At 41.1% G+C, this 288,358-nt stretch overlaps 3 protein-coding genes and 1 non-coding gene across 9 annotated transcripts; 3 read left to right on the forward strand and 1 right to left on the reverse strand.

Moving 5' to 3' along the window:
• Window positions 1-38,927: 38,927 nt before the first annotated feature.
• On the forward strand, window positions 38,928-91,386 carry PHF6 (PHD finger protein 6). 6 transcript variants are annotated; one of them, XM_032620003.1, is made up of 11 exons: window positions 38,928-39,106; window positions 43,020-43,203; window positions 43,440-43,541; window positions 56,977-57,110; window positions 57,377-57,420; window positions 75,308-75,474; window positions 75,644-75,787; window positions 77,150-77,254; window positions 79,742-79,875; window positions 87,773-87,902; window positions 88,231-91,386. In XM_032620003.1, exons 2-10 carry the CDS (start codon window positions 43,066-43,068, stop codon window positions 87,900-87,902), a joined length of 1,098 nt encoding a protein of 365 aa, XP_032475894.1. In that variant the 5' UTR covers window positions 38,928-39,106; window positions 43,020-43,065; the 3' UTR covers window positions 88,231-91,386. The 6 variants fall into 6 exon arrangements, with proteins under 6 accessions (XP_032475894.1, XP_032475895.1, XP_032475898.1 ...); XM_032620004.1 differs by having other exon boundaries at window positions 88,916-91,386; XM_032620002.1 differs by having other exon boundaries at window positions 38,955-39,106; window positions 75,305-75,474.
• LOC116748213 lies at window positions 57,552-57,658 on the forward strand. The gene has a single exon (XR_004348224.1). It is a non-coding gene; the product is annotated as a U6 spliceosomal RNA (small nuclear RNA).
• A 17,852-nt stretch (window positions 91,387-109,238) lies between the features above and the next one.
• LOC116747992 (hypoxanthine-guanine phosphoribosyltransferase) lies at window positions 109,239-141,646 on the forward strand. The gene is made up of 9 exons (XM_032620710.1): window positions 109,239-109,411; window positions 118,711-118,817; window positions 120,221-120,404; window positions 130,721-130,786; window positions 134,101-134,118; window positions 136,319-136,401; window positions 140,157-140,203; window positions 140,350-140,426; window positions 140,943-141,646. Exons 1-9 carry the CDS (start codon window positions 109,385-109,387, stop codon window positions 140,988-140,990), a joined length of 657 nt encoding a protein of 218 aa, XP_032476601.1. The 5' UTR covers window positions 109,239-109,384; the 3' UTR covers window positions 140,991-141,646.
• A 28,012-nt stretch (window positions 141,647-169,658) lies between these two features.
• Window positions 169,659-172,313, reverse strand: LOC116747195. The gene is made up of 4 exons (XM_032618984.1): window positions 171,804-172,313; window positions 171,212-171,707; window positions 171,010-171,089; window positions 169,659-170,267 (listed from the first exon to the last, which is right to left on the reverse strand). Exons 1-4 carry the CDS (start codon window positions 172,311-172,313, stop codon window positions 170,142-170,144), a joined length of 1,212 nt encoding a protein of 403 aa, XP_032474875.1. The 3' UTR covers window positions 169,659-170,141.
• Between the last annotated feature and the right edge of the window lie 116,045 nt (window positions 172,314-288,358).

Genomic DNA, 288,358 nt, shown 5'->3' on the forward strand with positions numbered 1-288,358 from the left:
CAAAGGGGAATTAAGGTAACAGATGGAATTAAGGTTGCTTATCAGTTGACCTTAAAATACGGAGATCATTCCAGGTTATCTGAAAGGTTAAATGTAATCACGATGGTCCTTAACCATGGAAGACAGAGGCAGGAGAGGAGGTCAGAGTGATGTGAAGTGAAAAGAATTCAACCCACTGCTGGCTTCAAAGATGGAAGAAATGGGCTATGAGCTAAGGAATGTAAGCAGCCTCTAGAAGCAGGAAAGGGGAAGGTAATGGATTCTATCCTAGAGCCTCCAGAAAGGAATGCAGCCCTGCTGACAAACTGTATTTTAGCCCGGTGAGATCCATTACAGATTTCTGAACTACAGAACTATAAGATAATACATTTTGTGTTGTTTTAAGCCATTAAGTCTGTGGTAACTTGTTACAGCAGCTGCAGAAAACTGATTCCAACCATTAGCTAACTGGCTGTAACACTCCACCAAACAATAGCAGGACATACATTCTTTCTAAAAGCACATGGCACAATGACCAAAATAGACCACATCCTGGGTCATAAAAGAAACCTCAAAAATATTAAATTAATTGAAAGCATACAGAAATTGTTCTCTGACCATCATGCGACCATTACCAGAACAGAGAGCTAATAGTTAAATCTCCAAACACTTGGCAATTGAACAGCATATATTGAAATAATTTATTGGCTAAAAGAGAAGGCTCAAAGCACTCAGAATTACACTGAACTGAATGAAAATGAAAACATAACATTAAAATTTGTAGGATGCAGCTCAGGCAGTGATCAGAGGGAAATTTATAGCACTAAATGGTTAGAAAAGAAGAAAGCTCTCAAAACATTAATCAAGTCCTCACCTCAAGAACCTAGAAAAAAGAAGAGCAAAATAAGCCCAAAGCAAGCAGAAGGAAGGAAATAATAAAGAGCAGAAATCAGTGAAACTGAACAAAGAAAAAGAGAGAAAATTAATGAATCAAAACGCTAGTTCTTTGAAAAGACCCATAACATCGATAAACCTCTTGACAGATTAACAGTGGAAAAAGAGAGATAGCACAAATTACAAATATTGGAAATGAAAGATAGGCTATCACTACAGACTCTGAAGACATTAACAGGATATTGAGGGATTACTATGAACAACTCTTTTTTTAAGATTTATAATTCTTAAAATTATTAATTAATTAATTTATTTTTGGCTCTGCCGCATGGCATGTGGGATCTTAGTTCCCTGATCAGAGATCAAACCAGCACCCCTTGCAGTGGAAGCATGGAGCCCTAACCACTGGACTGCCAGGGAATCCCTTTTTGATGTGATGGCAAATGCAAATCAAAACCACAATGAGATATCACCTCACATCTGTCAGAATGGCTGTCATCAAAAAGAACAAAAATAACAAATGTTGGTAAGGATGTGGGAAAAGGGAACACTTGTACACTGTTGGTGGGAAGGTAAATTGGTACAGCAACTGTGGAAAAGAGATTTCTCAAAAAACTAAAAATAGAACTACCATATGACCCAGCAATTCTACTCCTGGGTATATATCCAAAAAAACCCAAAACACTAATTTGAAAAGATACATGCACCCCAAAGTTTATAGCAACATTATTTACAATTGCCAAGATATGGTAGCAACCTAGGTGTCCATAAACAGATGAATGGATAAATTAGATGTGGTACATATATACAATAGAATACTACTCAGTCATAAAAAAGAATGAAATTTTGCCATTTGTAGCAACATGGATGGACTTTGAGGGCATTATGCTAAGTGAAATAAGTCAGACAGAGAAAGACAAATACTGTATGTTATTACTTATATGTAGAATCTAAAATATACAGCAAACTAGTGAATATGACAAGAAAGAAGCAGACTGACAGATATAGAGAACAAATTAGTGGTTACCAGTGGGGAGAGGGAAGGGGGTAGGGGCAATATAGGGGTCGGAGATTAAGAAGTACAAAATATTAGGTATAAAAAAGAAAGAAAAGAAAGCTCCAGCCCCAAACAGAGAATTCTACCAAACGTTTAAATAAGAAACAACATAAGTTTTACAGAATATCGTCCCAGAAAAATAGCGGAAAAGGGAACATTTCCTAACTCATTTTATGAGGCCAATATTACCTTCATACCAAGATTAGGCAGAGACAGTACAAAACAAGAAAACTACAGACTGGTATCTTGCATGAACTTAGACATAAAAATTCTCAACGAAATACTAGCAAAGCAAATTCAGTAACATGTAAAAAGAATTATACACCACAACCAAGTGGGGTTCATTCCAGGAATCCAAGACTGGTTCAGTAGTCAAAACATAATCTACCATGTTAACAGTGTTTTAAAAAAAGGATTACAGGAAGCTATTCAGGTGATACAAACTTTATTTGACTCTTCATGAAGTGAACAGTCTTTCTTCAGAGAACTGCAAAATGGAGTGGAAGGCAAGTTTATAGGATACAAAATAAAGAACAAGAAAGAGACAATTAGAAAATATCTGATTGGCTGGAGTCACATTGCCAGCTTTGTGTGGGTGAGAAAGCCCAGAGTTTGCTTGGCATTTGGGGATTGGCTGACTGAATGTACTGCGTTTCTGGTCAAGTGGAGCATTTACAGGGACGTGAAAGTTACCTAAGTTTCAGTTTGCTGATGTGGCACCCCAGGCAGGAGTGACTCCACTTTGGGCCTAGAAAGTTATTTCAACAACAGACAAAAAAAAATGTCATCATATTAACTGATTCAGAAAAAGCATCTGACAAAATTTTAAACTCATTCAGTGCCTTAGCTTGGGCTGCTAAGTTCTGGAGGCTTCGACGTCCAAGATCAAGGTGCCGGCTGATTAGATGTGAAACTTGTTCCTGGCTCATAGATGGCTGACTTCTCACTATATCTTCACATGGTGGAGAGATTTTGTGTCTCTTCCTCTTTTTATAAGGGCATTAGCCCCATGGGAAGAGACCCACTCTCATCACTTAATCTAGCTCCAATCACCTCCCAAAGACCCTACCTCCAAATACCATCACATTGGAAATTAGGGCCTCAACATATGAATTTGCTGGGAGCCATAAACATTCAGCCCATAACATTGATGAGAAAAACTCTCTCCCAACTAAGAACAGAGGGGAACTTTCTCAACTTGATAAAGATCATCCTACAAAAACCCCTACAGCTAACATTACACTTAATGGTGCAATACTGAATGCTTTCCCCAGAAAATAAGAACAAGGCAAGGATGCCTTCTACTCTCTCCACTCTTTATCATCATGGTACAAAAGCCCTAACAGTACAAACATGCAAGAAAAAGAAAGGCATACAGATTAGAAAGGAGGAAATAAAACTGTCCCTATTTGCAGATGTCATCCTGTCTAAGTATAAAATCCCACAGAATCTACTAGAGAACACTAAGGATAAGTGAATTCAGCAAGACCAAAGGTCACTGGGCACAGGATAACACACAAATATCAATTGTATTTTTATATACTAACATTGAACAAGTGGAAACCAGAATTAAAAACAATACTACTTTCAATCATCAAATAAAACGAAATAAGTAACATTTTAACAAAACATGTACAAGATCTGTGTGCTGAAAACTACAAATAAGCAAATAAGCACATGAATAGATGTTCAACATCATTAGCCATTAGAGAAATGTAAATTGAAACCACAATGAGATATTATTACATACCTATCAGAATAGCTAAAATTAAAAATAATAATTCAAGCAAATGCTGGTGAAGATGTGGGGAAACTGGATCTCTCATACGTTGCTGGTGGGAATCTAAAATGGTGCCGACATTCTGGAAATTGTCAGTTTCTTACAAACTTAAACATGCACTTGTCATACAACCCAGCAACTATACTCCTGGCACTTATCCCAGAGAAATGAAAATTTATGTTCACACAAAAACCTATATCCCACTGTTTGTAGAGGCTTTATTCACAATCTCTAAAATACTGGAAACTACCCAGGAGACCTTCAATGGGTGAATGGGTAAGCAAACTGATATATTCATGCCATGGACCACTACATAGCAATATAAAGGAAATAAGGTTTCATATACACAGCAACCTGGATGGGTCTGACAGACATTATGTTGAGTGAAAAAAATCCAATCTCAAAAGTTTACATACTATATGATTCAATTTATTTAACATTATAAAAATGACAAAATTATAAAGATGGAGAACAGATCAGTGTTTCGGAACCATTTTTTCATTTTTGGCCCCCCTAAGAAGAGTTTTTAGACAATTTTTTCTAATTGCTTCCCCCCAAATGAAATACCAAGGAATAAGATTTGATCAAGTAGGGCTGAGTTTCGGAAAGCTACAAATCATTGTAATGGCTAAGATTCTTTTTCAGGGAGGAGGGGGCAGAGGCAGGTTGGAAAGGATGGGGAGGGAGTCACACTTCTCTGAGGATGCATTTTGGTAGAGTTTTGACTTTTGAAATCTTGCCGTTGTCCTACATTTTCCAAGATGAAATTGAATCAACAGGATTGGGCGAGAAAACTAAAACAGAATGCAGACAGAAACAAATGAATCTAACTGTGTTTCAAATGAATAATGTAAGCACAGGGAAAATAACCAATCCAAATAACTTTTGAACAAAGTACTTGGTCTATATATCCCTGGACGAGCGATAAAAAAAGAACTGCATACAACTCTTCAACCCATTTAAGCAGGTTTTTTTATATAGTAGTACGAATGCATCAATTCTGAAACTATTTTATGTGTATTGGAGAAAATGAGTTAATATTGTTGCAAACCAGACTTCTGCTGGAGGAAGGGAGATAAAACCTTTAAAATGGATGCAAGCAGGAAATATCTTGTAGAGTTGGAATGGAATTAGAAGTATCAGTATGCACTCACAATTTCTACAAAATTAAGGAAAAATAATTGGAATGTGGACTAGAAAGTATTAAATATATCTGTATGTATGTATATATGTATATGTTTACATTAATGCATACACAGATTATATTTTATTCTACTAGAAAGTATTATTTGTATAGAGAAAATGAGAGATATCTGTATAACTACTGATTAAGAAACGATCCCAGATTGGGATTGACATATACACACTACTATACATAAAATAGATAACTAATAAGGACCTACTGTATAGCACAGGGAACTCTACTCAATACTCTGTAATGGCCTATATGGGAAAAGGATCTAAAAAAGAATGGATATATGTATATGTATAACTGATTCAGTTTGCTGTACACCTGAAACTAACACAACGTTGTAAATCAACTATACTCCAATAACAACAAAAAAAAGAAATGATCCCTAAAAAGTTGTTTTCAAAGTAACCAGGAATTTAACTAAGTGTTCCTTCTTTTAGTATCTTTTTTAAATTTTTAAATCTTTTATTTATTATTTTTCTTCTCTTTTTTAAAAAAAATATTTATTTATTTATTTTAGCTGCGCCGGGTCTTAGTTGCGGCATGTGGGATCTTCATTGCAGCACGTTTAGTTGCAGCATGCAGGCTTCTTAGTTGCGGCATGCACGTGGGATCTAGTTCCCCAACCAGGGATTGAACCCAGGCCCCTTGCATTGGGAGCACGCAGTCTTACCCACTGGACCACCAGGGAAGTCCCTAAAATAGCCTTTTATTTTTGAAACCGTACATGTTTTCATATGTTAGAAAGTAGTGTAGAAGTTATGGGGTTTTTTTAATGTTAGAAGTAGTGTAGTTTATTGGTTAATAGAATGGGTTTTGAAGTCAGAGAGTCTGTGCTTAAATCCCAGCTTTTTCAGTTATTAGCTATGTGATCTCAATCAAGTTACTTAATCTCTATGAACCTTGGATACCTGATCTATAAAATGAGAGTAATAGTTGTGTTACTCACAGGGTTGTGTACATAGAGTGCCCAGCATACTGTAGTTGCTCGATATCTATCAGGTATTATTGTTGTTGTGTGTAATTATTATTACTGAGTGACCCAAGTCATATAGTTATGGTATATTGCTTATTCCACAAGTAAGAAAAATAAATAGGGCTTTGTGCCTAATTCAGGTACCCAGAAGAAACGATCACATAACTTATCTATTCTCATGTTATGTATTCACACACATTCTGGGAAGTCTTAACTAAAGTCTCAAAATACTGATATTTTAAAATTGTCTAACACTTGCTATAACTCCATAGGAGAGGAAATCAACATAAGAAATGTTTTGTATTTTGGGCTTTTAATCGGAATGGTTTCGTTACTAATGGAGCAATAAGTTGTCACTTCTGGGCTGAAGGTATCCTTCAGGAGATAAAGGATAACCGCTCTGGGGCGGTAAAGATCCCAGAGTCAGCCATCTTGTGTTTGAGTCCTAAAACTGCCTTTTCTCATTGTAAGACCTTGGGCAAATCACTTAAATTCTTTATATATCAGTTTCCTCATCTGCAAGATCTGTATAATATTGTCTATTCATAGGATTATTATGAGGATCAAATGAGAAGGGGTGTGAACATGCTTTTGTACACAGTGAGGTGCTACACAAGTATATCAGATGGTATTATACATTTTGTGGCACAAACCTCAAAGACAACAAGGGAAAATGGTTCTAGTGTACTTTGACTTGGTTTTATAAACTATGATTTTGTTACTTACTGAATGCCAATAGTATTCTCTGTAGCTATTCAAAAATAGATTTATGAGATATCAATGTAGTCCATGAACTGTAGAGTGCTTTTGCACTTTGTCCCTTCTTTCACCTTTCCCTGAGCAGCCTGTTGAAAGTGAATTATCTTTTGGTAAGAAAATAATTACTGTGAGAAAAAAAGTCCCACAAACAAAATCTACTAAGATTTTTGTTGATCACTTGGAAAGCAATTTACCTACAAATAAAAACGAGGGTAGCCAAATCAGTATATGCTTTTTTGGGCTCCAGAATTATTGATACTATGCATTAGCATATAATCCAGAAATGGAAATAAAGTCTATATTGTTGGCTTACATTTCAAATATTTCTCTGTTTTGTTTTTTGGGTTTTTTTTGCGGTACGCGGGCCTCTCACTGTTGTGGTCTCTCCCGTTGCAGAGCACAGGCTCCGGACGCACAGGCTCAGTGGCCATGGCTCATGGGCCCAGCCGCTCCGCGGCATGTGGGATCTTCCTGGACCGGGGCACGAATCCGCGTCCCCTGCATCGGCAGGCTGACTCTCAACCGCTGCGCCACCAGGGAAGCCCCTTCTCTGTATTTCTTAAGACACTACCTCAAAGTGCCAAGAAAACTGGGTGTGAAATTTTAAAATGTACTTATGAACCTTTTTTTTTATGTATGTGAGTCTAATCTATGTCATAGATTCATTTAAATCGCCTGGTTATTTATGTATTTTGTGGATAAAGGCTAGCTGTCCCCTCTAAATGACAAGGTCTTGTTACAATTTATTCATTTATTTAGTAGATTTACCTAGTTCCTTTGATCTCTATTTCATCTTTATTCATTTAGGAAGTAATGAAAAATAAAGTATGATACATTTTTCTATGTAACTTTCTGTTTTGGTTCATCCTGTTTCACATTTTAATTTAGATGACAAATAAAAAGCATGTTTGAGCCACTTGCTAAGTCAAACTTCCCGGATTCAGGTTTTCTCATGATAGCAGTTACAGTTTATGAATTCCTAAACTCTAGTCTATAAAAATAACAAGCTTTATTTTTCATTCTCAACTCTTCAGAAAACTCTACCAAACCTCAGTTGTTCTCAGACGACATTCCTGAATCTATGGTTGAAATTTTAAATGTACATATTTTCCCCCAATGACACATATTTTAAGAAGCACTTAGGAACATTTGAAAAACTTCTTTAATGATTCATCAGACTTCCCTAAGCCTCTGTATCCCAGGAAGTCTGTGCTGTCTTTTTGCTCAGTAATTAGATATAGGGGTTGGGGTAGTGGCTGGAGACTCTGAGTGATGTGGTTACAAAAGAGTCACTTGTAAACTAAATAGCTGAAAAATAAACAACTAAGATTTCCCAGGTTGACCTGCATTTGACTTCAAGTCATTCCGTTTAGGTCCAAATGTAGTTTGACAAAGAAATTGGAAGCAGGTAGAGGGTATATAGACCTTATACAATCCCACAGGTAAGAAAGAGAAAAAGCACTTTCACATCGTCATAGACTCTTCAGGTCTGGAAGGATTAATGAGAATTAAAGGTCATCCACTCAAGTCACCCATGTGATGCTAGAATCTCCTTTACAGTACCTTGCCAAATCTTTATCAAGCTTCTGTTTGGATACTTGCAATGACAGTTAACTCACTATCTCAGAAGGCAGAGAGTTCCATTTTTCTTACATTGATGCAAAATCTGTAGTTTCCAGCCGTTTGTTTTAGTTCTGCTCCCTGAGGCCATTCAGAAAATGTCTAATGCCTCTTCCACATGACAGTCCTGCAAATATTTGAAGACAGCTCTCATACCCGCTATGCTATGTCTTCTCTAGGCTGAACATCCCTAGTTTCTTCAAATGTTCTTCCTAGGACAGTGGAGGAGCTTAATAAATATTTGTGGGATGAATAGACAAGTGGTTTCTTTCCTTTGAATATATTCTGTTTTGACTACATCACTTTAAAATTAATATTTATGGGGTACTTACTATGTGTTACTTCATTTAATTTTCACAACGACCTTATTATTATCTCTATCTTACAGTTAAGGAAACTGAGACACAGAGAGGTTAAGTAACTTACCCAAGGTCACAGAATTAAATGTAGACAAAACTGGAACATGAAGTAGGGAAGTTGTGACAGTAAAACCCACATCACACTATTCTACATTCTTGAAAGTGCTGCTCAGAAATGAACACCAATACCTTAGGTGTGGCCCAAAGTAAGTATGGCTATGATCTCCTTTTTAGTTACTATATTTCCACGAATGTAGCCTAACATCAATTGAATGTTTGGAGGGGACAATTCATATTATCGGCACACATTAAGCTTACTCTTTCAAAGCGACAGCATTCTCAACCTGTACTCATGCAGTTGGCTTTTTGAGCTCAAATATATGACCTTATATTTTGCCCTTGTAAAGTTTCATCTTTCTTGATTCATCCAGTCTCTGTAACTTGTCAATATCTCTTTGAGTTCTAATCTTGCTATCTAATATAGTTATCATTCCTCCAGGTTTGCATTTGCTGAAATACAAGGGGCCGGTCATGCTCTCTATATTTTCTTGAGAAGACCGATGAACAGAGGAAGGCTGCAGAAAGAACCCTGTGGCAAACCACTAGGAACATACTTCCTCTCCCCTCCCCAGAAATTAGGGGGGTGGGACTGAAAGTTCCAACCCTCTAATCCTGGTTGGTTCCTCTGACAACCCGCACCCACCCTTAGGTGAGTTCCAAATTCACTCATTAACATACAAAACACACCTTTATGGCTCTTATCACTTAGGAAGTTCCAAGGGTTTGGAGCTCTGTGCCAGAGATGGGGATGAAGACCGAATACATATTTTTTATTTTAAATCACAGTATATTTTACCACACTTTAAAAAAAACAGTCCGCCCATATTTATCCACTTGTTAAAGAACCTTTGTCAAATGCCTTGCTGAAGTCTAGAGAGGCCATATGTCTACACTTTATGATCAACCAATTTGGTAATCCAATTCAACCTGCCTAAATTATGCTGTCAAAGAAAGAAACGAATTTAGTTTGATATCTGTATCTATATCTATCTCCTCTCCTCTCCTGTATATAAATATAATCAGATTATATATAAACGTATCATATCAGTTGGTCCCTTCTTTATCCAAATATTCAAAAACAGGGAATTCCCTGGCAGTCAGTGGTTAGGACTTGGCGTTTTCACTGCCAAGTTTCAATCCCTGGTCGGGAAACTAAGATCCCACAAGCCAAATGGTAAAAAAAAATTCAAAAACATTTTCCTTTAATAATCCTTGCTAGAATTAACCATTGTATTAATAACAAATTATTTTTAAGGTATCTACCTTCTTCTCTTTGGGGGGAAAGCTCTATAGTATATTAAGCATCAAACAGATAACATTTATTATTCAGACTCTTACTTTGCATACTAGGTATATTCTCATTTTACATATGGAAAAAACTGAGGCTCTGAGAATTATTTATCTGACTCAACCAAGGCCACACAGTAGTAAATGTCAGAGTCAGGATTCATCACACTGTTGTCTGGTTCTAATGTCCACATTTACTCCTCCGAGCTACTTTGCCTACTTCCACCCCTGCTGAACACCTCTTTTCTCCAACAATTCCTCAATCAGAGAAGAAAGAAGCACAGTAAGAGTTGAAGAGATATTCCTCTTCTACGTCATCCATCAAATTGCAACATTAGCCCTAAGCACCAGCTGTATACCTTTCTTAATCTTCCTTCTTCGTCTTCTCTGACTATAAATTCCCTAAGAGTGTTTTTTTGTTTCTTTGTTTTTTTGTTGTTTTTCTTTGTTGTTGTTGTTTTCAACATTTATTGCAAGTCTCAGATCATTAGAGCTCCTTCTTGTCATTATTCATCATGAACTGTGACACCCTCTTGTATATTTTTCCTTGCATATGTGTCCTTGCCTTCCAGTTTTCATTCACTCACTCATTCAATCAGTAAGCCTTAACTGAGTACCATATGGGTTAAGCTTTGAGACTATGGTGGTAAACATGATGGGCAGGGTTCTTGTCCTCATGGAGTTTATAGTCAAATGAGAAAGACAGTTGAGAAGGTATTTATATTGCAATGTGAAAAGTGCTGTGATAAATGTAAACCACAGAGTTCTGTGAAACACAGAGGAGAGAAAACTAACCTTAACCCAATTAAGGATGCATAGTGGGGTGAGCAGAGGTAGGGAAGGCAGGGCCATAGAAATCTTCCAGGAATTGACATACGAATTGAATTTTAAGGGATAATAAGCTTGGAGAAAAGGGTAGGGACATGGATTCACAGCAGAGAGACTAACATGTTCAAAGCCCAGGAAAGAAAAGAAAGCTGGATTATTTCAGGAAATATGAATAATGTGGTATGGCTAGACTAGAGAGTGGAAGCAGAGGAATACCTGATTTTGAAGGTGGAAACAGTCATCTGGATCACAATCATGAAGAACCTTGTAAGCTATGCTAAGGTTATAGAAGTGTTTGATTTTAAGTAGGGGAATCATGTGATGACATACGTGTTTATTTTATAATCAATCTGGAAGCAAGGTGGCGAATAAATTGGGTGGGGGAAGAAAGAGTGAAAGTGTGAAGACCATTGAAGAGAATGCCACACAGGGTGAGAAGCTAAAAAGAGAAAAACCTCTTAAAATCAAAGCAGAGTTTTCTAGAGTCTCCTGGTTCTCAAGAGGCAAAGATCAGCATTAAGGACTATCCAGGGGGAGGGCCCTGGTTAACGTTGCAGGCCCTGGAGGGCTATGCTCTAGAAACAAGGGAGAACCAAAGCACTATCAAACTGCAAACCACCCTTAACCAGCTCAGTCTCTGCTTGGGCTAAAATGATTGATTATCCATTCTATCTGCTAGCAGAGAAAAGGATGGACACTTTCTGAAGGGAAAGAACATCAACAGGAGTCAGAGTCTCCACAGTTTTTATACACAATGTCCAGCATTTAACTAAAAATTACTGTGTGCCATGAGAAAAAACAGACTGTAGAAACAGACCCACAGAGGATCTACAAATTAGAGTTAACAGACAAGGACTGTAAAATAATGGTGATTAACGTGTGAGAGAAAATAGATGATAAGATGGAGAATTTCACCAGCGACTTGGAAGCTGTAATAAAGAATCAAGGTGGTGGAGTAGGAGTCCCCAGGATCCATCCTCCCATACAGATCAACAGTTAGACAGCTAATCACAAACAAAAACAGCTCTGGGAGAGCTCTTGGAGTCCACTTGAGAAACTTCAGCAACACAGTAGAACAAAAAAAACCCTGAGAATAATCACACAAAAAAAGGAAAAACAGCTTCATTTTGCCTGCATCATCCCATCCTCCAGGCTGACACTGCTCAGTGCCAAGAGGGAACTCCCCAGCTAGAAAGAGTTCCTTCACCAAGAAAGGGAGAGCAAGGTGAATGACCAGCTTTTCCAGCCTTTCAGGGCACTTCATGAAGGACTCACTTTGGTTTCACCCCACCCAGAGACCAGCAAAACTGAGATGGCTGGGAACAAGGAAGAAGGGCAGGGGCTAGCAGCCTCAGCCACATAGTGGGGACAACAGCAGTTCCCTGTGACCTGCTTTGCAGAAGACCCCAGTAGCTTCTGCCACTGGGCAGCATAGTTTTCACCGGCTTTCACCCCACGGGTTATCATGTTGGAAGACACCAGCCATTGGAGTCCCTCCCTGATAGCTCCCTACCTAAACCCCTGTAGCTGATCCCTGCCATTATGTACACACTCAAGGCTAACCTCTCCAGCTGTGCAACTGCACGTCCCCAGCCCAACTTCCAACACCAACCTCCATGGCCATGCACATCCCTGTGGTGGGATCCTGCAGCACTGGTGCAGCCACTATGGAAAGCAGGGTGGAGGTGCCTCAAAATATTAAAAATAGACCTACCATATGATCCAGCAATCCCACTCCTGGGTATATCCAAAGGAAAGAAATTTACTATCTTGAAGACATATCTGCTCCCCCATGTTCATTGCAGCATTATTTAGAATAGCCAAGATATGGAAACAAACTAAGTATGCATCAGCAGATGAATGGATAAAGAAAATGTGATTGATATATATAATATATATATATAATGGAATACTATTCAGCCATAAAAAGAAGGAAACCCTACTATTTGTGACATGGATGGACCTTGAGGGCATTATGCTAAGTGAAATAAGTCAGACAGAGAAAGACAAATACTGTAAATCTCGTATATGGCATCTAAAAATATCAAAGTCATAGAAACAGAGAGCAGATTGATGGTTACCAGGGCTGGGGTGGTGGAGAAATAGGAAGATGTTGGTGAAAAGATACTAACTTCCAGCTATAAGATGAATGCGTTCCAGGAATGTAATGTACAGCGCGGTGAGTGTAGTTAACAATACTGTATTGTAAACTTGAAAGTTGCTATGAGTAAATCTTGTGTTGTTGCCATAATGACAACAGTAACAACAAAATGGTAAATGTGTGAGGTGATGGATGTGTTAAACTTATCATGGTAAACATTTTGTAATATATACATGTATCAGACTTCCCTGGTGGCCCAGTGGTTAAGAATCTGCCTGCCAATGCAGGGGACACGGGTTCGATCGCTGGTCCGGGAAGTTCCCACATGCCGTGGAGCAACTAAGCCCGTGCGCCACAACTACTGACCCTGAGCTCTAGAGCCCGCGAGCCACAACTACTGAGCCCGCATGCCACAACTACTGAAGCCCAAGCTCCTAGAGCCCATGCTCTGCAACAAGAGAAGCCACCGCAATGAGAAGCCCGTGCACCGCAACAAAGAGTTGCCCCCGCTCGACACAACTAGAGAAAGCCCACGCACAGCAACAAAAACCTAATGCAGGACTTATATATATAAGATATATATTAAAAAACATATATATACATATATGTATATAAAATATGTATATATATGTATCAAATCATATACAACATATGGAAATATATATATATACACGTACCAAATCATCACATTGTACACCTTAAACCTGCACAATATTTTATGTCAATTATATTTCAGTAGAGCTGGAAGAAAAGAATCAAATGGAAATTATAGAACTGAAAGCTAATATCTGAAATTAAGAAGTAACTAGAAACATTTACAAACAAAATAGACCTGACAGAACACAGGATCAGTGAATTGATAGACAGTTAACTACATAGCACCTAAATCGTAGTACTGAGAGAAAAAAAGAATAAAAAATAGAGAAAAGAACAAACAGACATGTGGCACACATAGTCTGTTCGACAAATTCGACAAAATGTCGAATATACATGTAATTTAAGTCCCAGAAGGAGAGGAGAGAGAACAAATCGGGCAGAACTAATATTTGAAGCGATTATGGATGAGCATTTTCCAAAATTGAGTAAAGACACTAATACACAGATGCAACCACACACAGCCTAAATACAAACACACAAAAAACCACTTATAGGCATGTCAGAGTAAAATTGCAGAAGTCAGAGACTAAGTCTTAAAAGCAACCAAAGAGAAAAAGACAAATTATCTTCCGAAAAAGCAAAAGAAGTCTTAAAAATGACTTCCCCAGCCCAACCTGGAACATTTTGAAAATGACTCCCCTAAAATCAGGGTTACATTTATGAGTATGCCTTTAGTTCTTTTTCTGACAATTGCAACTTACTGTCAACCCAGTCACTTTCTCTCTGTGTTACTGACATTTCCATATTATCAGCAGATTCTCTAGAATGAGGTCCATGCTCAATGGGAGTATGGTATGGTGGAAATAGTAGGGCTCTGCCTCTAACAAGCTCTGTGACCTTGGGCAAGTACACTAACTAAGCTCTTTAAACCTTGGTGATGTTTCTCATCTGTAAAATTCAGACAGTATCCATCTTGTGGGGTTAGTGTGGCAGTTATGTGAGAAATGCTTTTAGCACAGTACCTGTTATAATATAGGAATTCTGTGAAAGGCAGCTGGTATCTTCTTTTTTTTTTTTTTAACATCTTTATTGGAGTATAATTGCTCTACAATGGTGTGTTAGTTTCTGCTTTATAACAAAGTGAATCAGCCATACATATACATATATCCCCATATCTCCTCCCTCTTGCGTCTCCCTCCCTCCCACCCTCCAGGCAGTCACAAAGCACCAAGCTGATCTCCCTGGGCTACGCAGCTGCTTCCCACTAGCTATCTATTTTACATTTGGTAGCGTAGATATGTCCATGCCACTCTCTCACTTCGTCCCAGCTTACCCTTCTGCTGCCTGTGTCCTCAAGTCCATTCTCTACGTCTGTGTCTTTATTCCTGTCCTGCCCCTGGGTTCATCAGAACCATGTTTTTTTTTTAGATTCCATATATATGTGTTAGCATACTGTATTTGTTTTTCTCTTTCTGACTTACTTCACTCTGTGTGACAGACTTTAGGTCCATCCACCTCACTACAAATAACTCAATTTCGTTTCTTTTTATGGCTGAGGAATATTCCATTGTATATATGCGCCACATCTTCTTTATCCATTCATCTGTTGATGGACACTTAGGTTGCTTCCATGTCCTGGCTATTGTAAATAGAGCTGCAATGAATATTTTGGTCCATGACTCTTTTTGAATTATGGTTTTCTCAGGGTATATGCCCAGTAGTGGGATTGCTGGGTTGTATGGTAGTTCTATTTGTAGTTTTTAAAGGAACCTCCATACTGTTCTCCATAGTGGCTGTATCACTTTACATTCCCACCAACAGTGCAAGAGGGTTCCTTTTTCTCCACACCCTCTCCAGCATTTATTGTTTGTAGATTTTTTGATGATGGCCATTCTGACTGGTGTGAGGTGATACTTCATTGTAGTTTTCTTTGTTTTGTTTTTCCTTTTTTTTATTGTAGTTTTGATTTGCATTTCTCTAATGATTAATGATGTTGAGCATTCCTTCATGTGTTTGTGGCAATCTGTATATCTTTGGAGAAATGTCTATGTAGGTCTTCTGCCCATTTTTGGATTGGGTTGTTTGTTTTTTTGATATTGAGCTGCATGAGCTGCTTGTAAATTTTGGAGATTAATCCTTTGTCAGTTGCTTCATTTGCAAATATTTCTCCCATTCCGAGGGCTGTCTTTTCCTCTTATTTATGGTTTCCTTTGCTCTGCAAAGGCTTTTAAGTTTCACTAGGTCCCATTTGTTTATTTTTGTTTTTATTTCCATTTCTCTAGGAGGTGGGTCAAAAAGGATCTTGCTGTGGTTTATGTCATAGAGTGTTCTGCCTATGTTTTCCTCTAAGAGTTTGATAGTGTCTGGCCTTACATTTAGGTCTTTAATCCATTTTGAGTTTATTTTTGTGTATGGTGTTAGGGAGTATTCTAATTTCATTCTTTTACATATAGCTGTCCAGTTTTCCCAGCACCACGTATTGAAGAGGCTGTCTTTTCTCCATTGTATCAGCCAATATCTTCTTTCAAGATGGAGCATTTTCAGCAGAGCAGGTAAAGTGTTTACGAAATGCTTCACTTTCAGCAGGAGAAGCAACTGCAACCATCCGCTGATAAAGAAGATGATGGTGGTGACGATGATGACTCTACCTGCCATTTATTGGAGCACTTACTATGTGCCAGTTTACCTTTATTTACCCCAATAGCAACCCTATAAAACCAGTACTATTATCATTCCCATTTTACAGTTGGGGAAATTGAGGCTTAAGGAGGATAAGCAACATGCTTAAAGTGGAAGTGGCAGAGCCCAGATCCAAACCAATATGTCCCCACCTTTGAAGTTGTGCTTGGGATGTTAGATGACCCCCCACCACTCATTTATGCGAGGCTGGCCATGGCTCTTGGCAAGACTATCTACATTATCCATCTGGAAGGCCTGTGTCACACCCCACAGTGATACTGCTTCCATGCCTCCTTCCACTAGCCTGGCCCAGTTTTCTCCGTAGTTCCTTCATTCTCTGCTTTTTGGACTTGTCCGCAACTGGATACCTCTGAAGTCTCAAAATATGACATTTCCTTAGGATTTTTTTTTATGTGGTGAGCATTCTACTAGGTTGAACTTCCCTTTCCCACTTTTCACTTGTCTCAATGACATCTTGGTCCAATCCTACCAGTTTCTAACCCCTTCAATGAGTAGCAGAGTTTCATTTCAGTAATTAAGATTCAGTCATGCTGATTTCTAAGCTTTAGCCTTTGATTTCATACAAAGGTCTCTGTTCTCAGGGAAGAGTTCCCAACATGGGTCTAGAGCAGAGTAGGGGGTTTCCTTCTCTCTTGTCTCTCTTCCCTCTTCTGCAACGAGAACTTTAGGGTTGAGATAGGAAGGAGGAAGAAAAATACAGACTGTCATTTGCCTGACTGTGGTGAGGTTCCTCTCTGCTATTTATGAGCCATCATTACAGGACAGTAGATTGTAATGATCCCCAATGGGGTGTATATCCCTAGGGGAGGTGCAAGATACTCCATTGGGTACTGTAAGAGAATATTAGAACTTGTAACAATAGTTTTTAATCCAAAGAAATTTTTAAAAGTCAGCTTCACTAATGTTTAATATGCAAACTGACATCAGCACCTTCCCTGGATCCATATATCAGATGGTCACAAACAAGGCCTGGAGGATTCGTGGGTAAGAGGGGAGTTCCACAAAGCAAATGACTTGCAGCAGTGCTCTCCCGCATTTCTTAGCCTTTTAGTTCTGCAGTTTACTTGTGGAGGGTTAAATATGTTTATGCATAATGTTATCTACTTTGAGCTAAACCAACTTTAATATAATGGACAAAATGTTTCAGAAGATCTTTGCAAGGAAGCCGTGGGTTGAAGTGAATGCTAATAATGCAAACACAAACAAAGAAAACGGCAGAGCAGAGGTTTCCCATCCTCCCAATATAAGCACATCTTCATCTCTGTTTCAAGGTGAAGACTGAGACACTCTAATCAGCTGCAACAGAAAGTCAGGCAAAAGTTTTTCTAATTCTCAAGAAGACAATTCGAAATACTGAGTTACATTCACATCTTACGTCGTTTGCTTTATTACATAGTCCCATTCTACACATTTCAATATAAATAGTTAAAACATAAGCATCTCTCCTGATGCATTACTGTTGCCTGCTTCCTGTATTCTTTGATATAATATAAATAGATGGAGGAAGGGAAGGATTCCAAGATGATTTCAAAGTATCAGTCCTGGGTGACTGGATGAGTTGTGATGTGGAAAGTTAACAATGAAATGGTAGATGATGCTTTTGAGCAAGTAAAATCTGAGGTCAGAAGAAGACATCTAAGAAAAAACGGAATAAAACAAACATACACAGAGACAAACACAGTGCATTTATAGATATATACTTAAAGCATTGCATTTTGAAGAACTTGAAAAATTGGATTTATAAATTCAAATCTCTATAAATGGAAGTATATTGCCCCAACACACCAAAGCAATGTACTATATGACACTTAAAAAAATACAGATATTCAATCCTGAGTGCATTTATAAACAATAACACATTTTAAGGGAAAAGTTTCAGTTCCAAATTGGTGGTGCATGAAAAAGTGTAAACACCATGCCATTTTAATTATACAATTTGCAAATAAAATATTGCATTTAAAAAAAACCCTGACTTCTCAACAGAAACCATAGAAGCCAAAACACAGCGGTGTTATTATAGTGTGAAAGAAAATGACTTGCCAAAGCAAAAATCCACAACCAGTGAAAATATTCTTGAAAAATGAAGGTGCCATACTTATGTCAGACAAACAAAATCTGAGTGAATTTATAGTCAGCAAGGCTACACTAAAGGGAATTCTTTAGACAGAAGGAAACAATCCCAGATGGATACTAAAAACACAGGAAAGAATGAAGAGCTATGGACAAGTAAGGATATGAGTAAAAACAGATCGATTTAATTGTACAAAACAGTAATAGTAAAGCTTAGTACGGTTTAAAATATATAGAAAATTAAAATGCATGACAGGGACTTCCTTGGTGGTCCAGTGGTAAAGAATCTACCTTGCAATGCAGGGAACACGGGTTTGATTCCTGGTCAGGGAACTGAGATCCTACATGCCGCAGGGCAACTAAGCCCACGTGCCACAGCTACTGAGCTCATGTGCCTCAACTAGAGCCCGCATGTGGCAAACTACAGAGTCCATGGGCTCTGGAACCCCCGCACCACAACTACAGACCCCATGTGCCCTGGAGCCTGCGCGCCACAACTAGAGAGAAGCCCTCCCACCACAATGAAAGATCCCACATGCCTCAACAAAGATTCCACATTTCACAACTAAGACCTGATGCGGCCAAAAATAGATTAAATAAATAAATAATAAATATTTAAAAAAAATAAACAAAATGCATGACAACACCATGGAGTTTGGGTGGGGTTCATTCTAATCTCTAACTTAAGGGTTAGGCATGTCATACAGATGTGGCCAATAAAATGATGATTGGTTGAGTGAGGGGTATATGATCAAAGAGGAACCCATAACAAACCAGCAAGCACCAACCCTGAAACTTTAGCTGGAAATATTATGGTATAGGCATTTTTTCCCACTGGGGTTGCTAGGCAGCAGGTTGCAAGCCTTGAGATTCCAAGGCTTAATATAACAGTGGGACGGCCTATCTGAAATGAATCCAGAACAGAAGGAAACAGAGATGATAGATGGACAGAGGTTTATTTTGGATTTAAGATCCTGGATCCACCCATACCTGAAGTTAGCCTATCTCTGAAATTTGCAATTATGTGTATTAATTAAGTTCCTTTTTAAAAGTATGAATACAATAATGCAAAATGGGAGTGTAAATGGAGTTAAAGAACCTTCAGATTATAACATTATTGGTAAAGTAGAAAAGAAATAATTTGTATTAGGCTGCAATAAGTCAAGGATGCACGTGTAACCTCTAAGGCAACCACTTTTAGTGGCTGACAAAAGAATGTACAAGTGGGGACTTCCCTGGTGCTCCAGTGGTTAAGAATCCACCTGCTAATGCAGGGGACAAGGGTTCGAGCCCTGGTCCAGTAAGATCCCACATGCTGCAGAGCAACTAAGCCCGCGAGCCACAACTACTGAGTCCGCGTGCCACAACTACTGAACTCCGTATGCCTAGAGCCCGTGTTCTGCAACGAGAAGCCACTGCAATGAGAAGCCCACGCACCGCAACGAGGAGTAGCCTCTCACTCGCCACAACTAGAGAAAGCCCGTGCACAAGCAACGAAGACCCAATGCAGCCAAAAATAAATAAATAAATGAACAAATTTATAAAAAAATAAAGTGTAGAATGTGATGATCATATATATATATATATATATATATATATATATATCATTGTAGAATGATACCAAGATCAAGATAATTAACACATCCCTTCACTTTACATAGTTATCACAGTTACCTTTTTGTGTGTGTGTGGTGAGAATGCTCTCAGCGTCTTTCAAGTGTACAATACTGTATTATTAACTATAGTAACCATGCTCTATATTAGATCCCCAGAACATATTCTTCTTATAACTAAAAATATGTACTCTTTGACTTGTATCACCTCATTTTCCCCTCCTGCAAAGCTTTGGCAACCACCATTCTGTTTTCTGTTTCTTTGAAATCAGATTTTTAAAAAATATTCTGACATATATACACTACCGAATGTAAAATAGTTGGCTGGTGGAAACCAGCAGCATAGCACAGGGAGATCGGCTCAGTGCTTTGCGCTGACCTAGAGGGGTGGGATAGGAAGGATGGGAGGGAGGCTCATGAGGGAAGGGATATGGGGACATGTGTATGCATGTGGCTGATTCACTTTGTTGTACAACAGAAACTAACATAGTATTGTGAAGCAATTATACTCCAATAAAGATCTATTTAAAAAAAAGATCCATATGCAAGTGATACCCTGTAATATTTGTCTTTCTCTGTCTGGCTTATTTCACTTAGCATAATGCCCTCCAGATTCATCCATGTTGTTGAAAATGGCAGGATTTCCTTCTTTTTATGGCTAAATGATATTCCATTTCAATGAATATCCAATGAATGGATAAGGAAAATGTGACATTTTGTTTATCCATTCACCTGATGAAGGACATTCAGGTTGTTTCCTTATCTTGGCTATTGTGAGTAATGCTTCAATGAACATGGGGTTGTAGCTATCTCTTGAAGACTGATTTCAATTCCTTTGACCCAACGCAGCCAAAAAAAAAAAAAAAAAGAATGTACAAGCAACAAGCTAATAGAAGAGAAAATCTGAATAACAACCACAAAGATTAACGTAAAAGAAAGCATTAAAGGAAAGAGAAGGGAACATAAAACAGCTGAATCAAACAGAAGAAAAACAGTGGGAGGTAAAAATCCAAACATATTTCTAATTTCATTAAAATTGAGTGGACCAGTGATGAAAATGTTCAAAAATTGACTGTGGTGATGGTTGCACAACTCTATGAATATACTAAAAGCCATTGAACTGCACAGTTTAAATGGGTGAATTGTGTAGTATGTGAATTATATCTCAATAATTTTTAAAAAGTGAATGGACCAAATATACCAATCAAAAGGTCAAAATTGTCAGACTGGATAAAAATAAAACTCAACTACATACAGCTTACAAAAGATACACCTTAAATATAAGTTGAAAGTTAAAGAATGAAAAAAGATATATCCTGCAATCACTAACCACTAGAAAGCTGATGGAGCTGTACTAATACCAGACAAAGCATGATCACAGATAGAGAAGAATATTTTGTAAAAATAAAAGAATCAAATGACTAGGAGAATATTACAAATTCTAAAGCCATATGCACCCATAATAGATAAAAAGCAAAAACTGTTCGAGCTGAAAGGTAAAATAGACAAATCCACAGCCACAGTAAGAACAATCTGATAGATGGAGAGCAAATCTTTAAAAATACAACATTCATTCATGATTAGGAAAAAACCACTCATAGAACATTAGTAATAGAAAGGAACTCTTTTAATCATATAAAGTGTATCTACAAAAAAAACCACCCCAGATCAAACATCATGCTTAATGATGAATTATTGAAAATTTCCTCCCTGAGATCAGGACTGAGACAAGGAAGTCTATTATCACAACTTCTATTCAACAAAGCTTGGAGTCCAGTGGCAATAACACAGGAAAAAGCAATAAAGAGTATATGGTAGGAAAGGAAGAAAGAAAACTGTCATTATTTACAACAACATGAGTTGCACAAAAAAAAAAAAAAAAAAAAAACTCCAAAAGAATCTGCAGAAAATCTATTAGAATTAATAAGCAAATTTAGTAAAGCTACTTGATAGTTTATATCTAAAAAATATAAAAAATCAAGAGTATTTCTATATAATAGCATCAAGTAAATATGAAATGAAATTTTTAAAGATACCGTTTACAGTAGTATCAACATCAAACAACTAGGAATAAATCTAACAAAAGATGCCCAAGAGCTTTAAACTGAAAACTAAATAATATTGAGAAAAATTTTTAAAAAGACAAAAAATAGAGTGATACACCTTGTTTATGGATTACACAACTCAATATGGTAAAGATGTCAGTTCTCCCCAAATTGATCCATAAACTCAATGTAATCAAAATCCCAACAGGTTGCTTTTATTCCACTAAGAAATTGACACGTTGATTATAATATTTATATGGAAAAGCAAAGGGTCAGGAATAGTCCAGACATATTGTGGATCTAAATGAGAATGATACATCAACAAAACTTCTACAAGACAGTAGAGAAGAATATTTTTATGACCTTGGCAAAATTAGTGATTTCTTGAAGAAGACCAAAGGCATTAACCATAAAATTAACAATGTGGAAAGGAATAGGTGTGCCTCTGTTCCCATAAAACTTTACAGACACTGAACTTTGACTTTCATGTTATTCTTTAGAAATCATTATTAATGTATAAAATTAAATTTACAAATTATTTTATAAAATAAATTTCACAAAAATGTTTACCAAGTAAAGTTTTACAAAATATTTTTTAAAAAGGAAAAAGTTCATAAACTGGACTACATTAAATTTAAGAGATTCTGTTGATTAAGAGAGTAAAAAGCAAAGCACAAAGTGGAAAATGATATTTGTGTATTATATAACTGACAAAGGGCTTGCTTTTATCCAAAATATATAAAGAATTCATACAAATAATTATGAAGGCGGCAGAAAAATGGAGAAAAGACTTGAAGAGGTGTTTCTCTTTTAGCACTGCTTTAGCTACATCCCACAGATTTTGATACATTGTATTTTTCATTGTAATTCATTTAAAATATCTTCTAATTTACCTTCAGATTTTCTCTGACTCATGGATTACAGGGAAATCTGTTGCTGAATTTCTAAGAGCTTGGAAGTTTTTCTTTTGTTGTTGTTATCTTGGTTTCTAGTTTTATTCCATTATGGTCAGAGAAATTTTCAATTCTATCAAATTTGTTTTGTTTTATCACCTAGGATATAGTCTAGCAGGCTCACCTTACAAGAAATACTAAAGGAAGTTCTTCGGACTGAAAGCAAGTGACCCCAGAAGGTAATCTGAATCTACATGAAAAAAAAAAAAAAAGAGCCCTAGTAAAGGTAATTAAGTAACTACAAAAGACAGTACAAATCCATATTTCATCTCCTTTCTTCTCTTCATTAATTTAAAGAGCAACTGTATTAAGCAATATGTGTATGATTGTATTGTTGTGCCTGTAGCATGTAAAAACGTAATACATTTGACAAAAACAGCACAAAGGAGGTGGGCGGGGGCAAGTTGTATTGGGGTTAGGAAATGATACCAGGTGGTTACTCAAATCCACAGAACAGATGAAGAGGACTAGAAACAGCAAATAAGAAGGTAAATGTAACAAACTCTATAAATATATACTTTGTCTCTTTTCTTTTTAAAATATTAATTAATTAATTAATTAGGCTGTGCCTGGTCTTAGTTGCCACATGTTGGATCTTCTTTTAGGATCTTTTTTTAGTTGCAGCATGCAGGCTCTTAGTTGCGGCATGTGGGATCTAGTTCCCTGACCAGGGATCAAACCCGGGCCCCCTGCATTGGGAGCGCAGAGTCTTAACCACTGGACCACCAGGGTAGTCCCTGTCTCTTTTCTTTTCTCAGCTTCTATACTACACATAAAATTATATAAAGTGATAATTGTAACATTGCATGTTTGGGTTTGTAACATATATAGATGTGATATGTATAACAATAATAGCACAAAATGGGGAAGAAGGAACGGAGCCATATAGGAGTATAATACTTCTATATGTTGCTGGAGTTAAGTTAGTATAAATGTAAAGTAGATTCTGGTAAGTTCAGATGTATATGAGAAGCCCTAGAGCAACCACTAAGAAAGCAACTTTAAAAGCAGAATAAAAAAGTCATTAAAAGTATGAAATTGTTACACTAGGAAATACTTAATGCAAAAGAAAGTAGTAAGGAAGAATAGAGGAGTATAAAAGGCATGAGGTTACAGTTGACCCTTGAACAACAGGGGGCGTCAACTCCCCCACCTCTGCGGTCGAAAATCCGAGTATAATTTATAGTCAACCCTCTATATGTGCAGTTCCTCTGTATCCACAGTTCTGCATCAGCGGATTCAACCAACCAGGGATTGTGTAGTACTGTAGTATATGCATTTATTGAAAAAAAATCCATGTATAAATGGACCCACACAGTTCAAACCCATGTTGTTCAAAGGTCAAACGTATATAGTAAACAAAACTGGAAATATCAATGAAAGTCCAACTATATCAATAATAAAATCAAAAGTGAATGGATTAAACAAGCCAATCAAAAGGCAGAGAATGTCAGTCTTGAGAAAAGAAAACAAGACCCTACTATATGCTGTCTACTAGAGGAGTCACAATTTGGATTTAACGATGCAAATACGATAAAAGTCAAAGGATGGAAAAAGATACATCATGCAAGTAGCAATCATAAGAAAGCTGGAGTGGCTATACTAATATCAGACAAAGTAGACACCAAGACAAAATCATCACTAGACACAAAGAAGGACATTTTGTATTGATAAAAGAGTCACTCCATCAAGATCATATATGAAGGGTTTCCCTGGTGGCACAGTGGTTAAGAATCCGCCTGCCAATGCAGGGGACACGGGTTCAAGCCCTGGTCCTGGAAGATCCCACATGCTGCGGAACAACTAAGCCTGTGCTCCACAACTACTGAGCCTGCGCTCTAGAGGCCGTGAGCCACAACTACTGAAGCCCGCATGCCTAGAGCCCGTGCTCCGCAACAGGAGAAGCCACCACAATGAGATGCCCGCGCACTGCAATTAAGAGTAGCCCCTGCTCGCCGCAACTAGAGAAAGTCCGTGTGCAGCAACAAAGACCCAACGAAGCCAAAGATAAATAAAATTAAAAAAAATAATATATGAAGTATAAACATATACACCTACTACAGAGTCCCAAAATACATGAAGCAAAAACTGCCATAAGTGAAACAAGAAATTATACAATTCAACAATAATAATTGAAGATTTCAATACTTCATTTCTGATAATGGATAGAAAAACTATGCAGAAGATGAAAAGGAAATAGTCATTTTTTTCTTCCAGTTTTATCGAGATATAATTGACATTTCTCACTGTATAAGTTTAAAGTGTACAGCATAATGATTTGACTTACATACATCATGAAGTGATGACCACAGTAAGTTTAGTGAACATCCATCATCTCATAGAGATACAAGAATTAAGGAAATAGAAAAACAATGCTTTTTCCTTGTGATCAGAACTCTTAGGATTTACTCTCTCAACAGCTTTCATATATAACATATAGCAATGTTAATTCTATTGATCATGTTGTACATTACATCACTAGTACTTGTTTATCTTATAACTGGAAGTTTGTACCTTTTGACCACCTTCATCCAATTCCTCTTCCCCCTACCCCTTGTCTCGGGTAACCACAAATCTGATCTTTTTCTATGAGTTTGTTTGTTTTTGAAGTATAATTGACCTACAACACTATGTTAGTTCCCATTATACAACACAGTGATTTGATATTTCTGTATATTTCATAATGGACACCACGATAAGTCTAGTTACCATCTGTCACCATACAAAGATATTACATATCTATTGACTATATTCCCCACATTGTACATTTCATCCCTGTGACTCATTTATTTTGCAACTGGAAGTTTGTACCTCTCAATCTCCCTCACCTATTTCTCTCCTCCCCCCACCCCCATCTCCTTGGGAAACCACCTGTTTGTCCTCCGCATCCATATCTCTATTTCTGTTTTGTTATGTTTGTTCATTGGTTTTGTTTTTTAGAGTCCACATATAAGTGAAATCATACAGTATTTGTCTTTCTCTGACTTATTTGATTTAGCATAATACCTTCTAAGTCCCTTCATGTTGTCACAAATGGCAAGATGTCATTCTTTTTTATGGCTGAGTAATATTCCATTGTATATATCTTCTTTATCCATTCATCTATTGATGGGTACTTAGGTTGCTTCTATATCTTGGCTATCATAAATAATGCTGCAGTAAACATAGGAGTGCATATAGGAAATAGAAGTGTTAAATAACACTATAAACCAACTAGAACTAATAGATATATATGTATTGCTATATACATATATATACGTATATATACGTATATATATGTATATATATGTATATATGTATATATGTATATATGTATATATATGTATATATGTATATATATGTATATATATGTATATATGTATATATATATGTATATATATGTATATATGCTATATACATATATATATACATATATATATGTATATCTATCTATCTATCAATCTATCTATCTATCTCCACAAAATAAAAGCAGAATGTACATTCTTCTCAAGTGCACATGGGACATTTTTCAGGATAGACTATATATTAGGCAATATCATAAGCCTCAATACATTTAAAAGAATTGAAACCATACAATGTTATCTGATGACAGTGGAGTAAAATTAGAAATTAATAACATAAAAATACTGGGAAATTCACAAACATGTGGAAATTAAACAACATATTCCTAAATAAACAATGAGCCAAAGAAATCACAGGAGTGATTACAGAATATTTTGAGATAAATGAGACTGTAGGCACAGCAAACAAAATTTATGAGATCCAACAAAGTAGTGTTTACAGGGAAATGTATAGCTGTAAACACCTACATTAAAAAAGAAGAAAGATTCAAATCAATAACCTATCTTTCCACCTTAAGAAACTTAAGACAAACAAACAAAAGAACTAAACCCAAACCAATTAGAAGGAAATAATAAAGATTAGAGTAGAAATTAATAAAGTAGAGAATAGGAAAATAATAGAGAAAATTAATGAAACAAAAAGTTGGTTCTTTGAAAAGTTCAAGAAAATTGAAAAACATTTAACTAGATTAACCAGGAAAAAAAAGAGAAGACTCAATTTACTAAAAACAGGAATGAAATAGAGGACATTACTACCAACCTTGCAGAAATAAAAAAGATTATAAATGTATACTATGAACAACTATATAACAAATTAGATAACAGACAAAATGAACAAACTGCTAGAAAGACACAAACTACCATACCTGACAGAAAAGGAAATAGAAAATTATGAATAGAACTATAATAAGCAGAGAGGCTGAACTAGTAATTTTAAAACTACCCACAAGGAAAAAAACAAAACAAAACAAAACTAAGGATTTAAAGACTTTACTGGTGAATTCTACCAAATATTTAAAGAAGAATTAATAGCACTTTTTCATAAACTCTTCTAAAAACTAGAAGAAGGGGGAACACTTCCTAACTCATTTTATGAGGCCAGTATTACTTTGCCACCAAAATCAGACAAAAACATAGCAAGTAAAGAAAGCTAAAGACCAATATATCTTATGAAAACAGAAACAAAAATCATCAACCAAATACTGGCAAACTGAATCCAGCAACATATAAAAATAATTATACACCATGACCAAGTGGGATTCATCCCAAGATTCCAAGGATGTTTTAACAACCAAAAATCAATTAATGTAATGCACCATATAAATAGAATAAAGGACAAAGCTCACATGATCATCTCAATAGATGCAGAAAAAGTATTTGACGAAATTCACCATCCCTTAATGATAAAAATGCTCCATAAACTAAGAATTGAAGGAAACTTTCTCAACCTGATGAAGGACGTCTTTGAAAAAACCCACAACCAACATTATATTTAATGGTGAAAGTTTTTCCCTAAGATCAGGAGTGAAACATGGATGTCTACTCTAGTCACTTGTATTCAACATTTTTTATTGAAATATTTTTGACATATAACATTGTGTGAATTTAAGGTGTACAACATTTTGTTTTGATACACTTATATATTGTAATATGATTCTCATTTTAGGGATAGTTAGCACCTCCATCACATCATATAATTATCATTTCTTTTTTTGTGGTGGGAATAATTAAGATCTAGTCTCTTTGCAAGTTTGATAATCATAATACAATATTGTTGTCTATATTCACTACACTGTGTATTAGATTTCCAGGATTTATTTACCTACTAGTTGCAAGTTTTTATCCCTAAACAACGTCTCTTCTATTCAACATTGTACTGGTGGTTCTAACTAGGGCTTTGGCAAGAAAAAAAAAAGGCATCCAGATTGGAAATGAAAAAGTAAATACTATTATCTCTATTTGCAGATAACTTGATCCTGTATGTAGCAAATCCTAAGGAATACACTAAAAACCTACTAGATATAATAAATGAGTTCAGCAAGGTCATGGACACAGGACCAAAATACAAAAATCACTTGTATTTCTATATACTAGCAATGAACATATTGAAAATGAAGTTTAGAAAATGATTCCAGCAGATGCAAACTATCATATATAGAATGGATAAACAACAAGGTCCTACTGTATAGCACAGGGAAATATATTCAATATCCTGTGATAAACCATAATAAAAAAAATATAAAGAAGAATGTATATATACGTATGACCGAATCACTTTGCTGTACAGCAGAAATTAACACAACATTGTAAAACAACTATACTTCAATTTAAAATAATGATTCCATTTACAATGGTATCAAGGAGAAATAGGAATAAATTTACTTAGGAATAAATTTAACAAAAGATGTGCAGACTTGTACACCGAAAACTACAAAATACTGATGAAAGAAATTAAAAACCTAAAATATTAAAAATCATCCCTAAAAATCTGCTTAATGAAATATTTAAATAAATTTGAACACTTTCAAAAAAATCATCCCACATTCATGATTGGAAGACTTAATATTGCAAAGATGGCAATACTTTCCAAACTGATCTACAGATTCAACTCAATCCTTTATCAAGAACCCAGCTGGTTTTGTTGCAGAATTTGATAAGCTGATCCTAAAATTCATCTGTAACTTCAAAGGACCCAGAATAGCCAAAACGACCTTGCAAAGGAAGAACAAATTTGGAGGATTCACATTTCCTAATTTCAAAACTTTCTGCAAAGCTATAATAATCAAGACAGTGTGATCAATGGAAGAGCACTGAAAGTCCAGAAATAAACTCTTACATTTATGGTCAACTGATTGTCAACGAGGGTGCCAAGACCATTCAATCAGGAAAGAATGATGTTTTCAACAAACGGTGCTGGGACAACTGGATATCCATGTGCAAAAGGATAAAGTTGAAACCCTACCTCCCACCATATGCAAAAATTAACTAAAAATTGATCAAAGACTTAAATGTAAGAGCTAAAATATCTTCTCAACAAAAGTGTTGAGCACAGAATATGTAGATTTTACTAAGTAGAAACATCAGGTTTCTAGACTTGCAGGAATTAGTTTCCAGCTCTCCAAAAATGTACATTCATTCACTTTGTTATCTTCAAGATACCTTTGTTAGACTAGCTGTTTGCAATCAGGTCCTTTGCACCTATAAATTCATTGTATAGGCTTATCCATGCTTAAAATGCCCATAATTTTTACTCATCATAAAGGATCCTGGATGTCATCAAAACTTAACCCTTTTTTTCTCAGGAGAAGTGATCTCGGGGAAAAAAAGTACAGAGGTGACTTGAAATCAAAATTGGATTCCAAATAAGTTAGAGTTTTCATAAGAAATTGAGGAAGCACTGTTTAATTTGACTGCCCTTTACTGGGTGACATTTTATTTTGAGTTCTAAAGCCATCTGATTTCCAAAATTTACATTGGCACTGTCTACTGAATATGCAGAACGATGAGCAAAGTTGATAAGATATCAACAATCTTTAGTTTTATATTTTTTGCAGCTTCACTATGATCTTAAAAGAAATCAAGAAGATGATTTGAAATTCTCCTTTTTAAATCAAAGTATCTAAAAGCTAGGAGGAACATTTTTCAGTTGCCATGATTTGACACATCATTTGATTTACTGTAGAAAGCATGACCCTTGGTAAGATCTGACAAAATCAACTCCACACTGCTAGGGGCCAACCCATCTTGTACCAAAATTTCCCCGTTTGTTCACCCACAGGACATTTTAGTTGCTATCTTGGAATGAGGAAACGTAACTTTATTCAAAGAGCAATGAAGAGAAAGATAGAATAATGCATGTTTGTTGGTATGGTGTATCTAGGGTAAATCAGTGGCCACAAATTTCAGCTGAACATTAGTGTCTTTCTGGAAGACCCAAAGCATCTAATTGATTTATAAGCACTTATCTGTCTTATACTTCACTTGTGGTATTCAATCTCCATATATGCTTACACATCCTGTTCTCTGCCACGCCCAGTCCCAAATTCTTTTCAGTTTATTGCGCAGTTATGTTCTGTTTTGGTTGTTTACCTCCCTAAGCCAGTTGTATGTGCCCTTCTATCTGTCATCAAAATAACATAGTCATTTATTTAGTTTTCTTTTTGGGTGATTTCTGGGTCAAGCTGGAGTTGGTATTGTGATTGTATTCATTTTCTTTATCTGACCACTCAGAGCACAATGTTCATAATGTTAAAAATTAAAGTACCACTATCTCCATACAAATTGCAACAGTTAACCCACAGGCAAAGTCAAAGACAGAATGTTACAAATCATGACTGAAATACATGTAAATTACAAACAAAGTTGCATTCCTCTGAGTGATACAACAATGAATGATGGGCTATTGTGAACAGCGGATCATGGTTGCCAACATCAGTGGTCAGGGTTAAAGACAGCAACAGTGACTACGGATAGATAATCGATGCCATTGGACACTGAAAATAGCATTGCTTTCAGCCCCTGCTTTTGGAGCCGCAGTATGGGTTTGGTATCTTTCCCTCAAACATGAGCAACCATTGCTGAAAATTGATTTTTTGCATACTGGGGAAGAGTTTCCTGGGATGCAGGACTTTCAGTGCTAAAACTGGGACAGTACCAAGGAAATCAGGATAATTGGTCACCCAATTATGTCTTTGGTAGCCTTCCAGAACACTGGAAGGGCTGTTTCTGTCAGTTTTGTCCAGCTTTTTTTTTTTTGCGGTACGCGGGCCTCTCACTGCTGTGGCCTCTCCCGTTGCGGAGCACAGGCTCCGGACGCGCAGGCTCAGCGGCCATGGCTCACGGGCCCAGCCGCTCAGCGGCACGTGGGATCCTCCCGGACCGGGGCACGAACCCGTGTCCCCTGCATCGGCAGGCGGACTCTCAACCACTGCGCCACCAGGGAAGCCCCTGTCCAGCTTCATAGTTGCTTTTGGGGGGAGAAGATGTGTTAACTTTCTTAATTTATCATGCTGGAAATAAATCTCTCATACTATGTATACTACATATCATTTTTAGTGTGCCTCTCTTTTACTAAACTGTAAACTCCATAACAATGGGGATTTTTGCTTGTTTTGACCACTGCTGTATCTCTGGTGCTTCGCACGTCATTCGTAGGCACTCAATAAATTTTTTTTTCTTTTTTTCAATAAATATTTTTTGATGAATAAATGAATTAATGACACCTGCAGGAGTGCTGGAGATTCAATTGGAAGAGGGAAAATTAAATCAGATAGCCAAGTCAGTAAACTGGTAGAGTGGTCCAGGTAGGAGATGGTAGAGACAGTGGAGATAATGAATAGTAGGCTGATTTTAGAGATAATTAGGAGTCAAAATTGCCACGATTACTGATAGAGTACAGATGAGTGGGGGGAGTGAAAGAGAGGGTGGTGTCAAGGATGACTCCTTGATCTATGGCCTAAAGAACTGGGTGGATAGAGGTGCCAGTCAGTGAGTTAGCAAACAGTGGACCAGGTTTATAGGGAGAAGATCACCAGTTCTGTTTCAGACATACTGAGTTTGAGATGCTCTTGAGGTGGCTAAGCAATTTCAAATAGGCGGTTGGATATATGGCCCTAGAATTCAGAGGAGAAATGTTGACTAGAGAGCTAAATGAATGTTTTGTCAGTCCCAGTGGGTGGTAAATAAAGTGGTGGGTGTGAATGATTACCAAGGAAGAGAGAGAACAGGGTCTAAGATCAAGCTGCAATTGTACTCTGCATGTGCTTAAGTTTTTCCTTGGATTAAAGAAAGGAAATCACTTGATTGTCAACTGGAGCCTAAGTTAGGATTTCAAATCATAAACGTTTTAATGATTTTGCAATGCAACAATTAGAAGAAGTTTCCAGGTTTTCTCCTACTTTTCTTTTAGGTCCCATTTTTAGAGACGAGGCATGTTTCATGGCATACTTGGTATCCATTGGTTGTGCTTTTTTTAAATTTTGGTGAAGGTTGTGACTTTAAGTATTTCTCATGTCCTCTTGCGTGCTCAGTACTGTGCTAGGTGCTATGGAGGATATAAGAGATACCTACCTTGTTGACTCTTGAGGAGTCTTCTAACTATTGGTAGGAAGAATTGCATATTAAAATTGGAAGAGATCTTAAAGATAATCTAGTCTGATTTCATCATGTTTTTTAGAACCTGAAAGTGTGTCCCAGAAAGATGAAGTGACTTTTCAAGTTCAACATGAAGTGATAGAGATCTGATTAGAAGCCAGGGCTCCTGATTTCTGTCTAATCAAGTTCACTGCTGTTTTTCACTAAATCACTCATTCATTTAACAAACACTGAGTGTCTAAGTGTTCTAGGCACTTGTGGTAAATTATGCTACTTTTTCTTTTTTCTCCCGCTGCGGAGCACAGGCTCCAGACGCGCAGGCCCAACGGCCATGGCTCACGGGCCCAGCCGCTCCGCGGCATGTGGGATCTTCCCGGACCGGGGCACGAACCCGTGTCCCATGCATCGGCAGGCGGACTCTCAACCACTGCGCCACCAGGGAAGCCCTATGCTACTTTTTCATTAGCATTCACGTCTGGTGATTAATAGTAGCATCCATGATTCCCTGGGCATTCAATAAGCAGACTTGATGGACAACTGGGTGTGGCTTACAGCTAGATCATCCACTTTCCATCTACAGCAATTTCTTCTCTTAATGCCCGAGGGAAGAGGAAGTAAGTGGTACATTAACATATGAAGCAATTAGAGAATAACATAGTGTATACAGTGTGTAATTAATTGCTAAATTGTATTAAATGATTCTAAGTGCAACAGAGAGTTGTAGGAGCCAAGGCCCAGAATACAAGACAGCAGTCTCAGACAGGAAAACGTCTTCCAACAGCAGTAACCACTGGCTCCCTGGCATGTTCCTCTGAGAAAGTTCAGCCAACATTTATGGGACAAGCACTATGCTAGGTGCGAAAGGGTAGAAAAAGGATTAGGACATGGTCTCTCCTCCTAAAGAGCTCACTGTCTAGTGGGAAAGACAGAAGTACATATAATTTCAATATAATGTGGTAAATGATGAGATCGAGGTCTGGCCAGGATGCTATGGAAGCAGAGGAGGGGAGCTTCACCCAATCAAAGGGTAATTAAAGCTTCCAGGAAGTGAAGGGCTGACACCTGAACCAGGTTTTGAAGGCTGCTAGGTCCTAGCAAGTCGAAGAAAGCTGTCAGAGGAGTTGTAGGAAGCAAGAACAGCAGAAATAAAGAAACAAAGGCCTTTTGTCTCCCTATTCCACTTATCAGAAAACCTGGAGACAGCTATAGGTACTCTTAAGTAGAACACTCCATATTGCTGCCCATAAAGCTAGCTCTTGTAGCTAATGTTTATTGAGCTCTGTGGGCCAGGAACTGTGCCAGATGCTGGATGTGGATTATCTCAAGCAATCCTCAAAAAAAAAAAATCCTTGAGACAGGTACTTCCATCCTCCTCAGTTTACAGATGAGGAAACTAAGGCTAAAGTAACTGACAAGTTAACCTGAAACTCGGATTTTTGTCCAGGCCATTTGGTTTTTGTCTCCTGGCACAGACTATATCTCATTGTGAATATTAGCTCCCCACAAATCTTACTCATATATAATTCCTCTAGTTTTTAGACTTATTATTATAATATGTGAGATTAGTGTAGACTTGTCTGATCATGTTATTTAACCAACAGCAAAAATAGGGCCAAGGAACAAAGATGCTCAAGATTACCTGGGACCCAATGGCAAAGCCAATTATAAGGACGTGACCTCACATGTCCTCACTAACATCTATGTCCAAGAATGATATTTATCAGAATGAAGTCTCTTGGACACTCAGATGAAACTGATGACATGCCCAAGTGATAAGTTTGTTTTTTCTTGTTTTCAGCTTGATGGCTATAGGTCAGTGGTTCTCAAACTTTCGTGTCTATCACAGTCTTACCTGGGGAGCTTGCTAAAAATATAGTTGCTGGGCCCCATTTCATATCTATGCCAGAATTACTGGGGTGGGGGGCTTGGGCTGCTGTATTATTAACAAACTCTTGAGATGATGTCATTCCATTCCAATTCCACTTCTCCCTGTTCTTCATTACAGTCTCTTTCCCATTGTCCATTTTCTACTCTCTTTTCCATTGTCCATTCTCCACACCCAGCTTCAAATTGCTAAACTAGGGAAAGACATCAACACAAAGTCTCCCGAGGCCCCCATCTCCTCACTTAGGTACTAGGGTAGCTCCGTAGGGTGGCCAACAACAACAAAAACTAAGTAAAGGGACTTCCCTGGTGGCGCAGTGGTTAAGAATCTGCCTGCCAATGCAGGGGACACGGGTTCAAGCCCTGGTCCGGCAAGATCCCACATGCCGCAGAACAACTAATCCCATGCGCCACAACTACTGAGCCTGTGCTCTAGACCCCGCGAGCCACAGCTACTGAGCCCCTGTGCCGCGACTATTGAAGCCCACACGCCTAGAGCCCGTGCTTTCACAACAAGAGAAGCCACCGTAATGAGAAGCCTGCGCACTGCATTGAAGAGTAGCCCCTGCTCGCTGCAACTAGAGAAAACCCGGGCGCAGCAACCAAGACCCAATGCAGCCTAAAATAAAATAAATTAATTTTTAAAAAAACTTAGAAAAAACAACCTAAGTAGAAGAGCATAGGCACCAAATGCTGGTAGCCTACATTAGCAGGTAGACCAAACAGATGATATGGCAGTTAAGGGATACAAAGAATAATAATAATTGTCCTTCGTATTTATTGGAGCAAGAACTTTAATGTACGTCATTATCTGTCCTTGTGCCCCATAACAGCTTTGCAAGTAACAGTAATCTCATTTGACTTATGTATAAACAAAGGCTCAGAGAGTCAAATGAATAACCCGAGGTAACTCTGCTAGTTAGTGACAGGCCAGCAATTCAAACCCAGGTCTTCTGACTCTTATGCAGCATCTCACACAAATATATAGCATTCTATCGTTTTTCACAGAAACATTTAATATACTTAATCCATCAACTTTAAAAATAAAGAATAAAAAATATAAAATGTATCCAACATACAAAACACAAGTAGACTTCAATTCCATGTAAGTGACATTTGCTTCCTTCTGAACCAATCGTGCAAAAGTTGTCATAATTTTACAGTGGTTTATGTGATTAATTGATTAAGGTCTTTCTCCCCCACTACACCCAAATGGACCATGTCCATATTTATCTAACACATAGTAGATAAATAGGTGATCAATAGGTACTTAATGAATGAATGCATAATCCACTGGTGTTGATTACAGCTAGAAGGGAGTGAATTTAGGCGCTACGTGAATTTAGCCTTTGGTTTAGGCAGGAGCAGAAATGCTAGCGGTATCTTACACAAAAACACTGAAGATGGGGAAAAATTACTTTTTAGTTGCTGGATAGGATGAACTTGCTTGTACTAGACATAGTGATTTAAGCTCAAGGACAGGGCTAATCTAACCAGAGCAGATGCAGTTGCTAAATGGTTGTTTACAGGGTAGTGAAAGTCAAGAGACTGTATCAATTCTACAAAAAAAGAATGAGGGAAGTTTCTTAATGTGTGGTCCTCAACAGATTGGCATCAGACTATCTGGGCAGTTTAAGAAGGCAGATTCCTGGACCCAAACCTTCAGAATCCTCCGGGGTGGTGCCAAAGAATCTGCATTTTTAACAAACTTCCAAAGTTTAAGACTGGCTGGACTGGAAGGGGGTGGGGGTCTAGGACTCTGTCTAGGGAGAAGCCTGCATTTAAAAAGAGAAGAAGGGAAACCTACAAAAGAGACTGAAATAGCAGCCAGGGAGCCAGAGTCAGAGTCCATGTTACAAGACAAGGAAGGCGAAAGTTTCAGAACAAGTAAATGGCCTAAAGTGTCAAGTGTAACAGAGACATCAAGAATGAAGACGGAGAAAAGTTGTGAAGATGGGATCCAGATTTTTCTGGATCTGGACCTGTCTTTTTAAGACCCAACTCAAAACATTTCCTCCCCAGGGATGTATTTCCTGCTCCACTGGACAGAGTCCACCAAACTTTGCCGTATGTAATTCTATTATAGCATTTCACCTATTGCACTGAAATTCTGTTTTTCTTTCTCATTAGAAATACCTGTTTTTCCTTCTCATTAGACTGAGAATTCCTTGAAGGCAGGAGCTGTGTCTTACTCCTTTTCAAATGTCCAATGTCTGGCATAATACCTGGCATACAGAAAATATCTGCAAATGTCTGCCGAATGAGTGATGGGAGAGCAACGGGAGGGAAAGAACACAGTCTGGCAGTGAAGGTAGAGTCTAGCACTGAAGGTAAATGAGAGCAGGGCAATTGATGCTGCTGGAGCAGAAAATAAGTAGGGAATCAGTTCTTCCAGAGTACAGAAAAGATGTGATTAAAGCCACAGCTTTAGATTTAAAAAGCAGAAAGGACAATTCTCTCTCTGAATCTTGAAGGAAGCCAGAGAGGATGGGTGTACAAGATAAAGTAGCTTAGCTCAGATGGCCCTACTCTAAATAAGTCAGGAAGTTAAAGACTTTGCTGAGAGTGAGGTACAAAAAAAAAGCAGGATCTAGGGCCTGAAGCAAAAAGTGAAAGGAAAAGGAAGAGTGTTGGTGGAAGTGTGCTGGTGAATCAATAAGAGATGAAGAGATCCAATGCTCTATCCTCAGGCATTGTTAAGAGCACGTTATCACAATCTGACTCCTTTCTGTAGCCCTTGAAATAACAGGCTGCATCTATCAGTCATGCTAACTGGAACTGGCTACCAGACCTGGGACCTGAAACTAACTGGAGTCACTGATCTCTTCCTCTCCTGAACTCTCCCTGCACTTCCTTTCCACCGCAAATGCACGTGCTGCAGTCCATCCTCTATAGTAGCTATTTGTCTTTTCCTTGTTAGACTGTAAATAGTTGAGGGCAAAGGCTGTGTCTTATTCACTGTTGCATTGTACCTTAGCATAGTGCTTTGTACATAATAGAGGATGTCTGTACCAGGCACACACCTAATATAGCATTTATCACATCATACTGTGTTTGTTTGCTTGTCTGTCTCCCTTTATAGACCATGAGCTCAAGGTCAGGGATTGAGTTGATCTATGTCTCTCTTGTGTTTGGAACTTAGCAGCTGTGCAGATGTTTATTCAATCAAATTTTGTTAGAAGGAATGCATGGATGAGAGAATGAATAAAAGAGAGTAAAATATGGGGATTTGTGAAGAAATCTAAAAAGATGACATACTGCACAGGCACTAAATTTTGTCAATTACACAATCTTCAGTCTCATCCTGACATCAGTAAGTGTGTAAAGTTGGTGGAAAATGATGCTGGGCCTCGGGGGAGGACCTGTTTTCAAACACACTGTGAATATTTGGAATACACATTCTGGATCTTCTTATGTAAATTTCCAGCCACTCCCTTTCAAGGGTACAGGGCCTGGGTGAAAGGGCTAAGGGTGCTGCTTTATCCACCCTTATTAGGTACCTGTTCGTATGGGATACAAGGTTACATCAAACATGGTTACTGTTCCCTTGAGGATTACAATTTAATGTTGTCATTGCAGTGAAAAATAAAAAGAATGATGAAGTAGCATAGAAACAGCAGTGGATCAAAACAATGAAAATCCACTGCTTTCCCCCGCCCCCTTTTATTTTTACAGGAAAAATAGCTACTTGAAGGGCATCTTTCAAATTTCAATGGTTTGTTAGGAACTTCTTTTCTTTTCTTTTAAACCACTGGCTAGCAGTCTGTGAGCCCAGTAGAAAATAACAAAAGCTGACCCTTACATAGGGCATACTATGTGCCCAAGCGTTATTCTATGTGATTTACATATATTAACTCATTTCTCTTAACAATCCTATGAGATGGACACCACTGTGATCTCCATTTTGGATGTGCTGAAACTGAGGGACAGAGGTAATGCAACGTGCTCAAGGTCATAGAGCTAGAAGTGGGGGAGCTGAGATTCAAACCCACACAATCTGGCTTCATACATCAGAGGAAAGCACTCAGTTTAGGTGTCAGGTTTACCTGTGTGAAATATGAAGAAAATCACTTATCTTTTCTGATTATGAAAAATCTCAGAATTTATACAGGGCCTGTTATACGCCAGGGACGCTAACACACGGTTTACTGGCATTATCTCATTTCTTCCTCAAAATAAACCCGTGAGATACTATTTTTATCCCCATTTTAAAGACACAAATTTAAGGCACGGAGATGAAAAATTATTCGCCCAAAGATTGAAATCCAGGCAGACTGACTCCACTACGAGCTTCTCAGTCTTTCCTGGCAGTAAAACGAGAGAACGGGGGACCTCAAAGGGATGCCACGAGAGTACAATGAAATAATGGATATGAAAAGGCCTCGGTGAACAAGTGCAAGGGATAAGGCCTACCCACTTGAATCACTGTTGAAAACTGGTTACCCGGGGCCTCTGGCCAACGGTTTCTAGTCCCAACCCAGCCCCTTCTCCGCCCAACCCACAGCGATATCTTTGAATCTCTTTCTCTATCTCCTCGGATCCTGCCCCCAAACACTTGGCCGAGCGGCGGACCGGAGAATAGAAGGTACGCGCGCGAGCAGGAGGCGGGGCCTGCCGCCCCGATCCGTACCGGGGGTGGCTTCTGCACATGCGTTGTGGCTCTACGGCTTCAGCTGCCTCCTCGCTGCAGCCAATCAGGGCCCGCGGCGCGCTCGAGACGTATTAACGCTATGTGAGTCGTTGCGTGCGAGGGGGGCGACGTAAGGGCGCTCCGCGAGCCCGTCTGTTCTCGAATGAAAGGAAACAACCTCCGGCGACAGAACCCCGCTCCCAGGCGCTGCCGGAGAACCAAGACCGAGTTCTTTCTCTTTCCCCTCATTGGCGCTTCTCCCCTGCCGTTCGCCTCTGGGCCCCGCCGGTGAGTCCCCACGGTACCTTAGGGCCCCCCATTCTCTGCCCGGCGGGAGAAGACAAGGAGGATGGCGGTGGCCAGGCCTCCGCCCCTGCCCGTTGTTAAGGGGGACTCTTGGTGGTCTCGCTTTATTGTCAGGGACCCCAGAAGCGCCGCTCATTGAAGGCGCTTGGCAGAGAGGCTGCTGAGAAAAGTGCTTCGGAGGAGCCAAGGGAGAGGTTAGGCTTAAGCCTAGACTTCGGGGGAGGGGTCGCAACATTTAAGGAGGACAAAATACCGGGAATTTTTAGCCTTTGCCATCGCTTAGGACATATTTGGGAAGGAGGGAGACTCCCAGTTTGGGAAGAGTGAGAGGAAGAATTGTTAGGATGGCAAGAAGGGTAACCTTACGGAATGAGGAAAAACTCCGGGGTGGGGGGAATTAGGGGTGAAACTGAGATAGGAAACGAAGACTATTAGAGGGCGAACTCCTGGCGGGAGGAGGGTTAAAGAAAGTGGTAGGGTGATATTTTCCTGGATCCAGGAGGATTGGAAAAGGACAGTTAGGGGACCCTGACTTTACGACCGAAAGGAACCTGCTAAAGTGCTTTATTGGAAGATAGTTTTGCGAGTTTATCTAGCGCTTGATTAGAGGGAGATCTTGGAGTCTAGTGTGTATTGAGGAATAAATAACGGAGAGGCTCCGGTACGTTATGTGTACCATCCTTTATTATATGGACGAGCAGCACGGCATTCTTTTGAAATTTCTTCGTTTCGATATTCTGCGTGGAAGTTGAAAAATCCTTTAATTTCGAAAAACCTTTTCTTTTTATCGGCTTACTACGTAATATCAGGTCTTATTCATACAGTTCAAATTCTCTACCCTTGGGTTTGAAACAACTGGAAAATTCCTTTAGTTTCCTTTTGAATAACCGCAAAAAGCAGTGCGAAGCATGTAATAATATCGTGCAACCAAATTCAGGTGCCCTTCCGGTTCATCTCTTATTCGTTTATTTCTCTCCAGTGTAACTTTCCTGACAGAAATACTGCTTCTTGGATCATGTTTATATATTTTGATCTGTATATTTCAACTTCCTTGCGTGTGGAATTGTTTGATCTTCCGGAACTGCAGTTTTTGTTTTGTTTTGTTTTTCCGTGAAAATGGTCTTTCAGATATCAGACACTGAATGAGCTCTCGAGTTGGTTCTTGAATGCTCTCCTTGATGTTTCAGGTTATTTCCACCTTGGTGCTTTAAAGCATCTTGGAAAATCTGAAATGCACTGATTGCTCCAGCCTAACCGGGTTTTTATATTTTTTCGGACATTTAAATTATGTTTCTCACGCTGTTATCTTTGCCTCTTTATTTCTGCTTTATAACATTATCCATAATGCTATGTTTCTTTTAAGGAAAAGGTTTCATTGTTGGGTGGAAGCATCAAAGTTTGATCTCCGCATGCCCTGAAAAACCTTTTAGACTAAAATTAAAATGCCATATACTGTATGGATCATTATGAACCCCTTAATATTGGTCCTTGGAATGCCCTTATTCTCCTCAAGTAGAGACCACAAATGTGACAGCATTAGATAAAAATCTGCATTTTTATGATAAAGACATTTTTACTAGGAGTCATTGTTTCCATGATGTTCTCCACTTCATGTTTTATAAGGAGGCTGTAAAAAAAATTAGCAAGATATGCACAGATGCATTATTTGAATTTTAGTGGAAAAATCCATTTACTCATTGCACGTTGGGGAAAGTTTTTAATTGGTTTGGTGCACTTTTATGTGCGTTTCTGTTCACTTTACAAATTATATTTAAACTGATTACAGGAAAAATACACTAGAGTATTTTTGAATGCAAAATAAAGTGTACCTTTTTTTCTCTTTTAGATTTTGGGGTCTTTGATACCTAGAAAAGTAGGTTCTCAAAATTAGGATGAGAAATTTACCTGTTTATAAATGGAAAGAGGCAGGATTCAATATGGGTAGAATTTTGGGGACACCATTTTCAGAATTAATTTTAAGAATAAAAAGTGATGTTCTAATCTAGGAATTTACTTTGTCTTAAGCTGTTTTTATAGCTTATGCTAAGGTTGTACAGAAATTACACATTAAGACGTCTGTATAGATTGGATTCATAATGTGCCATCCTTTCAGCTGGCCAAGGATGACCAGGAGAAATGCTGAATACATTACAGTGCTTTCAGAGTGCTTACTGTTCATTGCACAGTAGTAAAGAAAGCTAATTTAGAACTCAAGTAGCAAATTCTGGAGCTATTTATGAATTTTGATGTTTTGCATATTTAATTCTAAAGATGTTGGCAGCTACATTCTTGATAAAGCAACTGAACACATATTTGCCTGAGCAAATGCAAACACACTTCCCCTTTTGTTTCTTTTGTTTCTCTGTTATGTTCTTTTTTTTTTTTTCTTTAATCCTAAAAGTATTTGCTGCCTGTTTTCAATCAGTTTCACAGTTTATAGCCAGTGCTATGAATACAGTACTGTTGTAAAGTATCCGATGCCATTTGGAAGAGTGAAGTATTTAAAATTGTAAATAGCCTTAAGAGTTTGTTAAACCCATCAATGCAGAGACTGTCAGGGCCTTTGAAGTTTCATTAAAGAGGAAAACCTAGATGTAAATTGCTGAGAAGACCTGTTTCTTTGTGACTTCGTGTTCAGTTTTAAGTATTTGCATTGTTACATTGTAAAGCACTGAATGGTTTGCAGCTACCACCTTGCTGGCTTCCAACTGCTCCTGTTCTTGTTGGTGAGCAAGTGCTTCTCAGAAAGAAACAGTGTAGTGTTCGTCCATTTTTTTCAACATATTTTGAAAATGTTCAAATGTATGGAGGAATGGAAAGAATTTAGTAAATGTTAACACAAAAATTTGAGATTTTATTGACTGTAATGTGTGTTGTGGTAACCTGGGTCCTGAACTGCTTAGTTATGTTGATTTGGGAAACCTACACAATTCAAATAACTGATTTTACATTTGTTTATAGTCTTCTGAAGAATCCATGTTGAGATTGATGATCTAAATCTGAAACCTTCCATGTTAGAGCTTTTCTTCCCTTTTTTTGTTTGACTATACTACCTATAGTTATAATTTGACTAAATTTAAGGCTCATTCAGAAAAATTTCCCTTTCTTTATACAGTATTACTAATTAAAGTATGAAAGTTACTACATTTAGAACACGACTGTCAGTTTGTAACTTTAATAAGCATATTTTTGGAGTAAATCTCAGAGTCAGATAATACAGTTGTTTTTATAAATGATTGGTTCCTAAAGTCTACGTTTTTGAATAGACTGGTGTAAAGCTGAATGTTTTCCTTACTTGCAAAAGGAATACAATAGCAAAAACTAATAAAGATGTATACGTGATTTTTTTTAAACTTGAAAATAATTCAACTTTTAAAAATAAGTGTTCCAAAGTCATGGTTATGTAAATTCATTTCTCATTTGTTGGATTATCAATATGTGAGCTTTAAGGAGTTGTGCAGTTATAGAATTCTGTTCACCCTGGATATTGTGTAGTTCTCTTACTAGTTTTTGCTCTGCTCTTTGTCTCCTTGAAGGGGCACCTAGCTAGCTATACATGAAAAATGTTTTTCATTAATTATGTCAGCAGATGACTATTTTAATATCATACACTGTTCGTGTTTTATTTATCCATGCAGAAATAGTTCTAATTATTTCACATGTCCCTTAATTTGAGAGCAGTTTGATTTTTCTCAGTACTTCATTAACATCTTTGTGCATATGCTGTACATTTTTTAAAATTACAGAGGTTTGAATATTAATTTGTCTATACTAAATAGCTATTTTTAAATGCATATATTAAGACCTAGGTCAAATATTAAGCAATTTATATTATTGTGTAAACTGATTTTTAAAACAAAATTAACCATTTTGTTGCCCTTCTTATTCTCTGTAGCATTTCTTGAGACATAAAGTGGCATTCTAAAGGCAATTTAAAAATCATGTCAAGCTCAGTTGAACAGAAAAAAGGGCCTACAAGACAGCGCAAATGTGGCTTTTGTAAGTCAAATAGAGACAAGGAATGTGGACAGTTACTAATATCTGAAAACCAGAAGGTGGCAGCACACCATAAGTGCATGGTAAGTATGCCCGCAGCAACCAAGAGACGTGAAACCATGATAATCTTAATAATGAATATTCCTGATTACTAAACAAAACAAAACAGCAAAACCAGTTAAACTTCTAAGAAATGGTTTCTCCCTAATGCTATGCCATTTTTACTTGAATATTTCCTTTTAAATTTAGCATCTTATTCACTGTTTCACTGTAATTTCTTTATATATGAACCTTAATTTTTTTTAAATGTAATTTATAGCTCTTTTCATCTGCTTTGGTATCATCACACTCTGATAACGAAAGTCTTGGTGGATTTTCTATTGAAGATGTCCAAAAGGAAATTAAAAGAGGCACGAAGCTGGTAAGTTGGTATTTCTGCCTCTTGAGAATAAAACTTACTTTAAGCTCATTAAGGAGGAAATTGCTTATTTTAGAGTGTATCGTGTTATTAACTGAGTGTAATTTTTTTAATTGCAGTCTTATTTTTTTCCCCCAAATCAGCAAATTGCAAGGCTAGGTTTAACTTATTTGTTAATCAGTGAAAAAGGGGTGAATCAATATGTTTATTATCCATTTTTTTTCTTTTCAAAAAGAATTAAAATCTTCTTGGAGGCCATGTTGACTTACAAAACAAGCAGTTTGCTTAATTTGAATGTTTCATATGTTAAAGTCTTCATTCACGTATATTTTGATAATTAAAATTCTGAAATGTTTTCATTTCCCCTTAATAAAGTAATTGTGATCATTACAAATGAAGATGACAGAACCCTTTCAACAGGAAAATGTTAGTAGTTGCTGCACAACGTATTTTACCATGGTTCAGCTATACAACACAGCATTTCTGACTTTGGATAACTTTTGGTGAATCTTACAGTTTTTCTGAAGCTGTGCTAAGTGTAATGTTCCTACAGTTGTCTTCACTACCAAGTAACCAGTTTGGCAAGATACTGTATTGCTCTGTTGGAGAGGTAGTGTCGTCTCTGTTGCTATTTAATACATTATGCTTTACATTGAGACAGTGTCTTCTCATTTGGTTATTTTTCTCCTCTGAGCTCTTTATTGAAATTACATCTGTAAATGTACCTTCAGTAGCTACACTATCAAGTGTTTCATTATTTTAAAGATGGGTTTGGCAGAACATATATCTATGTTCTTAGGCACTAAGTAATCTCATATTTCGTAAAGAATCTAATGGGAAAGGGGGGGCTATCTTTTTTTTTTTTTTTTTTTGTGGTACATGGGCCTCTCACTGTTGTGGCCTCTCCCGTTGTGGAGCGCGGGCTCAGCGGCCATGGCTCACGGGCCCAGCCGCTCCGCGGCATGTGGGATCTTCTCGGACCCGGGCATGAACCCGTGTCCCCTGCATCGGCAGGCGGACTCTCAACCACTGCGCCACCAGGGAAGCCCGGGGGCTATCATTTTGATGTCAGGAATAATCTATTTTGAAAAGTAGTCAGTTTTCTAGTATTAGTTAAAAAAAGAAAAAGAAAAGCAATATGAAGAAGTTCAAAGATAACATTTGAGATTTGTTTTAAGGATATAAATAGTCTCAAACCCTAGAATCAGTATTGGCACAAATGGGAATTCAGAGGTCAGACAGTTTTTGTTGTAGTGAGACCTTAACTGTGAAAATGTTTATATTCCCCACCCTCAAAACTGTAGATAGCAATAGAGTGCTGCATTTTTTAAAAAATGCGTTTTTTTTTAATTTGGTGGTTTTAGATTTCTTCATGTTACTGTGGCTTGCTGAGTTTTGAGAACCAGAGCAGTTATGTTTTTATTTCCTAGTCCTTAAAAACAACTTTGGGTACAAAGAAAGAATACTATTTACTTGAAGCTAGTTGTACTGTAACCCTTATCACCCCATTATTTATTCCTTGGCATTATGAATATTCCTGGAAAATGCATCTACATCCTGACTTGTTAGCATTTTTGTTATTTGACATGGCTGCTCTCGTCAGAACAGGAGCAGTTTTGGTCCCTGATGTTACTGTTATTAACAAATGCAGTGCCTAGTTTTATGTGAAGCAGCAGCATACATCTGGCAGTATTGCTGAATTCAATGGAGATTTAATATATTTGTACCTGTTTGTGCAGAAAGCATCAGAACTTTGTACAGATTTCACTATTATAAATGGTTTTGATTAATTTTTAATGGTATGGTGTAGGGAGTTAATTTTTTTGCCCAAGTGTAGTGAGTTATAAATAACTAAGCTTGTTCCTTGATCTAGGGAGTAGGACAGTATTGGAGGTTAAGACCACAAGCTTTAGTAACTAACTAGCTGGGTGACCCTGGGCAAGTTGATTTACTTCTCTACACCATGTTTTCTTCGCCTGCCAAAAGGAGATAACGGTAGTACTTGCCTTCCAGGGATATTGTGAGAATCAAAAAAGAGACGATACAGGATTTAGCATGGTACCTGGTACATGGTTAAGACTTGATAAATGGTAGCCCCTGTTGTAGTTATTGTTCGTAAGTAATAATAAGATCCTGCTAATATTGTTGTAGGCTAATGAAAAGGATGCTGGGCTGGGAATTCATGAGGCCTGTTTTTAAATAACTGCCATTGACACATTATATAACTTAGGACAAGTCGCCAACAGTAAACGGATAATGCTGTATCACTGCTTACTAAGCACTAAAGAGTGCTATAAGAGATATAAAGAGTTACCTTAGGAAAGGTGGGTTTTTTCTTTTTTCTTTTCTTTTTTGGCTGTGCCGCATGACTCGTGGGATCTTAGTTCCCCGACCAGGGATTGAACCTGCGCCCTTGGCAGTGAAAGCTTGGAGTTTTAGCTAGTGGACCACCAGGGAATTCCCTTAGGAAAGGTGTTTTGTAGGCATTTTGAGGCTGTGGGCATCCAGCATTGAGGAATAGTGGCAGAAGGAGAGAACTTTTGAGCCAGGTATATAATTTTGCTCCCTTTCCTTCTCTTAAAATGTCAGAATTTAAATAATTTACATAGGGGCTAGGACTGGAGTAGCATTTGTATGTTTAATTTTGAAATAATTTTTAAGTCGCCTTTTAACCTTTAGTTTTGTCCCTTCCATTACATCATTTTTATGTGAAGTGCTATCAAGTAACCAAAATTCCAGATTTTGGTTTTCTTATTTACTTTTCCCTTTGTAGATTTGTCTAAGCAATAAAAGGGCCATAAATCAAATAGAAAGGGAGAAAAAAAGTGAAGAGTTTCATGTAAGTAGGTAAGCTACGTGTAAACTAGATAATCAGTTTCCATAATTGACTTTTTAAGGCATTTTATCCTGTGAGTCTGCCCTGGCTCCTGCTCATCTAGATTTTAGGTGAAAAGTGGGTCATGAATTCCCGTTGAAAATAATGAAAAACAGGAGTGCTGGTCCGTGGGTGCTTTTAAGGCAGGTTCCAGTCTGTATCTCGTGCTGGCTCCAGAGGTTCTCACTTGCCCCAAAGAAAAGTATAAAGAGAAGAGTCTGGGGTTTGAGGTGAAAGTGTACAGGCGGCCAGATGGGTCAGAGTCTTGAGAGGATGGGAATTCACAGTAGAGCAGGAGGTATGTATGGGTGGCAAGTGTGTTCTTGCTGCCATAGGCCATTTTCCAAGATTTTCATGTCAGCCACAAGGATCAGGGAGGAAAGCCATTCCGCACGAACATATTCATCTCTTTTACATCACCTTTAAGCACCAAGATGGACCAGGAGACATTTGCCAGCCTACTAAGGTTTTTATAATTTGAGACTCTGTTTTTGCAATTAAGACAGATTTTTTTTTTCCAGAATGGTTTCTAGTTCCTCTTGAATTCATATGTGGAGACACCACATCTGTACCATCTACGCTTATTCTCCAGCCATCTAGCCAAGAAATGCAAATTTCCAAGTAAGATTATGAGTTATCATTGCTGTTTTCATTTTGTTTAAGGAGACACTTGAGTATATTTGAAGAACATACTCTCTTGCTGGATGAAACTAGGTGGTGAGACCATTAAGAGTATCTACATCGGGGGAATTCCCTGGCAGTCCAGTGGTTAGGACTCGGCACTTTCACTGCTGGGACCAGGGTTCGATCCCTGGTCAGGGAACTAAGATCCCACCAAAAAAAAAAAAAAAAAAAAGGAAAAGAAAAGAAAAGGAGTATCCACATCAGATAGTTACTGTTAAAATTGGTACCTGTGTCACATATATCACAGACTCTAGGAACAGAAGGAGTTGAGAGGCCATTTAGTTCACTTTCCTTCCCCTTAGGCAAGATTACCTAAAAGCCATGTAACATAGATTTTTTTGTCTATTTTATTTTAAATATATCAAGAAATTGTGAGTCTACCCAAGCAACCTGAAACAGGACCAGTATTATATAACACTCTTCACAGTTGTGAAATTCATCCTCCTGTATAACTCAAGTATCTCACTTAAGTTAGAGTCATTTATTCTAGGTCTGCCTCTTTCCATTAAAGGAAATATTTGGTTTTTTCTATATTAAAAATGAAAAGTCCTTCATAAACTTGATGACTATCCTCAGGTCATTCCTTAACTTTCCCTTTTTCAAACTAAATTTTACTCACATGTCTTAAGAAATCCTTTGAACATTTTTCCTGCTTTTTTCAGTAGCAGAAATAGCTAACATTTATTGAACACTTAATATGTGCTAGGAGCTGGGCTAAGTACTTTAAATACATGAACCTTTTTAATCCTTACAGTCATATTGTGAGATAGGAAGGTATTCATTCTCACTTTACAGATTAGGAAACTGAGGCTCAGAGAAGTAACCTGACTGTGGTCATATAGCTAGTAAGTGGCAGAGCTGGAATTTGAATCCAGGGCCAGTTAACTCCAAAGCCAGAACTCTTACTCTCTAGGTTATACTAGACTGCCTTTTAAGCTACCTAACCAAAAATCACATCTTAAAAATTGTAATGATTAGAGCTTAGAAGTTTTCAAATAAAGATGGAAATAGTACTGAATTTAGGACATAATCAGACTCCTATTAATATATTCTGTTAATATCATTGTTTTGGGGACAAAAATCCTACATACATACTGTGTAAGAATATGCCAAGTCTCTATTGCCCTCAAGATACCTTTTGTAGCCTCTGAAAATAAAAAGACAAATTTTACATAGTGTTTAGTTTATTTACTCAGTACCAGTAGAGTGCTTGGCACCCCAAACAGGGTGTCTCATTTTGAGAGTTCATGATCTAGATATTGGGCATGCCATGAATCTGCATACATGACAATTTACAGATACACCTTTTTATTCTGTGCGGGAGGGGTCTTGCCAATTTAGGTGGTTAAGACTACTTCCTAGAGATGGTAAGTTTAAAAAAAAAAAAAGGATGAGTCCATGAAATAGGTTAACTATAACAGAATGGGTCATTGAGACTGGCAGTAATGGATTAGAATTGAGAAAGGTGGGATGATTACAGGGTCTTCAAACATTAGACAGGAATTTCAACTTAGATAGGAGGGGTAAAGCAGGATTTTTCAGGAGACAGGTGATACACAGTAGTCATTGTGGAGGATGAAGTATAATAATGGCAGCATATTTGTCTGCTGTACATAGATGTCCTGCAGGCATCTTAAACTCGACCAGTATTTATCATCTCCCTACCCTGAAACCAGATTCTCTTTCTGAATCATTTACCTTCAGTTCTTCCTTCTTCCACATCAGTCACATCGATTCTACTTCTGGGATGTCTCAGCCCTCTTGTCTTTCTTACTGCGACCCTGTATCCAGTCTTTCTCTTCCCATCCTTCCAACATACTGCTGGTATTTACTTGATCTCTACTTTTATAACCTAGTATCACTCACTTCCTGACTCCAAACCTTTACTGATTCCTTACTGCCTACAAAATAATATCTGCCCTTCAGAAGCCGTACCTTAACCCACTTTTTCCATTCCTAATGTCATCCCCTCTCCTCTCGGTTTCCCAAGTATCCTCTGCTTGTCCCCATATCTGTGCATGTACAGATGTTATTCATCTCCTAGCTGCCTCTCAGAACTTCTGTCTGTTTTTGAGTCTAACTCAACCTTCACCTCTGTCATAGAGTTTAACAATATGCATTGTATTTGTTACACGTGCGCAAGCCATTCTTCTCCACTGTGTTGTGAACTCTGGGAGAGCAGACTGTATTTTCTTTGCCCAGCATAGGATTAAGTGGGGGAAATGCATGGAAAACACTTAGCCTGATGCTTGGCGTATCATTTGTGCTCAGTTATACTCTAGTAAGTGGGCACTCATTAACTGTTGGCTGAATTTGAAGGAGGGAAGGGCTTCAATTGGATGATAGTGTGAAGCTTAAATAATGGGCTAGGTGTAAACTGACCACGGAAGTAATAGTATAAGCATAAAATTCCTGTGTTTTGGTTAATCAGTGTTTTAGTGTTGTTTGCAGCTCTAGCAGTTTGAAGAGGAAGGAGAGATATCTAGAGGGAAAAATCAGGTTGGTTATTTGTTCAGGATGGTGGAGAGCTGTGTATGCCTCAAACAAGGGTGTTTTCATGTTTCTTCAACCTTCACTCTACCAGTAGGGTGTTAAATTTTTGTTGTTTTCCTCAGGCATTGTATTCGTCAAGGCCTCCATCTAGATTCTAGAAATCATCTGTCTGTCCATTTATCAGACACTTAATTGGGTGCCTACTTTGTACCAAGCACAATGCTAGACACTTTGTATGCAATCATGAATAAATGTACTTTAGCCTTAGAAGTATGTAAAGAATGCCACAGGGGAGCTGGGAGAGAAGACCATAATTAATTTTACCTGAGAAGTCAAAAGACTTCATAGAAAGTGACATTTGAAGTGTGTTCCACTGGGAAAATGATGCTGTAGAACTCAAAGGGGGAAGAGTTTCAAGGAGGAGGAAGTACTTTTGACAAGTATTAAATGAATATTAAATGCCAGTGCTATTTAAAGTAGAGTGTGTGTGGCTTATTTGGCATTCAGTAAGGGTAAAATGGAGCACCCAAAGTATATAGAACGCAACCACTGCTTACTACATACAAAGAAGCAGAAGATGCCAGGTAATTAATGGTGCTACCAAATCCTTAGAGCACTGGTACTTAACCAACTATTAAACCAGAAAGGGGTGTGGGTGGGTTGCAGATAGGTATTTTCTGAAAAATATTCCCAAGTGATTTTTGATGAACATTCTCCGTTACGGACCATTGCCTTAGGACAGGGGTTGGGACACTTTGTGTAAAGGATCAGATAATAAATATTTAAGGCTTTGCTAGCCATATTGTTTCAGTTGCGGTCACAGACTATACACAAAGAAGTGAACATGTCTGTGTGTCAGTAAAACTTTATTTATGACAACAGGTGATGGGCCGAATTGGGCTTGCAGGATCCTTGCCTTACAGTATTTTGGGGGGAAAACAGGTACATTTTTTCCTGAAGATTTGTTCACTGGCTTCGTTGTCATCTGTGTAACTAAGTGTACATGCATCATGAATGTATTCGTGTAAGTGTGAATTTTTTGAAAGCTCATTATGGCATGCAGATTAATTTAAATGTGCGCAGATACTTTACCTGTCGTTTATATAAAATGAACTTTGTTTTACTTTGGAGGTGATTAAGGAGAATGAATGTGAGGCCAAAGAGAAACTTCAGATCTAATGATGGAGAAAATCAGGTCTTTGACTATTACTGAATAAATTAATTTTTTAAAAATTCACAAATTTTTTTCCTTTGCCTTCATTGAATATTGGTACTTCTTTGTAATTGAGAATACTGTAAATTTATGTCATTATATAATCACTTCTCGCTTATTTGTGCTAATGGAAGAGAACCCAAACCAGTAGTATAAAATAATCTATGTCTGGTTTTGGGGGGATGTCTTGGTACTTATTTGAGCATGGATTGTAGTTGGTGTTCTTCACAGATTAAGTATAGTAAGCAGCGTGGCACTTTAGAGTACCCTCAGCCTGAAAGACCTACATCTTAGAAGAGCTTAAACAAAAAGATCTGAGCTCAGAAAAACCCTGAATCTTTCAGATGAATAAAACAAACTTCAAAAGCTCCGATAAGATAATTTTATATTCCTCATAATGATGATTCATAAAGTTGGATGGAGTTGGAGTATGTGATATTGAGAGCTAGGTCAGGAGACTAGGTTAAGTAAGAGCTTGACAGGCTTACTTGCCCTCTGATTTCCAAAAGACTTCTGAAATTATTTATTCAGTAACTGCTTAGAATTATCTATTACTTTAGTAAAAAACAAGTGCTTTTCAGTAGCCCTGTTTTTTAGAAGCACTTGGAATTTAAGGTCCTAATCTATCAAGTCACTTTTCAGTGACTTTGACAGCTTTCAGATTTCATTTTTGCTTTCTAGCTTTCTACTTAGACCTAATTATTTTATTATATAACCCTTATTAAGAATATTTTATTAAGTTTGTATTTTTTGAGACCTTCTTCAAAATGCTGTATATATATATTTTTTAATTGTAGCTGTAGGATAAACCAGAAACAGTTATGAGTTCATGTTCCACCTTTCCGGGCAGTGGTAATTTTTTTTTTAGGGGTTTTTAACAAATCAAGTGGACAGCATCTGCTAACCAGATAATTCAGAGGTTACTCTGTTTTCTGACTGTGTTGGATATGTGAGGTATTACTCTATATAAAGTAATGAACCTGGAGTTAGGAGCATTTTTTAGGCAGCTCTGAAAACTTGCCCCAACCGCACTGTCCTCCATTCTAGTTTTAACCGGAGGTAGTGTTTTCTGTTATTAAAAATAACACAGAATAACAAACACCAGTGTAAGGTGAACTACTCTCACTTTATTTTTGTCTCGTTTCTCCTGTGAAAATATCCTAGGTACCCTATTCCCAACTCCCAAGTGCTTTTTTTAAAAAGATTTTTTGACCTGGACCATTTTTAAAGTCTATTGAATTTGCTACAATATCGCTTCTGTTTTATGTTTTTGGCCCCGAGGCATGTGGGATCTTAGCTCCCCAACCGGGGATGGAATCCGCACCCCCTGCATTGGAAGGCGAAGTCTTAACCACTGGACCACCAAGGAAGTCCCTCTGATTTTTCTTTGTTTTGCTTTTGTTTTTTTTTCCTACAGACTTTTTTTTTTTGAAACCTCTTTCATTCTCTGTGCATTTGTAGCAGTTTTCTTGCAGCAGGTATCTTGAGAGTAGTAAGTACTTGGCTGTGAGAATTTATATTTATACACTGGTGGTCAGTTACTGACATGCATAGTAGATATACAGCAGTTAAGCTGAGCAAGCTAAGACTTAGAGCTTTTCCCCAAGAGCCTTCTCTTTTCTGCCTGTCCTAGAAGTTGGCAATCTCATTTGTTTTGCCTTGTCTCTGTCTGTGGTCTTAGTTGAGTTTTCCCTGAGCTTCCCCCATAGCAACTAAGAAAGCAGTATTTTTCCTTTTATTACTTAAGACTTCTTCCTTTTGCAAAGTGAATTTCAGTCCTGGCCTATTTCAGTTGACTGAGGAGCAGGTATGTCCCAGCCTCTGTCTTCTGTGGGACTTTAGCTAAGTCATAGTCCTTTCAGTTCCGTTTGTCTCCTCTCATGCGTGACTTAGTTCCTCTTTCGTCTGTGGATCAGCTCCTTGAGACTCTGCTTGTGGGGCACAACTTAATCTTAACATAGTAAAGCTTCACAGACAGTAGAACCCTGGTTACCAGGGGCAGGAGGGGTGGGGGAAATGGGAGATGTTTGTCAAAAGGTACAAAGTTGCAGTTATGTAGGATAAATAAGTCTAGAGATCTTCTGTACAGCATGATGACCGTAGTTAATAATACCCTATGGTATCCTGGAAATTTGTTGAGAGTGGATTTCTGGTGCTTGTACCACATGCACTAAAAAAATGGCAATTATATGAAGAGATGGATATGTTAATTAGCTCAACTCTAGTAATCATTTCACTATGTATATGTATATTAAAACATGGTGTACATCCTAAATATATATAATTTTATTAACATTTTTTAAAAAGATAGTATGATATGCAAACATCTATAAGAGTCTCTTTTTCTAATCTCCCCATTTTGGAAGAAGTAATTGATTTTTGAAATTTATTAGGTCTACTAGGTAGCAAACCGAATAGAGGAATAAAAGTAAAAGAAAAATCATTAACAACAAAGAAAATTTCACCTCTATTTAAAGAACTTGAAATCAGGGTATAGGCAGGATAAGCTGAGAATTGACGTTTATACCTATATTGAAGAAAGGAAGTTGGCCTTCAACAGAATATTTGATATGTGGGACAGACCTTTTTTCAGGGAGGAGGAAGTCCGCCATTGTCCTTGAGAAATGTGTTCCTGTCAGATTAACTTTGATTTGCCCACATGGAGAGCAACCTGGCTACAGTGCAAGCATGACACTCGTTCTGCTGAGGGCCCAGTAGGGCCTGTGACAGATTGGAGGGCAAATAAATGTTTTGTGTAAAGAGGGATACAGGATAACATCACTCAGGTCCAACCAACTGGTGCCTTGCTGTGTCAGGGGGGCCCGTTTTCCTATTATTCTACTTCTTTTTCGATAGAAGTCCTCTTTGTTTTATTTTCCATAATACTTTTTTTTTAAAGAAAAGTATACTAGCCACCTATCTATTTTCTCAACTTCCTTAATTTTCTTTTTATCTCTTCTTGATTCTCTCTCCTCATTCTGTGTCCCTTCAATTGGATTGTTCGCAATTCCACCTTTCCAAATCAGACTTTTAAAATATTTTTAGATGTATTTTAAGATAATTATGTCAAGTCTGCAGGTATTAGAAACGTGAATGAGAAAAAAATATGCCATATGATATTAAAATCTTCAATAACAGAGTAACCTGAGTTTCTGTAGTTAACTGGTTATACTTTGGGCAGATTTGAATTTATAACCAGCCAAAGCACGTTTTGATATATTTTGGACATTTGGTTTCCTTCTCATTCTCTATAATTGAGTACTACATGGTAAGTCACAGTGTTTGTCTTCCAAAAAACTCGTTCTAGAAGCATTTGACGGATAAAGTCTATACATTTATAAAGATAAATTAGTCATACAAGGAAGTAAAATGGTAAGAGCCAAAATGAATACTCTATCTTAAGTCCCATAGGCGTTCAAGTAAAAAGAATTATTTCAGGTGTTGCAATATACTAGTGATGTCTTGAACACAGTAGTGTTCCCATTCTGTATTCATAGGTACACAAGCAGATATACATTTTATATTTAGTTTTATTATGGACACTTTTTTGGTATTTTCTTAGTACTTTGCCAGAATTTCATATACAAGCAGAAATACCTGCTTGTGTATGAATGCTGCATAAAATAGATCCTGTGAATTCTAATTAAGAAAAATTCCTACTCCTAGCCTGAGAAGAATCTTCCACTCTCTGAAAACATTTTTATTGGGATATCTTCCTCTTTCTTTTCTTCCTTGAGATAAACTGACAAAATAAAAGTGAGAATAAGCTTTTTCTCACTTAAAATTTTTTTATTTGTTCTGAGTTGCTGTAGTTAACTGGTTCTACTTTGGGCAGATTTGAATTTATAACCAGCCAAAACACATTTTGATATATTTTGGGCATTTGGTTTCCTTCTTATTCTCAGTAAACTGAGAGATGGGTATTGAAATCATTTGCTAGAGTATTTCCAATGGTTTTTAAATAATTTTTTGTAATTTCCCCTTTGTAGAAAAATCAGAAAATATATGAAATGATGAAGAAGAAAACCAATCACACACAGATAGTCACTCAGCATTTTGCTATGTTTACTTCCACCTATTTTCAGAGTATATGTTGTAAACATAATTAGCATACCTAACTCTGTATCCTGCTTTATTTTTTCACTTAATGTTATACATAAACCTTTTCCCATGCCATTAAAATGTTTTTGAAAAGAGTAAAGAACATTCCTACATATGGTTGTACTGTAATTTATTTAAACATTTTTCAGTGGTTGTTTTCCACAGGTGGTTTTACATTTTGGGCTATTCCAACTCTGCAGTGAACATGATTGCATATAAATCGTTTAAGTATGATTTATTTTGTAGACTAGATTAATTCAAGGAAAATTACTGGGTCAGAGAGTATAAACTTTTAATAAGTTCTAAGATAAATAAGGCAAGTTGCTGTCCAGAGAGTATGCCAATTTCCAGCAGTATCTGAGAGTGCCCATCTCACTGTGTTTGCCAGTGCCGAGCCTCTACAGGATTTTTAACAGTACCTCTCCTTTTATTTTTGCTTGCTCATTGAACTCAATAATTTTTTTCAGAATGTACCCATGCAAACACATTTTCGATGTAATTTCAAAATGAGCTACTTGCAGTACAGTTCTTAATGAAGTAATGGTAATGTTAAATTTATTAAATTAAAAACCAAGTGACAGTATGTACAAAATTACATAGAAAAATACTTTCACGTAAGCATGGCAACACTGTAATGGTGTCTACACTTGGTGAGTATGAGTGATCTTTTAATTTTCGTTGTGCTCTTCGTTTTTTCCACAATTTCTGTAAGTCTATGATTTTTTTGATGAGAAGTATAATTTACTAAAATAATAGAACCTCGTAAATAAGTTGTAGTAGAAATGCTCCACCTCCTCAAGAATTTATAAGCCACCCAAAAGCATTTAACAGCTTTCCCTGCTTGATAATTTGGCAGTGTTTCTTTTTACAGTATTGCTTTGAAGTTTCTATATTTATTTAAGGAAGTGGTGTATTTCTTTCGCATTAATAATGGGCACTGGCCATCATGTTTTCTGGGAAGTACCTGTATTGAGAATGTTTGTTTCTGACTTACATAGGAGTCTTTTTTAAATGATAGCTTGAATGAGAGGTTGAGTGTTTGACTTGCTTAGAGAAATGTAAGGTAATTTATTAGAATTTACATTAGCCTCTTGGTACACTAAAATTGCTTAGGAGCCAAGTAATGCAAAAATTAGGATGTTCTTTATGTTAAAATTAATCAAGAGGAAGGAGAACAGTTCCAAATGAGGCATCTAGCAACAAAGAAACAAATGAACAGATTTTAAGATTTACCTTACTGTGAATTTATTTTTGCATGGCATTTATAGCTTAGGAGACAGCCTGATTAAAAGTCCACTCAGTACAGTATACTATGATATGTTAATCAAAACCACTAACAGTCATTGTTATGTACTTTTCTTAAAGAATTTGTTTCTAAATTTAGACATGAGCTAGTTAAACAGTATGAATTATCCAATAAAGTCAGAAGGTAAGGTATATTAAAATATCTTGAAAGAATCTGTTTTATCTACTTCCTTGAATTCATAATGTGAGAGGTAAGTAGCAGATTAAATTAAAATAGATGAGCATGTTTTCACAATCAGTTTGACATCACAAAATATTTTTAGGGCTCGAGGTATTTGAAAATCTACCTAATGCTTTTATCTTCTCTCCTTCCCTCACTTGAAATTGATTTTACCAGGTTCCCAAATAGTATGTGAGTTTTTTTCTAAAAATTCTCATTGATAAGTGGAAATGTGAAAGAAAATTTTTTCTGGAATGAGCCATTTTCTCCAGTTACTCATTTCCAGGAAGATCTGGATTGTGAAAAGGTCTACAGCTTACATTCCTGATTTGCAACATTTCAGATTTTCTCTTAACCACAATGAACCAATAGATATTAATAATATTCCATTAATTTTGTCATAGTTTAACATGGGAAAAAATACTCCCAGTAGAATTTGATTTGAATTATTTCTAGGTGAGAAAACAAGAAAAGTAGCATTATTAGTTACAGAACTTTTCAATAACCAATTTGTTTTCCTTGACAGAGATTTGATATGCCTCTAACCTGATTTCATAGCCATAGCAAAATCACACACTAATAATATTATTTTATTGTTTTCCTGTAGATGTGTTCTTTGTGCCATTGTCCTGGAGCTACAATTGGTTGTGATGTGAAAACATGTCACAGGACATACCACTACCACTGTGCATTGCATGATAAAGCTCAGATACGAGAGAAACCTTCACAAGGAATTTACATGTAATTATTTAACTTCTCTTTCAGTTTTTTTAAAACAGTCATACTTTCTTTAGGCCTTTGTAAAAATTTGTTCCCATTTCAAAGCATTTCATCATCATCATAAAGGGTGTTTTTGGTAGGGAATTTAATGCTTAGAGAAATGGCATAGAAAGTTTAATGATAAGGTTTTTGGAATCCAGCTTGTGAATGGGGTGAAGTGTACTGCTCATTCTTAATTTGAAAAATGAATTTGGTTTGTTTACTTTTAATTTCTTCATTTTTTGTAGGGTTTATTGCCGAAAACACAAGAAAACTGCACATAACTCTGAAGGTACGTTATTCAGCCACTTTTCAATTTCAAGAGGAAATTTGAGTAAAATATGAGTGAATTATACTATATTGACTTTTACCACAAGACATATCTCAATATTGAATACATTTTGAAGAATTAAAAGCATTCGGGTGCTTTCTTCAGTAGCACATATACTAATATTGGAACGATACAGAGAAGATTAGCATGGCCCCTGTGCGAGGATGACACACAAATTCGTGAAGCGTTCCATATTTTTCACAACATTGTAAATCATCTATACTTCAATTAAAAAAAATAGAATGCTTAACCCAGTTCCTACAGAGATTCAAAGCCTTTTGAGAGCAGTTTTATTATATCTGTAAATTAATTCCCTTTTTATTCCTATTATTAAGATTTATAACTAAGATATTTAAGTATAGAGAACACGTTCTGTTCGCTTTTAAGTTTAAGCCCTATAAAAATTATTCAAGTTAGGAGTGAACCATTATGAGGGGGAAAAAAGAGAGAGAAGCATTCAGATAAACTAATGTACATAGTGAAAAAGATCTGAATTTTTAAGAAAACTTTTACCCCAAAATTCTTACGAAGAGTATGTTGAGAATGTATTTATCTTTAGGGGGAAATGATGCTAGTGGTTACAGATTTCTGTGTTCAGGTTAGGATGTTAGTAGATTGTAAAGGTAATAATTAGAAACCTTGCTACTGTCAGATAAAGAAAACGTGAACTGGGGATACTAGTGCATTTTGTGATAGACAGGCTTTCTGTTAAATTTTTATTCCCATTGTAGTACTTCTTTTTCTTAATACAGACATGTTCATAAGAGGTAATCACTTTTAAAATACAAAGTTTTAAAATTGTTTTATAGTTTATTTCCACTTAAATTTATACAAAACCAGGATAGTCATGTTCATGTATAGTTAGCCAAGCTGTAGTTGGTCTTTAAAAGGTATGGGAAAGTTCTCAAATTGAATTCTGACTTGTTTCAAACCTTTTCAAACAGACGGTTTTGATACTTTTACTAGCAATATAAAAAGGCTTAGATTTAATCTGAGATTGTTCTATCCTTCCATTTAGATTAGAGATCTTTAAAGTTTTTGTTAGCTTCTGAGAACGTGTTGCTTAGAATTAAGAATGGTTTGAGCCTGTTGTTTTAGGAAGTTGTTGCTTTTATAAAGACTTACTTAGTTATCAGTGTTAGCATATTAAAATTTGTGGCCCTTTTTTGATCTCTTAGATCTTGGTTTTATAATTCAAAATAGTATTGTTTCCCCTTCAGGACCAGATTAGTCTAAATACCTTAGAAGTGCTGGTTAAAAATTCAGTGTTTAGCAAAAACTTGTCATTAAGGTAAACATATTGGACAAATAATAAGAACAGAATGTTTTTGAGGTGATAAAGTACAACTGATAAACTTTATAGTGTTTTCCTTCAGTTTTTTCCTCACTTAATTCTGTAATTGAATTGAAAAACCTTTCATGAAAGGTTAAGAGTAAGCTTTCCCACCTTTCATTGCTTCAGGTTTTAACAGCGGATTTATTTGATTCTCTTCACAATTGTAGTGAGCATATATGAAAAGGCAAGGATTGAGACTTAATAATCTGACGAATACAAGTGTGTCAGCATACTGGGGCAGGATATTTGAGGGTGGCAACAATGATTAATATAGTCATCTCCCCTTTTATTCCCTCAGTTTCTGAGGCTGATAGTACCATCTAGTGGTAGAGATATGTCAGTGCAGACTACATAAAAATAATTTTGACCACCTTTTTGCTTTGAGAAACTTTTTAATGAGGAAGATCTAAATTCATGCTTTTCAGGAGGGCTTTCCGTTTTTTTAAAGATTTTTTCATGTGGACCATTTTTAAAGTCTTTATTGAATTTTTTACAATATTGCTTCTGTTTTCTCTTTTGGTTTTTTGGCCCTGAGGAATGTGGGATCTTAGTTCCCCGACCAGGGATCAAACCTGCATCCCCTGCATTGGAAGGTGAAATCTTAACCACTGGCCTGCCAGGGAAGTCCCAAGAGGACTTTTCTTTCAGTATAGCTGGCAGGAATACTACAATTCAAATTTGTGATACGACTGATTTGAATTTTGGGTTCAGTGTATAGTTTGGCAGCACATTTGGGTTCCTTGTATTATTGACACATGTAGTATGTTTATACTCATCTTGTAGAACTTGAAAGGATAATATTACAGTTTAAAAGTATGACAGAGTTCCTGTTTATTGAATTTTGACTTTTATCACATTCATCTAGCTTGAATTTATTAGATATTGAATGCTTTGTCAGAAACAGAGCTTCCAATTATTTCATTATTCTAATGGGAAACATATTCTACTTTATGATTGTAATTTATGTTGGGGGTTTATAGGATTGTATTTCAGGGACTGTCTTTGAGAATTGTATGGCACTAATCTATACAGCAAAGAGGAATCGATACCTTTGGCGATTTCTTGATCGTTTTTGCCATTTGTGGCTCAGTGCCTACTTTGCTAATACTTAAAATGATAAATACTATGTAATTCAGTCTGTCATGTTAGCTTGATATAACATGAACTGTGCTTTGAAATATTAAATTTGAGAATCTCTTTACCATCTCCATACTTTTGCCTTTTCCAGAATGTCATATAGTTGGAATCATACAGTATGTAGCCTTTTCAGATTGGTTTCTTTCACTTCGTTGGCCTTTTTTTTGGTGGGGGGGGGATTAGTTGTTAATGCTTACAAGAAAGGATCCAATGAACGAGAAGAGATTGAAGGTACAAGAAGGAGGATTCAGTGCACAAGTGGAACAATTGCCCTGTGATAAGGAGGTCCTTTCCACTGTAATAGGAGAGAAGGAAGAGGATAAGTGGTTCCTATCAGGTCTGTTTTCTCTGTGAGGGAGAATGTAGGGGGAGGGGTGAGGGTTGGAAGTTGAAGGAGAGAGAAGTTGTTTTGAAAGAATAGTTGTGAAGACCGGGGGAGGAAGTTTGCCTAGAGAAATGTAAAGTTTCTGGACTGAATTGGACCAGTTGAGGTTGGTAACCATGAATTTATAAAGTGATGCCATCAGTCAGGTTGTGTGACATTTCCTACAGCAGTACAGGATCCTGGGTGTAGAATAGAGAAAGTATCTAGTTGGTTCATTCAGAATCGGAATTTTTCCAAGTGGGTTCAACATAAGAGTAAAGGGATAAGGGAGTTTAGAATATTTGCGAGCGTAAAGAAACTGAAAGGAATTAATAGACTGGAGGTCCTGGTAAGATTGAAGAACAATGGGAATGAAAGTACTTGGGAAAGCAATCATCTGTGGTTCCAAAGTATGATATAGTGATTTCAGAGGTAGAATCCTTTTAGGTGATTATGAGGTATCTGGGTATGATTATAGGGATTAGGTGGTTGATGGAGGACATCAGTGAAGTCTAAGGAACTGAATGGCTGGGTGTTGCTTGGATTGTCCATGTGGATTGTGAAATCACCCAGCATGATGGGCAGGGGTCAGGATGGAGAAGAGGGCTGTGAGCTGTGTGCTAAAGAAAGTGATGTGTGAGTGGAATGATTGGGATATGGCAATTATTAGCAAGAAGGAGAGGAAGAAGGTAGCATAGTCTGTGGACCAGCAGAATGGACGTCATCTGGGAGTTGTTAGAAATGCCTGATCTGAAGCCCCACCCCGACCTACTTAATAGGAATTTAAACAAGATCCCAGGTGGTTTGTATGCATATTAATTTGGGAAGCAGTGGGTTAGTTGAATGACATGGACCTCAAAGGTGCAGGGCTTTTTACAAGGGAATGGAGAATTAATGGCTCAACAATGCTGCCTAGCAGAATTTTCTGTGACGATGGAAATGTTCTATATTTGCACTGTCCAATATGGTAGCCACTAGCCACATGTGGTGATTGAGTGCTTAAAATGGTGTAGTGCCCTCCTATATGTTAGAAATGGACAGGAATAGCCAGAATTAAATCCTACATCTTATGTTCCCCCCCCCCGTTGGCCTGTGTTTAGATAATAGGTATATCCTTAACCTTTTTTTAAATAACTTAATTTATTTTATTTATTTATTTTTGGCTGCATTGGGTCTTCATTGCTGCGCGCGGGCTTTCTCTAGTTGAGGTGAGCCAGGGCTACTCTTCATTGTGGTGTGCCGGCTTCTCATGGCTGTGGCTTCTCTTGTTGCAGAGCACGGGCTCTAGGTGCACGGGCTTCAGTAGTTGTGGCGCGCAGGCTCAGTAGTTGTGGCTCACGGGCTTAGTTGCTCTGCAGCATGTGGGATCTTCCCGGACCAGGGCTCGAACCCATGTCCCCTGCATTGGCAGGTGGATTCTTAACCACTGTGCCACTAGGGAAGCCCTTTTACCTTTTTTTAAAGCAATATTTCAAAAATGTCAAATGTTGGCAATAGCAAATAGCTTTAGCTTGTAACAGATGCCAGTCTGTATTTTGTAGAAGTACTTTAATATGATAATTTGTCATCACTAAACATATGACTACTTATAAGGAACTGTGATTACAAATGAATGGTGGTTCTTTTAAAATCATTTTCATTAAGGGTATTAAGGTTTTTGCATTAAATAATTTATATGGAGCAAAGTAATCTGTGAAGAGATAGAAAACAGTATCTAGAGTAGATGCTGGGTGTTAGATATTCACAGCAAGAATGTGTAGAATGTAAGTCATCATCACAAACATAACCTCAGCTCAGTTTAAATTCTTAATTGTAAGGAGCCAAACTTGTGGTTTATTATACTTCTTAAATTACCCAATATAGAATGTTTTGCATGGGATGGGTACTCAAGAAATGTTTGTAACTTATTCATTTTCTTTGGCTTGAAACTAAGAACGGTATTTAACGTGTCACTTGTTTTGGGGTGGCACTTCTTGTCCTGTAGCCTCTCTTGTGCCGGGTGTCAGTAGAGAAAGATGAATTAATAAAACAGGGTTTCACTCTGGGGGGAGTTACAGAATTTAGCAGCAGATATATGACTAACTGATTAAAATACAGTGGTGATACATGGAAGTACTTAGAGATAAAGGGGCATCATGTTTGCATCTTACTCTTTAACCTTTCAGAAAAAGGTATATGGATAGAGAGAATGAATGATAAAGTATATATGGTAAGATATTAACATTTGGGTGAAGGGTATATAGGAATTTTTTTTTACAGATTTTTATAAGTCTGAAATTAGTGATAAGTGCCACAATTACAGTGACCATAAAATCCCAGGTGTTCTGAGACAGTGTAAACAAATCAGGGACTTGGTGGAGCCCCTAATCGACAATTTGGGAGCTTTATTAGAGGTGTTTGTCAAATCATATAACTCAGTTTATGTTTCAGGAAATAGTTATATTGGAAGTATGTTGAAAGTGTGTTGTCATTTATGTAGATTCAAGCCTTTGCCTGGTTTAATACTCCCTTAATATTTTCTTTCCCTTGTTCTTTTTCTCTAGATTATGCTGCAGTTTCCAATCTTCATTACTTTTATTAAGTGGAAGTTTAGGGAGATTTTAATATGGTATCAAAGTGTTTAAAAACCTTTTTAATTTAGGTGCATTGAATAGATTTATTAGGTACTGGAAAGGCAGTTTTGTACACTGGTTGAATATGGGCTTTGAATTCAGATGTATATTTGAATCTTAGCTCTGCCACTTACTAGTCACGTGATCTTGGGCAAGTTATTTAGTATCTCTTAGAACCTTAATACTGCATCTGTAAAATGGGGATTAAAAAAAACCCACCTTGTAGGATTATTGTAAGAATTAAATGAAATGATGCATGTGAAGCTCTTAGCAATGTGCCTGGCACATAGTAAGTTGCTCAGTAAATACTACATTCTGTATCATTATGGTTGTAACCATTATTCCTTGAAAACTCTACCTACCTCTCTTACCACTCATCTTTTCATGTGCTCTTCCTTGGAAGATAATAGAATTTAAACTGTGTGATTTAACTCGGAAAATTTTAGTAGTGTATTCATACCGTGCTCTTTGCTAGAATTGACTCCATTTTCTTTCTTTGATTCACCAGATTTGTTGACTACCCATGTGCAAAGTGCTGTGCTAGGCATTATTTACACTCATCTTTGTTTTAGCACACTTTATAAACTTTCATTATAGGAAGTTTGAAACATACGCAAAAGTATGTTTGGAAAAAAACCCCAATTCACGGAAAGATAGACAAGATGAAAAGTCAGAGGGCTATGTACCAGATGAAGGAACAAGATAAGACCCCAGAAAAACAACTAAATGAAGTGGAGATAGGCAACCTTCTAGAAAAAGAATTCAGAATAATGATAGTGAAGATGATCCAGGACCTCGGAAAAAGAATGGAGGCAAAGATTGAGAAGATGCAAGAAATGTTTAACAAAGACCTAGAAAAATTAAAGAGCAAACAAACAGAGATGAACAATACAATAACTGAAATGAAAACTACACTAGAAGGAGTCAGTAGCAGAATAACTGAGGCAGAAGAACAGATAAGCGACCTGGAAGACAGAATGGTGGAATTCACTGCTGTGGAACAGAATAAAGAAAAAAGAATGAAAAGAAATGAAAACAGCCTAAGAGACCTCTGGGACAACATTAAATGCAACAACACTTGCATTATAGGGGTCCCAGAAGGAGAAGAGAGAGAGAAAGGACCCGAGAAAATATTTGAAGAGATTATAGTAGAAAACTTCCCTAACATGGGAAAGGAAATAGCCACCCAAGTCCAGGAAGCGCAGAGTCCCATACAGGATAAACCCAAGGAGAAACACACTGAGACACATAGTAATCAAATTGGCAAAAATTAAAGACGAAGAAAAATTATTGAAAGCAACAAGGGAAAAACGACAGATAACATACAAGGGGACTCCCATGAGGTTAACAGCTGATTTCTCAGCAGAAACTCTACAAGCCAGAAGGGAGTGGCATGATATACTTAAAGTGATGAAAGGGAAGAACCAACAACCAAGGTTACTCTACCCAGCAAGGACCTCATTCAGATTCGATGGAGAAATCAAAAGCTTTACAGACAAGCCAAAGCTAAGAGAATTCAGCACCACCAAACCAGCTCTACAACAAATGCTAAAGGAACTTCTCTAAGTGAGAAACACAAGAGAAGAAAAGGACCTACAAAAACAGACCCAAAACAATTAAGAAAATGGTCATAGGAACATACATATCAATAATTACCTCAAACGTGAATGGATTAAATGCTCCAACCAAAAGACACAGGCTCGCTGAATGGATACAAAAACAAGACCCATCTATATGCTGTCTACAAGAGACCCACTTCAGATCTAGGGACACATACAGACTGAAAGTGAGGGGATGGAAAAAGATATTCCATGCAAGTGGAAATCAAAAGAAAGCTAGAGTAGCAATACTCATATCAGATAAAATAGATTTTAAAGAATGTTACAAGAGACAAGAAAGGACACTACATAATTATCAAGGGATCAATCCAAGAAGAAGATATAACAATTATATATGCACCCAACATAGGAGCACCTCAATACATAAGGCAACTGCTAACAGCTATAAAAGAGGAAAACGACAGTAGCACAATAATGGTGGGGAACTCTAATACCTCACTTACACAAATGGACAGATCATCCAAACAGAAAATTAATAAGGAAACACAAGCTTTAAATGACACAATAGACCAGATAGATTTAATTGATATTTACAGGACATTCCATCCAAAAATAGCAGATTACACTTTTTTCTCAAGTGCGCATGGAACATTCTCCAGGATAGATCACATCTTGGGTCACAAATCAAGCCTCAGTAAATTTAAGAAAATTGAAATCATACCAAGCATCTCTTCTGACCACAGCGCTATGAGATTAGAAATGAATTACAGGGAAAAAAACGTAAAAAACACAAACACATGGAGGCTAAACAATACGTTACTAAATAACCAAGAGATCACTGAAGAAATCAAAGAGGAAATCAGAAAATACCTGGAGACAAATGACAATGAAAACACGATGATCCAAAACCTATGGGATGCAGCAAAAGCAGTTCTAAGCGGGAAGTTTATAGCTATACAAGCCTACCTCAAGAAACAAGAAAAATCTCAAACAATCTAACCATACACCTAAAGGAACTAGAGAAAGAAGAACAAACAAAACACAAAGTTAGTAGAAGAAAAGAAACCATAAAGATCAGAGCAGAGATAAATGAAATAGAAACAAAGAAAACAATAGCAAAGATTAGTAAAACTAAAAGCTGGTTCTTTGAGGGCTTCCCTGGTGGCGCAGTGGTTGAGAGTCCACCTGCCAATGCAGGGGACACGGGTTCGTGCCCCAGTCTGGGAAGATCCCACATGCTGCAGAGCGGCTAGGCCCGTGAGCCGTGGCCGCTGAGCCTGCGTGTCTGGAGCCTGTGCTCCACAGCGGGAGAGGCCACAACAGTGAGAGGCCCACGTACCATAAAAAAATAAATAAATAAAAGTAAGTTCTTTGAGAAGATAAACAATATTGATAAACCATTAGCCAGACTCATCAAGAAGAAGAGGGAGAGGACTCAAATCAATAAAATTAGAAATGAAAAAGGAGAAGTTACAACAGACACTGCAGAAATACTAAGCATCCTAAGAGACTACTACAAGCAACTCTATGCCAATAAAATGGACAAACTGGAAGAAATGGACAAATTCTTAGAAAGGTATAACCTTCCAAGACTGAACCAGGAAGAAATAGAAATACGAACAGACCAATCAAAAGTAATGAAATTGAAACTGTGATTAAAAATCTTCCAACAAAGGTCCCAGACCAGATGGCTTCACAGGTGAATTCTCTCAAACATTTAGAGAAGAGATAACACCCATCCTTCTGAAACTCTTCCAAAAAATTGCAGAAGGAACACTCCCAAACTCATTCTATGAGGCCACCATCACCCTGATACCAAAACCAGACAGATACTACAAAAGAAGAAAATTACAGACCAATATCACTGATGAATATAGATGCAAAAATCCTCAACAAAATACTAGCCAACAGAATCCAACAACACATTAAAAGGTTCATACACCGTGATCAAGTGGGATTTATCCCAGGGATGCAAGGATTCTTCAGTATATGCAAATCAATCAACGTGATACACCATATTAACAAATTGAAGCAGAAAAACCATATGATCATCTCAAAAGATGCAGAAAAAGCTTTTGACAAAATTCAACACCCATTTATGATAAAAACTCTCCAGAAAGTGGGCACAGAGGGAACCTACCTCAACATAATAAAGGCCATATACGACAAACCCACAGCAAACATCATTCTCAATGGTGAAAAACTGAAACCATTTCCTCTAAGATCAGGAACAGGACAAGGATGTGCACTCTCACCACTGTTATTCAACATGGTTTTGGAAGTCCTTGCCACGGCAATCAGAGAAGAAAAAGAAATAAAAGGAATACAAATTGGAGAAGAAGAAGTAAAACTGTCAGCGTTTGCAGATGACATGATACTATACATAGAGAATCTTAAAGATGCCACCAGAAAACTACTAGAGCTAATCAATGAATTTGGTAAAGTTGCAGGATATAAGATTAATGCACAGAAATCTCTTGCATTCCTATACACTAAGGATGAAAAATATGAAAGAGAAATTAAGGAAACACTCCCATTTACCATTGCAACAAAAAGAATAAAATATCAAGGAATAAACCTGCCTAGGGACACAAAAGACCTGTATGCAGAAAACTATAAGACACTGATGAAAGAAATTAAAGATGATACAAAGAGATGGAGAGATATACCATGTTCTTGGGTTGGAAGAATCAATATTGTGAAAATGACTATACTACCCAAAGCAATCTACAGATTCAATGCAATCCCTATCAAATTACCAATGGCATTTTTTACACAACTAGAACAAAAAAATCTTAAAATTTATATGGAGACACAAAAGACCCCGAATAGCCAAAGCAGTCTTGAGGGAAAAAAATGGAGCTGGAGGAATCAGACTCTCTGACTTCAGACTATACTACAAAGCTACAGTAATCAAGACAATATGGTACTGGCACAAAAGCAGAAACATAGATCAATAGAACAGGATAGAAAGCCCAGAGGTAAACCCACGCACCTGTGGTCAACTAATCTATGACAAAGGAGGCAAGGATATACAATGAAGAAAAGACAGCCTCTTCAATAAGTGGTGCTGGGAAAACTGGACCTCTACATGTAAAAGAATGAAATTAGAACACTCGCTAACACCATACACAAAAATCAACTCAAAATAGAGTAGAAACCTAAATGTAAGACCGGACACTATAAAACTCTTAGAGGAAAACATAGGAAGAACACTCTTTGACATAAGTCACAGCAAGGTCTTTTTTGATCCACCTCCTAGAATAATGGAAATAAAAACAAAAATAAACAAATGGGACCTAATGAAGCGTAGATTCTTTTGCAAAGCAAAGGAAACTACAAACAAGACGAGCAGACAACCCTCAGAATGGGGGAAAATATTTGCAAATGAATCAATGGACAAAGGATTAATCTCCAAAATACATAAACAGCTCATGCAGCTCAATATTAAAAAAACAACCCAATCGAAATATGGGCAGAAGACCTAAATAGACATTTCTCCAAAGAAGACATACAGATGGCCAAGAAGCGCACGAAAGGCTGTTCAACATCACTAGTTATTAGAGAAATGCCAATCAAAAGTACAATGAGGTATCACCTCACTCCAGTTAGAATGGGCTTCATCAGAAAATCTACAAACAACAAATGCTGGAGAGGGTGTGGAGAAAAGGGAACCCTCTTTCACTGTTGGTGGGAATGTAAATTGATACAGCCACTATGGAGAACTGTATGGAGGTTCGTTAGAGAACTAAAAATAGAACTACCATACGACCAAGCAATCCCACTGCTGGGCATATACCCTGAGAAAACCATAATTCAAAAAGAGTCATGTACCACAATGTTCATTGCAGCTGTATTTACAATAGCCAGGTCATGGAAACAACCTAAATGCCCATCGACAGACAAACAGATAAAGAAGATGTAGTACATATGTACAATGGAATATTACTCAGCCATAAAAAGGAGCGAAATTGGGTCATTTGTTGAGACATGGATGCATGTATAGAGTCATAAGTCAGAAAGAGAAAAGCTAATATCGTATATTAACGCATATATGTGGAACCTAGAAAAATGGTACAGATGAACCAGTTTGCAGGGCAGAAATAGACACAGATGTAGAGAACAAACGTATGGACACCAAGGGGGGAAAGCGGCAGGGGGGTGGTGGTGGTGGTGTGATGAACTGAGCGATTGGGATTGACATATATACACTGATGTGTATAAAATTGATGACTAATAAGGACCTGCTGTATAAAAAAATAAAATTAAGAAATTTAAAAAAATGTAGGGACATGAGGAGAGCATAAAAAAAAAAAAAGCCCCATCACCCAGCTTTAGTAACCGTCAGCTCCTGGCCAGTCTTGTTTCATCTATACCCTTACCCACTTCCTCCACCTGGATTATTTTAAATTCAATCCCAGCTATCATATTTCATTTTGGCACACTTAATTAAGAATAATATATTTATGTATGTTACATATTTATATATGTATATGCATATGCCTAAAAGAAATCATTTATCTGATAACTTTACTGGAAAAGCAGAGTTTTGCTTGTGACCAGGGGCATGCAGAGCAAGTGCTCACCACGTTCCCATTGGAGACGGCAGGGCAGATGACCTCCAGTCTTGCTTTTGTAGCTGCCCTAAAGATTCAAAGCAGATGTGGTAATGCTTACCCCAACTTTAATGCTTGGCCTTTTTCTTGAAAAAGAAACATTCCGACAAACGTCTATTGAGTGCCTGCTGGGTGTAGGCACATTGGGAGTTTAGAAAAGAAGCCTCTTGTGGACAAAGAGCTTACAATCTACACAAGGTATGACAAGTAATAATTAACAATTGAATAGAATTTCATAGTTTATAAAGTGCTTTTCTCAAACATTTTCTTAAAGCAGCCTTTTCAGGAAGGTGTTCTTATTAGTCCTATTTGATATACCAGGAGACTTGCGAGTGTTAAGTAACTTCACCAAGTTAAGGCCTAGAAAGTGGCAGACTTCAGACTTTCTGTCCAGGGGTCCTTTCTACTTCATACTGTTAAGTGATGTGAGAATTTAGGAGAAGGAAGGAAATGGGGCTTAAACCAGGAAGATATAAGATGAGGAAAACATTGATTAGGAGGGAGAAGAGAATTGGTAAAGGGACAGGTAGGGCTTATACAATACTAGGAGGAGGGGAGAGTTGGTTTCCTGGTAAGTTGGTCACCCCCCTGTCGCATAGGGGCAATCAGAAGGGTAACAGAGAAGGGCCTGGCCGTTCTAAGGTGACATGGACATCTGTACTCATAAAGGTGGGGAACACTTGGTGGCACAGGAAAGGAGGACAACCTTATTTTGCTACCTACCTTATCAAGTCTGGATTTTTAGAAATTGTAGTTGTGAATACAAGGGTAAGGTTTTATTTTCTCCCATATTCTTTTGTTTGAATAGGTATATGAACATTGTACAAAAATCAGCAATACAAAAGAGTGTAGACTGTAAGTAAGCTTTCCTCTCATCCTTGTCCTTGTATCTCAGTTTCCAAATTTTTTTGCTAAAAGCAACATCTGCTGTCAGTTTCTTTTGTGTCCTTCCAGAGCAATGTATACATAAGCATATGTATAGCTATCCTTTTTCTAACTTGCAGGAGCATATGAAGATGTTTATTTCCATGATAGTGGGTATTACTACTTCCAAAGCATATAGTAGTGACTCACTGACATGTGTTTGTCCCAACTCTGCTACTCCCTAGCTTTATGATCTTAGGCAAAATTATTTAACTTTTCTGAATTTACTTATCTATAAAACGGAGGATGAGAATGGTGACTGATACAACCTCATGGGGCTATTTTGAGGTTGAATAAGATAATGCATGTAAACTGCATAGCACATCCTGTATAGTCAAAACTCAAAAAGCTCTAATGTTAGCTCTTATATTTTGGGTATTTGCATTTACATATTAAATGGAAAACGGCAAGATGCAGAATAGTATGCTTAGAATGCCATTTGTTTGTATATGCTTTTAAAACGGATTTGCATATGCATAGAAAATAATAGCTGACATTTATTGAGAGTGTCTTATGTGCCAGGCCCTGTTCTAGATTAAGTACTTTACAGGAACTAACTCATTTAATTCAAGAACCCTCTGAGGTAGGTCTCAGGTCCGAGGACACACAGTCTGTGACAGATCCAGGATTCAAAACCAGGCTCTCTACCCTTGAGATTGAGAAAAGAAGCGTTAAGTTAACGGTACCTTGAGAGGAAGAGAGTGAGTATGAAGAAAGGGAAGCAAGGAAGCTAGGGTACCAGCTGGGAGTGCAGAGCACATGGAATTGGAAGGTGGAAAGGAAGATTTTCCCTACTTTTATGCAGATAGTTCTTTTATAATTATTATTAAAAATAACTTTTAAGAATATTAAAACATTTTCACAGTTTTGAATTGGAAAAATAATAAGTAACCATGAAAAATTTAAACAAAGGTGCTGTGACTAGCTTCATACTCACATTTTCATGTGCAAGTAATTTTCAAATATTTTCTAGGGTAAATTCCCAAAAATAAAATCACTGGGTCAAAGGGTTTAATCTTTTTAAGGTTCTCAATATGCATTGCCATATTACTTTCTAGAAAGATTGTGCTAGGTTATATTCCCGTCAGCAGTAGCTGACTTTACCCCCTCCTTTCACCACACTGGATGTTATAAATTCTTTTAAATACAATCGTAGTACATAGCCCATTGTTAAAAAAAATTAAAATAGTACAAAAGTACTATAAAAGTAATTCAGAAAGCCCTCTCTTCACCCCCCAAATCACACTCTCAGTAGTAGTAGAGTTCCTACTACTAACAGTTTGTAAATCTTCCTAGAACCTTTCTTACATACGTACAATCTTACATATATATGCATATGCTCACTATTTGTAATACAATGGCATCAGAGTATACATAGATAATGTTACGCAACTTGTTTTTCTCATTCTGTGATATATCAGACACCCTTCTCTGTGCATACAGATCAACCTCATTCTTTTTAACAGTTGTGTTACATCCCATAGAATAAATAGAACCATAGTTTATTTAAGGATTTCTCTTAATAAAAATCAGTTATATTTATTTTTTATGTGAAATAGGAATAAAACTGCATTGATCTTCCTTATACGTATGTGCTTATGTACTTATGCAAGTGATTCTATAGGATAAAGTCCTAGAAATGGGGATGCCAGGAGAGACTGTGCATTTAACATTTGGGAATCAGTACTGTCACATGTACCAACAGTGTATGAGAGTGTCCAGTTCCCTACAACTGTGCTGGATATTATCAGTCTTATAATTTTTACGAATCTGTTTATCTCATTTAATTTCCATTTCTCTTGTAATTAGTAAGGTTGTACTTCTGCCCATGTTTTTTCAGTCATTTATATTTCTTCTGTGAATTGTCAGTCCTATCCTTTGCACGTTTTTCTTTCAAGGTTTGTCTTTTTAAAATTGATTTGAAGTGCTGTCTGTAAAATATAGATATTAATTCCCTGCCACTAAATGGCTTCTTAGGTGTCCTAACCCCAAGATTATAAAAAAAAAAATCTCTTCCATTTTCTTCTGTTACATTTCTGGTTTGTTATTTTATTAGATTTTTTGGATCCATCTCTAATTTTTTCATATAGTATGAGAAAAGGAATCTGAATTTTTAGAAAATGGGTACCCAGTTGTGCCATTATGTCTCTCCCCCACTCATTTGAAATGCTACCATTATCATACTCTGATTTCCCATATGCATGTGGGTCTCTTTTCAACCTGGCTTTCTCTTCTGCTGACATGTGTCTATTCCTATGCCAGTGTTTTAACTACTGTTGCTTTATGGTATATTTTGATATCTTTTTTTTAAAAAGATAGTCTTGCGTATTATATATTTACTCTTCTAGAAAACTGTGGAATCAACTTTCAATTCTGTTTTATCAGCGTTTCATTAAATTAGGTTAGCAAGAACTGATACCATTCTAATGTTGATCCTATTCATCCAGAAGCATGGCTTATCTCAACATTTTTGTGGGGCTTCTTTTATATTTGTATTTCTAACACATTTTTTGTTGGGTTTATTGAAGTTTTTTACAACTACTTAAAGACTGCTGTTTTGATAGGTGAAAATGGTGTATCACTTAATTTACACTTCTTTGACTTAGAGACATCAAATTTTCTAAAAGTGTATTTATTTATTTATTTTAAAGTTTACTTTGGCTGTGTTGGGTCTTTGTTGCTGTGCGCGGGCTTTCTCTAGTTGCGGCGAGCGGGGGCTACTCTTCGTTGCGGTGCGCAGGCTTCTCATTGCGGTGGCTTCTCTTGTTGCAGAGCATGGGCTCTAGACACGTGGGCCTCAGTAGTTGCAGCACGTGGGCTCCGTAGTTGTGGCTCACAGGCTCTAGGGCGCAGGCTCAGTAGTTATGGCTCACAGGCTTAGTTGCTCCGCGGCATGTGGGATCTTCCTGGACCAGGGATTGAACCCGAGTCCCCTGCATTGGCAGGGGGATTCTTAACCACTGTGCCACCAGGGAAGTCCCTAAAAGTATATTTAACTACTTATGTTCTACGAATTATTTGATCATACGGTTCACCCATTTTTCTGTTGGGGTCTTAATCTTTTATGAGCTTATCAGATCATAAAGATACTAATCTTTTGTCATAAGTACAGCAGATATTCTTCCAGTTTGTTTGCCTTCTAATTTTATCACTTTTTTTTTACTTTCAGAAGTTTAAAAGTCTAATATAGTTAAATCTGTCAATCTTTTGTGATTTTTTTTCTTTTTTTTTTTTACTATTGCTGGTAAAGTCCCCTAAAATTTTATACTGAACGATTCCATGTTTAGGACAGACAAATACGCCATCTGGAAAAATAGCCATGTTGGCCTGATAATGGAATCAGTTAAGTAATTTCTTTATAGGTGTTTAACAATGTAGTGTTATTATAGTGCTAGTGATTATTTGTTTTCATTGTAAATAACAGAATATTATGTATATCATATATATGCTGTAATATATATCAGGATGATTGGAACATTTGGTTATGATTTTTCATTTTAATTTTTGGCACATGCAAGTAATTCTAATAGCTTTAATGAAATTCTGTGTCTTAAAAATTGTCAGATTGAATGTTTAAAGTAGGTGGTGTGTTCTGATGTGAAATTTGCTATAGTGTTAAGATCAGAATTATCTTTAATTGACTTGTCTGTCTTCACAGGGAGAGTTATTCACATGAATTTGTCTTATTGCCTATAAAACACTATCCACTTTTACCTTCCCCCCCCTTTCTTCCCTTAAATCCTACCATAGTTAGGTGAAGTTACATTGATATAAATTTTTATTAACTGTTTTGCAAATGGTCTAATGCTCTCAGTTCTTAGAGTTTATATATTCAAATATACTGATTAAATTACCCTTTCCTTATCATAATGAATGTGCTTTTATTGCTTAGGAAAAAACCCTTTAAAGTATTTATTAGGAAAGATCAGCATCTGAGAAGAGGAGTTGATATGCTTTCTCATGGAAGAAATTAGTCCGTGGAATTATAGTCGATAATTTATGGTAAAAGAGAAAACAATGTAGGTATTAGAACTATGCCTAAAACTTTCTATAGTTTGACACTAAGACAAGTGAATATTTGATTTTTATACCTTTTTGAACACTAAGTACATTGTCTTATATACAGTAGGCCCTCAATAAATATTTTTAGTGAATAACTGAATGAAGCACCTCTATTAATGGTAGAAATACTTTTCAAATTACTGGGAAGCACAGTTCTAAAACTTCTCCATAAATTTTGTTTAATCCATTAACGTATACACAGACAACCTGCACCATAGCTTTTCTACCACTTATGTTAGAAATTCCTTTTATACTTAATATTTGTTTAATTACTTGATCAATTGGTTAGTTCATTTGTAGATATCTTCCTTGGTGAATTTGATCTTTTGATTTTCATGATAGTTTAAAGAGCTATCTAGAGCAGTGCTGTACAATAGAACTTGTCTGTTATGATAGAAACATTATATATCTGTGATGTCCAGTAGAGACTCAGCTTGCCACATGTGACTAATAAACACGTGAAATGTGGTCAGTGTGACTGAGAAACTGAAGGTTTAATTTTTCTTTTTTGCGGTACGGGGGCCTCTCACTGTTGTGGCCTCTCCCGTTGCGGAGCACAGGCTCCAGACGCGCAGGCTCAGCGGCCATGGCTCACAGGCCCAGCCGCTCTGCGGCATGTGGGATCTTCCCGGACCAGGGCACGAACCCATGTCCCCTGCATCGGCAGGCAGACTCTCAACCACTGTGCCACCAGGGAAGCCCTAATTTCATTTAATTATAAATGACTTAAATTTTTAAAAGCCACATGTTGCCAGTGGCTACTATATTGGACAGCACAGATACACCTACTTTATTTTCATTTAGCTTTCCAAGTTATAGCAAGTTTATTTTCTGGGTAATTGTTCTGATTTCACCAACAGTGTGAGGTAAAACTCTTTGAAACCTATGGTAAAAAAAAAATTATACAAGATCTAATTCTAAAAAATTCCCTTATTAGAGTTTGGAAATGTTTATTGAATTCTGTGCACAGTTAAGATCACAAAACTCATTTTCATAGAATTATAACTTTGATGGAAATAATTAAGTTTACAGTTATTATAGTAAAACTATTTCTTTGTATTTCATTTTTGTTGCATTTATATGAAATGTTAGGCCACTATATCAAACATACCACAGATCAGTTCTCCCCATATCTTGAGGTGATTTTATTCTAAAGAGAAACATAGGTTCTAAGGACCCATGAACTAATGCTCATTTTAAGATTGGTCCATGTAAAGCTTTTGTTCATTTTTAAGCAGCTGATCTAGAAGAAAGTTTTAATGAACATGAACTGGAGCCCTCATCACCTAAAAGTAAAAAGAAAAGTCGCAAAGGAAGGCCACGAAAAACTAATTTTAAAGGACTGTCGGAAGATACCAGGTCCACATCCTCCCATGGAACAGATGAAATGGAGAGTAGTTCCTATGTAAGTAGAAAAATGTTGGATTCTTACTTTTTGTTGCACCATGAATATTTCATCTGAACTGTGTTGATAGGTAAAGTTAATCATTTGAAGTGTTAACTAAGCTTGAGGTACTGATAGCATATTTTCATGGATTTTTTTTCAAGGTTTTCATTTTCTTTTACACTTGCAGAGAGATAGGTCTCCACACAGAAGCAGCCCTAGTGACACCAGGCCTAAATGTGGATTTTGTCATGTAGGGGAGGAAGAAAATGAAGCAAGAGGAAAACTGCATATATTTAATGCCAAGAAGGCAGCTGCACATTATAAGTGCATGGTAAGTATGGTGCTTTTTATGTGCCTTTAAACCCAAGTTTTGGAAAAGCATTTAGCTAGTAACCAAATATAGAACTTTCCTCCCCAGCATTAGTGTTTTAGAATTATGAATAGTGTATTCTATAATCTCAAATCTTTTTTTAAAAGTATAATTGACTTACAATATTATATTAGTTTCAGGTATACAACATAGTGATTCGATATTTTTATACATTACAAAATGATCACCACGATAAGACTACTTACCATCTGTCACCGTACAAAGTTATTACAATATTATTGACTCTGTTTCCTATGCTGTACATTATATCCCCATGACTAATTTATTTTATAACGGGAAGTTCTGTAATCCCAAATCTTCATAAACTCTAGATTTTAAAAAATATAGCCTTTATGATTTAGTGCGATTTAAAGTAATCCTAAGTATAGTTACTATGTTCCAGATAATCCATAATTAATGATTTCATAACTAAAAATTTCAGCTTTATAAACTTTTCTTGGAAGCTATGTTTGGCCTCCACTATAACCTCGTAAAAGTCTTTCTTATTGCACTTCATATACTATATTGCAGTTATTCATTTATGAGCCTCTTTCCCCTAATAGACTCTTAAATTCCTTGAGGGTAAGAACTATATCTTATCTTTGCATCCTTAGATCCAGGTCTGACATATAGCATATGTAAACATTTTTGAACTAGATTGTATTGAATTACTCATCCCATTTATGATTAGGTTTTAAAAAATTATATTATTTAGGGAATCCCCTGGCGGTCCAGTGGTTAGGAGTCCACGCTCTCACTGCCAAGGGCCCGGGTTCAATTCCTGGTCGGGGAACTAAGATCCCACAAGCCACATGGCATGGCCAAAAAAAATTTTTTTTAGATTATATTATTAATATCAGAGGTTCTTAACCAGAGATGCATATCAAATTTACCTGGGGAGCTTTTCCATAATATGTACCCTTGGAGTAGATCCCAAACATGTCTAGTTTGAAAAAAAAATCTCTAGGTGATTCTCATCTGCATCTATGATGGAAATTTGTCCTTTTAAACTATTTTTGAAACTGTGGAAATGTAAAATAGTTGAGATGACAGGGTGACACTGCTGAACTCTCCTTGTTAAATGAAGCATTTAATCTTGGCTCCACACTGGCAACCTTAGTTTCATTCCATTGTCCTTATTTTGGGTTATATTTTAATCAGACGTGAATAGATTAAAAAATATTTGAGTCAGTACTTGATTATTAAGGAAAAGTCATCTTTCTCAGGATATTAAAATAATGTAACATATTTGTTCTTAAGTTGTTTAATCTTTTTCTCACAAGGATTCTGAATATTAAATGTTCCTGCATTTTTCTTTTCTAGTTATTTTCTTCTGGCACAGTCCAGCTCACAACAACATCAAGAGCAGAATTTGGAGATTTTGATATTAAAACTGTACTTCAGGAGATTAAGCGAGGAAAAAGAATGGTCTGTGCTTTTATGTTTATGCTATGCAACATTACTCTTCTGACTTTGTGCTTTAAATTTAGAACACATCTCAAATTTATCCAGTCATCAAAAAATTTAATATAAAGTAGTTCATATGTTAAAGTGAAGTATATATTTGACTTATTTGTAATATAATAAAGGATGCTGATGTTACTGAAAGTTATTCTTCTTTCTATGTAACTTCATTACCTAAGACAATTATACTGAGATTTATACTTCAGGGTATTTGAGAGTCTTTTAGTAAAATAAATGAAGATGTGAACATGACACACCTTATTAAGTTTAAAATGTTAAATTGTTTAAGCTCGCTTAAAGAAAAATTCCATGACCCCAATAGAACATTGAGAATCTCCCCATGTTGTTATTCATTCTTTTTTTTTTTAAATAAAAGGAGATTTTTTTTCAGAGCCTTCTGTTCAGTTAAAGTTCACATACATAGTTATGTCTTTTAATATGTTTATCGTAGCTTTAAAATTTCCTTTATAAAATGTGCCTAAGTCTCATGTTTTTAAACATACTGAATTACTAATAAATAGCTTTAAGAAATAATGGCATCTTTATTTGATGACTTACTCCTTTACAGTCTGTGAATATTATAAAATGTCATTGGAATGCAGAATCTTTTCTTTAAGACAGCAGTTGTCTCAAGAAATGACTTTATTTAAAAAATTTTTTATTGTGAAAAATTTCAAACATCAAAATTAGAAAGACTAGTAACACACGTCTATCCATCACCTTGACTCATCAGTTATCAAGAATTTGCGGCACTCGTTTCATCTATGCCTTTTATTCTTGTTGCTTGAAGTATTTTAAAGCAGAGCTGAGACTTCATATCATTTCACCTCTACATATTTCAGTATGTATCTCTTAAAAGTTGGACATTTTCTTACCTAACCACAATGTCATTACACCTTATAAATTAACAATGAGTCTTCAGTGTTATTTAATACCTAGTTCGTATTTCCCCAATTGTATCAAAACTATCTTTTTAAAGTTGGTTTGTGTGAATCAGAGGAGGTTCACATATTACATTTGGTTGTTATATTTCCCTTAAGTAATCTAGGGCACTCCCTCCTCCCTGTCTTTGTTGTTTCTGTTTTTGTTTTGTTGTATGCCATTGACATGTTGAAGAAAACAAATTAATTGTCCTGTAGAATATCCCACATGTTTTATTTGTCTGTTTGCTTTTTCACAATGCTATTTAACTTGTCCCTCTATCCGCCAGATTTTCTTTTAAAGTGGAAGTTAGATGTAAAGCTTGATTAGATTCATTTTCAACATTTTTGGGGGGGGTAAGAACACTTCACAGGTGGGACTATATCATCCATATTTTATCACATCAGACAAGTCATAATGTCTGACCTTGGATTCAGGTGGTGAGTTGATCCCTCCGTTGTGAAGCTCCCCTTCGATCTTTCATCTGGCGGTTTCAGGCATTGTTGATCTTTGTCTGAATCCATAAGAAATGACTTTTTCTTTGTGGAACTGCATTTTTGAAGGTATAAAGATTATTGATGTCAGTTGTTCCATTTAAATCCAGTTCAGTTTTTTGATACTTTGATTACTCTTCTAAAAATGAAACTCCTTTAAAACAGAATGTGGAGTACTAAAGAAAAAATAAAGAGGAAAAAAATCACTTCATCGTATGTAGCACAATGTTGTGTCATACAGCTAAAGTCAAATAGGTGACTAGGATAACAATTCACATTCTCTTGATCAACTTATTTACCTCTGCACTGTTGAATCTTAGTGTCAACACTAACCTAGCATTTCCCCAAGTGTGCTCCAAAGGAAGTCAGTCCATCGGGATGCTCTCCCACTGCTCCAAAGTTAAAAGGGCATCTGGAGTTCAATAAACTCGGGAACTGTTTACTATACCCTCCTTCCTGGAGGAAGGCTGTCAGAAGTTCTGCAATCAAGTAATCTGTTGAAAACTAGCATTTCTCAAACTTCTTTGACTATGAAACCCTTCTTCCAACAATCACCTTAAGTCTTAAAAAGATGTCAGCCCCTTTAGTCTGTTTCTGCCCTTTTGCCTACTTGGTAGCAATCCCTCTCTGAGAACCTTCTCATTCTTCCCCCCAGTCATAATAGGAAAGGAACTGATCTCAGGGAGAAAAAGAAGCCAACCACTAAAATATAGAATATATTTTTGTGTGTGTGTTTGGCAGTATTAAGGAGTGTTCCCTTTATGTTTCAATGTCAGCTCTCTGATGGTTAGTGGTTAAATAATGGAAACATCAGGGGTGACTACATATTAGAAAGTCTATCAAAGTTTGATTTAAATTGCAGTGTTATTTAATACATATGCTATACAATAAGTTCAGTGCACTCTTTTTCAATAGAAAAACTGGCTGTTTTCTTTGTAACGTGGACTGTTTGGCTGAAATAGCTAAAATAGAAGAAATAAGATTGCATAAACTTTGAAATACTGCTTATGATTATTCTTTCTCTTCCCTTAAACAGAAATGTACACTTTGCAGTCAGCCCGGTGCTACTATTGGATGTGAAATAAAAGCCTGTGTTAAGACTTACCATTACCACTGTGGAGTACAAGACAAAGCTAAATACATTGAAAATATGTCACGAGGAATTTACAAGTAAGAGAACAATTGTCCATTTTCCTAAACTTGTCAATAAGTAACTGCCCTTAAATAGATGACATTAGTTTACTTGCTCACTCTTCTTAGGTGGTGTTTAGCCAAGTGTAGAATACTAAGGACTCTGTATAAGAAATGAGTACTGCAATTGACATTTTCCTCTGCCTACACATCCCTGGATTAGCATTCATTCAATCAGTATTTTTATGCTTCCTGTGTGCCAGGCATTGTGCTAGGAGCTGGGCATACAATAGTGATCAAAACAGACAGAGACAGTGTCCTCATGAAAGCTTACAGTCTAGTGGGAGAGAGATATATCAATTAAATGGTCACATAAATATACAATCATAAACTTCGTAAGTGCTGTAAAAGATGTTACAAAGCGCTGTGACAGCATGTAACAAGGAGGAGCTAACCTACTAGTCTGTAGTGGGGGAGTGTTTGGGAATTTCCTTAAGGAAATAGTGCTTGAGCAGAGATATGAAGGGCGAAATGAATGTGGGCATTGGGAAGGCGTTCTAGGCAGAGAGAACAGCGTGTGCAAGGCCCTAAGATGGGAGAGAAACAAGGGAGCAAATGAGGGGGTGTGGGTGGTAGGAGGCTACTGCTGAGGGTCCAGGTGAGAATTGTGGGTAACTTAGAATAGGATATAGTTGTGAAGGCAGAAGTTGAAAAGATACACTTGGAAGACTGATGAAAGAATAAGGTTTGGAGATTTGGGATTACATGTTACCCTCTTTTTTATGGGCCTCCACTTACCAGTGCTGCGTTGGGCTAGTGTTATCAATGTGAATCTACAATGGTTCCCTTTGTTTAATCGAATGGAGAATAAGTTGGTAGAGATCCCTGAATATTTATTTGGTTTGCCTTTGCAAGTTGTAAAGCACTTCCTTGCTCTCACATTCCCAGCGTGCAATAAACCAGTGACTCAGGGTCTCCTATTCCATGGACAAAGCAGTTTGCGTAAGCAGTCACCAAGTCATTTGGGTGATTGCGTGAGGTGCTAATGCTGTATTATAAAATTGGCCAAACTTCGCTTAATAATAAAGGCACGTGTTTTTCAAGCGAGTTCTATCAAGCCTTGAAGGAACAGATAATTCCAATGTTATTTAGAGACGTCCAGCACATAGCAAAAAATGGAAAACTTCTTGGTTCATTCTGTAACACGTGCATAGCTGTGACACCAAACCTAACAAAGACAGCATTTAACAACAAAAATTTTAAAACTAGAGACAAGTCTTAACTTTTATAAATATATGTACCAAAATCTGAAATAAAATATTAGAAAATCAAATCCAGGGCTGTAGTCTAACAATTTAAAGATTATTCAAAATTAGGAAATATATAAATGTGACCTGTTACAATTAATAAAGAAAAATCCTAGTGGATAGTGGAAAGACATTTGATACCATTCAACATCCATTTCTGAATTTTAAAGTAAGGTAGCAAGAGTGCTCTTGGTGGTAAGCTAGGAGTTTTAATAGAGTGTTAGGAGAGACAAAAACGGCAAACAGCTTATTTAGTGTTAAAGTAAATGGACCATGGTTCTTAGCCAGAGCTGAGCCTCAGAATCGCCTGGAGGTGGATATGGCCCTCTTTAGAAATGTTCATGCCTAGGTCCTACCCTCAGATTTAAATTCAGTGGGTTGAGGCCCAAACCGTGTATTTTGATGACTCCGCAGGTGATTCTCAGGTTCATCTCTAATTGAGAGCCACTATATCAATACACTTTCATTCAGATCAGGAACAAGACAAAGGTGCCAACTGCCAACATTACTGTCACTCTTTTTCTTGAGGGTTAAGCCTGTGCAATGAGAAAAGGAAGGAAAATGTATAGTAAATGTTGTGAAGGAGAAAAATAAAATTGTCAATATTATTGACATTACTGTCTACCAAGAAAATCCAAAGAAATCAACTCTGAATTTATTAAAACTTATAAGAGCTCAGTAAGGCTGCTGAATATGAGATGAATTTTTAAAAACAATTCCAGTAATAACTACTTAGAAAATGTAAAGGAAAAATGTCTATCCCACCACACACACACACACACACACACGTGTGCATATACATACACCAATGGTGAACCTTTCTTAAAAAATAGCATTTTACATAGGACCCCAATGAATGACGAAATATATTATGTTCCTTGATAGACTCAACTTTGAAAGATACCTATTCTCCCCAAATTAATCTATATACTTAATACAATTTTAATGAAATCCAATTTTTTGAGTTTTATCTAAAAAAGTAAATGTGGTATTATTGTCTATTAGTAATGATTGTTACCTTATATAACAGGAAAAGAAATAGAAGCTTAAACGAGATAGAAGTTTGTTTCTCCCCTAAAAGACGTCCAGAGGAAAGCAGTGCAGATGTGGTAGGCAGCTTCTCAGTGTTATCATTGGCCCCCATTAGCGCCTTTCTGCTGTCTCCTCCTTGGGCTTCCTTCCATAGGAAGCAGGAGGAAGCAAAGGCAAAGGAAGATGGAAGGACAAAGTAGCTGTTGCTCCAGCTGAGTCAGGCTTTAATCAGCCTTCCTGGAAGTTCCATACATGCTTCTGCTCAGCATCTCATTTGCCAGAATTTAGTCATATGTCCGAAGGAGGCTGGGAAGTATACTCTTAGTGGACACATTGCTACCCAAACGAAATGTGGTTTAGTACTATGGAGGGTGGTGGGGGATAGATATTGGGGTAGCCAACTAGTATATCACATGAAGCCAAGAAAATTTTTAATGCAATTGAGAGGAGAAATCCCCTGTTAGATATCAAAGCCAATCATATAGCAATTAAAACAGTATCACAGAAGATAGATCACAGAAGATCACAGAAGATAGATCCGTGTCTTTGTTGGAATCTTATAAATAATTATGGTAGCATTTTATATATGTGGAGACAGAATGGATTAATTCAGTACCTGATATCTATACAGTTGGCTCTCCATTTAGAAAACAGTCTTGACCCAGGGAACTGTACTCAATATTCTCTAATAACCTATATGGGAAAAGAATCACTGATTCACTTTGCTGTACACCTGAAACTAACACGACATTGTAAGTTAACTATACTCCAATAAAAATTTAAAAACAAAGAAAAAGAAAAGAAAACAATCTTGAGTATAGGTGGCCTTTCTAAGCATGATAGGGAACTCAGAACTTTTATTTGACTACATTAAAATTAGACTACCTAAAGAGACCTCCAAATCATTACGAAAAACACAACCCAGTTTAAAAAATGGGTAAAGGACGTGAACAGGCAGTTTATAGAAGAAATAGCCATGGGTTATAAGCACATGAAAAACTGTTCAACCTTATTAGTAATGAATCAAATGCAAATTAAAACAAGATCTTACCAATTTTGGCAAAGATGAATAGGATTTAGACTATCTACTGTTAGCTAGGTTTTTGAGACACAAGCATTCTTATTCCATGTTAAGGTTGAATATAATAAATTGGTACAACTTTTTAGGAGAGCAATTTATTATTGGAGATGAAAACCTTAAAATAATGTATATCTTTTGCTACTAGTGTGCTTGTAGGGATTGAGCAGACAACAGTGCAGAGATGTATGTGCAAGAAGTGTCATTGCATTATCGTTAGCGATAGTGGCAACACCCACTAGGGCATCTTCTTAGACTCAGCTATACTTCAAACTGACAGGATTACCCCAGATGGCATCAGTCTACTCAGGAAGAATATAGACAAGAACTGCAGCTTGCCAGCAGGGTGGCATCAAATATTCGTCTTCTCTGAGAGTCCTTGCAGCAGTCATTGTAGCAGGACAGCTCAGGTCCAATAAGATATGATCCACATTGGGGAAAAGCCTCATACCCCATTGGAGTCAGCACCTCTTAACAATACAGTCATATAGGCATAGATAATTTTCAGGTTACACCACACTGAAAGAGGACCAAAGATAAGACTTCTTATCAGAATATGCATATTTTTCCCAGTCCAGGTACAGTCTACCAACTGGGGGGGTAACATAGCTTAGTAAAATAGTTGACACACTAATTTTTGTTAAGTTGCTAGAGGAAGAGAGCTAAAGAGTTAACCAAAGGTGAAATTCTCATGTGGAATGGGAAAAGATTTTTAACTTTTCACCTACAATAGCAAAGAAAGAGAGAGAGAGGGAGGGAGGGAGGGAGGGAGGGAGAAAGAGAGAAAGGAAGGGAGGGAGGGAGGGAGGAAGGAAGGAAGGAAGGGGAGAGAGAAAGAAAGAAGGAAAGAAAGAAAATCAAATCAGAATTCTATCAGGAGATTTAGTAAATAAATTTTAGTACATACATGCATCTAGTGGAATACTATGCAGAAATTAAAGAATAAAGTAGACCCATGTGTAGAGTTGTGGAGAGGTTATTTCAGTGATTGAGTCAGGGGGAAAAGTTGCATGAGTCTATTTTAGCATATAAAAAGTACGTGTGTACACACATGTACAAGATATGTGTATGTTTTTTATACATAGAAAATTTTCTGGGAGCGTAGTCAGCAAACTTAATAGTTGTCATCTCTCATTCGTTGCATAGGGGTGGAGAAGAGGCAATTTTATATTCTCCTTTATATGGTTCATGAGCAATCCATTATTTTTAAAAGTAGCCAATAATATTTTAAAATAACAGGCCCATTTAAAATGTTTAGAATTAGATATGTGGAGAATTATTGTGTTTATATTTTAACTTTATTTAGATATTTTCACAATAGTTATCCGTTTTCATTTCAGGAAAAAATGGAAAATGTAGATAAGAAAAATAAAACTAAATGTCAACTTTAATTCTACCGCCAGAGATAATAACTTTAAATCTTTTGGAATATTTTCTTCTAGACATTTGTGTGATTGTGTATATGTGTATATTTATAAAAACAAAACTTTCTTATATATACTCTTTTATAACCTGTTTTCCACTTACTATATCTTTAGTAGAGGCATTTTTTTTCTGTGACGTTAAACAGTTGTACATCACCAGTTTAATGGTTGCATAGTATTCCAGTGTATGGGTGTATTAGTTTGTTTAATCAGTTCTCTTTTTAGACATTTAGATGGCTTTTATTTTTTAGCTGTTAGAAAACCATGTTGCGGTGATCATTTCTAAACAAAAGTATTTGAACTGGGATCCATGATGATTTGAAATGCTCTTTTTACTTTTTCACATTGAAATTTGTTTCTTAAATCTGCTTAGAAGTGGATTCCAGATTTTTTCATAGAGACCATGGAGTTCAAATGAGTCCGTAAGCAGGCAGTTTGGGGAGAGAAGAATGGACAAATGAAAGGAAATGCAAGGAGGAATATTTCTGAATGAAGTGGCTCCCTTCCCTCCTACATGTGACTTGCTTTCTTTCTTTACCAGCCCTTTCTGGATCCTGAATATATTCATATTAAAAAGGCGAGGGAAGATTATATAGTGATCTGTTTATCCTGTTTTATTGTCTTTATTGTATTTCTAAGCTATTTAAATATGTATTTTTCTAAAATGTCAGCCTCCCACCATAAAACAGTAAGTTCTGTGACAGCAGAGGTCTTGTTTGACTGGTCAGCACCTGCGGCCTTGGTGTCCAGACTGGTGAAAGACACGTAATAGGCCTATGGGAAATAGTCCTTGAGTGAAAAATAATCCGATAAAAAGATTAAAATTTGTTCTAACCAGAAAGGGCTCATCCTTTTAGATAAAACTCTGTTATAAAAATTTCTAAAAGCCCACAAAAATAGAAGAGTATAACAACCCCAGTCTCAGCAGGTACCAACTTATTGCCACGGTTGTTTCATCTACATTTTTTTTCTTTCTGAGGTATGTTAAAGCAGAATCCCAGATCTCTTGTCATTTTATCCTTACATACTTTAATATCACTATGCTATCATCACATCTTATAAAATTAACAGTAAATTCTTAGTATCGTCTTATACCCGGTTCACTTTGGCATTTCCCCAGTTGTCTTGAAGATGTCTTTTTAGACTTGATTTGTTCAAACCTCAATACATGCAAGGTCCTTACATTGCATTTAATGGATGTCTCTTAAGTCTCTTTCAATATAGAGCAGTCCCCACTCCACCCTTGCCTTTTCCTTCTACCTGTTAAGGAACCCTGATAAGTTGTCCTGTAAAAGTCCCATATTCTAGATTTATCAATTTGCGTTTTCCTGATGTCATTTACCTCATTTCTCTACCCCTCTGTATATCCTGTAATTTATAAGTTGGCTCAAAGGCTTAATTAGATTCAGGTTATATTTGGGGGAAGATACTTCACAGGTGTACTATATAGAAGTGATATTTGATATTTGAACTCATGATTTAAAAAGTGATTCCTAACATGCAGCGTTTGAAGAGTAGAAATTCTCCATAGTTCTTTGAAAATGTTTTAAGAATAAAAAATGATGAGCAAAACTAGGTCAGAAGTCAGTTGTTATTGCTGCCCCCCCAGCCCCACCCCTGCCATTTATTCTACTCACTTGTTAGAAACTTTTCATGTTAAACCTAGTCTTACACCATTTGTGGCAGATGAATTCCTGTGATCATCTTCTATCCATTGCTGACCACAAGAGGGCATCCACTGAACATTTTCTAAGCATTGTTCCATCTTGTCATCTTGTGTATAATTGACCTAAAACTGAGCTCAGATCAGCTCCCACCCTTCTTTGATTATTGTAGGGGTATTTAACTATAAAAAATATGTTGATGTATGTACAGTAAGGTGGCCTAAACCTTTGTTCAAAATCACCTGCATTGCCATTTTCATTAAAAACAATGAATTTCAAGTATATAGTGTATATACCCAAGTAAAAGGTTGTCGGAACAGCATGATGTCAAAGTATCCCTCCAGAGATGGTTTGTTAATTTCAAAGAGGGAATACTTACCCTTACGATAGAGAAATCTGGCCGTTTCTACCACCTTAAGCAAGTGAAAACAGCACACTCATAGCAGGACATTCTGAAATTACATGCATCCTGAGGTATGCAGGATTACCTACAAAGTATCCTGGACTAACAGGAAAGTTGAACCTAAACTTAACTAAGCCCTTAGACCTTGTTTCTAGTTTACAGGAAATAAAGGGTGAGAGAAAACCAAATAAAACATTACCACAGGGACTTCCCTGGCGGTCCAGTGGTTAGGACTCGGTGCTTCCGCTGCCGTGGCCTGGGTTCAGTCCCTGGTCAGAGAACTAAGATCCCACAAGCTGTGCAGAGCGGCCAAAAAATGGAAAAAAAAAACTGTAAAAAAGACTCTTAAAAACCAAACCAAAACAAAAACATTACCACAGTTAGATAAATCCAAAATGTGGTGTAGTTGACGAGGCATATGGTCTGACTCTTCCCAGAAGGTCAGTGTCATGGGAAAAAAAAGAAATTAAAGGAGCCAGTCTACATCATGAGAAACAGAGCTAAATGCAGTACCTGGAAAACTGTTAGGTGACTCATAAAGGTGTTCTAGTAAAGGCCAGGACACTAATGATGAAAAGGTACTTGAGGAGTTTGAGTAAAATTGTTTCATGAAATGTGAGCAGAAAGCAGCAGCATATATACAATTTATATTATTTCCTAAAATGTGCTTTGAAATTATGTATATGAAACATTATAGAATTTCATTATTTCATATATATACCTAAAAGTTGATATTTTCATGTTGGCCAAGAACTTTTTTTAATCTCATTGGGCAAAGTGAGGAATTGCCTTATATTTGGACATATGTGGTTTTATTTCAGACGAACTTTTATTATTTCATTGATAGAGTGCTTTCCTTTCTATCTTTTAGACAGAAATGGACCTATAGCTAATTGTGGGGTGTTTTTTTAGTGTGGATGAGGAAACTCAGATTTTAAATGGGCATGGACCTCATCCACTAATGACATAAATATATTCTCATCAACAATGACAAAACATTTTGAGATTTTTATCTTTCATCATTGTAGACTATATTGTAAAAATCATAGTGGAAATGATGAGAGAGATGAAGAAGATGAGGAACGAGAGAGTAAAAGCCGGGGAAAAGTAGAAATTGATCAGCAACAACTAACTCAGCAGCAACTTAATGGAAACTAGGTATGAAAGTTAATTATATTGGCTCTGTTGTCAGGATACAGTATACACACTGATAAATACGTATTGAGGTAACAATGTGCAGTATGATTTTTTTTAATGCTATTATGTTTAGTTAAGCATGTTACTAGAATGCTGAGGATGTGTAGGCTTGCATAGTTTTTTTCTTTTAACTAGCTGATTTTGTAATAATAAACACAAGCTATCCACTTTATCAATAAATGTAGTTGTAATGTCAAACCAATAAGATATTCTTGCTCCTCAATAACATTATATTATTGTGTTCCCCTCAAGCATCATATTTTACATTTTTTTATCATCTTTTAAACAGGTTCATGGGACAGAGTTAGAAAACTGGGAATGAATAAGACATCCATAACTACTATTCTTTTTTCACTGTTTTCTAAAATCAAAAAGGGTTTGTAACTTTTTACTGCCCAACTCTTAGATCCTTCATTGAACTGCCTAAAAACATCTTGTTTGTTTTATGAGCCTTCACTAGATGGCAGAGTTTGACATGTTGATATTACGTAGCTGTAGTTTGCAGTTTCTGGGAAGCAATTGAAACACTATTAACCCTGTGTATAGTGTCAACAGTTAAAGCAGACATTGAAATGAAGTAAGCTATATTTCTGGACTGAACAAAGTTCTACTGTTTAGAGTGTCTAAGTTTGTTTAGTGGATTCATACTCAAGGGAAAGCATAAGCAAATTTCACTTTACAGTGCAAACACGCCTCTGGTGGCAGCACATGGGAATTTATGATTTTTTTTTCCGCACTCAAGTAATGGAGGCGAGAAATGAAGAGAACCTTCTTTTTCTCTTGGCTTCGACAGCACATGCTAAAAATCTCTTCCAAGAAGTGTGCTAAAGCTTTTCATTTGGTTCCTGTTAAAGTTGTTCTCACTGACCAGCATGGACTCAGGCAACTGGTGATTGATTATAAGCTCTGAGCTCCAGTGCTTACGGCAAAATTCTCTTGACAGTAACCCTCTTCTCTTTTCATGTCATACAAAGAGCTTCTAGCAAAATGATTGGATCCTTTCAAGTTTAAACTAACATTTGGCAACAGCAAATTAAGCCTCTTTAACCTTTAAAGGGTTACCACTTACTAAGGACTTTAGCCACCATGTCTGAAACCCGTTCCTCTCAAGTGCCGTGTTGTTGTGGAACACTTCATATATTGGCCCAAAGTATGTAAGGAGATCTCATGTGCTGTAGAAGTAAAAAAAAAAAAAAACAGTCTTTGCATAAAGCAGTATTTATTTTTAATTTTGTGACCACTATTTTAGAAACTTTATTTAATATTTTTAATGTTTTCATTCATTGCTTTGCTTATCTATAAAATAGGATTCTGTGTCCTATTTTTCTCCTGGTAGGGTTCAGTGTTGTTTTATTGATCATCTGAATTGTTCCTCAAAGCCTAAGAACCCAGCTTTTTAGAAAGGATTTTCACACTGGCATTTCTAGCTAGTGATATTTTCTTCCACTTACCTGCTGAAGCACATTTATATATTTCTTTATGGCAAAACCAAAAAATTTTAGTTGTGTTCTGCCGAATATTACCATAGCACCTCAATATCAAGGGTAGGGATTCTGATTTCTGAATTATTAGTTAACCTACCACATTAAAGCAAATTAGCCAACAAGAAATAACATGTTAACTTGACTGTACATTGAGATATTCTGCAGCTTATGGAAAAGCATTTTAAAAATGTAACAGGTGGAAAATTACACTGTGCTTAATGACTGATTTTTTTTAACTGCTAGTCCCTTAAAGTCATATTTGTCAAGTGTGTATTCACACATTTACTTAAATCAAGGGACTCGATGATTGCTTTATTTTAACCATCTTTTATTATTTTTAGAAGGAAACTAGCTTTAGTAGTGGATTGCCCTATATGTTTTTCTCCTTTTGCTCTAAATATACCATTGGATTTTTTGTGTGTGTATGTGATGAATTTTCAAAATTCACCATGACTTGAAGTGCAACGACAGATCTAGATGTTTGTTTACCAAGCTATGTGACTTTTCCCAAAGGATCTGTACTTTATTTCCCTACAGCAGCTTGAAACCCATTATTTTAAATCTTTGAATCACTGTGTCTAGATCATTTTTACATTGTGTGCCATAGACTTACCCATGGAATAATAGAGCACCTTCATTTTTGGACAACTACTGTAATGATGTTTTTAGGAAAAATGGAAGGTGCCGGGGGTAATAATGGCCAGTCAATAATCATGTAATGGACTTCAAATACAATAGCTGTCAGTTAATGGATTTGTTATGTAATAAACTGTATGACTTTGTATGGGTTTCTTCAACCCTTTCTCTGCCACTAGCAACCAGAATAGCACTTTACCATTTGGTTGGCTAGATAAGTGGCTGGCTACCTATTTTTCTCACTGTGGTGTGATTGGCTAAATAGTCTTTCATTAAAAATTGAAATGTAAATTGAAGTCACATGAAAAATCACCTTTGGTTGTAAACCTCTAATATTTTGATTCTCTATCCATGTTTTCGTCACATGCTGAGTAAAAGTGCCTTACAATGTAAAAATTGTACAGTACTTATGTTCCCAAGTAGCATCATCATCTTCTGGGTAGTAATTACATCGTGGTATGACTATTTAGAAAAATGGACCTCAGCAGTGTACTTACCGTTCATCTCCTAAGTCCTTAACTGTAGTTTTAATAAGCATGAAATTATTTGATAAGTATATAACATTTACATCATTTCAAAAAATACTGCCATGACTGTCTTTTATGCGTATTTTAGCTTGAAATTTTGAAGCGTCTTTTCTTTTCTCCTTTTTTTTTCCCTTTTTTGTTTTGTTTTCGTTATCGATATTAAACAGTGTAATCTTTGCAAGCGTATATTGAAGATTATTCTGGAGCATTTATTGCCTTACCAGAAATGTTAGTAAGAAATGTTCTTTAGAGTAGAAAGATAGACTTGAGTTTCTATACTTTAATAAGAGCTCTTTGTTCCTGGGGGGAGGGGGGGATGGGAGGGGTGAGTTTTACTTTCATCTCAGTTTATTAAATACCCACAACTGAAATACATTTTATTTCAAGGATCATCCATTTTAGAATTTCAGATAGTACTTGCTCAGGAGTACATGCTACTCAAGATATTAAGAGAATAACAAGATATGTAGATCTACTGTTGAATCAGAATCTATGTACTTGAACAAATGTGTGACTCAGATATCTCAAAGCAAAAGAAAAGTGTTCTAGAATGTTGTTGCTTTTTTAAAAAGCACTAAAGTTAGACCAAGGTATACAGTTTTGTTCTAACAGACATTTAGGTTAATTGTAAAGATAAGGAATGCATTATGGGTCAAAATCAAACATTCCTCTCATGTTATGTATATTTTGTTCCTGTTATATTGGCTTTATTTTCAGAATTGTAGTTTGTAGTATTAGTTTCCTTTTATTGGTAATCTTGCATATACTATTCATTCAATAAATGAGTTATGACTTTCATGTTCGTATTTATGTCTTTTTTGTGCAAGGGTATGATGAAGCTTATTTGTAACAGCAATAGTACTGTGTTCCTTTTAGTCTTGCTTTTATTTCAAGGTGAAATACCTAGTTTGTTTAATAAATTTGTCGTTAAACAAGTATGAGAGAGAAAAATGTGAATTTGAGCTTAGTTCGAAGTTTCACACATAAGGCTTTATCAGGGAGAGAATCAGCAATCTTTCAAAAGTATGATAGAACCGCATTACATCTTGGTTCTTCTATCATTCCATGATAAAGATACCTACAACTCAAATCGGGTCCTCTGGAACCTAGTTAGAAGGTGATTTTAAAAATAAACCAAAACTCGTAGTACAATTTATCTGCTTGCTAATAAGGGTGCAGGATGAATATCCTTGTCATAAAGGGATTCCACCTTAAAGATTTAAATGTACTCCCTTTACTCTGGACAGCTTACTTCTAGCAGTAGTGCTCATGTATTGAGATGGTCCTATCCAGGGCAGAAATCAAAGTTTTAATTGGTAGAATTTGCTCATTCCATACATACAATTCCTAACCTGCGTTCCTTCATTCCTACTCAAAAGGAAAAAGAAATCAAGTAAGAGGTTCTGATTAATGCTGGAACTATAGGAGAGTGTGCTTTATTGCAACTGCTACACACATGCTTGGCAAGTGTGTGTGTGTGTGTGTGTGTGTGTGTGTGTGTGTGTGTGTTGAAAATCCATTACTTAGTTTCATTTTAATTGCCCCATAAAATTATAAAGAGAATTATGTGGTTTTCTTTACCTAATTGAAACTGTTGACAGCTGGGGTTTGGGGTTGGGGTGTTTTTTGTTTGTTTTCTTTTTTCAGCTGCAGTCATCAGCAATTGCTGATGATCATTCCAAAGCATAAACATGCTAGAATTTCCTACAAAAATTCTATGGCCAGCAAATGGCCAGTCCATGTTTTTAAGGGAAAATCCCAGTCCCTGAGACAGTGCTGCTTTATGTATCAACCAGTGTTACATAATTTTGCCTTGTTCAGATAATGAGGTAACTGGGACATTAAGGACAAGGCAAAGGTGCATTCTTGATTTTTCTTCAGAAGATGAAAGCTATAAAATACCAGTTACGATGAAAGGTAATGATAGTATTTTACCTTGTTAACTGTAGCAGACGTGTTCTCCATGTGGTCAGTGTACTGAAGTTAGTCAACCAGACCTGGGTCTTCATCAAAAGATAGCAGATCCATAAACATCCAAATTCTACCTTTGCCTATACCTCTATAGGCTATAAATGTGTTTTTATGTTGGGGGTGAGGGTAGCAGTGGGGAGATAGGGAAGGTACAGCTGGGCAAAGAGCTAACTAGATCTGCTGTGTGAATGAAGGGCAACCTTTTAAATGGAACGTGAGAGAGTAGATATTCAAGGGAGTGTTAGGAGCAGGGAGATAGAATAAACTGTACTTTAATGTGGACATTGGATTTAGACTGTTGAGTTTCTACAAAGTCATTTGTACAAAAGGGTAAGGTTTTTCTGTTTGAGTAGCTTTAAAATCACAGCTATTTACAGATTTTTTTGAATTTTATTTTATTTTTTATACAGCAGGTTCTCATTAGTTATCTATTTTATACATATTAATGTATACATGTCAATCCCAATTTCCCAATTCATCCCACCACCACCACCCCACCACCAGATTTTTTTATGTATAAAAGTCATATATATACCCATAAAAAGAAATGAAGTACTGATACATGCTACAGCCTGGATGAAGCTAGCTAAGAAGGGGCTAAGAAGGCAGCACAAAGTGTCACATATTGTAGGATTCCATTTATATGAAATGTCCAGAAGAGGCAGATTCATAAGAGACAGAATGCAGTTTAGTGGGTGCCAGGAGCTGGGGGGGAGGGTAGGATGAGAGTAACTGGCATGGAATTTCTTTGGGGGGTGATGAAAATTAGATAGTGGTGATGGTTATATAACTTTGTGACTATACTAAAAACCACAAATTATATGCTTTAAAAGGGTGAATTTTAGGGAATTGCCTGGTGGTCCAGTGGTTAAGGCTCTGCGCTTCCACTGCGTGCCACACGGCACGGCCAAAAAAAAAAAGGTGAATTTTATGTTATGTGAACTTTACCTCAATTAAAAATATATGTAGTCATTGTACAAAATTAAAATATAAGATATATCAAGCAAAACGTGAGAATCCCCCCCGTTCCACAAGCCTACTCCCCAGTATTTGATGTGTATTCTGCCAAATGCCTGTGTACAGATATAACTTAGACGCGCTTTTTTTTTAGCATAAATAGGCTCATGCTGTACCTACAGTTCTGCACCTTGTCTTTTTCACTTGAACAACATCACAAGGTGTCAGCGCAACTAGATTTCTCACATGCCGTTTAGCGGCTCCATGGCATTGTAGGGTATGGTTCTGTCCAGTCTCACGTGCATCTTCATGTCCTTAAGCAAGTAATTTCTTAGGCTAAATTTCCAGAAGTGGAACTGCTAAGTAAAGGGCATGTACATTTAGAGTTTTGATAAAAATTGTCATCCAGAAAATTGGTACCAATTTAAAAGTCCACCTGTAGGGATTAAGCTTCCTTGCTCTGCTACTCCAAAGAAGTGCTTTTTAATGAAAAGAGGTGTGGTACCTTTTTTAAAAAATAAAATAAAACCATACATGCTCTACAGAAAATTCTACGGGGTTTTGATTTTGCTGTAAAGACCAGATAGACTATATCTCAAAGTGGAATATGAATTATCTTCGGGAAACTGGACACTATATTTCATTTGTGAAAGGATTAAGTCAAAAGGTTTTGTTTTGTATGTATTATTAACAGTAGTAATTGGTGAATCATTTTCCTTCCTTCTGCTTTCTGAAAAGTAACAGCTTGCTCGTAGCTGTTCATTGTTGCCAGATGGATCTGCTTCTCTTTGTGTCCAGGGTCGAATATGGCTCAGTTTAGTGTACTTGAAGGGGTTGTGTACTGTTTTGTTGAAGAATTCCTATGACCTTTATCTGTCGTGATGGTTCTTAACTCCCCAAATCATGACTCCAACAACTGGTCAATTATGTAAAAATAAGATAGAATCACTTGACCTTTTCAACTAGTTGTTTTGTCCTTGTATGAATAAAATCTAAGACTAACTAGAAAAATTGACTTGATATTCATATCATGCTTTTAGCTTATTTGCTAGAAAATTGTTTTTTTCATTTAAGAATTTCAAGCAACAGTTAGTTACCTGCATGTCTGAAGATAAAGTAAGAAGTAAGAGTAAAAATAACATGAATATTTGGTTATCAAGAAAGTTCCTAAATAAAGAATAAATTGAATGTAGTCAGGATGAATTGATGCCGTATGATGCCGTTAGTTTTTTTCTAATTCTCAAAATCACATTTTGTGCTAACTGGGTATTTATGACATTAGCCAAACAACTATTTTACTTAAAAAGATTTAAGTCAGATGTATAATATTACAAAAGTAATTTTTAAGTATTTTACCAATAACCTGACCTTTGGTCATGTTTCCTTCCCCCCCCCCCTTTTTTTTATATGCTTATAAAATAATTAAGTCTTTAAGGAGGGGTGACAGAACAGGATGACTACACTAGAGAGTTCTTTCTGTAACTTTGAACTGCAGCAATCATGGAGACTCGTGTTACTTTCACTTCAGAGGTTAGCCATACAACTTAACACAAAGGCTTATTTTCAAATGTTCCTGACCCTTAAGCCCAATAGGCTTATGTTCTATATTTAGTATTGATTTAGTATTACCAGGAAGCAATAATTCTTGGACCCTGGTCTCATATGTTCTTGGTCAGAGAGCAAGCACAAAAGATAAGCAGTGTCTGAAAGTTTGCAGATCAGAGAGCTGGAATTTTGGCATTATCCTCAAATACAACAGTCTTTCCGGACCTCCCTTAGAAGAGCTGTTCTTAAGCATTTCAGCTCATCCCATGTGCCCAAACAGCCTAGGGCAGCTATCCAGTATGCTGGGGGTGGGGGTACAGGAAGAGGGGTTAAGGAAAACGTATGTCGCTTAGGGAAAAGACTTGACAGGTTTTCTTTCTCCCTGGGAAAGAGGCAAGATAGGAGATTTAGGTAGCCTTTACTGCATTTAATAACTGAGGTCACTCTATTCCATGAAACTTAGAAATGCAGCCAACTATTTGTAGGCCACTTCCTAGAAAGATTGACACAAAACATTTAGAACATTCATATCTTTATTCTTTTTTTCCTTTGATGCCCTCCTGGAAACTCTCTTACCTTAATTTCCATGATCTATACCACCCCTTCGAGACCAGTCCTTTCCTGACTCTTTTCCCTACCCTGATCTAAGTGTTCCATGGTGTCCTGGTCTTTGCCCTCTTGTACTGTTCTCGCTTGTCACCACAGTCTACTGCTCCAGCTGTCACCTGTGTGTTCTGCTGATGAGTTCCAGTCCCTACCCACAGTCTGCTCCACCCGCTGAAGCTCCATGCTGAGTCTCAAATGAGACTCTGTGCTATTCTCCTGGACATTTTTACTCAATCTGCTGGCTACTCAAGCATGAGTCTCAAACCAAGTTGTCCTGATAGTGCTACAGTTCATCTACTTTGATTTCCACATCTACTTCCTTAGAATCTGTCATTCTGTCTTTTGGATCCATCCTCTCTATTCTTACTGCTGATAAACTAGTTTGGATTCTACTGGGTTTTGTTTGTATGTTTTTCTTTTTAACTTTTTTCCAAGATTCCTAACTTCTTCCACTCTGTGCCCGTGTTCACCAGACTCTTAGTTCCTTTGTTTTCTTTATTGGGCAGTTTTTGGTCTTGCTTCCTTAACTACTCAGTTTGGATAAGATGGTTGATCACCTCCATTACCCTTTGACACCACTGGCCTCAACTTCCCACTTCTTGTAATTCTCTTCCACCTTTTTGTCTCCCCTCTGCCTAGAGTTCACCCCAGTCTTACATCTGGGGAAGATGGCCTGCTAGAGGACATCACAATGCAGACCGATGCCACCAAAATTTCGGTGTTTAGTCTCAGATTCTCCATATCCGTCTGCAATCCTTTTTACTTACATATGGACTCTAGATTTTGGTGGCCTTGGCTCAGATCCCATGTAACCTTGACTAGGTTGCTGACTCTCTCTGTACCTCCATTATCTCATCTTTTAAATGCAGGTGAAAATACTACTCCATGCATAGACCTGTGAGGATTAAAGGAGGGAACCCAGACTGAAGATCTCCGTCCCCTAATCCACCGTCCCTTGTTCCTGTGCTCCCTTCTAGTTTTACCCTATTTCTTTCCTCTTTTCATATAATTTTCTTGAAAGTCAAGTCCCCACTTGATGTCTCCACTTACATATCTTTATTATCCATTCCTTAGCTCACTGTACTCGCTTCTGTCTACACGTCTCCATTTCTCTCAACTAACATTAAAACCACTCGAGCAAAGTTCACCAGTGACTGTTGCTAAAGCCGGCGGGCGCTTTTGAGTTCTTACCTCACTTGACTTCTTGACTGTGTTTAATGTCCCTGACAGTCCAAGCACCATCATATGGTTCTCTGCCAGCCTGCTTTTGCAGATGACCCAAAGATAAGAGTAACTCATAAGGTGACAGGAGCAAGATTGAAAGGGCCTTCCAGTGGCTGGGACTGTACATGGACTGTCTACCTAGCCCCTCCCCACTAGCAGAGATTTAATAGGTACCTATGCAAAATCACAATCTGGTCTTTCCTTGGCAAAGGACCCACACATACAGAGTGGGGTGAACTGTAGGCACCTGGGAGGTAAAAGGGTAGAAGGGAAAGTTGAGAGAAGGAAGATGTTGAGGCCATGGGTATCAAGAGGTAATGAAGTTCATTAGCCAACTTGCTTGTGAAAAATGCCACGTGGTAAAGGCAACTCAAAGCTTGAAGCACATCAGAAAGCAAAATGCATTTATGTTCATAGATACACATATATAATTCTTGTTTAGTAGAAAAAAGTCAAAGTTAAGGTATTTGCCTACTTATAAAACCTATGAAAATCACCAGAGGTACAATGGTGAGACAAAAGCTGGGGAACTGTAAAAATTCTAAGCCTGTTATGCAGATAGAATCAGGCAGCAGACACCTGAAAAGGGGCCACGCAGGAGCAGAGGGAGGTGGATAAATTAAGAGCTTTATGGTCTGAAGACCTGGGTTTGAGTCCTAGTTTTACCACTAGTAAGTGGTAACTCTGAGCAAGGTAACCTCCCCTTCTCTCAGCCTCAGCCCCACCCCATCTGTCAAAATAGTATCCCTGTTATTTATATATATATATATATATATATATATATATATATATATATATATATCCCTTAAACCACTGGGTTGTCTTAAAGAGCAAATAAGATAAAGTTATTTTAAGTGAAATCAGCTGATTCATGGTAGATAACAGTACAGAAAAGTAATAGCTATTCCCTTTCCACACAGTGATCCTTCAGATATAAAAGTGAAGCTATCCCATTACTTTTTAAAGTTTTAAAAAAATATTTTCACTATTCACAGATGACCTGACGCTCATCGTACCTAAATTAGAAAATACAGATAACTAAAAAAAATTTTTTTAATCCCTCATAATCTTGTGGACCATAGGTCACCATTATATTTTTTGTAAAATCTTCAATGTTTCTATGCATATATGTAATCATATAAAATGGGCTCATATTATACCTACTGAGTTGTATTCTGCTATTTTCATTTAAAAATTGGAAATTTCTTCACAGGTCAGTAAATACACTCTATCATTCTTACTGGTTGCATAGTAGTACATTTTGTGGCTGTATCACAGCTTATTTAACCATTTCCCTATCATCAGACAGTTAAGTTGTTTGCAGGTTTTTTTGTGGCCATTATTTTGCTAGTGCAAACAGTGCTGATCTAATCATGAAGAAACAGCAGAGAACTCCAGATTGAAGAATGTTCTACAGAACAGCTGGCCCATACTCTTCAAAAAAGTCAACGTCTTGAAAAACAAAGGCAGAGGAACTGTTCCAAGTTAAATGTGACCAAAGAGACATGACAACTAAAAGTAACGTGCGATCCTGAGTTGGATCCTGGTTCAGAAAAAGAATTCGTGCTATGAAGGACATTTTGGGGACTTTTAACTAAATGTAAATATGGACTGAATATTAGATGATACTGTATCAATGTTAATTTCCTGTTTGTGATCATTGTTGTTATATAAGAATATCCTTGTTCTTAGAAAATACATACTGAAATGCTTAGGAGTAAAGGTGTGTCATGTCTGCATTTTAACTGGTTCAAAAAAATAATGTGTGTGTGCGTGTGTGTATGTATGTGTATGTATAAAAAGACATAAAGCAAATAGGGTAAAATGTCACAAGTTGGTAAATCTTGGTGAAGGATATACAGGAGTTCTTTGTATTATTCTTGTAACTTATCTGTAATTTTGAATTTTTTTTTTTAAGTTAAACACACCAGCAGAAACAGCAGCTCTTGTTAAGGGAGCCTGAAGAAGGAAATAGGAGTAAGCCTTGGTGAGCCATCAGGATATTTCACTAGGGAACCACATCTGGAGGAAAGAGTATAAACTGTATTCGGATCGGGTGGCCTAGAGAGGAGCCCTCTCCTTTCCCATGCAGGAATCAGGGAATTGGGAATCAGGGTGATTCCCAACCTTTTCTACTGAAGTACACCCAAAATAGAGGAAATTGGTCTTTTGAGCTGTTTTCACCCTTCAGCTGCCACTGTTATGCTTTGTATCTCATTCCTTCATCTATCTTAGATTCCTTTTTCATTTCGTTGAAGTAACATTTCTTTTTTTCTTATAGGATACAAAGTAACAAATATTTAAAAATAATGCTGAGATGAACATTCTTTTTTTTTTTTTTTTTTTTTTTTTTTTTTTTTTTTTTTTTTTTGCGCTATGCGGGCCTCTCACTGTTTGCGGAGCACAGGCTCCGGACGCGCAGGCTCAGCAGCCATGGCTCACGGGCCAGCCACTCCGCGGCATGTGGGATCTTCCCGGACCGGGGCACGAACCCGTGTCCCCTGCATCGGCAGGCGGACTCTCAACCACTGCGCCACCAGGGAAGCCCAACATTCTTAAACATATAGCTTTCTGCCCTTGTCTGATTATCTCCTTAAGATAAATTTCTAAACAAATTCCCAAGTCAAAGTTCTGTGCACATTTTTTAAAGTCCATTAATTCATATTACTAAATGCCCTGCAGAAAGTTTTCACTGTGAACACATTAGCCAGTTTCAACAATTATTAACTAACTTCCAATCTTGTTTCATATATACCCCTACCTATTCCTCTCCCACAGAAATATATATATATATTTCTCTAAAAAACAAAGACTTTTAAGAAATAACAACCACAGTACTATTATTGAACCCCTCCAGTGTTTAAGTTTCTCCAGTGGTAAGTGCTAAGTGTTTGTTATTCTCATCTAAATTTCCACCGATTTGAGGAGGGAGAAGCAAACAGAAGTTCTTGAGGTTTTGTTTGAAATCATCTTAAAGGTCATAATTCACTTTATATATAATTATCTCTATATTATATGTTATACAGGTATATATTACAGGCAATTCTGGTAGACTGTATAAAATCAGATGCTTATTAATCTAGTTTAATGCTAAGTTAAACTCTCCGAACACACTTAAGAATATTAGGATATACGATCAAAATAATACAGATAAAATACAATTGCTAAATAATTATTACAAACATTTGTCGGATAGCATGCCTTTAAAAGTCCACACACAAAGTTGAGTAGAAACAGTTTTATATATTCATGTAAATTGCAGAGTTTTACCTGGATTCAGCTAAGCAAATTATTATGAAATAGCTGCCAGTGAAAATGAGTTATTTAAAAAGCAGTTGATTAGGCAACAATGAATTTGTTGCCTAGTCAATTGCTTTTTAAATTTCTAATGAATGGTGGAAGTTAGGCATAGTCTTAATTATGTAGTAACAAAGTCATTATTAGCATTATTTTTTATCCATGCTGATACTATTCCTTTAAACTAGTTTCCTGTATTAGGAAGGTGTTTCCAAAGAAAATCCCATGATTCGTCATTTCCACTGGTAGTTATTTCGCATAGCCTGTGGACCAGCTAAAGGGTGAAAACGGCTCAAAAGACCAATTTCCCCTATTTTGGGTGTACTTCAGTAGAAAAGGTTGCGAATCACCCTGATTCCCAATTCCCTGATTCCTGAATGGGAAAGGAGAGGAGTCCTCTCTAGGCCACCTGATCCAAATACAGTTTATACTCTTTCCTCCAGATGTGGTAGTTGCTGTTGGTGCCCTGGCCAGGTCCCTTTACCAGCTGTGCCCCCATCCCACATTAGCTTCGAGTGCACCTTACACCTGGGACCTCTGGTTTCTTGCCCTTGCCTGATGGGAGCCTGGGAGGCTACACTCACCCTCTTCCAAGGTAGTCAATGATTCCAGGATACAAAATCCTTGTCCCCCGGGCCTGAAGGCAGGACTGCTGCAGCGGGCCAGTCCAGGGCTCTGTGTCCTTGCTCACCTCTCTCCCTCTCCTGCTTCGATTCCTCCCTTGTGAGTTTTTCTTTAAGAGCGCCCCCTCCACAAATCAGAGAATTGAAATAATGTATCAGTCAGGGAAAGAGTTATGCTTTTCTTTTAGAAATTTAAGTTTCAGTTGCAAGTCCACTGATAGTGAATTTTTAAGCAAATGTGTTCATTCCAAGGGCATTGACACAGCCTGCTAAACTGAGGGTTAGAAGTGGAGCAGAAAAGAAAGAATGGGGCCTTTGTCTATGCCTGTCGGAAAATAGAGCATTAGAAGCAATTCTGATAAGATTCTAAGACAACCGTAACTAGATTTCTCATCAGTTTTACTCAGTCCTGTTTCGATTTCCACTTGGAGTCGTCGTCTAGTTCTGTGAAGTCATCTGCCTCTGCACCAAAACAGTCCTGGGAATCCTGAGTCTTAGGTGCACTGGCACAGTCTGTCAGTTTTATGCACCTGGTAGCAGTATCAGCTTACGCTGAAAAGCCTGCTTCCTTCCTCCCGAGGCTCTGAGACTGTTCTTTACCATTCCTTCCAGAAGACTCTCTCTAGCCCAGAGCTGTCCTACAGAATTTTCTACAGTGGTAGAAATGTTCTGTGTCTGGCTGCTGAACATTTGAAATGTGGCTAAGTAGGACTGAGGAACCAAATGTTGTACTTTATTTAATTTTAATTCACTTAAACTTAGATTTAAATAGCCACATGTGGTTAGTGGCTGCTCTATCAGATGGCACAGCTCTATCGAATTTATAGCAGGGCCCTTTAAGTAAGTGTGAAGGGAGAGCAGAAACCAAGTGCTGAAAGATGGAATGGTTCTGTTTCATTTTTTAGAGTAACCAAAAGTATCAGAATGGAGGAAAATGGAATGCCTTATTAGAGAATTGTACGCAAGCGAATGGACCTACTTGTAACTTTTTATTAACTTAGTGTATGATAACCCTGAGGCAAAAACATATTATGAACAGAGAAGGCCTTGATAAACCTTCAGGGCGTTAAAATCTGTCCCAGTACAGTGTGTGCTATATAATCACTTTCAAACAACAGAGCTATTTTAAACTCAGCCATAAAATCTTCTTTAGAAGTCAGTTTATCTGTCACCTTGTTACTACCCAGCTTGAAAAGGTACACAATTTCCTATAGTAGTATTTGGCCTATACAAAATTAACCTGAAGTAACCTGAGCTTCTGTCTTTGACTTAAAATTTTCCCTGTGTTGGAAGCCTGAACTATATAAGACAGTTTACTGTTGAGCTCATTAAAAATATATGAAGCATATCTATTATATTCTAACACACACCCCTCCATCCTGATACCACGGGTCAGCAGATGAGGGAGTAAGCCTTTGGTGCTAGCAGCCACCTAGGAGGGTGCTAAAGATGGTTTGGTGTAAAATACCCCGTCCATTTTAGTATTCTGAATTTTGGGCCCGGTCCTGGAAAAGAGCAACATTAGAAAGAGATGTCATGTCAGCATACAGATAACCTGAGAACCCCAAGAAGCTACAGCCTTAGCTGTATTAATAACCGGAGCAACAGTGCTTTCTGAAAACCACAATAGCAGGTAACATAACCTTAGGGATTTTAACTTCTCTAGAAGTAAGGAACCCTTTATTATTCTTTCTGTCTTATTTGCTGATTTTTCTACAATTGTCTATAGCAGAAACACTCAAATGCGGCACATAAGCATGAAGGTAGGCCTTTTAAGAGTACAGATTTATGTTGGGTGAGGCAACAACTCTGCCTTCATTTAGAAAGTAATTTTTGGGACTTCCCTGGTGGTCCAGTGGTTAAGACTCCACGCTCCCAATGCAGGGGGCCTGGGTTCGATCCCTGGTCAGGGAACTAGATCCCACATGCCACAACTAAAGACCTGGTGCAGCCAAATAAATAAATATTTTTTTAAGTAATTCTTTTATTGCCTCACCTTGAGAACAAACTGTATACTCAATGTGTAGTCCTTTTTATTTTTGTGAGCTACTAATTCTATTTTATATAAGGTTCTCTTTTCAAAAAAGAATTTAACATACCTCAAAATGTACATATTTCAATATACAAATTTAAGTATACATACACATACTAAATATTGATAGATGGCATTACATTTTAAACCTTAGTTGTTAAAATATAATTACTCTTGGGACTTCCCTGGCGGTCCAATGGTTAAGCCTCCGTGCTCCCAATGCAGGGGGCACGGGTTTGATCCCCTGGTTGGGGGAACTAAGGATCCCGCATGCCGCATGGCGCGGCAAAAAAAAAAAAAAAAAAAGTGCTCAAAGAATGGTGGGGAAATATCAAGACACAGGAGCCAACATAGAGGGACTCCCAATAGCCAAATCTTGGGCAATTTGGGCAACAAAGTAATGCTATTAATGGATCATTACCTGTAAGATAAAATTGGAACCCGTGAGTCCATGATGATATAAATAATTTAATAAATAATGACTGGGGAGAAGGGAATGCTCTCCATTATAATAGCATTTCAGCTAATAAACTAAGAAGGAATGATGTTAATAGGAAAATCAACATTTGACATACACCCCAGTAATAATTACTTCAGGCAAGAATCATGAGTGGATGCTAAAATTGGTGAAAGTTTGATGAGGAACAATATTTACATAGTCTTAGTATCATTCCTCATAACCTTTATTAGTTACAAAGGGGAAAATAGTATCTTTATAGTGAAGAAACCTGGCAGACACTGCCTTAACTGAGTGATCCAAATGAACATCAGTAATGGGACAGATTGGTAGCATATGCCTCCAAATACGAAGCACTGTGAAGGACACACCATCACAGCTGCTGTATTTCTGACCCACAATGGAATGCCTGAAATTTAATGAGGCCGTACCATTGGACAAACCCAAATTGAGGGAAATTGTACAGAATAATAACTCACCAGTGCCCTTCAAAATTGTCAAGATCATATATACACTATTGATACTATGTATAAAATAGATAACTAATGAGAATCTACTGTATAGCACAGGGAACTCTACTCAATGGTCTGCGGTGACCCAAAGGGGAAAGAAATCCAAAAAAGAGGGGATATATGTATATGCATAGTTGATTCACTTTGCTGTACAGTAGAAACTAACACAACACTGTAAAGCAACTATACTCCAATTAAAAAAAAAAAAGTCAAGATCACAAAGAGTGAGGAACTGTTCCAGAATGATGGAGACTTAAGGATATGCAACATGCATTCCTGGATTCAGCGTGGTCCAGGAAAGGGATAGTAATGAGACAATTGGTGAAATTTAAATAAGGGTTCTAGATTAGTTAACACTGTTGTAGCAATGTGAGTTTCCTGATTTTGATCATTGTACTGGGTGTAGTTGTATTGGATGTTAACACTGGGGAAGGGTATACTGGAAACTTTGAGAGAGAAAGCAAGAAGAAATAGGGCAGCAGGAGAATCAGGAAGGTGGTGTTCCAGAAGCCAAAGAGATGGCAGAGACATTCAAGAACAAAGTGATAAACAGTATCAAATGCAATGTGAAGGACAGTTATACAAGGCCAAAGATAGTGTCCATTGGACTTGGCAAGATAGCAGTCAATGGTGTTCTTTGTCAAAGCTGTTTCAGTCCAACGGTGGATGCAGAAGACAATGAAAGTTTGTTGAGAGGTGATGGGAAGTGAGAAAGTATATAGAGCAAATATGGAGAGACTCATCACCTCTGGGCCTGGAGGATAAAGGGGAAGAAGCAGTATAGATGTGGGTGGAAGGAACTGATGTGATTCAGGCCTGATTCCTTTCCTCTCTTCATAAGTTAATGGGTTGAGTCTTCATTCTAGAGTGAATTTGATGGGGTTGAATAGGGATGAATGTTAAGAGCATTACTGAGGGGAACAAGACGGGGAGCTGACCAAGCACTTGTGAAGGATTGTGGAGGGGTGTTTAGGGCCCAGTTGAGGTTTGAGACCATGAATCTGTAGAGGAACCAACCCCCATGGTTGCGGGGTTTTCTCCTACAGCCCTCCACAGCCTAACGGGTAGACAAAACAGGCTGTGGGTTGAGCCAGGGTGTGGCTTTGCCATTGTGGCAGAGCAGAATTAGAAGGGCACAAAGGACTTCTGGCAGTGGTGAGAGAGTGGTTCATGTGGGATGCAAACTGAACTGGGAAGTCAGGGATGTAAGGGAAGCCGAGAACAGGGTGATAGACCGTGGAATTGGAGGTCTCCCGTGGATCTGAAGCGTGCTTAACGTTAGGCAGGTGGCCAAAGTGAACTGGAGAGGGAGAAAACTCTCAGAGATTGGGGGACTTCACTTGAAGAGCTGCCATCAGCAGCATTGGAAAGCATCCCCCAGCTGGCCCTATACCATCGTAGGTATATACATTGTAGGTATATACATTCCAGTTTGCCCCAAACATTCCCAGTTTATGTGTTATCCCGGCATCTTGTCCAGTTTAGCATTTGTCCCAGATTTTTCATTTTCCCACGAAGTGTATTAATAGTTGAATTGAAATAAGCCAGGATGGGTCTGTTGCATCGCCACTTTTTAATTCCAGCTTCTGCCTTGGTCTCATCTACTAGCTTGTGAGATGCATGTACAGAGAACCAAATTCTCACTTTAACAGAGAGTTAAACCTAAACAACGACCAGTGATAACTCTTCTCCCTTTTCCTAGGTTTTTCCAAATACAATGTAACTAACAGCTCCCTCTCAAGGACAGTGTGCTGGGTGTTCACTGATAACAAAGCAAGTGCACTGACACTAGGAGTTAAAGACAACCGACTCATTCTTGTCCTGGGTAGGGATTGGGGGGGGCAGTATTCACCGCTGTGCCCCTTGCTGGACACTGGGTGTGCCAGCTGGGTGTGCCCGTGCCAAAACCTGCAAGATACAAGAAGCTGCTAGGCCACCAGTCAGTAGGCCAGCGGACACAGGGAATTACATATTTACGTGTATGTAAAATACATTCAGGAAATAGAGGCAGAAATATGTCCTGCCATAGAACGTAATACAGCGAGTAATCTGAGTGCTCTTGGTACAATGGTTATGTCATTCATTATATGTTGCAAATCTACAACCCTTATTTTTTTTAAATTTGCAAGTCCACCTTGCAGCATGGGTTCAAAAAACTAAAGTGCACAACTGATAAAAAATACCAAATTTGTTATTCAAGAAAGTTGATCATGAATGTGTAACATGAACAAAACATTTTTGATAGTTATTATCACTGACTACATGAAAACCAGAAGACATGTCTACAGAGACAGCATCATCATCTACCTCAAAGGTTTTGTAGTTATTTTAAGAAGGGCCGTGCAGCAAAGGTGATTTAACAAGATGCAGCTGCAGAGAGGGTATCTTCATATTGCTCGTGAATGACTTTTTTTAGATCAAATAACTTCTTCAAAATTCATTTACTCATTTTTGATTTCAGGTTTCCTTGTACATGATGAAAAGTGAAACAATACCTTTTAATAAGTAGCTCTATTTGCAGGAGGACTTCACAGTTAAATGATGTCAGTTTTATATTGATATCATGAGATGATTCAAATCGAAAATCAGTTATATTAGTCAGGGTTCTCCAGAGAAACAGAACTAACAGGATATGTGTGTGTGTGTGTGTGTGTGTGTGTGGAGAGAGAGAGAGATTTTAAGGAATTGGCACACACGGTTGTGGAGACCTGGCGAGTCCAAAATCTGATGGAGAAGGCCAACAGGCTGGACACAGGGAAGAGGTGCAGTTCCAGTCCAAAAAGGCGGCAGAATTCCTTCTTGCCTGCAGGGGAGGTCAGCCTTTGTTCTTTTCAGGCCTTCAATGATAGGATGAGGCCTACCCACATTAGGGAACGTAATCTGCTTTACTCAGAGTCCACTGATTTAAATGTTATCTCATCCAAAAAAACACCTTCACAGAAACATCAGAATAATGTTTGACCAATATCTGGGCACCATGGCCAAGCCAAGTTGAAACATAAAAATTAACCATCACATTGGTTAATTCCAGTAATGGTTCAATTTGTCATCCAATTCATGGAATCAAGTAAAGCTAATGGGAATTATTCTGATGAAGGCGAAACATCTGACATTGAGAAGGCTATTGTAAATTCAGTTTGAAATTCAACAATTTAGGATAAGTATTTTTTAGATAAATTTACTTTTATTTTTGGCTGCATTGGGTCTTCACTGCTGCACACAGGGCCTTCTCTAGTTGCAGCTAGTGGGGGCTACTCTTTGTTGCGGCGTGCTGGCTTCTCATTTCAGTGGCTTCTCCTTGTGGGAGCACGGGCTCTAGGTGCACAGGCTTCAGTAGTTGTGGCTCATGGCTCTAGAGCGCAGGCCTCAGTAGTTGTGGTGCACGGGCTTAGCTGCTCTGTTGCATGTGGGATCTTCCCCGGACCAGGGATCGAACCCGTGGTCCCCTGCATTGGCAGGTGAATGTCTAACCACGGCACCACCAGGGAAGCCCTAGGACAAGTATTGTTGCAGTGATGATTTTTTTTAATAGAAATACAAATTTTGGTGGACCACAGCACCATGGTAAAAACAAGGTTTTTACTAAGCGAAGAAATGTGTGGAGCAGAAATATACTCAGAATTGGTTGTGGTACAGAAATAATTCCTCATTATGTCCACATAAGTGGATTACAAAACTGTTTCTGGAAAGTCAGGAGTGGGGCAGGGGAATCTTGGGTTATACCCATGCTTTCCTTATTTCTTCCTTCATGCAGATATTCTAGTAAAGATCGGTGGCATACATAGCATATTTGACACCCAGAATGACAAAATTATATGAGAAAATTATTTTGTCTGACAAAATTATTTTCTGTAATAATTAGTAAAAAACATTATTTTCTTGATTTCATATTTAGTTTTAAAACAATTAAAAATTTAAAAGAATACATTTCAATTTTAAATACATTGTCCAAATTCAGTAAAATATTTCATACATTAACCAGATTTTCACTTACCAAACAAAAGGATTACGTCTTGTAGACTGCACTCTGTTTGCTGTTTTAAATTTTAAACACAAGTAAAAGCTCCAAGTTGTCACCTAGAATGACAGGGTTGAAATAATGACTGTTTCTCTGTCTTTAAAGTCACTGGGCTTTCACCATTTATTTCAGATCTCTGTTAAAATACAGGAGTATGTGGTACCATAGGGGCTGGAGAAAGAAACTGCAAGCCAGAAGCAAGCTGGAAGGGTTCTGAACTGTTGGTATCTAATTTAGAAACCAGTGTGGGTGGCTGAGTCCATTTGTGTCAGGGGCCAAATGTATAACCGAAAGTTCTCTGAATTAATTTCCCAGTGAAACAATGATTGTTAAAAGAATAAGTAATAAAAATGTGGTAATACGAACTTCAAAGTCTATATGCCCAATGGAAATGCACTCATGTTCACCAAAAGATACGTAAAAAAACAAAAAAGTTCATAGCAGCACTATTTTTTAGAGAAAGAGACTGAAGCTCCGAGTTCAATGACTTACCCCGTTCCACAAATCACCTACCATCACATTTCCCTCAGTGGCCTTAATGGAGGCCACCAACTTTGTGCTGGGCACTGTGGTGGGTACTGGAGCTACACAGATGAGCACGTTAGGAATGGAACAACTCTTACTTGCTTACTCGACCTATTGGAGAGTTGGGGAAGATTTTTTCACCCATTTCCGTATCGGGAATTGTGGTGGCAAAGAATATAGATCAGCAAAGGTGATAGTTCCCATTTACTGATGGTGCACTGTCCTAAGTGCTGCACCATATATATATATATATATATATATACACACATATGCACACACCATATACGTACACATCATCTTCTTTAATCCTCAACGATCCTTGTTAATAATATCCCCATTTTACTGAGACGAAAAAGAGAGGCTCAGTGAGCCTGATTCGCACAAGGTCACAGAACAGTTAAGGGCTCCCCTCACATTTGTACCCTTATCGAGCTGACTCTAGGGCTCTAGGTCTCAACTCTTATATCCAGTTAAAGATTTTTGTTAGAATCCGGCCACGAGTCAGGAAAATGGAAGCCGCAATGCAGTCCAAGGAACCTGAAGAGCCGGCGCCCAGTTTAGGGCCACTGGGAAGAAAGGAGGGCGGTGGCAGGTCTGGGAATTTGGGAGCCTTCTGGATGGGAGACTGAGGGAAAGAGGAAGAGAGGCTGCGCGGGAGTCTCCGCTTCTTTGGGAAGAAAATTCCCACGGCCACCTCGGGAGCGTGGAAACCCGCAAGCTCCCACGGAGGGGCGCGGGGAGCGCGCGGCCGTTATGGGCGGGGCCTCGGGGCGGAGCGGGGGCGGGGCCTGCTGCGCCTGAGCTCTTGGCGGCGGCGGCGGCGGCGGCGGCGGCGGCGGCGGCGGCGGCGGCGGCGGCGGCGGCGGCGGCGGCGGCGGCGGCGGCGGCGGCGGCGAGGAGCGCTCGGGCGGACTACTCTGCTTTCCCGCGCGGCGCCGCCTCCTGCCGCGCCTCCGCCTTCTTCTCGGCCCCGCCACCGGCTTCCTCCTCCTCAGACTGCCCTCAGCCCGCGCACCAGCCGGCTCCGTTATGGCGACCCGCAGCCCCAGCGTCGTGGTGAGCAGCCTGGCCCGCCAGGCCCGTGGCGGCGGCGGCCGTTCCCCGAGACGCGGGGCCGCAGTGCGGGCTCGGGTCGGCGTGGCCCGGGGTCGGGGGTCGGGGGCGGCCGCAGCCTCCTGGGTTCGGCCGCGCGTCACACCCGGGCGGTTGGGGGGATGGAACGGTGAGGTCGGGGTGGCCGCCTCTGGAGAGCCCCGGGAAGGAGGGCTGCGTGTGGGAGGAGAGGGTGGAAATGGCGTTTTGGTTGACATGTGCCGCTTGCGAGCGTGCTATGGGGAGGGGCCGTGGGCCAGTTCGGGAATGATCTGGCGGGGTGAGGGTGGGAGCTTTCTTAGGAGGGGCTCTTCCCTGTCGATTTGCGGTGTGTGGGTGAGGTCCTCGGGGCAGCTCCGTGAGAGGGACCAGGAGCACGGAAACGACCACATGGGAGGCATGCGGGGACTGGTATTTTAATCTAGTTTTGCAGACATTGTAATGATTATTTGTGGGAATGCGCATTGCCTCATTGCATCCTCACGGCAGCCTTGGCAGCGGTAACCATGCCTACCTTTTTACACACGTAGAAAGTTGTTAGCCGATATTAGGTAGCTTTCCCACGGCCCAGAGGTAGCCAGGCCTCGTAATCAGATCTGCTTGAATCCGGATCCTATGCACTTTGATGCTGCAGGGGACAAAAAATGCGAATCTGGTCCTTACCTTCAAGGGCATTGGCACCATAATCCGTCTTTGGTATCCTGTCTCCAGCCTCATTGGTTCTTTTCCTTGTTTCTCGAACAAGCCAAGCTGCTCCCTCCCCTTACCCTCCCTTTTTGATCACGCTTGCTAAAATAGCCAACCCTCTCTCAATAGTTAAATGCCTTAGCCTGCATTATTGCTATTATTATTATTATTTTAGCAGTTACCTTATTACCTGTTGATTGTCTCTCCCACAAAAACATAAACTTTATAAGGGCAGGAATCACCGCTGTAACCCCAGCGCGTAGTACAGTGCCTGGCATGCAAGAAATTCTCAGTGATGGTCTGTTGGATGAATACATTAAATAATCAACCACTTGAGCCCTAAAAAGGGAAGGGTTCTAGTTCATATTAGGCATTGTGACTTAAGGTAAAGAGTAGTGCTCTTAATGGAGTCTGGCCTGGGATCCTGCTTGCGTGGGTTATTTACTAGCTGTGTAGCCTTGGGTAACTACCTTTCTGGATTTAAGTGTCTTATGTATAACTGAGGTGCTAACTACCTCATGGTGTTATTGAAAGGATAGCCGGTCTTTGTGAATGAACAACCTTTGCGTGGTTCCTGACTGGGAATAGTAATAATATCTATCGATGTGTTTACCTACATAGTCCTGTTTAGTCCTCAAAACAACCCTGTAACAAAAGTATGATTATCGTTTTACAGATGAGGAATCCTTGAAGCCTCAGTGAGAGGTTAAGTAACTTAACCTCTTAACGTAACATACCCAGTGTCACACAGTTATTAAGAGGAGCTCAGACTCAAACCTAGGTCTCTCTCAAGGAGGGCCCATACACTTAAATGTTATGCTAATAGTAGGTACTCAACTGTTTTTATTCAGTTGCTGAGGAAGTTAGATGCTTTTAAGCTTTGGGGTCCAATGGCTGCACCAGCATATAGTGAATTATTTTTGCTAGAACTGGCTGTTAGTTTTGTTTGAGCATCAAGATGTTCATTGTGTTTTCGGTTTGCAAATTCCTGTTCCTTTTTTTATTTCCATCCCAGAAATTGTCTTCATGTTAGCAGTGACGGACACTTAAATAGTGCTTACTGTGTGCTGGTTACTAAGCCCTTTACACATATTAACTGGTTTGATATTTATTTAAAAATTTTATGTGGCTCAGAGAGGTTAAGTAACTTTCCCAAGATTACCCAGCAATACTAGGATTTGAATCTAAGCTATCTGGCCCCAGAGTCTGCTCTTAACCTCTCCACTTTTAGGTTCATAGTGACAGTAGTAGATATTTATTTAGTACTTACTATGCTTTAGGCATTGAAGTAAATATTTTGCAACATTATCTAATATAACTGCCCTAAAGATGCATAATAGGAGGGAGAGAGATAAACACTAGTGTGACCTTGGAGGCACAGATTGGTGAACTACTGATAACTTGCCCAGTATCACTTAGATGAAATTGACCTGCAGATCTGCCTGATATGACCCATGCTACTTGTAACTATCTCTCTAAACTTCCAGGGTAAACTTGGACACACTTGAACAAAGAACAAGCTTCTGAATTTTTGCAAGTTATTGTGAAACATCAGATATACATTATGTGGATAAAATATCTTCTAAATTTCAGGATGGTAGTGCTAGAAATGTAACCCTTATTAACTGGACTTAAATCTTACCCTGCTAATAATTTTCACAGAATTGATAAAATAGTGCATTTTTTGGTCCACAGCCCTATCATTGTTATCATCAAGGGTTTAGAGACTGACAATGTAGACCAAATTATTCTTGGTGACCACCAAAAAATGAGCAGTTGAGTTTGGGGGTTTCATTCCACAAATTGATTAACGTGACATGCATACTGTAGATTCATCTTAATTGTTTTCTGTCCATTTTTTGTATCTAGGTGTCACAGAAAGTCCATAGGCAGGAGGTAGGAAAAAGACAAAAGGACCAACCAGATCAGCAGAGAAGAGGGGTCTTGAAGTTCTCTTTTAGATTTCTGTAGTTCACTAGGCAGTAACTGGGCCGTGTCATTCTTTTCCCCTGTGAAGAGATGATAAAGACGTGCTAGTGTGCTCTTCTTCCTATCTGTAATTGTATATTGTGTGCATTGGTAAGATTTATATGCTATAAAAGTGTCAACCACCATCGTTAATATTGAGACTGATTGTTATTTTCCTGCCAGTGGCTACCAAATTACTAACAAACATTTAGAATAACTTGCTACTAATAAGAATTCAAACAAACACTTCAGATTGCTATGAAACTACTATCTTCAGCACTGTGCTTCTGATAATTGATGGGCATTTATGTTTTGCCCAGAATTAACATGCCTGTTGTTCCACTGTGCACACTGGAAAGGAAAGATGATAGTATTAGATAGTAGTTATGGGCCCGCTTACGTAGAAGCAGGTAATAATTTATCCCTGAGTTGGATAGAATGCTGATTTTAATTCTTGTAACCCTTAGATTCTTGTAAACCTTTTAATTCTTCTCACATTTAGGGATAAATGCATCGGTAGTTCATAATTTTGGTCTTATGATATCCTGAGTTGTCACAAATTATCCCAAGGGGATGACACATCTGCTTTGGGTTTTCCTGAGAATTTTAAAGTGTCTGAATATAAAAGGTAAAAATATGCCACCTAGCCATTTCTGCCTATTCTAGAAGCTTGGAATTATTGTTGGTTACTAGGAATAAAATAAAATGTATTTTATCTATTACTGTACATCTTTTAATTCATATTTTTAAAGACTCGCTTCCTCACTTCCATTTAGTCTTGTTTGGACCCAGGAACATTGTCATTTTTTGACCACAAACAGGCTTAAGCAATCCTGCTCACAGATGATGAATTGATGTTGCATGTGTTGTCTTAGCTCGAGTTAATTTCCATGCTTACTGTAATTTTAGGTAGTATATCTCTGTAATTAGACATGTGTAAACCACAAAATTTTTCATGTATGGAAACCATTATTATCGATGTGACACATAGTTATTAAGAATTTGTGGCTTCAGTTTTACTGGAAAATAAAATTATTTTGGTAATTTATGATAGCAAATAGACAAAAGATATATAGTAATGTTGCATTTTCAATAATCTTTCATATTAATAAAAGTGCCTTGTAGATTTTACCATTAACAAGTATATTACAGATAGGTTAGAATTTGAGAGCTGTGTTTTAAAGCTCTGAGGAGATGCAGTCAGATTTCTGAACTGTCTGGGTAAATGGTAAGTAACTGAGAGCTATTAATAACCTATCCTTTGGCCATTTCTGGCTGAACTGGAAATCAGAGTAGGAAAGGTGGATCTGCAGAGAAACCACATTTCATTTGTTTACCACTTCCAGCCCCTCCAGGGCTCTCCCCCAAATATTTTGGGGTTGGGCCCTCCCCAAAGCCATCCAGGACCTTCTTTGCGATCTTCAGCCATTTTATGTTAAGTTCATATGTTGAAGCTCTAACCCCCAATGTGATGGTATTTGGAGATGGGGCCTTTGGAAGGTAATTAGGATTAGGTACGGTCATGAGGGTGGGGCCCTGGTCTTTTAAGAAAGACACCGGCGAGTTTCCAGCCCCAGCGCTCAGCACACAGATAGCTAGGAGAAGATGGCTGCCTACAAGCCAAGAGAAGAGATGTCAGAATGAAACCTACTTTGCTGGCCCCTTGATCTTGGACTTCCCAGCCTAAAGAACTGTGGGGAATAAATTACTGTTGTTTAAGCCACCCGGTCTACAGTATTTTGTTGTGGCAGACTAATGCAGTTCTTTTAGAAGGTGTTGGCAATAACCACGTGCTTAGACATGCAACACCAAGTCACAAATAATAAAACAGATGTGATTTATACTCATATACAAAGTTGGGCATTGCTATTGCCTAGTTGATTTAGAAGGCTGTGCTAATTCAGTATCAGAGACATACCAGTCTAATTTACTCAGTTTATATCCTAGGCAACAGAATATAATGACTACTTTAAGCTTGATATTGCTTTAGGAGGGAGTCATTGGTGCTGGCTGACCTTGGGTTCCATGTTTATCTTTAGTGTGTATAACCGCTTTTGATAATCACACGTTTGTGGGCTTGTGAAGTTAGATTTGGTACAGATTATAAGCTTTAATGTGCTGTATAGTTAGTTGTATGTGTATATGTCTTTTCCATTAGATTATACGCTCTTTGAAGGCTCTAAATTTATAATCATCTTTGTATCCCCCTACAAAATCTATTGCATAGTACCTTAATCAAGGTGGGTGCTGAATGCATTTTTATATAATTAAACATATTGCAATCCCTTCCTGTCAAGAGTACCCACTGGATTGTTAACTAATCCATGTTAGATGGGGTTAATTAATACCAGATATTAACCAATATCAGATGGAACAAATAAGGGCTGATAAGATTAAAGGCCACCAAGTATATTTCTCTCTAGCTCTTCTAGAGATTGAGATTATTAGCCCTGTTTAATATGAAGCTTTGGTGCTTGGGATGATTAAAACAAATTCCTGTCTATTGAATTATATCTTCTGTTATTTCTTATTGTCAGTGGTCTAGGGGCAAACAAGGCTTCTGAGTGAGAGTTTGAGTACCCTCCTAAACTCCCATAATACTTTTTCTGTATTTTTAAAATAGTTTCACACTGTCTTATGGTTTTTCATGTATATGTCATATCTTCTACTGCACTGTAAGCTCTTTGAGGGTAGTTGTGTCAAATTTATCTAATCCTCTCTAGTATGTACAACATAGTAGGTACTCAATAAATATTTGTGTGTTAGTGATAAGAATTACAGGTTCTGAATAAGGTCCTCACCATTTAAAAATTACTATTCTAATACATATTTGAACATTAAATATGAATTTTTAAAACTTGGATTTTTCATTAATGTAAAACTGAGAAAAAGTGATGTTGGTGCCTTGTTATCATTTAAATAAATTGCTTCCTGTTTAACTTTATTTGAAACATACACAGGTACACATATTAGTGTAATGAACCCTCATGTAGTCCTTGCCCAGTTCTGACAATTATCTGTGCATGGCCAAATCATATGTTTCTTAAATTAGGAACCCCATAAATGCACCCCATGTATTTATAGTGAATTATAACAAAGTTGTGAATTTATGCCTAAAGTACCTCAAGTGATACAGGTTTTATGAATTCTTATTTTTGCCTTTTGGGAAGAGTTATATTGACATGTTTTTTTTCATCTTGAAATAACATATCAACCCTTTTACACTGAATGTGATGTATAAATCTAATAGTATTGATTGAAAATAAAACCTTTTGAATTGGAAAAAAGAGTTTTTTAAATTAAAAAACATTTTTTTGCCACGCCACACGGCTTGTGGAATCTTAGTTCCCCAACCGGGGCCCTCAGCAGTGAAAGCGCAGAGTCCTAACCACTGGACCACCAGCGAAGTCCCTGAATTGGAAATTAATTTGGCGTGTTGACAGAGAGAGAATTCCTATTTGGGGGGGGGTACATCTGTGCTGGTCTCTCTGTGTTAAACTGCATGTTTGGGATGAACTCTGGGCAGAATTCACATTGGCTTTGATTGAGACAGACAAGACTCTTGAAGTTCTTAGGCTGCCTGCAAAACCCATAGCCAGGCACTGAGCCATTTTCACAGAACCAGTAGGCTTTATAAGTGTTGCATGTTTCAAAGAGTCCTGGGTGGGTCCTGGTTTATGCTTATGGCAGAAGCAGTGAGTAACTGGGAGGAAGGGGTGAATAAGTCTCAGGGAAGCCATTTTGGTGCTCCGGATCTTGACTTTAAAAGCACTATGAAATGGTACGTTTTCATTCTTGTCAGGTAATAGCAGATCTGTTCTGATGAGCCTGATATCAATGTTTGTCCTCTCGTAGCATCTAGCAAGGTCTAGCTCTTCTTTTCCCAGAACTTTTAACTAAATTTCAGTTTATAAAATTTAGAAAAGTAATGCTTGCTTGTTATGAAGCATTATAAAAGTAATGCTTACTTGAAATACTCTTGTAGGTGACACAAATGTCCTAGTCCCATTCTTTTTTTTCTTTTTTTTAACATCTTTATTGGAGTATAATTGCTTTACAGTGGTGTGTTAGTTTCTGCTTTATAACAAAGTGAATCAGCTATACGTATACATATATCCCCATATCTCCTCCCTCTTGCGCCTCCCTCCCACCCCCCCATCCCACCCCTCTAGGTGGTCGCAAAGTACCGAGCTGATCTCCCTGTGCTATGCGGCTGCTTCCCACTAGCTGCCTATTTTACATTTGGTAGTGTAGATATGTCCATGCCACTCTCTCACTTCGTCCCAGCTTACCCTTCCCCCACCCGTGTCCTCAAGTCCATTCTCTACATTTGTGTCTTTATTCCTGTCCTGCCCTTAGGTTCAGAACCATTTTTTTTTAGCTTCCATATATATGTGTTAGTATACAGTATTTGTCTTTCTCTTTCTGACTTACTTCACTCTGTATGACAGTCTCTAGGTCCATCCACCTCACTACAAATAACTCAATTTCATTTCTTTTATGGCTGAGTAATATTCCATTGTATATATATGTGCCACATCTTCTTTATCCATTCATCTGTCGATGCACACTTAAGTTGCTTTCATGTCCTGGCTATTGTAAATAGAGCTGCAATGAACATCGTGGTACATGACTTTTTTTGAATTATGGTTTTCTCAGGGTATATGCCCAGTAGTAGGATTGCTGGGTCGTATGATAGCTCTATTTTAGTCTTCTAAGGAACCTCCATACTCCCATTCTTTTTATAGTAAATGTCTTCTGAAATAAGCCTGATGACAATGTTTAGCAGATAGATTAGTACTTCACCTTAGAGGACCTGGCATAATCTTTTGCCCCTCAAAATAGGATTTTTTTTCCTGCATATGAAAGTAATACATGTTTTTTAAAAAACAAATCAGTATTGACTTCACACATCGTGCCGAGCGAGTGCCTGTGCACTATGTGCTGCTGGAGCTTACCTGTGGGCATGTCCCAGTCCACCTGCCTGAGTCACTGCCAGGCTCCTGGCCACGTGCTCCAAGCGGAAGCGGTGCACAGCTACTACCAGTCTGACATGACGGTACTTGAAATTCCACCGAAGTCTGGAAAACTCAGAGCTCTTGGGACTGAAAGAGAGATGACGTGAACCTCAAATTTCTTAGAATATAATTATCAATTCTGTGAATAATAAATGTATCTTAAGTATATATTTTAAAAATTTATTGAAAACCAAGCTACTTGTCCTTAAGCACCTAATACAGTGCTGACTGAAGGAGGAGGTACTCAATAGATATTAACTGATGCAGTGAGATGTAATTATGGTTTGACCAGTATTTCTTGCAAACTGCCAGAGTTCATGTCATCAGCTTCTTGAATGTGATTTGGAAGATACTTAGTCTTGAATGTCATGTGAGACAGTATTAGAATTGTGGTTTGTGTCTTTGAATAAGCTTTAAATATAATGCTGAGTGGGAATTATAAATCAACTATAATTTTTTTAAAAAGTGAAATTGGCAGTGGGAAAAAAAAAAGAAGTCAAAGTGTAGAAAGTGGCAGGTCCCCACTTCTTACAGTTGACTATTGTTTGGTATATTCTTCCATACCCACCCTTTCTTTCTTCCTCTCTCCCTCTCCTCTTTTTTTAACTTTTTGTATTAAAATTTTTTTGTTTGTAGATTTGGTTTTAATATATCATAAAATTTCCCCATACTTTTCACATATATGTATAAAAACACATACTACCACAAATAATTTATAAGAAAGACTTGATATTTTTAAAAAGCAATATGTACTCATTGAAGAAAATTTGGGATATATAGTACAAAGAGCTAAATAAAATCGCTGTAACTCCCCTCCCCAAGACAAAAGTTTTTTATGATTTTGTTATATTTTTTCTGTGTTTATAGGCCCATTATATAATTATAAAACTGTAATCATAGTACATTTTACCACCACAGGTACCACACCATCAGTGTTATTAAACATTTTGCATTACAAGGACTGGACATATCAAGACGACCAATATGTGGTCCTACTCAAACAATCTTAGAGTATCTACTATGAAGGCACCTCATGAGTTGATTATAACAATCTCAGACTTCTAGAAGTTTGGATTTTTAAGGAATCACTTAGCTTTTTTGGTGATTTTTTTTTTCCTACTGTGAGATGAGAGAGACTCTTTGGGTTTGAGGTGGGGAACAGCAGTTTTTCTTGCTCACTGTGATATTTAACTTGCTAGACTACACTGTATTAAGCATTTTTTACTAAATTTTCAAACATTTGCAAAAGTCGGGAGAATAATATAATGGCTCCCCATATACTCATCACGCGTTTATAATATTGTCAAGATTTTGCCACATTTGTCTTAGCTCTTTAAAGTTTTTCTTTTACTCTGCTGAACTAAAGAAAATTTCATGTCATTTTACTTCTGTAATCTTAACTATTCATCTCTAAAACATGTGGCTGATTTCTTATATAACTAATTCATTATCATGCCTACGAAATTACAGAAAGTTCTTGATATCATACCTAAATTTCTGTGATAGGCTAAGGGTTCTAAACGTCTAAATCCAATCAAGTGTTTGTATCATGAAATGCTCTCACTGAAAACAGCCATATTTCTTTTTCAGATTAGTGATGATGAACCAGGTTATGACCTAGATTTATTTTGTATACCTAATCATTATGCTGAGGATTTGGAAAAGGTGTTTATTCCTCATGGACTAATTATGGACAGGTTAGTACGATCTTAAATTGAAATTTTGTTTTTTTCTTATATTAATTTCAAGTGTCAGCAACTGTTTTAAGTAGTTGATGTTTGAACATGAACTAGACCAGCTTGTCACATAATAGATGCTTTCTGTTTTAAAAGCCCTCTTGACAAAAACGGGAGGAAGGGAGAGCTTACTAATTACCCAGTATAAGTCATGGTATACTGGGAATCTGTAGGGAGTAGAATAAAGTAAATATTGAAGGGAGTTTGGAAGAATGAACTCTAGGCACAAAGTCTTTGATTTCTCAACCCTGAACAGGGTAATGGACTGGGGCTGAATCACGGGAAGACAAGGTCAGATTTTGATGATTATGCACGTCTAGCTTGAAAATTTCCTGTTAAATGAATTGCAGTGAAAAACTTTACTTGTTATTTAAATGCTTGCCTTGTGTGTCTGGCTGTTGTTTTTTATTTTAAAATTATAATATCAATATTATAACTATTCTAATATAGCTATATTCTAGAATTCTAAAATATTCTAACTATAGAGGCTTAAACAAGAAGAGTGAAGTTCTCTCAGCCTGCTGTACACATTTCCTCCCTATACATTGGCCATGTACATATACTATATATTTTAACACATGGGTATTACTATCATATAGGTCTAAAATTTATTGGGCATTTTTTCATATTAATACATCCAGAACTATCTCATATATTTTAAAGGTTGCATGGCATTCCATTTTCTGGCTGTACCATAATTGATTTAACCAGTTCCTTATTGATTAGGTGCAAGATGTCTCCATTATTTTGCTTTTGCAGATCATACTAGAAGGGAACATCGTTTTATAGATGTTTGGGCAGTTGCTCAAATTTATCCACGGGGAAATTTTGTGACAAGGGGAAGGTGTTTATTGAATGTTTTGATACTGCCAAATTATCCTCCAAAAAGTTTATATTAATTTATACTCCCAGTGGTATATGAGAGTGCTCTTTCCTCACAATCTCTTCTAATATTGTATTATTGGAATTTGCTGGTTTGATAGGTGAATATTGTATCTTATTTTAATTTGCGTTTTTAAAATTTATGATAGATGTAACAGTACACTTGGATTTGGAAGGTTTTTGAAATTTTTATCTTCACTTTATGAGCAAGGACAATATACTTCATGGGGGCAAAGGATGTGTTTTGTTGAAGTTTAATCTTTTTTTTTTTAATGCTTGGCTGAGCCTCGCAGCTTTCGGGATCTGAGTTTCCCAGACCAGGGATCGAACCTAGGGCCACGGCAGTGAAAGTGCCGAGTCCTAACGACTGGACTGCCGGGGAATTCGAAGTTTAATCCTTAAGGGATGTTTGTTGTAAAGTTTAAATGTTCCTTTTATAATATAATTTAATTTCTATTAAATTCTTGATTTTATTTCTGGAGGACTGAACGGCTGGCTCGAGATGTGATGAAGGAGATGGGAGGCCATCACATCGTGGCCCTCTGTGTGCTCAAGGGGGGCTATAAATTCTTTGCTGACCTGCTGGATTACATCAAAGCACTGAACAGAAATAGTGATAGATCTATACCTATGACTGTAGATTTTATCAGACTGAAGAGCTACTGTGTAAGTATATTTAATGCATGTTTAAAATAAACGTGGCATTTTTATTATATGTCCTATATGTATGAGCTTTAACTGCTTATATATAAATTCCATTAGCTTATAACTTATACAACTAAAGAACCAAAATTGATCTACATAATAGATAAAAACAAAGCCATATGAATTCAAATTAGCATTAATTTGACGTGAAGGACTATGTTTTGCTGAAATAAAAACAAAACAAAATAAAAAAACCCATGGCAGCTGTAGGTTTTCCTGTATGTTTTTGAAGCTCTGCAAACTATACTTACATGTTCATTTTACTTGGTTAGAGTGAGAGTTTCTAATATATTCCCTAGTACTGTATATCCAAGTGAATATTGTCTTTTTCAAACTAGTCGCCTATACTTATTTTAAAGGTTCTTTGGTTTACTTTAGTTTTGTTTTGTTTTGGATTTTGAAAAACCCGTTTTCGGAATTGCTCTTGGGACTTGGGGGATATACTCTTTTGACTGTACTTACTGGTGGCAGATGTCCTCTCTGGAGCTAGATTGACTTGAGGGGGAGTCGTATTTGGAATTAGGTGTGAGTAATAAGGTGGGTCAACAGTTGTCTCTTAGAAAGCGCGTATGGAGCGAGAGCATTAGCACATTGAAAAGACCACTTTTGAGTCACAGTCGCTTTGTCTGTGTCACACAATCTCAAATGCTTCAGAATATTGACACTTGTGTGGTGAACCAAAATCCAAGTCATCTTTACTCGTGAATTTCATCATCCACAATTTCTTTGATCGTGTGAATGTTTGATTTTTATTACTTCATACTGTTGCTTTTTTTCTGGTTGCGTGTTGTCATTGTAGTTCCCGAGAGTTACTCTTTTCCTTAAAAATAGGATTTTTCCTAGCTTCTTCAAGGATTAGAATAAATGTCTGATCTTTGCTCTTTCATGAATCAGTATTGTAGTGCATCTTTGTAGAAACTTGGCTTATGTTTACATTTTCATTGAGCATAAGACCACTTATCTACATTTAACTTTCAGCCTCCATTCTCTTCGTTAATCATCTGTTTGACCCAAGTCTTTGACCTTTTCCCCATTTTCATCAGTCCTGTGGGTGATTGGACAGCCATTTAAGCATTATCATAGACATTTTCCCTATCCTGTTAAAACCCTTTGTGCTCATATATCATGACATTACTTCATACTCATAAGCTCCTTTTAACTTGTCTGAGTCTCACTTGAATTAAAGACTTGCTTAAATACAAAATTTGGATTTTTACTCAACAGAAGTTATTTATTTTGCTGGTTTACACTAAGATTTAATTCTAGGCAGTATAGCTGCCCAGGCTTTAATATGTTGTTGCTTAGAAGCAAAACATGGGCTTACAGTCCAGGGCTTGATTTCTCTGTTTGGTCTTCTTAAGCACCGCCCTCCCCCCCGCCCCCCACATGTGCACATAAAAATCAATTTTGTTACTTTATGACTTATACTTCATTGCTCTGGGGACTTGTGCAGAATGTCCTTTCTTTGAAAAGAAGGCTCATTAAAAAACTGAGAGGAGTTTAATATTTTTAAGAGTATTTTATAGTTATAGAGCAATTTTGAAGCGGTAGAAACACTTTGACATTTTAATTCCATTTTCTACTTTTAGTTTTCTTCCTGTTAGTTGTTTTTTATTTTTATTTTTTTGTTTGTTTGTTTTTGGCCACGCTGCGTGGCATGCAGGATCTTAGTTCCCCAACCGGGGATCGAACCTGTGCCCCCTGCAGTGGAAGCGTGGAGTCTTAACCACTGGACCACCAGGGAAGTCCTAGTTTTTTTCCTATTAGTTTCAGATCTTAGAGGATTGTTAAGCTGAACTCCTCAACTGATAAAAAGCGTTGGAACATTCAACATGATTAAAGCAAACATTTAGGTAAATTTTCACATAGAGAAAAAAATATCTGTTCTGTTTTATGTGAAATTCTGTGTAGATTTACTACTAAACAATAGAAATTAGGAAAACCATATACTTTCTGTTGATTTGAAGCAACATTTCTACCCTATTTAATAATTCATCAGCTTGTTGTGGAAGATGTTCACATGTGCCTATAAAAAAACAAGCAATTTAATTTGATATAATCATAGAATGGGAATTTAAAATTGCAGCATCAGTAACATTGATGTTAATGCAGTTTTACATGTTGATCTTGACCACTTTGAAACAGTGAATTAAACATTAACTGTTCTGTACTTATCCTAAAGAAATGCTCCACGAACTATTAAATGTTCTCAGAATCTATAAAGAGCCATAATAATATTAACACACCCCATCTAGTTTTTCTTCAGAACGAAAATTGTATTTTTCCGATTAAAAAATACATGTTTATTATAAAGAACATACAACCATGGGAAGTTATAAAGGAATTAAGTCACCCTAAATTCCACTACCACTTTTATTTCTAATATTTTGAAGAATTTTCTCTCTGTGTATACACACTCACATTATAGTTTACATACTCTTAGAGTAGCTAGGCAGAATTTTATTTGCTTAGTGCCTACTTGACAGATTGCCTGGGGATTCCAAATACCATGTTTCATTAAATCTTAGATAGCACTGATTTTAAGATTTACCACTATTTTTTGTACTGCTAAGAAAGAAGACACTGTCAGTTATTGTTGTAAGTTGCTGTCGATTGTAATATGTCAGTTTCAGGGGTGTTAAAATGTGAATGTACATCTTAGAACAATAAAATGTAGTACTATATATTCAATGACTTTTCTATCCCTAAGGCCCTGTGATATTAAAAAAAGACACAGTTGATAAGTGTGCAAATGTATTTTCTCTGTTGTGAGTTCAGTTTTGCAGTGAATTTTTTTTTTTACTAAAATAGTTTAATTTAAAAAAAAAATGAGGAAGTCTCGAGAGGGAAAGTTGTCCAACAAGTAAATTTTTTGTGGGAATATTTTTTGTGGGCCCTAAGCAAAGGAGAAATTAACCTGATTTATGGTGTGTCCAGACTAAATGGCTTACGTTAAAATGAAATTCTTCTTAGAATTTTATTTTATTTATTTTTCATTATTATTATTTTTAAAATATTTATTTATTTATTTATTTGGTTGTGTCGGGTTTTAGTTGCAGCAGGCGGGCTCCTTAGTTGCAGCATGCATGTGGGATCTAGTTCCCAGTCCAGGGATCGAACCCAGGTCCCCTGCATTGGGAGTGTAGAGTCTTAACCACTGCACCACCAGGCAAGTCCCTCTATTTAGGATTTTAAATCTTGCAGAAAACTTTTGAGTTATGAATTATTATCTCCATGTACATTTGAGAACAATGAGGGGCAGAGGGATTAAGTGACTTGCCCAGGATCATACAGGTCTTCAATTTGAACACAGGCCTTTAATTCTGTGCAGAACTGAGAGTCTTATTTGGGAAAACTTTTAACTGACTTGGATCCTCTAATATGGGCTTCCTATTATTTCTTCAGAAGTTTTGCATGCAAACAATTCATTTTGCCAGCTATGGGATTTTTCCTCAGTTAGGGTCAGGGTTCAGAAAGCTATAAGTTTCAGTCTTAATCTTGGAAGTCACTTGATTAGTAGCTTGATTAGGCTCTCTGTTTAGTATGTCAAAGGTACAAATTACTTTATAGCAATTTGTTATTTGTAAGAAGCTGACTTTTTGAGTGAGCTTGTTGAAGAAAAATGCAGAAAATATTGGAGTAGTTTCTTAAAGTGTCTCTTCTAAGAAGAGGTCAGTAGCTTTTGGTCTGACACTTTTCTCTGTACGTATTTAGTCAATTGCTTTAAGGTATGCTTTTTTCTCCAGAACAGTTGAAGTTAAATGTAAACGTACCACTTTGATGTTGACACTAGATAGTCTAAAGCTTATCTTCTGTAAATCTATCTATTTATATAAAGGAAGTGAAGTGATTTATGCCTTTCTCCTGCTTATTGAACTAAGACCATAGACGTGGATGGAGAAAAGAATTTGTTCAGTTTAAATTGGCAGGAATGGAGATGTGTACTGTCCATGGTATAAGGAAACACTAACAGAACTAGAGTCAAAAGTATACTTTCTAACTCTTGCCTGTGGATTTTCACTGTGATGTAGTCCTCGTCGGACAACTTAGGTTTTATGTAAGCACCCTGATTAGTAGAACATGAAGGTACTGGTCAGGTTTGGCCCCATGAAACCACAACTTCTATTTTTAAAAAAAATTAAGGAGGGACTTTCCTGGTGGTTCAGTGGTTAAGGATCCGCCTGCCAATGCAGGAGACATGGGTTCGAGCCCTGGTCTGGAAAGATCCCACATGCCGTGGAGCAACTAAGCCCATGGGCCACAACTACCGAGCCTGCGCTCTAGAGCCCGCGAGCCACAACTACTAAGCCTGCGTGCCACAACTACTGAAGCCCATGTGCCTAGAGCCCGTGCTCTGCAACAAGAGAAGCTACGCAATGAGGGGCCCGTGCACCACAACGAAGAGTAGCCCCCGCTCACCACAACTAGAGAAAGCCCGCACACAGCAACGAAGACCCAACACAGCCATAAATAAATAAATAAACACATTTTTTAAAATTAAGGAAATCGATTAATTCACTCAGCAAACATATTACCACCTGTTGTATGCAAGGTACTGTCTTTTAGGCCATGAAGAGTGGTTCTATTGAACATGTTTATCAGATCCTAGTCCCAAACCAGACATGGAATGAAAAACAAGAAGACAGGTTGCAATAACTTCTGAAGGTTTGAAAGCAGTGTACTTGAAAATACCAGATATTAAATATCAGCACTAATACTTCAATCTTTTCTGGTACCCTGTTGTACTAAATGATATCTTTGATGTGTGTAGAGCAATGCTGACCAACAGAACTTTCTGTGATGATGGAAGTGTTCTGTGTCTGTGTTGTCTAGTACGGAGCCACTAGCCACATGTGACTGTGAGGCTGTGAAATATATCTCGTGCAACAGAGGATCTGGTTTTTTTTTCGGGGCCACACTGCGCGGCATGTTGAATCTTAGTTTCCCGACCAGGGATTGAACCCGTGCCCTCTGCAGTGGAAGCGGATTCGTAACCACTGGACCCCCAGGGAAGTCCCTGAATTTTTAGTTTTATTTAATTTTAAATAATGTGGTTAGTGGTTATTATATTGGATAGTGCAGGATTAGATGATCTATAAGGGCCCTGCTTCATCAGCATCATTTTTAAAACTGATAATAGCTTCTTTTTCCTTTAAAGCAACATTTTAAGTTTAAAATAACAGGTAAATAAATTGACTTATTACCTGGGCATATATCCTTCCAGACTTATTATTTTCTGCATATATTTTTAGAAAATTGGATATCTGCCGTTTTTCATCTGAGGTGCAGTCTACCTCTAAAAGTTCATGATTCTGATATTCTCACTTTTGTTGATATTTGATCAGGGTACAGGAGAACAGTTAAAGGACACAGAGGATGGTTGAAATTATGACGTGAAGAGAAAATATGATTGAGTGTGGTGGACTTGGGACCTAGCTGGATGTAGAAGGAACAGTTGTTTCCCCATAACTCCATTCTAGGGTCCTAAAGAGTGATCTGAAGTTCACTGCAAAAAGGAAGGCACATATTGCTAAGCCACTAAGTGCTAAGGCTGGACTTCCTACCTCAGTGATACTCCTAGTCTCACCCTCTTGGGAGCCCAGTTTTGGTGATTAACCTCTCTGCATTCTCTTCTTATGGTCTCAACCTGTTTGTTCCAAGCCGTTCTTTTGCAGCCCACTCATTAACGTGTTTTCACACAGCTTTCTCTCCTCTTTTCCTATACCAAGCTTCAGTTCTTGTTGCTACCTGGAGGTTTGCACAATTTTTAGGGGTAGACAAATAAGAAAGTTCCTTCCTATTTCCCTTCTCTTTTTTTCACGTAGACTTGAGAAAAGGTAGATAAAATGGAAACACAGACACGGAGGGTATGTATTTGGTAGACCCAAAGAGCTTCTCTGGGGATTTTATGTAGTTGACAGTGACATTCTGAGTTAAGGACAGATTGGGCTCTCCCATGCCAGTCCCATCATCTCCTTAAAGATGAAGCACGTAAGAGTCACTCAGTAATGAAATGCAGCAGGGATACAGTGGGAAGCTTGTCATAGACAGGAAGGGAGGGAGCAAGGGAAAATCCTCTGGTGGGGTGATTGATTCATGGGTGCCATTTGTATGCAATTTGGGCACTTATACCTGTATTCTAGCACAGTGGACTGTAACATTTTTCTTAAATGAATCTTCTGTATTACCCTTCATTTAAAAGGTGGCTGTGTTTCCAGAAAAAGGGAACCTCGAAGCTAAAACCCTTGGGGCGAACGGAAATATGGAGATTTAGATCTAGTGCAGCAGCAGTGTCTTGCGTGCTTGTAGTTCTCTTGTCTCTTACCCTATCACCATCGCCTTTGGATCACAGGGTTTTTTCCATACTTTTCAGTTCTCAGATCTTTACTCCTTTTCTCTGTAAAAAAAAGGGTCAATTGAAGTCGACTGTAATACCAAATTTATACAGAAGATGTCGCTATTTAACTTGATTTACTGTGTAAATCGTTTACTACTGTGATTCGCTCTCATTGAAAGCTTCAGGTTTCATACAGTTTTTTGGTTTTTTTTTTTTTTTTTTGCTATTAATTCTCTGTCTTTGAAACTCTAGGTTTTAAGTTAGTTAGAATAAGAGGTGTCCGAAATTTCCTTAAGATGAGAAGTAATATGCAAGAGTTTTTTGATACTGGTAGTCATACTTATGTATCTTACGTTTAGTTTGCAACACTGTATACTGTTGGCCCATTTGTGATTTTCAAAAATAACACTCCATAAAATACGGACACATATATAGAAGTGTATGACAAAATTAGAAGTACAGGCACACCACGTTTTATTGCGCTTCACTTTTTTTAAAGTAATTTTTAAAAATATTTATTTATTGGCTGTGTCAGGTCTTAGTTGTGGCATGCAGGATCTTCCACACTGCATGGGCTCTGTAGTTGTGGCACACGGGCTTAGTTGCCCTGCGGCATGTGGGATCTTAGCTCCCCAACCAGGGATCTAACTGGTGTCCTCTGCATTGCAAGATGGATTCTTAACCACTGGACCACCAGGGGAGTCCCTATTGCACTTCACTTTATTGTGCTTTGCAGATACTGCATTTTTTATAAATTGAAGGTTTGTGGCAGTTTTGGGTCAAGCAAGTCTATTGATGCCATTTTTCCAGCAGCACTTGCTCTCTTTATGTCTCTGTGTCACATTTTGGTAATTCTCGCAATAGGTCAAACTTTGTCATTATTATTATATTTGTTATGGTGATCTGTGATTAGTGATCTTTGATGTTACCATTACAAAAAGATTAAGACTCACTGAAGGCTCACATGATGGTTAGCATTTTTATTTTTTATCTATTTATTTATTTATTTGGGGTGGGGTGGGGTTTTACCATAGTTTCATGTTTTATTTTTAAAGAAACTGCTGAAATGTTTTCCAGAGTGGCTGTACCATTCTACATTCACATAAACAAAGTATAAGTGATCCAGTTTCTCTGCATCCTCCACAGTATTTGACGTCACTATTTTATTTTATTTTTAAATTAATTTTTATTGGAGTATAGTTGATTTACAGTGTTGCGTTAGTTTTTGCTGTACAACAAAGAGAATCAGTCATACATATACATATATCCACTCTTTTTTAGATTCTTTTCCCATATAGGCCATTACAGAATATTGAGTAGAGTTCTTTGTGCCATACAGTAGGTCCTTATTAGTTATCTATTTTATATATAGTAGTATGTGTATGTCAATCCCAATCTCCCAATTTATCCCCGCCCCTTTCCCCCTGGTAACCATGTTTGTTTTCTACATCTGTAACTCTATTTCTGTTTTGTAAGTAGGTTCGTTTGTACCATTTTTTTAGATTACACATATAAACAATAGCATTTTTTAGCAATAAAGTATTTTTAAATTAAGGTATTGTACATTGTTTTTTTAGACATAATGCTGTTGCACACTTAATAGACTACAGTACAGTGCAAACATAACTTTTTTTTTTTTTTTTTGCGGTACGCGAGCCTCTCACTGCTGTGGCCTCACCCCTTGCAGAGCACAGGCTCCGGACGCTCAGGCTCAGCGGCCATGGCTCACGGGCCCAGCCGCTCCGCAGCATGTGGGATCTTCCCGGGCCGGGACACGAACCTGTGTCCCCCGCATTAGCAGGCGGACTCTCAACCACTGCGCCACCAGGGAAGCCCAACATAACTTTTATGTCCACTGGGAAACCAAAAAATTCCTGTGACTTGCTGTATTGTGACACTCACTTTATCGTGATGATCTGCAACCAAACCCGAAATATCTGAGGTATGCCTGTATATAAAAGTAGAAAGTCTTCTTATCCCTTCTCACTACTCAGAGGTAATTGCAGTTAGAAGCTTTTTAAAAATGCTGAACAGAAAGGGTTCCGTAGGCAACACATTGCTCTATAACTTGGTGTTTTTAGTTACCATTGTTCATGTCAGTGTGTATAGATTATCAGATTCTTTGTTGTTTTTTTTTTTTGCGGTACGCGAGCCTCTCATTGCCGTGACCCCTCCCGCCACGGAGCACAGACTCCGGACACGCAGGCTCAGCGGCCACGGCTCACGGGCCCAGCCGCTCCACCGCACGCGGGATCCTCCCAGAGTGGGGCACGAACCCGCGTCCCCTGCATCGGCAGGTGGACTCCCAACCACTGCGCCATCAGGGAAGCCCTATCAGATTTTTTTTAATAGCTCCACAGTATTACATTGTGTAGATGAACTTAATTTAAATAGTTCCCTGTTAATAAACATGCTGGTTGTCTCCAATTTTTGTTTGTTATAACAGTTGATACAGTGAACATCCTTGTATGTACCTTTGCACACTTGTGTTTTTGTAGCTTTGATTCCTGGAAGTGAGATTGCTGGGGCAAATGGCATGCGTGTTTACAATTTTAATAGGTATGGCTATATATTTTTCGAAGGACAGTGTACTGATTTATACTCTCACCACCAACAAGGGTGCTTGTTTCCTGTCACTCTTGCCAAAGTTATATATCATCAGACTTAAGTTTTGCCAGTGTGAATGAGTGAACAGTAGAATCATGTTGTCTATTTGTTTCTCAGATATCATTTTATATGTTATGACATTCTTTTCTGTGAATTACCTACTCGTGTTCATTCTCCATTTCTCTATTGGATTCTTATTGTTGGAGCCCAATGTATAATAGAAATACTCGTTACAGATCTTTTCTTTCAGTTTAGGTTCATGTCATGCCTAAGTTTTTACCTTTCTGAGAATGTGAAAATATTCTACGTTTTCTTCTGGTTTGCTTATGGCTTTATTTTTTACGTTTAGATTTTAATCCATCTGGAATTTATTTTTGTGTATGCTGTGAGGTAGGGATCATACTTTATTTTTTTCCCAAATGGATTACTAGTTGATGAAACACCATTTATTGAATAATTCATCTTTTTCCTACTGACTTGAAATACCATCTTTATCATATACTAAATCCGCATATATTTCTGGGTCTGTTTCTGGGCTCTACTCTGTTCCTTGATCTCTTTGTCTGTTACTGTGCTGGTACAGCACCATTGTAATTGCCACAGCTTTGGTATGGTTTGTTCTCTGGTAGGGCAAGTCTAAGCTGTTTCATTCACCTGCTCTTTCACTCCAGTTTTCTGTCTTGAATCCAGCACAGCAAATTATGATCATTATCACCACCAACTACAGTGGGTGTGGAGCATTCCCTTTTGAAACTCTTTTAAGGGTTTCTTACTAGATTCTGTGATAGCATAAAACTGGGAGCCTAAGAGGTATGCTTTAAAGGACTACTGATCAGACCCGATTTCCCAGACTGTGCTGAAGATGACCTGGGCCTGAGCTAGACTTTTGAGGGAAATATCTTTGGAGTCAAGTGTGATATAGACAAGACCCTACAACTTGATTGACTCATGGGAATGGTCCAGGGCCAGAACCAGACACCTGTCATGCTAATAACTTCTTTCGTGGTTCAGAAATTACTGAGACTGAAGATGGGTGGCCTCTGTAATACTGCCCACTCAAAAATGGGTGTACCCCATTTTTAGGACTCTTTGAAGCATCAAATCAGTAATGACCAATTAGAACTTCTTAATTTTTACTAATCTCTAGTTGAAAGTTACCTAGTCATTCATTTCTAGAGACATAATTCTTACAGTTTGTATCATTTAGACTATCATAATGCTATGACATTAGATAGCTAACTTCTTAAATCTTCTAGTTCGCGTTTGATAATTTGAAATGTGTGTGTATACATGGAAAGATATACATATATATTTATCTTTTTTTTTTAACTAGAATGACCAGTCAACAGGTGACATAAAAGTAATTGGTGGAGATGATCTCTCAACTTTAACTGGAAAGGTATGTATCTTGAAGGGGAAGAAAAAAACATTCCATACCAAGTCAATTAGTAACACTGTGCTTTCAATCCATCACCAAGAGGCAGTTTAGATAGTTAGTTATGCACTCAAACAAGGGTTATTTAACCCTTGGAAACAGCCTAAGTTAGATATCTTTCTCTAGGTCATATAGCAAAGAGGCAGCAAAATCCAACATTAAACGTCAAGTCTGTGTTGCCAAGTACTGCTGGTATGCTTCTGTGGGGATCTAATTTGGGATCCTTCAAAAGAATATATGGGGGAAAAGACAGTCTTCTTTTTAAAAATAGACAGCACATAGTTTCTTAAAAGATAGAGAAACAGTATAATGTAGTGACTGCAAGTGTGGGTTCTAGAGCTGGAGAGCTTTGATTCAAAGCCTGGCTCAGTACCTCGTAGCTATATGATCTTGGACAGGTTATTTAACCTCTCGTCTCCCATGTGATGCTACCGGCAGTCATCTCAGTGAGTTAAGAGGATTGAGTGATATAATGCATGTAGAGCTCTTAAAACAGTTTCTGGTAGTTAGAACACTTAGTATGTTATAAGATACTGTTATTTTAAGGAATCCCCAAAAAGAGTTTAAAATACATCAAAATTCCTCCAGCATAGACATTTCGCTGAGATAATAGAGCTATTAAAATACTTGAATATTTACAATATTATTCTTCAGATACACTGAAATGATTTTTGAGTAACCAATGATAAATGATGGAATGCTTTTTTTTTTTTTGCAGCTGCCAGTTACTTTTTTGCTTATAGACACAGTGCCAGATATAAAGGCATAATCTCATAAAAGCTTCACAAGAATCCTCTTGAGGTAGATATTATCATTCCCATTTTACAGGTCAGGAGACTAAGACTCAGCAAGGTTGAAAGACTTGTCCAAAGTCACACTGCCAGTTAAGTGGTAGAGCTTGAATTTAAATGCAGGTCTATCTGGCTCCAAAGCTCTTTTCTTCCTCTGGTTTTTAGATTTTAATGTTTATAGCTTACTTCACTGAGTATCTGTAAGGCGACTTTAACATGCAACACTTGTGTCAAATTCTATGATCCCATATCAGGATCGTGCCAAACTAATGTTGTCTTCCTCAACATCTTTTGAAAACTTCAAAGGAGAAATTATAATCTGTTGACTCTTTTCCCTTCCTGCCAGACCTATCCTCCTTCCCTTTCAGCGTGCTTTGCCCATATTTAGAAGTCATTTGAAGCCCTTACTCCTATAATCAGTTTTTAGTGCTGGAAGGGACCTAGCCTTCAAAGCTCTCTGTGATTCCATTTGACCTTGCCTTTCCCACCTAATGGCTCTGTCCCACTACATAGCTCTGTGATCTTAAAAGGTCTCTGCTTCTAAAATAACTTTCTTTTCATGATAGTCACAGTAAGCACATTTATTGTGGAAAAAAAACAAGACGCAGAAGTTGGGTGAAGTTGTTTCTTGGTGGTGAGATTATGGATTATTTAGACGTTCTATTTCAGTTTATCTCTGGCGGATACTGTGTGTGTGCAGATACATATATATATGAATAGTTTTCCCCTCTTTTCCAGTTATGGTTGAGAATATGGGCTTTGGACCCTGAAAACCCCTCTTCAAATCTATCCTCTACCACTTGACTATTTTTATGACTTCAGGCAAGTCATTTGACCTCTGAACCTCATTTTTTTTCATTTATTAAGTAAGGATGTAGCTATTTGATGTAAACTAAGCTCTCGGTAACGGTAGCAATTCTCATTCTTTTATTTTTTAAACATTAATGACATCATACTCTGGATACTATAATTTTGTGTGGCAAATATTTAATCTCTCAGCCTCATAGTAGTAAAAGTCTTTGATTATGATTTAGACAAGGTTTTGCAGCTACTTAGTATTATAGGCAAGACTAGAATCCAGTTTCTTTGTCTCATAATTCAGTGCTCTTTTCAGACTATAATTCCATCCCATGGTGCAAATTGCTGCATCAGTGAGCCAAAGTCACTGATGGGAAAATGTCCTTCAGATGTGCTAGCTGGGTTAGAGAAAATGCTAAGAACCACATGGTAGGTGGTGAAACAATTATTTGGTCCATTAATTGATTACAGTTGGCCCTTGAACAACATGGGTTTGACCTATGTGGGTCCACTTATATGCAAATCTTTTTCAATAAATCCTTACTACACGATCTGTGGCTGGTTGAATCTGTGAATATGGAGGAACTGTGGATATGGAGGGCTGACTGTAAAGTTATATGTGGATTTTCAACTGTGTGGAGGGTTAGTGTCCCTTGTTGTTCAAGCATCAACTGTATATTCAATTTTCCTAAAGATTTAGGTTACAATATCTTTTGAAAAGAGAGAAATTAGTTGTGATATGAGGAAAGGAGTAAATTGCATATGAACTATGGTAGTAATATAATGTACATTATAAAATGCATGCAGTTGTAAAATTATAGATTACATAAGGTGAGGTTTAAAAAAAGTTCTAATCTTTCTTTCTTTCAACCCAGTGGATCATGTGTGCCCTACCTTGATAACCACTGACTTAGAAGAGTATATAGAACATTAAAATTCTGATGCTTGTAGGTATGTGGTAGAGAAATGAGAACTACAAATAAGCAATATAACATGAATCTTCTTGTGACAATGATTATAACCGGTATGTGAAATGCTGCCTCATTCCCAGGAATAGATATAGGACTCTTCTCTACCTCGGAGGTAATTGCTAGATGGTATTTTCTCTAAGCGTTCTAACAGCTATAAAATTCTGAGAGGTAGAAATTGGGGTAAGGGTTTATGGTGGGAGGAAGCATTGGTATCTTTTAGTTTAGTCCAAGAATATGAACACATCCAGAAAATGCAGATCAATTTCAGCCTACTGAGAAAATGCATTTTGAATTGGATTCCATATGGTAAGTTAAATGCATGATTTTGGAGTTATTGTACAAATTATAGTTTTGAATGTTAGAGTTGGAATACACATATTAGTTGAAGTCCCTCATTTTCCACATGGGAAACTGAGGCCCAGAGAAATTTCGTGACTTGCCCAAGATTAGACCTCCGTTTAAGTAATGAAAACTCTTAAAAAATGAACATATGGGTCAAATTTTATTTTTAAAAATTCCATTGCAGTGAAAATTTTATATTAAAGAGTTCCAAATCCCAACAGATGGCCCATTTGTTTAAATCAGAGTTCGATATAGTAAAGTAGCTTAAAGCAAGAATTTGGATAAATCCTTAGAGTTTGTTATGATGTTACTTGAATTATAATTGGAAACACTGTCTGATTCATTGTACTGATTTCCATTTCTCTTTTTCTTCCAGAATGTCTTGATTGTTGAAGTAAGTTTTACATACTTTTAATATAGTGTTTATGATTTTCTAACTTGGTATGCACAGTCCTAGAGGTAACCCAGGGAAAGAAATTCCTTTTCATCAGTTTTAATGGTGGGCTTGTGTTATAAGGGAGTGAGATTGTTTTTTTTCTAAGAAATATTTAGTAATTTACTTTTACCGGATAGTGGAAACATTTTGGCATATTTCTTACCCCTCTCTTTTTGGCTTGAAATTTTTTTGTTCCTTTTAAAGTTACACATATCATTCCCATCCATGCTTTTTATGCTTCTATTGCATGTATATAACCATATACAAAATATATTTTTTGATAATTTATATAGTGCTACACTGTATATATTCTCTCTTGCAGCTTGTTATTCTCACTTAAAATTGGTTTTGAGGTTATTCATGTTGAAACATATAGAGTTAGTTGACCTTAAAATCCTTCGTAGCATTTCAGTGTACAAATCAACCTATTTATTGCCCTACAAATAGGGAGTTTGCTTCCAATTTTTCTTACTACAACAGGGCTGCTAAGAGCATCCTTTTGCGTTGTCCTGTGTGCATGTGTGTGAGTTCCCTCTGGATACAGGCACTTAGAAGTGGAATGACTGGATTTTCGAATTTGTACGTTTTCAATTTTACTATTGTTGCCAAATTACTCATCAAAGTACTTTATATTCCCACCAATAGAATGAGTTCTTACTCTTTTATGTAAAATGGTGTAAGGCTTAAGAGCAACAGTAACCCCGATTCACTTTTTGTTGTTACCAAGGTTTTTAGAAACTTTAGCTCATAGATTAAAAAATAAACAAATAACACTCTTTTCACAGGGTTTGTGTACATGAGTATCCCTGGGAACTGGTTGCTTTTTTAAAAATGCAGATTCACTAATTCCACTTCAGATTGCTTCATTTTGTCTGCAGATTCTCCTTCCAGTAATTAGAGGACACACTTAGACTCGGGATCCATTTAGAAAGAAAATAACAAACCAATCGCAGCAAAACCCCTTCCAGAAAGAAAATAACAAACCAATCGCAGCAAAACCCCCGCCTAACAAATTACCACAGACTAAGCCGCTTAAAACAACACACACTGATTATCTCAGTTTTCAGGTGTCAGGACTCGAATACAGGGTAGCCGCTGGGTCCTCTGCCCCAGGTCTCATCAGGCTGAATCAAGGCTGGGGTTCCTATGTCACCTGTGACTCATGGTACTCTTCCAAATTCATTCAGGTTGTTGGCAGAACTGAGTTCCTGTGGTTGCAGGACTGAGGGCCCCATTTTCTTGCTAGGCTGTCCTCATGTCCTAGCACATGGCCCTCTCATATGACAGCTGACTTCTTCAAAACCAGCAGAATCTCTCTCCAGGCTGCTACAGCTGTCTCGTGTAACACAACCTACTGACAACCCCATCATTTCGCAAGTCCCACTCACACTCAGGGAGTGGGGGATTATTCTGAGTGTGTACACCAGGAGGCAGGAGTCCTGGGGGCCATCAGAATTCTGTCTACCACAGCCCAGAAATCTGCATTTTTCACAAATCCCCAGCCCTGATGTTTCTGATGACTTACAGCCCCACTTTGTGAACGCTGCTTTATACCATCTGTAGAGAATATTTTCATTGAAGAGCATTAGGGTTATGGTTTAAGAAATGTTTTCCCAATTAGAGATAGGTTTGTTTTGAATAATGTCCTACTTTTGACTAAATAGCTAAGATTCACTTTCATGTAAAGTAATTCTATATGGTAAAACTTTAATACTTTGGATACTTTTAAGATGGTATAAAGCAGTGTTTCTTGGTGTGGTCTCTTAACCACCTGCATCCGAGAGTTGGAGCATCCTGATCTTGAGTTTATAAAAAAAAATCTAATATCTTTTATAATGAAGGGCAGCACCACAACTCTCTCATAAAATATGTGTGTACATACTTGCATATATATACTTAAATGAGCTGTCATTGATCTCTTGGTGCCTATAAAATCCAGCCCTGAGGACTGGCATTCCTACTGCTTGCTGAGAGCCAGATGACTTACAGATTCCAGAATATCTCAGTATGAATTGTGGTGAGAATCACTGCACCGAAAAAAAATGGCATTATTCCAGTTATACATGGGATTTTGGTTTTTTTGTGTGTTTATATGATGACTGAATTTAAAGGTACGATAGTTTTATTTACCATTTAAATGTCTTTTCTTTTTTTAAAGGATATAATTGACACTGGCAAAACAATGCAGACCTTGCTTTCCTTGGTCAAGCAGCATAATCCAAAGATGGTCAAGGTTGCAAGGTATGTAAATAACATTTTGACATAGGATACTTTCTTCATTTGAAAAAAGATTAATTGCTTCTTTGTAAGGGTAAATTTTCTTATCTCCAAAAAGTAATATAATCTCAAGTAAGACTCAGTAAGTGTCCTTTGTAAATAATTTGTCGTGTGTTAAAGCCTTTCAGTGCAGTCACCTTCTTGCCCAATGTTATTACTCTTTGGTTTTTCACCAATCTAATAATGATATCAAAGTTGTCCTGGGTAGCATGGCAGAGGATTTGGGGCCTCTTTGCAAAACTGAGACCGAGGATCCCAAAGACGGGTTAGGAGGTGGTAGGAAGGAGTGGGCCCTGGAGATCCTGAGCTCCTGGAATTGAGTGATGTAGTGGTCCTGTGTGATGCATCTTGTTTTGTAGCCACGTTGAAAATGTACAATGCCTGCTTCCTTTCTTCTAAGCCAGCCTCACTTCCTGGTCCTACCTATGCTGTTTGGCTTATTAGTTCTACCTGTGTTTATCCCTAATTATAGTTTCACTCCCCAACAACTCAGAGGTAGACTATTATTCCCACTTCACAGATGGGGATACCAAGGCATAGGGAATTATCCAGAGGCACAGAGCTGGATCACTATAGAGGTAAAATTTGAACCCAGGCAACCTGGCTGAGAGTTCATGCCTTACTGTTTTTTTTGTCAGGTGACGTCCCTGGATGTTTTGGGTTTTTTTTTTCTTTTTTTTTTTAATTTTTGACCAATCTGCAATTTTTATGTAGGGGTCAGATAATGATCTAACTTTTATTTCCTAAACGATTAACTGGTTTTTATAAACCCCTTTTAAAGGATCAAAGTATTTGTTGAACATCTTTGAATCAGAGTAAGCCTTCTACTGAGTCGTGTGTCAGCAGTTTGTCCTTTGGGGCTTTTCTGATAGCTGGTGCCAATGTATCATCAGTGAGTTTTTACTTTAAATGGATTTAGGACAGGCATGATGAGAGTGTAGAAATGATGCATTCTAGGGCACTAAGCAGTTTCCTGCAGACCAATCAGTGCATTTGCTCATTTCTCTACATGCTTTCAGGGTTTTAAATGTCAACCTACTGTGGCATATACTCCTCCAGATATTCTTGTGTGCCTCTTTCCTGGGGTATGCTGTGAAACTGAGATAGACTGCCTCATGAGAGAGATACTTCCTATAGCTGGAGGTGTGAGGGTCATTAGTGATGGGGCTGTGGCCCAAGTGGGTTGTTTCTCAACCTTCTTTTCCTAATCTCTTCCTTGCCATTAAATTTAATATCACAGATATTTATGTAATGTATGTGTATCTGTGCTTTATACCTAAAAAGATTAAGTACAAAGCAGGGTTAAGAATGACTAGAAAGCTTTTTAACTTAAAAGTTAAATTAAAAAACCATTAACTGACAGGCATGTCAAGTGCTGCAGCCACTTTGGAAAACAGTTTGGCAGTTTCTTAAGAAACTAAACCTGTAACTGCCATACAACTCCAGCAGCTGCACTCTGGGCATTTCTCCCAGAGAAATGAGAACTTACATCCGCGCAAAAACCCGTGTGTGAACGTTCATGGCAGCTTCATTTGCAATAGCCCCAGACTGGAAAGAGCCAAAATGTCTTTTGGTAGGTGACTGGTTAAACAAACTGTGGTCCACCCTACCATGGAATCCTACTCAGCACTAAAAAGGAACAAACTGCTGATGCACACGACCTGGAGGAACTCAACGGAGCTGTGCCAATAAAAGCCAATCTCAAAAGGGTAAATACTGTATGATCCCATTTATACAACCTTCTTTTTTTTTTTTTTTTTTTTGCGGTGCACGGGCCTCTCACTGTTGTGGCCTCTCCCGTTGTGGAGCACAGGCTCCGGATGCGCAGGCTCAGCGGCTATGGCTCACGGGCCCAGCCGCTCTGCGGCATGTGGGATCTTCCCAGACCAGGGCACGAACCTGTGTCCCCTGCGTCGGCAGGCGGACTCTCAACCACTGCGCCACCAGGGAAGCCCCTATACAACCTTCTTAAAGTGACAGAATGATAGAAATGGAGAACAGATTAGTGGTTGCCAGGGGTTAGGGGGTGGTGGGTGGCTGTGACTATAAATAAAGAGGTAGCAAGAGAAAGCCGTGTGTGATGGAAAGTTCTGTATCCTGATTGTGGTGGTGGTTACACGAATCCACATGTGTGATACGATTGCGTAGAATTACACACATATAAGTATGAGCACAGAAAGCTGATGAAATTTGGATAAGGTCAGTCCACCAATGTCCATGTCCTGGTTGTGGTAATCTACTACAGTTATGTGACGTGTTCACTGGAGGAAACCGGAGAGAGGGCACACGGGCGCTCTGTGCTTTTTTCTTGGCTACTTCCTATGAATCTGCAATTATTTCAAAATAATTCATTGAGATCTATAGGAATATGAGGTGCCGAGTTCCCCTGAACTCTTAGTACAGCTTGCACTGAGTTTAATGATACCTTTTTTGGATTGTTCCTGAATGAGTTCAGGTAGATGGAAGGGGTTTTGCTGCGATTGGTTTGTTATTTTCTTTCTAAATGGATCCCGAGTCTAAGTGTGTCCTCTAATTACTGGAAGGAGAATCTCAAGGGACTTGCCTGGACTACGATCCCTTGGAGGCTAAGGCTTAGGCCAGTGCTTCTCAACTTTGGCTGCACATTGGTACCATCTGAGAGTTTACAAAACAAAACATAACCTACATCTGTGTCCCGTCCCCAGCGATTCTGATGTAATTGGTGAGGGGTATGGCCTGGGTACCTGAGTTTTATATATTTTTTAAGGTTCCCACACGATTCCAATGTGCAGCGAAGGTTGAGAATCACTTTAGGTCCTTTCCAGCCCTTTTAATATACTTATCTAGGAAGTTATGAAATCTTGTTTTATTGGGACTGCCCTTATCATATGTAAAGGCTTTCAGAGCACCATTACAGGTTTTTTTTTTTTTTTTTTTTTTTTTGCGGTACGCGGGCCTCTCACTGTTGTGGCCTCTCCCGCTGCGGAGCACAGGCTCCGGACGCGCAGGCTCAGTGGCCATGGCTCACGGGCCCAGCCGCTCCGCGGCATGTGGGATCTTCCCGGACCGGGGCACGAACCTGCGTCCCTGCATCGGCAGGCAGACTCTCAACCACTGCGCCACCAGGGAAGCCCCATTACAGGTTTTTTAATGGCTGAAAATTTTCAGCAGGCAGCACTTGGATTATGAAATTAGCTTTTGTTAGAGTTGACACATCCTACCTGCAGTTTCTGCTCTCAAAAACAAATAGTAGCTCCTTTAGCATGCTACTTCTTTTTTAAGCTAACATTCCTCTTTGTAAGCTATTTACTAGAAGTCTTGAAAGGTGATGCTCACCTCTCCCACACCATTTGTGGCTTAGGGATTGTTTTCCAGGGATTTTGGACTGAAAGCCTTTACTTGTCATCTTTGCTCGTTGGCATTCCCCACCCGTTCATCCTCCCCAAGTAGCTGCCCTTTGATGGGCATGTGGGTAGTCAGGGGGCAGCTCTCAGAACAGTCCATCGTGTTCCAGGTGAAGATCAATCGAGGGCCTCATCTATAGTGTGAACTCATTGCTGCCCCTGCCCAGGGAGCCCTGTGATTTAGCTCTCTCCATTTCAGAGTGTTTCTTGGGTTTGTTAAAACTGACCATAGTATTCTAAACTACAGATGAAACCGTGTTGCAAACCATGAATATTCTCTTTTGTAATGCCCTGCAGTGTCTCCGTGTGTCACATGTCACATTTTATAATTAACAGCTTGCTGGTGAAAAGGACCCCGCGAAGTGTTGGATATAGACCAGACTGTAAGTGAAATACTTTGTAAATCATTTAACCAGCTTTAACCCAACAAGTTTTATATGAAATGGTTTAGAGTCACTTTAGAGAATGTTTGCACGTATTAGATTTGAAAGTGATGTTTTCTGTATCTAAATGATGTGATTCTTTTTAGTTGTTGGATTTGAAATTCCAGACAAGTTTGTTGTAGGATATGCCCTTGACTATAATGAATACTTCAGGGATTTGAATGTAAGTAATGCTTCTTTTCCTCATTCTCATTTTTCAGAACCCATATAAAAATTTATAAAAGGGAAGAATTGTTTTCTCTTTCCAGCACCTCATAATCTGAACAGACTGATGGTTCCCATTAGTCACATAAAGCTGTAGTCAAGTACAGACGTCCTTAAAGCTGTAACTTGGCCAGGCCAGGGTAACACTTCTTGCTGGCTAAACAGTTGAACAGGTTTAATATACAGTAACTGTCCCATTATTATTTCAGATGATAGATGTGGTCATAAGTAAGCGAGAAATGAACTAGTTTAAGTCTTATAATTCACTCTCCTTCAAATACCCACCACCTCCTCTGGAAGCAGGAGTGCCGAGAACGCGTTTGTGAACGCGGGTGAGGAAGATGAGGAAGGCCGTTTGTTTTGTAAAAACCCCTGCAGCAGAATACTGTTCATAGAAGACATGCCAAGTACTGTTCTCACCTTTCACTTCACAGTATACTTTTCTAATGTGAATCTCTGGATTTTTATTTTATAGCATGTTTGTGTCATTAGCGAAACTGGAAAAGCAAAATACAAAGCCTAAGATGAGAGTTCAAGTTGAGTTTGGAAGCATCTGGAGTCCCCTTGAAGTCACCAGGAAAATTATCAGATGTTCTAGTTCTGTGGCCAGCTGCTTAGTAGAGCTTATTGCATGTATCTTCTAAGAATTTTATCCGTTCTGTATTTTAGAAAGGTCAGTCGCTGCATTCCCAAACTCTTTATTTGCACTATGAGCCTATAGAGTATCCCTTTGGATGGATTGTTGTTTGATTTGTGAATGAAAAGTCTCTTAAACCACACCACTAATGAATGAAAATATTGAAATTGTATCTGTAAGAAACATTGAAAGAGGAGAATATATTAGTTTTTTAATTGGTATTTTAATTTTTATATATTCAGGAAAGAACAGAAGTGATTGAATATTAATTATACCGCTGTGTGTTTAGGAAAGAAGCAGTCAGTTTCATGTCAGTGACAGCATTTAGAGGTATTGTTATGTCGGATAAACCATATGTCCTGGAGTTATTTTAGTAGGTTTCAGTAGTATTAACTGTATTTTCCCGCTTGTTCAGATTATTTCTGGAGAATCTTTGTCAACAGTTCCTTTTAAATACAGGTCAATACGTTCTAAAAACCTACCACTTTTTGAAGTCTTCAATGTAAAAATTCTTAAAATAAAGGCTGTCTCTTTAAAAGAAACTATGCATACCTGTTATTTCTCTACAAATTAACCTAGTGTAGTTTTCTATTGGTTACCTTTTCCTTGTCTGTTAAATTTCAGTAGCTAGTTTAATTGTAATCTTTACCCAGCAGAGCAAATAATGATTATCTGGTAGAATGGGTTGGTGGAGCTAGTGAGATTCTTACCTACTTCAGAGACCTCAGATTTTAGACACATGGTATATAGTTTATTACATTTTCTGATGCTAAAATAACATGGCTCTCTCTTGGAATTCTGTTAAATTGCTTCCATCGCAACCTCACCTGCAGTTCAGCAGTTTTTCAGACATACACTGTTACCTTCTTTGGGTAGAGAATACTCTATTGACTAAAGAACAACAACAAAACCTTTTGTTTTCTGGGAGCAGGCAGAAAAGTTTTAAGCCAAAACTCTTCATTGCTTCTCTGCTCCAGGTAAGGTATGAACTAGTAACCTTGCAGGCCATCCAGCTATATTTATGCCTTACAGAGTCTGCTGTAATTCCCAGCAGCAAAACAGGGAACTTTAAATGATACTAAATAATAATTTGCTATAGTCCTAGAACTTCCTAGTTTACAAAAAGTTTTCCCTTTTGTTATCTCATTTGATCTTGTTGCCCTCTGAGGCTGAGGTGGGCGTTACCCCGTGTGAGTGTAGCATCCAGGGTAACTCCGCTTCCTCTCTTCAGCACGCCACCTCACTGGGCTCTCCCGGGCCACCCTACTCACCACTGCACCCCGCCTCCGACTGCGGACCCTCCTCACCCTCTTCTCAGTTGCACTTACCGCCTTCTCTTAGGTCGAACCGTATGAAATTACCATTTTTGTAGGTCAAAATAGTTGGCAGTTGGCAATTTTGAGTGGTATAATCTAATAACATGCAGTATAATTTACATTTGTATTTGTTGCTCACTGTTTGTCTCTTCTTTTCATGTCCTCTAGAATGTACGCTCCATATAAGGAGGGCAAGACTTGCTTCATTTCATTGTAGTATAGAGGGAAGGGAGGAGGGGCATGATAAGGGGAGGAGATTAAGAGGTTCAAGCTACTGTGTATAAAATAAAGGAGGGCAAGAATTTTTATCTGTCTTGTTCACTGAGGTGTATACCTAGTGCCTCAAAGGTGGTAGCGGCTCAGATGATGGTTGTTGAATGAACGAATAGCTAAGAGTTCTGAGTTAGACTGTCCTGACCATTCCTTATTAGCTATGTGACATTGAGTTACTTAACTTTGGAACCTGTTTTCTTAACTGATTCATGGGGATAATGCTGTCTCCTTCACAGGCTTACTGTAAGGATTCATTATATGGGAGAGTACAGGTGCAACACGACAGCGGCCTGGGGCTTAGCAAGTGCTCCATAAACGTAAGTCGCTGCTGAGAAAAATGAATGTTTCGAGAAGATAGGTGCATGGCTAGTAAGTGTCAGGGATTAAACCAAGATCGGTCTGATTGTTGGTACAATATCATGAAGAAGCTGAACTATTTCCCCTTCTGACTTGTGCAGACTCTTTAGTTTGTGGTTCTGTTTTAGCTGGTTGACAAACCCAGCAAGAAACCCAGGTAACAGCCAGGAAGGAAAGGCCTGCTGAAGCTCACACACTTTTAAGAATATTGTGCAGACAGACTTGACTTAACCTGCTTTTGGGGCATACAGTTCTAACAATTTTATTTCTTTAACCAATTTTCAACAGATCAGATATAGTCTGTTTATAAGGTAGGGGAGGGGAGATACTGACAGGAATAGCAGTAATTTGTAGGATAGCAGTCTGTCAAGGTGGAGGAAAAGTATTCAAAAGAAAAAAGCTGTAGCCTTCTGGGGCCGTGTAGTCATTGAGGATTGGCGCAAATGGTCATAAATGTCACACTCCAGTAATCCCTCAGGGCTGCTCTTTCATTACAACCCCTTACAATAGGGATGTTCATAAGAAAGGAAAATGAAATTTCATTTGCTTGATTTTAGGAGCTAGGACAACGTGGACCCTGTTTTAGGAGTATTACCACCCAGGGGAATGTTGATGCTTAAAGAAGAAGCACACCTTAGCAACCTGGAAAATTCATGTGTCAAACCCTTCACATGTTCCCATTTTGTGAATGCTTAGAATATTGTACGTATTATACTTGTAAATATAGTTAGGTCCCCATTTTAATTCCATGTATAAAAGATTTATAGATAACCTGGGCTACTGCCTTAATTCTTTAGCTTGGAAAGTTAATCAATTAATGTCCTTCCCTGCATTTGAGATCCTAGAAATACACTGAGCATCCGCTCTGTGCTAGGTGCTGGGGAAGATGGGCAAGGTTCCTGACTTCGTGAAGATTTCATTCTAGTTGGGGAAAGGGACAGTAAGCAAAATAATTTCCAATAGTGGCAGGTTGTAAAGGACCTAAACCAGCAATGTGCTGGGGACTGGAGGATGAGGGGTAGGTGCCATATGTTAGATAAGGAGGCCAGGGAAGCTCATGGTTGAGCTGCGATTGAATGGGAGAGAAACCAGCCGCATGAAGCATTGGAGTAGAAAGTTCTCATGGTAGGAACAGCAGATGCAAAAGGCACTGAGATGGTGACAAGCCATCTGAGATGTTGGAGGGAGAGAAGGAAGGCCAGAGTGTCAGCCAGCAAGGAAAGGGGCAGGCCCTGAGACCGGATAAGAAGGCCAGGGCCAGACCCTGGACCACCTACCTGGTAGGCGGTGACCAGGAGGGTGGATTTTCTGCATTCCACAGACGGAAGGAACTTCAGGGTTTTTAAGTAGAGAGTGATAAGGTTTTATTTGCATTTTTAAAGGTACAAGAACCGCTAGGAGCTGTTCTGAAAGTGGGTGCAGAGGATTCAGGAATAAAACTGGCAAAGCCAGTATAATACCTACTATTTAATAGGTTTAACGTGTGTCCGATGCTGTGCTACAGTGCTTTGTATACTTTATTTTTATCTATTGTAAGCACATTTCACAGAAGAGACAATCTCAGAGGTTCAGTTGCCGAATTCGTGGAGGGAAGGCTGCCGTGGACAAATTGGTCATCATTTCTTCCTTGGATTATGGCAATAGCAGCTTCCATTCTTGTCCCCCTTCCCCCTGACCGACACACACACAGTCTCTCAACGCAGCAGCCTAAGTGATCCTAATTAAAATATTAGGTTGAGTCACTCTTGGGCTCAAATCCTTCTTGTGGCTCCCAGTTTCCGAGTAAAAGCCAAACTCCTACAGGGGTGGATAATCTACTCTTCCCTACCTCGCTGCTCCAAGCACCCTGGCTGCACCACAAGCATCCTTCACCAGAGTGCTCGGACGCCGCTGCCCCCTACTTCCGCGCTCGCCCCTCTTGGTCAGCCCCTGCGCTGCAGTTTGGGTCATCTTTTTTTCATTCTTGTGTGTGTGTGTGTGTGTTGTTTTTACTTTCTTTCTTTGCACGATGATCTTTAAAAAAATATGAATCGGATTACAGTTGACCCTTGAATAACGTGATGTTGACCTGCGCGGGCCACTTATACACAGATGTATTGAATATTACAATAAATACCCACAGCGCTACATGCTCTGCCGTGGGTTGAATCTGCGCACTTGGAACTAACAAGTTCTACACAGATTTTGGACTACTCCCCTGACCCCTGTGGTGTTAAAGGGTCAACTGTATATCACTTGCCTCCTTAACACTTGAAAACTCAAGCTGTCCTCAGGCCTGCAAGCCCATGTGTAAACTAGCCTCTGCCCGCTGGTCTAACTTCATTTATCCTCTGCCTCCTGTCTCAGTTCATTTCACACGTGGTGTTCCTTCCGCCTATCACTCGGTTCCCCCAGATCAGCCTGTCTGGCTCACGTGTCACCTTGATGAACACTTCCCTGCTCTCCCTAACAGCCTCAAAGTCACTCTCCATTACATTACCTCTGTTTTAGTTTCCTTGTGGTCCTTAGCTCTGTCAGGTGGTCAGGCAGTCCCTAAATGGCAACTATTGCCACAGCTGCTAGGTTGGACTTGCAACTCTGCCATCAATTCAGGTGCAGAGGAAACAAAGCCCAAGGCTGATGCAGAGTTTATTACTTAGCAGCGTAGGCAAGATCAGCATTACGTCCACTTGTTGCATCCCCAGTCCCGCAGGATGATACCAAAACAGGGAGGACAGATGACACGAGTGGTGGATTGCCCTGTCGTGGAGGAGTCGGCTCCATACTCCAACTAAGTGACTGTATAGCCTGCAGCTGTACCCTCAGTGGGGCGGCAAGGTTGGAAGTCCCACGCCTTTTGAAAACCAAGGAGGCGGACCAGAAACTGCCTCATGGCAGCCGCCGCAAGATCGGGAGGTGGATGACCAATGGCCTCCCGACAGCTCCTCACGTGGCTGCTTACCATGTTCCTGGGAGGGTCACAGGGCGTTCGTCTGAGACTTGGGGCAGACTGCAGTTGACCTTGTCCTCATGGCCTATGTGGGGACGTCCATGGCAGAGCTGTTCCCTGACAAGCACCTGCCAAATGGAGCTTTTCCTTTATTTCTCTACTTATCAGCTGCCTCCCCCCAGTAGACCATCAGCTCCATGAGGGCAGGACTGGGACAGTCTCGTTCACTGCTATATCCCAGACACCTACAAGAATGCCTGGCAAATTACAGTGCTCGATAAGTATTTGTTGAATAAATGACAGAACGTTAAAAAGCGAATAAAATATTTAAAAATTGTATCTGAATTATCTAGAATGAGAAGCAAGACCTATTTTCAGGTTGAACAAAACAAACGAAAAGCCCCCAAACCCTATTTATTATTAATCATTAATTGAATTATCACCATATGCAATGGAACCATACTGAGCACTTCTGAATCCTTATGATAACCCCTATGAGGCGAAGTGGATTTTTTTAATCATCCCAATTTTACATATGAAGAAATGCAAGCCTGGAGAGGTTGCATAATTTGCCCAGGATCACACAGCTAGAAGTGGCAGATGAGGAATTCGAACCCAGGCAATCTTATTCCAGAACCTGGCTCTTAGTTCTTTGGCACTTAACCTTGGCGCCCACCTCTTATGTGGAAACTAAGACACCGGTAGCATAGAGGAAAATATTAAGCTAATTGAAGGTAATAATTCCAAATGACTTGTACATTAAAGAGCTTTTTCGAGGTCATAACTGATCTTTAAGAATGTAAACTGACTTCCTCTGGCACTGGGAAACATTTTCAAAGATGATTACAGAGTTCCTCTAATGTGATCTTCAAGTTTTTCTGCCAGCTTATTTTATGATCCTGTGGGCAGCTTCAGACAAAATAACTTCCTGGCGTGAAGGGTTGTGTGTGCTCTTTGCCATTTTTAAATGTGAATTTTATAGATACTTCACTTGAAAGAGTAATGATTTTTTAATTGTTTTTTCATTATTATTTGTAACTTCAAGCATTACCGATAAAAACTGCCAAATTAAGTTTCAAGTTTTCTCTTCATACAGCATGAGTGTACTTCATAATGAGCTTCCCCGTTATGATTCATGACTGAAGTGACTTTCAAACTTGGTAGCTTTTCAGTAGAACTTCTTTTCCTAACATTTTTTTTTCTTTCATTATGACAGTATTTGAGAGCTTTGAACATAAATCTCAGGTTCATTTATATTGCACGTTTCCCCCAGAACATTTGCCATGCATCTTCCCATTAGCCCCACCCCTTTTCAAGCACTTTCCTATTTCCTGGCACCAGAGGACATTACGGGTTCACCTTGGGTTTTCCCTGCCCCGCTCTGGAATCAGCCATTACTTCAAGGGTCCCTTTATTGGACGATGGTGTTAGAAACAAAGATCTGAGTGCTAGGTGTGCTTATGACTGTTGGGGTATCTTTGCTTCTAGGTCCTCCCAGTGGACAGAGCTAGGAAATATAAGCATGCATACTAACCCATGTACACACACATCTATATCTACTTCTGTATCTGGGCTAGAATGAATCCTGTGGTATGGATGAGAGTGGAGACGTCCGTATGTTTCTGTTGTCTCCATTCTCGTCCCCACCACAGGAATCCCCTAGCCTTCCCCTTTTCCTTATTCTTAAACTTTTTTTCTTTGGCGGTGAGAGTGTGGCTTGCCTCACTAGTATCATAAAGTAGTTACATATGTCTGTAACAGACTTATTAACTGGGGTCCAGTATTTGTGGACAGATCTTTGTCGTAAGCCTTACAGTAGCCAATCAAAATGCCGTTTTCCAAAATTACTTGGTGTTATTCACCTGTAAAGCAATTTGATTCATTTGTTAGTGTTTATATTTCATGTAGGCCCCTGGCTCCCACATCCTAGTTGTAATTACTTATTATGGCGAAACATAATGAGAGTCAGAGCTATACAAAAAAGTCTGCTCAGAGAGAGATTGTTCCCTCCTCATTCCTGCTGTCCTGTCCCCGCTACCCCTACTTTCCACTGCTTTTCCCTCCCACCCTGTGAGGGTCATCCTCCTTGTTGTTAATGGCAGTTGCATGTTTACCGAGCGCTTACTGCGTGTAGGCACTTTTCACGCATTGCTTCATTCCTGTTCACAACAACCCCCTGAGGTAGTAGGTACTCTTATTCCCCCCATTTTCTTAGATGAGGGAGCTGAGCCCCCAGAGAGTGGAAGGAACTTGTCCAAGGCGACTTATCTGGAACATAACCAGTATGAAACAGGGATCTGTCTGACACCAGGGCTGGTGTCCAGACCACCCCTTCCTTCCTTCCTTCCTTCCTTCCTTCCTTCCTTCCTTCCTTCCTTCCTTCCTTCCTTCCTCCCTCCCTCCTTCCCTCCCTCCCTCCCTCCCTCCCTCCCTCCCTCTCCTCCCTCCCTCCCTCTCCTCCCTTCCTCCCTCCCTCCCTCCCTCCTCTCCCTCCCTCCCTCCTCTCCCTCCCTCCCTCCCCTCCTCCCTCCCTGCCACACAGCTTGTGGGATCTTACCTTCCTGACCATGGATCGAACCTTCACCCCCTGCATTGGAAGCATGGAGTCTTAATCACTGGACCACCAGGGAGGTCTCCAAACCACCTCTTTCTTAAAATTGTCTGGTCCCTCCTCAGTGTGGGTCTTCCTGAAGCTCATCACTTCCGAAGTCGCCTTTCTGAAGACATTCCGTTAATGATTGCAACCCTTGCTCTAGTTGGTCAGGTGTGGTTAAACAAGGTCCACAAGGGGCCACCTGGCCTTTGGTTGGAACTTAGGGGAAGATGCTGCCTTCAGTTGAATCTGCCCTCCCCCTTTTCAAAACGTGTTTACATAAGTTACTTATAAATTTGGAGACACAACAATTTCTTTAAAAGGTCACTAAGCCTTCATAGAGAACAACTGTCTGGGGTCACATAGGTTAAAGGAGCAACCACATTCGGCATTGTTGCTGTTCAACTCAGTACAGTAAGTCCCCTACATACGAATAAGTTCTGTTCCGAGAGCGCGTTCGTAAGTCCAATTTGTTCCCAAGTCCAACAAAGTTAGCCTAGGTACCCAACTATCACAATCGGCTATATGGTACTGTACTGTAATAGGTTTATAATGCTTTTCATGCAAATAATACATAAAAAACAAACAAAAAATTTAAAAAACATTTTAAATCTTACAGTACCTTGAAAAGTACAGTAGTTCAGTACAACAGCTGGCGCCTCTTAGCAGTACCAGCTACACCACCGCTGCTTTTATCCTTGCTTCCGGACATCCTGGGCTTGAAACTGTACCACTGTACTCTATCCAGTACTGTACAGTAAAGTGCACAAAATCACAACCACTCGTAGAGGATGCATGCGCGTGACAGTGTACGCCAGACATGTGAAATAACTTACGTGATTGGACATGCGAATGCATGTTCGCATCTTTGAAAGTTTGCAACTTGAAGGTTCGTATGTAGGGGACTTAGTGTAGATTATTATGGGGCCTTCCTGTGTCTCAGGCTCTGTGCTAGGTGCTTTGGGGATAGAGGTGAATGCAAATTGTCCCCCCCCCCTTGAGGGGCTTAAAGTCTAGTAGGGGAGAGGGATCAAGTATACAAGCAATTCTAATGCAAGGCAAGTCTTCACTCAGTGCTAGAGGAGGGGGCACACCTGATGCGAGGAAATTCAAAGAGGAAACTCAGAACGGGGAGGGGGAGGCAGGAGGGCATTCTGGGGGAAGCTTCAGGGAGAAGCAATATTTGAAATGGGACTTGGGAGAATGAGAAAGGTTTGGACAGGTAGATACAGAGGAAAGAAGGCTGGGGGAAAAGGTTTCAGACAAAAGGTCTACTTGGGTAGAGGCATAGGGAAAAAAATTGCAGGGGAGTGTGGGAAATGGTGAGTAGTCTATTTTGGTTGCAGCAGAGAGGAAGCCAGACTGGAATCATCTTAATGGCTTTTGTATCAGTTAGCATGTTCTAGGCTTCCAGTCGTATTGCCTAGATCAAACTGGCTTAAACAATAAGGTTTATTGGCTACATAACTGGGAAGTCCAGAGGTAGCTCAGGCCTGACCAGTTTGATCCACTGCTCCACTAGGATGCCAAGAACCCATGGGGTTTCCACTGGTCTACTCTGCTGTCCGTAGTGCCAGCTTCACCCTAAGTCCGGGCCTTCTTGTGGTCAGGAGAGGGGCTGCCAACAGTCATCTGAGTGCAGGCTTCCTCAAGAAAGTCTTTCTGTGCAACTCTCTTAAAAGCTGTGAAAAATCTCTCAAGTCTCACTAGCCAGAATGGGCTCAAATGTCCCATTTCTTAACCGGTAACTGGAAATTGGGGGTGGGATTGCCTTTTGCCCAATCAAGCCCACTTTTAGAGCTAAGATTACAGTTCATTTCCCTTGGAATATGTTGAACAAGGTCAAGATTCAATAAAACAGGAAGAAGTCTGAAATTGGTGCTGGGGAGGCAACCAAAGCCTCTGTGGTCTCAAGTGCCAAGAAAGTGGAGTATTGTGCTTGTTAAGTGAAAAATTGGAGAACGTGGAAATGTTTCTAGGTTTGACAAGCCAAAAATATTCCTGTGTTTCATTCAGTCTAAGATGCTATCAGTTGTTTGTCTACAGGATAAACAACCTGGTTTCTTTAACAAATACGTTGCAAGGAAAAAAGGCATGAAGGAGAAATCTATAGATAAAGAGACTTAAAGAAATATTAATCAGGGAGACTTCCCTGGTGGCGCAGTGGTTAAGAATCTGCCTGCCAACGCAGGGGACACGGGTTCGATCCTTGGTCCGGGGAGATCCCACATGCCGCGGAGCAACTAAGCCCGTGTGCCACAACTATGGAGCCCGCACACCACAACTAGAGAGTCTAGAGCCCGTGCTCTGCAACAAGAGAAGCCACTGCAGTGAGAAGCCCACACACCGCAGCGAAGAGTATCCCCCACTCGCCACAACTAGAGAAAGCCCACGCGCAGCAACGAAGACCCAATTCAGCCAAAAATAAATAAACAAAATAAATAAATTTATTTAAAAAAAAAGAAATATCAACCAGGGATTCCCTGGTGGTCAAGTGGTTAGGACTCGGTGCTTTCACTGCCAAGGGCTTGGGTTCAATCTCTGGTCGGAGAACTAAGATCCCACAAGCTGTGCAGCGCAGCCAAGAAAAAAGAAAAAAGACTGTTAAAAAAATATATATATCAATCAATAGTGACGTATGGACCTTATATGGATCCCAATTCAAGTAAATAAACTTTAAAATACACACACATTTTATGACACTTATGAGACAATTGGAAATTTGAACAGACTTGAATATACATTGATATCAAGGAATTGTGGTTTTTAAAATATGGAATAATATATTGTGGTTATGTGTTTAAAAAAGAGTCCTGTCTTTTAGAAATACATACTCAGTTATTCATGGATGGAAATGGCTTGATTGGAGTCGGGGGAAATAGGTGGGGTGTGGCAGCAAGATTGGCCATGAGCGCATAATCACTGAAGCTGGATGATGGGTCTGTGTGGAGTTCATGATCCTACTGTACCTTTTTATACGTTTGAAAATTTCCATAATAAAAGGGAGATTGGGATTGACATATATACACTAATATGTACAAAATAGATAACTAATAAGAACCTGCTGTATAAAAAATAAATAAAATAAATCAAGGCAAAAAAAAGAAAGGAGGTAAAACAAGGTATCAGGATAAGCCTAATTGAGAAGGTGACATTTGCTGTGGAATGCTCCACGTGTACAGGGCCCCTGCCACCATCTGGCATTAAAAATACTAAAAACGTACTGTTTAGGGGCTGTTGTGATATAATAAAGATGGCCAAAAATTCTTTTCTAATCCTTCTATTAAGAGGCAGAGAAAATTCCCCTCCCCCTGAATCTGGGCTGGCCTTGGAGACTTGCTTGAGCAGTAGACTACAGCAGAAGTGACATTCCAGACTTCTACACAAAGTCATAAGAAGTCTTATAGCTTTGTTTGGCTTGCTTGGAACACTGAAAGTCCTGAGCTACCCTAGGAGAAGTCTGACTACCCAGAGTCAGTCATTCAGGAGGCTAGACTCCAGTAAACAGTCCCAGCTGAACCCAGCCTTCTACCCATCCATCCCCACCAAGGCTCCAAACTTACGCGGAGCCCATGTGGACCTTCCAGCCCAGCCCATCCGCTCTGTGAAATAAAGAATCTCCTAGATGAACCCTGCCTGAATTCCTGACCCATAGAATCATGAGATACAATTAAATGCTTGCTGCTTTAAGTCACTGAATTCTGAGATAGTTTTTCAGGCAGTAAGAGGTGGCCAGAATAGAGCTGTATACATATGTGACAAGCTGTTTAAGCAGGGAATAACAAATACAAAAGTCAGGATAGTGTTTCTTGGGGGTGGGTGGTGGGGGGGAGATGCAGGTAGGAAGAGGCAGGGGGATGGGTGGATGACATGGGGATGGACACAGGTGGATTCAAAGGTACCCACAGGACCTAGTTCTGAGATTGGGTATTGTAGGTACCGAATATTACATGATAAAAGAATTTTATAAAAGGTCTCAAGCAAGAATGGGAAAATACTAAAATTTATTAAAACTGAGTGGTGGGTACATGGGCAGCTGCATTATGATTCTCCATACTTTACATCTGAAATCTCTTACGATAATATTTTGAACTTAATAGGATTTCTACAAGGACAAAAAACACATAATATGTATATACATAAGTGTAGAGAAAGATGCATGAAAAGATGAGTTCCCCAAGTTTTAATGATTATTACCTCAGGGAAGTTCTTGCACTTTTTTTTATTGTGGTAATATATACACAACCTAAAATGTACCATGATAACCATTTTTAAGTGTAGAATTCAGTGGCATGAAGCACAATCACATTGTCGTGCAACCATCAACATCCATCTCCAGAACTTTTTCATCTTCCAAAACTGAAACTCTGTACCCATTAAACAATAATTCCCCAGTCTCTCCTCCCCCCAGCCCCTGGCAGCCAGCATTTTACTTTCTGTCTCTATGAATTTGACTCCTCTAGATAGTTCATATAAGTGGAATCGTACAGTATTTGTCCTTTTGTGATTCGCTTATTTCTGTTAGCATAATGTCTGCAAGGTTCATCCATGTAGCATGTGTCGGTATTTCCTTTTTAAGGCTGAATAATATTCCATTGCATGTATATATAACCTTTTGTTTATCCATTGATGGACATTTGGTGCCATGGACTGAATTGTGTCCCCCCAAAATCCATAACCCCTAATGTGACTGTATTTGAGATAGGGCTTGGAAGTGGTAATGAAGTTAATAAAGTCATAAGGATGGGGCCCTAGTCCAAGTTACCAAGAATGCAAAAAGGCTATGTGAGGACACAGCAAGAAGGCGGCCATCTATAAGCCAAGGAGAGAGGTCTCAGGAGAAACCAACCCTGTTGGCAGCTTGATCTTAGACTTCCAGCCTCCAAAACTGAGAAAATTAATTTCTGTTATTTAAGTTACCCAGTCTGTAGTATTTTGTTATGGCAGCCCTAGCAAATTAGTACGCTTGGGTTTGCTTTTACATTTTGGCTATTGTGAATAAGGATTCTATGAACATGGGTATACAAATATCTGTTTGTGTCTGCTTTCAGTTCTTTTGGGTATATATTCAGAAGTGGAATTGCTGTTTACTGGATATTCTGTTAACTTTTTTGAAGAACTGCCATACTGCTTTACACAGTGACTCCACCATTTTACATTCCCACCAACAATGCACAAGGGTTCCAATCTTTCCACATCCTTGCCAACACTTACTATTGTCTGTTTTCTTGATAATGGCCATCCTCATGGGTATGAAGTAGCATCACATTGTGGTTTTGATTTGCATTTCCCTAATGATTAGTGATGTTGAGCATCTTTTCATCTGCTTATTAGCTATTTGTATATCTTCTTTGGAGAAATGTCTATTCAAGTCCTTTGCCCATTTTTAAATCAGGTTGTTTGTTTGGTTTTTGAACTTTTATGTATATATCTAAATGTATATAATCAGGAAAAATGAAACTATTTTTATTGTAGCTAAAATAGAGGAAGAAGAAAATAATTTTTAAACGAAGCTAATGCTCTGTGACTTTTTTTCCTCTTTTCAGTTATTTTTCAATCATTCTGATTACATCAAGAAGAAAACCTCAATCTGTGCTCCTTTGGTTTTTAATGCTGATTTTTTAAAATGTGGAAATTAGGGGAGATGGGGTGGGAGGAATTGGGAGATTGGGATTGACACATATACACTATTGATACTATGTATAAAATAGATAACTAATGAGAACATACCGTATAGCTGTGGTCCCCAACCTTTTTGGCACCAGGGACCGGTTTCGTGGAAGACAATTTTTCCATGGAACAGGGCGGGGGTGGTGGTGGTGGCGGGGATGGGGGCGGGGGGAATGGTTTCAGGCTGATTCAAGAACATTACATTTTTTTAAACATCTTTATTGGAGTACAGTTGCTTTACAATGGTGTGTTACTTTCTGCTTTATAACAAAGTGAATCAGCTATACATATACATATATCCCCACATCTCCTCCCTCTTGCGTCTCCCTCCCACCCTCCCAATCCCACCCCTCTAGGTGGTCACAAAGCACCGAGCTGATCTCCCTGCAAGCACATTACATTTATTGCGCACTTTATTTCTATTATTATTACATTGCAATATATAATGAAATAATTATACAACTCGCCATAATGCTGAAGGGAGGTGGAGCTCAGGCGGTAATGTGAGCGATGGGAAGCAGCTGCAAATACAGATGAAGCTTCGCTCGCTCCCCCCCACCCCCGCTGCCCACCTCCTGCTGGGCCGCTCACCTCCTGCTGTGCGGCCCGGTTTCTAACAGGACACGTTCCTGCCAGTCCTCGGGGGCCCCAGAGTTAGGGACCCCTGCTGTATAGCACAGGGAGCTCTACTTAACTCTACTTAATGTGCTGTGTGATGTAAATGGGAAGGAAATCCAAAAAGAGGGGATATATGTATACGTATAACTGATTCACTTTGCTGTACAGCAGAAACTAATAACATTGTAAAGCAACTATACACCAATAAAAATTCATTTTAAAAAATGTGGAAATTAGGGAAAACTAGGACATATCCAAACACAGTCGTAAGTGCATAGTATTATTTTATCCTAATGACCATGACATTTTTTTCCTTAGCTTTGTGTGTCATACACATTTCCAGGCTATTGTGCTCACCTCCACTTCCTCTGTACCCATGGAGTCCGAGCAAGGTTCTTAACCTCTCTGAACTTCAGTTGCCACTGAGGGTCCACTTCCAACAACACGGGGTAGGTAGTCAATAAATGGCAATTCTTATTACAATTGTTACACAGACTTTTATTAGTAATCTTAACAGCTATTTATTTTTAAAACAGTAACTGTTTCCAAATCAAAATCGCTTTTTTTCCCTTCTCTGTGGTTTCTGGATGGCCCTGACTTAAAGCAGGTCCTTTCACAGTTCTACTGAGATGGATTAAAACTTCCAAAGTATGGTCTTTGTTTGAACTGTATACCCAGTGGTGGGATTTTAAAAATTAATCAGTTATTAATTTATTAATCAAAATAGCATCATTGTTTTCTGGATATACAAGAAGGTATGAAGAGCACTGGAAATGGCAAGTAAGTGAGTAAAGCATAAAGACTATTCTTTCTTCTTATTTACTTAAAAGACAGATGACTCTATAAAGAAACAAATAGTAGAAACTCTGAGCTGGGGTTTATAAGAGTTGTAGAAGTGAAAGATATGACCATTGCACAAAGAACACGAGGGCAGGTATATGGAATTATTGCGTTGTAAGGTTATTAGACTTGTGAAGTGTGGCACGTAAGGTGAGAAGGGGAAAGTTGGAAGTTTGATGTTTTTGGCATGAAGGATGAGAGACAATAATGACTCTCAATAGACCTTTTAAGTTAAGGATGCATATTGTTAACCCTAGAGCAACTGCTAAAAATTAACAGAAAGAGGTAAAGCTAAGAAGAAAATAGAGGAAGTAACATCAGCACAAAGAAATACTAACCCAAGAGAAGGCAGGAAGTTCCCAAATATTAGAAAAATTCCCGCACTTCTAAATAACCCATAGATCAAAGAAGAAGTTATGTGAGATTAGACTTACAAATTAAATCCTGTGGTTACACTGCTCTTTCCTGATTTTAACATTTTAATTATTTTCTATCGACTGCCTCTGCCTCCTCCCTCTCTCTCTTCCTCTCTCCCTCTTCCTCACCCTCTCCCTCTCTCCTTGACTTTCTTCAAATCCTTGGCTGTTTTCATACTCTTCAATAACTTTTTTATCTTTGGCCGCACCGCCCGTATGGTGGGGTCTTAGTTCCCCGACCAGGAATCGAACCCGTGCCCTCAGCAGTGAAAGCGCCGAGTCCTAACCACCGAACCTCCAGGGAATTCCCAATGTCCAATAACTCTGTACAACTTTCAACCCAATTTTTCATATGGGAAATACATTAGAGAATCTTATCAGCTCCACTTTTTTTGTTGTTGTTTTCTGGCTCCACATTTTTCCTCCTGGAAAACAACCCTCTTGAGGCCTTCCATCCCCTGCTCCAACCTAAACAGGTAGCTCTCAAGGTCTAGTGTACAGGTTTCATCCTGGCATCCTCCTTTCCTATCGCTGTGGGAATTTCCTTTGTATCTCTTCTGTGTTACATTCCCTATTTGATGGACCCTTTATCATCATCATCATCTTCTTCTTCTTCTTCTTCTTCTTCTTCTTCTCCTTCTCCTTCTCCTTCTCCTCCTCCTCCTCCTCCTCTTCCTCCTCCTCCTCCTCCTCCTCCTCCTTCTCCTTCTCCTCCTCCTCGTCCTCCTCCTCCTCCTGCTCCTCCTCCTCCTGCTCCTCCACCTCCTCCTCCTCCTCCTCCTTCTTCTTCTTCTCCTTCTCCTCCTGCTCCTCCTTTTCCTCCTGCTTCTCCTCCCCCTCCTCCTTCTCCTCCTCTGCTTCCTCCTCCTCCTCCTTCTCCTCCCCCTCCTCCTCCTGCTCCTCCCCCTCCTCCCCCTCCCCCTCCCCCTCCCCCTCCCCCTCCTCCTTCTTCTTCTTCTTCCTCTTCTCCTTCTCCTTCTTCTCCTTCCTCTTCTTCTTCTTCTTCTCCTTCTCCTTCTCCTCCTTTTTTTTTTTAAAAATCTGCTGTGCCTTGTTTTATGGTTTTCAGTTTCCTGCCACAATTGTGAAGCTTGGTGTTTTCCCTTTGAACAAAATGTGCATCACTGTTTTACAATCAAGCTTGAAAATTCTGGTATTGGGAGTTCTTCTGCTTTCTATTGGCTGTCATTTCTACTGGTTCTTGCTCATAGTGTCTTGAATCTTTATGTGTTTGATTATGTGTTGGGCATTAGATTTTAAATTAAAGACATAATTTGAAGCCTAGGATATTATTATATTCCTTTAAAGAAGATTTGTTTTCCCTAGGAGCCTGGGACTGCTAGCTATCTGGAATACACTTAATCCAATTTCAAGGTGTGTGGTTTGTGGGGATGGGTTACTCGGATGAATGGAAGGCAGACTGCAATGCATGTGACAGCTGGTTTATTTCCAAGTCATCCTTACTCCTAGGCTACAGCTTTTCAGGATACCAGCCCAAGGCAGGCGATGATTTACCAGAGTCTTCGTCTTGGGCTGACGCTGGACTCTGACTTTTGTTCCCTGTCCCTGGGAGGCCACTGGAAGCACTCGGTCTCTTGGCTTCTTCTTCCCGATTGGAAAAGTCTCTTTGAGCCAAAATGACCCAAAGAGCTGGTCTCATTTCTCCTGGATCTTGGCTCTCTACTTTCTGTCTTGTTAAGTGTTTCATGCTTAAGGATATTTTAAAATTATGTTGTCCACCTTCTTTGATGTCTTCAGCAGGAGTGTTGGCCCAAATGACCTAGCCTGCCATTTGCAGAAGCTGAAGTCTCTCTTCCCCATTTTGGTGGCTTATAGCCTCCAGCAGCTTCCTGAGAAAGGAAGGAATTTGTTGAGACCCATCATGTTTGAAAATGTTTATATTCTATCCTGATGCTTAATTATTGCTTTGGCTGGATAGAGAATTCTAGGTTGGATCTTAATTTTCCTTCAGAATACTGAAGGAATTGCTTCCTGTATTCTAGCTGCCTGTATTTCTCTTGAAACATCTAAAGCCATTCTGTTTCCTGATCCTTTGCATGTAATCTATTTTTTTCTCCTGGAAGTTCCTAGAATCTTCTCTTATCTTTGTGTTTGAGATTTTCATGATGACATGCCTTGATGTGGGCTTTTTCCATTCACTATGCTGGGCACACAGTGTATTCTGCTAAACGGGAAATTCATGTCCTTCAGTTCTGGGCATTTTCATGTATTATTTCTTTGATAATATCCTCTCCACTTTTTTTTTTTCTGGCTCTCTTTCTAGAACATCTATGATTTGTCTCCTGGAACAATCCTCTAATATTCTTTTTTTCTTTCCTTTCCTATTTTCCTACTCTGCCTTTTTGTTCTACTCGCTGAGAGATGCCCTAAACTTTTCATTTCCAAGAGCTTCTTCTTGTTTTTTAACTGCTCTTTTTTTTCTACTTGAAGAATGCATAAATTATGTCTCTGAGGATATTGTGGATTTTTTAAAGTTTTTTTCTGCTGTATGCATTATTTCCTTTATTTGAGTTTCTTTTTTCCATTTGTTGGTTTTAATCTTAAAGGCTTTTTACTACTGTCTTGGCCAGTGCCAGGACTACATGGAGGCAAATAGGACACCCAGGGGGCAACATTTAGGGAGGTGCTCACGTCTCAGGCCCATGCAAGTGCAGGGTCAGCTGGAGAGGGTGGGCACTTCCCTTGCCTCACTCTCGTCCCAGCTCTGGACCCTGATGCTGGGCCCTGATCCAGATTTAGGGATGAGATGCTGACACGCTGACTGGAAGCTCTGTGGCCTAGGTCGGGCCTGTCCACCGGCTTCACTCAAGAAAATTGGACCAGCATACAGACATTTCATTCTGACATCTCCAAATGGAGAGTATCTTAATTTGCGTTTCCTCAAAAGTAGAGGCTGAGAAAAGGATTTGAGAGCAGGTAATTTATTTGGGGGTTGATCTTGGGAAGTTGGAATGAGGGAGCTAAGAGAGTGACACAGGGAAAGAGGAAAAGCCAATATAATCGTGCGTTATTGAGGTCACCCCTGTGGGAAACATGGGTTTTATTCCACCCAGGGCCTCCCTAGAAGCTTTGAGGCCTCCCAGAATTGACCACTGAGGAGCAGGAAGTTACAGCCTTTAAACACAAGCTCCCATCTCCCTGTCAGGTGAGGGTTAAGCCTGGGGTCTTATTAACCCTGGGGTGTTAATTGACCACAATTACAAGATGCTCTTACAAGTGAGCCTGGTAGGCTCCTACGGTGTCCTAGTCCACTGGGGCTGCTATAGCAAAATACCACAGACTGAGGGGCTTATCAACAAGGGACATGCATCGCTCACAGTCTGGGGGCTGGGAAGTGCAGGATCATGGCGCCTGCCTCCCGATTCATACATTGGCCTCTTTTCACTATGTCCTCTGCTGGCAGAGGGGGCAAGGGATCTTTCGCTAGCCTCTTTCATGAGGGCAGTACTCCCATTCCTGAGGACGGCTCCACCCTCAGGACCTAATCACCTCCCACCCTGACCTAATCAGGCCCCGCCTCCTAATACCATCACCTTAAGGGTTAGGTTTCAACATATAAATTTTCTGGGGTGGAGACACAAACATTCAGACCATAGCACATACAGCATCAGAAAAGGCCTTGAAACTGAAAGCAAAAAGAGACCTAATGCTCCCTGAAGGTCAGCCGCTGCCAGCATGAGGTCAGTCTGATCTTGTACAAAATGGTGCACTTGTGCAGATGAAATCAAAGGTGGCCTAGGTAGAAGGGACAAGAGGCACCAGAGGTGTCTACTACGTAGAGTAAAATCCCACCTCCTACCTGGGGTCATAAGCCAGGTTGCCAGATTCTGGACGCTCAGTGGGGAAGGGAGGTTGGGGCGAAGGTGGTGGAGTTCTCATTCATTTAGACTTTCGGTTAATCCTTTCCATTTTGGTTTGGCGAATAGCTCGCATCCTCAGCTGTGTCACGTGTTAGCAACAGCAGATCTTCTAGAATTCACCCCCACCCCCATATTGGTGCCTTCCTCAACCCACTTGGACCAAGACGCCCCGCATGTGCCAGGCTGCCCCTCCACATGGATGCGTGCTCACAGGTTGGCAGCGCCATGCCGAGGTTTGTGTCCCGAGGGTGGTCGCGTACAGACCTCTCGGCTCCCCGGCTCCCCTGTCGCGCATCCCCCGTCCAAGTACCTAAGCGCATCCGGAGCGGAGGTTTAAAGACCCTTGGGCGGTAGCTGGTCAGCCTTGGGTCGAGGTGGTTGGCCCTGGGGGGAGCCGGGAGGCCTGACCTTTCTCCCCCAGACTCCGGCCCCAACCCAGGTCCGGGTAACGCGCATGGGTCCACCCACGAGGCCGCAGGGAGGGGTGGTCCTCCGGAGTCGTTGCCCGAGAGTGTGCCTGCGCCCCCCGTCCTTGGGGAAGGTGGGAAGCCCTGCATGTCTGTAGGATGTCCCAGCAGTACCTACGCTCTGCGGTTAACTCTTCTGACCTGTAAGAGTCTGGTCTCTTACTGGAGGTCTGGAAGCACCCTCTGGGGAGGTGCTGAGCCAGAGGGGCTCCCCCGCTGCTGGGCCCCTGGCAATAAAACTGGGATGACTCAGCGGTGGATCATTCTGCTGCCGGGTCCTTGAAGAATGCAGCTAGCTACCAGAATTAATGTCTCTGTGAGTCTGACTACTCATAAAAGCATATAACTCATAAATGGAATCATACGATATTTGCCCTTTTGTGTCTGGCGTATTTCACTTAGCATAATGTCTTCAAGGTTCATCCATGTTGTAGCATGTATCAGAAATTCCTTCCTTTTTAAGGCTGAATAATATTCCATTGTATGGATATATCACATTTTCTTTATCCATGCATCTGTAGATGGATATTTGGGTTATTTCCACCTTTTGGCTACTGTGAATAATGCTGCTATGAACACTGACTGGTGTATACATATCTATTTGAATCTCTGCTTTCAATTCTTTTGTGTATATATGCAGGAATGGGATTGCCGGATCACATGGTAATTTTATGTATAATTTTTTGAGGAACTGCCATGTGGTTTTCTACAGCTGCTATACCATTTTACAAGAAATGCACAAGTGTTCCAATTTCTCCATGTCCTTGCCAACACTTGTTATTTTCTGTTTTTTTTTCCATAGTAGTCATCCTAATGCGTGTGACATACATTTATTTTTTAAGTATAATTTGATTTCACTATGATAAACACAAAACCGTTTCCACTTGCCATAACAAAAGGAAACTAAAAATAATCACATAATACTAAATTTTAAAAAATCCCCTTTACTGTCTAACGATTCTCTCACCTACCCCCAGTATTGCTCTCACATTATGGAACTAGGAGTGCAGAGGTACAGGGTCCCCTTCACCCCTTGGTCCTTCCCCATCCTCACTTTTGGTTCTAGAGCTTAATAGCGCATCAGACTTATGCTCCAAGAAGTGATAAATCAATACTGGCAAGAGGGAGTACCCTGCTTATGGACTGCTACATAACAAACCACCCCAAAACGTAGTGTCTTAAGACAACAACAATCATTGATTTTGCTCAGGAACCTGCAATTTGGCAGGGATGACTTGTGATATCCAGGGACTCAGCTGGAATGATCCAAACTGCTGGGGGCTGGAACAGTTAGGGGCTGCCTGGGCATCTCTCTCCTTACTGGAGTCCACGGCATCTCTTCACATGGTTTCTCCAGCACCACATCCTCAGAGCAGCTGGACTTGTATGTGGAAGTACAAGACTCCAAGAGACCCAGGCGGAAGCTGCAAGGCCACTTCTGTCACACTGGGCAGCAAGGCACTGAGGCCAGCCCAGATTTGAGGGGAGAGGACACAGACCCCATATCCCAGTGGGAGCAATGTCAAAGAATTTGTGGCCCTTGTTGGAAACTAACACAACACTGTTAATCAAATATATTCCAATATAAAATAAAACGTTTCAAAAAAAAAAAAAGAATTTGTAGCCCTCTTTTATCCACCAAAGGGAGAAATGCTTGTCTCGTAGGCACTCCACTCCGAAGACCGTGAGTATGGTAAGCAGATGGAACTTCCCAACTGGAGCAGTGGCAGGATGATGCCATAACTCTGGGGAGACAGAGGTAGAGAGGAAGATGCGAGGGTGATGGGATGAGGCTGTTTTCTTCTCTTCTGGCTGCCCCTGGGAGGCAGACTTTCACAAGCTAAGAGCTGAAAAAAATCATCAAGCAGCAGTTTGCCCCATCTGCTGGACTTCCCGTGCGTTCATGATTGCCTTTGAACTCTTTGTGGTTCTGGACTGAGCTCGGGAGCCTTTCCAGTGTTTGTGAGGCGTAACAATGCTATTTTACATACCCATGGCATGAAATAAATGGAGGCAATACCTGAATCTTGTGACAGGCTGAACTATGGCTTTAATGCTTCATGTGTTCAAGCGAGTGTGGGAACCAGATGGCAGCCAAGCAGGCAAGACTCTCCAGAGCTCTGCAAGGAGCATGTGCCGTTCCAAGTGACAGAGCACAGATTTGCAATATAATTTGCAATATAATGTGGTTTTGATTTTATAAATATTTTCATCTTATATCAGGAGCTCTTTCAACTTGGCCGTGACAGTATCCCCTTCAGTACTCTCCAGATGAGTAGGTGACAATGTGTTTTATCACGAGATACTTTTGAAAGTGAGAGGACGCTGCTGATAATTATGGCAATAAAATAGGCCGAAACCAGGACTGTCCCAGGAAAAGGACTTCTGCTCATCGTACCCCTGAGCCGTCTCTACAGTCAGCCCCGTCAACCAGCTGGGGTGGAGCACCCCCTCTGCAGTGTCAGGTACAGGTTTAGTCTCCATAGGGAAGGTGGTGAAGGCGAGTCCTCATGCAGCTTCCTACTGAATTGCAGGAGTCTCACCCGAAAAAAAGCCACCTCTACTATGAGCAAAGTGCCTGGACATGAGAGTGGCTGGAGCTCAAAGGAGGTTCTACGTGGGTGGGTGCGGTCAAGGGAGTCTTCTGGAGAAGGAAGCACTTGGGATGGGTCTTAGGTGGGTGCGTTGGGGCAGGGAGAGGGCAGCCTAGACGGGAGCTCCTATGGGCCTTCCCTTCAGCTACCATGTCCCGGTCAGTGGCATCTGTACCCCACGTAAATGGAAAATGGAGCGGCCCAGGGAAGGCTGAAGCACACAAGCAATGGGGGCGGGGAGCGGTGGGAGTGCCAGAAGAGCTGGGCCTGGAGCACTTCCCAGAAGCACTTTATTTTCCTTCTAAGTAGTGTTTCATCCCAGGAACCATGACGTCCTCTTCATGAGAGTATTTCAGAAATGGAGCAGATTGAAGTCCCAGCCATTCTAGCCTTTTCATGGTCACCACTTCCAACCTGGCCTGCCTCAGATTTAGACTTCTGTGAAAGATCACGTGAGTTCTCCGCTCAAGAAGTTTCAGACTCCCTTGTTTATAGTGTAGATTCTCTCTCTCTCTGGTCCTTATCCTTAGCGTGTACATTCTTCCACGATCTGGCAGGCAGCACTGTTTCAGCTGCAAGCGACAGAAGCACAACTCAATCTAGAATGTAAACTCCACGAGAGCATTGTTTAACACTCTATGTCCAGACCCTAGGATGGTGCCTGGCACCTAGAAGGTTCTCAGTAAGTATTTGTTGAATGAATCAAATGAAACCTGCTTAACAAAAAAGCAACAGACCATACGTGCTCTGGACTTTGAATCAGGGACTTAAGTTAGGTCATTTGCCTCCCTCCCCTCCCACTGACCCCCCCCCTTCCTCCTGTGTTTCTAAGTGTTTCTGTGTGCATGCTGTTCGCGTTCTCTCCTCCTGAAGATGGACTTCCTCCCAGTGATGGACATGCAAGACCAGGGTGGGTGAGGGCATAGCCCCATACAGCCCCAAGCATAGAAACTGCAAGAGAGACTATTTCAGGATTAACCCCCAGCCCCCGAATCAGAGAAGTATTCTCATTGGTTAGGCTGGGGTCACATGAGCTTTTACGAGCGTAATCCATGTGGAAAAGGGCATGGGATACTATGGGATTGGCCTGACCTGGGCCATGTGCCTGACATGAGGCTCTAGCAGTTTCCTGTGATGGGCAGCTCTTCCAGAATCATGTGACTGGCTGGGGAGAGCAGGGCAGCTGTTATCAGAAGTCAAGGACCCTCGTACTGGCAGGAAAAGCAAACAGCCAAAGGTCTAGAGACAAGTGCATAAATCCTCCTAATGAGACTGGGGTGGGAGTCATGGGGCAGCCCACAGGGGCCTGCAACAAACTTGAAATGACTCTGAGATCTCAGTTTTATCTCTTTGACTCTGTGCTTGTCTTAGAAAAACAGTGCTTTAAATGACCCACTACTGAATCAAATTTGTCCTCTAGGAAGTTGTGCCATATGTATTCTGTGGGACACTGTTTTATCTCCTCTAGGGTCTGCATAGCCCACACTGAGAAGCTATACTTGACCTTAGCAATTTCCTCCAGACCTACCTCCTGACCCCTGTATTGGCACAGCTCATCCATCCCTGCCTGTGCCGGCCATTGTCCCCTACCTAGAATGTCCTTGCCTGCCTCTTCTGGCCCCGTCCACCTTCGCAGGTGCTCTTCAAGCCCCACATCCTTTCTAGCGGCTTCCTGGGTCGCTCTCTCTGTCCTTTAGACGCGGTGTATTACAGTGGAAAGAGCCCTGAAGATGAAGGTTCAAGTTCTAACGTCGCCACCAATTCTCTGCGCGACCTCTCTACAAGTTATTTCCTCTCCCTCAGCAACTCGGTTTCCTCTTCTGTAAAATGAGGGATTGCACTGACCCTGTTAGCAAAGGGAAGCTCCCAGCTCCTTCTGCGCCGGCCCCTGCCCTGCCCCCCAGCCCCTTTTGGGCTGGAGCTTTTTTTCTCCGGTAAATGAAATGAGTTTATGGTCAGTGCTTACGTTAAGGGTTCTCTCTCTGTCTCTCGCCTTCTCCGCCTCCCCGCCCCCTCAGCTGGACAGGAAGGCTTCCATTGAGGAAGGGGGCCCTCCCACACCCTTCCCCTATTCCGTGCTCTTGGTCTAGCCTAGGCGAAAGGAAGATGCTGGTTAATTCAGCTAAGCAAAGCAGATTTTCTGTATGGTCTGCCCTGGCTCAGAAGAAGGTCAAAGCCCCAGCTCTGTACCCAGTAGCAGACAGAGGACAGGATTCGTGTGTTCAAGGGTGCTTTGGATCAGCATCATCTTCACCTGCTTCTCTCCCGTCTTCTCCTCTCCCCACAAGTAAGTAGCCCAGAGCTAGGCACCCCGAAAATGTGCTCAGATTGCTAGAATGCGGCAGAGAAAAATGCGTATGAAAGATTAAAGAGGAGCACGCCTATTTTTGCAAAAGGACACGTTTGGTTGTATGATTATTTGTCCTTAAGCAGAAAAGGGTCATGGCACCAGGAAACTGGAGGAACGTTCTCAAAGTCTATTTTTGCCTCACAACTGCAGCTTCTGCTTTAAGGAATATGATGGACATATTTCAAAAGTTATGTTTAATAATATGGACTTGCTACAGGGTGTGAATGATTCTTTGGGGGGGGAAACAGCTTCCCCAGAGCGCTTCTAAAAGGATCGGGGTGGGGGGGACCCTAGTCCTCTTCTGAGGTAGTGTCTCTGTTCTAATCAGTGCAACTGCTTGGTGTGTCTCCAAATGCCTGTCTCTCTTAAGGGAACAGGGCAAGCTGAAATTCGAGTGGCACATGTGTTTTCCACCACCAGGGTTGCTATGGAGTGCAGCAGAGTTGTGGGAAATGCAGGGGGTTTATCTGCATCTGCAAAAAGTTAGCTAAGTGGAATTAGACTTTCTGTAAGGTGTTTTCCTGACTCAGGCATGTCCCAAACTGGCCAACGTGTCTTGAGGCCCTGGGCGGCAATCCAAGTCCCGCGACCTCAATTGCTCCTGGAGGAAAAGCAGCCTGTTTCAGCTTTCTACACTTCTTAAAGTGTTACTTTGATTAGACAGGAGATAGCAGTTTGTTTAGCAATAGTACTATTATTCCTCTGTCATGGTTATATTTTTAAATTATACTTTCTCTTTCCTTTGCCAAGAGTAAACGATAACATACATTTGTACCACGGAGCCAACCAAAGCTGTGTAGGTTTTGCCCAGACAGGTTGGAAAATGTATTCTAGGCCCATTGCTACCCAAATAGGAAGACTTTCCCCATCCCTGGGTCAGGGGACCATGCTTTTTCTCTTTTTTAATAAGTACAAACTCTTTAAAAACATAAAATAAGTTTTATTATCGCTATAAAAGTAATGCATCTTGTTGTTTATACAAGTATTACTTGGAAAATACATAAAAGTATAAAGAGAAAGACAGATATCATCTATAATACTAGAACCCCAACATAACTACTATTAAATTTTGCTATATTTCTTCCTAGGCTTTTCTCTAAATATTGATACAAAACTATGGATGCAAAATGTTCCCAATACACTTATATTACATATTCAGGAACATATTGCAAAAATAATTTTGTATCTTACTTTTATCACTTTATGATGTCATAACCCACAGATAACCATTATACAAGTTCTGGTTTATTCCCACCAGCCTTTTTTATCTGTATATTGATACAAAACCATGCATGCAAAATGCTCCCAATATATGTATACTGCATATTAGGAACACATCGCAAAAATAGTTTAGCATCTTTCTTTAATAGACTTTTGGTATCCGTCCTCCTAGCTTCTTTCCACATTATTGATACAAAACTATGAATGCAAAATGTTCCCAATACATTTAGATTACATATTAGGAACACATCGCAAAAATAGTTCAGCATCTTTCTTTGATCACTTTTTATACCACAACTCAGAGATAACCACTGTTAAAGTTTTGACGTATTTCCTCGCAGCCTTTTATCTGTATGTTGAAACAAAACTGCATGCAGAATGCTCCCTGTATACTCAGATTGCATGGATGGGAAGAGTGCAAAAACATCTGCTCATTTCTTTTATCACTAAATGCGTCAGCCAGAGCATATTCTCTTGTCACATGTTAGAGACACCATATTTTATTTACCCAATCTTTGTTATTGGTCATCAGGATGTTTCTAATTTCTACCCTTAAAAATAGCTAAATGAGTGACTTTCTGGTGGTTGAGTGGTTAAGACTCCACACTTCCAATGCAGGGGGCGCGGGTTCGATCCCTGGTCAGGGAACTAAGATTCCCACAAGCCGTGTGGCGTGGCCAAAAAAACCCAAAAATACTGAAATGAGCATCTTTAATGTATTATTTTTTTGTGACTTTTTGTTCATGGAGTTTTTATGCCTTTTCTTGACCATGATATCGACTCAACATATTAAGGATGACCCTGTGTCTGTAGTGTTTATGGTTCATGTTTTGCCAGTTGTGTGCTTGAGCATAAATTCTTTAACATTCTAGCACGCGTATAAAATCTTATGCCTTAAATGAATTTCAATTCATTACAAAGAACTTAAATGACAGTTAAAGACACAAAGTCTGACCCCCCCCCCCATTAAACTATTAAAGTACAACTCATCCCCCTCCTTCCGCGACAGCAACCTCTTTCTTCCTTGCTTAGGGCCCACTTTTCGATCTTTTCATCCATGGGTCTTGTAATACTTACCAGTTGTATTGCTGTGAAGACGAGCGGCTCCCAGACCTTTCAGTTATCAATCTGTCACAAGTGCACAGTGGTATCTCGTGACATGATGATCCCCGAGACGTCTGAGGTCTGTGCATCCTTGACCCAAAATTGCTGCATCGCCCGTGACCCCTAAAGACTTTTCAGAGAATTATGTTTGACAACGTAACAAAAAATATGGCATAACGAAAGACACATTGTAAAAGCAGAGAAAGAACTTCAGCTCGAATCCCACCACCTTAAGCAACAAGTATGTTTGCTTTGATGTTCTTTCCAGTTTCTGCTCCTATATAGACCCGCTTGTCAACTGTGGTGTCCACATGATTTTATGTCCCTGATTTGTAAAACATGGTATCATAAGCGTTTTCCAGGTTTCGACGTAGTCTTTAAAATTATTATTTGTAATGGCTGATGAAAAAGGTTCCATTGAGTGATGACTAAATTAAGTTAACCCCTATGGTTGGACATTCCGTCTGTTTCCTTAAGACTAATTTGGTTGAATCTTTAGAAAGTATCAAATACGGTAAGAGATTTTAAATGATTTTAATTAACACTTTTCTTGGTTTGTGCACACCTACGTGTATACAGCTGCGTTATTTACTGTCACTATTCAGTCATCCTGGGGCCAGCCTTGGGCCTCACCCAGGAAGTGTCCAAGGTGTAGGCAAAAGCTCATAATACGACTGAGTTTCACCTCTAATTTTTCTAACCAAACAAATTCAACTCCATTTCCTGCTCTAGTCACTACTGTGTGTTCGGTTCTGATTAACAGATAATGACAGAAGCGGCACAGCACGAGGTCTGGAGGAAGAGGCCCCAGACTAGCCTAGGACAAATCCTCAACCTCCAGAAGCCCGTTTTCTTGTTGGCAATTGCTTTTTTGACGTCTTATCCTATTTATCTCTCAGGGTTGTTGCAAAAAGAAAATATGAAAGCATTTGGCAAAGCATGTAAACGCACCCTAAAAGAAAGGCAAGATTTTGGGATTATTATGTTTCTGACTATTGTGGTTTTGTGGCCGGGACTTTAAAACGTCTGGTCTTGGGGCAACAGTCGAGTCTGGCGAGCAGGTCAGGGTGGGGTTAGGGGACAGGTGAGGGAGCTGCTTTGGGAGAATCACGCTTCTAAGTCTTCAAGACTACAGGACACTGCTCTGTTCTCAGCTCCCAGACTAATAGCATCGGCCAAGCCAGGGCCACCGCCCAAACTCCCATGGCTGCTCAGATTCTAGAGCTCACTGGTGTAAGGAGAGTGCTCCAAAGCCAAGCAATGCCAGAAATGGAAGTCTGCTCAGGGCTCCTCCCTAATGGCTCAATTTACAATCCCCACAGGGGTCTACGTCTTTTTGAACTTGCCAGAGATCACTCCTGGAGCGGGGGGAGGGAGGTAAAGGCTGCAGACAGGTAAGATATTATGAAAGAGCTAACAGATCTTTGTTCATTTATTGAGCAGTAACTAACGGGTAGAATGACTGGGGTGTAGGGTGGCAGGGAGATACACATTTGCTATAATTGGTACATAGATCGTTTTTCCTTTAAGAGTAATGTAATTATTCTAAATACAAAGGCATGTATCAAGTTTTAGGGTAATGAGGATAAGTTACACTGTAGGCTGATGGGAAAATAGATCTCTAAAAATTTATGCCAACTTGGATAGAGCCCCGACTCTAGTCTTTAATTCCTATTAATAAACTTTCATTGATCTTCCAAAAAATGCTTTTTGGACCTCTTTCTATTTTCATCTTGTGTCGTCTCTCAGGAAAGCTGCCTAGAAGTTAACTCCCACCTGTGTAGGATGACCTTTTCTCCAAGTGTTGCCCTGAGCCTAATAATGGTCCAGGATTGGGGGAACAAACCCAGTCCCCTGCTGCCCCATCTGCCTTGATGATTTGATAGGTATGGTGTTTTTAAAACAATCAGCAAAATAATTTGCACTGCAGAGTCCTTAGTAGGTCTTTTTTAATTGGACAGTTACTTGTATTAGTGAAAATCAAAAGCAGCATGCAATCATTCAATCTCCAAGCACTGGAGTGTATCCAACTGTTTTCCTATTTGGGGTTCCACTTTAGTCATTGTCTGTATGCACGTGTAAATTTTTACAGAGTTGCAACCACTGCCTTTTTTTGTGGCCCTGTTATTGGCATCTAGTTTCCCAAGTAACATTGACACACATCTGTTCAAATCAATTGACGTTCCCATCATGACTGACTCATTTGGCGGGAAAAACAAGTTTACGTGCCAAATGGAACAAAGAAGCGTGGGTATCAGGGAGCAGCAGGGAGAAAGAAACGGTGGGAGAGAGTTATTTTGACTTACTGATCATAAACCATTTTCCAATACCATTTTTAAAGGATGTATAATATTACACTGAGTGATTGATTATATTTTACCCCATGGTGTGGGACACTTGGGTGGTTTTCAATACCTAGTGAGTTTAGAATGCATATAAATTACAGGATTTGAGAGATGACTGTATTTTCTTGAAACAGGAGTCTTCTGTGTCCAGATCCGGGCCAAGAGTGTTGATGTAGTAGTGTTCCTTTGCTGGGAAAAAACAAAAAAGTCAGTACTGCTAACTGGAAATGCTGGATGCCTTCAAAAAATATCCCTGTGCTTAAAATATTTTTAAATTATGATCAATTCTAGCTTATAAAAGGAACCTATATATCTTGTCCCACAACTTACAGAAATGCGGAATTTTAAATTTAGAGCTTGACTAAACTTTTCCTAGTTTATGGGCCACGCCTGTCTAATAAACTTAATACAATGCCGTGTGCACACAGCTTCCTAACAAATAACATGTGCTGGGAAAAGATGAGGACAATGGAAAGGTGCCTCCTTGAAGGTGGTAACATCGGATCAATTGATCCGTCGACTATAAATGGATTCATCTTACACAAGTCTCCCACACATTATGATGCACATTTAGCAATGCTGAAAAACAATTTGAACGAATACCTTAGAGAGTTGTTACAGAGAATTTATAGTCTGGAACGAATTGCCATCTTCTTAATTGACACGGAAATGTTTGGCTAAAATATTGCTTTATTCACATTTCTCTCCTTGGAGAAAAATCTAGGCAAACTGCAACTTCGACCGTGTGAATAATGGTGAAAGATGACTGCTTTAAGTCAGAAAAAGGGCACCACGCAGTCTGAGGGCCCCGTGGACGCCCTCAATCTCGATACCTCTTGGGGGCCCGGGGCAAAGCGCCACAGCGCATCTGGAAGGCAACGCCCCCAATCAGGGTCGCGGCTCCCGCCCTCCGCCCCTCGCGGTCTCTCACCTGCGTCCCGCTGGAGGCAGCCGGCGGGCGCGGGCGTGGTCCTCCCGGAGGGTGGGCGCTGGCTGCTGCCGGGCTTCCTTCTGGCTCGAGGGGACCCGTCCCGAGGGGGGAGAAAGGGAGAAAAGGGAGCTGGTGAGAGGCAGGGGGTCAGCCTCGAGGTGCCTCCCCGACCCCAAGCACTAAGCCAGGCGGGTGCGGGAACCTGTTCGCCGTTCAGGCCTCGGGATTGCTGGCCTGCGGGGCCCTGGGCCGGCCGGGAGCCAACTCTCGGACTTCCCGGTCAGGGGATCGCGGCCGGGGTGGGGCGGGGCGGCGGCGGCGGCGGCGGCCGCGCGGAGCCGGACTGGCCCCAGGCAGCCGGGTGGCGGCGCCCCGGGAGCCCGAGGGTCCGCGGCGGCCGGAAGGGCCCCGACCCGCCCGCGTCCGCCGTGGCGCAAGGGAGTCTGGGAGAGTGCGCGTGGGGGCGGCGGGAGCCTGAGCCCCGTCTCCGGGCTGCCTGGAACCCCGGGCTCCCCAAAGCCGACCTCCTCCGGGGGCCCCACTGGGAAGCCCAGTTCCGGGCAGCCCGTCCAGACAAGAGGGGTTTTCGTGTGCTTGGTTTCTTTCAGGATGACGGAAAGCGTGGGAAAGATTCCACACCTCCCTCTGTCTTTGCCAATAGTCCTTGACCTGCCCGTGCGCCGGATCAAACCAAAATCCTAAAGTGATTTTTACAGGTGAAGTGCGACGTCAGCCAGAGAGTGAGCCCTCTCTTTTCCAGGTTCGCTGTGAAGCTCCTAGCGTAGACTCGGGGCCCCCAGGAAGAGATGGAGGTGGCTTTCGAGGTCATTAGCAATAGCGTCCAGAGTCCAGGGGGGCAGGAAGAGGCCCTGAGTCGACAGCTCAGGTGCTGCCATTTTCTCAGGAGCTGTCAAGCTAGTGCCCTGCCAGCGGGGCAATCCCTTATGGGAGGCCCCCGGGCGACCAAGGTGGCCTTGGGGCGGCGCCTCCAGGGTAGAATTCTGGGACCAGATTTTGGGAGATAGGGCAAGATAGGGCAAGCAGCAGCTTGAAACGCAGAGCCTCATTCCACAGCCACCCCCTCGGGTCCTCGCGCTCCCTGCAGGCCTCAGATCGGGCAGGTCAGTGCCTCTCCACGCCGCCTGGGATTCACCGGCGGACCAGGCCCCGGGCCTCGCCCGATCTCGACAGAAGCTCCCCCCAACACAGACAGGAAGACGGGTGGAGAGGGTGTCGAGAAGGGGCCAGAAACGTTCACCTTTTCTGGACTCCAACGTCCTTTCCACATGCAGGACGCGAGCCATTTACCAGGAACTGCAGAGCGGCCTGGGGACTGCTTGCAGCGGGTCACCTTCCGGCGTCCCCGCTACTCCTTTTCCAATAACCGCCCCCCCCGCCCCCCGCCATTTAGTTGTTGGGTCTTGAAGGTATTCTTTCTTCGTTTTTTGTCCTGTGGGTGGTATTCTAGTTAATCACTAGGAATTTTTTCCCTATCGTTTAAATTTTACCCGGGCAGGGAAAGGAGTGCTGAAATGCAGTATCTTTTTCACACCTATTTACACATTCAAAGGCGGGCAAAGGTTGGACGGAGGAAAAACGCGCCTCTCCCGGGTCTCGCTGCTGGGGCGGACACGGCGGGCGCTGGACTAGGACTTACCTAGTGGGTGGGCCCGTGCAGGAGTCCCAGCCTTGCCCGGGCAGCAGAAACAATACTCCAGAGCACCGATCGCCCACTGCAGTACTGTTCCCGCTGCTAGGGCACGGCTGAGTGCGGGGCGCCGCGTCCCTCCTCGGCTCGCATAGCCTGCGCACGGCCCCGACCACCCCCAGCCCCTGGCATGCAGTTGCGCCCTCCCCGGACTCTGGCGGGGCCTCGTGGGTGGGGAAAGGGGGCAGAGGGGAGAGGAAGAGAGACGCAAGCCCCCGCCCACCTACCTGCTCCAGAGCTGGCCTGGGGAGCAGGCGCCCCGCGGGAGCGCACGTCCAGCAGAACCCCACCTTCCTACTTCCTCGCGAGGGGGTATAGCAGCGCCTCACGTTTTGAACCGTTTAAAGCACTTCAAAACATGAATTGCTGCTGCATCCCCTCGGAGTCAACGAAGGGGGATCGCTCTGGGGTACCTGCAGATGGAGAAAGACAAGGTGACTGGAAGGAAGCCTGGTCCCGCCCCGTCCAATGGCGAGGAATAAAGCAAAATGTCAGTCCAAATCGACGTACTTTTTAGAACTTCGCCGTTTGATTTCCAGGATCGGCAGGTGTAGTGAAAAATGTGACTCTCAATTTTTTTCCCCCCAGAGGATGAATCTTGGAAAAGTGTAGCGGTGAAAAGTCAAGGGCTGAGAGAGAGGAATTAGGGTGGGAAAGAATCTTACCTCTGAAGGTAAGAATAGTAAGAAAATAAATTGAGGCAGTTTGGCAACATCTGGATCACTCTTACCAGCTTCAAAGTCTTAGTGAAACTTCTGCCTGATGTATATTATGACTAAGTCTCACTCAATGTCCCCACTAAAAAAAATAACTTTTCATTTATTGACTTAAAGAAGATCACCAAAATGTCTCTGGCAGCTTCAGCTAATTTTAACATATATGATAGCTGGGAAATATAGATCCATCCACAGAAGCATCAGACGTCCTCTTTAACTCGCCAGTGTTTCATTATTACAGCAAACACCCTGCTTTGAGTTCTTTTTAAAGGTATTAAAGAATGAGAGATAACTGTCCCGAGATGAAATATCTGGATGTTTACACATGAAACTGATTACTCAAACGTATTTATAAATATTTTATACCTTTCAACGTCACCTATCAAAACATAAATCAAAAAGTTTCAATACTTGACCTCAAATCACTCCTTCTTGTCTCAAGCAGTTCCACAGAAACTCTTTCACGTCCTGAAATGGCCGGCACTGTGCATACTCCTTAATGATTAACTCATTAGATACCACTTTTTCCTTTTTAAAATGGACACACATTAGTAATAAGTTACATGCATCCTCCCCCATACTGTTTAAAGGAAACAGTCAATTAAGCATAGAAGAAACTACTACCCTGTAACCCTCAATCACAAACCTAAAAGTTAAAACAACAAAACCGGTACAAAACTCTAATGGTTTTGAAAGTTAAAATACGTTTCAATACAAGTATTAGACACTCAAAGTATCCACGTCTGCTAAGTGTTTGGTTCATTTAAAAGTTACATCGGTTTTTCAAAACCAGTATAATGGATGCTGTGTCCTGTTTATTAGTTAATAAAATGTGCAGAGTATTCAATGAGACTAAGTACAAAATTCATAACACCAGACTGAGATCCAGTGTTACCAAATGCACTACTTGTGTCACTGTAAACTAATTTATTAATAATAACCCCGCTCCCTAAATTGGCACATACATTTAAGTGTCTCTAAATTTCATCTTGTTTTGGCTACGCTATTCACAAACAACTTTGACTTTTGGTATTAATGGAGATAAACGTCCTTGGTTGCCCTTAAAAAGAAAAAAACAAAAACAAAAAATGTTTAGCAAACGTACAGTTATACTTTAAAACTCCACAACCTTCTCCCAACTAAATATTTATGTTCCACACAAATATGTGAACCATCACATCAGATGTTAAAGTCATCACTAATTTAACATTTCCTTATTGACTACTTAGAAAAACAAAAGTTCATTCGAAATAGCAACGGTGTCAAAGGCGAAGGTCCCTTCCAGCTTGCTCTGCAAACTCACTGGAATCGAATTCACTTGTACTTTTCACTTAACCCCTTTTTTTTCTCTCCCAGTGACAGTACAACGATTTACATTCCTAAAAAGCCACCTTGCTCTCCTAGTTTATGGATTTCCCCTTAGATTGAAATTTACTTACGAAAAGAGATTACAAAGAGGCGTCTTGTCACTCCAGAAGAGAGTCAGTCGCTGATACAATAGACAAAGAATCGATACTTTTGAGTTGCCCATAGCCCCACACCCCTCCTTCCGAACTGAACTGTTTGGCCAGACCATTTAAGAGCCAAAGAATACGCCTCTTCCTCTGTTCATATTTTACAACGTTTTGTCTTAATTTTGTAGATGCCTTCTCCCCCCCACCACAGACACGATGTACCTTCCCTCGGCGCATTCGTGCCAACTTTCCCAATGTCAAGTTTCCTACAGGGAAAACTAAATAACCTTGAAAGTTTTAATAGGGAAAAGACAATGCAAAATTAATCACACATTTATTTCCAAGACATATTTTACTGCTTGCAAATTAAGAGCCACAAAAAGTCCATTTACAGTCTGTCAAAACCAGTCGATCCCGACCCTGGCGAGGCTGACAGGCGGTCACTGCCCCTTACTCGATTTTCTCTTCCCGCCCCTCCATGTTAGCTTTTTTCAGCCCGTTTCCTAAGAATTCTCCCGGCCGCACTCATGTGTCTGTTCGCCCACACCCCGACCCCCAAACGTGCTTCACAACCCCAAAGCGACACAGAACTTTTTCAGCATTGTCACCAGATTCTTTTTCAGTCTGCCGTAACCAACGTTATTATAGGGAGAAACGCCAGCCAACAAGTCCCTTTTTAAAAAAATCGCATGTCACCTCTCGATCCACTCGAAAATGGCGCCGAAATCGAAGAACTTCTTAAATTTCATTGTCAGCTTTTTGCAAAGGTTTCTGGGATTTCCCTGCGAAGCTGCTTCGCCGCGTCTGAGAGCTAGCGAACGAGCAAGCAAGCAAAAGAGAGAGGGAGGAATGTGCGGGTGCGGAGGGGTGAAACAGACAGCGAGAGAGCGGGGCCCGGGCGGGGAGCAGAGCAGGGGCTTGGGGGACGGCGAGGGCGCGGGGCGTGAGGGGCCGGGCACCGAGCCACAGGGACCGAAAGCCGGGCGCGGAGAGCCGGGAGCCGGGAGCCGGGGGTCGGGGTGGCGGCGCGGAGGGCGCGCTCCCGCGCTGGCTGCAGCCGAAGCTCGGGGAGCGGCGTGGCGGAGGCGGAGCGGAGCGGAGCGCGGGGCCGGAGCCGTGCGCACCCGGGGAGGCGAGCTGGGCGGCCGGCGGAGAGCCTCCTGCAGCTGCTCTAGAAAAAGCCGGCTCTGGGGGCGTGGCCACGTGGTGCCCACGCCCCTCCTTCCCCGCGCCGCTCCCGGCCCGGGGGCGGAAAGGGGGAGGGAAAGGGGGAGTGGGGGAGCGGGGGAGTGGGGGAACGGGAGAGAGGTGGGGGATGAGGGGGTGCAGGCGCTCGACGCCACGACCTTGGCCCGCAGGCGGGAAGGGCCGAAAAGGGCACAGGGCGCCCAGTATAGCCGGTACAGAGCTGAAGAGCGGGGGTTCAGGGAGAAAAAAAGAGAAAATGGGAAATGGCAAAGCCACGGGCACAGGGTAGCGCAGAGCGCACCCAGACGCGTAGGACGGACGCCACCCCGCGCCCACCGGTTCCCCCGCAGTGTCCTCTGAGCTGCCCGGAGGGAGCAAGGTGGCTGCGCAAAGCCTCCGGCGCGGTGCTTGCTGGGGGTGCCTGACTTGGTTGGGGGAGGAAAAGCGGGGCCTCGGACCGCAGGAGCTTAGCGCTCTTCCCACGCGTTTGAGGCCAGCCTCGTCGGGACTCCCCTGCCCTCTCCACCCTGCCAAGACCTCAGGGAGAGAGGCCCCGGGGCAGGCCCCGTACGTGCAGGCCGTCCGCTGGGGGGACAGAGCCCGGAGGGAGGGAACAACTGTCTGCACACGTCCCAGTCCAAGAAGGGAAACTGATTGTAAGACTGACCGGGGCAACAGGAGGGAAACGAGCCCTTACTGGGAATGCTACAGGCTGTTAGGGACGGAGAGTCAGTTTTCTTAGGTGTGAGAATGGTATTGAAGGTAAGTAGGAGGATGCCCTTATTCTCAGAAGATGCAGGCTGGAGTGGCGAGGTGAAATGTCACCAAGGCTGCAGTTTTCAAACGATACAGCTAACACAGGCACACATTGTGCCAGAGAGAGGAAGCAAGTGTTGCAGTGTTGCAGTGTGTTGTTACATCCAGGTGGGGGGTAAACGGACGTTCGTTGTGCTGTTCTTTCAACTTTCCTATTTGCAAAATTTCATAATAAAAATTTTGTGAGAACCCCCCCCCCTTTTAAAAACAGCGCCTGAAAGCTGTCTAAGAAAATGAGCGCGACTTCCTTCTCTCTCCCTGTCCCGGATGGGACAAATCTGCGAGCACGCAGGGCTCAGACCGAGCGGGTTCTGGACGGGAAGGGCAATGGGTAGCGCTGGCCGGCAGCGGCCAGCGCCCCGGGCACGGGACGCAGGCCCGAAGAGGCCCCGGGGGTCTCGGGGCAGGTGGGCTGCCAGGCGCACAGCGAAGCGGAGGAGCTGCGGAGCGCGCCGGCCGGGCCAGGGGGCTCCGCGGGCGGCTCTCAGCCACCCCGGGTCCGACTCCGACTAGCTCCGCTCAGCGCTGCAGGGCCGCCCGCGCCGCTGACGGGTGAGGAAACCAACGGGCCGCGGGAAGCGGAGCCGCGCGCCTGGCGTTGCCGCCGCCGCCCGGGTTCCCCGCGCTCCCCGAGGGAGGCTGTCGCGGCCTGTCCCCTGCGCCCTGCGCGCGGGGTGGTGGGGAATCGCGCGCGGCACTGGAAAAAAAAAATCAGGTGCCGGAAGAAAATAGCAACACACACACGAAATCAGTATAAAGAAAACCATGGACTCCGCCGTGCTCGGCGCTCGAGTTTCTTGAGCTACTTAACTCTCGCATGCATTTCACTGTGATGTTTCTGGAGCGCTGATGGAAACTTAATTTCTTTGCAAGGGCGATCTCGCAGACCCAAGGCACTGCAAGTGCTGCGCGGCCTGTCGCTGGCCTCTGCGGCTGTTTTCTCTTTCTTTCTTTCTTTTCTTTCTTTCCTTCCCTCTTTCTTTCTTCCTTTCTTTTTTCTTCTTTCTTTTTTTTTTTTTAGAGGTGGGGGGAGGGAGAGTAGAGTCTTCCAGGGGCTGCAACACTGTTTTGAAAAATTAACCAAAAAGATTTTACAGACCAAGATTTGATTTTCAGGAAAGGTTTTAAGGCTGCAGTGACTTGTACGGCTTCCGTGGGCGGTAAAAAGTTACTTCTAAATGATAATTTCCCTCTGAAAGTCTTCAAAACGCTTCGTGGACAGGGCTGAAAGTTTGTCAGGCTGTCAGACGTGACTGAACAAGCTTCTAAATCCTCAGATAGATCATTTATAAAGCTCCAGTGTCCTTGGGGTGAAAGACTTTTCTGGGCTTTTAAAGCTCGGCTTCGTGGGTAAATTTGCTTGGGTTGATGTAGCTGCGCGCAAGCGTGCATTTCCCTCCCTGGATTAGCTGAAGGGCAGAAGATTCCAGTACTATAAGATAAAAGTCGAGTCTGTGGCACGTCCTCTAAAGAAAAAAAATGCAACAGCTTCCTTTATTAAACTCTTTTTGCTACATCAGCGAATTAGAGAGCCAGTTGAATATTGATGAATGCTTTGAGGGTGAGTAATATGGCTACAGGCCCCAGAAAGTGAGGGCGGGCAGGCTAAGTATTTACTCAAGTGAACAGTCTTCAAATATTTTTCAAATATGATGTCTCAAGGATTTCCTTAGGTTTTCTTAGGACTTCTGAAGCAAACCCTGATTCTGCAAATGGCTTCTCCTTTTAGTAGGCCCTTCCCAACCTGACAAAACAGCAATTGCCCTAAGAAGAGCTTAGAAACTCAGCCTGGCATTAGAACCGGGCCACAGCCCACCAGCCCTGGTGCCAGGGAGTTAACGTCTCCCTGGGCAACCGGGGAACCCCAAATGAAGTGGACACCATTCACTGTTTTTGTCATTTCTGAAGTTCTGTTTCAAAGCGTGTATTTTCAGGAAAATAGCACATATTTTTTTCCTCCATGGAACATTCAGAAATTACCTTGATAAGAAATATAGTCAGCCGTGGGAGGAGAGTGTAGCAAAAGCTTTGAAGGCTCTGAAGGCGCAGCTGAGAAAAATACATTAGCCCTAGACTGGAGATATTCCGCAAGGAAGTTACCCATAACGAGGTACTGTATTTGGAATAATTTTTGGAAAGTGTTTTCTGAAAAGCAATTTCGAATAAATCTTTGGAACTAGATACTAGGAAAAGGAGTTGAATTGAAAATTCTTTTTTATATTGTAAACAAAATTTCTAGAACTCAGCATTTTCATTTTAACTAGAAACGTCTTTTATGATTATGTTTTTCACAAAGGCCTAGAGTTAGGGAAACAAGACTTTCCTTACGTTGTAAATATCCAGAGGTCTTCAGAGAGATAAAATCAGGATAGAGTTACAGATTTAACAGAAAGAAAACAACTGGAATTGTGTTATGCAGCTTCTACTGTGTTATTTGTAAAAGATTTTTTTTTTCAGGGTTCAAGCAAAGGCTAGTAGTGAGCAGTAATAATAGACTAATACTTGCCCTACTGTCCGATTAAACAAAAAAGATAGTGCCCTTTGGTAATTTTTATTTAATTTATGAAATTAGTTATGATAAAAATAGTTCTTTGCAAAACTTAGAACTTTGGGAAAAAATGTCAAATCTTAACTTCTCCCACCCCCATGATCTCACCAGGAAAAAGTAGAATGAATTAGTAAATTTTTCCTTTCTGCCAAAGAGGAGCTTAGCAAGTCCTTGATGGCTGTTGCTTTTGATTTCCAAGTCTCTTTTCAAAGACACAAAATCACTGCCTTCAATGCTGTTGGGATTTCTTCTTTAAACACGGCATGTTTTTCTTGTTGGGTGTGCACTATTATTGTCTTAATTGTTCCTGGATTTTTGCCCATGAAATCAAAGAATCTCTCAGATGACAGAAATGATTGGATCGTTGCACATAGGAAGGCCACAGTGAAGGGGCATAGGGTGACTTCAGTCTCTACACCGTGCTGGCCCTACACGGTTCCCATCCTATAAGTGAGCATGACTGTCCTTTGCACCAGTGCGAACTGAGAGCACAGTGTAATGACAGGGGCATGGAGACGGAAAGCCCATCTCCTGTGTATGAGATTTGGTCACTTGCTTTCACCATAACCATTATGATCATCAATTTCTAACCTTACACTTCTAGCACTTTCCTTGAGCCTTATTACCTAATTATACAAAAGAAAGAAGAAATAAAAACAAAAACCCAGTATAGAATAATGTCAACACATCAAATGTAATTGTATTCAGGGAGGCTGAAGTGCATTTGGACAGTTGGTCGCTCCTTTTATATCAAAAAATTAAAAAAAAAAGCCCCAAAGTGGCCAGCACCAAGGAGGTGCTGTAAAAAGCACAGAACTCTGCCAGCTCCGAATGACATCACTTTTAGGATCTTGCTATGCAAAGGGAAAACGCTCCTGGGGGCAAATAATATCTTGCTGGGTAGAGACAGGAGGAGGGAACAGGAAACTGAAGGTTGCTAAGGGGTGCTATCTTTGTTTAAAACCAAGATGTGTTTTCCAAGCCATGAAGTGCTTTGTTGAAAAAGGAAAGGAGGGAAAGTCAATATGTATAATTGAAGCGTTAACATTAAAGCTGTTAATACCAAAATATCCATAACTCACTTGCTGCTCTCCTTCTTGTCTCCATAACATAACTGTTTGCATTTAAAAAAAAGAAAACTTAATAGGTAGAGTTTCTAGGGCTTGTAGAAGATGTCGTTTCTTTTACCTCCTGTCTCTTAAAATAATTTTTGAGTTTGAAATCAGGTGGGATTCTGCAGTAGTTAATGACCAGGGTGACCCCCATCCATTGGCAGGAAATGGAGCTGGAGATCTGGACCCAGTTTTCCATTTTAGCATTTGCCCTAAACCCAGGGCTCAGCAGCTTCCTTAGCTCAGTGTCCCCAAGGAGTGCCTAGGCCTCAGGCAAGGAAACAGGAGGGAGACAGAGAGGGTGGGCGAGGACAAAAGAGAGAAAGAAAGAAGGTGAAAGAAGAAAAAGAAAACCAAGTCCTTCCCCCCATTCCTACTATCCATCTTCTATTTCAAACTCTTAATTTGCCACCACTAGGTCACCAAGGTAACCTTCTCAGGCTCCCCGCTCATCTCCCAGCTGAGTTTGGCCCCTCTTGCTGTGGTCCCCTAAGTTCTGCTCTAAAAACACAGTTCTTATCATATCACACGATGAAAAGTGTAACCCTCTCCAACCCGGCTCCGATCCGCTTCTCCAGCCACACCTTCTTCTTCATGTCTCCACGCGTGAGATGTTTGTTCTTCTCGTTCCCTCACCCCTCAAGGCCCAGCCCAAATGCCGTCTCCTCCCTGAAGCCTTCTGAGATGACCTCAGGTTGGAGTTAACTGCCTCTGGCCTGTCCTGCCACAGCACATTAATAAAGCTGGTCATTCTGAGTCTCTTCCTAGCAGAAAGTAAGCTCCTAGAGGGTAGGGACATGCCCGTCTATGGATATCTTCTCAGTGCTTCGCACAATTACTTGTAACAGTGGGCGTCCGATACATATTTGTCAAATAAATGCATACCTGAGAAGGGAAAGGAGGAAATGGAGGGAGCTAGGAGAACGTCAAGTTGTGTTGGTGGTGAAGCTTATGGCCAATATCCTGGTCAGTTGGCTTAGGTGCCCTTTGGTGCCCTTGGTGCCCAGGGTTGTCTAACCCAAAGCCAACATGGTGGCTTAACAAGTTGGTCTGGGATTGACATTTGAAACGCATCCCCTTTAATAGTATGGAATTAATTTACCTTTTTTTTTTTTTTTTTTTTTTTTTGCGGTACGCGGGCCTCTCACTGTTGTGGCCTCTCCCGTTGCGGAGCACAGGCTCCGGACGCGCAGGCTCAGCGGCCATGGCTCACGGGCCCAGCTGCTCCGCGGCACGTGGGATCCTCCCGGACCGGGGCACGAACCCACGTCCCCTGCATCGGCAGGCGGACTCTCAACCACTGCGCCACCAGGGAAGCCCTAATTTACTTTTAAGTTAGCTACTCAGTACTAGAAACCCTCTTCTGCAAAACTACCACCATCATTTTATACTTTTAAGTTTCAAGCTGGTCCTTGAAGGGAAGGTGAAATTTGGATGGAATGGGGGAAGCAGTGTGTTCAGAGACCTGGAGATAGAGAAGAGTTAAAAAGAGATAGACTCAGCTAGACAGAGGCTATCTATTGGGGAATTAGTTGGAGATTGAGCTGGACAAATAAGGTCCATCCACTCTAGGACAAACAGTTATGGGGGGCATGGAAGTAGGCAGAGGAGTCTTGATTTTAGTTATAGGACCGTGAGGAAGTAATGAAAACAGTGTTTGCAACAGATTCACTTGGCTTACCTGGTAACTCTGCAAACTAAAGCTATGATAAACCTACAGTGATCTGAACCATTGGAATATCCTATTCTTCATGTACACAGGAGTGAGTTTTCTTACTAGGGAAGAGAACGGATGGAAAAATACTGCTTCATATATGCCCACTGTGTATCAGGCAATGTGCTAGACTTTTTTTCCCCAGCAGCTTTTCTCTTTCTCCGTCTCCCCACCAGTCTCTCCCCCTTTCCTCCCTCTCTCACACACCTACACAGGCCGCCACCAGAAAAACCCCCTGGCTCAGACTTGACTGGCCTTTAAGGATAATCAATTTCCTGTGACATTACTCATAACAAATATGTTTTTAAATACCAGTAAATATCAGGCAAAAAGTTCATGGAAAGAATCCAGAAATTTAACATCACGTGCTGATTTGATGGAACAGAGGAATGGAAATACACATCTTCTGGACTGAGAGTAACCGTTTTGAGGGGGTGGCAGAGCTTCAAACTGGAGAATGTTATTTTTCATGGGCAGTTTAAAAAAATTGTTATTAAATATTTTCAAGAAGTTAAAACGACATTGAAAGCAACTTGGGCAACTTAAATATTCGCTGTAGTTGCTGTAACCCAAATATCCCAACATATTTAGAGCTTAGGTGCCTCTGATTATAGTCAGAAGAGTGTGATTTTTCTATATACCTTAGTGGAGCAGAAATTAAGCAGATGAAATATGAAATGAACACGAGAATTAATTTGTAGTTTGGATCATAAAAGCCAGATTTTTGAAGAGATTATTTTATTTTGATTGCAAACTATAAATTATTACAGGGAGTTGGTGTAGAATGACATTGAGGCTTACTTTTGGGTCAATATGTTCCAACTTGACCTACCCTTGGTAGTGGGGAGGACCGGGGTTTCTCTAACCCCAAAGAAACCAGTCTCACTATGGCTTTAGGACTTGTCTCTCCTCTCCTCACACTGGCGTTCTTTCAGTAAGTTGTCACGTAAATGCACTTTAGAAAACAGAATAAATATTCTATGTGCATCACTTGGAAAATAAACTTTTAAAGATGTGTGTGTATTTAAGTTGTAGACTTACAACTCAAAAGAATTCTTGATAGAAAGAAATAGGTTTTTGGCTAAAAGTCAAAAATTTTGAAGTAACTTTAAAAGGTGAATAATCTACATTAGCATGGTGTTTATATAATAGGGTGAGTGTGACAAAGTTAAAATAACATTGAAAATAACTTGAGTCATTTAAATATTCCTCCTGGTAACTGTAGAATATAAGTGCCTTCAAAGGGGGGAATGGTAAGTTTCTAGACAGCTGGCAGGGATTTTTTTTTTATGTTCATTTACATTTGAAAACTGGTATTAGCATTCATTTCTCTGACCCAGAGCAATTCCCCCTCACCTGTCAGAGAACATCTACACATGAACGCTGACAGAGCCAGGCAGGGAAGGGCATGTCTGTCATTTCACTTCCAGAAACCTGTTTATGAAGCCTCCTGCAATCCCCTACCTGCTCGGACCCTGTTAGCCCCCTCAGCTCCTGCTGTTTAATAATTCTGGGAGCTACTTTGATTTCATGTATTACCCTTCAGGTAAGTTACAGGGACTTCACCAATGGCCAAGCCAGATGGTTGTGGATTAGATAAATACAAAGCAAAACAAACGGAAGTAGTGAGTGATGGGAAGCATTGTGTTAATATTAATATATATAAATCAATGAGAAAAGACCCTGCCCCTCGATTTTGAAGCTGGATAATAATGCCATATATATTATTTATATATATATATAAATGTATATGCATATACACACATATGACACAGATTCCGTCCCCCCCCCACCCTTACTCTGAGTTACATTAGGAGATGGCTGGTCCGATCTGAATTACAGTCCATTAGAGGATAGTTGAAAGAGTTTATATGATCACTAATACAGGTAACATTAGAACCTCTACCCAGTATCATCTTTTATATTATTTGATTTACCTTTTACACTTTCTCCCCTTGGCTTTAAATGTCTTCAGCAATGTCCTCCTAGAAAAAATAAATAGAAGCTTCCTCTGGAATACTTTTCACCGGTCAATCAGTCAGTCCTGTAACTTGCAGCTGGTAGGACTTATTTTCCCCAGAGAAGGAAAATAGAACAGACAGAGACAAGGGTATGGCAGTGACATATCATTTATTTTTCCACCCAGTCTGTGTCCTGCCACTGATTGTATTTACACAGATAAATTGAAGAATGTCGCATTTGTGGAGTTTGCCAGTATGATCAGATGGAAGGTCATCTCTAGGATTGTCTCCAGTGATCCTGCCTCCTGGAGCTCCCACCCTTGTGTAATCCCCTCTCCTCGTGTGGGAGCTCTACCTCCAGACTCTCTTCTCTAACAAATAGAACATAGCAGAAGTGGTGAGATGTCATTTCTGAGTTTGGGATACAAAAGGCCTGTGGCTTCTAACTTGGACTCTGCCCCTCCCCTCCTTCCCTTCCCCCTGCCCTCTTCCTATCTTCATCGTCATCACCATCTTCCTTACCATGAGGACACTCCGGCAGCCTATGGAGAGGCCCACAGAGAGGAAGTGAGGCCTCCTGCCAACAGCCCCTTGAGTGAGCCTAGAAGCGGGGTCTCCAACCCCAGTTGGGTCTTGAGACGACAACTTGACGACACCTCCTCAGAGACCCCGAGCCAGAGGGATCCCCGCAGAAACCGTCAGAGAATAACTGGTTGTTGTTTTCGGGTAATTTTGAGGGGGGGGGCCATACGGTGCGACACGCGGGATCTTAATTCCCTGACCAGGGATCAGACCCCCTGCAGTAGAAGCACAGAGTCTTAACCACTGGACCACCAGGGAAGTCCTGTTTGGGGGGTAATTTGTTGTTCAGCAATAGATAGCTAATACAGAAAGTCTTGTAATTGCATAACCAATGTAAGTTTATAAGCTGAAATCTGACCAAATCATTTGTTTTCTTCTGAAAAAGTTGTAGAAAATTGCAAGACTGAAAGCCCTCCCCCTCTGTCTCTCTCTGTCTCTGTCTCTCTCCCTCTCTTTCTTTTTTGGGAATAAACAACTATACTTACAATTTAAACAGGATATCATAGAGATCAATCATAGGGATTAATACTAATTAGATTTAAAGAAAAAAGAGAAAAAGAATTAAAGGATGCTACTGTGTGGGTTAGCCTTCCCTTTATAATAAACACTTGTTCCTTGATAATGTATTTCTTATAAACATGGTGTGTGTGCCTGTGTGTGAGAGAGAGAGAGAACACACTGTGTTTAGTTTAATGGTTGACCAGGCTTTCATTATTGGTGGAGGAATGGAGGGATGGAGGTACTTACAAGTATTTCCAAAATGGCCTATTGGTGAAAACTAGGGATAAAAGACTTTTTGCCCTTGACATTTATATATACTTTACACAATTTTTTTTAAACCTGGTTTGCTGTTTTCAGGGTATAGGAATAAAAATTTTAATGTTACTTTGAGTCTCCTTTTATCAGTGAAAAATCACATTATGGCTCTAATTTTTAAATATTTGACAAGCAGTTATCATAACAAATGGTTTCAGACATTTTTGGCTCTCCCAGAGCTTGAAAGAAAGGTGAAAATGCCTGTTTCTTTTGAGGGCAATAAAGCATTTCTTATTATCACAAATATAATTGACACTATGTGGTAGATTTTTATAAATCACATCACTTTGAAAATGGCATGGGGCTTCCCTGGTGGCGCAGTGGTTGAGAATCTGCCTGCTAATGCAGGGGACACGGGTTCGAGCCCCGGTCTGGGAGGATCCCACATGCCGCGGAGCAACTAGGCCCGTGAGCCACAACTACTGAGCCTGCGCGTCTGGAGCCTGTGCCCCGCAACAAGAGAGGCCACGACAGTGAGAGGCCCGTGCACGGCGATGAAGAGTGGCCCCCGCTTGCCACAACTAGAGAAAGCCCTCGCACAGAAACGAAGACCCAACACAGCCAAAACTAAATAAGTTGTCTAAAAAAAAAATGGCATGAACATTACCACAATAAAGGGGGAAAATACTCTTTCAGAGTGGCATTTCAAAAGGTAAATAAATTAACCAACTCAAAATACAGTTTTCTCTTAAAGCATTTTTATCTTCCCATCTTTTGAGTGGTTCCTATGCTTATGAACTCCCAGGCCCTTTCTCGGTACCAATCAGTCGACTGGCTTGAGCACCTACTGAATACCTTCACCAAGTACTATATAAGAGAAAGGCAACACAAAGGAGCAAACAAGCAAATAGGAGAGGGTCTCCCGTGATCAGGAAGCACACGGTCAAGTGGAGAAGATCAAACATGGAAGTGAAATGGTTGAAGTACACTTTTACTGAGTAATGACATGTCCAAGTCAGGTGCGGATTACTCTTGAATGCTGAAAAAAAATTATGCCTAACTATACTGAGATGTTTACCCAGGCAAAATATGATTCTCGACCACAATATTGCTTTGCATCTTTGTTCTTGCTGTTTCCTTTGCCTAGAATGCCCTTGCCCTTCATCTTCACCTGATGAAATTCTCTCTCTTATTTAAGGTCTAGTTCAAAGGCCCCCAATTCCATGATGCCTAGGCTTACTCCATCTTGACTTATCTGTTGCACTGGAAAATCTAGCCCACCCAGCTCTCCCCCCACTAGAATCCCACGAGTCATATTTCTTCCATCTCTTGATCACTTCCCTTCTGTCTCCTTTGATGTCTCTTCTTTTTTTCGTAACCGTGCCTTGAAGATTGAATGTTAGGGAATTTTGATTCTCTGGTCCTAACTGCCTGGACTCATGTCGTCTTTCCAAGGCTTTATCTCCCAGTAATTGCCTCTTACACCCCTTACTTGAGCTCCAGCTCAATGAAGTTCAATTTCTTAAGCTAATTCCTGGACATATTCACCTGGATGACACTATCAACTCCAGCTCAACATGTCCAACCTGGACTCATCTTCATCCCTATCCTCTAACCTCATTGCAGTCTCCTTACTTAAAGCCAGAACTGACCATGTGTTCTGAGCTTCTAGGGCTCTAAATGGTGACAACTTCTTTGATTCAATCTCTTCTTTTTCACGTATATCCCGTCAGACAGATCAGGACTTAGCTCCAGTCTCATGCCCTCCATGAAGCCTGTCCTCTCTGCTCTAGGGTCTGGAGTCTTTCACACTCCAAATTTGCTTGCACGACTCAGTTTATCTCTTGACCAGGAATGGGGTTTCTATAGACATTTAACAATTGTATAGGCTAAAATGAATGAAGTCTTGTTCTTCACTTGAAATTATTCTCATTTTCATCTCTTCCTACACTTCTACGCCTTCCCCCATCTGCTCTTCTCATCTCTTCTCACCTAGCTTAGAGCACTAACCCCCTAGGTGTCCTCCCATCAACACTGCACTTCCATGCCCTGTGCCAGTACTTACGCTCACAGAGGATGCCCATCTTCCACTTCTCTGCTTAGACAGCTCCTCCGCATCTTCTAAGAGTGAGATCACTGCCCCCCTCTACCAGGAAATCTTCCTGGATCTTCCAACCCAACTGGAAGCTTCTCTTCTCTGGGAGGGAGTGTTGAGTGTAGGGGAGGAAAGTGCATTTTGGAGCTAGTCCAACCTGGGTTTGAATCCCAGTGATGTTACGTATTAACTGTCTGGCCTCAATTTCCCTGAGCCTCAGTTTCCTCGTCTATAAAACAGAGAAAATAATTTCTATCTTGCAGAGCTGTTGTGAGAATTAAATAAAGTCATGTATATAATGTGTATGGCACGTGATAACAGCTATCATTGCCACGTAGGTCTTGAGTCTCCTCTAAGGCTGATACGTTGCACAACCCCAGGGGGGTGTCTCCATGAATACTGCGCCTTGAGGTTGTCAAGTGCACAACTTGCACATGGTAGTCCAGGTCTATTATGTCTAGTATTGATTGTTTGCTAAGTTACTTATACGTGTTTTAGTGTTTAATAATCCATAAGCTTCTGAAGAGAAGATGGGGAAGGGCAGTGCTTGTTCTCTTGTACAGTCTTGTTTACTGCTACTTCTCTAGCCCTATCTCTCACCACTGTCAGCTGCCCCCCATCCCAATTGTATTGGATTAAACTACTTGTGGTTTCTCTGATGGCCGCAGCCCCAGTCCTCAGGTCTCTGAACAGGCCCATTCTCTGGGCTAGAATAGCCTCTAGCTCCCTAGGCTTGTTTACTTGTCTCTTCCTGATTAGACCATGTTAGTCTTGTTCACCATTGCATGCTCAGCGTCTAACATAATGCCTGGAACATAGGATGAGCACAATAAATGTTTGTTGAATGAATACATTGTTTTCAGGGATTATCACCTAGTTTTCCTCAAGAAGGGGCATGAGATTTTTAAATGAACAGCTGTGCTTCTTCAACTATCATGACTGCAATAGACTGGATGTTTGTGCCCCTCCCCCCAATTTCTATGTTGAAATCCTAACCGCCCAATGTGATAGTATTAGGAGGTGTGGCCCTTGGGAGGTGATTAGGTCATGAGGGTGGAGCCCTCATGAATGGGATCAGTGCCCTTATAAAAGAGGCCCCAGAGACCTCTTTTGCTTTCTATCCATCATGTGAGGACACATGTAGTCTGCAACCTGGAAGAGGGCCCTCACCATAACCTGACCATACCGGCTCCTTGATCTCAAATTTCTAGCTCCCAGAATCATGAGAAATAAATGTCTGTTGTTTATAAGCCACCTAGTCTCTGGTACTTTGTTATAGCAGCCCAAACAGACTAAGACAATGACTAAATTACTAATGTCTACTGTAATCCTTTGTGTATATTATCATGTACATTGTGCTAACATTGTCTGCTTCTTAATAAATGTGTGACCTTGGGCAAGTTTCTTAATCAATCCGTGACTCAGTTTCCTTATTTGTAAAATGGATATAGTAAGAGTATTTCTCTCAGGGCTGTAGTGAGGATTCAATGAGATGCTTCTACTATTTGGAATGGCCTCTCTCAGATCAGCCCAGGGCTGGCTCCTTTTTCACATTCAAGAGTCAGTTCAAATGACAAATTCACAGCAGCTTTCCCTGACCACTCTGACTCCTTCTCCAATTTCTCTCATATTGCTTTGTTTTAAGCTCGTCGTGGCATTTGTCGCTGTCTGATTTTCTCTTTGTGTACTTATTTATTTGTTTACTAGCTGTGTGACCTTGATTTCTCTGAGCCTCGGTTTCTATTCACTGCCATATCCTCAGTGGCTAGAATATAGTAGCGCCCAGTGAATATTTGTTGAATGAACTGACTTACATTCCCTTTCCGAGTCTTTGAGAACAGTAATGGATAGCTAGACTTGGGTGAAAATTTTCTGATCACATAAGTCGGGGGACAAAACTCTTTGCAGAGTGCTATCAGTCTATGGCTAAGTATAAGATCTAGCCCCCGGCCTCAGGAGCTTACCATCTAGTTGGTGGGATGTGAGTTGAGTGATTCCTAGAACAACTGGTGGATTATAAATCACTAGTGCAAATTCTGCCTTCCGTGGACAAAAAGTGATACAGAAGAGTGATGGATCAAACTAAGAAATTATGTGGCTAAGTGCTAAGTTGAGTAGTGTAGAGTCTCAGGGATATGGGTAGACGGACGGAGGGATTCAGCTGGGGGACCTTAAAGGAGAGAGAAGTCATCCTAGAGAAGGGACCAGACACTAATGTTGGTAAAGCTCTTAGAAGAGTGTCCGGCCCATAGTAAAAGCTATGTGTGTGTTTATGAAATAAAAACGCCCAACTGATATTTTTATGCCACCAGGACTTCCCTGGCGGTCCAGTGGTTAAGACTCCGAGCTTCCACTGCAGGGGGCGTGGGTTCGATCCTTGGTCGGGGAACTAAGATCCCACATGCCGGGTGGCACGGCCAAAAAAGGGGGAAAAAAAGATACAAAAATAGAAAACAGCTTTGTTCATGGAATTACCATGGGCTGCTCTTTTTGAAAAGCATGCATAAGAAGGCCACAAGAGCACATATTTGTCTGATATTAGTAAATATTATATACCAATTGTAGGAAGAGCATCAGCTGGAGACCCCAAATCTAAGGATCACATGGACGCAATCTGATCATCCAGACGAAGACACCATTTCTCAGAAGTACTAACAAGGGAAGCAAACTGCACGGATAGGCCTCCTGAGCCTCTGCTTGGTGATGTGGGCCCTGGGTCTGCCCTTCCTCGTTGAAGACACGAGGCGGACCATCACAGTTGGGCCTTTGGCTGGACTGTGACAAGGTGAACACCTCATAGCATGTCTCACCATCCTGGGCTGTGATAGCCCCCTCACTGGCTGCTTCCCTGGAGCAGGGCACCGCGAGCCACGGGGAACGTTGGGGGGCAGTGCAGGACACTGGGATCACGTACTTAGACGACGTATGCTCGGGGGCATAGTGCAGCTTGGTGCTGTAGAGAACCATGTCCTGAGAGACTGCCTTGGCCGTGATGCCACATTCCGCGACACGGTAGGTGAACTGGTAGGCGTAGGGCTGAACATGGTTGGCAGGGCAACCCAGTCCCAAGTGTAACTCATGAAAGTGCACATATACGTCATTGTTCAACATGTAGGGGTGTACGGTGACCATGAACCAGTCTATGGAGCACAGTACAGTTATCGGATTTTCTCCGGAACAGGCCGAAAACACAGAGGTGAGGAAGACTAGCTCTCCTATCAAGTTGAAAACTTTCATCCCGGTAGCGGATCAGGTAATGACTCTCAGGAAACAGGAAGCTGTCTGGTGAGGAGTTCTAGAGCACAAAGGAACACAAAAGGAAAATCGTCTTATTTCCTATTGAAAGTTCAAACACGATCATTTTTTAAAAACAAAAGACCATTCCTAAAGCATTAAAAAAAAAGAAGCTAAGAGAGTAGAACTTAAATGTTCTCACTAAAAAGAAAAAAGGTAAACATGTGAAGTGAGGGATGTGTTAATTAACCTGATGGGGGAAATTTTTTCACGGTGTAAACGTATGTCAAATCAGCACGCTGTATACTTTAAATCCCTTCCAATTTTACTTGTCAATTATACCTCAATAAAACTGAAAAAAAAGAATAAAAAGCAAAGGAAAAGATCCCTGTGACAGAGAACTGAATTTTGATGTCATTGTTGGAACTCACGTGTTTCTAGATGACTACAATGGCTTCTTTAAGTGACTTTACCATATCGTTTTGGTATAAAACACAAATCCGTCACATACAGAATGAGAGTCTACGCCGATCTGGAGTAGCATTCCTTTGTGTGCAACCCCAGCCAAAAAGAAAACAAAACAGTTTTCATGCCAAACATTAAATAAGGTGACAGGAGATAACAGTCTAATTCCAGCTGACAGCACTTTCCTCCTGAAGGCCCCAGTGTCCTCCCATAGACCATACTAATGAACTCTTCTCTATTGCCTTCTTCTTTTGGTTAGCAACAGATTTAATTAAATGAAAAGCTACCAAGAAATTGTGGTTTATTCCCAACATCCAGATATTGAAATTTTGCCAAGTGGCTCACTTAAAATGATCAAATGAATGCTTCATAAATGCCAGCAGTAGTCATAATGCCATTATGACCAACAGCCATTATGACCTCGCAAAATAGCAAGATTGCAGAGTGGCAGGCAGAGCAGTATGGAGGAAAAAAGAGTCATGCTAAGAACAAGTGTCTAAAACAGTTTCAGAAGGGGTACACACAAAGGAAGAAGGAACAGGAATATCATCAAATATTGTTCAACTCAGCTTTCATTTTAAAAGTGAAAATGAAATAAATCAAATAGGAAAGTGCCTAAAATTTCAAAGGAAATGTCTATGCAGGGTTTTACTCTTGTTCCCTGATGAATTAAGCAATCCTTGCGTAAATGAATTCATTCTTTGACTAATATTTATTGAGCGTCTACTATGTGCCCAGCACTGTGCTAAATAAAAAGCATCCCAAGACAGTTCTTTCCTCCCGTCTTCCTCAGTTGCAAAAATGTAGCTCTTTCTCTTCCTCTGATACTGATGAATTTGCTGCACTCTTTAATGGAAACCATGGCGGAGGAGCCCACTAGCCAGGTGCAGTGGCCTGGATGAAGTGCTTTGTTTTCACATCAGCACTTGATCTGGTTGGTACCCCTGTCTCTCCCTCTCTCCTTACTGACTCCTCATTCTCTTGGGGATGTTGAGGTGTAAAGAGAAGCCTAAGAGGTCTCCCCGGCTCCTTCCTTGCCTCTTTGTTCTGAAATGGCTCTCTTAGGACTGCTTTTTTGTTTTTCACGAAGAAAAAAAAAAAAAAAAAAAAACCATAACAGAAAAACAGCAGCAGCAGCAACAAACCGAAAAACCCAGCCCTCTCACCCCTCCAAAAAACCAACCAAACAAAATACGATGATGATGACGACAACAGCAACAAAACCCGAGTTAATTCGGATGCCAGCTGGTCTTGGATAATGACTCAACAGTTAAATAAACAAACCGCTTGCTCTGGAATGATGCATATTTGCTGAGGTTCCTTCTGGAAGCTGAGATCATCACTCCATCGCTGCTGCACTATTGCCTTGGTCTCAGGAAGACCACCTTGCCCTGAGCTTGCTTTAGGAGTGCCTTTCTCTCCCTCTCTCTCCCTCTTTCCGCCTTCCTTCACGTGATCTCACAGCCTGGACCTATTTGCCCTGAACAAAAACCTCCCGTCTAAGTAGTTCCTGGAATAGGTCAGGGAAACAATCCTTCCACTCCAATTTCGTTGTTCAAACCCCAGAACTGACACCAAGTTTAAGGGTGTGCTCCATCCCTCGGGCATCTTTCCTATTGTCTCTCCTCCTCCTTCTCATGGTTAATCCAAAGAGAATGATAAAAAGCCCAAATTCTCTGAGAAACATTACAGTTGTCACCCAACGAATCATTTTAGACTACCTCACTCCCACTCTCACACCCACTTTTTGAATTACATTGCACTGAATCAGTCTTTTTTATATATATATAAATTTATTTATTTAGTTAGTTAGTTTTGGCTGTGTTGGGTTTTCGTTTCTGTGCGTGGGCTTTCTCTAGTTGCGGAGAGCGGGGGCTACTCTTCATTGCGGTGCGCGGGCCTCTCATTGCGGTGGCTTCTCTTATTGCGGAGCGCGGGCTCTAGACGCGCAGGCTCAGTAGCTGTGCCTCACGGGCTTAGTTGCTCCGCGGCATGTGGGATCAGACCAGGGCTCGAACCCGTGTCCCCTACATTGGCAGGCAGATTCTTAACCACTGCGCCACCAGGGAAGCCCTGAATCAGTCTTGAAGGAAGGGCTTTAGTAACATCACTGAGTTTGGGGGTTTATTTAGCACAAATCTCCAAATTCAGTACAGGATCGGTTTCCTCTGATTTTCTTGTAGCCAGGGAGAGATTGCCACAAGATTGGAGCAGTGTGTGTGACAACGTACCTCTGAGCTCAGATAAAACTGAAAAATGAAGTCAGTGGGACCCATGTTTAAGACTGCATCTCTAAGGTGGGAGGGAGGAGTTGGGAGATCAGGGGAGAGCAGAATGCACTTTTTTTTTTTTATTTTTTTTATTTATTTATTTTTTTTTTTCAGAATGCACTTTTTAATGAGCTTGCTAACTCCTAGCTCAATGCCACTCTTGGGGAGTTGCTCCCTTTTGCTGAGCACAGGTTGTCAGAACTGGGCAGCCTCCCTTCCCTGCTGCCTGAATTCCCAGGGAAAGGTAGAGGGTGTGTGTGGGTGTGTGTGGGTGTGTGTGGGGGTGTGTGTTGAGGGATGGTTATAAGTCATTCACAACACAGTGTAAACTCATCAAATCAGCTGGCTTTTCTAACATCCAGCTGAGATGTGTTGGCAGAATAGGACCTTGGACTTGGATGGGGAGGGAGAGGGTTGGCTCTGAGAAAGAGGGCTGAGGGGCTAGAGATGGGAAGGGGGCGCCAGAAGAGAGGGTTGTGCAGTTTGCGCCAAACTGGAGGTATTTTTAGCCATAGTTGGGGCTGAGCCCAGCATCCTGGAGCTGAGGGAGTTGAGGACTGGGGAAGAAAAAACTGCAGAGAAGGGAGCGCTCACCCTGGGACTACTGTCGGGCTTCCCAGAGGCAGCTGGGCTGTTAGAAAGCAGGTCTCAGGGTTTGCATTACCATAGCCCCATTTTGGCTTGATTGCAAATTATCCTTGCAAAGCTCATAACTTCGATGCCTTTGTATAGCCAAGCAGGGCTACTGGTACCTACAGTCCTGAACTGAGCTATAGGGAAGCCAGTGAAACCAGAGCTGCTAATGACACCTGGATGCAAAATGTTTGCTTTCCTTGCAGCTACAGAGTACAGTAGCTTTCTGTTTTTCTAAGTGTGGTTTATGCATATACGTTTTCCATTAGTTTTTTTTAAAGTTTTCCTCCTTCCCCTTAAAAAAGAAATTCCCTAATAAGCCTAATTCTTAATACATCCTTTACGTTTTTAAAAAAAACAAAACAAAACATGAAATATTTCATTCTGGGAATGTGAACTCTATTTCTTAATGTCTTACAAGAAAGAGATTGAATATTGGTCTAAACACAGAGCATTTTTAATCTCAGGGAAAAAAAGAGACTTTTTAAGAGAGAAGTAAATTAGTTTTGTGATGTTGGTGAGTGAGTCGAGACGTGTAACACAAATCTCCTTGAAAGCAGACAGATTGTTGCCTCTTCATCTCCTCTGATGTCGTTAGAGACACATATGAACCCTTTGCGTGGGGAATGGGGAGGGGATTAGCTAAACATTTCCACATCTGGTTTGAGAACAGTTTGGAAAAAGAATTCACTCCATAGGCTCCTGGAAGCTTTTGGGGTCGACAGTTATTTATTTTTAAAATTCAGTATACTCATGACAGCATAGTTATCATTTGTATATTGTTTTCCCAGAATCTTGTTGTCAAAACAAAAGGAAACAGAGGGGAAAAGGAAACTCCAAAGCAGTACGCAATTATCTCAGGGAAATATAACTGTCAGGGCATTGATTTGCAGCAAAGTTTGTTCACTCTCTTGCAGCTGATTTGAAGAAAAATGAATCTGAGTTGGAATAAAGATTCCTTTACAAAATAAGAAGAAAGAATCCTAACACTCTGTGGACCCTTTAGTTTAGAAATTCAAATAGTCACATGTTGACTTTGCCCAGCCAACTATCTCAAGGTTTGGGAGCCTTTTAAAATCGAGGCCCAGTTTTCAAGAATTAGTTGGTTCGCTGCTCTCAAAGAAAGTGAGGATTGTGATTATACTAATGATGTCGAAGGGACATTAAAGTGAGTTAGAAAATTAAATTACTGCTTTTGTAGAATTTACATTCATTCTAAAGAAATCTGGGCCCGGTTTCGTTTTCCAACATAGTGAAACACGGTGTTAAAGTAACCACACGTTATTCATCGTTTGTCAAGGAAGAAGAATTATGAACTGCTAACGCTTAACAAAGTCCATTCTCTCAACTGAGGAAAACACCTTGACTCAAGCCTAGGAAAGATTTCATTCAAATTAAACTAAAAAGTAATCATTCAAAGTGTTTTTTTCTGTTTTTCCTGCTTTTCAGTAGAAAAATTGTAGGAAAAAACTGTAGAAAAATTGGGAGATATAGAAAAGGAAAAAGAAGAAAACATTCTCCGATCTCAGAATAATCACTGTTAAATTTCTGGTTTATATACTTTTAGTTTTGCGGGGGAGGGGAAAAGTCTATATACATATATATGATCCAAAGTCATTTCAGGAAAAAAAAAAAGGGTAAGGCTTTTTGAAAGCTGTTTTTAATTTTTGACATTGAATTTGAAAGCAATCAAAGCATTATTTTTGTTTGGGCCATCTGGTTTTGTTCTTATAATCTGTTAAGCTATCAAGCATAGTTTAAATGTCATGGTTCATCCCTTGCACAAATAAAGGTTGCGAAATAAATAAGAATCCAAGCTCCTTGTAAGAGCTGGGTCATTAATTTGGTTACTAAAAGGTGAGGAGTCTGATGTGAAATCAAACCATAATCAGGCTACACAACAAGGGTAAACCATCCCCTGACCGAACATAAGTATTTCCAAATAAATACAGAAAGCTGTACTTTAGTGGAAATGGCAGATATCAGGTCATGGGAACTCCTTCCTTTTCGTGCAGAGAAGCTGAATTAGTTTAAGTTTTAAAGTTGAACGAAGGGATGCATTTCATAATTTCCATAAAATGTAAGGAAAATCCCCAATGTGTGCCCCTAATCCAGTTTATGTTTTAATTTAATAATTTATTTGAGTTTGATTTTTCAGAAAGTGACACCCTTTGCCACAAAGCCCCAGAGTCCCTTCTCATTTAAAAAGACAAGGTGAGTTTGTGTCTGTGCAGAGCTTGCAAATCTGCAGCAGCACGGCCGCCTTTTTTAACCCATTAGTCGTCTCCGGAGGGCTGCCCAAACCAGAGGAAGGCCCCTTCGCGGGAGACGATTTCCGGGTGTTACCATCAGAAGGCAGAGGTCTGAATCAGACACTCCTTCAAGGGCTTTGACACACCTGTGTCAATAAATGAGGGCTCAAGACGGCTTTCGAAAACGGTCAGGCACATTCTTCTCTCCCTTTCAAAATTGGGATTTTGGGGTACAGGTTTTCTTAAAGTGAGGTGCATGTATACAGCCACAGCTGAAGGATGGCTTAAGTCCAAATCAAGCCACAGTTGACTTTACAGTCTGTTTGGCTGATCTCTACCTGACTTGACCAATCTGTGGCTCTCCCAAGCCCAAAGCTACCTTGTGTATGCCCCACCCAGAATGTGGCCACTTGGTGCATCGGTGTACACCTGGACTGAGGCCATTCGTCATATCTTGGCTCCTGAGGGGGAGAAAAGGTTCCTTTGATAGGAAGGCTGTTGGTCGTTGTTAGGGAACTTACAATTTGGGAGGCTTGCCTGCATATTGCAATAGGTAAAGAGGCATTGTTCTGAGGCCAGGACATTGTGGGAAGAGCAAATCATTCTCCCTCCCTCTCTCTCTCTCTCTCTCTCTCTCTCTCTCACATACACACACACACACACACACACACACACACACACACACACACACACACAGATGGACAGGTGGACGAATAGATAGATACACACACTAAGAAGAAAGGAAAGCCCAAATCTATTTCCTGCTGTTGCCCTGATCCTTACTATTTTTCCCCATCCCTTAATCCTTGGACTGTAAATTCCTTAGGGAGCTGTGTCCTGATCTACCATAGTGTCTGGTACCTGGTAAGTACTCAGTAAATATTTATTGAATAAAAGGATGAAGGAACCACTAAAAGTTGCCACCTTCCACTGTTCTTGTCCAGTCCCTAAGGGCCTGAATCTAGTTACTGGCTAAATCTCTCCTCCACTCCTTCCCCAAACTCCCAGTTGAAGGCCTGCGGTAGCAGTGAAAATTTTCTTGGTAGAAAGTGTAGGGCCCCTGTCAAGGGTCCTGCCCACTTACCCACCTGCCTGCCTACTGACCTCACTGATGCCAAGGGCTGTATGTCGGTCCAGCCTAATGGTACCCACTGCCCTCTTGATTAGCTCCTAGCCAGTCACTCCAGATGGAGCCAGCCCTCCTTGTGCTAACTCCCCAACCCTGGTCACTATCCTCCTTCCTTCTATCAAGCAACCAAGCACAACCAGTGTCAGCACACCTGGATTTAGCAGTAGATTCACAGGCTACCCCAACTCTTATGGTCTCAGGTAACTGAACGAAGTCAACCTCTAGACAGCAGACAAGGTGCAACTCTCCTCTGGTCTGGCTTTACATGGGAGGAGAGAAGAAATTCCTAAGCCCACGCGGCCCAAGTCCAGGCAACTGAGAGACACAGCCTCATGAGAACCGGAAGTCTCAGGTCCACAAGGTACTGAAGAGTCATGGGTGCCTAGAAGGGGCTTGCTGGAATCACTGGGCTGACTGAGGCAAGTGGATACAGCCCCCTGAAGTCGCCCGTGGATGGATTCCCTTGGCTACAAGAAGGAACCAGACCGCGGGCTGGATGTCTGTTCCTCCTGAGAGCACATCTACACGTCCACTACCAGTTCCAAGCACGGAGGCACAAATCAGAAAACGCCAGAGGTTCCTGGGAAATCAGAGGCAAGATGGGTTAAGTCTCCCCCAGTGCAAATTGACCCTTGGCTCACCCCGGGCCAGGCTTGCCCAATCCACTCTGCCAACTCCAGACTGAGAGAGATCCAGGCCAACTCCAGGTTTTGTTTCAGCATCCCCCAGCCTGAGTGCTCCCCAAAATGCTTTGAAGTTGACCCCATCTCCACGTATGCTATTGTATTTCACTGGCGGATATCACTCTCCATTTCTACCATCTGTACCTTTTATATAACAGAAGTTTGACTTTGGGTGTGATAGGTCCTTATCTCAGCAATATCAAAATACTTGGGGCAGAGCATTGGCTTGGTACCTTCTCCATGCAATTAGTATTTTGTTAAAATGATACATAATAGGTTGAACATGAGTTCGTCATCTGCCTATTATAATGTATATATGTTGAAAAGTAAATATGTAGGGCTTCCCTGGTGGCGCAGTGGTTGAGAGTCCGCCTGCCGATGCAGGGGACATGGGTTCGTGCCCCGGTCCGGGAAGATCCCACATGCCGCGGAGCGGCTGGGCCCGTGAGCCATGGCCGCTGGGCCTGCGCGTCCGGAGCCTGTGCTCCGCAACGGGAGAGGCCACAACAGTGAGAGGCCCGCGTATCGCAAAACAAAACAAAACAAAAGTAAATATATAGCATATAAATAATGTTAAAAATAAATATAAAAGGCTGACCTATTATTATATCTGATAATATACACATATATGATATATAATACTATTAAAATATATATTAACAACAAAAAGAGGAGAGCCTCTCCTCCCTGGCAATCTATCTTCACCTTAACAAAGAATAAAGGACTCTTTTCTGAAATTGTATTCAAGGGTCGAGCCTCTGAACTTACATCATTTGGAGATATATATATATATATATATATATATATATATATATATATATGTATATATATATACACACATATATATGTGTGTGTGTGTGTGTGTGTGTGTATATATATATATATATATAATTGTGCCCCCTCAAATTCATATGTTGAGTTCCTAACTCCCAGTACCTCAGAATGTAACCTTATTTGGAAATAGGGTCTTTACAGAGGTAATCAAATTAAAATGAGGTCATTTGGGTGGGCTCTAATCCAATATGACTGATGCCCTTACTAAAAGGAGAAATTTGGACACAGAGGGAAAACGATGTGGAGTCACAGGGAGAAGACAACCACGTGACTGGGGTGATGCATTTACAGGCTAAAGAATGCTAAGGATTTTCAGCAAACACCAGAAACTAGAAGAGGCAGAGAAGGATCCTCTCCTAGAGCCGTCAGAGAGAGAGATGTCTCTGCTGTCACTTTGATCTTGGACTTCTAGCTTCCAGAACTGTGAGAGAATACATTTCTGTTATTCTCAGAATAACCACCCAGTTTGTGGTCCTTTGTACAGCAGCCCTAGGAAACTAATAAATATGTTTTTCCAACAACTTGAACAGACGCACATGCCTCCTTCCCGAGATAAGAGCTTGAAACGATGAATGTTCTGACTGTCTTGCTACAACATTAAATCCATTTGGGATCAGGAAGATGATGACTAACCAGGAATGGAGACAGGAAGTTAGAAAGAAAGGAGCCCGTCTAAAGGGGTGCTGGTGCTGGTACTGGACGCCTGCGGGAGAATGGAGTTAGGGAGGGAGATTATAATGTGACATCAGGAAGATTTTCCTCACTTTAAAAGTTGTCCAAAAATGAACGGAGAAGTCCGGTGTAGAACTAAGCGTCTTCGGTTCTCTGCAGGCCTTCTGGTAGCGTCTGGGTGGTCACTCGTCAGGATGGCTGGAGAGGGAATTCCTGTCCTATGTGGGAGGCTACATTAGAGAGTCTTGAAGGCTCTATCACTGAATGCTGTGCGTGTGTTCCCATGCATGTGTTCATAATATATTATCACAATTCCTAATGCGGTCATAATTGTGTATCATAATGTGGTCATAATGAGAGCATATATTATGAACACAGGCAGGAGAGAACACACACACACACGCCATGCAGCTATGTATATAGGTCTTCTTGACATATACGAGACTACACAATATTGCCTCACAGGGACCTGAGCCCTAAGCCAGGTTTTTGTTGTGATTGGCGCTTACTGATATTCATGGCAATGACAAGGGCAAGGTGCCAGGGGAGAAGGGAGGGTGAGTCACAATATAGACATAAATACTCAGAATGGGGCTTACTGTCCAGCTCTGAGTGATGGGGGCTGACACGGCCTTTCCAAGCAGCATGATCTCTGAAAGCCCCGCGCTGGGAATTCTCTTTACAAACTTCCTGCACTGAATGAAAAGGCTGGGGCTCTGCTCCCTGGAACTAGCATCACAGTTCTGGGGCGAGTGCTCAAAAGTGTAAATATTCTCTATTTAACCTAGAAAGGACCAGTAGGAACAACTTTTCTTCTCTGTTTATGCTTCTTTGCCATGTTCTAAGCAATTGCAGAATCCCAGGATTTTTGAGAGTTTGTTTCAACATATATAAGTCACGTATGGCAATAAATCTCAAATTTTTTCTTTAATTTGGATATCTATTCTTTGTACACAGACACCCCCCCCATAGAGTGTGTTCTCTCCCGTTATCTCCCTTGATCCTTTCAGCAACCCTGTAAAGTCCTCAAAGACAGACATCACATGTTAAAGCTGTGGAAATGGGGGCCCAGGAGGGTGGAGAGACTTTGGGCCACAGGCCTTCCCATTAGTCTGCCTGGCTTCTCTCCCCCTTTACACCAGATACAAAATTGTAAGATATTATGGTGAGCACGTCATTGTGGAAAGGAAGGGAAAGTCCTGAAGTGGTTTGACCTATGGACTACTGCTCCAAGATACATGGTGAAGTCTGCATTAGTGCTGGCGGCCAGGTTATTTAGGAGAGGGGCAGAATTGACTCTCAAACTCAGCCGAGGGAGCTGAGCAAACCAAAAGTACAGAGGGGCTCTGGGCGCAACTTCCCACAGCTGAAAAAGCTGAGAGTAGCTCTAAGGTGGCAAGTGGCAGTGAGGGGCAGGGACGGAACCTTCCAGAGTAGCCCAAGATTTGAAAAAGACAAGAGGAAGACGAGTATTCACGGGCTGGAGAGGGCAGACCCAGTTAGACAGCAGCTGAGTGTGTCATTTGTGCTTCCCCTGTCACTTTTTAAAGTTTTCTTTCTACTCCTAAGTTATGGGAACAAAGACAGAAACCGAGTCTGCCCATTAGACAAGGCTGCTCATCAGAGGCAGCTGCCTGGTGTAGAAACTGAAATTCCTCTTAAGAAGGAAGGAAGGAAACAAACATTTATTGAGACGCTGGGCTAAGCGGCTTTACTTGCAGTATCTCACTGAATCCTCACAGCGACCCTGTGTGGGAGGTACTCGTAGTAATAGCCACGTTTTCCAGAAGAAGAAATTGAGGATCAGATAGGTTAGGAAACTCACTAAAGACACAAAGCTGAAGTGGCAAAGATAGGATTGGAAGCATCTGTCGTGCTCAAGGAGCTTCCATACTTTTCTTTCTAGTATCTGCCAGTGCTAGGAAAGTAACATAGGGAAGGTGTTTAACAAAGAGGACATTAAAAAAAGAGGCATAGATTGTTTATGGGGATCAGAGTCTAGGACGATGGGAAGGTAAGGAAATTCGTAGCTTTTTAAGCAGGAAGAATGGAGAGAAAAAGGCAATAAGTGAGAGGCAGAAATTCAGATGCACTCAGAGAAGATAATTCTAGATCACTGATCACTCCTTGTATCTTAGACTTCTTAAGAGCAAGCAGTCATTCCTGATTTCGATGGAATACATTTATTCCATGAGCTGCATGCTGACGCAGAGCATAGCGCACCTCAGGACATGCTGTATATTCAGGCCTTCCCCATCTGTTTTGACAAGGGAAGTGTGTATGGTTTCTGTACAAAGCCACCAAATATGGCAACCCCAAATTATGAAGAATGGCCTGCAAACTCGCCCCTATAAGCTCTATGACTGGAAAAAGGGGACCGCATATTCTCAAACTCGTACATTTTTTACAGAAGTGGGGAATCACATGTTCCTAATTCCACCCCAAGGACAGAGATTGTGTCTCTTTCTGATTTCATCATGTCTTTGAAAGGAATGCTGAGTTTCTTTTACCAGGCCTGGATGTTTGTGAAGCTCCATGCAGGGCTCGGACGGGAGGCGGGAGGGAGCAGACAGCCGAAAAGAACTTCACATTAGTTCCATGTTCTAAACAACTATTGCTGGGTTGCCCCGGTGACCTGACAAAGTTGGGTTTTCACAAACATTTCAGTACTCACTTTAAAAGAAGCCCACGTGGTGACTCTAAAGCAATCAGCGGGGCTGGGGTGCCCTTGGTTCCTGGTCAAAGCCACTAGCTCGGGATGTTGGAGAAAGGAACTGAGCTGATTTCCCCCAATAATACCATCTGGCATTCCCCCAGACTCCTCATGAAGACTCTTATAGTGTTTGAGCCATGCACTGGCTCATAATAAGAGTTGAACAACTGTGGCCCTCACCTGTTAGAAATCAAGACTGGGCTATGAAACCCAGCAGGGCTGACCCATCAGAAGGGCCTGACCATTTTGTGTGGAAGGCGAACCTCTCCTAAACCCGGGGATTAGCGTGCTCACATTGGGACAGTCACTGAAGCAGGCGCTTATTCTCCAGGGGGTTCAGTGTCATGTTTTCTGACTGCCTAGAGGTAGAGGCTGAAATGGAATAAGTCCTCAAGGGCATGACCCCGTACAAGGGATTGGGAGATAAGGGAGACAATTCTTGTTCTTTGCTTCCTTGGAAAATGGAAAGAGAAACTCTCGGCCCAAAATGGCAGCTGCCCTGGCGTTTGTGCTACAGAACGAGGGGGAAGGAGCTGATTAAAGAAATATGAAGGATTGTCCTTTTCAAGGGATATGGTCATTTGGGACACATCCCTCACTAGGAATGTATGTTTAAATTCTGAGTCTCTAATTAAGCAACACTTTCGAAAAGGCCACCTTATCATCATTTATAAAATAAACTGATTTTCAGGAAGGAGGATTTTTCCCTTCCTTTGAGAGATCTTGCTGGTGGGAGAATGTCAACCCGGGAGGCATTTTTTTTTTTCAAAAAAATCAAGTTTTAAGTAGCATTTGTTATTTCTAAATACAAGAATTTATGTTTTTACTTTCTCTTCTTAAGATTCCACAAGCCTATAAAGGTGACTAGAAATTTGGTGCCAGTAATCTTCTGGTTATGACTCCCCCGATATGGACACGCCCTTGGGATTTCTAGGCTAATTGAATATTGGGGATAATAAGTGGTCTTGGGGAGGAGATTACGGAGGAGACAGTGACTTAGCTCATCTTACAGGACAGAAACGGGTGAGGTTTACATGGACAGAAAAAGGGTGAGAAGAAAGTCTGAGGAAAGACTCTTCAAAATAAGGCCATGGAGGGCTTAAGGCAGGATAGTCTAGTGGCTGAGTGGCTTTGATGTGTCAGAGAGACCTGGAATAAAACTGTACTCTGTTTTTACATGCTGGGTAACCCTGGGCATGTCACTTTCTAAGCATTGCTTTCCTCATTTATAAAATAAGGAAAGTAACAACAACAGCAATAATAATACTTTGGCCGCACCGTGCAGGGATCTTAGTTCCCTGAGCAGGGATCGAACTGGCAACCACAGCAGTGAAAGCCCTGGGTCTTAACCACTGGACTGCCAGGGAATTCCCTAAAATCATGATTCTTGAGTACAGAAATTCAAACTGTGCAGAAACTCAATTAAACAGGGCTCATAGCACATTTAGAAGCTCCTAATCTATGTTCATGCTGATGTCTAAACCACATTCTGAGTTTTTTAAATGCCTGGGCATTGGAGATAGACCTACGATTGAACTGGGGCTCTGTTGCTTCCTAGCTGGGTGACTTTGGGCAAGTCACTTCCCCCTCCTGGCCTCAGTTTCCTCATAAAAGAAAAACAGGGCCAGGTATAGTAACTACCTCTTGGATTGGAGGGTTGAATGAGGTATGAGAAATGGCACATCCAGGGCATGGCACAGAGCAAGTGCTCGATAAATGGGACCTATAGGCTAGGTTTGGGCAGGCAGCCTGGCTGTGGGCTTCTTTCCACTCCCACCTCCCTCCATCCCCACCTCCCTCCACCTCCTTGTGAGTCCCAACTAGACTCCCATCAATCTGCCACTCTCCCTGGGGGGTTGCCGGAAATTCCTGGCGCGGATGTCTCCTACAGGGATGAATTTTGGATATTCCTCCATCCACCCTGTTACCACTGAATTATGGGGAGAGAGAGAAGGAGAGAAGACCCATTGAGAGGGAGAGGAGAAAACAAGCGTCTTCTGTATACTCCTGCCCTGGCTAGCCCAGGCTTATGCCTGAAATAGGTGTTCGGTAAATACTTGAGGAATGTATGTACAAATGAATGAAAAAAGAGAGGCGGCGGGCAGGCATCCGGGAAGGCAGAGACAGAAATGAGAGTCGTGGCAAGCTTTTCCTTATGAGGCACCCGCAACAGCTCTCTATCACGGGGCCTCCCCAGGCCGGAGACTGTGGCCAACCCCAATCCTCTCCTTCCTCGTGCACACGTTATGTGCCATACCTGCCACGCCCCCTCCAAGACACCCAGACAGAAGCTTGGGGGTGGATCAGGGCTCCCCACTTTGGGTTCAGAGCACCTGAATCTCTCAGCTGTGGACAGAAAACAGCTTCATTCCAATGCTGGTCTCAGGAAGCTCCTCCAGGGATGTCCAGATAGAATCCCATCCATCATTTTGAGATTCCCTTCTTGTCCTGAGGCTGAGCAGGTGGGGGGCCAGATGACAGATCCCCTAGCCACTTCCAATTCTCATTTCACACATGCAAGCAATATGACTACCAGGTTTTGCCGTGAGCGTTGCGCAAATGAGTGAGGACACCTGTACACACAGGTGGAGCAACGCGAGTGCCGAACATGAGTGCCGAACCGTGGAAAGCACTGAGGCGGAGGATTACGCTTTTTACAGGCAACGCCTTAAAACCTTCTGTGCCATGGTTTCTCAGTGCCTTTCATAAGCTCAACTTCTGTTCTGACATGTGTTTCAAATAAGGTTTCCTTCCATAAAAATCCCACTTAAGGACACACATGCAGGAATGTGCATTTGGCTTTTCCTGGGTGTGAAATATTTGATGTGCTGATTTTCAAACTACATTGCTGGAAAATTAATATACACTTAATTGCCTGGGTGACAACCTCTCACCACAGAAGCAACAGTGATTCAGATCCTGTGTCCTTGATTCTTGACCCCTTGCTCCCTGTGAGTCCCAACCTCAATGTCACACCCAGTCTCCTAGCGCCCACGAATTCTGCCAATGACACATAAAACCAGGCCTGACATCTCAAAAAAAAAACAAAAAACAAACAAAAAAAACCCCGCCACCAACTGGAAAAAGCGTGTGAGGATTCTACCCTACATGATGTGATTGAAAATTTAAAAAATGTTTTAAAGAGAACCATTAAGCCAGGCCTTTCCAACCCATGAAACTTTTGATTGGTTCCACATTCACATCATCTCCGGCTCAGTTTGGTTCTTGGGGCCTGACTCAGCAAGCTTTTGTATTATCTCATTCCAAACATGCTGTGAGTGAGGGGTGTCACTAAGTTGCCCTTTTATCGTTAAAAAAACATATTGGTGAAAACCAGAACTGACTTCCAATGTGGGCAATTCCAGCCAATAGGTCAGCATATGAGCCCCAGGGAGTGTGTGGAGGGGACCCCGAGGTGGAGGTAATTTTGGCCTGATGGCAGCTGGCTGGGCAGCTGGGAGAGAGCAGCTGCAGGAGCGGACTGCTTCCACGGAGGGTAGATTTAAAGTTGGACTTCTGTGCAGAACTGTTCAAGTTGACCTGACTCTGGGTCAAATTCTATCCCTCGGTGTATGTTACCAGCTTATGCTTTGACATGAGATGCATAGCAGTGGGGAAGTGAGCCAGGGCCGTAACAAGGACCCTTGCCTACTTCCGGAGTCGCAGGATTATTGGGGAGATGTCAGGGCCCAAAGATGGCAATTCTTATGTGACCTCTTTCCCCTCAACCCGATGTTTGGATGGAACTTAGTGTTGAGAATGTACCGTCAACAGGGCTCTCATTTAAAGTTTAAAATGTCCTTTCATAACTGTTGGAAAGGAGGTTTGTATACATAGAGAGTATCTAGGATTTGCCCATTTCTGTAAAAAAAAAAAAAAACTCCTTCCTGACTGTAAATCCTGCACTCTGTAAATAATTTTTGGGTCCAAGAAGACCAACGACTCACATTTTCTTACCCCACTGCCCACCCTGCTTCTGGAGCCCACAGGAGGCGGGGAGGCATCAGCCAGGGAGGGGATGACAAATGGATGCAAACAGACGTATTTATTTGGTAAACAACTCATCATCTTCTAAATTTTAAAATTCACCGTAAGCAAATATAAGCGCAGGCTCCCTTTGAAAAAAATGTACAGCTTTTCCCTTAAAGCGATTCGGTAACTGCAGGAAGGCGAGAGCGACGTTCCACCCAGGTGTGCAGGACGGCAGACCCGAGTTTGGGAACAAAGTCTCAGCTGTTCAACCTGAGGGGCCACGAAGCAAGCTTTGAGTTGGGCTGGAAAGGCAGAGTGGCAGGGCAAGGAGAGAGACACCAGCTGCCAGGCCCCTTCTTTCCAGTAGAATCCAAGGTCATCTGACCACTGGCTTTGTCTCCGTTTCTCTCTCCTCAGCACCCCTAACATTTACTCCGCGCTCACGATATGCCCGGCACCACACTTAGGACTTTCTGAGCCTTCCCAAGTTTCCTTTCTCTCTCACTTCATTCATGTGCTACTTACGATGGCCTCTGCCTGTCACGCCAGCTTATTTAGGAGACCCGCTAGGCTTCAAGGTGGCAGGCGGGGTGGGGAAGGGGACAGGCATTAGCATCAATGTGGTTGTCCTTCCCTTTCCCCTTCTTAACCTCCAAGCTAGAAAAAGAAGCAAGTTTCATGCAGAATAAATCAACTGCCAACACATTTCTTGGTTTTACGAACTGGTACCGTTTTCCCCTGCTTAAAAAACGGAGTCAAGCCTAGAAAAAAGCCCAATGTATAAAGTTCTGGTACTTGTATCCTCAGAGAACTTCGAATAAGGTTCATATACAAAAAGTAGCCTTCTAGGAAAGTGTTGTAAAATGCACTAGAGCAGATCTTCATGGATTATGATTTGACTAGCCATTCCCAGTTTGAGCTGTTTCGCTGAAAACGATTCTCAATTGGAAAACTCGGTAATATCTGTATCTTGCCTGTATTTTTTCTATAACCACCTCCCCTGTTCTGTGTGTACTGGAATTAGACCCTCTTTGCAGTGAAGACCGAGGTGATCTCAGGAACCTGTGGGTGTTTGGCGATCGCCAGTTGCTGGTGAGTAAAGGACCACTCCTGAAACCAAACAAGAGCGGAGTGGACATGGGCCTGGGCCAGGTGTTGGGGGAGGCCATTGTGAGAAAATGGTCTGACTAGAGTATGATGGGCAAGGGGAGAACACTCAGGATGCAGAAAGCTCAGGTTGGAGGAAGGGAGGAGAAACTCGGCATGAATTCAATGAAGAGCAGTAGAAAGCAGAAGGGCACCTTGGGAAAAAGTTGACTTACTCGGGGGCCCAGGGAACCAAGATAATTCCAGCCCTGCAGGCGTGGGAACCAGGGAGGGTTGAGCAACCGCTCTGGTGTCAAGTGGCCATGAGGAGTGCAGTGTTCATTGTAACTTGGGAATTGCATGTGGAACTCAGCCAGCAAGGACCTGGTTTCCCCTAAGGGGCTGGGGGTTGGGGGGAGCCTGGGTGGCCTGGGGCTGGATCCTGGTATATGGAGAAGAAAAGGCAAGCTTATGTGTCAAAGGCTAAACAGGTTGGACTCGTCCCTGAAATGTACTGACATGGAACATCTGCACCCCCTTCCAATTCCTCCCACTGGAAAAGTCTGGCTTCCTTGCTGACTGGTGGGGAGGGGGGTCCCATGTGAGTGACAGGGAATGGAAAACCCGGAGAAGCATGGGAAACAGTATTTGGGGTCTAAGGTCAAAGTCTAAAGGAGACTCTTTTCTCAAATCTTTTGTGCTCGCTCAACTCAACTCAGTTATTCCTGTGGGGGAAATAAATAAAGGTAATAGAAACCATAATTTTTGATCCCTGCCTGTCCTTATTTAGCCTGGGCAGGCACTCTAACCTAGCACATGGTTCCATCAACCCCTGGGCTCTACTGGGTGATTTGGAGGGATCCTTGGTGGGTGGAAAGAAACCCCCTAGAGATGGACACATTTTCATACATAGCACCTACAGGGCCTGGATTCCATGAAAAGAATGTACAATGGGCCCCCCAGACTCAATGGGTAGGAAGCCAGTGCTTTATTACCATTAGCCCATGGACTTGAACAAGTGCTCTTTATTCCAGAGTACCTCCATATCCATTCAGTCTTATCCAATGTGATCAGTGGGATAAGTAATGTTTTTCCTATTTTCATAATAGAGAAAATAAATATAGATCAAAATTTATTTTCCTTAATATGATTTTCAGTAACTATGTTTAATTCAGTCAGGATCTTGCTACCTTCTCCCTTCCATTCATCCAACAAATATGCACCGAGCACCTTCTTTGGACCAGCAGTGTGTTAGATGCTTGGCAATATACGAAAGTGAACTAAGACAGGGTTCCTACATTCATAGAGTTTACAGTCCCAAGCGGGAGACACGTTAAATAGATAAACTCACGCATCATTATTTAACATTCAATAGTTAATCTCAGAAACGTGTAGCTAAAATTGTGATAAATGATACCAAGGTCAGATTCAAGTGCTGTGAGAGTGTATAACGCAAGGATCTAACCTAGTCTTGGGGTCTGGCTTAGGGCCTCCCTGAGGAAGGTCCATTTCCACACCAGTTCTCAGACTCTGAACTGGGGCTGCAGATGGGGAGATAGTGAGCACATGTCAACAGAATGGCCAAGACCAAAGCTACAGAACTGCAGTACAGGTCAGCACAAGCCTCTCCCTGCAACTCTTATCAGGTTTATCTTCCTCTCTTCCCTGCTACTCTTTCCCCTACGCTGCCACCAGCCATCACCTTCTCCCCTCATCTGAGTACAGCTCAGGTGGGTCTCTACCTTTCATCTTTGAAAATGAGTCAATAGAGGCCGGAATCCCATAGCATGAAAAGCCCGACATCTAGGATGTGTGTGTGTGTGCTCAAGTGTGTGTGTCTTGTAGATGTGGGATAGTTAATGATAATATTTAAGAAGCATTGCTTTAGAGACTGCCACTCCTCATACACTGCCACAAAATTGAAATCACCTGTGGTGCTTTTTGTCAATTTGTCTTTCAAATCCTAGGGAACTGAACCTAGAATGTTTGCAATTAGGGGTGGTGGGGTAGGGGGACTGGGGGGCGAGGGGTGGAGATCTTGGTGCAAACAATTTTTGCCACTCAGGATAATACCCTTGAGGTCCATCCAAGTTGTTGTCCATTCCTTTTCATCATACCCACTGTTTGCTTCACTATTCACCTATAGAGGGACGTTTTGGTCGTTTTCAGTTTGGGGCTATTGCAAGTAAAGCTGCTATAAACATTCATGTACAAAATACATTCATGTACAAAGTACATTCATGTACTTTGTAGGGGACATTAGTTTTCATTTCTCTGGGATAAATACCCAGGAGTGATTCCTGGGTCCTGTGGTAATTGCATGTTTAGTTTTATAAGAAACGGCCAAACTCTTTTCCAGAGTGGCCGCAGCATTTCATATTCCCACCCGCAGTGTCTGAGAGTTCTGGTTTTTCCACATTCTCGCCAGCATTTGGTATTGTCACTATTTTTTTTTTTTTTTTTTTTTTTTTTTTGCGGTACACAGGCCTCTCACTGTTGCGGCCTCTCCCGTTGCGGAGCACAGGCTCCGGACGTGCAGGCTCAGCGGCCATGGCTCACGGGCCCAGCCGCTCCGTGGCATGTGGGATCTTCCCGGACAGGGGCACGAACCTGCGTCCCCTGCATCGGCAGGTGGACTCTCAACCACTGCGCCACCAGGGAAGCCCTTGTCACTATTTTTTATCTCAACTGTTCTAATAGGTGTGTGGTAACATCTCATTGTGGTCTAAGTTTGCATTTCCCTAATGGTTAATGATGGTGAACAGCCTTTTGTGTATTTACCATCTGTATTTCCTCTTTGGTGAAATGTATCTTTATGTCCTTTACCCATTTTCTGATTGGATTGTCTGTTTTCTTAACTGTGTTAAAAAAGTTCTTCATATATCCTAGATGTGAGTCGTTTGTCAGATGTGTGGTTTGCAAATATTTTCTACCACTTTGTAGGTTGTCTTTTCATCCTCTTAACAGGGTCTTTCATAGAGCAAAAGTTTAAAATTTTGATCAGGTTCAATTTATTGATTTTTCCTTTTCTGTATTGTGCTTTTGGTGTCAGGCCTAAGAACTTTTCCCCTAGTCCTAGGTCCTGAAGATTTTCTTCTATTTTTAAAAATTTTATAGTTTTAAGTCCATGATCCATTTTGACTTAATTTCTGTATAAGTTATGAGACTTAGGATGAGGTTTGTGATGATTAATTTTATGTGTCAACTTGGTTAGGCTGTGGTGCCCAGATATTTGATGAAACACAGCTGAATGTTGCTGTGAAGGTATTTTTTATTTTCAGAGAGGATTAACATTTAATTCAGTAGACTTTAAGGCAGATTACCCTCCATAATATAGGTGGGCCTCATCCAATCAGTTGAAGGCCTTAAGAGAAAGATTAACCTCCCCCAAGGAAGAGGGAGTTTTCTAGAAGACTACCTTCAGATTAGAGCTGCAATATCAACTCTTCCCTGGGTCTCCAGACTGCTGGCCTGACTTGTAGATTTGGACTTGCCAGCATCCACAATCACATGAGCCAATTTCTTAAAATAAACATCTCTCTTTCTCTCTGTATATATTTAAAATACAAATGGAATTCAAAGAAGGAAAAGTGGATAGCCTTTTCAATAAATGGTGCTGGAGAAATTGGATATATGTATACACACACACACACACATATATACACACACACATTCTTTCTATATACACACTGTCTCTCTACACACACACACTCTATTGGTTATGTTTCTCTGAAGAACTCTAATACAAGGTTCGTTTTTTGCCTATGGATGTCCAATTTCTCCAGCACCATTTGTTGAAAAGGCCATCTTTCCTTCATTGAATTGCATTTATACTTTAAAAAAATCATTTGAGTATATTTATGTGAGTGTATTCTGGATTCTATTCAGTTCTATTGGTCTATCTGCCTATCCTTCTGCCAATACCACAGTCTTTTCTTTTCTTCTTTTTTGGCCACACCGCGTGGCATGCAGAACTTTCCTGACCAGGGATCAAGCCCGTGCCCCCTGCACTGGAAGCGCGGAGTCTTAACCACTGGACCACCAGGGAAGTCCTTTTTTTCTTTCTTTCTGTCTTTTTTTTTTCTTTTTCCACAGTCTTGATTAGTGTAGATACATAGTAAGGCCAACTGATTCCTCCCACTTTATTATTTTTCAAAACTGTTTTAGCTATTCTAATTCCTTTGACTTTGTGTATAAAGTTTAGATAAAATTCTACAAAAGTCTTGCTGGGACTTTGATTAGGAACTATTAACCTGTATATCAATTTAAGGAGTATTGACATCCTTACTATGTTGTGTCTTCGTAACCAGGAACATGGTATGCCTTTCCATTTATTTAGATCTTCTTTGACTTCTTTTTAAAAAAAAAATTTTTTTTTAGCCATGCTGTGCAGCTTGTGGGATCTTAGTTCCCTAACTAGGGATTGAACCCGGGCCCTTGGCAGTGAAAGCGCCGAGTCCTAACCACTGGACTGCCAGGGAATTCCCCTCTTCTTTGATTTCTTTCATTAGCATTTTGTAGTTTTCAGCATACAAGTCTTACGTATATTTTGTTAGATATACATCTAAGTCTTTTCTGAGCAATTATAAATGGTATTGTATTTTTGATTTTGGTGTCCATGTATTCATTGTTAGTATATAGAAATACAATAGAGTTTTTATGCTTATTCAGTGACCTTGCTGAACTCACTTATTAGTTTTAAGAGTTGAAAAAATAGATTCCTAAAATATGACACAAAGGAACTTATCTACAAAACAGATTCACAGACATAGAGAACAGACTTGTGGTTACCAAGGGGAAGGAGGAAGGGGGAGGGATGGATTGGGAGTTTGGGATTAGCAGATGCAAGCTATTGTATAGAGAATGAATAAACAACAAGGTCCTACTGTATAGCACAGGGAACTATATTCAGTATCCTGTGATAAATGGAAAAGAATATGAGAAATAATGTATATATATGTATAACTGAATCACTTTGCTGTACAGCAGAAATTAACACAACATTGTAAATCAAGTATGCTTGAATAAAATGAATTAAAAAAATAAACATAGATTCCTTGGGATTATCTATCTAGATCATCATGTCATCTGCAAATAGCAAAAGTTTCATTTCTTCCTTTCTAATCTATATGTTTTTTCTTTTCTGTCCTTATTCTACTGACTAGAACTCCTAGCACTATGATGAATAAGAATGGTGGAAATGGACATCCTTGCCTTCTACCTGATCTCAGGGTGAAAACATTCAGTTTTTCACCCTTAAATATATTATTAGTTGTAGGGTTTTTTGGTAGATACCCTTTAGCAAGTTAAGGAAGTTTCCTTCTATTCCTAGCTTGCTGAGAGATTTTGTCATGAATGGATGTTGAATTTTGTCAAATACCTTTTCTGTATCAATTGATATGCTCATGTGATTTTTTTCCTTCAGCCTGTTAATATGGTGGTTTACATTAGTTGGTTTTTAATACTGAACCAGACTTGTATACTTGGAATGAACCCCACTTGGTCATGGTGCATAATTCTTTTATATTGCTGAATTCTACTTGCTAATATTTTGTTAAGGATTTTTGCATCTATATTCTTGAGGAATATTGGTCTGCAGTTTTCTTGTACTGTCTCTGTCTGGCTTTGGTATCAGGGTAATACGAGCTTCATAAAATGAATGCGGAAATGTTCCTGCTACTTCCATTTTCTGGAAGGGATTATGTAGAATTGGTGTTACTTTTTCTTTAAGTATTTGGTAAAATTATCCAGTAAAACCATCTGGAACTAGAGGTTTCTTTTTTGGGAGTTTTAAAATTATGGAGTTAATTTCCTTAATGGTTATAGGGCTGCAAACTCCATTTATATTGGGTGAGTTGTGGTAGTTTGTGTTTTTCAAGGAATTGGTCCATTTCATCTAAGTTTTTTAATTTATGTGTTTAGAGTTGTTCATGGTATTCCCTTATTATCCTTTTGATATCTGATCTGTAGTGATATCTCCTGTTTTGTTCCTGATATTGGTAATTTGCTTCCTCCCTTTTTCTTTTGTCTGTCTTGCTAGAGATCTGTCAAGTCTACGGATCTTTACAAAGGAACGGCTTTTGTTTCATTGATTTTCTTTATTGTTTTCCTCTTTTCAATTTCACTGATTTCTGCTCTTTATGATTTCCTTCCTTCTGCTTGCTTTGTGTTTATTCTGCTCTTCTTTTTCTAGGTTCTTTATGTGGGAGCTTAGATGACTGATTTGAGACATTTCCTCTTTTCTAATGTATGTAACTTAGTGTGATAAATTTCCCCCTCAGCATGGCTTTTGCTGTGTCTCACAAATTTTTAAATGTTGTATTTTAATTTTCAATTTAGTTCACTGTATTTTTTAATTTCTCTTGAGAGTTCCTCTTTGATGTATGGATTATTTACAAGTATGTTGTTTAGTTTCCAAGTGTTTGGAAAATTTCCTGTTATCTTTCTGTTATGGATTTCTAATTTGATTCCATTACGGCTAGAGAACACACTGTGTATGGTTTTAATTCTTCTAACTTTGTTGAGGTTTGTTTTATGGCTCAGAATACGGTCTATCTTGGCATATGTGCCTTGGGTGCTTGAAAAGAATTTGTATTCTGCTGGTGTTGGGCGGAGTCTTCTGTAAATGTTGAATAGATCCTGTTGGTTGATGGTGATGTTGAGCTCTTCTATATCTTTGCTGGGTTCTATCAATTGTTGAGGGAAGGGTATTGAAATCTCCAACTATACTTGTGGATTTGTCTATTTCTCCCTTCAGTTCTATTAGTTTCTGCTTCACATGTTTCGCTTCAAAAACAGCTCAGTTGTTTGGCCCATACACATTTAGGATTGCTATGTCTTTTTGGTGGATTGACCCTTTTATCATTATGTTACTATCATATATCATAATGTCCCTCTCTGTCTCTGGTAATTTTCTTTGCTCTGAAGCTTATGTGATATTAATATAGACACTCATGCTTTCTTTTTATTAATGTTTGCATGATATATCTCTTTACATCCTTTTACTTTCAACCTCCCTATATCATTATATTTGAAGTGAGTGTCTTGTAGAATGCATATAATTGGGTCATATTTTTCTTATCCACTCCACCAATCTTTGTCTTCTAATTGATGTGCTTAGACCACTTACACTTACATTTAATGTAATTTTTGATAAATTAGGGTATAAATCTGCCATTTTATTTTTTGCTTTCTGCTTTTCAGTCCTCAGCTTTCTTTTTCCTACCTTCCCATGGGTCACTTGAATATTTTTTAGAAGATCATTTTGATTTATTTGTCATGGTTTTGAGTGTATATCTTTGTACAGGTTTTAGTGGTTCCTTTAGGTATTATATTTATATATATATACATAACGCATCATACTCAGTGATGGTGTTATTTTACCATTTCAGTTGAAGTAGAAACCTTACCTCCATTTATGTCCATTTACCTTCCTCAGTTTATAATATTATTACAGTACCTTAAATATTTCCTCTACATACATCTAGAACCATATCAGATAGTGTTATAATTTTTGCTTCAACAATCAAACATAATTTTGAAGAGTTAAGAGGGGGAAGGAAAGTCTACTGGATTTATTAATGGCTTTGTTTATTGTGTTCTTTTTTCCTGATGTTCCAAGATTTCCTCTTTTATTATTTCCTTTCTGTTTGGAGAACTTCTTCTAGCTATTCTTTTAGGATAAGTGTGATGGTGACAAATTCTCTTACTTTTTCTTCATCTGAGAACTTCTTGATTTCCCTTTCATTCCTGATGGATATTTTTGAGGGATATAGGATTCTGGGTTGGCAGATCTTTTCTTTTAGTGCTTAAAAAATGTGCCAATTCCTTATTCAAAACATTGTTTCCCTGTAAGTAATATCTTCTCTCTTCTGTCTGCTTTCAAGATTTTTTTCTTTGTCTTTAGTTTTCAGAAGTTTGACTATGATGGGTCTTAGTGTGAATTTCTTTGGGTCTACCCTGTTTGGGTTCTTTCAGATCTTTGAATATGTAGGTTTATATCTTTACCCAAATTTGGAAACTTTAAGCCATTATTTTTTCAAATGCTTTTCAGCCCCATTCTCTTTCTTCCCTCTTCCTGAGACTCCAGTGATATGAATGTTATATCTTTTGTTACAGTCCCACAGGTCCCTGAGGCTCTTTTCATTTTTTTGTATTTCTCTCTGTGTAATTTCTATTGTTATATCTTCAAGTTCATTAATCCTTTCATTTGTCCCCTCTACTCTGTTGAGCTCATCCACTGAGATTTTCAGTTCTAAAATTTCCATTTAGTTCCTATTTGTATCTTCTTATTTGTTTGCTGAGATGTTATATTTCTTTGCTGAGACTTTCTATTCTTTTCCTTTGTTTGAAGCATGTTTGTAATTGCTCATTGAAGCATTTTTATGACAACTACTTCAAAATCTTTGTCAGATAATTCTAACATCTCTGTTATCCTGGTTTCGGCATCTACTGATGTTTTATTCATTCAATTTAAGATTTTCCTGGGTCTTGGTATGATGAATGATTTTCAGTTGAATACTGTTCATTTTGGGTATCATGTAATGAGACTCTGGATCTTATTTAAACCTTCTGTTTTAGCTGTTTTTTTTTTTTCTGTCACTGCTCTGGCAGGGGAAAGAGGGTTGCTGCCTTGTTACTGCCAGATTGGGGTAGAAGGTCAGGCTCCCCATTCGTCATTTTTTGGCATGGGTGGGTGTGGGAGTCGCAGTGTTTCCTGTGGTGTTTGGCTACAGTAGAACAGTACTAGTCTAAAAGTGTTCTACCTTGCTAGGCTGCCCCTTTCTTGGTCCTTTGGCTAGAGAGAGCAGGACTTTTTTTGTTTGTTTGCTCCCATTTGGTGTTTTCTGAACTGCTGGTGTCTCCAGCATCTAGTCTGGAATCTATGAAGCAAAAAGAAAATCCAGGGAACTCACCACCATGTCATTCTTTGGTTGCTGAGGTCCTTAGCCACTCCACTCTTTTCTCTCCACCTTTCTTGGTCTTCTTATATCTGTTTTATATATAATGTCCAAGGTATTTGACTGTACTTAGTGAGAGAAATAGGGAAGAGTACATCTACTCCAGCTTCCTGGAGGTGGAAGACACCATTTGACTTTTTGGACCCCACATCTCGTATTAGTTAAATCTCTTCACTTATCTCTGAAGGTATGGTGCTAAAAAGTCACAGTTTGATATACTGTCTTCATTGAGTGAGTGGATCATACTCATGTAGCCTGTATGATAGTGAGGCAGAACTATAGATTAAAGCACCCCCAGAGTTCTCCAGCTGCTCAGCTGGTGACAGATTCCTTAAACCTGTTCTGCTCTTGAACAAACAAGTCTTCAGTATGTGCCCAGAGCCGCAATGGGTGTTTAAGAGGCTATGGCAAAGGCTGTAGCCTCCACTCTCAGGGTGTTTAATATCTAGGTGGGGAGACAAGACAAATGAATTCTCCATCTTAGGACCTGACATATAGTAGACAATACATATTTGTTGCCAGGATGAATGCTGCTGAACAAATGCTAATTGCCCCTGAATGACAGGTGCTAAACTAACTGTGTGCTGCACACTAGAATTGCTGTATGAAGTCAGAAGAGAGGCAGCAGTGTGGCCTGAGTAGTCAAGAAGGGATTTCTTAAGGAGGTAGAGGTTGGTTTTGTCTTGTAGGTTGGGTAGGATCTGGAGGTATTTTTTTGAGGTATAATTGACATATAACATTATATTAATTTCAGGTGTACAGCATAATGATTCGATATTTGTACATACTGTGAAATGATCACCACAATAAGTCTAGTTAACTTCTGTCATCATACATAGTTACAGATGTTTCTTTCTTGTGATGAGAATTTTTAAGATCTACTTTTTAGAAACTTGCAAATATACAATACAGCATTATTAACTATAGTGGCCATGCTGTACATCACATCCCCATGACTTATTTATTTTATAACTGGAAGTTTGTACCTTTTTGAAGGTATTTTTTGAAGGAAAAATTGACAGGACTTGTTAACAGATTGTTTATGTGGGGGAGGGGGTGTGAAAGAGAGCAAAAAGCCAGACTTTGGTTCAGATCCTGGGTCACTGGGAGCCAAGGGGAAGATTATGTGCTTGATTTTGGACTTGATTAGCTTGAACTGTTAGCAAAGCATCCAAGCACAATTGCACGGTAAGTACTTGGACTCTCTGAAGCTGAGGGGCTAGGTAATATTAGAAAAACCTATCTTTTCACCTGAGAGTCTCCAGAAGATGTGGAGCTTAGCTCCAGCTCTGCAGTCAACAAACGTGATCTAAGGCAATCCATAACCCCTCCCTGGGCTTTGATTTCTTCATCTGTAAAATGGGGTGCATCGCTAGATGGTTTTTAATGAGGTAACACTTGATCAGCACCCAGCAGAGTATCTGGTATTTGGAAGGAACTCTATACTTGTTGGAATACTTTCCTTCCAGCTGTAAAGCTCTAGGATTCTGAGATTTCTTTGAAATGTGAATAGTCCTTACTGTAGCTGCTTTCTATGACTGAGTTTTTACTTAGTAGTTTTTTTTCCCAGAAGAGCCCACCAGTTTATGTTGTGTGAAGGTCAGAATGTAAGGAGGGAAGGTTATACATGTTGTGTCTCAATCATTTCAGATTTCCTCAGTTTTTCTGTGTTTTGCAGTTTTCACGCTTGAACCAGAAAAGCCTCCATTTTGGCTGACTCCAGCCCTCCACTCTGGGGAGTACAGTGGGCAGGTAGCCATTAGTACACAGGAAGGGAGGGCTTTGTGGTATCTTAAAGCCATTGGATTTTATTTATTTCCAGTTTACTCAACATTTTTTCCACAGATCTGGACAGTTTTAAAATGGGTGGGGATGGGGAGAGAGAAGGATGAAACCTAACTAGGCCTAGAGGAAAGGACGAACACATTTGCCTTGCAATATCAAACTGAGGCTCTTAACACTTAAACCTGAAAAAACTTGTAGCTTCATTTTGTCTTTCTGAACAATAAACACTGCCGTGACTTTCCACGTGGCATCTGAAGAGCTGACTTTGGTTTGAGAAATCGTTCCACATTTTGTGACTAGGATAGTACTTCTTTTTTTTAAAATTTTTTAAAAATTTATTTTTGGCTGTGTTGGGTCTTTGTTGCTGCGCGTGGGCTTTCTCTAGTTGCGGTGAGCGGGGGTTACTCTTCTTTGCTGTGTACGGGCTTCTCATTGCGGTGGCTTCTCTTGTTGCGGAGCACGGGCTCTGGGCATGCGGGCTTCAGTAGTTGTGGCACGCGGCCTCAGTAGTTGTGGCCCTAGAGTGCAGGCTCAGTAGTTGTGGCGCAGGGGCTTAGTTGCTCCGCAGCATGTGAGATCTTCCCGGACCAGGGCTCGAACCCGTGTCCTCTGCATTGGCAGGTGGATTCTTAACCACTGTGCCACCAGGGAAGTCCCTAGGATAGTATTTCTTTCTTTCAAATTAAAAAGATATTTTTCAAATTGTAAAGTAATGCAAACTCATTGTAGAGAATTTGGAAATTACAAAAATTAGAATAGAAAAATAACTCATAATTCTACCGTTAGAGAGAACCATTGTTATTATTTGTATTTATTTCCCTTCAGTCTTCTTTCTTTTTGCACACACACACATGAGATCATACTGTATGTTCATTTGTATCCTCCCTTTCCCCACTTAATTTAGCTTGTGAGCATTTCCCCATGTTATTAAATACTCTCTTAAACATGATTTTAAATAACTACATAGCATTTCATAGTGTTAAATGTTACTGCATACGATTTTATAATATAGACTTTTAAGTTGATTTCACTTTTTCTCTATTTTAGATGATGCTACAATGAGTTTCCTAGTATTTATATCTTTTGTGCATTTCTATTATTTTTTAAGGATAAGACCTTAGAGAATTACTGGGTGAAAGGACAAGAACATTGTTAAGGCTTTGGCACATTTTGCCAAATCTTCCTGTGGGAAAGTTGTACCAATTCGCATGCCCAGTAGTGTTTGAGAACGCCTGACTCACTGCATTAATACAGAATAGTTCACCATTATGTGTACATGACACTATTTTGGACCATTTCCATTCAAAAGGCATTTACTGAGCACCTACTATGTGTAGGGTATTATGCTAGGTATGAGACTCAGCCCCATTATGCAGTGTAAGTGCTAGGCAGCACTTACAAACACACATACAAAGATGGTTAAAAAGGCAAGTAAGTATGGGGCTTCCCTGGTGGCGCAGTGGTTGGGAGTCCGCCTGCCGATGCAGGGGACGTGGGTTCGTGCCCCAGTCCGGGAGGATCCCACGTGCCGCGGAGCGGCTGGGCCCGTGAACCATGGCCGCTGAGCCTGCGCGTCCGGAGCCTGTGCTCCGCAAAGGGAGAGGCCACAGCAGTGAGAGGCCCGCATATCACACACACACAAAAAAGATAAAAAATGCAAGTAAATATAACCACATATAAATCTCTATGGCCAGAGCTGATATCATTCAGCCTTTAAATGGCTACTTTTTGAGGAAAGGCACTGTGCCAGCAAATTTTCAAACATAATTTTGATCTCATAAATACTTTTAAAAAAGAAATGCACTAATATGAATCTTGCAAACGACAGGGGCTCAGTTGTAATCATTTACACTGTATTTCCTGATGTAAATTAGGGTCAGAATGGAGAGGAATATTAAAAATCCACAACTATTAAAAAAGCAAAAACCCATTTGGGTAAAAGGACAATTTCTGCTTTTGTCAGTTCCCTTTAGAAAGTTAACCTGTTAGTTATCAGAGAAGGGGGACACAGAACACACAGAAAGCTAACCTCCTTCTGGCAGCTGGGGATAATTTGTCAGTCTCCTTTGAAATGTGGCTTTGTGCTCACTGGTAAAGGCAGCTGGAACAGAAAAAGCATGACAGACAAAAGCTGAAATCCACATGAAGAAAGGTCTTTTTCCCCCAAATTACTGCCTGAGTTAGCAACGGTCAGAACAGAAAGTACATGTATATCTTCCCAGCAACAAGCACGTCTGGAGCTAGAGAAGGCCCCCATGCTACAGGAGCCATTTAGAACAGCAGTAGCCCTGAATGGGGCTGCTGGATAGCATTTAAACAAGCCCCCTCACCCCCATGAAAAATTACACCCTCAAACTCAATCCATTTAAAACGGAGACAAAATGAATGAAAGTATCATGTTTTGAAATCTATTCAAAAGCATTTACTATTCTGAAAAGGAAGACCTAGTTAATATATAGTGGATGCTATCTAGAGAAAGAGAAATAGAGGTTTAAGTGTATGATTTTCAAATTAAAATTCCAGTGGAATTCACTGAAAATAATGCTATCAAACTGGAAACAACCCAAATGTCTTTCAACTGGTGAATGGGTAAACTGGTACATCCAAGCAATGGAATACTACTTAGCAATTAAAAAAATGAACTACTGAGACATGAATCTCAAAATAATTATACTGAGTGAAAGAAGCAGTGTCAAACGATAACATATTCTCTGGTTCCGTTTCTATAACATTCTGGAAAAGGCAAAAGTATAGGAACATAAAACAGATCAGTGGTTATTAGGGTTTGGGAGTGAAGGGCAGGGTTGATTACCAAGGGCAGCATAAGGAAGTTTTGGGGGGTGATGGAACTGTTCTATGTCTTGATTGCGATGGTGATTATATGACTTTATGTATTTGTCTAAACTCATAGGACTGTATACCCAAAATAGTAAATTATACTATATGCTATTTTAAAAGGTGAATTTAAAAACTTCATAAAGATAATACTATCAAACACGGGGAGGCGGAGGAAAGAGAGGAGGTTGGGAGTAATGTTAAGTGAGCTAAATCCTCAGTTTTTATAGCAGGGAGTCAATAGATAAGGTCCAAAATGGATAAATCAAGGAATAGGAGTAGAGGCATATTTAGAGACCTTGACGTAACCACCAGATATGAATTGAAAACAGAATCTGTTAAAAATGGTTGCTTCTGAGGAGTGGGAATAGGGCTGGGGCAGAAAACTGTTGTTGTTTTTTTTTAAATTACAAGTGCTCCTGTATTATTTGGTATTTTTAAACCATGCCCATGCATTACTTTGATTTAAAAATATATGTAGTGGGAAATGTACTGCACTGGGAATCATGAAACCTTATCTCTAACCTTCATTCTGTACTAACTGAGCAACTCCCTTCTCCTCTCTGGGTCTTGGTTTCTACATCTGTAGGGTAAAGGGGTTAGACTAGATGATCTTTTTTTTTTTTTTTTTTTTTTTTTTTGTGGTACGCGGACCTCTCACTGTTGTGGCCTCTCCCGACGCGGAGCACAGGCTCCGGACGCGCAGGCTCAGCGGCCATGGCTCACGGGCCCAGCTGCTCCGCGGCATGTGGGATCCTCCCGGACCGGGGCACGAGCCCGTGTCCCCTGCATCAGCAGGCGGACTCTCAACCACTGCACCACAAGGGAAGCCCCTAGATGAGCTTTAAGATCCCTTTCAGACCTAAAAGAATTTATCAAATCAGATGATTTGCATATCTACAACAATTCTTTGTTGAACCCAAAGCTAAGACACAGACATTTAAAATTTTTAAACTTGGAAGGGACTCAGTCATCAAATTAAACAGTCTCTTTTTAACCACTGAAGAAAGCAAGACACAGATTGGTTAAAAGACTCACTTGGAATGACAGTTAATTGGCAGCAGAGCTGGGACTGGAGCTTAGGTCTCTGCCTGGCTCTTGCCATCACACCACCCAGCTTCTACCAGGTCTAATGGAATCATTCCCAGGCACCAAGGCTGACAAAAATTCCCAGGGATGACACCAGGCATGAAACTCATATGCATGCTTACGTGCTTTCACTGGTCTGGGAAATGAGTCAGAATTTTGGAAGTGGTCCCTGACATAAGCATGGATGATGCAGTACCATAGGCATCCCGAAGTTGGTCAAGCTAGGTTAGGGCCCATTTTGGGGCCTCCATTTCCTAATAACCAGTGGATCAACTGCCTATGACAGCTCCTGCCAGCCTACTGGCTATCCTTTTTGTGTGATAGGAATCCCACCACTCAGAAATACCACCATTTTCATTTTGATTTAAAACAATATTTTTCTCATCGGTCTTTTATCTCTACAGCCTCTAAGGTGCGTGACGTTTCACTGAAATCCGTCAAGTATGATAGATATGTCCACTTGGAAACTTTCATCAGCCATCATCAAATTAGAATGGTACCTCGGTATGGTTCAGCAATCCTCCTAGAAAGAGAGCTGAAACAGACCCCTGACTTTGACCACACCGTCTTCCTAGGAAAGATCTTCCACGTTGGCTAGCAAGCAAGCTGAAAGCATGTGCATTTTGCCAAGTGTCCCCGCCCCCCTTGCCTGGGCCTGCAGGCTCACTTGCCCCTCATCGCACAAGGTCTGAGGTTTAGAGAATAAGGACACCATTATGTGGGGCTATCATCCTTCCTCACTGGAAACAACACTGCCCTTTGTAAGCTCCCAGCGAACTTCAAAGGGTGTGGCTATCTTTCTGTGCTCCCAGGGAAGCCTCCTCGGGAAACACTGCTCATACTGCCCTTCTAGTACTAGAATCTTCTCAGCTGATAGTGAGTTAAAGCAGGAATTTTTAGGCAGCTCTCCCCCCGACCCCTGCCTCTTGGTGCTTTGTCTACCTTAGAAACAAGATTGTAGTTTTTAATCCTCCCCCCTTGGAAAACACTTGTTTGCCAACTTTTGTGCCCCCCTCTATCAGTGCTCCCACTCAAGCCTGGCTGTCTGCCCAGTTCTGAATCCTGCCTTACCTACTGCCTGGCGTTTACTTCACAACAGCTGGCCCAGGGATCTCAAGTACTTAGCCTCAGCTGCCAGCTTTGGGAAGGAGAGGCCCCTGTAGTTGAGCCTGTGACAAAGACAGTATTTGTTCCCACACCAGCATTCTCAATGTCAACAGCAGTGACAGGCTCCAAAGGGGATCATGCCCAGTTACTGCCCTCTTGATGAGAACTCCACAAGCCCAGGGATGTTCATACATCCAGCTCCCATAACTACTTCGACTCTCCCCACAATGCTGTGAGGTGACTAAAAACCAGTAATAAAATTCTCATTTTACAGTGTGGAAAGGCAAACATCTGGACACTAGGGGATTTGCCCAAGGGAATGATGATCATAGTGTTAAAATAAAAATCAGGGGGCTTTCCTGGTGGCACGGTGGTTTAGAATCTGCCTGCCAGTGCAGGGGACGTGGGCTCGAGCCCTGATCTGGGAAGATCCCACATGCCGCAGAGCAACTAAGCCCGTGCACCACAACTACTGAACCTGCGCTCTAGAGCCCGTGAGCCACAACTACTGAACCCGTGCGCCACAACTACTGAGCCCACGAGCCACAACTACTGAGCCCGTGTGCCACAACTACTGAAGCCCGCACACCTAGAGACTGTGCTCTGCAACAAGAGAAGCCACCGCAAAGAGAAGCCTGTGCACCACAACAAAGGGTAGCCCCTGCTCACCGTAACTAGAGAAAGCCCCCGTGCAGAAATGAAGACCTAATGCAGCCAAAAATAAAATAAATTAATTTTAAAAAATCAGGATACTTGGGTCTGACAAACACTGGCTTCTGTGATTTGCCAATTTGTTTATGTGAAAAGTGCTATAACCTGGCTTGCTCATCATTGAGTGACAGTGGTGGTGCCACCCAAAGTGATGGGTGATGGAATGGAGGTTGACGTGAGGATAGGGGTGGTTCATGCCCTGTGGGGGCATGACAAAGAGAGACTCTACCCAAGACCATCTCTCCCAGGGGGCTGCATGGCATTCCTGTCTTCCTTCCACCAACAAATGTTGACTGTACCAGGCACTGAAGTGACAAAGGTGACTCAGATATGCCCTTGTCTTCAAGGTGTTCATAGTTGGATGAGGTTATCACTAGTCTTAGTGGTGACTGGGGGCTACAACAAGCAGTCCAGCTTCAGACTTGAAGAAGTTCACACTCATCCTTGAGCTGGCCAGTAGAAAATGGCGTTTGTGTGGGTTTTCTAACTGTAGTGATGGGTGTGCACTGAATATCTCACTTTGATTCTCCTCCTGGGAAGAGGGTCCATTTTGCCACTAATCTGGCCAGACTACTTATAATGTTTTAAAATATAACTTCACTGCTGCATAGCACAGGGATATCAGCTTGATGCTTTGTGACCACTTAGAGGGGTGGGGTAGGGAGGATGGGAGGGAGACACAAGAGGGAGGGGATATGGGGATATATGTATACATGTAGCTGATTCACTTCGTTATACAGCAGAAACTAACACAACATTGTAAAGCAATTATACTCCGATAAAGATATAAAAAAATAATATATAGCTTCAAATGATTGTATTTTGGTTGTTGGGTTTTTCTTTTCAATAATAAAAGTGGTGCCACTCTGTGATTCCTCAATAAGTTAAACACGGTATTGCAATATGACCCAGCAACTCTATTTCTTGGTATACACCCAAGAGAAAGGAAAACAGGTGTCCAAACAAAAACTTGTATATGAATGTTCATAGTAACACTATTCACAATAGCCAAAAGGTAGAAACGACCCAAACGCCCATCACCTGATGAATGGGTAAGCAAAATGTGGTATATCCATACAATGGGATATTATTCATCTATAAAAGGGAATGAAGTACTGATACATGCTACAATGTGGATGAGCCTCAAAAACATTATGCTAAGTGATAGAAGCCAGACATAAAAGAACAAGTACTGGATGATCCCAGTTATATGAAATATCCAGACTATGCAAATCCACAGAGGCAGAAAGCAGATTAGTGGTTACACAGGGCTGAGGAGAAAGGAAAAATGGGGAGTAGCTACTTAATGGGTAGAGGATTTCCTTTTGGGGTGATGAAAATATTCTGGAACTAGACAGCGGTGATGGCTGTACATTGTAAATGTGCTTTATGGCACCGAACTGTATAATTTAAAGTGGTCAAAATGGTAAATTTTGTTGTGTGTATTTTACCACAATAAAAAAGATATGGTACCATTCTTTCTGCTGGCAGTGTTGTTGTCATCCCTTACGGTGCCTGTTGCAACATGGGCATGCACACACACGCACACGAAAATGTACACATTTTGCCTGGATAACTCCTACTTACCGATTATTATGACTCATCTTCCTCAGAGAAGCCATCTTGCCATCTCTATTCAGGTCATGATCACCTTATTTCCATTCACAGCCCTCTGTACTTCTTCACTAGCACTACATAACAACTGGAGTTTAATCATGTATAAATGCATTTGTTCACTGCCTGACTGTAAGCTACACGAAGGCAGGGATCATGTCTGCCTTGGTCACTGTCTAAAAGTGTTCTTGGCGCATAGTAGACACTCAGTAATTAGTTGTGGACTTTTCTTTAAAAGAATGAACACAATATATTTTCTAATGCTATTCTGAGAGCCATCTGAGAAGCATAAGCCATTCTCCTCTAACACTTTCAAAAGGTAGGCAATCAGTTGAAAGAAATGGTCAATGGAGAGAGAGGGAGAGAGAGCAAGCTCTCTGGTGTCTCTATTTATAAGGGCACTAATCCCGTCATGAGGACCTCACCCTCATGGCCTCATACAAAACTGATTATCTCCCCAAGGTCCCATCTCGAAATACCATCACATTGGCGGTTAGGGCTTCAACATATGGATTTGGAGGGGACACAATTCAGTCCATAGCAGCCAGTATGCATTAAGTAGACACTGTGCATTGATGGGAAGGGTCATATTGTTGGGCCAGATATTAATGTTGATGTTTTCACTATATCTCATCCCCTCTTGACCTGTCAATGGTGCCTGTTCACCTTTGGCTCTTGCACCTCCTAAAGTCTCTTCTCTGCCGTGGTTTTCCGTGGGTTCCAGTGTCATCTCAAAGCTTCTAGGAAGCTTTTTTATTATTATAATAATAGCCAATAATCCTTGCCTCATGTAAACACAACTTATATGACATTATCCATGTTCAGATGTTTGACACATTTAAAGCACTCAGTAAATGTTAATTATTACTCTTTTATGATAAAAGTATTTCATGCATCCATTCATGTTCGTGAATAATATTTAGGCATATAGGAAAGTTGTTACAAAATATTAAGTGAAAGAAGGAGATTACAAAGAATATGTACAGTACCATCCCATTTTTATTAAAAAAAACCTCATATATGTATAAGACAGATATTATTGTATAGTAATTTAGAGTTCAGTATCTGAAGGTAGGCCTATTTTTTAATCTGTGCACTGTTACTTATTAGCTGTGTGACCTAGAGAAAGTTACTTAACTTCTCTGAATCTCAGTTTCTTTAATCTTTAAAATGGAGAAGATACACATATATATGTGTGTATACACATATATATATGTATCTTCTCTCCATATATTTTTTGTAATGATATGCTTGCATATTAGAAAACGCAAGAAATGTAAATGAATTTTAATTTTACATCAGACTTTGTGAGAGTTCAGTACAGTAGTTAAATGCACAGTGAACATGTAGAAATAAAAAAACTTTCTTATATGCCAGCAATAACCAGTTAGAAACTATGGAAAAAAGACACCAGTCACAAGAGAGGTGTAGGTCAGAGCAAAGAGCTGGGCGTCCCCTCTGTCTAACTCTAGGACACCTGGGCCTAGAAGCAGTGCCGTGGTGCCACAGTTGCCCAGGCCTATTAGCCCCTGGCCTTGGCTTTCTCCTTCTCGGGGCTCACGTCCAGTTCAGGGACTGGCTGTTGAGCTCCATGCGGTCCCGTCAACTCCTTCATTCTCTCGTTTTCTCCCCAGTAGAGATAAAATTGCTCCCATAGCGACTAGCCTGCACACATTGTTTCCAGCCTCCCCTGTAGACAACTTTATACGTTTTTCTTCACAAAGCCGTTTTTGCTTCTTGAACCACATTTTAATTCCCTTAAAGAGTATTTGCTTGAAATTTGCAGGGAGAAGAATTCTGAGCAGTTTTACCAGGGAACGTTTGCATTAAACGTTGGTCATTAAAATTATGGGTTCAAATCCCAGCTCTCCACTTACTAGCTGCCTTACCTTAGTCAAATCCTTTTGCCTGTCTTTCTATCACTTTCCTCCTCTGCAAAATGGGGGATAACAATGATCTTCACTTTTAGGGATGTTGTGAAGCTTATATAAGTTTATGTATGTAAAGGGTTTAGGACAGTGTCAGGTACACGGGAAGCTCTCAATATAGAGGAGCTGCTGTCACCAGTAAACAGGAATAGTTTGTCCTCAACAAATATCAAAGGTTTCATCTCCTGTAAGCTACAAACTGCTTGCAGCAATTAAACAGGGTTTCCCCACCCCTAGCTTCCATTCAAGAAAGTTTCAAAAATATCAGAGCCTTACTTTTAGCCTGGGGCCCTCAACTGCCTAGGACCCCTCAGGGTACACAGGCTCAGATAATAAACTAAGGACTTACCACCTAGATGGACAGACAGAAGTCACCACAGGAAACAACCAGTTTCAGTGAGAACCAGTAAAGAGTTCTCAGACACAAGCATATAAGGAAATATATCTATATAGGAACATACATAAGGAAATACGTGATCTCCACACAATTCTCCCTAAGCCCTCGAGCCACAGGGCTCTATTCATCCAGCGAAAGCAATTTAAACACAACAAAGTCATTCTGATACTCCTTTAAAGTTTGTAAAAACAAGATTCTCTTCTTCCCCTGAGTGTGAGTGTATGGTACCTTCGCTCTGCCCTACCCCGCGGAGGAGCTGAACCCGTGCTGAATTCAGCCCCTGTTGGCAGCCTTGATCAAGTGCATGGCCCCCACCCCCTGGGGGTTTCTGGGGCTGAGCCAGGCTTGGCCTCTCAGGCACAAGCGGCAGGTAGAAGCGGTGCTTCAGAGCTCCAGCCAACGTGATACTCAGAAGGGTCTCCCACTCACCACCCTCACCGGGCGTCCAGAACAGGAGTGAAGAACCACTTCACAGCCCTGGGTTTCTTCACCCCAAGGAAAATGCTCGAATCTGAGAAAGAAATTCTCAGGGCAACCCAGGGAACTGAGTCCTGAGCACTCTTTGCAGACTTCGCTTCTATACCTTTCATGCTGAAATGTCAAAAACAACCAGTTCACCGCCAGACTAGGGTCTTGACCAGTCTGTGCAGCCTGACAGAGGCGGTTTTCCATCAGAAAAGCTTCACAAGACCTGTTACATCAAGTAGAAGCCCGGGCAGAGGCTGAGGAGGGGGATTGTCCAGGTGTTTTGTCATCCCACCCTCCAAAGCCTCCCAGGACACAGGGCGCTACCCTGCACATAACTTAAGGGAGTTCCTTTCCTTTCCCTTTTCTTTTCTTTCTTTCTTTCGATATTGTGTCAATAAATGAGGGCTCAAGACGGCTTTCAAAAACGGTCAGGCACATTCTCATGTGAAGATTAAACAGGATAATTTTTGTGTGTGTGTGTGTGTGGTACGCGCGGGCCTCTCAGTGTTGTGGCCTCTCCCATTGCGGAGCACAGGCTCCGGATGCGCAGGTTCAGCGGCCATGGCTCACGGGCCCAGCGGCTCCGCGGCATGTGGGATGTGGGATCCTCCCAGACCGGGGCACGAACCCGTGTCCCCTGCATCGGCAGGCAGATTCTCAACCACTGCGCCACCAGGGAAGCCCTAAACAGGATAATTGTTTTAGTAATATGTCTTTTTTATTTTAAATTGTTTAGTAATATGTCATACTTAGCAAGCCCTCAATACATGTTGACTATTATTATTATTACTGGTTATTCCTCACATATTTCATCTTACTAAATTACTACAGCTTTTAGTATTATTTTCAGAAGGTTTAAGTTTTATATGGTTCCCATGTATCGCAAGGAAAGACAACTGGGAACATTTGACTGTTTTTTCTTTCTCCCTCCTTTTTACTTTTTTAAGCTATTTAAACAAATCTTTCCGATATAATTTCTGACTCTGTTCATCCTAAATTCAAAAAAGCCTAAGTATTCTAATCTGAAAGCATTCTAAACTTCGGGGAGGGTCTAAGTCAAAGCACTCTGCACGTTCTTTGGGAAAGAATCATTTCTCAACAAGAAGAATCACCTCTCCGTTTCTCTACTTTGCAAGTGATTTTGCCTGGTTGTCTTTTTTTTTAACATCTTTATTGGAGTATAATTGCTTTACAATGGTGTGTTAGTTTCTGCTGTATAACAAAGTGAATCAGCTATACATATACATATATCCCCATATCCCCTCCCTCTTGTGTCTCCCTCCCTCCCACCCTCCCTATCCCACCCCTCTAGGTGGTCATAAGCACCGAGCTGATCTCCCTGTGCTATGCGGCTGCTTCCCACTAGCTAGCTGTTTTACGTTTGGTAGTGTCCATAAGTCCATGCCACCGTCTTAAAGCTGGCCGGCCACGTGCTCCTGTATGAAGGAGGCATCACTCATGCCAGAGAAATGTAAAGACCCCAAGTCAGTTTGCTCCGTACAGAGAGGAAAGTCTTTGTGCTCCTCTAGGCAAAGGTTCCAGAGACCAGCGCGCTCTCTTGCATCATTCTCCTTTCTGGGTTTCCGTGGCCTCATCGCAGCCCAGACTCTGACTGGGCTGGATTCTCATTCCAGGCTCCCATTCTAAACCTTTTTGTGGGTAGAGCCCTTTGAGAATCTGAGAAAACTGTAGATCCTCTTCTCAGAAAAATGTATAAATGCAAATACACATTTTTGCAGATAGTTTTCAGAAAAATTCACCTGGCTTTCTGTATCTCATTCAAGAACTACAGATCCCAAGTTAAAAACTCCTGCTTTAAGCAAGCATAATTTTATGTTTAAAAAAGTGATAAATTCAGAAACAATGATTCCTTTAAATCACAAACCAACCTAGGGCACATAAACCAGGATTTGCTTTGTGAAAATTGTTTTCATAGAACGTTTTAGGAACGTGTCTAATTGCCTGCGTGAGGTGCATTTGCAATCAACATCTCTGTGTTCCCCTAGAAATGCAGTCAGAAATATCAGTGCCACAGATCAGAACGGGCCACAACTCAGAGCTAGAGACCGCATAGAGCGGTAGTAAGCTTTTTTGTCACTGGAAGGTGGGCAGCTACTCAGAAGTAGCTGAGTGTCAAAAGTGTCTTCATCAGATGGGGATTGGACTCTATGACCTAAACAGCCCCACTCAGCGTATGAGTCAAAGGTTCTAAGACCCACGTAAACCTGGAGAAGTCTCAGACCACAAGTCCATTCCCACGCAGCTGCTGATGGCTTTGTGAGAGGCCAGGTACCTGATGGGGACAGACTAAGTATATATTGGCTCGCTCACCTGAGGCCACAATCAACCTCCCTACACTGGCCCATGTTGTTCCAAATAGCAACCGTTAGTTCCCTGCCAACCAGAGGCCCTATTGTTCTTTTACAAAAGTATCAGATAATCCCAGCCCAAGTCATTCCAAGGCCATTTCCCCCTGGCTTCTTGTGTTTTGAGTAGACAAGGTCTTACTATAATCTTGAATATCATTGTTAGTCATGGACCGATATTTCTTCTTCTGCACCCAACTCCAGTGTTTGAACCCTCATACAAAGGGTGCTTAGTTGCAAGGCAAAGATCTGATGCATTGATCTGGTAGCACTTTCTCCTTTAAAAACCTTTTTCTTTGAAAATAAGAGGTTGTATAGTATGTTAGAAGGAGCACTGGATCTGGAGCCCTAGTTCCTTTATATCTTGCCTCCCTGCCTCTCTGAGCCTCACGTCCCTCTATCAGACACATAACAATTCGTACCCCTGCTTCTCTCACAGGCGTCTTGTAAGATTCAAGTAAGATAGTGTGTATATAAATACTTCGTTAACTGTAAAGTGTTAGACAAGCAGAAGAATTCACAACCGTTATTTCATTTAAGTTTCAAACCAACTCCATGGGCTACACAGATCCTTATTGTTCTGTCATGCTTTCCTTCGCTCTCTTGCCCTCTCCCTCCCTCCCTCTCTTTCATTCACTAAACCTTTAGAGGCCGTATTATTACCAGGTACTATATGTAGCTTAAATAAGCGCTTACACAATCAGAAACGGGCTTAGAAAAGTGAAATAACACTTCCAAGCTCACACTACTAGGTGGCAAGGAACTGGGACGCCCTCTCTCTTCCTCCTCCCCCTCCCCTCCCCCCCCCCCCAAGACCAGATTCCTTCTGTTACTCCATATTGGCGGTCCCAGAACATCCCCCCGTCCATTGGAATAAGAAATTGTTACTCACTTCTGAAAAATAAATCCTCAACCTTCTTTGAGACCCGTAAAGCAGTGGTCCTGTTTTCTCCTCGTGCCTGGGTGGGTGGCATGGGGAGGGCATGGGGAGAGGGTGAAGCAGGCCCCTTGGACTTGGCTCCTCTATGTCGAAACTGTTGGCTTGGTATATGGCTTTCGGAAGATGGCTAAGTGCGTTCACGCTCCCTCTTTCCCCGCCCCCCTTTTCTAATCTGCAAGTTGTAAAAACGTGTCGCCCCCCCAAATGCACCAGGTGTCTCCAACTTTCTAACTGAGCAAAAGGCAGCCTCCTTCCCAGCCAAGAGCCTTGAAATATTTATCCACATTTTAGTTTCACTGAATCAATGCCTTAAGCTGGTGAGCAATCCAACTGGAGGTCAATGTTCGTTTCCTAAAGTTGTCCAGTGTCTGTGTGGTATTGAGACGTGAAAATGATGACTCGACTCCAGATTGCGAACTCCCCAGAGTGCACCCTGGTCAGTCAGCGTAAATGATCCTCTCGTTCGAGTTCAAGGTGGGCTCAGAATTGAAGCTGCCTTGAGATAAAGCAGATCAGCCCCATTCACCCCTGGGGGAAGGCCTCTGAGCGGGGGAAAGGCCCCTCCGGTCAGGGGAAACATCCGCTCCCCTTGGCTTTGGGCTGTACCAGTTGGCAGATGAAGCTCTGTGCAAATGCTGGCCAGACCAAAATGGTGCCGAGACAGCCACAGTGTTGTTTAGCAGAAAAGAAAGGAAACATCTGCAAACCCTGCCTTGGCGCTGAGCAGGGACGGCCTGCGGCTTTTCCTGGTGGGCCCACGGTGGGCCGGCTCCTGACTGATCAGAATGGTTCCCTGAAACAAATGCATTTGAAAGATATTTTTCATCCCCCATGCCCCTCCACAGGAAATTCTTGTGTTTAGTCATCCTTACTACATGGGCTGAGTCAGCAAGCTCTGCTTTAACCACAGCTGCTTTCAAATGGTAAGCTAAGAAGACCAGTTAGTCAGCTGAGGAGGCCTGGCTGAAACACTTTGACAGCCGGAGCTCCAAAATCAGATGGATACATTGGAGGACTTGCAAGTTGGGCACTGCTCAATGCCTTTGAGTCCTTCTGGGTGGGCCTCAATTACTCTTTAGTATGTTGGTACTACAGAGCATTCCAGAACTAGGAGGGACAATAGTTTGAGTGGCTTAAAAGACCAGTATGGTGAAGTGGCCTAAGCTTTTGGCCTAGGATTTAAATCCTGGGTCTGCTAATCATTAGCTATCTGACTACAGGGCAATTGTCCCCTCTCTCTGGGTCTTAGCATTCTCACCCTTAAAATCAAGGCTTGGATAAAATGACCTCTAAGGGTTCTTCCCGCTCGAATGGTCTACGAGACAATCTAGGACAGATGGCCAGCCATTCTTTCCCCAATTTACCAGGGAAAGACACTACGTAACCTGTTTTGGGAATCTGGCCCAGTATTTTAGCCTTCTGTGGTAAAAATCTCTTCCCTGGGTCCAACCACCACCTGTTTTCTCTTGTTTGGGCCTCTGTAGGCATGGAGTACCCCCAGGGAACATTCTTTTCTAAAGATCCTTTGTCAACTCCAAGAGCCTTCAAGTCAGAGTTCAGTTAAGTCCTCCGCAACCAGGGGAGACAATTGCTTTGGTTTAAATGACCACACTTTCCCTCTCATGGGATAGTTTCCCACCCTTTTGGTCATTATCACTGACTTGTGAACCTAGAGAGACTAAGGCTGGGGTAGACCAACTATCCAGTAGGCAGTTAGCTCTGTTGGAGGAAGTCACCTCATCCAGAGACACATGACACATGAGAAAGGATAGCTCTGTGTTATGTGACCCTCGCCACTCCTGGATCCATACCTGGACATGGACAGCCAACGATGAAAATGGTTGACATCTACTGAACACTTAATACGACATTTACTGAACACTTAACACTTAATATGTATGTGTTGGACATCGTTCTGAGCACTTTAACGTGCTCATCTGATCTCATCTAATCCTCACAACAGTACGATGATTAATCATATTTTACAGGTTAGGAAACTGAGCCACATAGAGGTTAACTAACTGACTCAAGGTTAAATAGCTAGTAAACGGGAGAGCTGCTATTCTAACCCAGGATGGCTGGCTCGGAGGTGGGACCAGCACCTGAGCTGGTGCCGATGTTTCTGGCTCCTGTGAGGACTGCTTGCCCCACCTGCCTCATGCGCCTGCATCTTTTGTCGGGCACAGGGGCCTGCCCTCGTTTCCATGGCATCTGTGCCCCTTCTACAGAGAAAAAAGCTTTCTCAGGCAGAGCTGCCAAATGTTGACTTTATGACACTGGAAATGGGTCGTGTTTTCCTCTTAAAAGAGTGACATAGGGAAAGAACACTATATAAAATGGGTTTCCCCAAACTAAAGAAAGTGTTGGAAAATGGCCACGTTGCTCTGTGCTGGTAAGTCCATGAGATTTGTCAAATGTCAGAGTTTGGGGAGAACTTACAGCTTGTCTAGTCAAAGTCCTTCATGTTACAGATGGGGAAGCTGAAGATGAGAAAGTGGGATTAGATACATGAGGACTGAGGGTTAGAGGGGGCTTTGAAGGTTGGGAAAGGAACAGAAATGACAGAGTTGGCCTAGTTTATAATTTCCCTTCCTTTCCCTACAAGGAAATCGGAAGGAGGGATTCAACCACACCAGAGCCTCTTCTTCCCGTGCACTGCCCCAGCTCCTGGCATAACAGGGATTCCATGCGGTGGGCTTCACAGGCAGTGAGGCACCAAGCCACTGCCACATTCAGATGGCCATGGTCCGTGGCTGAATAGCAATGGCCCTATTACCTGTCTCAACACCAGACCTGCTTACAAAATGGATCCCACAGTGACAGTCACAGACGGCTTTGGGGAAAAACACTTCTGTTGAAAAAGCAGCTGATCAAAATGTTTGGCCTGATGATTGCGATCCAAGGATACCTCTCAAAGCTTATTATAATGAGAGCTCAATGGAACCATCTTACTTTTCCATATTGAATGTGCAGACATTATTGAAATATTTTTCAAGCCAAAAGGCTTGTGAAGTATTATTTTAAAATAAATTTTATGGCCATATAAAATTTCACTGATCCTAACACAGGAGTCAATGTAGAAAAACAGAAAGGACCTGAGGCTTAGTCTTTGGTTAAAGCCGCCCAGGAATTGGCCCAAGGGAATGGTATCTTAATGGCTGTTTTCAAAGAAACAGTAGATTTTCTTCCATTCCCTAGTGTTAACCCACAACGTGCTTTCCTGTCTCTTCCTCCTAAACTCAAAAAAGAAAAAAGCACCAGAGTTTAAAAATAAAAGGTACAGAATTGGAGATTTGGCCTAGTTTGCCTGCTACTGAGTTTTACATACAATAAAACCTTACGAAGTGTCCTGTCTCCTAGGTGCAACTATAGCTAGGCTGGAACAGACGGTTAAAAGACCCACATCATGTGTTGGGGTATATAGTCTATTACAGCCTACTGACTTTCCCACATGGTAAAGTTGGCCGCACACAACTTTACCTTATGAACAACCAAATGAACTCCCCTTCATTCTATAGGGTAGCTAAAGCCTGATTACCTTTCACAATCAGCCAACCTTTTACTTCCTCCCAGGTTGCAGCTGGGCTCCAGGAACACGGAGGAGGTTTGGTTTAGGAGGGAAGACAGAGGTTGGGAGAGGGACAGGGGCACATATGTATGCGTGCATGGCACACGCAGTCACTTTTGAAGATTTCTTATAGGTAGTCAGTACTTCTAAGCTAGAAAAAAAAAAAAACCCAGCCTTTGTAGTGTTAGGGGATGACATTTCATTACAAAAATAAATGATTTGGTCATTACCATTTCATGGTTGCTGGCAGCCACCCTCCTCTGCTTTCTAACAATTTCCATTTTAGGCACTGACAGGCCCTTCAAAGTGATTCAGCCAAACATCCACCCAAAGTTGCGTATCTGGCAGTTTCATACTTGAGAAATCTGGGGCCTCTGGGCAAAAATGTCAGAAAGGGCTCCCTCCTTCTTTGTCAGTTGCGAAACAAACAGATCACCATAAACAGTCACCGGGGCTCCTTGGGCAGCCATGCCGAAGGGAGGGGAAGGAACGGAAGTTGTTGGCAGGGGCTGCTTCCCTGGCTCAGGCTCTTGCTCTCACTCCCCGTTGCCGCTTGCACTTTTCCTGAAGGCCAGAGCTGCCTCAGTCGTTAACCCTAACCAAGGTGAGGCACAGCTCCTTGGCAGGCAGGCATCCCCCGCTAACGGCAAGCAATGAGCAGAGACGGAAATCCCTGGGACGTGATCATCTGAGGCTGGGAGGCTAGGAATCCTTTGGAAGCTCACTGTCTGGACCTACAAGCAGGCTGTCACCATGGATCCTCGCTGGGCAACTTCCAGGTTGGTCTCCGCAACCCACCTGGGCGCCGGAGCCACCACATGACTTAGAGCACTTCGGTTTGCCCAGTGGGGAGCATCTCCCAGGTAGCCTCCTGCCTGCCCAGCAGCTCTAAGAATCTGATTCCCCAAAGTCCTTTCACATGTTTCCCTCAGCCTTAAACGCTCTCCCCCGGCTCTTTAAATGACTGTCCAGCCCCCCAACTCGGGACTCACTCTAAATGTTAGGCTACCTTGGTGAGGCCGTCCTGACTCCTCAGCCTGGGCCCCAACTGAATTTTCTCTTTCCCAGAACCTATTTTTCTCCCGCTCAAAGCACTCATTACCTTTTATAACGATATCTTTGTGCGTCTGCTTGCTTATTACTCATCTCTCCTCTGACACAGTAAACTCCATGAAGGCAGGGGCCACCTTTATTTTGTTCAACATTGTACTCCCAAATGCGTATCACGATGCCTGGCACATAGTAGATGCTCAATAAATATTTCTTGAGTGAACGAATAAAATGCTGGTATTCTGCTTACTAGTCCGTTCTGTGGAAATTTAAAAAGCACGCCTATTGTCTCCATGCATAGGTCTCTCCCTAAAAGCTTCCTGCATTTGACTGTTGGAGCCTGTGTATCTCGGGGGAGAGAGCTAGCTAGCACCCAGCTACTTCCTTTCCCTGTCCACTTCCTCCTTCTTCATTGGGCCATGATGCCCACGATCAGGCAGCTTTTTGGTTAGTGCTGGGGGTTTGCCAAAAGGAACTGACTTTAATAGCAGTGTATCAAAATGTTACCTGGGGGGCCAGACTATCATACTTGATAATAATACTCGAGTTCACCTTCCCTTCCCTTTGGGTGCTACTTTTAAGAAGTTATTTAGATTCCCTGTCTGAAAACAGTGGCCAATATTCTCAAAGCTACAAATAAAGTCAAGTTGCTATGATGTCTGGAAACTTCTCTCCTTTCGGTTTGCCAGCCTTCCTTCTGGGAGCCCCTTGCAAGGTTGTCTGCTCTATTAAATAAATGGCCACAGTTATCCTGTTCTACACTCCGGCTTAGTTCCGCTTCCTTTGAAATTAAGTAATGAAGAGAGATGAGCTACCAGGTCTCCAACATTTGAAAATGGTTCCCAAAGGGTTACCATGCTTTCTGTTCCCTTTCTTCCTGTCACTAGCTGCAGCAACATGGGTGTTCATTTGGTTTAGAAAGGTATGGAAGGCCCTGTGCTCTTTGATTATACTATTGAATGGCAACCAATCCATTTATTTCTGCAATATCATTCCCTAACACTACCAAGGAAGGTTTTCCCTCATCCCTAGTTTAAAATATTAATCATCTCACCTCTGAAAATCTTTTCAAAAAAGTCTAGCGCCATTTCAAATGTGTTTCATTTGGCCTGGAAATTCTATCGCTTGGAATTGATCACACACATACACCAGGATGCAAAGATGTATGTACATCCAGAGTGTTCACCGAAACTGTTTGTAATAGTGATGCTCCCACAAAATGGAACCCTGAGCAGTCACAGAAAGGGTAAGACAGATCTACATGTATGGTCACAGAAAGATCTCCACGACGTCCTAAAGGAAACAAGCAAAGTCCGGTACAGTGGGGTCCCATATGTCTTTAGAGTCTGTCAGCTCTGCCTCTTCCCAGTGATTTCACCAAGCTCTTGCTTGTCCTCCCCTTTCATTGGTTCAGCCTTCTAACTGGTTCCCTAATCCCAGGGTTTCTCTTTCCAGTTCGTCTTTCCCACCAACTGGAATGAACATTCTAAAACATCACTTTTGTCAGATCTCTACTGCCAGAGGGAGAGTCCCAAGCAACCAAGCCATCGCAATGACAGAGGCAGGGTGGTGGAGTGTTTCCATGCTCTGGAATGGAGACCTGGATTTGAAGGTAGGTTCTACCACTGACTAGCTGTGTGACTTAGGGCAAATGAATTAACCTCTCTGAGTCTCAGCTTCCTCATCCGAAAAGTAGTCACAGGGTGGTTGTGAGAAAGAAATGAGAAGATCACGTGAAGAGCTCAGGATGGTGCCTGGCACATAGTAAGCGCTCAATAAATGGTGGTGTTATTATTATGATTAAACCGGGAATTGGTTTATTTGAAGTTCTTTGAGAAATGCTTTGCAACTTTATAACACCTTTCGGGTGAAGAAGGTTTGTACATTCCCTTCACTTTTACTGGGTATCTAGTACCCATTGTGTACAGTAAGGCTGCCTTTGTTTGTTTATTTTTCCTGGTATGCACTACGAAAGCTGCCTCTCTTGTACTCCAGAATCTGGAGGACGTGTCTGAGTCTCTTGGATCCATGGCCTTCTGGAGTTTCTCTATAAACTTTGATCATGTGACATCCTGTCTATGCCTTTATCTTCCCCGACTATTTTGCTCTAATCTTTCCTGCCTGCCCATGTAGGGCAGCCTTCCAGTGACTTCGGCCTTTTCCTGGCTTCATTAAGTCTTTCTTTATGGCTGCCTGTTTTGTGTTTCTCTTCTTTGGGACCAGGTGACTATTTTACTCCACTAATTCTTTAAAACCAAAAGGGCTGTTAGCTGGTGCTGTGGAATGAAAGGGCATGCCAGTTCTGTTTTTTTTTTTTTTTTTTTTCTTGTAGAATCCTAATTTTATGCCATTATTGTGAAAGGGCAATCATGTTTTCATATTCCATTTTGACTTTCTTCTCTTTCAAGTGGGCTCCCAGAGCGGAGTCACGTCTCAGCTCTGCCTGGGGGCCAATTCACCGTGTGACCTTGGGCGCATCCAAGAGACCCCTGTACCTGTCTCCTTGCCAGCAAGATGAGAGTGTTGGATCCTGGTTCCCAGCGTATCTGCCTGCTCAGATGTTAAGTTCTTCTATGGTGTGGATGGGGTCCTGGAGGCTGTGACTACAGCTGAAGTTCTCTCATTATCCCCATGCCAGTGACTGGGACAGTTTCGTATATTTCTAAGCGCCCATCTTTTGAAAATTCTTCTATTGTCTACGAAATGTCAAAAGAATTGGTTTTTCCTTTTCTCTGGGGCTCACCCCAGCAGCAAGCTCTAAGCCCCACTTATGCTGATAAGAACTGCACACGCTGACCTCTGGTCAGATCTGATGGCAAAGGACATTTCTCTCATCACCACCTCTGTTCCCAGGATCGCCATCCTCCCACGCTTACATCCCTTGATACCTTCCAGGCAAATGCTGAATGGTTGATTATTTGCCCAGATGATTTTAGCATGCCCTCACTTGGATTTTGCCTCCAAAGTCTTTTTATTGAGAATTTTAATATTAAACATACACTAAGTCTCAAGCTTGATTTTAACTGATCCCACATGAAGGAATGATTTTCAACTCATAACACATGAGGAACATCTGTTCTGCTTATTTGAATTCAGGCAGTACCGTTACTATTATTATAGAAGCTGACTGTCAAGTATCAATATTTGTCTCTTTTAGTTCCATTGGACTTTCCGGAGTGCCACTCCCATTGGTGGAGCTTTGAAACATACATCCTGGAGTCTAGAAAACAGTGGGACAACGCCCATTTTCCTTTCCCTTTTCCCCAACTTTGGCTGCCAAACTTGGGTCAGGCCCTGGCTATCTCTTGCATACATGGTTGGGCGTGAGAGTCCCTGTCAGATGCAGCCGGAGTCATGTTCAGAAGTCCAGACATGAGGTGCACAGGCTTCAGGGCTGCCTCACGAAGGCCACCCCAGACCTTTGTTTGAAACAATCAGATCTTCAGTCCCCGGGGGGAATTTGACTGAGCTGCGTTATACCTCTCTGGAGCCTCTAGATGGGTCATGAAGGAGAAAGTCTTTGGAAAAAAACCTTTGGAAAAGGTTCTCATCTTTGATGTTAGGACACTCTGGCGTCTGACGATCAGTTAGTATTTGTTTCTAATAATCAAATACCAAAGCTTGTGTATGATTTACTTAAGAAAATAAACTCAAGCAGATTCAAGGGGTTCTTTATAAATAACTGTCAGTAATATTCCCATATGCTCTCATGAGTAGGAGGGAAAGGGGTGGGGTTATAGTCAGTGCTCTGGGAACTAAAGAAAACTCTGGGTATGCCCAAGGGCATGTGAGCACTAAGGGCACTCATGCCAGGCTCCTATCCCGGGCAGCACGGGGGTATTTTAACAAGGGCCTCATGAGATTATTCCCCTGCCTATGGGGTCTTAGAGGAAGGCAAGATGGGGCAGGCAGCACATACCACAAAGGCAGTAGGTTGGCTCTAACTAAGCAGATTGGCTCAAAGTCAGGCTAAATATGTGATAACTAAGGGGAGGGCTTAAGCTGGAATCTTAACTACTAGTGTGACCTTGCCTAAGTCACTCACTTTCTCCGAGCCCCAGACTACTCACCTTTAAAATGGGACATTACTATTACCTGCCCCAGGGAGTTGTGAGGATTAAACGGGACGGTGTAAATAAATCACCCAGCATGTGTCTTGAGTGAGCTAAGTTACTGTATGCCAGAAACATAGCAGCTGCTGCTACCTGGCGCGCATCTGAGGCTGAAGCCTCATGCCTATTACAACAACTAGCACATGTAGGTACTAAAAAAAAAGTGCTGGCTTGACACAAAAGGCCACATATTGTATGAGTCCACTTCTATGAAATATCCAGATTACGTAAATCCCTAGAGACAGAAAGTAGATTAGTGGTTTCCAGGAGCCGGTGGCCGGGGGATGGGGAATGACTACTTAATAGGCATGGGGTCTCCTTTGGGGGTAATGAAAACGTTCCAGAACTAGACAGAGGTGATGATTGCACAACATCGTGAATGTACTCAATGCCACTGAATCGTGCACTTTAAAATGGTTAAAATGGTTACGTTTTGTGTTATTTGTATTTTACCACAAAAAATTCGCTGGCTTGGATTTAGCACTTTCTTCTCTTTTGTGGGTCTCTAATTCGCAGACAGCTCTGAGACAGTGCACACATACGGAGGTTGATATGATAATCGGTATCCGCTTCCACCCCAGGGCAGGCTGGAGGCACGGCTATGAGGTATGCATGCTCTAGGCCGACGCCCCGCAAAACGGCTGGGCCCTCGCACTCATGTCACGCGAGCTGGTTAGTCTGACCTGAGCCCATGTAGGAGGAGTAAGAACAGTAGGAAAGGTGCCAGCAAGAGCCAGATGATTAGGCTGAGGCCCAGCGGAAATAGTGGTGTCCAACTCAAAGCCTATGGTTTCTCAGGCAGGCCACTCAAAGCTGAGCAGCCCCGGTGGGAGCCATTGACAGCCCTGCCCTCGGAAAAGGCCACAGTCCACGCTACTGCAGAGAGCCCAGTGGGGCTCATGTGATTGTTAAACCCGTGCTGTACCCTCCTTGAGCAGTCACCCAACACTCCAAATGCCTAGATCCTGGAGCTACTACCAGGAATGTCCCTGGAGTGAATTCACTTTGGGGGCATTGAGGGACGGGTTCCAATCTGGGGTCTAGAGGGTGACCGGTTGCATTTGAGATTTGTTACCCAATAAAAATCTCTGCTAAGGCCCAGGACTGAAATAACTCAGCTGGGCTCTGGACTCAGCAGGGATCATTCATTAGCTAACACTTCTCATCTGTGATAGTTACAGACAGGTTTTTTCATGCCCCCCGAAATGGGCTTCAATGTTGCAGCTGGCAGACAGCTGTGGCCTCACAGTGTTTACATTACCCAGACTAACGCAGTCTGTGCAGGAGACACAGAATGAATCTGATTTAGCTTTTGGAAAATGGGATTTCGAAAAGTTCCGTGGTTTTCTCTCGCCCCTCCCTTCCTGGACTGCAGAAAGACTGAGGTGGAATGAAACAGGCACGGCTAGGGAAAGAGGACTCCTGTTTCTCGGGCTGATGCTTTTCTTTGTTCGGGACTTCTTTATTTGACACCTCCAGGTGGTGGGAGCTGAGCTGAGACCATAGGATTAAGATGACCAAACGTCGGGTCATCGCTCTGCAGCCTAGTCTCACTGGGTCAGCACGAGCTCCCTGGGCACTTAGCACAGCATGCACAGAGACAGCTGGGCAAAGTCCCCTCAGCCATGGGCTAGCCCCTTTCGCTCTAGATGTGAAAAGAACTGAAGGGCCAGGGTCCCCATACAGAGCTGGGTCCATGACCAATTGCCCACAAAATGGAAGCAGGGGCTGGTTAATCCTACTAGGGTCTGTAGGACCTACCACACCACTTCCTGAGGAGCTACTCAAGTTCAACAGTCATTATGTTTTACTTCCTCAAGTCATTGTTAAATAAGTTTCCCAAGTCCTGTGCATTCTTTCTTCAAAATGCATCTGACATGCTCCCTTCTCCTCAGTCACCATTGCTACTGCTTGGGGTCAGGGCCATATTTCCTCATATCTGTACGAGGGCAACGTCTTTCTAAACTGATCTCCTCTCCCCGGGCTTCTCTTCCTGATGGCTCTTCCAAATATCTAACCTTGTATCCCATCACATACCGTCCTGTCCCAACTCATCCCATCAAGAAACATTTCCTGAGTGCCGGCCATGGGTTAAACCCTTTGCTGTGCACTAGAGATATACACATCAACCAGATATAAACTCTTCCCGCAAGAAAATCAGTTTGAAGGGGAGAACTCCAAGGAAGCAGAGAATTACAGGAAAGTGTGAAAAGTGTTATGACAGGGCCCAGGGGATTGTGGGAGCCCAGAGCACACCTAACCCAGTGTTGAGGGGAGGGTGCGTCTGGCTGCTCACCTCCTCAGAACCCTACATTGCTTTCATAATCTGTCTCCAACTTTCTATTTTCAATGAAATATCCCATGACTCTCTTAAAAGAAATCTCTAGTCCAGAAAGACTGGTCCTCTGACTGCTGTTCAACATATATGAACTCCGCTACCTCTTCAACTTTGCCCTTGCCCTTGGCCATTACTTGTCTTATTTGGGGTTGGATGGCTCCTGTTGGACAGGCATCACATCTTCCCCCTCTCCTCCAGCACCAGCACAGTGCCTGGCACACAGTGTCTGATGACTGATGACCTACTCAGCACGTTTTCTTTTCACTTTGGTACTAATCTGACTCACACAAGCAGGATGAATGATTTGGCCTCTATAAAACAGGGCTATCAGAAAAATCTGCCAATGCAGATGAAGGGGTTTGGAAAACTACTGATAAGTTTCTGTCACACTGTCCCCAGCTTTGTCTTGACCTCCTGGAAAGAGGATGTTGTCGATAACCAAGTGGAGATTAGCAGTTTCAGGAGCTTCAGTAGGCGTAGAGTTGGATATATTTTCCATTCTGATTTAAATATTTAGCCTGATTTGTTTTGGGCTTTATTTGTTTTGTTTTGTTTTGTTTTGGTCCCGGGCCTGTTGGTTAGGACTAATTTGTACAGCTGCTTTTTCGTTTGGTTTCTTCCAAGAAAGCGAGAGGAAATAAGGTTGCCAGAAAATTTGCAGTTACCAAGGTTTTCCTAAGATGAATATTATTTTTCTCTTCTAATACTGCCAAATACAGTATAAAGAGAAGCATGTGATTATTCCACAAATTTAGTTGCACCAGGGGTCAGATCCTGTACTCTATCCACATCCTGATGTTGAGAGACCTATACTGCACATTTCCTGACCTTCTCTTTAGTCAACCGTATTTCCATAGTTGTAACCATATTTCCAAAATTGTAAATTCACCCTGAATTTGAGCTTGGATTCTCAGACTTGACTCCTCTTGGAGTTCAGCAAGAAGGGCCAAAGGGGCTGCTTTGGGTAGGGCAGGGACAAGAGAGGCAATGGAGAAGCTGGGGCAACGGAGAAAGAGCACTGGAGAGGGAGTCAGGAGTGTCCAGTTCTGGTTCCTGCTCTGCCACTGACTAAATGTGTGGGTTGGGAAGTCACTTCCCCTTTCTGAGCATCTCCACAGGGAGGACTGGAGTGGATAAGCTCCAAGTCCTTTCCTGTCCAATATTTTTTGGACCCTGTGACTTTGTGATAGATGGTTCTATAAAGGCTAATAAGAAAATGTCAAGGCCTTGTGGGTATTAACAAGGCTTCTCCCCCTTGGTCTGCCCTTAGCAGGCATTTGCCCAAGCTGGTGCTTGGGCAACCTGAGAAGACCAAGAAGAATGGCCTGGAAGAGGGCACCCATGTTCTTACTAAAGGAACACCAAGTCTGGCCTGGATAGCTGGTACTGAGTCCCACTTAGGCCTGGAGGCTACTTTTTTTTTTTTTTTTTTTTTTTTGCAGTACGTGGGCCTCTCACTGTTGTGGCCTCTCCCGCTGTGGAGCACAGGCTCCGGACGCGCAGATTCAGCGGCCATGGCTCACGGGCACAGCCGCTCCACGGCATCTTCCCGGACCGGGGCACGAACCCGTGTCCCCTGCATCGGCAGGAGGACTCTCAACCACTGCGCCACCAGGGAAGCCCGAGGCTACTTTTTAAAACAGCTTTATTGAGATATGATTCACGTATCATACAATTTATCCATTTAAAATGTATAGTTCAGTGGTTTTTAGTATAGTCACAGAATTGTCCAACCATAACTACAGTCACTTTTAGAACATTTTCAAAAGCCCCTGATGAAAGAAACCCTGTCCCTTTAGCTGTCACTCTCCATCCCAAACTCCCTACCCTGCCCAGTCCTAGGCAACCACTAATGTTTATGTTTCTATGGACTAGCCTGTTCTGGATATTTCATAGACATGGAAACATATGATGTAGTCTTTTGTGTCTGGCTTCTTTCACTCAGCAGAATGTTTTCAAGGTTCATCCGTGTTGTAGCATGTGTCAGTCCTTCATGAATTTTATGGCTGAATAATATTCCATTGGAAGGATATACCACATTTTTTTAATCCATTCATCAGTTGATGGACATTTTTTTTTTTTTTTTTTTTTTTTTTTGTAGTACGCGGGCCTCTCACTGCTGTGGCCCCTCCCGTTGCGGAGCACAGGCTCCCGACGCGCAGGCTCAGCGGCTATGGCTCACGGGCCTAGCCGCTCTGCGGCATGTGGGATCCTCCCGGACCGGGGCACGAACCCGTGTCCCCTGCATCTGAAGGCGGACTCTCAACCACTGCGCCACCAGGGAAGCCCAGTTGATGGACATTTGAGTGCTTTCGACTTCTTCGTTATTAGGCAAAGTGCTGCTATGAACCTTCATGCACAAGTTTTTGTGTGGACATTTGTTTTCAATTCTCTTGGGTATGTGCTTAGGATTAGAACTGTTGGGTCATATGGTAACTCTGTGTTTAATGGCTTGAGAACTCCCGGACCATTGTGCAAAGGGGCTGCACCATTTTACTATCCCACTAGCAGTGTATGAGGGCTCCAATTTCTGGAGGCTACTTGTTAATCCTGTCCCATTGGTAGAGAATACTTTCCAAGATTGATGGCTTGGAGAAGCCATCTCCCTGGAATAGTTTGACCATGTAATGTTAAGCTTTCAAGGGGACAATCTTTTTGTGTGTGTGTGGTACGTGGGCCTCTCACTGTTGTGGCCTCTCCCGTTGTGGAGCACAGGCTCCGGACGCACAGGCTCAGTGGCCATGGCTCATGGGCACAGCCACTCCGCGGCATGTGGCATCTTCCCAGACCGGGGCACGAACCCGTGTCCCCTGCATCGGCAGGCGGACTCTCAACCACTGCGCCACCAGGGAAGCCCTCAAGGGGACAATTTTTATAAGCAAGTCACCTCCATTTTGTTATATGGCAGTTGGATCCTGGGAGAAGATGACTTGGGGAAAGCCACTGTTGGCCTTTGAAATCTACAGTAATTCAGTGGAAACATTTCCAAGATATCTGAGAGAATGACTTGTAATAAGATGCCATGGGTTTGTAGTGGGCTTATATCAGTTTTAACCCTTTTAAGGTTACTTTCTGTCAGCATTCGATCATTTCTGGGGTAGAGGGAGTTGAGGGAGTTTTGGTATATCTGCCTACTCAGTTTCAGTGTCAACCTGTCCTGCCTGGGAATTGGGGCAGGAACAAAATAAGTCAGAAAGGAACCCAGTGCTTTAAGGGGGATGAAGGGATGAAGATATGTACTGGTTTGCCCAGGATGGTCCCAGTGTACACCTGCTATCCCAGTATTATTAATAGCGCTGTGCTTCACCCTCAAAAGTGTCCCAGTTTGGACAATATGTATGTCACCTCAGTTTTAGACTGCAAACATGTAATGCCCAGAATCACACTCAGAGCTATAAAGGCTACAGAGTTTCACATCTTGATGAGCTTATATCTCACTGTGATAAAGAAAGGATGTCTCAGACTTGCTGAAGGTTGGCTTCAAAATGACAGAGTGAGCAAAGACTGTACACAATGGAAAACAAATGCTGGTGAGATTCAAAGTGTAGGAAAGTGCATTTTAGAGGAGGGGTGGGATATAGTGTGGGGATGGAAGTCAATACGGCGGACGTTTCCATGGATGAGGTGAAGCTTGGTATAGGATTTGAGGGCTCCAGGTTCCCTGACAGACCAAGGTCCTGAATAGCTTTCATCCTTGTTCTAATTAAAAGGCACCGTGCTCCCTCGTGCTTGGGCAGACAATTCACATGACCTCCCAGCTCATTTGGCAGCACTTGGGAGAAATCTGGCCTTGCAATCAGACTAAATGATGTGTTACCCTACACTTAATCTCCACCATCCATCAAAATCCAGAGGCCTTGGCCTCAGCCCTCGACAAGAGGCCCACAGTACCTGGGTAGGATTTCATCCAGGGAATGAATGCAAAGCCCCTAATTCTCCATCCATCTCAGCCCTCTGTAAACAGTTAAAGACTGCAGCCAACAGCAGAAGAACTGCCAACCCAAATGAAAGCAGTGAGTCAGCAAAATAAAGACAGATGGCAATGGATTAACTGTAGCAAAGGCAGCAAGAAGCAGACCCCTCTTACTTCTGCCTGGATAGCCTCCCCTCAATTTCGGGTGACCTAGTGCTCACACAGAGCCTCTCATGACTTATGCTGGGGGTGAGAGAAAGCATTTGCTGCACACACGGTGCATGTAGCCATAGCAGTCTGGGCAAATGCTGTTTCAATCCACCGTCTCCAGGTGGTCCAGGCATGGGGAGGGGGACAGAGAGGACAGGACAGATGGGAAGAAGACATTGATTAGGCTCTCCCTCAAGCTCTTCCACCTCCCTTGTCACAGGGTCATTTCCTTAGCTGGCCTCATTTTCAAGTGTTCCACTCTGTTGCCCCTTAACCATACTTCCTGCACCACATATTCCAGTTTGCGGCAACACCATCGTCGTCGCCATAACTGGCCCTGGTCTTGCCTATCAGTTTAGTCAAGCTCAAAGTTTGGAGATGATAAAAGGTTGAAATTATGTCTAAAAATAATGTTTGCGATTGTATGTGAATTTCTCTTATCCATGTATATGATGATGCATCCCTAGCACTGTGCTTCCTAGAACACAGGAAGTGCTCAATAAATATTTGTCGAGTGAAAGAATGGACGGATGAAAGCTCTGACACTAAACGTAGCCTAAAGACCAAAAGTAAGATAGGGCCTCGCTGAAGTGAGATTCCCTTATGTAAATATCTTTATTTATTCAATCAAGCAATCAGTCAATCAATAAGCATTTCCTAGCACCCCCCTGCCCAGCTACCCAATACTCTGTGCTCACCCATCACCTCGGCTACAGCAACATTTTCTTAAGGCTTTCTTCAAAAGGCCATCTTCTTAAACTGACCTATATCTTCATGCTGGCTTTTCGTATTCCTAAAACCGTTGATATTTGGGGTTCCTTGGAAGAGCTCCCAACAAAGAACTGCCTTTCTATGAACAGTTCCTTGTTTAAGAAGAATTCCAGACAGTTCTTGGATATGGACAGGAATGGAGATAGGAATAAACACTTGACCTAGCTGAGTAGGAAAGGAACAAGAATAGGAGCGTGGTGGAGTGGGGGATGGGAAAGGAAATAGTTGTCGCTCTATACCCACCTCGTCTACTACTTCCCACCACTACCCTCTCTGCCTGGAATCAGAATTGTGACTTTTCTAGCCTGACTTTTCTTAATATTATTATTAAAAAAAAATAATTCATTGAAGTGAAATTCACATAACATTAGCCATTTAAAACTGAACAGGGACTTCCCTGGTGGTCCAGTGGTTAAGACTCTGCACTTCCAATGCAGGGGGTGTGGGTTCGATCCCTGGTTGGGGAACTAAGATCCCGCACGCCGTGTGGTGTGGCCAAAAGGTTAAAAACAAACAAACAAACAAACCCTGGACATTTCAGTGGCATTTAGTACATTCACGTGTTGTGCAACCTCACCTCTGTATAGTTCCCAAGCATTTCCGTCACTCCAGGGTAAAACCCCTTAGCCATTAATCAGATTCTCCCCATTTCCTCCCTCCATGTAGCCCCTGGCAACCACCAATCTGTGTCCTGTCTCTATGCATTTACCTATTCTGGACATTTCATATGAATGGGATCATATAATATGTGACTATTTTGTCTGGCTTCTTTCAGTTAGCATAATGTTTTCAAGGTTCATCCAAGTTGTAGCATGTATCAGTGCTTCGTCCCTTTTTATGGGTGAATGACATTCTATTGTATGGATACACCACACTTTTAAAACTCATTCATCCATCGATGGGCTTTGGGCTTTTTCCACCTTTTGGCTATCATGAGTAGGGCTGCTATGAACATGTGTGTACAGGTACTAGTTTGAATCCCATTTTCCAATCCTTTTCGGTGTATACCTAGGAGTGCAGTTGTGGGGTCATATGGTAACTTTGTTACTAAAAAGGTAATGTTTAACTTTTTGAGGAGCCACCAAACTGTTTTCCTACTCTATTATTTTAATACCTTCAAGGATGAGTAAACACAACAATGAAAGTGACCAATTCAAAGTCACCAGCATCTGTGAAGCTGACCTAGGTATTTCTGGGTTTTTGGCCCGTGAGTCTGGGGGCTGTCTCAGGATTCTGAAGCACTGGCACTAGTGTTGACACCTAACCCTCTTTCCTTTCAGCTTTCCCTCTCCCCTTCTCTCCTCCCTTCACTCATGTAACAAATATTACTTGAGTGCCTACCGTCTTTTAAGTAGTGTGCAAGATGTTGGGAGTCCAGAGATGAATGACATGCAGTTCCTGTCTTTGAAGCCACTGAAAATTCTGAGGAGATGGGGCATGTTCAAATCAAGGTGCCAGATATCATAGCCAGGAGAGTTCCAAATGCAGACACAGTGTCCCACATAGACACCAGCCTAGAAGCTCCTCAAGGGCAGTAGCTGTGTCCTGTTCTTTGCTCTATCCCTAGAACCTAGCACAGTGCCTGGAACACACGTGCTGTCAGCAGAGTAACCTCAGAAAGGTCTGAAGTAGGCTGCCTGGTAACATCAGCCCATCGCCTTTTCCCAGCACCCCTGGGGCCCACGTCGTGCCCTAAGGGCCATCTCTCTTCCATGAGTTCTGTCTGAGGCAGGTGGCACAGAGTGGGGGTACTTTGTGTCCTACTGTCTCTGACTTCCCTTCAATTTCAGAATGAGTTCTCTTTCAAAAGTGTTTTTCTACTTTTAGTTTCATGATCCCTTCTTCAAAGAGGAACCCAGATTATGCGAGGAAGTGAGACCATCTTTCCCGGGGAGTAAATTCATGGTGAGCAGGAACACCCTCGGTCACCACTTTGATTTTTGTTTCTAGAAATTGTCTTCTATCAGACTGTGGCTTAGGGTGGAGGTGGGGACTGAGAGGTGGGCAGGAGCTGGCCCTCACTCTCATGGTGTTCCATGATTTCGGTGCGCTTCTTTCTCAGTTCGGCCTATGTTCTGCTTTCCTTGGATCTAAGTGCTAACCACAGAAGTTTCCAGAAGAAAACCTAGGGAAGCAATGCATAGATGTTGCCAGTTTCATAAACTATTACTTCAGTTCATATTCTTGAAACACCTCCTGGACACAAGTAATAAAAAAAAAACCTGCGGGGTCAATGGTGACTAAAAGGAGGGAATCGAGGGGAAAGATGAAAATAGAGGGAAAGGTATCTCAGACTAGATTGGAAGCAAGAGAAATGGAAGTGTGGGATGAGGTTCCCCCACCCTCACTGCAGAGAAGGAAAGGGCCCCCGTGCAGGAAAACTGCTTTTTTTTTTTTTTTTTTTTTTTTTTTGCGGTACGCGGCCCTCTCACTGTTGTGGCCTCTCCCGTTGCGGAGCACGGGCTCCGGATGCGCAGGCTCAGCGGCCATGGCTCACGGGCCCAGCCGCTCCGCGGCATGTGGGATCTTCCCGGACCGGGGCACGACCCCGTGTCCCCTGCATCGGCAGGCGGACTCCCAGCCACTGCGCCACCAGGGAAGCCCAGGAAAACTGCTTTTAAATGGAAAAGCCCTGGGGCAGCCTGTAGACCTTTAACTCCAGTTAGCCTCAACTCCTTTAATGGCTAACTCTTGGCCTTGTCTCCTTCGGGGTTAAAACTTCTATATCCATGCTAGAGTGCAGGGCTGAAAGGGGACAGGGGAAGGACTCCTTCCCAGGGGATGACCATTGGAATTACACATTTGAAGGGTTTTGATTCTTTTAAAAATCAAGAAAGGAAGTTCTACTAAGGTTAATTGTTTTCCCTTTTTTTAAGACCTAAAGGGGTGGGTGAAATAGGTAAAGGGGATAAAAAGGTACAAACCTCTAGTTATAAAATAAATAAGCCATGGGGAGGTAATACATAGCATAAGGAATATGGTCAATAACGTTTTAATAATTTTGTATGGGGACAGATGGCTACTAGACTTATCGTGGTGATCATTTCATAATGTATGCAAATGTCAAATCACTATGCAGTATGTCTGAAACTAACATAACATTGTACATCAACTATATTTCAATCAAAACAAACAAAGACCCCAAACCTCAGGCAACAGACTGGTGGGAGCCCCTCTGTTAGATCTGCCTGCTGGCTCATGGGGTGATACCTCTAATAAAATTTCCATTTGAATTCCTACCGGGAAGGCCAAGTATTATGTTAGGCACTTGGAGGTAAAATTATGAACCAGACACGGTCCCTGCCCTCAAGGAATTTACAGTCTAATAGGGGAGAGAGACAAGCAGACGGCTAATTATAACATAGAATGATGAGTGCTGGAAGTTTCTGGGGGAGGACAGAGGATGAGCATTTAAATCATGCTGGAGGGTCAGGGAAGGCTTCCTGAAAGACATGATGCATAAATTGAAGAATGAGTGGGAGTTAGCCAAGTGAAAGGGAAGGAGGAAAGGATATTCCAGACAGATGGGCTTTGCAGAAACAAGGCTTGCTAATAGAGATTAAAGCAAAAATTTATAAAATACACAATCACAAAAAATGGAAAGCTGATCTATACAAACAAAAGCTGGCTCTTTGGAAACACCATTAAAATAGGCATAGTTAGCAAGTTTGCTAAAAAAAAAAAAATAATAAACCACTCAGGAGTAAAAAGAGGTAGAGGGAGAGAGAAAGAGATAAAAGAGAACTACATTTAGAATGTATTAAAAAGTGTAGGAAAATTTAAATATTCTTAGTAATTGTGTAAGTCCTGGTGTATGTGTAAAGTTATAAATAATTGGTATTTTGTATTATTATTTATACCAATAAATTTGGAACCTAGATGAATGGACAGTTTTCTAGGGGCATATAAATGACCAAACTTGGCTTGACAAGTGAAAATCTGACTACACCAATAAACTAGAGAAGAAATCGAAATAGAGTAAAAAATGCATACACCTCAGCCCTCTTGACACACACACAAAGATTTTAAAGGTAAAATGTACAAAAACTTTAAGGGACATCCTTTTATCAAACAAAGTGCTTCAGAGCATTGAAAAAGAGGAAAAGCTTCCAAACTATCATTATACCAATATCAAATTGTATGAAGACAGAAAAATAACACTGTAAAAAAGCCCTAAATAAATTATTAGTAAATCAAATCCTGTACTTTTGGAAAAGAAGAATATAACAGAAGCAAGTATGGTTTAATCCCAGAAATGCAAGGCTGGTTCACCAACAGAAACGAAATCAATGTAATTAATTATATTTGCATATTAAAGAAAAAACATATGATCATTTCAATAGATACAGCAAAAGTATTTGACAAACTCAGCACCCATTGGCTCTTAGAAAGCTCTAGGAAAACTAGAAATAAAAGAAAACTTTAATTTGATGAAGAGTATCTTTCAGAAACCTACAGAAAACTCCATACTTAGGGAGGTAATGAACATAGCAGAGTTGTTCAAAACACAGTCTCTGAAGCTAGAGAATGGAGGTTTGAATCTCTGTTCTGCCACTTGCTGACTGTGTGACCTGGGGTAATTTACTTAGCTTCTCTGTGCTTCAGTTTCCTCATCTGTAAAATGGAAATAATAATATCTATCTCATAACTTTGTAGGAGGATTAAATAATTTGTAAAGTGTTCATAATAGTGTTTGGCACATAGAAGCACTCCATAAGTGTTTGCTAAGAAACTTTGAAACGTTAGATGTTTTCTCTCACAGTCAGGAACAAGACAGGAAAATCTAGTACTATCGTTACTCTACTATTCAACATTTTACTGATGTCTAAGCCAATGTAATAGAACAAGAAAATTAATTAATACAACCAAAAAGGAAGGAAAAAACTCTCAATAGTTGCAGATAATAATCTAACCAGGAATGAAGACTGCCTCTGTTCAAAGAGGAAGTGAAAGAAGAAAGGAAGTGGGAGAAGTGGATGAAGGGGTCAAAAGTTAAAAAAATAATTATACCCTCTAAACATTTGGGTACCACTATTTTCTTCTAGACATTTCTACTTGGATGTCTCACCATCATCTCAAATTGAACATCGAATCCATTACGTTTCCTCTTGACTCCCATTTTTCTGTCAATGGCACCACCACTTTCCAAGTCATCTAGACTCAAAACTTTGGAACCCTTTCGGTCTCTTCCTTCTCTTTCATTTCCCATATTCAATTACCTACTCTATCCACTTAACCCTCTCCCAATGTTTTCAAATGTTTTGTATTTTCACTCTCATGTCTCTAGTCCAAGCCAATATAAACTCATACCTGAAATAGTAGATATCCCTTAGTCCCCCTCCAAGTCACTCTATCCACTATCCTCAAATCATTCTTGCTTCAAAGTCTCCGGCGGCTTCTCACTTCCTATCATATCCAGTCTACCTCCTCTGCTTGGTGGTCAAGGCTTTTCACCATCTAGCTGCACCCAACCTAACAAAGTTTATTTTTTCCCGCTCCTTTAACATGTACCCTCTGCTTTAGTAAGACCATTATCTTCAACATCCTCACACACCTCCTTTCCTTTTTAATTCAGTGACTTTGTTTAATTCTGTACCTTGTATTGCTCTCTCTCCACGAGTACCTCCCAATCACCCTTTCTTCAATGGTCAGTTTAAATAGTGCCTTAATGATGCCATTTGTTAAACACTTAACTATGTGCCAGGTACCGTGTTCATTTAATCTCAGCAAGCTAATGTGATAGGTATTTATTAATTTCGTCCCATTTTATAGATAGGGTATAGTGATTTATTCAAAGTTTCCATTGCTAGTAATGGAGGATGTGGAATGAAGCCATGTTTATTGCCCGACCCCAGAGTTCATGCTTTTAATCACCCTCCTCTTTTCTGACTCTGGGATGCCTCCCCTGGCTGCATCAATCCTCCCTGACCTTCACTGTTCTGCCTGCTATGCACTGTTGTCTAGTGCGTACAAGTTTAGCTCCCAGCAAAACTCCTGGAAGCCAGGGCCCACATCTCATACTTCTCTGTGCCTCTACAATCGGCATGTGATTAATTGGTAAAAGTTGATCAAATACAGCTAGCGTCCAGTCTTCAAGAAATGTTTGAGTAGCCTGAGGATAACACAAGCCTGCCCCATTCAAAACCCTGTATTTTAACTCCAGAAAGGGAGGGGAGGCATAGAATTACTAAATCTTTTGAGATTGCCCCCACTCCATCCTGTCACCCCTGAAGATCAAGCCTCTCTCTGCATAGCTTAGGTCAATGTTGCAGGATGAATCTTCCCTTTACATAAGGATTAGACCAGGCCAGCTTTTGTTGGCATGGGAAAATGGAGCCAAGTCTGTCAAGTTACAATTGTGCAAAATCTGACTCCTGGGCATCTTCCAGAAGTGAGCCCAGGGAAAACTAAGAGTTGTCCTACCTACCTCACAGGGTCCTGGTGAGAATCAAGTGTCATGATGGATATGAGCCCACTTTGGAAACTAGCAACGAAAGCAGCTTTCTTCTTCAGCCTGGAGCAGAGCAAGCAGACACCTTTGGTGATATTAAGGCCATGGCCAGGTGAAGGTTGGGGGCTCTTCAGAAATTCTTGGACTCACCATTTTCCAAAGGTTGCAAGCCTTGCTTTCCAGCAATTCTTGGGAAAATTCACTTTATCGTGAGACTCCTTCAGTTACATGTAGAATTTATTCTTGACTTCCCTTTTCCTTTTTGTAATTATACTTACTCAGCTAGTCCGCAGTACTCTGGGGGCTTCTGAAAGATAAGCTAACTTTCCCTCCTTTTGGTGCATTGAAGAGACAGCATTTTGCTGGTGGTTTACATTTAGCTTTCAAACCTCTCTCCAAGGTCAAGAGCAAGTGATATACATGATAGTAGCCATTGGATGTTACTAAATAAATAAGGAGCACCTCTCTGCTTCCCCTGGAGAGACCAAATTCCCCCGGAATTCAAGCGTTGGAAGCCTTAAGAGAATTTAGGAGTCCAGGTTGGAATAAAGTTCGAGGTAAAAGAAGAGACTTTTGTAAGAGACAAAGTTTGGGTTCAAAAGATTCTGATTCTGAAAGTGAAGGACTCTGGGGGGAGCCAGGGGTGAGTGAGCTCAGCTTGGCCAGAGAAGAGGAGAAAGTGCCGACTGTGCAGGGACCGTAGCCAAAGGGCTCTGGACAGAGAATAGACCGGTCTTGCAGATGTAGCCAAAGGTATTCTGACCAGGGAATCGAACAAGATTTATCACCTAAGTTGGCCTAGACTGGACAGAGCTTGGCTTTGAGTCTGTTTTATGTGTTGGGCATGCATTCATCCTTCCCTTCAACCTGAGCCTTCAGATAGAGAGCCATCACTCTCAGGGAAATGGGGACAAGGGGAGGCTGTCAGGAGTGGGAACAGAACCTGAGAAGCCAAGCTATGGAAGTACCCCTAAGCCTCTGAAGGCAGCCTCGCAGGCAGGAAATAGCAGCCCTCACGCCCCTCCCAAGCTCCTGGGCCACTGGCTATCCTATCCGATTTGAACAGTGCGTGCCCAGCAGACTTGGCAGCTGCCAGGAAGGTCGGCACTGTACCCCATTTCGTGGACTCCCAGGTCCCAGCTTCCACGCACCATTGCTCGCCCCTTGGTTCTAGAACACGAATCCCAATGAGACGAGCTGCTGCACTGAGCTGTGGGAACACTGTGGGCCCGTGTGTGCGTGCGTGCGTGTGCGTGCGTGTGTGTGTGTGTGTGTGTGTGTGGTGTGTGTGTGTTGAGGGGTTCCCGAGTGGCCCCGGCCTCAGCCTCTCTGACTGCAGGCTTCAGAGCATGCCTGTGCCCGTGAACTTTGCTCGACTGTGACTGCTGGACGGAGAGAGATGAGAGTAGGCTCCCGCTGATTCTGTCCCACACTCCCCGTTATGATAGGCAGTGAAGCAAATCATTTGGGCAATTGCCTGACCTTAATGGGATAGAAAGGGCTCCTCTCTTGCCTGCAAGGAACATCCAAGTATGTGCTTACTGTTTAGTTTTCCTGGAAAAATAATTTCTCTGGCAAGCTAAGGAGGGTGAATTTGCCTTTAGAAAAGAATTGTGTCACATCCGTAACCCCTGTGGCCCCCGCATGCATTTCCACGGCTGAAAAACTTGCCTTCAGCGGAAGAGCCACCAAAATATCTGCTAAGAAAAGTTTTTAGTTTTTACTTAAAGAAAACTGTGTTGTATAAAGACAAATGGAAATACACAATCGGGTAGCAATTGGTAACCCAGCAGTCCACTGAAATGCAGAGCTTTTGGAAGGAGAACGCAAAATATAAAATAGGTCGATTTAAGGATACGCCTCCTTCTTGGAATTCTGCCCTTTATACATCCATCCCTTTGTATTTGAAAGACCTTTAGAAGCTTCTGGAGTCATGTGTTGAAGAGTAAAATATGTCTGGGAGGGATCCCACTTGAAACCAGATCAGGTGATAACAGCTCTCTCTGCAGTGGAGCTGGGGACCCTTGGGATGGGACAGAAGGATATCTGGGAACAGCAGGAGGAGGAAGCCTGAGTGACAAGAAGGGACCAGGAAAGGAAAGAGGACATGGGGCTTGGCTAACTCTGGATATCCTAGATGGAAAGAGCCTCGTAGACCACCTACACCAGTGTCTTTAAAGAATTTTTTTAAAACATTGGAACCCTTTGTTCAAACACAGAACAAAAAATGAATACAAGTGGGGCTGCTCTGGTTAAAGCGGGGCTGAGGTCCCTGGGGCTCTGTTTACTTGGCTTCTCTTTCTATTGCTGAAGCTAAAAGAATAGGGAGGTAGCACCACACCCCGCTGGATAGCGAGAACCAATTGTTCAACAAAAATTTGGGGAGTTGGCTTGTTAAATATGGTCATTATTAAAAATTAAATTATATACATTGGCAATTAAGTTATATTCAAGATAAAGCTAGCAAATACTCAATACTCGTCACTTCCAAATTATTTTGCTACACTTCACTAATTACCTATGCTCTTGATTTATATCTGTTGTGTCTGTGCGGTGGAAACACCCTACAGCAGTGCACTGATGGACACCCCTTCCTGACTTCTTTTTAAAAATTAAAACAATTAAAAAAATTTTTGGCTGCATTGTGGGACATGCGGGATCTTAGTTCCCGGACCAGGGATCGAGCCCATGCCCCCTGCAGTGGAAGTGCGGAGTCTTAACCACTGGACCCCCAGGGAGGTCCCTCTTCCCAACTCCTTGTTCTGTGACACCATGTTGAGAGCTTGAAATTGGCCACGATGGGAGTGTTTACACCATGGAAATCAGCAAACGCTATAAATCAGCATCCTTCTCTCCCACCAACCGAGAGGGCCCATTGTTAAACGTTTACCAGTGGACCACTGACTACACTGTAAGCCCTCACTTCTCCAGAAGCTATCCTTCCAGCAACCTCAACCATGAAGAGTACGGCTTAGAACTCAGGAGGAGAAGAGGAAATGCAGCCGAGTGATGGTATCACAAAACATAGACCCTTCACTCTGTGGAAGAGGCAAGCCACTACACAGTCCCAGCCCATGCAAATATGTGTTAAATAATGTGGCAGATGACAAGCAACCTGGTGACAACGGCATGGACTGACAACTGACACTGGGAGGTCCCAGTGTCACAATTTTGAGCCTTATAGTCTAAGAGCAAACACAATCTAACTTAATCCCAAGACCCTCGAAGACCTCACTGCCTCACAGCCCAGCAGAGTTCAGGAAGCGGTACTGTTTATCCTTATGACCCCCTCAAAAGGAGCTAAATTACAGGCTGAACAAGATCCACCAAGAAGCTCCAGGTCTGTGTTGTTTCCCAGTGTCCACAGTACCTAGTGTAGCATACTTGGGGCATAGAAGGCCCTTAATAATTATTTATTGAAAGGATGAACCAATTTTTTTAAGCCAGCCCCTCGCCTGTTTCACCACGATTTCTTCCTTACTGCCCCTACTCCAACACCTCTGTCCTCCTCATACCCTCAGCCCCCATTTGTCACCCACTTGCCCCTCCCCAAGCGCCCAAACACCCACCCTGCAAAGTCCCACCCAAGGCCCTGCGGCCTGGAAACGGCTCCCCCCAGAACCAAAGCGTCTTTAGTAGAAAAGTCCCTTTGTCCACCGTCTTGACAAAAGGAAGCTCACTCATCTAGATCCAAATACTTCCTTTTCCTCATTTCACAATTTATACTGGCACGTGGGTGTGTGTCCCCCAAATGCCTCTGCTGTGCCCAAAACACCTTGTATGCCTTTATGCCCTCACAACCTAATTTGCCACATCTAGAGTTTATAGCATTGCTGGAGATGAGCGCATTTACTGATTTTAATTAAGCCTTTTTGGGTTACAGTGACCCAGCTGCAACCATCTAGCCAGCTTAGGCAGACTCCAAAAGGAGACCAAGCTGGAACTGCTGGGTGAACCAAAGGCTTTTGTCAGAAAAGACCCAAATCGGCAAGTCATATGGCCCTAATTGGATGGACGGTTGCTATGATGGCGCTTTCATTCTCCCGTGGTGGTCAGTTCAGGGGTCTTCAGGGGCATTTGGGGTCCTTCTAAAGGATTCGGAGGCTCGTGACCAGCCCTAGTGAGGCTTGTTATTTCCGTTCTCTGGTTCTGCAGGTGGTGGCCCCCAGGTGAGTGGTGAGGCTTGGTCCTGGTCAGGCTGACTTCTCAGCAGAGCTATACAGGCAATCTCATTCTGCAGACAAAGCTCTCACCATAGGCGTTGAATCGATCAGGAGAGACAATTTAGAAGTAAGTTCGAGTTAAGAAAAGTAATCTGATGGATTCTAGCAGGATAAGGGACTTCTAGAAGCTCCGCTATTGAATAGGTGAGCAGTGCTAGCCAAATTACTTGACCTCTCTGGGCCTCAGTTTCCACATCTGTAAAATGAGGGCAATGGGAGCACCCACCTCATGGGGTTGTGGCGAGGATTAACTAAATGATATACCTAATATGCTTACTTCAGCACTTGGCACAGAGTATGTACCTTAAAAAGTGTGTGTGGGGAGAATTAAAAGTAAAAGAAAAAATTCAAAATTGTGGTGTTCTGAAGAGGCATAGCAGAGCTAGAATAAATTGTATTGCAAGGTCCTTGAGACCTGATACCTCAGCCATGAGGCCCGTTTATATGATTAAAAATAATCATAATAGTAAAAAGAGACAGCGAAAGTGCGAAGAGACTGCAAGCTAGATGGGCTTGTACGGCAGCTACAGCTTGTGAGCGACCCCCTTCCCCCAGAGTCCGCTATAAAAAATAAGTTTACATTTGTCGATAACCAGATGCGAGTGAGGTGCCTTTGGCATAACCAATAACCGAGCTAGCGCATGGCAGAGCGGCCCACACCTCGACATAAATAGAAAATATAAGTTAGTATAACTTTAAAAACTTCTTGTACAAATATACATTTTTTTTTCCTTTTTTCCTTTTTTTTTCTTTTTTCATTTTTTTGCACTGAGTTTCAGCAGAGATTAAACATTTTATATAAATGACTCTTAAAGCTTTACACCTTGGGACCAGTGTACTCCTCGTGCAGAATACATTTAGATATAAAAGATGTTATTAACACTTTGCCCCCTGCGGCCCGTCTGTGCCACCGAACCATGGGGCACGAGGAAGCGTCTCGCATTAGCAGGCTCACAGAAGATGCGGGAAGCACACACTCGGCACCGTCACAGTAACCACAGAGTTAGGGAATCGGGGACTGTGTGATGGTTTCCCAGTGTCACAGTCACTCGGGCCAGTGTGTGCCTGTGTGGCCATGTAGGAGAGTCTTGGCCCAGGTCCCTCATGCACTTCCTGACTTTACCTCTCCCCGGGCTCCACATCTCACCTCCCTCATTCCCAAAGGTTCTACCAGTAACTCCAGGGCCAGGTGGGCAGGGCCTGGGACCTCTAGGCTTCCTTTCCTCGCCCCACGACCTGTCCACTGTCCAGGCTCCCACTCAAGACCAAATGCAGCTCTACCCTCCCTTCCCCATTTGGTTTTTCACTTTAAGTGAAAAGCTGATCTTCTTAAAAGATTGAGGATCCTGTCTCTACCTCCAAGACACTTGGATTTAGAGAAGACAGGGTGACTTCAGTGCTTCACACTGAAATGTGAACCTTTCGGGCAGCGTGACAAGCCAATGGCCCCTCTTGGCATTTTGGGTCCCTCACATGATGTAGCAGCCTAGCTGCCTACTCTACCTAGTCCCACTTCAGAGGGTGACTTAGATGCAGGACTCCTGAAGGGACCTATTTGGGGTAGGGCCTGGCTTTATGGGTCTGTGGGCACTCGAGGTCCCACAGAGCTCAGGCTCTTTTCTCAGGATTATTCTGGAAACACTGTGACTGAGTCTCCTCAAACTGCTGTTAGTAGGGGTTCAATTCCACAGATCTTTTAAGAAAAGTCATTTCTTAGAAATTCTAGTCCATATCAGGAATGATAATGGGATGGCTGCCTCCCAAGGTTTGCAAGCTGTTCAGGATTTAGCTGCAAAAAAAGAAAAAATAAAGGAATCCAGTCCCTTTTTGTTAATTGTGCCAATGCTTTCATTTTTCAGGCAATTTCAGTTCAACCCCAGATCTGGTTTCTAGAGTCACATTTTTCCAATCAAATCCTTCCCATTTGCAGGGGAGAGCCTGAGGTCGGAGTGTAGGATCTGAATTTGCCCAGGTGCTGGCACTTAAGGAGGGTTTTCATATGTGAAGCTTCACATGCTTTGGAAATGTGACCCCCAGGACTGCAACAGGGGGTGGAAGCTCTTATGGGAGTTTGTGGGCTCTATCCTTGGACCTCTGCATTTCTCTGGTGTCTTGCCTTCTCTGCCTATTCTCCTGCCTTTAACTAGCACCATTAGTGGAACTTCCATCCCTCAGAGCGGTCCTGTCACTGGAGCCCCAGGCCTGTTTCTCCAACTGCTTATGGTAGCATTCCCCAAGCATGGGAGCTTGCTCGAAAAATACCCAAGTATTCTTCAGATCAGGTAAGTTTAGGAAGCCCAGGCAATTTCCACCCCAAGTACAATATGATTAAAACCATACTCATCCTAAAAGCTACTCATCCTCAAAACCGGCCTGAAAGAATGAGGCAGGTCTATACATTATCATATGGAACAATCTCCGAGAAGGCTGGGGAAGTTATAAAAAAGCAAGCTGCCAACATTGCAGTGGAAGCTCGCTTACATGGCCTCTGTGGTGCCAACTCTCAGCACAAAGGATGCTCTCCATTTCCTCCATAAAAACGCACCGACACTGGATGCGCTGGTGCACCTCTCCCTAGTAGATCCAGGCACTTCTGCTTTAACTGATTTTTAATTAACTGACCAGCTACTCTCCCAGTTGCATAGATAAAAGAGAGTCTGTTGCAGCTGACAAAAAGATTTTTAGCATGAATTCATCTATTTAAGAAAAGGATCTACAAACACATATATAGGCTTGTAAATGCAGATAAAATTTCAAGAAATGTGAACAGTAGTTGCTTCTGGGAAGGAAGTACTTAGTGTCTGGGGTAGAAAGTTTCACTATGTACCCCTTCGTATGGGTTAACTTTTTAACTTTTAACTATATTCATGAATTAATTTTTCCTAATTCTTTTTTTTTGGCCATGCCACGCAGCATGTGGGATCTTAGTTCTCCAACCAGGGATCAAACCCGCGCCCCCTGCAGTGGAAGCGTGGAGTCTTAACCACTGGACTGCCAGGGAATTCCCTATTTTTTCCCAAATTCTTATTTTGAAGATTTTCAAACATACAAAGGGATCGAAAAAGAACTATAATGAACACACATATACCCATCAAGTTTCCACAATTAACGTTCAGCATATTTACTGTATATTTCTGTTTCTATCGATCAATCTATTTACACATATACGTATTTTTTTCTTTGTTGAGCCACTTGGTTGTAAGTTACAGGCATTGTGACACACTACCCCGAATTCTTCAGAATGACTCTCGTAAGAATAAGGAAAGTCTCCTTCCTCACCACAAACCATTATCACACCTAAGAAAGTGAATAAGCTAGTATCATCTAATTTCCAATCCATACTCAAATTGTCCCAATATCCCACACATGTCTTATAGAGTCCTTTTAAATCCAAAAAAAAATCCGAAATCAAGGTTTGTGCATTGCATTTACTCATGTCTTTTTAGTGTTATTGATTCTACAATGGTACACGCCCTTAATTTGTGCGTATGTGTGTGTGACATTGACTTTTTGAAGTGTTCAGGTCAATTGTGTTGTAGAATATCTCATATTCTGAACTTGGTTTCCTTATAGTATACATTCTTTTCTTTTCAATAAAAAGATTTAATAGCAATAGTAATAAAGGAAATCAGGCCCTGTTTTATATAAACAGCAATCTTCAAATGAGCTCATTTTCCCAGTATCTCCAGCAGCAGCATTATGAGTCTTCTGGTTCTCAGAGCTGATACTTTAATCCGCTTCCCCTGCATTCTCCATATTCAGTCAGTTCCCAAGACTGTCAATTTGCCCTTTGACATGCCTCATGTTTTTATGCCTTCTCCGGTCCCACTATGCCCCTGCCCCCAGGTCAGGACTTTAATCCTCACCCCTAAACTACTGCCACTGCTTCCTAACTGATCTCTCTGGTGCTTGAATCTTCCCCTAAACATCTGGGCCCCAAGCATATAAAAGAAACCGCCTTCATCATGTCACTCCTCTCCAAAAAACTGTCAATGGCTCCCTAGTTCCTACTTTCTAGCAAAAGCCCATCTTTTTTTTCTGTCGGAGTCAGCTTTGAACACAGCCTCCAGCATCAGAGACAGATCTCCACTTAAATTCCAATTACTTGCTGAGTGGCCTTGGACAAGTCACTAGGCTTCTCTGGCCTTCCATTTTCTTATTTGTAAAATGGAAATAATAACTGTGCCTGCCTCTCAAGTTTTTCCAGCACATGCCTGTAGAGCTCCCCCTTCTTCTAAGGGTCTCTACAAATCTCACCCTTTCTTTGAGTCCCAGCTGAAGCCCGGCATCTTCCAGGAAGACTTCCTAACCACAGCAGCGCCGCCCCGCCACCCTGGGAATTTCCATAGCACTTGTGGTCTACAGGGAATAATTTAGCAGATGCTAGTTGCTATGGACTGAGTGTTTGTGTCCCTCCAAAATTCATATGTTGAAACGTAATCCCCAATGTTTACGTTTTCCTCTTATCTGCTAGTTTGGATGGCTGGGGCCCCTTGAGGGCAGGAGATCTGTCTGTTGTTTGTCCTAGAGTTTAGAGAACCAGTGCTGTGCTGAGCGTCAGGCAGCTCTGAGCTTATCACACGACTGGATGTGAGAAGATGTTTGTGGATCCTTACAGTCCTCCATTTAACCCTGAGAAAGTGTGACTCTGAGAATTTCCACCTCAGGTGAGACAAGAAGGACCAAGGGCTGCGACCATCATCCAAATAATCATAGTAATTTTTCCTGTTTATAGAGTGACTATTGTGTGTCCAGCACTTTGAATATATACTCTATTTGATTCCAACTTTATAGATTAAGAAACAGAGGCTCAGAGGGGAAGTAACTTGCCCAAAGTCACCCAGCTATTAACAGCTGAGCTTGGATTTTGAAGCCAAGTCTGTCTAAGTACAGAGTTCATCTTCTTTCCCTGCTGCCTCTGGAGTAACAGTGAACAAACAGTGTGTTGATGGAAGGAAGGATGAGTTACTAGAGATGCTGTGATTAGGACCAAATGTATTCCAGTGCTCTCCTTTCTAAATGAGAATGCCCACCCCAAAGGTAGTGTCGTATTACCAGTGATGGGGCAGTTTCCATGAGGAGGCTGTCTCCCTTCAGAAATGAGACCAGAGACAGGCTTCTCTGTGGCCATGGGAGAGAATGAAGCAAAGCAGCTCACACTGGAGAAGGATTTAGTATCCCCGTATCTGTCTTAAAGGGCCCCAAACTGACTATCTGGGTTCATGGGAACTCCAAGAGGGTTAAAAGCAGTGATAAGGAAATAAGTAGGACAACGAAGGAAGAGAGAATGATGAGACAACAAGTAAACAGGGGACAGCATAGGAGATGAACTTAGGAAATATGTGTTCAGGGGAGTCCAACAGGAAATCCAAAAGAACACCCTCTGTAGTTGGGGGGTGGTGCGTTTGTGTGTGTGTGTGTGTGTGTGTGTGTGTGTGTATGATATTGATTTTGTATGTATGCGTGCATATGTGTGTGTATATTGGTTCAATCTTTGGATTTAAATAAAGAACAGACCAAATTCAGAGTCAAACTGCCTCCTTCTCAGCAGCTACTTCATCACCCTGGCGTCACATTTCCCAGCTGGAGGGCAGTAATTGCATGGCCAGATCTGGACCCATCTGGGAAACACCAGGGTCTTCCTGAGTCGTCATCTACCATGCTGGCCGCCAAAGGCGTAAGGTGACCTAAGTGAAGCCTTCACACAGGCCATATGCACAGAGTCGTAAAACCCCAAGGGAATGTGGCAACAGAGGCAGAACTGGCATGCTTGCCAAATTTCCAAGGGGAAGAAGGAACTTGCTGCGTCCGTATTTGCCCCCAGGATTGGAAAAATGTATCTCAGTCACTGGGACTGAAGGGGGTGGCCTTTACCTTCATAGGAGAGTCACTGTTTGTACAAATACTGCTGATGGCCTGATATATGTGTGTGTCTTTCTGTAAACAGAGCTATATACTCACTTTGCCAGATTGCATCAGCTACCTGTTTAACGTTTTATTTTGGTGCTTTATGAAAACAGTCTGAAAATCAGAATAATCTGTGGCCTCTGCAGTGTTTCCACTTTGCTATTTTGCTTTGGGAGTAAAAGAAACCCAGATCTGGTGCTTACCCTTGAGCTAGTCACTGACTGAATGCATTATACTTCCCTTCATTTGTTAGAAACCATATCGCTTTGACAGAGCGCATTCACAGGAACAAGGAGCATGGGGGGCCGCGCCATGGCAGTGGTGGTAGTAACTCTTAGAGAAACCAAGCAGTGAGCTGGCTGCTTGTAGCGCTTGGTGTTGCCAATGTGGTGTTCATTTCTTAATTCAGTAAGCGTATGTCAAATGTACCAGGCCCTGTGCTAGGGTTAGGGGGATACAAAAGCAAATAAAACATGTCCCTTCGTGTCCTGGGTTCTCTCAAGGATCCCATGGCCAAATGAGAGGTGAGCCTCTTTAGAAAGAACATACAGGGATTTCTGGTCATTTTGGTTGCCTGAGCTGTGGCAGGAAGCTCCTCCTCCACTCCAAACGCATTATTTTTAGAAAATTTAAAATATGCAGCAGAGATCAAAAGCAAAAACAAACAAACAAATTCTAGTACCGGAAATGAAGAGGTAGCTCAGAGCCACAGCAGTGAGCAGGAATTGCAACTCCACAGTCTACAGAAGAATCCAAAGTGGACATGCATCCCGGGTGCAGGGTTTTAATGGCAGGGTGGGGGTGGGAGTGGGATCTGAGCTCCTCTAGAAAGCCAGCAGCTGGAAGGGCTGGCCCATAAACGTGGACAGGGGTAGAAAAAAAATAAACCAATTCAGAAGTGTCCTGGCCACTCTGAGCTGAGAGTGGGGAGACAGTCACCTTAACCCGAGTTATGCAAGCGGGCCTCCCAGGTAAAACAATTCCTGACAAGTAACAGTAATAATGTTGACCCAGTGCTTAATTATGTGCTGGCCACTGTCCTAAGTGCTTTACTTATATTAACACATTCTTAGAACAACCCTATTTTAAAGATATTGAACCTAAAGGACAAAGAGATTAAGTAACTTGCCTAAGGTCACACAGCTACTATGTGGCAGAGCGAGAATTCAAATCCAGGTAGTATAGCACATGAGGCTGTGTTTGTCACTATGATTCTGAAGATGAACTCATAGCCAAAATTTGCTAAGTTCCTGAGGATATAAACCACTGTGAGACTGGCATGACAAATGGGAGAATTCACACATTAAGAATTATAGCAAACGGAGAAATATGAAAGGGACTTTAAAATAAGTATGCTTGAATGTTCAAAAATATTTTTAAAAAAGGAACAGAAATTATAAGGGAAGAACAGAATAGTTTGAAAAATACAGGTGGACTTGAAAAAGAACAAAAATATGAACACTGAAATGGAAAAAAGAACACTTAATAGATTAAACAGCAAACGAGATGCAGTTGAAAGGAGGATTAGTGAACTAGAAGCTACATATGAGGAAATCATCCAGGATGTAGAACAGAGGAACAAAGAGATGGAAAGTATGAAAGAGATGTTACACTACATGGAGGACAGAATGACAATTTCTAACGAGTGTCCAGTAAGAGAATAGAGTGAATGGGGAAGAGGCAGTATTTGAAAGATACTAGAGGAAAATTTCCAGAGTTGTTGAAGACCAGGAGTCCTCTAACTTCCTGTCTTAATATCAGGCTCAGGAACCTGCAGGTAGGTCATCAGTCTTTATGGGAAGAGGTCAGCATCTTAGCTCTACCACTGCTACTATAATAGCTCAAAAGTGCCACTTTCTTTATGTAGAACAATATTTCTCAACTTTTTTTTTTTTTCATTATCACCTCCCTCCTCCCAGGAGCCTTTTTAGATACTGTTTCCTTATCATTTTCCCCCTACAAAATTTTAATGTCAAAGATATACTATATATCTGTTTGTGTCCTGTATGTATATCTGTGCTTTATACAAGCATGATATAGGCTGTTCCCACACCCGAGATGAAGGCTATTCTGCTTTCCTCTCCCTCTTCCTTTGCCTGACTTTCTACTCATTCATCAGGTATCAGGTTAAATGTCACATCCTCAACCCCCCAGAATAGGTCAGACCCCTATGTTATATGATCCCCTTTAAGGCACTTATGAAAAGTATAAGTGAATAATGATCTGTGTAATTATTGATTCAGCAGGGTTCACGTCTCTCTTGTGTTCTGCTGTGTCTCTAGGGCTCAGCACGGTGGCTGCCACGTGGTAGATGCTCAAACAGCTGAATAAATGAATGAGTACCATAAGTGGCATTACCTGAGCAGATGAAAGGAAACTCACAGCCTTGGGAGGGACCTTGGAAAGCTATTTTAACCTTTCCCCAGTTTATGAGCAGAACTGTTGTGTAACTACTTCTGAAAGAGCAAAGTATGTGCTTTTCTTAAAACCACACTACAGTAGTTCCTTTTTCCTTTAAATAGTTCTCATTATTTGGAAGCGAAAGGTAGTCAGGAAGCTGTTGAGAATAGAGACAGATCTCTTTTTGAAAATATGTAAAAATAACGTCTAAAATCATTTCCTATTTTAGAAGAGCCAAGGAAACTACCAGCTTCAAAGAAACTCTGTAGTAAATCCTTTTGTTACAGGGAATAGCAGACCAAATTGAGTGAAGAGTCTCTTTATCCAACAGAACCAAAACAAACAGGTTGAAGTTTGGTGTGGTCACAGTGGTTGTTCATATTGGCTTGCGAGAGCCAATTATTAAATTTTCAGAAATGTTGAGAGGGCTTCCTTGGTGGTGCAGTGGTTAGGAATCCGCCTGCCAATGCAGGGGACGTGGGTTCGAGCCCTGGTCCGGGAAGATCCCACATGCCTCGGAGCAACTAAGCCCGTGCGCCACAACTACTGAGCCTGTGCTCTACGGCCCACGAGCCACAACTACTGAGCCTGAGTGCCACAACTACTGAAGCCCGCACACCTAGAGCCGGTGCTCCACAAGAGAAGCCACCGCAGTGAGAAGCCTGTGCACCGCAACAAAGAGTAGCCCCCGCTCGCCGCAACTGGAGAAAGCCGGCATGCAGCAACAAAGACCCAACGCAGCCAAAAATAAATAAATAAATTTATATATATATAAAAAGAAATGTTGAGAACTGGTTGTTAAATACAGCCATTATTAAAAATTAAATTATAGAAACTTACGATTAAATAAATTAGATTAAAAACAAAGGTAATAAATAATCAAAACTCATCACTTCTTAATTATTTTCCTATACGTCACTATTATCTATGCTCTTGAGGTGATTTATGTCTTTTGTATCTGTGTAGTGGAAATACCATATAATGTTTCGCATCTGCTCATCTCTTTGCAACTCCGCGTTCAGTGAAGTCAAGTTGGTAGTTTGAAATCAGCCATGGTAGGAGTATTTACATCACGGAAATTAGCAACCGCTACAAATCAGTGCTTAATCTATTGTTCTGTTGATTGTCTTGACCAGGGGTCAGCGAACTTCCGCCCACAGCCTGTTTTTGTACAGCTCACAAGCTAAGAATGGTTTTTATGTTTTTAAAGGGTTGTAAAAGAATGAAAAAGCATATGCAACAGAGAGACCCTACGTAGCCACAAAACCTGAAATATTTATTATCTGGCTCTTTACCGAAAATTTTTGACAACCCCTGGTCTAGACTAAAGAAAGTGATGGAGAAATGTTAATAGTGCAGATTAAATTTAAAATTGTGTCACCTCTGTAACTGTTATATTTCAAATAGCGCGAAAAATTGAGGAAATATTCTTCCAGTATTCAAAAACTATTATCTGGTTTAGTAAAGTAGTCGCTTATGTCACTGATGTACACTAGTGAAATTTTGACATACATTCTTGTTGTTTCAGTTTTGTCTTATTCATGTAGTCAATATATCAACCAATAATCCTGTTGGAAACACACTTAATTATTAATTGCCACCTTAGGTTGGCTATGGACACAAGAGTTAGGAAAACATTGACTAAAGCATTCTGTGAGAGTTATTTGTCTATATGAAATTTATAATAAAGAATGTATATATTTTATTATTATTTATAAATTGTGTGCTGCACATTTATAATCGAGATATATAGGGTTTTTTTTTCTCAAAGAGTAGGTTATTAAGCATTTAACAGCATATCACTGGTCACACTTTTGGGTTTTTCTTCAGATCCCTAGTTTATTTTATAGTTAACATATTTAGTTAATTTTTTTTAATGAAATAAGAGCATTTAACACAAGATCTATCTTCCTAACAAAGTTTTAGGTGTACAATGCAGTATTGTTAACCGTCGGCACGATGCTGTACAGTAGATTTCTAGAACTTATTCATCTTGCACAACTGAAATTTTACGCCTACGGATTAGCAACTCCTCATTTCCCCCTCCCCCAAGCCCCCGGCAACCACCATTCTATTCTCTGCTTCTTTGAGTTTATTTTAGATATCTCACATAAGTGGAATCATATAGTATTTGTACTTCTGTGTCAGGATTATTTCACTTAGCATAATGTCCTCCAGGTCATCCATGTTGGAAATGGCAGGATATCCTTCTTTTTAAGGCTGAAAAATATTCCATTGTATGTATATACCACATTTTCGTTACCTAGTCATCTGTCAATAGATATTTAGGGTGTCTCCACATCTTGACTATTGTGAATAATGCTGCAATGAACATGGGAGTGCAGATACCTCTTTGAGATCCTGATTTCAATTCTTTTGGATAAATATCCAGAAGTGGGATTGCTGGATCATTTGGCAGTTCTAGTTTTAATTTTTTGAGGAACTTCCATACCGTTTTCTACAGTGGCTAAACCATTTCACCTTCGAACAATGTACAAGCGTTCTAATTTCTCCACGTTCTCGCCAACACTTGTTATCTTTTGATTTTTTTGATAATAGACATTCTGACAGGTGTGAGATGATATCTCATTGTGGTTTTTGTTTGCCTTTCCCTGATTATTAGTACTGTCGAATGTCTTTTCATGTGCCTGTTGGCAATCTGTATGTTTTCCTTGGAAAAACGTCTACTTAGGTCCTTTGCCCATTTTTTACATTGGGTTATCTGTTTTGTTTTGTTTTTTTGCTATTGAGCTGTGGGAGTTCCTTATACATTTTAGATATTATCCCCTAGCAGATACATGATTTGCAAGTATTTTCTCCCATATTCTGTAGGTTTTGCTTTCGCATTCTGTTGACTGTTTCCTTTGCTTTACAGAAGCCTTTTAGTTCGATGTAGTCCCACTTGTCTATTTTTGCTTTTGTTGCCTGCGCTGTTGGTATTCTTATCCAAGAGACCATTGCACTGGTCATACCTTAAGGAGGCCAATGTCTGTGGGGATTATTTGAGGCTTTGAATAAGTTCATGGTCTCCTTTCTTCAGCTGTGTCTGAGCAAAGCTACTAACCTGAAAACAAACTTACATCTGAGCTGTCTTAAAGCATTTGAGTTATGGCTGTAAGCTCTAACCCTCTGCATCTGATCATGGGGAGGGAGGAGGCTGTCTAGTCCTTGAGGCCTTGAGATGCCTGGGAAAATCCTCAGGAAAAGATAACATTTCACTTTGGTGACAAATTTGTTGATTTTACAGATAACATCCACATTTTGCCTTCAAGAAGGAGCACTCAACAAGGACGTTGGTTTTTATGTTTTTCTCTAAACAGTCATTAGTACAAATTAATAAATCTTTTTGTTGGGGGAACACTGGGCTATATTTCATCTTTGTTCAACTAACAGAGAAAAAAGGAATGCATTTCCTTGGGTTTAGGATATAAAGAACACGAAACTTTGAAGTTATATGGACCTGGCACGTGCCCCTAAGTCATGCTAAGGACACAGTGCACTGGTTATGAACAGAGCACGTGTGAGCACATTTTTGCTTTCTCTGGCAGTGGAATTTAGAAACCTCTAGAACAGAGGTTCTTAAACTTGAGAGTGCATCGGAATCACCTGGAGGGCTTGGTGAAACACAGATGACCCTCAAAGTTTCTGAATTACCAGGTCTACGGTGGGCCCCCGCACATTTGCATATATAATGAGTTCCCAGGTGATGGTGATGCCAACCCTGCTAGTCTGCCTGGTTTTGATTGCAATCTACCTTGAGATATTCCCTACAGGGTCACCTCGGCAGTTTGTGTTCATCTAAGCAAGCTGGAAAATGCCTTTCTCCCACAGTTCACACAAAAAAATAGGCAAAAGGCTTGGCTGCCCTGAAGTAGAACCATTTCAGCCTTGGACAAAGTCAGGTTCATTTCCATCCGAAGGCACTGTGGGGCCTGAGTTAGTGTTTCAACTCCTGTGAAGGCAAAAGACCCAGTGAAGCCGGGCCCCTGATCCGTGCTGTTCCAGCAAGACATCCAGAGGCCCAGAGGCTCCCAGCTTCAGTGAGGGGTGATGTGCAGGTTAGGATATTGACATTTTAGCACTATTTAGCTTCAGCTTCTGTCTGAGGGAAGGAGTGAAAGAGGGGCTAGAAAGCCAGCCTGGAAACGATCCCCCCAGCACTACTCCCAAGAAAGTGGAAGTGATGGTGAAACTTCCTTTCTCCAGGAGCCAAAGCGGCAGCGTAGAGAGGTGGAGTGATAAGAGAGGTGGAGAGTGTAATGCAATATCTCAAATGTCTCCAGTGGTTATCTTTGGGGGGTGGGTCCAGAGGTGATTTTTTTCTTTCTACATCTCTGCATTTTATAAATTAAAAAAACTTAACATGTACATATGCTAATTGATAATTTAAAACTCCTCACTATTTTTCCCTTTAAAAAAATTGAGGCATAACATACATAGTTAAATACATAAATTCCACTAACCTTAAGCGTAAGCTTCATGATTGTGGGAGTGTGTGTGTACCCATGTCACCAGAATGTAGATCAAGGTTGAAAACGTTTCCAACTTCCCAGAAGGCTCCGTCATGCTTTCAGTCTTGAACTTCAAAGAAATGGGGGCACGGGGCTTCCCTGGTGGCGCAGTGGTTGGGAGTCCGCCTGCCGATGCAGGGGACGCGGGTTCGTGCCCCGGTCTGGGAGGATCCCACGTGCCGTGGAGCGGCTGGGCCTGTGAGCCATGGCCGCTGGGCCTGCGCGTCCGGAGCCTGTGCTCCGGGACGGGAAAGGACACGGCGGTGAGAGGCCCGCGTACCGCAAAAAAAAAAAAAAAAAAAAGAAAAAAGAAATGGGGGCAGGATTGGGCAAGGGGTCCGTCAGGCTATGGTGCCCACCTGTCAAAGTCTACCAGCCCAAAGGGGAGCTTTGGAGCAAAGACTGCCTTCCAGAGGGGTCTTCCATGTGCTGGAAATGGGCCTTGGATCACGTCCTTGATCAGTCATTGGCTGGGGACTACCCCAAGAACAGCATGATCCTGGCTCCAAAGCTGAGGCAGACCCTGAGGGAGCTAACAGCTGGAGGCTGTCAACTAGCCACACTTCTCACAGCTGGGCAGTGGGGTCTCTCTCCACAGGGGTTCTGAGCAGTGCACCTCTGTGTCCGCCACGGCAAGTACATGCAGAATCAGGGATTCATACATGGGTTATCTGAACCCAAAGTCTGTCCCCCTTTCCCCTCTGGCACACTGCTTCCCCACGGTCAAGGAACTCTTCTGGTCAAGAGGTAAAGAATCTCTTCAAGACATGAGCCAGGGCCATCAGGTGCTAGGCAGGGCCAAAGCTAGGCGGGGGTTGGTTTCCCTTTCTGCCCTCGGCAGTCGGCTTCAACTCTCAGGTGCTCGTTGTCAGCTGGAGTCCCGTCAGCAAAAGTGGGAAGTTCACGTCCAGAATAAACCCATTGCTACTTGCTGTGGTGCTGCCCAAAGTGTGAGGGTAAAAAATGAAGCCAAGCTCCTCTGCTTTCTGAAAGTCTGGGCTCTAACCACAGCTTAAGCTCAGAGCGGGCAGTCTTAAAAGGGTTAACCCTGGACGAAGTGCCCAGCTAAGGGGGAAAGGGCCCCAGTCAGAAGGAAAGAGTTTTCTTAAACTCAGGGCAACATGCTCAGGAAGAGAAATAGGGTCTACACTGAAGCGTAACTTTCCGGAGAAAGGAAGGTTGGCCGTGGAAACACGTGTAACTTTCCAACATGATTTGCTTCCAGGTTGAGTCATTAGATGTAAGTTTGGTGACTATTTCCCTGGGCCGTGCCCTTTCTCTGCCGAGTGGAGGGATAAGAGGCCTCTGGGTGTGCTAGGCTAAAACACTGGGACTATTGTGAGTCCCCCATATCGGACCATCCTTTTCTGTCCGTTAAAAATGCTGTGGACCAGAAACAAACCCTCACATTTATGGTCAATTTACTTTCAACGAGGGTGCCAAGACAATTCGATGGGGAAGGAATAGTCTTTTCAATAAATGGTTTCGTGACAAGTGGATATCCACATGCAAAAGAATGGAGTTGGACTCATACCATATACCGTATACAAAAATTAAATCCAAACAGATCAAAGGTCTAAATAGAAGAGCTAAAACTATACAACTCTTAGAAACAAACATAGGTGTAAATCTTTCTGACCCCGAATTAGGCAATGGTTTCTTAGCTATGACACCAAAAGCAACCAAAGGAAAAAAATAGATAAATGGGACTACATCAAAATTAAGAGCTTTTGTGCTTCAAAGCACACAACCAAGAAAGTGAAGAGACCACCCACAGAATGGGAGAAAAATTTTGTGAATTATATGTCTGATAAAAGGCTTGTCTCTAGAATATATACGGAACACTTACAACTCCATCATAAACACACAAATAACTCAAAAACGATCAAAGGATCTGAATAGACAGGCCTCCAAACAAGATATACAAATGGCCAATAAGCACATGAAAAGATGCCCAACATCACTAGTTATTAGGGAAATGCAAATCAAAACCACAAGGAGATACCATTTCATACCCACCAGGATGGCCATAATAAAAGATGAAATGGGAAATAACAAGGGTTAGTGAGGGTATGGAGAAGTCAGAACCCTCAGACATTGTTGGCGGGATTATAACATCGTGCAGTCACTTTGAAAAAATAGTTTGGCAGTTCCTCAAAAAGTTAAACATAGGGTTAGTTGCCCTATGACCCAGCAGTTCCATTCCTAGGTGTATACCCAAGAGAACCGAAAACATACGTGTACACAAAAATTTGTACATGGATGTTCATAGCAGCATTATTCACAGTAGCCCAAAAGTGGAAACCCAAATGTCCATCTGAAATATGATACAGCCATACAATGGAATGTTATTCTGCTTATAAAAAGGAATGAGGTACTGACACATTCTACGACATGATGAACCTTATAAACATTATGCTAAGTGAAAGAAGCCAGTCACAAAGGACCACATATTGTATGATTCCATTTATATATAAATCCAGAGAGACAGAAAGTACAATAAAAAGAAAGGGGTTTCCGGGATCTGAAAGGGAGGAAAGAACCAGAGTGACTACTAAGGACTACGGGGTTTCTTTTTGGAGTGATGACAGTATTCTAGAATAGTGATGATGGTTGCACAGCTCTGTGAATATACAATGGTCGGTGAATTATAGCTCCATAAAGCTGCTATTAAAAAATGCCGTGGATCCCTAATCACCTGGCACTCATACCCTTGGATTCCTCTGAGCTGTCCTGGATGGGTGGTCAGTTTTATTCAGTTCTAAATTCCTGGGCCTGTACAAACAGCCAAAAGTTAGGAATTAAGGTTGGAGCTGCTTTTGTCTTTTGCTCCCAAGTAACATTTTTCTAAATGATGTTAGCACAGCGCAGCCTTTCTTCTGAAGCAGCCACTGTCAGAAGGCCAAAATGTCCCTTGGATATCTTTTACCCTGAATGCAGTGCCTACTTCAGAGGCTGTGCTAGGGACGGCTTCCTTCTTGAAGAGCCACATGTGGCCAGTCAAAGCCACACTGTAATGCTACTCACTTGTTACCATGTATCAGCAACATAGATAAAGCTGCAGTCAGGAACTCACACACCAAAATGGGGAAGATAAAATGGCTGACAATACTTAGTGTTGGCAAGGATTTAGAGCAAATGGAACTCTCACACATTGCCGGTCGAACTGTAAATTAGTAAAACCACTTTTGTAACGGTTTGGCAATACCTACTAAAGCTAAATAGGTGTATGCCCTATGACCCATCAGTTCCTCTCCTGTGTATACACCTAACAGAAATGCGTAAGTACGTTCACCAAAAGAGAAGTACAGGAATAGATACACTATCCCTGTTCATAATAACCTCAAACTAGAAACAACTCAAACGTCCATCGTCCGGATGAAGGATAAATTGTGATATATCCATGCAATGGAATACTGCTCGGCACTTAAAAAAAAAAAACACCTACTGCTACACATAATAATACAGATGCATCTCAGAAATATTGAGTAAAAGAAACCAGACACCAAGCATGGTTCTATGGTTCCATTTATATAGAGTACAAGGAAAGGCAGAAGTAATCTATGGTGATGAAGGTCAGAATACCGGTTACCTTTGGGGGAGGGTGTTGACTGGAAGGGACACGAGGGAGCCTGTGATTTGCTGAAATCCTTCCAGATCTTGATCTGAGTGGTGTATACAGAGGCATACACAGGTAGACATGGATATAACAATTCATGGAGCCGTATCATGACGTTTGGACACTTCACTGAGTGTAAATTGCATCTCAATTAAAGAAAAAGAAAATATAAACTAAGGTAGAAAAATACGTTGTTATAGAAAGTGAGAGCTGGAAGGGGCCCTAGGGATTAGGTCCAGCTCCTTCCTTTATAGATGAGGGAACTGAAAAAACTAAAGATTTGTCCAAGGCCACGAGCTAATTGGTGTAAGAACCAAGACTGATAATAAGTTTGCCATCTTTGAACACTTGTTACGTGCCAGGAGCTGTTTTCAGTAAAGTTATTTAATGCTGGCGATAACCCTATGAGGTGAGTGGGTGTTGTTGTTATGCCCATTTCACAGATGAGGCACCTAGGGCCACATAGCTATCAGGTGGTAGGGCCAAGATGCCAGTCCAGGCAGCCCTACTCCAGCACCCACAGCCATAGCCGCTCTGCCCAGACTCATAACCCAGTGCTCTGGATCCTGGGCATCCTGCTCTATTTAAAAAAAAAATTTTTTTTTTTACAGGGATATCTTTTTCTTTCCTCAAAAGGGCCTCTGAGAGTCCTGGAAAGGACTGGTGGTAGGTCTAAACCCAGTCATAATGGCCAGCTTGCACTTGTCTATGAGAATTCCACATAGGTGAAGGTTTTACACAAAGCCTTCAAGGCTGATGACAGAAAGTTCTAGAACTCGGAAAGATTTCCTCCTGGCTGCTCCAAATCTCCCTGGGATCGGGGCAGGATGGGCTTAGTGTGAATCCTCCAAGCAAAGCCCTCTCCCACTCCACCCACTCTCCCAGTGAGCAAGTACGTTGTTGTCTTTAACCAAAACCACATGAGAAGTCATGGTTACGCTGGTGGCAACGAGGCGGGCAGGCCCAGTGCAAATGGATCTGGCTTTGGGAAATGGCCTCCCAGAGACTATCTCCCAAGGTTCTGGCCTTTGTACTCTGGGCTGGGAGGAGGGGTCTGCTAGGCTTGGACATCTGTGCACAGGGGCAGGCGGGAGACGTGTGTCTCGAGGGCCCGTCTCTTCTTCCCATCTTTCCAAGATCTTCTCCATAGGCGTAATGGTCAGATGTGGTTCAATTAAGTTCATCCAAACTCTCTGGAGGGTCTACTCTGAGAACTCAGACATGATTTGACTCATCTGTCCTCAAAGAGTTCACTTTCCAGTGGGGCAGATTCCAGAGCCAGACAGCCTCACCACTCCCTACCTATGTGACGCTGGGCAACTTCATTAACCTCTCGCTTTCCCAGTTTCCTCATCCACAGAGTGAGGACACCCATAGCAAGGTAGAGTTGTGAGGACTAAAGGTTAATACACGTGAAGGATGTAGAACAGTGAGTTGCTCAGTCCAAGTCTGAGGTAGGTGTGAGCTACTGCCATTATCCAGTGCGAGAAGCGCTGTGATTAGACAGGCACGTTCAGGGTGTTATGGCCGTTGACAAGCGCTGTGATTAGACGAGAATGCACAGTGTTCTGTGGAAGCACAGAGGGAATCGGGGAAGGCTTTCCAAGGGAGGTGACACTGCAAGTGAGTCTGGAAAGTCGAGTGGGAGTTAGGACAGACAAGCAGCGGGGTAGAACATGGTGGACAGATGGAAGAGTGTGAACGGCAGCAGAGAGGCTGGAGACTGCCCGGCACGAGCAGGGTACTAGGGCTACAGCCTGGAGTTACTGGAGCCATGGTAGCTGAGGCCGAAGAGGCTGCTGAAGTCTCCTTTTTCCTCCCTCTGAGCAAGGCCAGCCTTGCTCTTGGCCGTGGGACTTGCCCTGGATCTCGAAAGAACCTTGGCTGGGGTTCACAGGAGGCTGTAACCATCCCCAGGAAATGCCGAGGTGATGAGGATGGCCCTGCATACGGCTAATGTAACTGTCACTCCAGTCTCCCCCCTCCTCGGCCCCTCCCCCCCGAAACATTTTTGTCTCTGTCTCTGGAAAACATGTGTGCAAGCAGAGTTTGGCTGGGTGGCAGATGAGACTTTTTTGACAACGGAAAGGCATCAACAGTCCAGCTACATAAGAGCTCCCAGCCCCGCCTCATACCTTCACCTGAAACACAAGTCTGAAAAGCCCCACGCCCCTGGGTGGTCCAGTCCCACCTTGGGGACTGTCCTCAGTGCATCTGTTTCCCGCTGACCTTACAGTAGAGATCCAGCAGGCAGAGGGACCCTACTGCCTCATGCTTGAGGAATGCCTCCCGGGCTCCCTCCCACCTCCAGCCTCCTGGCTTCCAGAACTCAACAGCTCGCCTCTCGTGGGCCAATGTTTGCAGAAAATGTTTGCAGACCTCATAGCATGCCACTTCCAGGAATAATTAGCAGTCAGGCTGCCAGTCTTTCACTCAGGTCTGGGGAACGAAAACCTCAAGAATGTGGAGCTGGGGGCAGGGGAGGTGGGCGGAGGTTAGGGGTGTTTGCCTAAATGGGGCCTGCCAGCCTGCCTAGCTGGCTGAGTTTGCGAGCCCCTGGATCCCAGTCTCTGAGCATACACCTATCTGTGCGAGCACACCGCCCAAAGAACCTGCTCTGCCTGGCCGCCACGGAACACGGGGTCATTGGCTAGTCTCTCTGTTGACCCACAGAACACCAAGTCAGTGTAGCCTCCAGCCCTTCCATGCAAGCAAGACAAGGAGATGCCCTCTCTCATGCAGCTCATACCAAGAGCTAGGGTTCACGGGCACTTTCTCCAAGAATGGCCCATCACCTTGAAGATCTGGCATCTGAAAATCCCCCTTCCCCATTGTCACCAAACAAAGACAATTTTGGATTTGGGGTTCACAGACCCAGTTGGTTATCAACCACATAGTAAGCAGTTGGGGATCTTTCTGAGAAGACTGTGATCTAGGCTATGCTCTGGGGTTTCCCGCACTATTTTATGCAACCAAAGCAGAGTGTGATTGCTTTGCTTCTGGGTTTTAAAAAAAAGTTTAACCCCATGGGTGAAACTCCTGCGACACACTGGTATTGGTTTTTGTCAAGCCTCCAACTTTTGGTTAAGACCCAGTTTCTCCCTGTGGTAATCCAGTATTGTAAGCTACATATACAGGGCCTTGAGTAAATTTTGCAAAGGACTTCCTATCCTGCTGAGTCCCAAACTAGCCCAATAGACAGGAATGACCGGATATTTTAGGAAAAGAAAATTTAACAGAAATCAATGAAAAGTCCAGTAATGTGGTCCCCCCCAAATCAATTTCACAAATATAGGATAGGAGAAAACTGGCTTAATGGAGTAATACGTTTTTTGTAAAAAAGGGAGGAGGCTTATGGGTTTCTGGTGACAGTCAGCCCACTGTAAGTCAATGTGTGATGTGGCCAGTAAACCGAAAAGAAAAGGTGACTTTACACTGTATTCATAAAAGTCTAGTCTTCAGAACAAAGGAGCTCTGCTCTGGCCCCATTGATTAAGCAAACTCTTCCTGAGTCCTTGGGTTACATTTTGGCCACCACAAACCTGGGGGTGTCAGGGGATGGAGAGTGACAAGCTGGGTGGGGGGACTTCTTTTATTACCTGTCTCCCTACTAGACTGTAAACTCCATGAGGGCAGGGATCACACTTGTTTCAGCCACTGCTCTATCCCCAGTATGTCGAACAGGGCCTGTCACATAGAACTTTCTGTGCTCAGTTAATAGAACTGAGAGACTGAGTAGACGAAAGGAAAATCTTTTTCAGTCCGAACTGTTCAAGAGTACCACCCCCCTCCCCGACCCAGGTGAGATCCCTGCCACTGGAGGAGTTCAGGGAGAGGCTGGAGTGCCATGTGGTGTGGGCACTGTAGAGGGGGTTCAGGGATCATTGGCTGACCTGGAAGCACCCCTCCCCACAAGGCTTAGAATAACATCCACGGTGGGAAATGCAGAGGCTGACATGGTGTCTCTGGGTGGTCCCAGTACCCTAGGCTGGCTGTGTGCTCAGAGGCACGTGACACATGAGTTCCCTCGTGTACTTCCTTACTCTTTCTTGCTCTCTCTTCCCTTCTATAATTTTTATTGAGGTATAATTGACATATGACATTATATTAGTTTCGGATATACAACATAATGATTCAATATTTGTATATGTTGTGAGATGATCACCGTAATAAGTCTAGTTAACATCCACCACCACACATAGTTATGAATTTTTTTTCTTGTGATGAGAACTTTAAGATCTACTCTCTTAGCAACTTTCAAACATGCAATACAGTATTGTTAACTATAGTCGCCGCGCTGTACATTATGCTCCCAGGACTTAATTATTTCATAACTGGAAGTTTGTACCTTTTGACCCCCTTCACCCATGTCTCCCACCCCATCTCATCTCCCACCTCTGGCAACCACCAATCTCTTCTCTATATCTATGAGCCTGTTTTTTTCCCCTTTAGATTGCACATATAAGAGAGATCATCGGTATTTGCCTTTCTCTGTCTGACTTATTTCACTTAGCACGATGCCTTCGAGGTCCATCCATGTTGTCAAAAATGACATGGTTTCACTCTTTTATGACTGAATAATATTCCATTGTATATATGTACCATATGTTCTTTATCCATTCGTCCATCGATGAACACTTAGGTTGTTTCCATATCTTGGCTGTTGTAAATAATGCTGCAACGAACATGGGGGTGCATATATCTTTTTGAATTAGTGGGTTTTTTCGGATAAGTACCCAGAAATGGGATTGCTGGATCACATGGTAGTTTTATTTATGTGCGTCACTCCGTGACGAAACAGAGTAAGAAACTCTTTCAGAAGTCATGAGTGCTACCCCAAAGGGGACCTTCAGTTGAAGAAACCCCAGTTCACGATATACAAGTGAACAATGAGGGAGTCATTACTTACTGTGCAGAAGTTGTTGCACTAACAATGCCCTTTAATAGGTGACCGGCTGGTGGGTGAGGAGAGAGGTCAGGCTCGGGATTTCAGAGACTGGATCTGGTGAGTTTTTCCTCTTTATTGAATGCGCTGCAAGGCATGTCCATAAATCTTGTCATTTCAGAGGCTCCTTTGGCCATACTATTAAAGGCAAACTCGTGACTTACTGGGGGCTGTGGGGAGGCTCAAACTCCCTGTGTAAGTCATGAGAAGATGGATTTTTCCCCTCTGTATGTGTTTAAGCTGAAATGAGAATCCAGTCAGTGCTGACAGGGGGAAAGGTGAGAGAGAGAGAGAAACATCTCAGGCTTGTGAAGTTGCTGAAATTACACTGGGTGAGCATCTGCAGGTTTGTTTTCTAAAAAAAGAAAGGAAAAAGGAAAGAAAGAAAAAGAGAAAGAGGGAAATAGAAAGGGAGGAAGGAAGGAAGGGAGGGAGGGAGGAAGGAAGGAAGGAAGGGATTGAAGGAGGGAGGGAGAGGAAGGAAGGAAAGTTGAGTGGATTTGTGACAGGATGTGAGAAAGGGAACGGCCCATTATTCCATGGCCATTTTCTTTCAGCCTAGAAACTCTATCATGTGAAAACCTCATCACAGTCCTGAAAATTAAATTCTATAAACAGAGAGATTTAGTGTACCAAATGATCCCAAATGAGAGATGGTATAGGATGCAGACCCCGCCCTGGTCCCCAAGCCTTCTGGCTGAAGGAGGCTGCTCCAGATTGCCACCTTGCTAGCAGAGAGACGGTGTTTATTGATAGCGAGTGTCAAACGCTGGAGAGATTTGTGGATGGTTAGGCTGATACAGTCTTTTGATCTCCATCTGTAGAGGGAAGAATGAGGCTTGCCTTGTTCTCTTACATAACTTAATTCCAGAATGAGGGCCCAAAGAGCTTCGAACAATGTGACCTAGGTACTGCTGGCTGATCCCCAAATGTTCCTCATTTGTCTTTACTCTTCTGTTAATGAGAAAAAATGTGCCTGTAATCTAGTGCAGGACCAGGCAGCTCTGTTCACACAGTCTCTATCTATTCTGGAGATGAAAGGGAAAATGTTCAACAGATGGATATTTCTAAAGGCTACCATCCTTTGCTTTTTTTTGAAGCTACACATCTGTTAGATATGATTACAACAATCCCTACGGGGCTGAAACACAAGACGCTTGCCTTGGACACCAAAATCTCGGTTCAACAGCTCACTTGGGAGCCATTTAGGATACGGCCTTTTTGTGATATTTCACAAGTTTAATGGATATGGGGAAACACCAAGGTTGTTCAAAGGACCTGATATCATGAATCTTTCTCAGAAATTTTAGCTTCAGGATGACATGTGGAAAAATATTCTAAGCACTAAATCCTAAAACTCATGTTCTCAGCCTCACGCCTTGAAGTTTCTTGGGAAGCCATGGAGACACCTTCAGTCTTCGCAAAGCAAGAGAGCCTCCATCCCAAAGGCCATTCAGGAAAGAAATGGGAGGGCTGGGGTAGAAGGCAGGGGAGTTTCTGTGTCCTCAGTAGATCCAAACAAGGGAAGCTCAAGCATCCGATAAAAGAAGGCCAAAGTGAGAAAAGGCCCAAGACAAACATCAGCTTGGTTCCTACAGCATTCTTTCCACAACCTCAGTTGCACGTACTGTGACCCCCAAGTTTCTGTGGTGCACTGAAATGGGTAATTTGCAGTTGTAAAAAACAAACATCAACAGCCTCTCAAACAGGGTTTAACTGGGTTCTTCCCTTTCCTACCAGCTATGCTGGTTTCACATACACATGGCCCAAGATAGACCCTGCTAAATGCTGTGTGACTTCCAGGTTGCGGACGAAAGTATTCTGGCACATTCGAGGAAAACTTGAAAGTGGGTTCCCTCATTTGTTTCTCATTCTTTCCTTTTCCCGTCTCTATAGTTGGCAATATAGACTCGACCCAATCTTTCAGCAGATGGGGAAAAGAGAACTTGGGAGAAGCTCTGCTCCCGGAAAGAGATCCACAGGATAGGAGTTGGGAGGGGGTGGGTGTTTGGTAAGAGAAAAAAAATGATCAAGGAAACACCTACTGTTTACTCTCCTCAATTCTTAGCAGAGGGTCTTTGGACAAATCATGTAACCACTCGGATCTCAGTTGCCTGATTCATAGCATGTAGAGAACAATAACATTGATTCGTCCAAGGTAGGGGAGTTGAATTGGTCATCACTTGAGATCACATCCAACTCTGCGACCTAGGATCAGCAGGGTTTGTTCTGGGCCCACAGACAGCCATTGTCTCTGAACTCTGTTAATGGCTGAACTGGTTTATGATCCAGAAGAAAAAGTAAGCTATCACATCTCGGCACAGCCCACAGCTGCTATCTGGCCCCTTTCTCTTTACTACGCTGGAATCTGAGGAAAGGCAAGTCCAGGATGAGTTGGTGAGGTTTGCTTGTCTCCCCATAAGCCTCCCCAAACCTTTCCTCTAACTGTGGCCTGGTTAGAAAGAAAAGTGGCCTTTTTCCTCCTGCTGCCTCTGTCCCGAGAGGATGCAGCACAGCTGGAACTCAGTGTGGACAACCAGTACAGAAAATCTAAGCTCGCAAGATTCCTTTTGGGGCGGAGATGGAGAGCCTGAATTCCCAGATGGACAGAGCCACCACATCAACCCTCTGTTGCTCTGAGCGAGGCAGCCTAGCCTCTTTCCATCTCTCCCAAAGGTAGGATGCGCACCAGCAGAGGCCGGAGCAAAAGGGGACTCGGGAACAAAGGAGGCTTTCTTCAGCACAGTGACCTTCCATAAGTCACTTAACCCTTCCATGCCCCTTGCCGCCATGTGACTCAAGTCATAATTTATTGGTTACAAACGTTTCAGTTGCTCAATGAAAAGTAGTGGAAAAAGGGTGAACTTGTATAGTTACTCTACTAAGGAAACTTTGTCCATTCAAAGTCAGGTTACAGAGTGGCCTTTATTTTAATTAAAAAGCATCTGGAAATTGAAAAGCCTGTTTGGCCCAGGGCCTCCTTGGAGAGTAATTGATGCGTGTCATCTGGCCAGGCCATCCCATGGTTCCCTCCGTGAGGGCTGCGGGGGTGGGGGAGTGGAGGCTGCCTAGGCCTGGTGCACTCTCTGTGACTGGAGCAGATAAGCTCTAGCGCACATGCTCCCTCTGCAGACTTGATGGGGGCTGTTCCTGCATACCATCCTCAACTAGCGCCCGCCCCACAGACCCAGGCTTCCATGCCTCTGGCTTTGTTAACGTCATTCGGAGGGCAAAGGATCTCTGACTCTAAGCTTGTATTTCCGGAGAGATGGTTAGAGAACCCAATGCCAGGGAGTGTTCCTGCATTCCCTGACAACCAGCACTGATAGCACAAACATTTCTAGATAACCTCTTGTGTCTGGCTTTTTCTGTGGGCAACGTGATCCCGGGCCCTCGCAGAACACAGAATGACTGGACGGAATGGCACGCTCACTAGATGGGGAGAGAGAAAATCTGTCTCATATCTGACTGGCTTTCAAGAGGTCCCTTCTCTTGTATGGGCTTCACTCTCCTCCTCAGGGAAAAGTTATCTGTGGGTCCCAAACGATAGATTCATCACAGACTCTGCTGTGCAGCATAAGATAGCGGTCAAGAGTATGAACTGCCTGTAATGTACATGATAAATGTAATTAACCGCCTGTAATGTACATGATAAATGTAATTAACCGCCTGTAATGTACATGATAAATGTAATTAACACGACTGTACATTATACACAAAAGCTGTTAGGAAAGTAAATGCTAAGGGTGCAGCATAAGATAGCGGTCAAGAGTATGAACCGCCTGTAATGTACATGATAAATGTAATTAACACGACTGTACATTATACACAAAAGCTGTTAGGAAAGTAAATGCTAAGGGTTCTCATCACAAGGAAAAACATTGTTTTTCTATTGCTTTAATGTTGTATCTCTATGAGACGATGGATGTTCACTAAACTTACCGTGGTCACCATTTCATGACGTACGGAAGTCACATCTTTACGCTGCACACCTTAAACTTATACAGTGCTGTACGCCAATTAGATCTCAATAAAACTGGAAGGGAAAAAAAGAGTATGGACTGTGTGGGTTTGAATTGTAACCCTACCACATCCTACTTGAATGACTTTGGGCAAATTACTAAACCTCCCTGTGCCTCAGCTTCCTCACTGAGGAATGGCAATATTAAAATTATTACTATGAGGATTAAATGAGTCAATATTTATGAAGAACTTAGAACAGTAGAAGTAAGGGCGATATAGTAAGTCTTTGTCACATAAGTAAACCTGTTCCAAATGCAGGGTTCTAGACCTTGCCCTGGGAGATTTTGACTTAGTGGGTCTGGAATGGGCCTTGGCAATATGGATTTTTTTTTTTTCTTTTTTGCAGTACGCGGGCCTCTCACTGTTGTGGCCTCTCCCGCTGCGGAGCACAGGCTCCGGACGCGTAGGCCCAGCGGCCATGGCTCACAGGCCCAGCCACTCCGCGGCATGTGGGATCTTCCCGGACCGGGGCACGAACCCGCGTCCCCTGCATCGGCAGGCAGACTCCCAACCACTGCGCCACCAGGGAAGCCCCAGCAATATGGATTTTTAAAAAGCCCTCTGGGTGATTCCGATGCCCAGGCACTAGATGGTCCTTAAGCTCCCATCTAGCTGTGCACCATGAGAGAGGTGCATTCACTCAACAAATATTCACTGAGGGACTACTGTGTGCTAGGCACTGTGCTTGGTACTGGGGATACAGCAGTGAACAAGTCAGGCATGAACTCTGCCTCAAGAAGCTTACCTTCTAGTGGAGAGAGACAAATATTAAAGGAGGAACTAGATAAAGCTGTAATAAACTAAACAAATGCCTGATATAAAATAATTTCAGAGAGTAATAAGTGCTCTGGAGGAAACAAAACAAGGTGACTGTCAGGGTCCTACTTTCATGAGGGTCACCAGGGAGGCCTCTTAAAGGAAGTGATAGCAGCTGACAACACTTATACTATACTATCTATGGGAACAGCTAGTGCAAAGACCCTGAGGTCTTGAGGAAGAAGCTGAAAGGATTCAAGGAACGAAAACAAGACCAGAGTGACTGGACTACGGAAAGTGACGGTGAGAATGGCAGGAAGTGGGGTTGGTGAGGTAGGTGGGAGCCAGATAATGGGGACCGTGGTAGAGTGTTTGGATTCTAAGTGTACTAGAAAACCATTAAGGGTTTTAAGCCAGTGGGTGTGTGTGTGATATGTTCTGATTCATACTTTTCAGAGATTGATTTGCCTGCTGTGTGAGGCAAGGGTTGAAGCAGGGGGACCAGTTGGGAGGCCGTTATCATGAGTCAGGCAAGAGATGACAGTGGCTTGGACAAGGATAGCAGTGGTGAAGGTGGTGAGACATGGTCAGACTCTGGATATATCTTAAATATGAAACCAACAGGACTTTTCAATGGATTAGATGTGGGCGATAGGGAAAGACAGAAATCCGGAATGAGTCTCAGGTTTTTGGTCTGAGCAGCTGGACGGATGGGGATACCAGCCCTCCCTTTTCCACCGGCTAGAACCTCTACCTGTACCCTATTTGCTTGCCTCCCTGCTGGCCCTGCATTCTCCACAGAGCAGCCAGGCTGAACTTCTCAAAATGCACATCAGGCCATATCACTGCCCCCGGGCTCCAGCCTCAGTCTAATGGTTTCCCATCCCACTTAGTATAAAACCAAAGTCCTTTCCATGACCCACAATTCCCTACGTGCTCTGGTTCCTGCTAACGCCCCCCAAATCATTTCTGGTCAGTCTCTATGCAACAGTCAGCCTGACTCCTTGTTTTTTCTCGAATGTGCGAAGGAGGAGCGAACATGCGAAGGAGGAGCCTTTCTAAAGGCCTTTGCATATGGTTTCCTTTGCTGTGCAAAAGCTTTGAAGTTTCATTAGGTCCCATTTGTTTATTTTTGTTTTTATTTCCATTACTCTAGGAGGTGGGTCAGAAAGGATCTTGCTGTGATTTATGTCATAGAGTGTCCTGCCTATGTTTTCCTCTAAGAGTTTGATAGTTTCTGGCCTTACATTTAGGTCTTTAATCCATTTTGAGCTTATTTTTGTGTATGGTGTTAGGGAGTGATCTAATCTCATACTTTTACATGTACCTGTCCAGTTTTCCAAGACCAAAAGACAACCCTCAGAATGGGAGAAAATATTTGCAAATGAAGCAACTGACAAAGGATTAATCTCCAAAATTTACAAGCAGCTCATGCAGCTCAATAACAAAAAAACAAACAACCCAATCCAAAAATGGGCAGAAGACCTAAATAGGCATTTCTCCAAAGAAGATATACAGAATGCCAACAAACACATGAAAGGATGCTCAACATCATTAATCATTAGAGAAATGCAAATCAAAACTACAATGAGATATCATCTCACACCAGTCAGAATGGCCATCACCAAAAAATCTAGAAACAATAAATGCTGGAGAGGGTGTGGAGAAAAGGGAACACTCTTGCACTGCTGATGGGAATGTGAATTGGTTCAGCCACTATGGAGAACAGTATGGAGGTTCCTTAAAAAGCTACAAATAGAATTACCATATGACCCAGCAATCCCACTACTGGGCATATACCCTGAGAAAACCAAAATTCAAAAAGAGTCATGTACCAAAATGTTCATTGCAGCTCTATTTACAATAGCCCGGAGATGGAAACAACCTAAGCGTCCATCATCAGATGAATGGATAAAGAAGATATGGCACATATATACAATGGAATATTACTCAGCCTTAAAAAGAAATGAAATTGAGCTATTTGTAATGAGATGGATAGACCTAGAGTCTGTCATACAGAGTGAAGTAAGTCAGAAAGAGAAAGACAAATATCGTATGCTAACACATATATATGGAATTTAAGGGAAAAAAATGTCATGAAGAACCTAGGGGTAAGACAGGAATAAAGACACAGACCTACTGGAGAACGGACTTGAGGATATGGGGAGGGGGAAGGGTGAGCTTTGACAGGGCGAGAGAGAGTCATGGACATATATACACTAACAAACGTAGTAAGGTAGATAGCTAGGGGGAAGCAGCCGCAAGGCACAGGGATATTAGCTCGGGGCTTTGTGACAGCCTGGAGGGGTGGGATGGGGAGAGTGGGAGGGAGGGAGACGCAAGAGGGAAGATATATGGGAACATATGTATATGTATAACTGATTTACTTTGTTATAAAGCAGAAACTAACACACCATTGTAAAGCAATTATACCCCAATAAAGATGTTTAAAAAATAAAAAAAAAATAAATAAAGGCCTTTGCATTTGCTGTTCCCTCTGCCTCTAGCACCTTCCCCCAGACCTTCCCATATATTATATACTATACAGTTATCCATTTATTAGCCTTCTCCCTAAGGTCTAGTATAATTTCCATGAGGTCAGGGACTTTGCTTTGTTCTCCACTGTATCTCCAGTGTCTATAATATCCCTGGTGCATTGTAGGTGCAGTGGGTTGAATGATGGCCCCTAAAAACATATGTCCATGTCCTAACACTGAGAACCTGTGAGTGTGACCTTATTTGGAAAAGGGGTGTTTGTTGATGTTATTGAGATAAGGGTCTTGAGATGAGATCACGTGGATTATGGGGATGGGCCTTAAGTCCAACGACAACATGTCCTCATGAGAGACACACAGAGAGATAGGCAGGAGAAAGCCACGTGAAGACAGAGGCAGAGGCTAGAGCCATGCAGCCACAAGCCAAGGATTGCCTGGGACTACCAGAAGTTGGAAGAGGCCAGGAAGGAGTCTCTCCTAGTGCCTTTGGAGAGAGCATGGTTTTCTGCTGACACCTTGATTTGGGACTTCCAGCCTCCAGAACTGTAAGAAACAACATGTTTCTGTTGTTGGAAGCCTTACCAAGTTTGTGATAATTTGTTACAGCAGCCATATGAGTCTAATACAGTAGGTGTGCAATATTGTATAAGGTAAGAATGAATATATAAGGGCAAGAACAAGATGGGAAAAGGGCAAGGTCGAGAATCAGGAGTTCGCTGTTGGACATGTTGTCTGAGATGCCTGTCACCCGTGGAAGAGAGATGGCAGTGGATATATGAGACAGGAGTGGGCGGGAGAGGGCACAGCTAGAGACTTCCACTCGGGAGCCATCAACCCCGGGGTTAGGTGGTATCACCACTGGCGACGGTGTGGTTGAGAGTTGAGAAAAGGGCTGAGGAGACAGCTGTGTTTACAGCGCTGTTCCTATTCAGCGGTGCTTCTCAACCTGAGGTGATTGTGCCCCTCCCTGCGCCCCCCCCCCAGCAAAGGACATTGGCAATGTCCAGAGGTGTGTTTGGTTGCCACAGCCTGGGGGAGGGGATGCTATTGTCATCTAGTAGGTGGAGGCCAGGGACACTGCTAAACCTCCTACGACGCATGGAAGAATTTTCTGGCCCCCAAACTCTCAGTAGTGCAGAAGTTGAGAAACGTGGGTACACAGGGAGGGATTAGCTTAAGTCTCCTGGATTTGTGTTTTTTAACCTGTTTTGTGCCACGCACATTTTTCTTCCTAAACTTTTATTTAGAAAAAATTCAGGGAAAA

The sequence above is a fragment of the Phocoena sinus genome, chromosome X (genome assembly GCF_008692025.1).
Source record: "Phocoena sinus isolate mPhoSin1 chromosome X, mPhoSin1.pri, whole genome shotgun sequence".
Classification (NCBI taxonomy): Eukaryota; Metazoa; Chordata; class Mammalia; order Artiodactyla; family Phocoenidae; genus Phocoena; species Phocoena sinus.

What these genes read in the sequence shown, in the direction of transcription:
- PHF6 (XM_032620002.1), top strand. Translation starts at nt 43,066, where the DNA reads ATGTCAAGCTCAGTTGAACAGAAAAAAGGGCCTACAAGACAGCGCAAA. An exon ending in CAGCACACCATAAGTGCATG is followed by an intron (nt 43,204 to 43,439) that starts GTAAGTATGCCC and finishes TGTAATTTATAG; the next exon opens with CTCTTTTCATCTGCTTTGGT. An exon ending in AACTGCACATAACTCTGAAG is followed by an intron (nt 57,421 to 75,304) that starts GTACGTTATTCA and finishes TTCATTTTTAAG; the next exon opens with CAGCTGATCTAGAAGAAAGT.
- LOC116747992 (XM_032620710.1), top strand. Translation starts at nt 109,385, where the DNA reads ATGGCGACCCGCAGCCCCAGCGTCGTG. An exon ending in CATGGACTAATTATGGACAG is followed by an intron (nt 118,818 to 120,220) that starts GTTAGTACGATC and finishes TTATTTCTGGAG; the next exon opens with GACTGAACGGCTGGCTCGAG. An exon ending in AATACTTCAGGGATTTGAAT is followed by an intron (nt 140,427 to 140,942) that starts GTAAGTAATGCT and finishes TTTATTTTATAG; the next exon opens with CATGTTTGTGTCATTAGCGA.
- LOC116747195 (XM_032618984.1), bottom strand. Translation starts at nt 172,313, where the DNA reads ATGGCTCGCGTCCTGCATGTGGAAAGGACGTTGGAGTCCAGAAAAGGT. An exon ending in ACCTCCATCTCTTCCTGGGG is followed by an intron (nt 171,708 to 171,803) that starts GCCCCGAGTCTA and finishes AAATCACTTTAG; the next exon opens with GATTTTGGTTTGATCCGGCG. An exon ending in CTGCCTCCAGCGGGACGCAG is followed by an intron (nt 170,268 to 171,009) that starts GTGAGAGACCGC and finishes GTTTTTTCCCAG; the next exon opens with CAAAGGAACACTACTACATC.